Genomic DNA, 283,060 nt, shown 5'->3' on the forward strand with positions numbered 1-283,060 from the left:
TCCATCTGCCACTCCTTGGCCCATTGACCCATCTGATCAAGGTCCTGTTGAACTCTAACCTTCTTCGCTGTACACTGCACCACCAATTTTAGTGTCGTCTGCAAAGATACTAAACATACCTCTGATGGTTACATCCGAATCATTTATATAAACGACAAAAAACAATGGACCCAGCACTGATCTTTCTGGCACGCAGCTGTTCACAGGCCTCCAGTCTGAAAAGCAACCTTCCACTACCACTCTCTGTCTCCTAACTTCGAACCAATTCTGTAACCAGATAGCTAGTTCTCCCTGTATTCCATGTGATTTCACCAGTCTACATGCAGAACCTCGTCAAATGCCTATTGAAATCCATATAGATTGCATCCACTGCTCTGCCCTTATCTATCCTCTTCATTATTTGATTTGATTTCTTTATCATCACAAAGTACAGTGAAAAGAGTTGTATAGTATTGCCAGCTTAAAACACAGAAAAATAAAACAAAACATAGAATATAAATGCAAAAAATTACAGAAAAAGTGTTCAACTTGACAATCCTTCTTGTTAAATTTTGCACCTTGGACTTGTCGGCCGGGCAAGAGTCCCCTTCACTGTACCACCACTGCTCGAATGAAAGTTGTCATGCTTCAGCACCAACTCACCTCCACCAATGCCCTTGCCACTATGAGACCTCGCTGGACCCACCAATGCAGATGCCACCAGTTATTTCACCAGCCCAAACTCAACTCTGCAGCCACCATGTGTCTATTTCCAACCCATCTCACCAATGCAGGCAGGTCTCATTTCCCCACCACTGACATCAAAACTAACAGATCTGTAACTACCTATTTCTGCTTCCCTTCTTGAACAAAGGAAACACTTTAGCTTTCCTCCAGTCATCTGGACTTCACCCTGGGCCATCAAAATATTAACTATCTTTATATCTAGCTTGTTTGGCACACGCTACAATAAGATGGGATACCGAATATAAATTAGGCAAATTCTAGCGTTAATTAAGCGTTTAACAAGACAAAATTCCCATAATTCACTGCTGCCTAGTGGGAAATTTGCCATGCCACTCAGAAAAATCATAAACAATGCAGTGAGACTTGTCATCCGATTCTGCCATATTCTTCACCATTATCACTCATTTTACCTTTTGTTCTATCATTCAGAGCATTGAGTACGGGTGCTGGGACATCATGCTACAGCTGTACAAGACGTTGGTAAGGCTACATTTGCAGTACTGTGTACAATTCTGGTCACCCTGCAATAGGAAGGATGTTATTAAACCAGAAAGGGTGCAGAAAAGATTTGCAAGAATGAGATTGGAAGCTTTGACGTACAAGAAGAGACTGGATAGCTGGGAATCTTATCACAGGAGCAAGGAAGGCTAACAGGCGACCTTAATGCAGGTTTATAAAATCACAAGGGGCAGAGATAAGGTGTATAACCAAGGTTTTTTCGCCAGGGTAGAGTAGAACTAAAACTAGAGGAAATAGGTTTAAAGTGAGAGGGGAAAGATTTAAAAAGAACCTGTGAAGCAATTTTTTCACACAGAGGGTGGAGCATTTATGGAACACACTTCCAGAGGAATTGGTGAAGGTGGGTGGAGACAGATTTTAGAGTCCTTGGTGTCTGAAACCTGGAGTCTGGAGTTTAGATCAGGTGAAAGCTAGTCTGTTCTCAGTACGTTCCTTTTGCAATAGCCAGGATACGCTCTTTGGAGAGTTGAGGTGTCCCCCTGCAGGTATGGTCCCAGGACAACTTGGTGTGGGATGGAGGTCAGGGATCCTTTTGAGAGGGGAATCATCAGGTATAGTTTGGGACTGGGTCAGCAATCCTTTGGAGGGAGGATCGGATATCCTTTGGAACTATTAACGGTGGATAAGACTGCCAGATCCTTACCCTATCCCTGTAACCCTGCATTTTTCCCATGGCTAATCCACCTAGTCTACATATCCCTGGATACATTGGGCAACTTAGCATGGCCAATCCACCTAACCTGTACATCTTTGGAGTACGGGAGGAAACCAGAGCACCCAAAGGAAACCCAAGCGACATGGGGAGAATGTGCAAACTCCACAGAGAGTCACCCAAGACTGGAATTAAACACGGGTCCCTGGTGCTATGAGGCACCAGTGCAATCATAAACAGATGCAGTAACCCCAATTTAGACTTCACTACTTTCTCTTGAATGGGAAAAAAGTCAATTTTTTGATAATCACAAGGCACTTACAATTAGAAGATGTGAACATTTTATGACAGGATTGGATAAAAATCTTGCATGCTAGATTGAGATATTAATGAATAAACATCCAACATTTGATTGAAAAATGGTAGGCATTTATTCATCCATATCTCTACGCAATAATGTTCACATAATTTACATTCCAGGTACATGCACATGTGATATTATCAAATTATATTCAAACTAGCATGTGGGCTTGTTATCCAATCATGTCATAACATGATCACATCTTCTATTACAAATACATTCTTGTGATAATCAAAAAAATGTTCTTTATCCCCCCATTCAAGAGAAAGCAATAAAGTCCAAATTAGGTTTATATTCCAAATGCACTAAGTGTAGTAGGTAAAACAGGGGAGTTACAGGCACAGATTGCCATGTAGAAATATGATGTAGACTGAGCCTACAGTAGTATTAAGTGTTAAAAGTAGCAAACATTCCCACATTGTGTTTAGAAAAATTTCCTGCAGACTGCGTCCTGGCCAATTCAAAGGGATGCGCTTTTGGACCTGGTTTTTGGCAATGGGGTAGACCAAGTAGATCAAGTATCAGTGGGGGACAGTTGAGGAGATGGTGACCATTGTAACATAAAGTTTATAATGATGATAGAAAAAGACAATGGGCAATCGAGAACAATGGGGGAGAGCCAACTTCAAACAAGAAAGAACAGAGCTGGGCCTGATAGGCTAGAACAAAAAGTTCAATCTGTAACTGAACAATGAGTTAGTTTGAAAGACGAGATAGTTCGTGTACAGTCAAGGCACATTCCCTCAAAGCAGAAAGGGAGGATAAACAAATCCTGAAGTCTCCAGATGAATAAGGATATAGAAATTAAAATGAAGAACCAGAAGTGTGCTTATGACAGGTGTCAGTTAAAAAATATAATTGAGAAACCAGAGGATTACAGAAATTTAGAAAGAAGGTGAGAAAACAAAATGGGGAAGCAAGGAGGGATAATGAGAAATGACTGATGATCAACAAAAAGGGGAATCCCAAAACCTTCTATAGGCACATCAAAATGGTGGTACAGGGAGGACTGAAGCTGATTAGAGACCAAAAAAAAAGAGATTTGCACCTAGAGCTGTAGAGTTAAATTTACATCTGTCTTTATCAAGTAGTAGATATTACTGTGGCTACGGTGACAAAGAAGGAAGTGCTTTCACTTGAAAGTATTCAAAACTAATGAGGAAGACATTTAGTTAAGCTATCAATGCTTAAAATTGAAAAGGAACTGAGCCCAGATGTGATGTGTCCAAGCATGTAGAAGGAAACGAGAGTGGAAATGTAGGGGATTTGTCCATAGTCATCCACGCTTCCCTAGACCCAGGAGAGATACCAGAAGATTTGAGAATTGCAGACATTACTTCCTCATTCAGAAAATGTTATAAGGCTAGACCCAGCAATAACAAACAAGCATTTTCATTTCAGTGATGGGGAAGCTTCTGAAAATAATGATTTAGGATAGCATGAGTAGTCTCATGGAAAAGATGGGTTATTTTGGAAGAGTCAGCATAGATTTCTAATGTTTAACTAATTTGCTGGAGTTTTTGAAGAGGTAACAGAAAGGATCAATGAGGGTAAATCTGTAGAGTAGTTCACATGGATTTCCAGAAGATGTTCAATAAAGTGCCACATCACACTGTGAGCAAAGCTGGGACAATAAGTAGAATAGCTTCCTTGCACACTGTAACAATGAAATATCACACTCAGAGCACAATTCTGTTTTAATACTTGTTATGTTTGATCCTGCTCGCTAACAAGAATCGGACTCTTGTTGACAGGTCACTCATGGGTCATTGAACAATAGTGGTTTCTTGTTGAAAAATATGGAGGGAGGCAAAAGTGAGAATACTGAAGGGTGTACCAACGATAGATTTTTAAAATGTATTTATGAGACAGGAGCATCACAGTTAAGAAGGGAGTTCCAGGATTGTGATCCAGTGACATGGAAGGAATGGTGAATGGACTGATGGAAGGGGAAATTCACTATGAATGGTAGAGAGGGAAGGTTGTTTGCAAAAAATCGAGAGGCACAGTTAGAGAAAGTTGCAGAAACAGGATAGATAGTGTTTAGAGCTCAGCTCAGGGTTAAAAGGGAAATTAAGGTTACACGCTACATGTAAGTAAGCAGCTCAGAAGGAAGATTGAATTGAGGTATAAATGGAAAAGATTGACAAAAGAAATTACATCAGAGAAATATGCATTTCAATCCAAGAAGACCATGGCAGCAGTTAACTTACCAGATGATCGTGGCGACAAGGTTAAGGGAATTGTAAAAATAGGTTTAAGTAAAACTATCAAAAACAAAGTAGGAAATTGTAAGATCCAGAAAAATTGAATTTTCTGGGAAAAGAAGCAAAACTACAGTTGATGAAGTGACTTGAACATTTGCACAAGTACTTAAATGCTGCAAATATTTTTATTAATTATATCAGAGAAGGATAGTGTGAGCTCAGCTTCGAGTTTGAGTGACACTCCAGAGCAATAGCCGGAACACAGAAAGATTTGTTTTCCTATAGTGACATCTTGTGGCTGGAATATGGTTTTCTTAGCAATTTATATGAATAGGAGATGCAGATTTCAGTAGAAAAGAATAAAATTAATTTGTTACATTATAACAGTATATTTCACTTTGAATTCTAGTTTGGATTTAGAGATTTTTGTATTTTTTGAAAGAAAACTCAGAAAGGAGGAAGAAAGATTTTAATTTCTTTATAGCACTTTTCAAAATCCACCTGATATCTCAAATGTTTTCCTGCTAATTAAGTAATTTTGTGAAGTGTAATCACTGTTTCAGTATTGGAAATGTGGCAAGCAATTTGTGCACAGCAAGCTTCCACAAAAAGGAATGTGCTAATCACTGGATGACCTAAAATAACTTTTTAAGGTATTAGCTCGGGTTGTGAATGTGGCTGTTCATTAGCATGCTGAGCTGGTTGTTCCATGCTGTGCAGACAGTTCTTCACTATTCTAGGCAACAACATCAGTGCGACCTCTAATTGAGGCATTGGTGTTCTGCTCCTTTCTGAATTTATACGATCACCTAGTGTAGTGGGTCTTGTCACTTCTGGTTCTGTTTCTCAGCAGCAGTCAGTTTAAATGGTCTATTTCTATGTGTTTGTTAATGGAGTCCTGTGTTGAGAACAGTTTTTCCAGAAATTCCGTTGCATGTCTGTTGTTCCCTTGTCCCAGTATAGTCACTTTGTCCCAATCAAACTGATGGCCTTCATTGTCTGTGTGTATTGAGACGAGTGAATATTTGTTGTGTCTTTTTACTGCCGGCTGGTGTTTGTGTATCCTGGTTGTCAGTTTCCTCCCTGTTTGTCCAATGTAATGTTTATTGCACTCGCTGCATGGGATTTTGTGTATCACATTAGTCCTGTTTACTGTTGGTATGGGTTCTTTAGTCTTTGATAGCATTTGACACAGTGTTGATGTAGATTTATGTGCAGTCATGATCCTATGTGGTCTATGCAGTCTGCTTGTCATTTCCGATATATTTTTGATGTAGGGTATGGTTACTAGAGTCTTCTGTTATACCGTGTCCTCTGACTATCGTATGTTTTGTAGGTATCGGCGGACGAAGCTACTTGGGTATCTGTTGTTGGTAAGTACTTTGTGGAGATCTTCCTCTTCCTCTTCCACTTCTACTCTGTGGCGTTCTAGGGTTTTGCAGTGTGATATGACTCATTTCAATAGTGGCTTAATGCAGCACTGTTTGTGAATGGTGGGGTGGTTGCTATTGACGTCAGGTCTGGAATTCACCATTAGTCTCTTTACCATTAGTCTAAGAACAGGAGCTCTTCATTGTTTTCATCCTCTCTTGTGAACTTGCAAAGATGCTGCTAACAAGTTGGTGGTTTCTTGTATTTTTGTGCATTTGATTATTACGAATGTGCTATCCACGTATCTTATCCATAGTTTCGGTTGGATTATAGGAAGGGCTGTGTGTTCCGGTCTCTGCATCACTGTTTCTGTGATGAGACCTGAGATGGGTCATCCCGTCAGTGTGCCGTTGATCTGTTTGTATATACGGCCGCCGAACATGAAATGAGTTGTGAGGCATAAATCTAGTTTCCGTAAGCTGTCCTTACTGATATTGTTGCTGTTGCTCAGGGTCGGTGCTCCTGATCCTTCTCGTAGTGTTGCTGGTGGCTGCCTGGCTAACGGTGTGTCAATGGATGTAGATAGTGCTGTAACATCAAAGGAGATCTTGAATTCATCCTTGTCAATTTCTGCGTCCCTGAGCTGTGCGAGAAATTCTTGGACCGAATGGATTGAGTTTGGGGATCTGCCATTTAGTTGTTTAAGTCTCAGTTGTAATTCCCTCGCTAGCTTGTCTGTCGGTACGCCTGATAAAAGGACTATTGGCTGAGTGGGATTCTAGGTTTGTGTACCTTGTGATGTAGTCAGCATTAGTGGTGTCTCCTTGGTATTTAAGTTCCTTGAGTAGCATCTTAGGAGCACAAAAGCTGATGTTTCAGGCCTAGACCATACCAGTCACGTTTGGACATAGGGCAGTTTTTCCGCCGCCTTCGCTTCCACGCTTACTCCTTTAACCGTGAGCCCAACCCTCCCTCCACTGGCTCCTTCACCCGCCTCCAACACAAGTCCACCTCCTGGACACCACCCCCAGGCCTCCTAACCTCCCTCGACCTTTTCATCTCCAACTGCCGTCGAGATATTAACCACCTCAACCTCTCCACGCCTCTTACCCACTCCAACCTTTCCCCTACAGAACGGGCAGCCCTCCGCTCCCTCTGCTCCAACCCCGACCTCACCATCAAACCCGCAGACAAGGGAGGCGCAGTTGTAGTATGGCGCACTGACCTCTACATCGCTGAGGCCGAACGCCAACTCTCCGATACCTCCTCCTACCGTCCCCCGGATCAAGACCCCACCCCTGAGCACCAATTTATTTTTTAGGAAGGATCTAGGCCCGAAACGACAGCTTTTGTGCTCCCTTAGATGCTGCTTGGCCTGCTGTGTTCATCCAGCTTCACACTTTGTTATTTCGGATTCTCCAACATCTGCAGTTCCCATCATCTCTAAGTTTCTTGGGGGTCTGGATTATTCCGTTCTCCAGCTGCGGCGTGAGGTCTGACGCCACCTGTTAGTATGTGGCTGTATCTAGGAGTAGTGCCTGTGCTTTCGCGTCGTAATCTGTTCTGTCCACAACAACTGCAGTTCGTCCCTTGTCCACTGGCAGGATTGTGATGTTTTTATCCTCTTCAGTCCTTCTAGGGCCTTTCTCTCCACTGTGCTGATGGTGTCTGATTCATGTTTACGGTTAAGCGCTGGGACTACTGTTTGTCTGATGGCCTGTTGAGTTTCGTCAGTGAGTCCGTTGGTTTTCAGCGTTGACTTTGGTGCTGCAATGGGTTGAGAATTATCGGAGATTGTAGTTATTGAAGACACTATTCTTCAGCCTGGGGGCGGGGCTGTCGGTCGGGGGGCGGGGATGTTAGTCCGGGGGTGGGTCTGTCTGGGGGTGGGGCTGCCAGCGTGGGGGCGTGGCTATCAGCGGGTGGTGCCGTCAGCCTGGGGGCGGGGCTGACAGCGTGAAGGATGAGCCGTCGGTCTAGGGGCGGGGCTGACAGTGTGGAGAATGAGCCGTCGGTCTGGGGGCGGGGCTGATAGTGTGGGGGATGGGCCGTCAGTCTGGGGCCTGAGTTTGTCAGCTGATCGGTCAGTCTCGGGTGTTGACTGATAGATGATGGCCGTGCGCTTGCTTGTTTTGCTGCTGTTTGTGTTGACGTCCTGTCGGGGCTCGATCTCGATTCCCCCTCACGACGAAGTGGCCCGAATGGCCCGGTACATCGTCCATAAGTCTGACTGGTGCTCGATGGCCACCATCTCCACCCAGGAATCGATCAAGGGGCTGCCTTTCTCCAATGTTTTCTCGGTGAGCGATGGGCCCTTGGAGAAGGGCACAGGTGAACCATACCTGTACCTGACCCCGCTGGAAATCTCGGTACACGACATCCAGGTGAGAATTAGCTTTTATTGTCACATGCTCTCACTCGCATGAGTGCAGTGAAATGTTTACAAGCAGACGCTGCTTGATGAAGCCAGTGGGAGATTCATTATTTCTCATTGCACCTCTTTAGCCGGGATACTAGTCCTGCTCAGATTGAACATTTTGTACATTTGTAGACATGTTTTCTCCCCACCATGCGGCTTTTGAAACAAGAAAATGAGAATGCCACAGTGGCAAGGAAATAAATCGATAGGGTCACACAGTAAATCCAAAATAAAACTTATTTAAATAAGACTTGCATTCATATTGTGCTGTATTCACAAATACCAGACATCTCAAAATAATTTGTAGTCAATGAATTACTAAATTAATTTTTTTGAAGAAGCAACAGAGAGAATTGATGATGTCAGAGAGGTGGACATGACCCAAAAGGACTTAAGTAAGGTGTTTGACAAGGTTCCTCATGATAGATTGATTAGCAAGGTTTTACCACACAGAATACTGGGAGAACTAACCATTTGGATAAAAAATTGGCTTGAAGGTAGAAGTCAGAGGCTGGTGGTGGAAGGTTGCTTTTCAGACTAGAGGTCTGTGCGCATCGCTGTGCCACAAGGATCAGTGTTCGGTCCACTGCTTTTTGTCATTTATGTAAATGATTTGGACGTGAACATAGGTATCATCGATAAGTTTGCAGATGATGCCAAAATTGGAGGTGCAGAGGACAGTGAAGATGGTTACCTCAGAGTACAATGGAATCTTAATCAGATGGGCCAGAGGGCTGAAGAATAGCAGATGGAATTTACTTTAGGTAAATGTGAGGTGCTGCACTTTGGAAAGGCATGTCAGCACGGGACTTAAAGACTTAATGGTAAGGTCCTGGGGAATGTTGTTGAACAAAGAGATCTTGGAGTGCAGATTCATTGTTCCTTGAGTCTGGAGTCGTAGGTAGATAGGATAGTGAAGAAGGTGTTTGATATGCTTGCATTGTTGAGTATAGGAGTTGGGAGGTCATGTTGCAGCTGTACTGGACATTAATTAGGCCAGTTTTGGAATACTGCATTCAATTCTGGTGTCCCTGCTAGGAAGAATGTTATCACACTTGCAAGGGTTCAGAAAAGATTTACAAGGATGTTACCAAGTTTAGAGGGTTTGAGCTGTAGGGAGAGACTGTATTGGCTGGAGCATCCTGGAGTGTCAGAGGCTGAGGGGTGACCTTTTAGAGGTTTGTAAAATCATGAGTGGCACAGATACGGTGAATAGCCACAGTTTTTTTCCCCAGGTTGGGGAGTCCAAAATTAGAGAGCATAGGTTTAAGGTGTGAAGGGAAAGATTTAAAAGGGACCCAAGAGGCTACGTTTTCATGCAAAGGGTGGTGTGTGCATGGAATGAGCTGCTAGAGCAAGTGGTGGAGGCTGGTACAATTATGACATTTTAAACAATATCTGGATGGGTATAGAAATAGGAAGGGTTTAGAGGGATATGGGCCAAATTCTGGAAAATGGGACTAAATTAATTTAGGACATCTCATTGGACTGGATGAGTTGGACCAAAGGGTTGTTTTCACGCTGTACAATTCCATGACCAAATAAAAGTGAGTAGAAAATCAAATATGAGAAATAAACCAGAGACCCAGAACGTTGGAAAAGAGCTGAAAAATTTTAGAAGATTGGACAGCTAAAGGATTCAAACTCCAAAAAGAAATCCTAGTGGGAGATAGCACAATGAATTTTTAATGCAAAGTAAAATTTTATCTTTGAATAAATATTCAAAATTTTAAAAATGATTTTAAAACCATAGCTCACATTATCATTCCTTTAAAACATTGCACCATGTTGATAATAGCGTTGCTGCAAGTTTAAAGATAACAGAATTCTGGAAGTTTGCTGAGTCAGTGTGAGTCATTTTCTGAGTGTAGCTTCCCTCTGGTAACTAGCCAATTTTCGATAACCAAAACATTAATACGTACATTAGTACACACATTTGTAAGTGTAAATTTAAATGTTTTAATATGATCCTTTGTTTGATATTATTGTAAGTCTCATTTGAAAATTATTAATATTTGCTACCTCTTCAAGAGTATTTCTGGAAAAGCGACAAATTAAAATTTATTGCTATTTGTGAACTGTAACTAATTTCTTCAGTACCACTTCAAATGCCCTTCTAATAAAGCTCTGATGGTGATGCTTAAGGTTACATGTGATGGTCTGATATGTAACCCTGAAAAAGTTTGGCCTTTTCCATAACTTCACAAATGTTCTCCATTCTGCATTAGTCTTATAAAGTGGTACAATCAGTTAATTACACAGCTAATTATGTTCAGTAACTTTCACTCCACCGAACTTGTTGTCTTGCTTGATTTAGTGCGAGGGGTGGAAGTGAAGGATAGCTGTGTTTTATTGCTTGAAGTGGAAGAGGAATGGGCAGGAGCGAAGCTCAAAAGATTGATTACTAGATTAACATCAAGGCTGCATTTGACTGAGTATGGCATCAAGGAACCCAAACAAAGCAAGCGTCAGTGGGAATCAGCAGGAAATTCACTGCTGTTTGGAGTGCTACCTAGTACAAAGAAAAATGGCTGTGTTTCTTAAAGGTCAATCATCTGTCACATGACATCACTAAAGTAATTTCTTAGGGTACTGTCCTGGGCCCAACCATTTTCAGCTACTCAGTCAATAATTTTCCTTTCATCGTGAGTCAGAAGTGGGCATGTTTGTGCTTTTTGTTAATATTCATTTATGGGACAAGCATGTTGCTATCTAGGTCAGCATTTATTGCCCCCAGAAGGCAATGAAGAGTCAACCACATGGCTGTGGGTCTGGAGTCACACGTAGTCCAGACCAGTTAAAGATGGAAGTTTCCTTCCCTAAAGGATGTTAGTGAATCAAGCAAGTTTTTACAATAATCAACAATAGATTTATGGTCATCATTAGACTGTTAACTCCTGATGTTTTACTGAATTCAAATTCCACTATCTGCCATGGTGGGATTCGAACACAGAACACTACATGGGTCACTAGATTAACAGTCCAGCAATAATATCGCATGGCCATTGCCTCTCCCGAAATACTTTATAAAAATATTGATTGCACAATTCGTGATTCCTCAGATGCTGAAGTAATCCATGTCCAAATGCAGCAAGACTTGGATAGTATCCAGGCTTGAGCTGACAAGTAACAATTGCACCACACAAGCACCAGGCAATGACCATCTCCAAAAAGAGAAAATCTAACCACTGTCCCTAGATATGCACCCAACTTATCACCTGTGCTTCTGCCCTTGCTGCTTCCCATTGCTCACAACAGCATAATCAGGTTCCACTGGTCCTCACTTCTTATTCCATCAACATCCTCATTCAAAGGGATCATTCTCCACCATTTCAGACAACTCCGGCAGAATGCCACCACCAAAACACATCTTCCCCTCACTGCCCTGGCTGCATTTTGCAGGGATCATTCCTTCCAGGTCACCCTAGTCTATTCCACAGCCACCAACACCACTCCCCTCCCCACCTTCCCATACAACTGTGGAAGATGTAACACCTGCCCCTTCACCTCCTCCCTGCTCACTATCTAGAGGCCTACACATCCTTTCCAGGTGAAGCAGCATTTCACCTCTACCTTCTCCAATCTTGTGTATTGTAATTGCTGTACCCAGTGTGGCCTACTGTACATTTGGAGAAATCAAACACAGTCTGGGTGATCACCGAGCAAAACACCTGTGGCCTGTGCACAGTCAGGATCCTGACGTTCCTGTAGTCAGTCATTTTAACACAGCGTCCTGCTCGCATACCCACACATCTGTCCTTGGCATGCTGCAGTGTTCCAGTGAATCACAGTGCAAACTGGAGGAACAACATCCCATCTTCAAACTATGCACTTCACAGCCTTCTGGACTTAATATTGAGTTCACCACCTTTAAATTGTGAACTGTTGCTTTCTTTTCTTTAAACTTGTTATCATATTCCCCCCACCCCCTGCTCCACCTCCGCTCCCCCATACCACATGTCTGTCCTTTCAAGTCTGACAGGAAACACACCACTGTTCTGCCATTCTCACATTCTGATCATTTAGCCTGAACTATTAACATCTTCTCTCCACCACCACACTCCAACCACTACCCCACCGCTTCCCATCCCCCCCAACCAAACTATGCTCTCCTCCACATCACTTCAGCTCTGATGAAGAGTCATGTGGACTTGAAATGTTAACCTGCTCTCTTTTTCTCCATGGATGCTGTCCGATCCACTGTGATCTCCAGCATTTGTTGTTTTCATTATAGATTCCAGCATCTGTAGTACTTTGTTCCTAGCTTTATAAATACTGTGGCTACAAGAGCAATTCAGAGGCTAGGAATCATGCAGTGTGTAACCCATCTCTTGACTGTCCAAAGCCTGCCTACCCTCTACAAGGCACTAATTAGGAACTTGATAGAATACTCCCTACTTGGCTAGATGTATCAGAGTTTATGGGAACTGGAGATGCTGGAGAATCTGAGATAACAAAGTGTGGAGCTGGATGAACACAGCAGGCCAAGCAGCATCTTAGGACCACAAAAGCTGATGTTTCGGGCCATGACCTTTCATCAGAAAATCCTCCCACCTCAAGCCGCACCCCCATTTCCTACCTACTAACCTCATCCTGCCCCCTTGACCTGTCCTTCCTCCCTGGACTGACTTTCCCCACCCTACCTCCCCACCTACGCTCACCTCTACTGGCTCCATCCCCACCCCTTTAACTTGCCTGTCTCCTCTCCACCTATCTTTTCCTCTATCCATCTTCGATCCGCCTCCCCCCTCCCTATTTATTTCAGAACCCTCTCCCCCTCCCCCTTTTCTGATGAAGGGTTTAGGCCCGAAATGTCAGCTTTTGTGCTCCTAAGATGCTGCTTGGCCTGCTGTGTTCATCCAGCTCCACACTTTGTTGGGGCTGCATACATCCAGCCAAGATAGCAATGTTCAAGAAATTTGACACCATCCACGACAAAGCAGCCCCCTCGATTGACACCATATTAACCTTCACTTCCAAAGCACATTTGTGGCAGTTTGCACCATCTACAGAAGCACTGCAGAAATTCACCAGGGTTCCTTAGGCCTTGTAGGAATCAGTAGGGCACGTTCCCACCGGCAAGTTTCTCTCCAAGCCAACATTTCCTCTAAACTGCACATGTCTAAACACGCCGATCAACATGGAAGCCACTGCTGAACACAGTCCTTGGAGGTCCATACAGAAGAAACAAAAATTAGCAGGAATGCTGATCCTGATGAGAAATGTTTCATACTATTCTTTCAGTGTGGCTGGGTCAAAATTCTGGAGCGATCTCCCTAACAGCATTGTAGTGGTGCTACACCCGATTGATTACTGTGGCTCCAGGAGACAGCTCACCACTACCTTCTCCAGGGCAACTAGGGACAGACAATAAATGATGAATCAGCCAGGAACACTCATATTCCCTGAATAAATTAAAAATAGTGATTGTGAAAGAGAGGAATCATAGAATCCAAAAAAAGGGAAAGTATTTAACTTTAACTAACTTGGAAGGAATAATATGACATTTCAAAATATAGTACATTTGATGCATTAATGAATGCTAAAGCCCACACAATATTTTGACTTGTACTAAGTGACATATTTCAATCTACATAAATGAAAATATCTGGCAGATGCATCTGCCACTAATATCTAAAATTTATAAGCAATTAACTTAGAGTGACTTTGAATTGGTTCCGAAAACAAGTCCATGTTACATGCAACTAAGTCAATCAGGCTAAACCTCATAGTAGGAATACATTAAAACACTGAAATCAATATGGCTTAACTCCCTGTTGCTGAAGAATCAGAGATACATGCATTAACTTGCATCTAATTTAGTACTACCATTACTGGTAAATACGACCATAACGGTTATGTATTTCTTCAATTTTCTGTTTTTATTATTGAATTGCATCATTGTTGAAATTGTGACATGATTATGTATTGAAGATTCCAGTTAAGGAATTGGATCCTTTATTATTCATAACAGTTTGTGAATTTTCATAGGCACACTACTGCACATATCTTCAATGCTGAAATCCATTAGCAAACTCAGTTTTAAGCAAATTGATCAATGGACTAAATTATGATTTATGTTAGCAGGAGGAAATTGTTCAGATTTACATTTTATTGGAAAGTGTACTGAAATTATAAGCCAACTATTCAAATAGCAATTCCACCAAAATTCAGAACAATGTTTTTAACTTTGAAAATACGGATGATAGCCAAAATAGATCTATTAAAGGCAAATATGTCTAACAAATCTGATGAAATTTATTGATTGTAAAATGGAAGGCTTGCTGAAGTTAGTGAAATTGATATAGTATAAGTAGGTTTTCAAAAACCTTTGGATTAAAATTACACATAATAGACATTTTAACAAATTTAAAGCCAATTATCTTGAGACAGAAAGCAGAGATGAGTGGTGAACAGTTGTGTTCTAACCATGAGGGAAGTAGACAGTGGTCTCCTGTAGGGGTTGTATTAAGACCATCGGACCTTATCCTTGTATTATTAATTTGGACATTGGTTAGACATCTTGTTTTTAAACTTTGCAGAAGACACAACTTAGGAAATGGTGAAGGAGACAGTTGAATGATATGGGCAGACACTTGACAGATGAAATTTGTGAACTGAAGAGACACATTTTCAGAGGCAGAATGAGGTGGGCCAATGTCTGCTAATTGCCAAGGTTTTAAATTGGCTGCAAGAACAGAAACCCAGGGTTCCACATATAAATCTTTGACTGTGTCAGAACAAATTGATAAAAGCTGTTATGATTAGATTCCCTACAGTGTGGGAACAGGCCCTTCGGCCCAACAAGTCCACACCACTCCTTGGACCATCCCACCCAGATCCATCCCCCTATAACCCACACACCCCTGAACACTACGGGCAATTTAGCATGGCCAATCCACCTAGCCTGCACATCTTTGGACTGTGGGAGGAAACCGGAGCATTTGGAGGAAACCCACGCAGACACGGAGAGAATGTGCAAACTCCACACAGAGCCACAGTGGCTCAGTGATTAGCACTGCAGCCTCACAGCACCAGGGACCTGGGTTCAATTCCAGCCTCGGGCGACTGTCCGTGTGGAGTTTGCACATTCTCCCCGTGTCTGTGTGGGCTTCCTGTGGGTGCCCTAGTTAAGGGTCTAGGCCCAAAATGTCAGCTTTCCTGGTCCTATGATGCTACTTAGCCTGCTGTGTTCATCCAGCTCTACGCCTTGTTATCTCAGATTCTTCAGCATCTGCGGTTCCTACTATCTCTATCAACTGGCTATTGGGGCCCTATTCTGGGTACCATACTCTAAAAGAGATGCCACAGAAACCACAAATGAGTCCTCAGAATTATACCAACGGTGAATTTTAGTTATGGTTAATGGGGGAACTTAATGGGAGAAGGATTTTTAAAAATTGAGCAATTTATGATAGTGAAGAACAAACTGTATTTCTACTGACAGGATGGTTTTTAACTAGAAATTATTGACTTAAGGTAATTGTCATAAGGTCAGAGGGCAGATGGGAGATGTTTTAGGCAAAGAATTATGATTCGAGATGCACTGTCTAACAGGGTTTTTGGAACAGATTTAGTAGTCAATTTCAAAAGGGAACGTGAAGTATACCTGAAAATGAAAATTTTGTAAGGATATGGAGCAAGAGCAGAAGGCCGGAACTAATAATTAACTCTTTCAAAGATTCAGAACGGATGGACTGTAAAATTCTATAATCCTGTAATTTTATATTACTGTGAATAATTTGACATTTGATTTCTTTTTATTATCAGCGCCCTACCTTTTAATTTCATTGTAGGCTAATCCAGAAGTATCCCTGGCTATGTCGTTGGCAACAACGGACTACTGTAGGAAACAGAAGTTTGATCCCCAAAGCCCACTTTGTTGTCGTGTGATCCTCTCTGGACGAATTTTGGAGGTATGCTGCAATTTTGTTCTGTTCCTTCCCCTTTCTCCCATTGTGTAGAATAATCTCTTCAGCTGGCTGAGCACATTCTGCTCTAAGTTCTCTGTATTCTAATTGAATATTTGGGGGCAACATTAACTCCAGCAACAATGATCTGGAAAATACAATGGCCGGATAGTTGTTGGAACAACACAGATTAGAGTTGAGTAAAATCACCACGAAGAATCCCTGACACACCAAACTCCATGGGAATTGCCGATGAAGTTGAAGATTCCAATGGGCAGTTTTTGTGTGTGAAACCTTCAAGAGGATCCATTAAAGGCAGAGAATTAAGAGTTCCTCTTCAGTTTAATTAATAGTTATCTAGGAAAACTTAGATGATTTTAAAACCTACTATATCTATGAAATTGAACCACCAACTCAACATATCATGCCCAAACTCTGCCCCTCCCCAATCCCGTACATTCCTAAGACTGCTGACAACCAGCTCCCTTCAACACAAAGCTCAGCCTGAACCCACCCTCACCAGACATAACATTCCCTCAACCTCCTCATGGAGTTAACAACAACTGGCAGACGTAACACACTATAACTCTCTTGGAGCTTGACCTACCCTAAGCATTCCATCACTTACATGGCACCCAACCTAAATGGTGCTATAACCCTTTAACCAACTGACACCCCTAACGCCACATTTGTATTTTCAGAATAGCTGTCAAAGTAGCTGGCTGTGAGATTAGATATTTATTTCTTAGAACATGGCACACTGACTGTTGCAAAAGGGGCTGTGGCTTGACTTCCACATCTATCCTGCACTATGAGGGAATTGTTTGTTTTCAAGTGCTTTCTGCATTTCTGAAGGGACTGAGGTTGGAATTGCCAGTTAGAAATGCAGAGGTCAGTGCTAATACAAACAAAATAGGAGTGTATGGCAATCTAACTGATTTTCCACTCCTTGGAATATGCAGGCAAATATTTTCTCCCTCAGTAGTGTGACTGAGAGGGAATTCAATGAATTGCCATTAAACTAACCCTGAATTACACTTAGATGCAAATGTTTAGTACTTTGTGCTTTTCCTTTGCAGTTTTTCTTTCGTGAACAACTATTTTCAGTTTTCTTCAGATTGCGAAGAGGATGAATTTTCTATACATTAATTTCTTAGGTGAACAGCACAGAAATCGGCTTTGCAAAAGAAGCTCTCTTCAGCCGTCATCCAGCAATGCCTGACTGGCCACATGATCATGGATGGTACTTTGCCAAGCTCAACATTACCAACATTTGGGTCCTGGATTACTTTGGTGGAATTAAAACAGTAACACCACAGGAGTACTACAAAATTAAAGCCTGAATATGAAAAGAATTTGACTGGTAAGAGCTTTCTAGCTTCTAACAGTTTGTAGTGATTGGTCAGATCCTATTTTACAGCATATTGTCCTCCTGCAAAGCTACCCAAACAGAGAAACAAAACCAGTAGTTATTTATTTTGTACATAATAAAAAAAGTTCTCCTCAGGGTAGCAGATACATGCAAGTATCAGTACCTGCAAGTTCCCCTTGAAGCCACTCACCAATGGCAGGGAATTGATAGACTTTGCAATATAATTTCACAAAACACTGCTGCAATTTGTAAGTTTTAAGGTTTGTGAATCACAGTTTCCCAAAATAAGCAGTTGAGAACAATGACTTCTGGGATTTTTTTCAAGAAACAATTATTTTTGTTGCGCATAAGTTAAGTAGATAGGAAAAGCATATGATCCGTGAAAATGGAGAGCAGATAACTGATCTCAAGGGAGTATGCACAGATGGTCTCTGTAGCTTATGGCAGCAATATTCTGATCTTTAGTGAAAGTATTAGCAAAACCTTTCTCCAGTCTTCCTTCACATTCCCTGTTCTGCCTTCCAAGTGAAGAAGGTAACTATCTGATGAGAACTATCCTGTTTATTAGTATCCCATAATATTCCTAGCAGCTGGTTATTTATCCTGCATGAATCAGTTGCTGAAATCCTTCTAACAATAAATACAAGACAGGTACACAAGCTGTGAATAATAGGTTGCCTCCTTCTTGTTGACTAATTTAGCTTGAGGTCACATTGTAGATTACCATATGATGTGGGCCATTTGTTTTCCCTTATTGAATACTTGTAAAAGTAATACAGTACACAAGGGGCCAATGCCTGGTGTCTAGTAGCTTCTACACAGCTCTTCAGGAAGCACAATGTTTGTAATCTTTCCGTTTTGCATTAGTTCCTGACTACTTGGAATTCCGTCTTGACATCACAGATTTCTGTTTTTACAGTATGAGGAGACAGTACAATGCAACTAATTATATAAGAATTCTATAAGATTCAGACAAGTACAACTTGTGCAAATCCTTATTTCTTACAGACACAAACAGTGCCCAAGGAGCAGTGTTTGAGCCTATTCAAAATTTGAATTTCAATAGTGTTAGCATATCGGATTGCCCACATATCAGCCACCTTGTATATGTCCTTTGTTACATTTATTATTTATCCTAATGATTTTGACGAAGTAGAAGTTCCTTATGAATGGAAACATTAAAATGTCCAGCAAATGGCATTAGTTCTGGCAAATCTAAATCATGCAAGCACAATGCAAAATACTTTTACATTTGATTTCATTAAGATATGTTCAGCACCCATTGAAGCTGGAGTTCAAAGTTACTATGAACAACCAAGAGCAATTATACCTAATTTGCATTCAACTTCATCTCATTAATATGTTCCTCCCATTTATATGAAGGCAATGTCAATGTATTCATCCTTTAAATTTCATCATAACATCTAGTTGTTTATTCTAGGTGAAAGAAGATCATGAATGTTGATCAGAATATTGGATTTTTCCAGATTTCCCTCAATGTTGCAGTGGAAAGGGAGCTTCTTTGAGCCAACTAAAGAAATGAATGATTATAAGCGATACTTTATATTTTCTAAGAAAGCCCTGCTTTATTATCTTGCAATTTTGATGATATACTTCTGCAATTCTTCTAAACTGGGAGCTTAAGTCAGGAATGTTCAGGTTGCCATAGTTAACAAAATATTTTTTATTTGTCATAGAACTCACTAAGATTCTATAATACGTAATAGCTGGAACAAAATGATTGACAATAAGATTTTTCTATAAACAGCAATGTATAAAGTTGAGAACAAATTACAATTTACAATGTTTTAAATAAAGTATATTTTTCAAAAGATTAATTTGTAATCAAAAAATAACTCAAAATAAATGTAAATCAAGGAGTAGTATATTGATTCAAAATACAGTATTCGTTTTACATGGTATTGCTTGTGTTCATTTTTATATTGCATAAGAAAATGTTGTATTTGAAACATTTCCTGCAAATGATTATTTTTGATTAAAAATTTAAATATATAGAAAAATATATTTTATTATATTGTTCTTTGAAGAAGTAACAAAGGAGATTGATAAGGGCCGAGCGGTAGATGTGAACTATACGGATTTCAGTAAGGTGTTGACGAGGTTCTTCATGGTAGACTGGTTATCAAGGTCAGATCACATGGAACACCAGGAGAACTAGCCATTTAGATATGGAACTGGCTTAAAGGTAGAAGCCAGAAGGTGGTGGTAGAAGGTTGTTTTTCAGACTGGAGGCCTGTGAACACAAGGAGTGGTGCTGGGTCCGCTGCTTTTTTGTCACGTATGTAAATGAACGTAGGAGGTATGGTTGGTAAGTTTGCAGATGACACCAAAATTGGAGGTGTAGTGGACAGCAAAGAAGGTTTCCTCACAGTACAATGGGATCTTGATCAGATAGGTCAAGGCCTGAGGAGTGGCAGATGGAATTTAAGTTAGATAAATGGGAGGTGCTGCATTTTGGAAAGGCAAATCAGAGTAGGACATACACATTCAATGGTAAGGTCCTGGGGAGTGTTACTGAACAAAGAGACCTTGGAGGGCCAGTTCATAGTTCTCTGAAAGTGGAGTCGCAGATAGAATAGTGAAGAAGGTGTTTGGTGTGCTTGCCTTTATTGGTCAGTACATTGAGTATACGAGTTGGGAGGTTATGTTGAGGCTGTACATGGCATTAGTTAGGCCACTTTTGAAATACAGCGTACAATTCTAGACTCCCTGCTATGGGAAGGATGTTGTGAAACTTAGAAGGGTTCAGAAAAGATTTACAAGAACATTGCTAGGACTGGAGGGTTTGAGCTATAGGGAGGAGGTGGAATAGGCTGGGGCTATTTTTCCTGGAGCTTTGGAGGCTGAGGGGTGACCTTATAGACTTTTGTAAAATCATGAGGGGCATGGATAGGGTAAATAGACAAGGTGTTTTCCCTGGGGTGGGGGAGTCAAAAACTAGAGGGCACCGGTTTAAGGTGAAAGGGGAAAAATTTAAAAGGTACCCGAGGAGCAATGTTTTCATGCAGTGGGTGGTATATGCATGGAATGAGCTGCATTTGGATGGGTGTACGAATAGGAAGGGTTTCAAGGGATACAGGCCAAATGTTGCTAAATGGGTCTAGACTTATCTAGGATATCTGGTCAGCATGGACAAGTTGGACTGAAGGGTCTACTTCCACGCTGTATATTCCACTGACTCTTGAATTGTCAGCATGTACTTCAGGTTCCCATTTCATATTTGGGTCTTTCCCGAGCAGTCTGTTTTTATTTAAGTGGACACAGAAGTTGAAGTTTTCTTCTAAAATGGCAGGATCATAAGAAATAGGTGTTGGAGTAAGCCATTTGGCCCATGGAGACTGCTCATGATCTGATTGTGGTCTTAACTCTACCTTGTAAATTTTTCCTTCACAGAAAAAATGCATGTTTTCATTAAGCATGTGACTGATTAACACAAGCTGTGACTGGAAGATTTGTATCATTAGGAGCTGATCGTTTACATTTTATGCCAATTCTTGATTAGATTAGATTCCCTACAGTGTGGAAGCAGGCCCTTCAGCCCAACAAGTCCACACCACCCCTTGAAGCATCCCACCCAGACCCATCCCCCTATAACCCATACACCCCTGAACAATTTAGCATGGCCAATCCACCTAACCTGCACATCTTTGGACTATTTACCCTATCCATGCCCCTCATGATTTTACAAAAGTCTATAAGGTCACCCCTCAGCCTCCAAAGCTCCAGGAAAAATAGCCCCAGCGTATTCTTGTCCCCTAAAAATGTGTCAAATTCAAATGGCACACCAAGAATGTGAAAATATAGATTGCTCCTGCTTATAAAAATGGTCTTAAAAATAATTTTATGTTCTTTGAATGTGACTCACGCACTAAATATCACCCAGTTATAATTGAAATTGTAGAAACAAGGGCTCCTTATTGCCTTGCAATATTCTATAATAGATTGCAGCTAGATACAGTTGAATACAGAAATCCCCTCTTGTCAAACAATCCTTTATTTGGGGACATAGTCTCAGAATAATGGCTTGCCTCTTATATTAAGATGAAAAATCTTTCCCTTGAACAGGTCATGATGCTCTGTTTATTGATTGTTATAGTTAAAGAATGAGATCAGTTGATATTTTGACACTAAGAATTATTGGATCGGGCAGTAAAGTGAATTGACTTCTTGATGAACCCCCTTATTAAGTGACAAAGAGGCTTGAGGGGTCATATGGTCCACTGCCACTATTATACTTTTTACATAACCAGACAGAGAGGTCATGATTCTTCTGGTACATCTAATATCAAATGGTTAATTTTCCCAAGGGATGGTGGAAGGCGTGATGTACAGTAATCTTTGTGCTTCATTAGAAAATTCCTTGCCTCTATTTAGCTCTAAGTATGCTCATTTTGAAAGACATTCATGTAGGATTTTGTTTCTTTCTGCCTGCATTTAGAAAGAGTTACTGGCAACTTGATTAGGAACGGTGATTTTAATGACTCTAAGAAAGACCTTGCATCATCATTCTATTCGTTTGTTCTTGTAATGTTAGTGGGGACTGTTTGTTAGTATTTGTACGTATGTACCCTTTGTTAAGAAATACAAATTTATTTATACGGCCAATATGGATTCAAAGATTCAATGCAAACAGGTCAATTTCAAAGGAGGTAAAGTTGAATTTGAGGCAGTAGCCAGACACACGTAGGGTATGTGGAACCGTTGTCCCTCTTCCTCCATTACATTGATGACCATATTGGCACCACCTCGTGCTCCCACGAGCACGAACAGGTAATCCACTTCTGAATGTAAGTTTGCTCGCTGAGCTGGAAGGTTCGTTTTCAGATGTTTTGTCACCATTCTAGGTAACATCAACACATCTGGTGAAGCGCTGGTGTTATGTCCCACTTTCTATTTATGTGTTTAGGTTTCCTTGGGTTGGTGATGTCATTTCCTGTTCTTTTTCTCAGAGGGTGGTAGATGGGCTCCAAATCAATGTGTTTGTTGATAGAGTTCCGGTTGGAATGCCATGCCTCTAGGAATTCTTGTGCGTGTCTTGCTTTGGCTTGTCCTAGGATGGATGTGTTGTCCCACTCAAAGTGGTGTCCTTCCTCATCTGTATGTAAGGATACTAGTGATAGTGGGTCATGTTCATCCACTTCACCAACACCTTCCACCCCAACCCTAAGTTCACTTGATCCATCTAACACCTCCCTCACCTTCCTGGATTTCTGTCTCCATCTCGGGCAACAACCTAGAAACCGATATCCATTTCAAGCCCACCGACTCGCACAGCTACCTAGAATACATCTCCTCTCACCCACATTCCTGCAAAAATGCCATCCCCTATTCCCAATTCCTTCGCTTCTGCCACATCTGCTCCCAAGATGAAGCATTCCAATCCCATACATCTCAGCTGTCCTCGTTTTTCAAGGACCTCAACATACAGTGGTCGAGAACGCCCTCGACTGTGTCTCCCGCATTTCCCACAACTCATCCATCACACCCCGTCTCCTCAATAACAACCAAAAAAAAGGATCCCCCTCGTCCTCACATACCACCCCACCAACCTCTGGATCTTGCATATCATCTTCCCACATCTCCAATTCGATCCCACCACCAAAGACATTTTTCCCTCCCCACCCTTGACTGCTTTCCAAAGAGACCACTCTCTCTCTCTCTCCCTGACTCTCTTGTCTGCTCCACACTCCCCTCCAGCCCTACCGCACCCGGCACTTTTCCCTGCAACTACAGGAAGTGCTACACCTGCCCCCACACCTCCTCCCTCACCCCCATCCCAGGCCCCAAGAAGACTTTCCACATCAAGCAGATGTTCACCTGCACATCTGCTAATGTGGTATACTGCATCCGCTGTACCCGTTGTGGCCTCCTCTACATCGGGGAAACCAAGTGGAGGCTTGGGGACCGCTTTGCAGAACACCTACACTCGGTTCACAATAAACAACTGCATCTCCCCGTTGCAAACCATTTCAACTCCCCTTCCCATTCCTCAGACGACATGTCCATCATGGGCCTCCTGCAGTGCCACAATGATGCTACCCGAAGGTTGCAGGAACAGCTGCTCATATTCCGCTTGGGAACCCTGCAGCGCAATGGTATCAATGTGGATTTCACAAGCTTCAAAATCTCCCCTCCCTCTACTGCATCCTAAAACCAGCCCAGCTCATCCCCGCCTCCCTAACCTGTTGTTCCTCTCACCTATCCCCTCCTCCCAACTCAAGCCACACACCCCTTTCATACCTACTAACCTCATCCTGCCCCCTCGACCTGTCCGTCCTACCTACGTACCTAGACTCACATCTACTGGCTCCATCCCCGTCTCTTTAACTTGTCTATCTTCTCTTCTATCCATCTTTGATCCGTATCCCCCTCTCTCCCTATTTATTTCAGAACCCTTTTCCTCTCCCCCATTTCTGATGAAGGGTCTAAGCCCAAAACATCAACTTTCCTGTTCCTAAGATGCTTCTTGGCCTGTATGTTCATCCAGCTCCACACTTTGTTATCTCACAACATTTATATAATCTAGTTAGAAACATGGGAGCAAGCGTGAGCCATTCGGCCCTTTGAGTTCCTCTGTTATTCATTATGATCATTACTGATCGTAACCTTGGATCTCTTTAGCACCAACTCCTTCAAATCATGTAATGTTTTGGCCTCCACTACTTTCTGTGGTAGCAAATTTCACAGACTCACCATTCTCTGGTGAAGAAATTTCTCCTTACCTCAGTTCTTAATAGTTTATCCCATCAACTTAGACTGTGACCCTTGGTTCTGGCCTCCTCTATCAGGAACACCCTTCTCACACCTGCCCCATCAATTCCTGTTTAGACTTTGAGGTTTCTATGAAATTCCTCTTCGTTTTTTTGAACTCCAGCAAACATGATTCTGACCGATTCAAACTCTCCTCACATTTTGTCATCAGTCCCTGCTATCTCAGGAATCAGTGTAAACCTTCACTACACTCCCTGTATCAAAAATAAAATCTTTCCATGGATACAACAGTACAGATATGATCTCACCAAAGCCCCATATAATTGCAGCAAGAATTCCCTGTTCCTATGCTGAAATTGCCTTGCTCTGAAGACCAATAGATCACTTGCCTCCTTTACTGCCTGCTTCACTTGCATGCTTAACTTCAGTGATTGGTATACAAGGATACCAGGGTCTTGTCACAAATTAGCAACATAGAAACAGGAATAGGACATTCAGCCCCTTGAGCCTGTTCAAACATTCAATCTGATTGTGGTTGATCGGTATCATAACTCCAAATGCCTGCCTTTGGTTCACATCCCTTAATACCTTTACTTAACAATAATTTTATTAATCTCAGATATAAAATTAACAACAGATCCAGTGTACACTGCTGATTGTGGAGGAGCGTTCTGAACATCAACCACCCTTGGTATATAGAAGTGCATCCTAACATCTCTCCTGAATGTTAATCATCTTTGGTGCTTGTGATCTAACCAACCATTTTTCTATCCCGGTCATTACACCAGTCCCGAATCCATGCACTTCACTTTTACACGACTCATGTGGGACTTTGTCAAAAGCCTTCTGAAGGTCCAAATAGATGACATCCACTGGCTCTCCTTCATCAACTCTACTTGTTACATCCTTGAAGAATTCCAGTAGATTTGTCAACTGTAATTTCCCTTTCATTAATCCATGCTGACTCTCTCCAATTATGCCACTGTTTTCCAAATGCTCATCAAGGACTTTGTAGCATTTTCCCCATTACCAGTGTCAGGCTGACTGGTCTATAATTCCCAGTTTTATGTCTGTCTCCTTTTTAAATAGAGTAGTTACATTAGCTACCCTCCATTCTGTAGGAACTTTTCCAGGATCTACAGAATTTTGGAAGATGACAACCAATGTATTCACTATTTCTAGGGCCACTTCCTTAAGTATTCTGGGATTATCAGGGCTTGGGAACTTGCCCCCGCTGTGACTGAGCTCTTCAACAAGAGGTAAAAAAGAGAAAAAAAACAAAAAAAAGGAAATGAAACAAATAGAAATGTGGCTGGAGCAGACAAGCCCCAGGCTAAGCTACTCCACTGCCATTTTACTGGAAGTAACTTTATCTTTTCAGATTCTCCGAGGATGCTCACATCCCTCTCCATCAGATTCCCAAAGATCAGGAGTGAAGTGCATCCAAATATAACAAAAGAAATTTCAAATATCTAAAAAGGGGGTGCAATTGCCAAAACCAATTGTTGCCTGGACTGCGTAGTGTCACAAAATAAACAGTTGGGCTGGGAGTCCACAAGCCACAGCAGTCTGTAGTTAATGGGACTGGTTTTGTTTTCCTCTACCCAGAGTGCTATTATGCACAACTGAGCTTGATATTTTTTAATTAACCTATTGTTCCTAATCATCTGTTTAGAGATATTACACACCCCTGGAGCAGGTCTGGGGTAGGAACACTACCACCACACCAACAGAAAGTCCAGATGTTTTCTAGTTAGTTCATTCACAGGTGTTACTATGTAGCTCTGGAGAAAGTGGGATTTGAACTGCTGAGGCAGGGACACTACCACGTCACCACACAGGGAACTCATTCTCAATGATCTCCATGGGGAAATTAATTAGTGACTCCTTGTAGGAATTATCACATCCCTCCCTCCATCGTTCACAGGGGACCAGCTGTTTATAGTTTTTAGTTCAGGTCTCTAGGTTTACGTAGATCTTGGCCATGGCACTTTTTAATCTTACAGGTCATCTTGGAACACTTTGCGATACTTCCCAATTACTTCACATAGATCACCAGTATCCAAGTTAAAGATCTGTTGTCAATCCAGACAGATTTTCTATAGCCAGTCCTTTCTCAAAAAATGTTGGGACTTGGCCCTTGCATTATCTGTAAAGAGAGACTGACTATGTTGCCCACACATAACTAGGGTTGTATTGGTCACTGTAATATGTAAAAGGTGAATTGCTGACTTAATGGCAAGATGCCCCCATCAAGATATGGACATGGGGTATCTACTCCATGTCTAGGAGATGGCCAGTTACCTGCAGTTTTATATTAAAGTAGGGCCAATTTAGGGGCAGTGATGCAAATCTGCAGAATCAATTCATCATCTTCAGACTGATTTATTTGCAAAGCTCTGTCTTGAGGTGGCTTCATTTTTTGAACTGGGGAGGTACATTTGGCCTATTTCAGTAGCCCTGTCTGGGATGAACTCTGTGACCACAAAATGCAATAGGGATGCTCTTGCTCCTCAGTGTACTGGGGCGACACTTGCTATTTAGTTCTGGAACCTCTCAGCCTTTGACTCCATTCACCCTGCCTTAGCAACAAACAAAAGCCATGAGTATTATCTGCTGGGGACTTGGCTCTGCGTTACACAAATCACCCAAGGCTGAGGACGGCTCTACAACCTCCTGAAAATGCTGAGTTCCTTTTCCTGTGTTTTTGTAGAAAAGGGTCAGTTCTATGGCTTTCTAGAAGTCCAGATATGATTTGGGTCAGTAGCTTCCTTCGGGGTCACAAAACTAAGCAATCCCTTAATATTTCCCAAACTGCTGATCTGTACCAACTTCCAGCCTTGTCCAGAATTCAGTAAGTGGTTACCCACAAAGTCTGTTTGCTGTGTTAAATGTGTAAAGCTTCAGTATCGCATATGATTTCGGCACATAGATAACGGTGGGGTGAACACTCAGAATATCAAAAGATTTTGACTCCAGCATTCAGAGACAAGTTAAACGTTGTATGAAGCTGAAAGTCAGAACCGCCCAAGCAGTCTGAGGAAAAGAAAAGTCAGTCATTCTCCAGTGATCTTATGCTGTCCAATTTACCTGGAAAAAAAACCCTTTTTTCCCCCCTGCATATTGGGGCCCATTCCTCCACACTTGCATCAATCCATTCCATTGTTTTATACAGGGATTTTTAAAAAAAAATTTCTTTGTCAAAGTCTTACTGGGTTTGTTGAAAAGCAAGGTTATCCAAAACTCAGGAAACGTGACTGGAAGGAGGCATCAAAATACAGCCCCTACTCATGGTCTACAAAGGCTATTCCAAGCCTAGGGACAAACAGTTCCACAGACTACAAGTCTGCTTATATAGATCCTGAAGTGCTCTTACACACAATGAAACAGCTTTCCCACCACTAAAATCCACGCCTTCCCCCACCCACCCTCATTTACCAACCACCATCGGAGTCATCCATGTTACCAATTAGATATTTACACGTAAAGCCCATAACAAACAATGTAAACCATCAAAAGTGAGAGGGGTTAGGGAAAACAGGAAGGAAAAATAACGCACTGCATCCACTACAGTACCCACCTCTCTCTAAAAGGTATTGTCAAATGTTGGTGAATGCTGCATGCTTTCTCTCCAAGGACACCCAGGCACGAATGTAACTGTGGAATGGATTTCCTTTTTTTTTTAAAAGGATAATGCTGGCAGCGTTTTCAACCACCAAGTCACCGTAACCCATGTCCCCCACCCAGTTACAGACCACTACCAGAAAATCAGCAGTGCAGCCAATTTGATATTTATATGCAAAGCCCAAACAGGGAATACAAACCATCAAATTGAGGGAGTGGTTGAAGGGGACTGCTTTTTTTTTAAAAAAAACTTCTACAACCAGAAGTGCTCTTTCACAAAACTGAACAGCTTTCCCACGACTACATCGCCATGACTATTTTTTGTTGTTTTGAACCATTAAACTGCCAGCAGTAAAACACTCAGTCAATTTGAAATTTAGATGCAAAGCCCAAATATGGCAATGCAAACCATCAGAAGTGCAGGTAAGGGGCAGAGAAACGGAAGAGTCCAAATCAAATGGAGTTGGTAGGATAAAATAAAGCATTGTATCCCCTGCAGTTCCCACCTCTCTCAAAGGCATTGATGGACACTACATGCTCCATCATCTGTTACCAGAGAGCAAACATAACCACAGACAAGGGATGATGTTTAATAAGAGGCTCTGGTGAGCTAAATGGGCCAATGCCTGTTACCAAGGGTACTCATGCTCAACAAGGGCCCCAAGGACATTAAATTTGTGATTCTCCACAGGCCTTATTACAGACCAAGATGAGAAAAAAAAAATTCTTCATACAGAAGATAGTGAACTTGTGGAACTCTACCACCGAAGGCTGTGGAGGCCAAGTCATTAAATATATTCAAGAAAGAGAACAATACATCAGGTTTTAAGAGCTATGAGAATATGGTATTGACAGAGAGGATCAGTCATAATCATACTCAATGGTGAAGTAGACTCAAAACCCTGAGTTTCTGTTTCTCCATGAGGCCAGGGAGCTTGTTATAGTTGTCAGCTGTCATGTCAAGAGGGATAGGGACTTAGAAGATCCTGGCACAGTAAGTCAAGAGCAGCTTCTAATACCAGCCTAAAGCCTGCAGAGGGCAATCAGGATCCTTTCCCATGAGGGGAGGATGCCAGCTGAAGTCTTTCTGTCCTGCTTTGGGTGGTTTTCCTTGTGGAATGGAAGAGACAGGTATGACATGAGTGGCACAGATTTTGGTGCTGGTTGGGAGGTGTCCCAGGTCAGTGACTGGGCAGCACTGAGGGCATGCAGGAATAATGGCATCCAGGGGATGGGTGTGGGTGAGGGTGGGTAAGAATGAAGCTACAGGCAATGGGGAAAGAGAGGTAAAGCATGCACCTTCGTGGCAGGTCTCAACAGCTTTCCTGGTTAGGATTGGAAGAGTGGCAGGGTGTGGAAAAAGACGGCTAAGATACCCCACCCCCCGCTCAAATTAAACCTTGTGCCATCAGCCACCTTCCCACTTCACTTGTTTAAAAGAGCTATTTCCCGCAAGTCAATTGAAACATTAGATACATCCGCATGCTACCTACAGTTGTAAAGACTAATATTTTCCCCCTTTGCATTGATTGTGAACTGAAATGGAAAGGAGCATCTTAAAAACCAAAGAATTTTTAAAAGGCACTTTTAAAAAAAAAGCAGACTACTTGTGCTCACAGTACCTGTTGCATATTCAAGCAGGTAGGAGGGGGTGGCTGTTATTGCATACAATTTGGAGCTGGGGAATACATACAAAGGAAGACTTAGTCATCAACAAGTGGCTGACTGACATCTCATCCCATTCCATAGATCAATGGCAAAGGCTTTCTGATGACTGACAACTCTGATTAGCTTCCAGGTCACTGAACAGATTGTCAATGAAAATGGCATTGACAGAAGCCTTTGCAGATCCCAAAAAAAAGGTCATGTCAGTCTTTCTTTCTTTCTACAGGAAAAAGAACCTAAAGCCTGAAGAAAACCAAATCTTCCTCACCGTTTCCTCAAAGTTCTTGTTTTTAACCGATTAGTCAGAGACTTCATAACTTATGAACTATTATTTCTGTGCTTCCTGCAAGGTGAAAAGGTGAAAGTACCTGGGGAAGAGACCAAACACTGGTCAAAGATGTAGGCTTTAAAAAGGGCATAGAATCCTAGTGTGGAAACAGGCCATTCGGCCCAATAAATCCACATCGATCCTTCAAACAGCATCCCACCCAGACCCATTCCCCCACCCTCTATGTGTAACATTGCATTTCCCCTAGCTAATACATCTAACTACACGTCCCTGAACACAACAGCTATGCTAATTTGCTCAATCTACCCAGTGTGCACATCTTTGGACAGTGGGAGGAAACCAGGCCACCTGGAGGAAACGCAAGCAGACATAGGGAGAACGTGTGTGGAGATGGCAGAGTCATCCAAGAGTGAAATTGAACCCAGGTCTCTGATACTGTGAGGCAGCAGTGCTAATCACTGAGCCACCATGCCATAAGAGGACAAAGGGAGCAAGAGATACTTTCGTAAGCAAACTCAGGGGAGCAAACTTCAGACTGAACAGGGAAGCACAGAAAAGCCAAAAACCCCTTTGGACAGCACTACTTACCATAACACACAAGCTGAAATGTTTAAATGTCCAAAAGTCTATCCTTCTCTTAGTACCTTTTCAAATAATGTGGGAGAAAGAGGTTAGGGTAGATAAAGTGAATGGAAAGGGTGGCAAGTAAATGTGAATACAGTTGAATTGGGCTCAGGAAAGAAATTAGATCCGAGCTAGTTGCATCAGGTCAGGTCAGGTCAGGTCAGGTCTGGACATGCAGATCTCAGGTTAAGATGGGAGATATTTAGTCTAAGTGATTGAAGATCAGCTGTATGATCACTCTGGAGTTAGGCTAGCATTTTTCTGTATACCATTTCCTGGTGAAGTGTGCAGGAAATCAAGTCCGAATGGTCCAATAGCAGAGCTCAACAGCATGCTCAGTGACAGACTTTTCAAAGGATTTCGAGAAGGGCAATTGTCCATCAGAAGTTCAAATTTCCCAGTGAATTCCCATGGAGTCAGTGTGCTCAGACTTCAGAGGGGTCCCTTAGCACATCTTCCAGAATACATCCAGTTTCTGACCACACAGCCGAGAATATCCAGGCTGTTAAGTGATAAAAAGGTCCCCTGTTAACTCAAAAGTTGGAATTTTTCATTCACTTCACAAAAGCTTAACTGCCACCAGTACTTTTTAGGAAGTAATACGAGTGCAACAAAAGAAGAAAAATATTTATTCTAATGTACTATTCAACTGTATTAAAATGAGACAAAATAATATGCAGAATGAGAGACTTTAATAGACTCTTCAATGCATAAATCAAAATTAGGAAACAGTTCCAACTTGCTAGACCTCCAAAATATTTTAGTTACATAATCATCTGTAATTCTTTTAAACAGGTTTTCTTGCTGCTTTCTATAATACACATATTTGTAAAACTGATGAGTTTTTTGTTTCTAAAAACTCGATTTACAATCTAAAATACAGGTAACTGAAACGTCCATAGGTAAACTCAGTTAGTGTAATACACTGGGGCCCTATTACACCACAGTCCGGTCCAGGCAAAACTATCACAGTGGCTTCTTGCATCCCAAAGTCTTCTTTTAAACTTCTTTTTACCCAACAAGCAAATGGAATAGAATGAAAAACAGTGGCAAATTTTTTTTCATTTCCAGTCACATTTAGAACCAGCTAATACAATGGCAGCCTAGTAACAAATTCAACAGCTCAGCCAGGGAACTCTTACCATTGGTACTGAACTCAGGTTTTTCTCTGAATAAATAATGATCATATTCAGGTCGCAGCCATGTGTACTTGTACAGTTATGCAGACAATTAGTCAGTATAACAGATCCACATGTTCAAGACATTCAGCAAGGTGATGATGATTACGCCAAGGCCAAACCTCAGTCTCCATTACATACAGTAATCCGCCACATTGGGGATTGACTGAGCTGGAAACACGAGAAATCATTTGCTGCAATTTCAGAATATCCTACATCAGCAAAAGGAAGAGGCAAGGAGTAAACATGCCCAGTTGAAAATGAGAGATTCCTTCAATATATGTCCATTAGTGTAATAAATGGATTCTGATTTTGCTGATTATACCCTCAAACACAATTTTGTGTCAGCTGTAAGAGTTAGAACTCACCACCTGCAAATTTGAATCATTTGATCACACGTGTATTCACATTTTTGTTACCAGAAGAAATAGTATTTGGTATTTTATGGAATGGATTCAATTTTGTTAGTGAAGGCTTTTTCTTGTTTATATCAGATCAGATGATACACTGGTTTAGGAAGCCGTTTACTTCAGATTACCTGCCGTTCCTCATTATTCTGTCTACCGCTTTGGTGCTTTTAATGTCCTTACACAGTCTCATGATTATAGTCTCCATGGATCACAACGTAGTGGGCTCCTCGTGTATTTACTCAACGATAGAAAACATTTATCCTTCATGTTTGAGCTAGATGCAGCTGGAGGAAACCTGGAATTTCACACGAAGTGTTTTGTTTTAAAAATCATTGACATGATTTTAAACTGGCACTCGATCATGAATCTTCATCTCCATAATTTGTGCATTCTAAAATCATAAACGACAAGCTTTTTTTAGCCCATGTAATTAGTTTCTGTTGAAAAATCATGTCTCAACCAGGTCTCAAAGCCACATATAATTGGAACTTCAGTTCAAATGTACATGATGAAAAGTTATGCATAAAAAGGAATGTTGCCACTTATGTTACAACCCACCCTGCAGATATCTGGGAGAATATGATGAGTAGAGATTTCTTCAGATCACTACACTTCTACCACTATGCGAACTCCCCCGATCCTGTCAATAAAAGAACATTAGATTTCAGTTTGTGAGCAATAGTAGCACTTATAGCTATTATTTCGTGCAACCTCCACATTTTCACAAAATTAATAGACAAAGCATAAAACAGAACTTCAAATTTCCATACTGGCAATAAAGAATCATCTTCCATCTCCAAACAATAATATAACTCCCACGAACATGTTTGTCATGATTTTCTGAAACCATAGTTCTAGTATTATATGTCTGGAATTTGATAATGCTGGTATTTTGTTTTAATATTTAATTGATTCATTAATTAAATGATATATTAACAGAAGAACCTCAACGTCAGTGTAAAGTCATTTTTCCCATAGTGTGTGATTCTCTACATAACCCAGTCAAGATCAGGAACTTTTTGGGTAAGACTGTACCCAAGAAACTTAACATCACTTTCAAAATGTACAATACACTAGAATATGACTCAAAAAAGCACAGTAATAGAAATTACTATGTTGTAAGACAAAAAATATTATATTGCTAAAAGCGATAACTCACTGACTGTCGTCCACGATTGGATCTTCGTGCACTGCTTTCCTCTGAGCCACCATCTACAGAATGGTAGCTTGGGGGCTTCTCGTGATACTTAAATGGCTTCTTCAAGGCATCCAACCATTCTGCCATTCGATCATCCGACCGCACCCTGTTATATCGAGAGCGGTTATCATTATCATCCAAGGAACTCCATGATCCTTGTCGTCTGCCACGAGGTGGAGGAGAATAGCTTTGGTCTCTGCGCCTATTTCTTCTTTCAGGTGAATAATCTCTATTACTTCGGCGATGTGGTCGTCTGTTCTCCTCATAACCTCTTCTGCCATGCCTCTGGTTTGAGCTGCTGTGTCTTGACCGGTCCTCATAATCAGAATCATCACTATAATCTTCGAAATTCTGTCTTCTTGGGAGCCACTGACCTCTCTGGTGGCCATCTTCAAAGTCATCTCTTCTATTCCCTTGAGATCGATTAGTTCTTCTGTCTTGAGAGCTCCTACTGGACCTTGATCCTTCCCGGGATCTGTGACTTCTGGCAAGCCCCATATCCAAAATATCCTCGTGACTTCGAACCCTTCTTTGATTATTCCTCCGAGAGGAGTTGCTAGTTCTTTGTGATGAAGGAAGACTAGTGTCATGGACTGTCTCCATTATTGGAGGTAGGTGGATGACACGACGATCTATTTCTCTAACTCCAATTTCATTTAGTGATGAAAGCACACTGGGAGGCGCACTTCCACTTGTACGAATTCCATTTTGTAGAGGTTGTACAGTGTTCAAGTTTTTCACCTCGTTCTCTATGTAGTCTAGCATCTTAACAGAAGAGTCTGGGTGACCACTGTAAGGGACAACAGTCAATGGTATACTGTTCTTTGTGGAAAAATCTACACAATGGAAACAAAAAAAATAAAATTAAACTTTGTATAGAAGTTTTTGAAGTATCTTCAAATGTGTTTCAATAAAGTAATGGAAGATATTGATAGCAAGGCAATTAGCAGAGTTACAAATTAAAGTAAATCCAGAAAGGTGGCTTAACATAAAAAGATGAGAAAGATTCCACAAGAAATAATTTAAAATACAGTGTAGCAACATACACAGTACCCAGGGGAGCTAGAGACAAATCATGCTTTAGAATTATTGAGATATGACACCAAGAAAATCAGGACTGGAAATTAAACATTGTAGAATGCAAGAGATAACACACAGTGTGCAGATGGAGGAACACAGTAGGCCAGACAGCAGAGGAGCAGGAAAAGTGACGTTTCGGGTGGAGGCCCTTCTTCAGAAAGGGATTCTGAAGAAGAATCCTGACCAGAGATGACAGCTTTCCTGCTCCTCTGATTCTACCTGGCCTGTTGTGTTCCTCCAGCTGCACACTGTTATTTCTGACTCCAGCATCAGCAGTTCTTACTAGCACACTGTATAATGCAACATGTTTGAGCAAACACAGTAAAGGAAGAGAGGAAGGTAGTGAAACTTGCACCATAATAGAATGGCTGTAGACAGAGGTCCAGTTATCAATGTGAAAACCAGAATCGTATGTAGATAGTGCACTGAGACCTCTTTTTTAAAAAAAAGAAAAACAAAAAAAGTGTAATGTACAGACTATGTAGTAACTGAAAGGAGGTGGGGTGAGAAATATGCAAAGAAATTAGGAAATTAAGTAAATTGAAATGGAGATTTTGACTACCCTGCAATTTGACGGAAGAGCTTGGTGCAGGGAATAAGGAAATGGAGTTCTACAATCTGTACATATTCCTTTTTAATTGAATTCAATAAAAAGCCCAACAAGGAAGATTTACTATTGGACCTAGAATTGGATTTCTAACAGTCAATGGACAGAAAGTTAGCATTGGTCAGAAACTGAAATGGATGAGCCGAATAAATACTGTAGATAAAAGGAAGAGGTCAGAGACTCGGAATTTTTAAAAATTCCTTTATGGCATGAGTGCATCACTGGTTAGGCCAGCATCTATCACCTATCCCTAATTGCCTTCAGGGCAGTTCAGAGTCAACACTGCTATGGGTCTGGAGTCATCTGTAGGTCAGACCAGGTAAGGATGCTAATTTCTTTCCCTAAAGGGCATTAGTGAACCAGATGGACTTTTCTGACAATGGATCCATGGTGTTCAAAGTTGGGTTAAGTGTTTGTAAAATGCTAGGTTGGGGGGGGAGGGGGGGTGGATGTAAAGGACTGCGTTGGCCCCTTTAAAAGATTGTGTTTTCTGTGCTCGGAGAGGTGGGTGAGCAGTTTGAAAGTTTGCAAGTACAGACAGCACCCAAATTGAAACATTTGTATCGCAGGCTGTATCGTTAGCAGGATTTTTACCAAGACAACAGGTTTTTGAATTTAGCCAAATCAATTTCAACCAGGCACTTAGATACCAAAAACCTATCAAATTTGAATCTGTTGGTTTTGACAAGTTAGGACCAATCCAATTGTAAGAAATTGATATGCCATCAAGGGTAAAAAGGAAGCATTTTGATGGGGTGGGGAACCAGGAGAACTAACTGCCATCTGCGAGAGTTAACAGCTTTCAGCTCTCAACAGAGTCACTGGCTCTCACAATCTCTTCCGGATCTTAGAGAAAGCACCTCCACGTTATAACAATGATCACCATTTCGACTCTTTAATTCCACATATTTATTGAATTCAACTGCACCATTTTCCATGGTGGGATTCAAACCCAAGTCCCCAGAACATTACCTCAGTCTCTGGATTAACAGTGCAGAGATAATACCAGTAAGTGACTGCCTCCCTTTGGGAACTACAACTCATTTTGACACTCCAAAGCCTTTGCAGCATCTACAAAACTCAGGTCAGTTCTGTGAAAGAACACTCCACTTTCCTGGGAGAGTACAGCTTCAACAATATTCAAGATTAACACTATCCAGAACAAAGCAAAGCAGTCTGTTTAAGCTACAGTCACAAAAATTCATTCCTTCTACCACAGACACCCTCAGTTACAGCAGTGTGTACCACCCACAAGACACACTGTAGCAACTCATCAAGGTTCCTTCAACAGCATCTTCCAAACTGGTGATACCATTAAAGGATTGAGAAGGGCAGTAGATGCATAGTGAGCTCTGACAGCAGCACTGAAACCTCAAAATGGAACCCTGCTAGAATTCAATAAGGCTGGCAAAAGTGGCATCAGTTCAAAGAAGTGAGCTGTTTAATAGGTAATGGTTGAGTTGTATGTGCCCACTTTAAAGTTACATTGAGGAAAGGTAAGAATTTCCTTTTTGTTATAAGAAACTTAACTTTTCTACTTGACTTAAAAGCAGCTTTTTTAAAAAAAGAAAACAAGAATACGTCTTAAAAGCTATGGCAGCAGAGCTCAGTCGCTTGTGTTGCACAGCCTGCAGCACACGGAAAAAGCTAGAAGCCCTGGCAGTCTGGATGACCAATTCTGCAGGAAGTGTAGCCTGTTTGAGCAGCTTGAGTGCCAGGCCTTGGAGCTTGAGGATCAACTGGAGGCACTGCATTGCATCCATGAGGCTGAGAGTTATATAGATAATACATTTTTAGACATGGTCCTCTGCAGTTGAAGGGTAGTTGTCAGGTAAGGAAGGTGTGATCCTCAGTAAGAAAGGAAGCAGGCAGGGCCGAGAGTGCATCTCACTCAAGAATAGTTTATTTTATGCATGGAATTGACAAGGTAGATGTAGAGAGGATCTTAACAGAGAACTTGGGGCCAGTATATAGACGAGGGATTTCCCTTTTAAGATTGGGTGACCAGGAATTTCTATTCTAAGAGGTTTATTGGCCTTTGAAATTATTTTCCACAGGTAATAGTGGAGGCAGAATATTAAACTTATTTGAGGCCGAGTTAGACTACTGTTTGACTGATGAGAGTCAAGGGGGAGGGGACAGGCAAAGTAAAGTTAAGACCACAATCAGATCAGCCATAATTGTACTGAATGGAGAATCAGGCCTGACAGACCAAAAGGTCTTGTCCTGCTCCTGCTTCTAAAATCTGAACTGAGTAGTTTATATGCATTTAAAAGGGAAATGAGGCAAATATATAGTGAAGAAGGGAAGAGATGATTCCAGTGGTAGATTTAAATGAGGGAAAAAAAATGGGAAGAAGTTCAAGTGGGGTGTAAGAGCAGGTTTGGTCAGCTTGTGCTATGTAGTCCTATGTATATCTGTTAAACAGACTTCTAATTATCCCAATTAGAAAGACAGGCTGAATTTGTTCAAAGAGGTTTTCTCTTTTGGATGAAACATTCTAATGGGATGGTTAACAATAGTTAAATTTTCCAGTTGGCTGTTCATGGTAAGGCTTAGGAAAAAGCAACCAGGTTTTCTTTTAAAATCCAGCTGTCGTAAGTCCAAATGGAGTCCACTTGTGAGTGGCTGTACATGTATACAGCTTCTTTTTTCTTTAAGTAGAGCATTTCCATAAAGCTGCATCTAATTTTATGCAAAATAAAAATGAATTTGAAGAAAATTCTACATGAATAGTACTTGGTGTAGGAAATCGAAACACACAAAATCAAAACGGAGATAACAAAGTGTGGAGCGGATGAACACAGCAGGCCAAGCAGCATCAGAGGAGCACAAAAGCCTTTTCTGATGAAGGGTCTAGGCCCGAAACGTCAGCTTTTGTGGTCCTAAGATGCTGCTTGACCTGCTGTGTTCATCCAGCTCCACATTTCGTTATCTCGGATTCTCCAGCATCTGCAGTTCCTAGTATCTCTGAACACAAAATCAAAACGTAATGTCATCATTAAGTTTTCTTCAGCGCTTCATCAGTTTGAAGGTATGATGTATAGTAGTGAAAAGAAAATATTACCACAAAATCTCAATCCATTTTTGTTGCCTTCCCAGTTATCATGTATTACTTGAACTAGTAAAAGCTAACAGCACATGAATACTAGAGACTACATACCTCTTTGTGTCAGTCCATTAATGTAGGTCGAATTCAACTGGGAATTTCTTTCATCCCCTCCATACATTGGCCTGTTAAACATCCATGGTAACATGCCCTGCTTTGCCTGTTTCACAAGTTCATGTCTTGCCAGAGCTAAATTCAAAAGAACAATGTTAAGAATCTTATTCAAAAACATTCTTTGGTGAAGATTTGTGAAAATATAGAGTTTCTAATAAATATATTATACTAATAATCTAAAATCTGTTGCTAGAATTTTATTACAATGCAAACCATTATGTTAGACCATAAAAGAAAAGCAAGACGACTCTGGATATTCGAAACAAAAAGTGCTGCAGCATTCAGCAAATCAGGTAGCATCCACGGTGGGAGAGGCTGAGATAATGAGCTGAATCTTTTCAAGATGTAGCTATCAGAATCAATTGCAAGCCAAGTAGAAATGGGAAATAAATACCAGCCTTCTTAATGATGACTATGTCTGAAGAACAAAGAAACTCTCAATTTTTAGGAACGTATCTGTATCTGAACTATTACATGACCATAGCCAATTATTCAATGAATTGACTGCTGAGCAATGTTGGGAAAGAGGCATTTTCATCTTACAATCATTAGTAAAAATTTCACAAGGATACCAATTCAAGAGGAAATCAATTCAAGGGGAAAGCTGACATCAAGACAGTGACAGAAAATGCTGATTGGGTAGCACGGAAAATGTACAAGTTAGTGATAATTGATAGTATATCACCTGGTCCTGTAAAAATGTTAAAACAGGCAGGTTGACTGATTGAATCAGAGAATCGTATCACCTGTTTGACCAAGTTAAAAAAGGGACAGTGGATTTAGAGATAAAAGGAACTGTAGATGCTGAAGAATCAGAGCTATTCTTTCCGATGTGCTAAGAACAGTGCCCTGTGTATTTTCTTCAGCAGTACGCGAGTCTGGTACTAGCATTGGTTATACAGATTATGTTGCAAATTCTTTTACATAGTTAGATACTTATTCGGGGGAAGTCTGGAAAGAGCGATAATTAATTTTTAAAAATGCTTCACCTTCCTCTGGGCAACAACAACGTTTTGGACAGCAGATGCATCGAAGATAACAGCAGCACCTTTGTGGGCAACACTGGCACCAACAGATACTAATCAATATGAACAATAGCAGAATGCCCATGATAATAAATATCACTGTAAGCCAATCTGCAACAAAAAGAGATAGTAATTATATTATTGTAGAAGAATCTGTTGCAAAGGAGGACTCACTCCATTAGGCTTAATGCACTAAAATGTGCTCGTTACATTAAGTGAGGGGATATATTTTCAATAGCTATTCCTTCATATTATACATGTACTTTATCAAAATGTTCCGTATTGCATTTGTATGCAATGTATATACATTCACAAGCACATGTTTGAAATTTATTCAGTTTGAAAGATCTCCAACTTAGACACCCACCCTATTGGGTTGATTTCTACACATTGATATGCAGTCAGTGTGGTCAATATCCTCTATATTGCTGCATTGTGTTAGAAAGGAATGCAGAATATAAAATAAAATTATTAATTGTGCTCAGGTGTTTCACTGATATTTTCCCAAATTACCACTATCAAAACATACGCAGATATTGGAAGCTAACAGATGGTCACAAGAATGCTCCAAAGGCATTCAGCTGAAGATTTTCGTATTATTAAGATAGCAATATTCTCAGGATTGAGCAGTTTAAAAAAAAACCCATCTCAGATGTGCCGACAGCTGCAATACAGGGAAAGGGGAACTCAAGGACAGCAGCGTGGGGGTCCTGATGGAGACACAGGGTTATGGCAGAGAGTGCTAATGACAGACAGACAGGCAGTCTTTGGGACAGGTTGGGGTTACCCATTTTGGAAAAGAGATTCTTGAGGGAAGCATCCATCTTATATAGCTTTGAGCGAAGAGTAGGATACCCCGCTAGACTCTTCCTCCAGCCCAAGCTCCCCTTCTGAACTTGTTCTGCCAGCTTCAAAAATTGAAGTCAGGCAGGAAAGAGCCCTTAAAGGGGGAAGGCCTTTTGCCTGTAAACCCAGCAGCAATGCCTTTAAATCCATGCCCAGAAGTCACCTTCTCCCAGAATGGTGATATTCTGTTCATCAGATGTTATTTAAAATGTTGGCCTAGAGAATTCTGTTGCATGGAAACTAAGGAGGTAGTTATATCAAATTGTGCATCAACTTTCAACTCAAGTTAATCCCCTTCCCAACTAAATTGTTGAAACTGCAAACTATTAATAAAATAGCATAGGAAACATGTCATCTCCTTAACCAAGAAGATTTACGAATTAAATAAACTGCATAAGGAGAGCGAAGGGGTGTGAATTGAGAAATAAATCTAAAGTCTCAAATCAGCTGCAGGTAACTAAATAAAAGGACAGGAAAGGAAAAACAATTTCTTAAAAGGTGACATTTTAAACATCTCCGACATCAATTCACAACACTAAAGATTGATGGTCTACTCTTAAAATGTAGAATTTTTATGGCGTAGCTATTGCTGGCAGTTGTGAACAGCTATTATAGTCTTAAAAGGGTGCTCACACTTGTCAGCCCTGAATACCCACTGCAGTTTTAGTTCACTTCTACCACAGAGAAGCAGTAACAATAACTTCACGACATTTCAAGATAGGCAGATAAAATTATGCAAATGGATTTTAATTTAATGGTAGAGTGGCCAATCATAGAAAAATTATTTGGATATTCATATTTCTTTACTTGCCTGTTACTGAGGTTGCTATACCATTTGTACCAATAAAAATGGAGAACCATTATTTTGACAGAAACGTAGGGGCCATTGTTCTACTGGCTCAGAGATGGTTTTGAGCAGACGGTAAATAGGCATAGTTTGAAGGAAATATTAGAAATTTGACTACTTTCTTTGATGTAAATCACAGATTGCAGATTGATAATGGCACTTTTACATACCCATTACTGCAACAATCAAGCAAAGACGAGCAAATCAGTGATTTAAAATGATTAAGATATTATGCAGCAGATATAATTCAGTCAAGTGACTTAGTTCTAGAAAAGGGTAATTTAGAAAGTGCTTAACATGCAAAGAAATTTTAAAGAACATACGTAAAACAATAAGGCGAACTTCTTTGTCCGAATCTCCAGTAGTATCTCCTGGTGCCTCGACCGTACAGAAGTAAACACCATGATCCCACCACATCACTTCACTAATCCACAGGTCAGCCCCTACAAAATAAGTATACACAGGGCACATTACACAAAATTGATGTAGACTTTCAAATCAGCATCAACAATGACTAATTCAAAGCAATTTAAGAAATGAAGTGACACAAAATGTACTTAATTCCATTCTGGATCAGTAACATGTTCTGGTGGTTGCTGTTTATGTGCATTTGAACTTGGTTTGTCCACAGAGTGCCGCTCAGCATCCTAAAGCAGATAGATATTGATTTCTCATCCATACTGGGGTAAAATGGACAATTGTTATCACTTTTCTCCAGATTCACAGACCAGCAAATCTGCTAAGCATGTTATGAGACTCTCAATGGCAACATAGCTGGCAAAAATTCCAGAGCTCAACCTTTTCTGGAGCAGTATATGATGATCATCACATCGAGAGTCAAACATTGCTGGGGATACCAAGGGGTGGATGGTGTAGAAAGATGACAGTGGGAGAGTACTGAATGGTACGCAATGCAAGATTCATGACATTTAATAAGACAGCTTTACGTAATATTGGGGCACAAGTTAAACACCTTTTACAATTCCTCATACACGGAAGCAGTCCACGTCCAAATGAAACAAGACCTGGACAATATCCAGGCTTGGGCTGACAGTGGCAAACAACATTCATGCAACCAGTGTCAGGCAGTGACCATTAGTGGCATTACCATTACTGAATCCCCGTTAGCATCATCCTGGAGGAGTTAACACTGACCAGTAACTGAGCTGGGCTGAACATACAAATATTGTGGCTACAAGAGCAAGTCAAAGGTCAGGATTCTAGCAGGGAGTAACTCACCTCCTAACTTCCTAAAACCTGTCCACTATCTACAAGGCACAAATCAGGAGTGTAGTAGAACATTCCCCTCTAGTCTAGATGGGTGCAGGGCCAACAACTGTTAAGATGCTTGACACCGTCCAGGACAAAGCACATTCCATGAATGAATAACAACAAAATAAAGTTCAGCAAAGAATAGGAGGGACAAAGAAGAAAACAAAAGCTATTATTGTATGAGGCTCGTCAGGATCATATTATATTTAAATTTCTTTTCATGGATAGTTTTTAATAAAGTCAGGAGATTCCATTCTGAAGTGACACCTCCACAATCCCACTTTCCAGACAGACAGGATTCAGAGTTCTTGCAATCCTTTTCCCAAACTTCTGACTTCCCTACAACAAATCCTATAACTATTGCAATGCAAGTACTTTTCCATTTGTTAAGTTTGCATTAAAACAACTGGTACGCTTCCATTGGCATTGCTCATAGTATTAAGCCTACAATGCCATTTTAATGCCTAACTAGTGCAATGATCATAGATATTTAAAGGAATTTATCTGAGTGAAGGCTTCAGACAATGACAGATTTTCTTTTTAAAAAAATTATAGCTCCTGCAACAAAAAGGGGTATGGAATATAGTAGATCCGAGACTTAAATCTAGTATCGCCTTACGATATCAATTACACAGTAATTTGCAGTAAAGTGGGACTACACTGAATATCTTTCTCCTGTACTAATATGTGGCATTCTTCCACCTACCAAGGAACTACTTCTTTACTAAGGACTCCCTGATCACTATGAATCTAAACATGCATCAATATCCCATATAGGCCAAGAATTTAACAAGCGTTGCTTGAATGGGCAAGATCTTAGCAATGCTCATCCTGTTGACCCCAGAGCTAGTAAGACATAGGTGAAATTTTAGCCTGGACAGGACAGTCATGCGGATGCACAAAAATTTAAGCAAATACTTTATAATGCCCTCCCACTGATTGAAGTACATCTATTCTTTGTGTTGCTTACTGTTCTGAATAGTAATCTTCCGTTGTCTATATTCGTGCCCCAATATTGGCTCATTCTGTCCCCGTTTCTGAATAACAATTCGCACAGTCCGTTGGTCGTCGTGGCAATCGTTGGTAGGATCTTGGCCCATACTCAACATAGCAATATATGCTGGAAGAGAAAAGTAACATTTATAAAGAAAATCACCTATTTCTTTCTGTTCAACTCTCCGAAAATTAATGGTTAAATGGTTACAATAGCCTCAGCAAAACACTGGAGTATGTAAATTCATATAGAACATACTTCTACTGTCTTATAGATCACAGAACTACAACAATAGCAAGAGCAGCCATTTGGTATGTCATATCTGTGCCAACTTGTTTGATATCCAAAATGAACCCAAAATGTCTTGCAAAATTTTCCAATTTCTCTCAAATGATTCACTGATCACTGTCTCAAACACTTAAATGTTCTAGATTTCTTCATAGGTTTTGCTTCACTGGCTTTCCATATGCAAATAAACTTCCAAACTAGCTTGACTAATTTCTGAACTTTATCCAATAAATGTAAAATTACAAATACAATTACAAATTTTTTTAAAACACCTGCTAATTTCCAATTCCACTAGTATACCTAACATACTATTAACATCTAAGGATCTAATTAACCTTACTCCTTAGATGGTTCTCACCAATTTCGTGGACAGCTAAATATAGTTTTGATCTCATCAACAACCAGCCTTTTCATTGTCAAACTTTACTACTCTCACTGCAGAGCTTCTTGCATGACTAGAACTCTTCTCATCACATGAATAATTTCTGGTTTCTTTATATGACAAGTATTACCTAAACAGAGATACATTGAGGAATGTTGATGTACAAAGGGACCTGGGTGTTGCACAATGGGTTACTAAAAGCAAGCATAAAGGTGCAACAAGTACTCAGGAAGGAAAATGATTTATTTGTCTTTGTAATACGAGGGCTCAAGTACAGGAGCAAGATTTCCTACTGAAGGTGCTCCAGGCCCTGAAGAGACCACACCTGAAGTGGTGTGTGTATAGTTATGGGCTCCTTACCTAAGAAAGGGATATCCTTGCAAAAAACAAAGGGAATGCAGTGAAGGGTTTCCTTAATGGATTCCTGGATGGCAGGTTAGACCTATGGGGAAGAGATTGGGTAGACAGGGCCTGTATTACTGACTTCTAGAGAAAATGAGCTTAGGACTTACTGGAACATAAAATTCCAACAGGGCTGAGCAAACTGGATGCAGGGATGATGCTTTCCCTGGCTGGGGGTCCAGAGGAAAGGGTTAGTCTCATGATACACTGTAGACCATTTTAGACTGAGATGAGGATAAATATCTTCAGAGGGTGGTGAACTTGTGGAATTAATTACCACATAAGGCTGTAGAAGCCAAATTACCAAATACATCCAAGAAATAAACAAATAGATTGCTAGAGGCTGAATATATCATGGACTATGGGGAAAGTTAGATGTATGGCATCAAAACAAGAGGATCAGAAGGGCAGAATGATGAACAAACAAGTTAGAACTGAAAGTGCAAGGCTTTTCCTAAAGATGCCATTTTAACATGTGCATCAGTGAGAGTTAATAAATGTATTTAATGGTTCCTAAAATGGGATCAAAAACTAGTTCCAGTAATTATATTGGAGACCTCTGCTCTATCTGCATATGTGCAATATATATGATCATGGGTAGGTGATAGCATAGTGGTATTATCGCTGGACTGTTAATCCAGAGACCTAGGGAGTGTTCTGGGGACCCGGCTGTGAATCCTGCCACAGCAGATGGTGGAATTTGAATTCAATAAAAAAATTTTTAAAAATCTGGAATTAATAGAACAATGGCCATTAAACCATTGTGGAATGTCAAGAAAAACCCATCTGATTCACTAATGTCCTTTAGAGAAGGAAACTGCCATCCTTACCTAGTCTGGCCTACATATATGACTCCAGACCCACAGTAATAATATGGTGGACTCTAAACTGCCCTCTGGGCAATTAGGGATGAGCAAGAAATGCTAGCCAAGCCAGCAATGCCCAAATCCCATGAATGAATAAAAATTAAGTACCGTGCTAAATGGCCTTATTCCTGCTCCTATTTTCTGTGTTTCCAAGAGGAGTTTAATGTTGCTATTCCTCTTGAGACAATTATCCACAGTATATTTTAAAAAAATATTAAGGTTTTGTTTTTATAAAATTTGCCATTTTGGTCCCACTTAAATTTTCTTGCCTTGTAGGAAGTTCTCGCCTGCTGTGTATTGCACTTCAAAAATACTGTTGACCTTTGCACAGAGACAGCAAAGGTTGACAATAATTACCAGGACTAGTTTTCAATCATGTTTGAGGAACTGCTAAATATAATTGCTTAACACAGATTCACGTGTTAACATGGCACCTTTAGGAAAAGCCTTGCACTTTCAGTTCTCCTTCACTCTCCCCTTGTGACTATCACATGTTTAATTCAGCTTTGAGTGCACACCCAATCAACATCTAGTCAACTACCTACTTGTCTTGAACTCATTGAAAAAGACTCGAACACAGTTGTTAAAAAAAATGTTTAAATCAGGCTGTAATTTACCTTTTTTTTGAAAAAAAGAATGCCTTTGTTGCATTTTTGCACATCACTAAAACCCCCTCCTCTAGTTTCCCTTTACAAATCATTCAATATTATCCTAGTCCACTTTGTGCTGACATTTTACGTCAGAAAATGTAAAATAAAATGTTTGCACTCCAAATGACAAGTTTTAATGAAAGACAGGTTTGCCAATCCCAATCCTAAACTTTCCCAGAATTAAACATCTTTCTTCAATACATGACTAAAAGCAACCCATGACAGAAAATAACGAGAACAATAACTCATTGCCTTAAAAACAAAAAGCTGTGGAACAGTTTTGTTCACTGGTTACAAACGTTGAACAAGTCACAAATCATCTAAAAATCAATGACATCAAAGCAATTTTCACAGGAAGTCACTGCACCATGGGGACAGACTTGGGCTACTATGAGTAGAGGTGAGGTGGTTAGCAGTGGGAAATTGGGAGATAAAATCTATGGGAATATGTCCACCTGGAATCAGAAACTCTAATCAATCATGCATCATCAAGGCACTTAAACATATTTCTACTTAGAGCAGATAATTTCCAAAATTTGAGACTGCTCACATTTATTTTAAAACCTAACACAACAGTTTGTGAACAGCGCTTTACAAATACCAACACCTCATCTATAATTGTGCTATGGATTTAAAATGGGCACTGATTGATCTGTGCGTCCTCAAACAGTTATCCCCCAGGCCTCTAATCCCAGATTGTATCAAGTGCAACAACTTGAATTGGTATAGTGCCTTTACAAAGTGCAAAATCCTGAAGTGCCTTTCTCCTGGAGACTACTCTTAGTTTAGACTCCATTTGTGCAAATCCATTAGAGATGGTACGAGATTTTTATTTCATCCACACACCCAAAAAACAAAACACTAACTTCTCCTGCTTGAGTTACGTAAAATTTGAAACTAGTATAATAGTTTGCTTTAGCAAATTTAAAACAGAAAATTTCCAGAAGTCAATTTCATTGCAATGAAAATATTCACAACTCTTCAGTTTAGTTATATTTCTGTATCTCTTCAGCCCTGATTTTGCCTCATATCATTGTTCCACTGGCTATCATGAAAGAAAATATGACTGTCAAAATTCTTGTCAACAAAATGAAAAAGTAAAAATACATTTGTATTGTGTAATTTTTTTAAAGTCAGTCTGCTGTCAGTTCAGAATTTTTAAAGTTTATCATATCTGAAGCCTGCAGTGGAGCCCTCAGAACTCTCAAATGAATGAATAACTTCACTAACTTCTTCTTTGATAAAAATGGACAAACAGAACAATTTGCATTTATATGGTATCCCATTAGTACACAAAAATGTCCCAAAATGTTTCACAAATAAATTATCAGAATTTTGACAATGTATTCATTATATAGTCTATAATAGCAATCATTTGACACATACTAAATCATAAGATTAGTTACACCACAAAAATAGCATTTATGTTTAATGAGAAACATTGACGAGAATCCTTGGAGAATGCCCCACCTGCGCTCAGATAGTATCACCTGAATGACTGAAACAAACCATACTTCATTGAACAATGGCATCTCAGCAATGAAGAACTGCTTCAATTATTGTATTGGAGTGTCAGCGTGAACCACATTAAAATCCTGGGGTGAAATTTGAACATTCTGATTCAGCTAAGAATATTGCCAACTATGTCAAGTTGTTAATAGAACCTGTTAAATTTTAAAATTATTGTAGATCTGAGATAATTACTTATATTCAATGTTCAAAGCCACATACTACATTTCCATTTTTAACATCTCCTTTTGTTAAAACACATTTATGAAATAATGCCTGCAACTTAAAAGTCTAATGCATAAACAGAAATAAAAAGCAAGTTGCAGGACAAAGTCAATTATTGTATATTCAACTTTATTCTTATTACTAACCAGTGAAATTTAAAATTTCAAGAAAGATGCAAACTTTGAAATTCATATGTACTTACAATGATAAATAGAAACACTATTTAGGTTTGAAGTATTGGAATAAAGGACCACAGAGCATGATCCTAATTAAGGACTACTTTTGTACATCTTTGTGCTGTAATTCCACTTTCTCACATTAGATGGTATTATTGGACAGCTGACCATTTATTACAGAGACCGTTTTTATTATTACTAAGAGACCCACTATTTTATTTCATGTAGGAGTGGGTTTTTTCAATAGTCATTTTGCAAGAACACAAAAGACAACTGGTATCTGACCTGAATAGAATAGATTGTAAGCACAAATTATATAATAATGAAGGTGAGCACAATAATGATCTCACATGTTACTGGACCAGCAGGCCATTTGTGTTTTAGAGCTTGTGCTGCCATTTCCCTCTTAAACAAATGAAGAGTTACAGTATCTTAGAATTCAACAATGGGAGTTCTGATGAAGGTTAACTTGTTAAACACTATCCTTGTGTTTTTTTAGTTGACAGATGGAGCATGACCTGCTGAGTACTTCCAGCATTTCCAATACTTAGTGATTTTGAATATCCACAGTACTTTGTATTCATTTATAAAAATTTACTACTTGGGCTCATAAGATTTGTCACTGAAGGTATCAGAGATCACTGGTATCAAGCAAAACAAACAGTGTCACTCCGAGAGAGGTGAAAATAAGGTCTTAAATCCATTCTTCCTGACGTGGGGTCTTTAGCATGCATTTGTTAGAGTTAGTATATGATGTAGCAATAGGACTTTGTTTCAATCTTTGTCACTAAATAGATCATAAAAATGCGAAATACCCAGTTTTGACAACTTACTCAAAGCTTTAAAAAAATTAAACTATAGAACTATATCAAATTGACAAAATAAAGTATTACATATAAAAGTTGCTGAACTATTCTTTCAGAGTCCAGAAGCAGTAGAAATACCAAAAGGACAATTGAGAAATGTTGAACACTTACATGAAGAATAGTACTCCATTACAGGATCTTTGCAAAATGACTTGAAACGCCAAGTGACAACAACATCCTGAGACTGAGAGGATGTTGAATAATCACATCTTAGAGCAATGGATGAAAAAAGCATTGTGACACGTTGGGTTTCCTGCACTGTCACCAACAATGCGTGGCATGCTGAAAGAAAAGGTTACAGGTAGTTAACAGAAGAGCTCTGTGAAGATTAAATTATTAAACTGATAGCTACTTTGGTTTGAAGTAAAGTTCATTAAAATCATACAAATGGTACAGAAATAGGACAATAACAAAATATATTTGCTGGTTAATAACTCCTGAAGTGATGCTTCCAATAGCGTGCCTCAGGAATCACACTAATTATTGGGTAATGGGGTGTTGCACCCTGACTGGATGCAAAGTCTGCCAAGTCTTCAACAGATCATGGTAACAATCTGGGATGCTCCTGAGTGTGGAGGCACAGAACAAAAAAAAAACACGGTCAGATGGAAGAGGTCAAAACTGTTTCATTAACTGACTGGGCAAATATTTCAGAAATACCCATTACAGGGACAATTCAGGAAATCAATGGCATTGTTTTCCTGATGCTATGAATTCCACTTTGAAAGAATACCTGTTGGCTGATCTCATAAGCTGAATGTTTGTAACTCCTATAGAAACAAAAACATAATGAATATTTTGAACACATTTTGAGGGGTTACTTTGAATTGTGCATGGAAGATTGTAACATTCCAAGAAAGTCAACACTGGATGGAAACCTAAAAACTGCTATATCACAAAAGAATTGCCAGGGGAGCAAAAAATGACAGGTCCAACTTTGAGATCATATAATTTTCATATAATAAAAGAATAGCAATGTTAAAATTCAATTAAGTCAAGAACAAGTATGTCTCTAGTCCATCCTAGTTTCTCAAGGGTATCCTTTATTGAAACAATATTTGGGTAGGAATACAACTGTAAGCGGCCTTTTGGTTAGAAGATCCGTACATAAAAAATGTACAAATCCATCCATTTGCTTATATAAGAAAATAAACATTAGGAATGCCAGTCTTTTCTGTCCAGTTTCGAATGGTCAAGATTACTCGACAACCAATCACAAACTAGAAGTGCCATTACATCAAGTGATATGGTAGAGACAGGGTATGGTCTACTTTTGGACCTAACAGACCAGAGTTAAGAAAGTAACTAAATATAGCAGCTCTTAGGGCAGTTGAGGTTATGCAGTCATGATGATATAAGGCATGTACTACTCATTTTCAAATTCCATCATTCAATTTAATATCAGAAACTTCATGGACTTGAAATTGTTTAAACAAGGATCTAAAAACACTGATTTAAAACTGCCAATCGCCTATTATTTATTTAAACCTTTATTGAGAATGTTGATGGAGAAACTGCAATAACCAAACTCAGAAGTGGAAATTCAGCTGCTTGTGGCAGAAGAGGGAAGGTAGATTTTTGACTGCAGAACTGAAACCAGCTGAGAAAAAAATAACTATGTATATGCGTGCACGCACACATGTGGGGGGCCGGAGGATGAAAATCATGCAAGCTATGTTGTGGATGGTTTGACATCACATCCTTATTGTTTTCTTCAGGATTAGGTTATACAATTGCTCTCTCTGCCCCAAAGAAAACCCTTGAATGGCTCCTTACTAACATGGGAGGACATAGGTCCAGCAGGTCCTCAATTAAAGTTGTGGGTGCATTCCTGAAAACCATGATTAAACAAAAATTACTGTGTGTTAACTATGGCTTCCCACAGAAATCAATGTTAAAAGGTAGACCAAAGTTACTTTAGACATTTCTCATCCAAACAAAAATTCCACCTAATAGTTCAAATACATGTACAATACTGTATTCCTTACTGTAATAACTTGCAAAATTGATGCATCACTAAATACAGGAAAAACATATTACAATGCTTAGAAACATGTAACTTTAAATTGACCAGGCCCCATCCCAGAAACAACTTGCATGACAGACACCTGCTACTAGATGGATGCCAGCAAGTCAGTGTAAAGTCTGGATTGAAATTAAGTTGTTTTTGTTATATAATAGTGTGAGCTGGGCCTGTTAACTAGCCCTGTTCCACGCCATGCTTTATCAAACTGTCAAAATGCATGGTGAACCAGACCTGTGTACACAAAAAAGACAGGAATCCTTAGCAAATGTCACACATAGGTCAGGTGTACATTTCAAAAGACACAAAAAGGGGTGACAGTTGGGTTTTACAAGGCCTACATGAAAATCTAGGCTATGCACTCTCCTGGTGGTTTAATTAATCACTTATAAATTGCCCTTTGGCTTCCATTCCAGATGCTATTCTGACAACACATTATAAACAATGAAATGAACAGTCAACTAGAGTCAGAGCCAGAGTGAAGCGTTGAATACGGGAATTCTACAAAACAAACATGCCTGATTTTGCTGCACAACACATTCTAAGTGAAAGCTGTTCTCACTTTAAAACTTAAGTTGTTGAATGCAAAATTGCAAGCTTTGAACCAAATGACAAGTTCACAGATGCACAGAAAACCAAATCAAATGTTGTGGGTTTTAAAAAGTACATCTGAATGGCTGGTGAAAGGTACTTCAAATTCCACTAGCACTAAACAGGAATTTCGGCTCAAATATAGTTCTTGGTCAGGTGATACTAATCCCAAAGTTGTGTCAACGTAAAACATACAAATAAAGAATTGAAGTAGAAAAACAACTACATGCTTGGATGTTTGATTACCTTTATGCCCACAAAAGAAAAACAGCAATTGTTAAAGAAAAAAAAAATCTCCTTTTGGGGAAGGAGACTGCCACCCTCACCCAACCTGGATTTAAGTGGCTCCAGACCCACCAGCATTGTTGTTGACTTTTACCTGCTCTCTGGGCAATTAGGGATGGGCAATGAACATTGGCTTAGGCAGCCAACACTTCATCCAGTAAATGAATAAATAAATAGAAAAGACAAACATCCAATTAAAAGAGGACAAAACTTCACCAGAGCAATAAGGCAATGTCCTAGTGGTATTATCACTGGACTGTTAATCCAGAGACCCAGATAATGTTCTGGAGACCTGGGTTCGAATCCCGCCATGGCAGATGGTGGAACTTGAATTTGAATTTGATAAAAATATCTGGAATTAAGAGTCTAACAAAGACCATGGGCCCATTGTCAATTGTCAGAAAAACCCATCTGGTTCACTAATGCCTTTTACGGAAGGAAGCTGTCACCCTTAGCTGGTCTGGCCCACACGTGACTCCAGACCCACAGCAATGTGGCTGACTCTGATCTGCCCTCTGGGTAATTAAGGATGGGCAATAAACGCCAGCTTAGCCAGCAACACCTTCATCCCTGGAATGAATTTAAAAACAAAAAATAGGTCAAGTTTAACTGTTGAAACCTGTGTTTACCTGGTCTGGTCTACATGTGACTTCAGACCCACAGCAATGTGGCAGATATTAAATTCCATCTGAAATAGCCTAGCAAGCCAGTCAATTGAAACAAACCACTTAATACTGACCCAGGCGTTATGAAATGACAATGGCTGCATCAATCCTGCAAAGTCATTCTTACTACCATCTTGAGATCTTTTACCAAAGCAGAGAGCTGTAGCATAGACTAGTGAATAGACAATAGTTGCAGGAGTAGGCCATTCAGCCCTTCGAGCCAGCACTACCATTCATTAATGATCATGGCTGATCATCCACAATCCGTATCCTGTTCCTGCCTTATCCCCATAACCCTTGATTCCACTATGTGTAAGAGCTCTATCCATCTCTTTCTTGAAACTATCCAGAGACTGGGCCTCCACTGCCTTCTGGGGCAGAGCATTCCATATATAGTGAAGCAACAGTCTAACAGTTAGACTCACAAAATCATACCTGACAGATAAATATCCCAGAAACCAGTGTCTGGGTGCAGCCTATCCTATCAGGGCTGGCAACATGGTGTACACAGTCAGGGGAAAGTTGCCTTGGGCATTCAAAACGTTGACTCTCGACACCATGAAGTCTCATGGCAACAGGAAAAAGAACAAAGAAACATGCTACTGATCATCACCTCTACCCAAACTGCACTTGCTCCTTCTAAATCAGCCAGCAAATCAGCACTCCTTCATACCTGACTCCAACTAGAAGCAGCACTGAGGAGAACAAGGGCACTTAATGGATGCAGAGTGGTCACGTTCATTACTAAGAGCTGCTCACTAGCATCAGTGCTGACCAAGTCCAAAAGGAGATTACTGCTAGACTTTTGTTTTTATTTATTTTTCCATTAATGGGATGAGGCATTCACGGGCTAGGCAGCACTTACTGCCCATCCCAATCAGACTGGATTTGCAGATGGTGGGAAATGGAGTGAATAAAAAAAACCCATTTCATCTTGTCCTCACTAAAGTACCCATTGCAAATGTACACAGATTTTGTAAAGATGAAGTTCAAACCTTGTCTTCATATTGATGGTGTCTACCATTCTGTTTCATGTCGCAACATGACAAATGGGATAAGCTTGGAACAGGTCTCGTAGACCAAAACCAGGCATCCATAAGGCACTGCAGCTCCTCCATAACAACAAACTCATTCAAGCACAATCTGAACCCTCATGCCATGATATTTATGCCACTTTACCATTACCAAACTGGAAGATTAATCCTGATTCAACAAAGAGCGAGCGCAAGGGGTTTACAGAGCAGCACCAAGTATGTCTAAAAGTGAGGGGTCAACCTGGTGAAGCTGCAAAGGACCACTTTTACGTCTATGTTGCATGTATCATGCAACAAGTGGGTGAAATGATCCCACAATCAACAGATAGCTTCAAAGCTCTGCTGTCCTGCTCTCTTTGGTGTTAAATAATGGTGGATAAGTTACAAGAGGAGACAGTTCCACAAGTATCCCCAGACTCAATAATTGGGGTGGCAAGTATATCAGTGCAAAAGAGACAAGGCTGAAGCATGTACCGAAATGCCAAGTAGATGACTCATTTCAGCCCATAAAGGTTCACAGATGTCACACTACAGCCAATTTGTTTCACTCCACGGGATATCATGGAATGGCTAAAGACACAGGATACTGCAAATGCCATGGGCCCTGAAACATCCCAACAAACAATACCAAAGACTTGTACTCCAGAACTTGCTGCACTCCTAGCCAAGCTGCTCCAGACAGCCAAAACACTGGCATCTATGGAACAATGTCAAAAGCCACCAAGGTATATCTGGTCCCCAAAAGACAGGTCAAATCAGACTTGGCCAGTTACTGCCCTATTGGTCTGATTTCAATTAACAACAAAGCAATGAGGGCAATAATTGAAAGACCCATCAAAATAAAAGCATCACATTCAAAGGAGGAACCTGCTCCCTGATGTTCAGCTTAGTTTCCACCCGAGTTATTCAGCTACCGACCTCCATACTGCCTTGGTCCAAATATGGGAAAAAAAAAGAACTTAACTGCCTTTTCTATTAAGGCAGCATTTGACAAAGTGTGGCATCAAGGAGCTGTAACAAAATGGTGTCAACAGGAATCCAGGGAACAATTCTCCACTGGTTAGCCTTAGTTGGCACATTAGATGATGGCTGTGGTTATTGGAAATCATCTTGTCTAGCAGCACAAGTACCTCAGCTACAAAGAACAGAGGCTAAGAATTTTGTGGCGATTACCTTACCTCCTTTCACTTCAAAGATATCGATGAAACAAGTCAGGGTATGATGCAATACGCTTCACTTGCCATGAAGAGTGCAACACCAATAACACTCAAGAAGCTTGACAGCATCCACCCGATTGCCATTCCTGTCCATTATCTTCAATAATCACACCCTTCACCATGATGCACAATAACAACAGTAATGCATTATTTACAATCACTGTGGCAACTCACCCAGGCTCCTTCAACAACACTTTACAAACCAACGACGTCTATCACCTGGAGCAACAATATTGAATGAATCAATCTCATTGGCAATGTTACGAGAGCAAATCTCAAGCACCTGTCCTCAGTGCCTGGAATCTAACCTTAAATTGCCAGTTGATATGTTCAAGACTACATTAGCTTAGATAGAAAATAAACAGCTTGGGGTGCGTACAAGGCGCAGAGAAGAATAAGGGCAAGCTTCAAACAAGTACAGATTTAGAGGGTGAGAAACATCAGTTCAGAACTAGTTTCAGTGCTGAAATCAGTATGTTCATTTAATATAAACTGCAAACCCTCAGCTCACTATGCACACGTTGAAATTCAATTGTGGCAGGTGGCATGTCAAACATCATGCCGCACTTACTCACAATTCATTACTGGGAAATCAGCACGAGTGAAAAAAAAAGCCAAGTACACCACTGTGTAGTTACTTCTGTTCTTTCATCAGTGAGCAGAATTGAATATTACATTTCAATATATTTTTAATATAAATTGGCACATTCCATGTGCTAAGAAAACCATTCAAGTTAGCTTTTTCAAAATATTTCAAGAGAAACTGGGAATGGTTGAGCTTTAGCAAGTCATTTCAGGACTATTCCTGTGTCAGTCAGTAGTTATACAAGCATGGCAAAGGAGTCAATACAATATACTCCAGTAATAGGAAAAAGTAGTGTATCAAAAGGCCACAGGTGAGGAAGGCAGCCTCTTCAAATTGACAAAAGTGCTTTATATGAAAAAATAGTTGCGAATATCCCAAAAGAAAACATTGTTGAAACAGGGACCATGATTGCTTACCTTCTTTATACAAAAAAGGTTTTTGTTTTAAATGCATAGATTCCAAACTAGACAGACAGTATACCCTTAAATTTTAATAAAGTTACATTATATAATCTGGCATTCTGGTATAAAAAAGGTACAAAAGCCTTAGTGCAATGGAGTCAGCAATGAGTTCAGTAATGAGTAAGCACAAGAGCCAGTAAGCAGGTCTGTGATATTACAGCAACGTAAATAGCTGGCATTACTAATAAACTTCAACATTTATCTCATCAGAACACAGTCTTTGTGGTATATGACACACAGGTCAACATATAGAGTAGCAATGAGACCATATGACAATGTGGTGTATGCCCAAGAAATTATACCATAATATATACTTTATAAACTAATATTAGAAGGTAAAAAACAGAAATGAAGCAGCAGAATGGAGCAATTAGTTTAGAAGCCCAATGTTACATGCATTTAGTACTGGAGTAGTGATTAGTGTGCTTTAGGTCATTTTAATCCATTGGTCCTACTCGCAGTTGCAAGGATAATCCCTTGCTTAACTACCAAACCAGAAAGAAGAATCTGGAATCCTGGGTTATGAAGAAGGGTCGGTGAACTCAAAATAGTTAACTCTGTTCCACAGATGCTGCTGGGCCTACTGAGTTTCTCTGGAGATTTCTGTTTGAGCGAGCGAGAGAGCAAACGAGGAGAATTCGGTCTCTTAGTTTAAATACTCAACACTTCATTCAAGTTGGACAGGGTTGGCGGGGCCAGATAGAAATCAAAAGTAATAAAACCTGACTGGGTGAACTTGGTTGCATCGTTCCTTGAATTGGTATAAAGGGCACTTAGTGAAGCATGTGCAATATCTTAAAGCACTGCTGTTAATCTTAAGGAACAGCAAAAAATTTGTAACATAATTACAATATTTTGTGCAAAAAAAAAGGTGGCTTTTAAAATACAGTACACAACAGTTTCATGAAACCACAAGTATTTTTGTTTATTGCCTTTAAAGGGTTAACAAAAACTGGAGTTTCAAATGAAACTTGGTGATCAGAATGCAACAATGATTTTGCACAACCAACATACTTTGGCTTCAGGCCACCTTTGCAGTGAAGCAGTTTTACTGCGTCTCCAGCTCGTTAACAATTACCTACAATAAATGCTTGGTGCAGTTTTATATTTCAGGATTGCTGTTAAGAGACAGCATACAATGTGACAACCTTTGAAAGTTTCAAACAACACTACTGACCAATAAATTCCTCACAAACCTATCAATTACTATGCTGACTGTAACATAACCAGTGGATTAATCAGAAAAGCAGAGAAACACTGAACTACATTTAAAACAACTGCATAGTTAGGAGCTACTAAAAAAAGGACAAAATACAAATTGGGAACAGGCCAGAGGTCACACAGCTATGCCTGAAGGTCTTTCTTCTACAGGTCCTACTAAAACTAACTTTTAACTCTGACTCCAATACAATTAGACCAGAAGACTACCAGATAATGGATCAAATGACCTAATTCTGCTCCTATAAGTCTGCTCCATCATTTGATAGTGACTGATATTTTTTTTAACTCCATCCTACCACCTTCGCCCCATAACCCTAAATCTCCTCACTAATCAAGAATCTCTCTGTCTTAAACACACTGACTTGGAGTCCACAGTCCTCTGTGGAAGTGGGCTCCACAGATTCACCACTCTCTACCGAAGAAATTCCTCATCATCTTAGTTTTAAAGCATCACCCCTTCACTCTGAAGCTGTACCCTCAGGTCCACAAGGAACATTTGAGGACTTTGGCACTATACTCATTGGAGTTTAAAAGGATGAGGGCAGAATCTAACTGAAAATTACAGAATACCAAATGGCCTGGACAGAGTGGATATTGGGAAGATGTTTTTGTTTGTAGGAGAGACTAGAACCTGAGGATACAACCTGAGAGTAAATGGAAGACTTTTTAAATGGAGATAAGGAGAAACTTCTTCAACTAGAGTGGTGAATCTATGGAATTCACTGCCACAGAAGGCAGCAGCTCCGCTCTGTCCGTGACAAACAACAATACCTTCCAGTCTTGAAATACATAGATAGACTGGAGAGTTGGGCAGATAAGTGGCAGATGGAGTTCAATCCGGGCAAATGCGAGGTGATGCATTTTGGATGATCAAATTCAAGGGTGAACTATACAGCAAATGGAAAAGTCCTAGGGAAAATTGATGAACGGAGAGATCTGGGTGTTCAGGTCCATTGTTCCCTGAAGGTGACAACGCAGGTCAATAGGGTGTTCAAGGTGGCATATGGCATGCTTTCCTTCATTGGACGGGGTATTGAGTACAAGAGTTGGCAGGTCATGTTGCAGTTGTATAAGACTTTGGTTCGGCCACATTTGGAGTACTGTGTACAGTTCTGGTCGCCATATTACCAAATGGATGTTTTGGAGAGGGTGCAGAGGACGTTCACCAGGATGTTGCCTGGTATGGAGGGTGCTAGCTGTGAAGAGAGGTTGAGTAGATTAGGATTATTTTCATTAGAAACACAGAGATTGAGGGGGGACCCTGATTGAGGTCTACAAAATCATGAGGGGTATAGACAGGGTGGATAGCAAGAAGCTTCCCCCCCACCCCCCCCAAGAGTGGGGGACTCAATTACTAGGGGTCATGAGTTCAAAGTGAGAGGAGGAAAGTTTAAGGGAGATATGCGTGGAAAGTTCTTTACACAGAGGGTGGCGGGTGCCTGGAATGCGTTGCCAGCGGAGGTGGTAGGCTCAGACACGTTAGTGTCTTTTAAGATATATTTGGACAGGTACGTGGATGGGCAGGGAGCAAATGGGCACAGACTGTTAGAAAATAGATGACAGGTTAGACAGAGGATCTTGATCGGCGCAAGCTTGGAGGGCAGAAGCGCCCGTTGCTGTGCTGTAATTTTCTTTTCTTTCTTTGTTCTTGCTGGGGAGGCCAGGTCATTGAGTATGTTTAAGACCGAGATAGGTCGGTTCTTACTTGTCAAGGGGATCACAGGTTACAGGGAGAAAGCAGGAGAATGTGGTTGAGGCAATTATCTGCCACGAATGAATGGCAGAGCAGACTCAATATGCCAAATGGCCTAATTTCTGCTCCTATGTCTTATGGTCTTACATCTCTCCTACTGGTGAAATCATCTTCTCCATGATCAATCTATACAGGCCTCTCAGCATTCTGTAATTTTCAATGAGATTCTCCTTCCATTCTTCTAAACCCCACTGAGTGCAAACCCAGAATCCTCAACTGCTCCCTGTATGGCAAACAATTCATCCAGGGATGATTCTTATAAACGGCCTCTGGACATCCTCAAATGCCAACATATCCTTCTTTGGATACAGGGCACAAAACTGCCCACAATATTCCCAATGTAGTCTGACCAGAGCTTTATACAGCCTTGGCAGCACATTTCTACTCTTGTGTTCTAGTCTCTTGAAATGAATGCTAACATTGTGTTTGCCTTTCTAACTGCCAAATGAACTAGGACTCTCAAGGTCCTCTGTGCTTTGGATTTCCGAAGCCTTTCCCAATTTAGAAAGTAATCCACACCTCCATTCTTCCTACCAAAGTGCATCACCTCACTTTCCCACACTGTATGCCATCTGCTACCTCTTTGCCCATTCTCCTACCCTGTCCAAGTCTTTCTGTAACCGCCATGCTTCTTCAATACTACCTGCTGCTCCACCTAGATGAATAGGCTCACACACCCTGATCTCAGAATCAAATCTGGGTGATAGTAGGCCTTTACAATTTGCTACAACACCCTGAAATGGGAAGACAGGACGAAACTAAAAGGTAATTCTGTATTCACAGCTCCAGGTTTTATTAGCAACATTGAAAATATTTATGGACAGACCATAAATGGGCAGACTCAGTATATCATTTACTTTGTGACTTAATATTAGGCACGTGAAAGCATGATCCATGCTCATGTTAAATAAAGAGAATGTCACACAAATGGAAACAGCTTTGGAGCAGAAAAAATTGTTTTTGCAAGGCCAGAAGAGCACAGAGTTGCGATTTGAAGAGAGGTTCCAGCCTTTAATATTGTAACATTGTTGTTTCATGGAGCTGCAACTTTCGATAGCTCTCCCTCAGGAACTCCTGGATGAACATCAGCTCTTATTTATTCTGTAAGCTTAATTTTCTGAAATTTATTAGAAAGACAGCAAAATGTTTCATTTTCATCCTTTAACTGAGAAACTTAATAAACTTCAAAATGGATGATTTATTCATACATCAGGAAGCTCAAAACATCTATATCCATCACAACAAATACAAAAGAAAACTTCAGAAACAGGTATTAAAGAAGTTAAAAGTTCAGTCAGAGAACATGAATGTGAGGGGTTGTCAGGAATGTTCTTCATTAAAATGGCAGCTTGGAGAATGGACTTAGTGTAAAAATACCTCCCCTTAATTAAAACGTTCTCCAGGCATTTTTACATAATCTACTAATGAAACTCTCGACCAGGCTTTCACTACCTCCACGTAACTACTTAAATGCTTTTCTGGCTGGGTTTCCCATTCTCCATTTTACGTGAACATGTATATCGAAACTCTACTGGCCTAAACCACTTCTCCCGTTCACCTTACACCATTGGGTTCAACTCAGAAATCACAGAAACTCTACAATGTGGAAGCAGGCCATTCGGCCCATTGAGTTCACACTGACCTCCAAACAGCATCCCACCCAGATCCCTGTAATCTTCCCATAGCCAATCCACCTAACTTGCACATCTTTGGATTGTGGCAGGAAACCAGTGTATCCAGAGGAAACCCACACAGATAGGGAGTCTCTCCACATAGTTGTCCTAGGGCGGAATCGAACCCAGATCCCTGGTACTGAGGCAGCAATACTAACCAGTGAGTCACTATGCTGCCAATTTAGATTGACCCCAGTCCAAAATTTCCTTCTTTAAGAACTTTTCATCCTCAATTTTAAAGTCCTTCAAGGCAACCTCTCGATCCTGCTCCAGCTACACAACTGTCCATTAATTCTTATCCATTCAAATCTGGACTCTTACATGACTCTACTCCCATTCTTCTGCTCAAGTAGCCATGCCATCAGTCAAACGTCTTGTGGTATGAAAATCACCCCAAGTCTCTTACTGTCTCTCTCTATTCCTTTACTGAAACCTGCACCCATTTAAAACTCATCATGTCCTCCATATTAGAGATAATGGGAACTGCAGATGCTGGAGATTCCAAGATAATAAAATGTGAGGCTGGATGAACACAGCAGGCCAAGCAGCATCTCAGGAGCACAAAAGCTGACGTTTCGGGCCTAGACCCTTCATCAGAGAGGGGGATGGGGGGAGGGAACTGGAATAAATAGGGAGAGAGGGGGAGGCGGACCGAAGATGGAGAGTAAAGAAGATAAGTGGAGAGAGTGTAGGTGGGGAGGTAGGGAGGGGATAGGTCAGTCCAGGGAAGACGGACAGGTCAAGGAGGTGGGATGAGGTTAGTAGGTAGCTGGGGGTGCGGCTTGGGGTGGGAGGTAGGGATGGGTGAGAGGAAGAACCGGTTAGGGAGGCAGAGACAGGTTGGACTGGTTTTGGGATGCAGTGGGTGGGGGGGGAAGAGCTGGGCTGGTTGTGTGGTGCAGTGGGGGGAGGGGATGAACTGGGCTGGTTTAGGGATGCAGTAGGGGAAGGGGAGATTTTGAAACTGGTGAAGTCCACATTGATACCATATGGCTGCAGGGTTCCCAGGCGGAATATGAGTTGCTGTTCCTGCAACCTTCGGGTGGCATCATTGTGGCAGTGCAGGAGGCCCATGATGGACATGTCATCAAGAGAATGGGAGGGGGAGTGGAAATGGTTTGCGACTGGGAGGTGCAGTTGTTTGTTGCGAACTGAGCGGAGGTGTTCTGCAAAGCGGTCCCCAAGCCTCCGCTTGGTTTCCCCAATGTAGAGGAAGCCGCACCGGGTACAGTGGATGCAGTATACCACATTGGCAGATGTGCAGGTGAACCTCTGCTTAATGTGGAATGTCATCTTGGGGCCTGGGATGGGGGTGAGGGAGGAGGTGTGGGGACAAGTGTAGCATTTCCTGCGGTTGCAGGGGAAGGTGCCGGGTGTGGTGGGGTTGGAGGGCAGTGTGGAGCGAACAAGGGAGTCACGGAGAGAGTGGTCTCTCCGGAAAGCAGACAGGGGAGGGGATGGAAAAATGTCTTGGGTGGTGGGGTCGGATTGTAAATGGCGGAAGTGTCGGAGGATAATGCGTTGTATCCGGAGGTTGGTAGGGTGGTGTGTGAGAACAAGGGGGATCCTCTTGGGGCGGTTGTGGCGGGGGCGAGGTGTGAGGGATGTGTTGCGGGAAATGCGGGAGACGCGGTCAAGGGCGTTCTCGATCACCGTGGGGGGAAAGTTGCGGTCCTTAAAGAACTTGGACATCTGGGATGTGCGGGAGTGGAATGTCTTATCGTGGGAGCAGATGCGGCGGAGGCGGAGGAATTGGGAATAGGGGATGGAATTTTTGCAGGAGGGTGGGTGGGAGGAGGTGTATTCTAGGTAGCTGTGGGAGTCGGTGGGCTTGAAATGGACATCAGTTACAAGCTGGTTACCTGAGATGGAGACTGAGAGGTCCAGGAAGGTGAGGGATGTGCTGGAGATGGCCCAGGTGAACTGAAGGTTGGGGTGGAAGGTGTTGGTGAAGTGGACTTCACCAGTTTCAAAATCTCCCCTTCCCCTACTGCATCCCTAAACCAGCCCAGTTCATCCCCTCCCCCCACTGCACCACACAACCAGCCCAGCTCTTCCCCCCCCACCCACTGCATCCCAAAACCAGTCCAACCTGTCTCTGCCTCCCTAACCGGTTCTTCCTCTCACCCATCCCTTCCTCCCACCCCAAGCCGCACCCCCAGCTACCTACTAACCTCATCCCACCTCCTTGACCTGTCCGTCTTCCCTGGACTGACCTATCCCCTCCCTACCTCCCCACCTACACTCTCTCCACCTATCTTCTTTACTCTCCATCTTCGGTCCGCCTCCCCCTCTCTCCCTATTTATTCCAGTTCCCTCCCCCCATCCCCCTCTCGAAGGGTCTAGGCCCGAAACGTCAGCTTTTGTGCTCCTGAGATGCTGCTTGGCCTGCTGTGTTCATCCAGCCTCACATTTTATTATCTATGTCCTCCATATTAATTTGTTTTGCTTACAGTCAGTATTTGCGGGGACAACTTGGCGCCATTTTTCCTGTACTTAAACAAAATAAAAGTGCTTCATATAAACCAGATAAAAATAGCAACTGAATAGTACAATTCTACTAGCACATCTAAGATTTGGAAATCACTGGGTAAGTGATGGCAGTTTTTTTATTTAACCAATTATTCCAATAATCTTGGTCAGAGATGTTATTACACACTGCTGGAGCAGGTGGGACTTGGAATGCAGGCCTCCTGGTCCGGGGCATAGACACCATCTCTGAACCGCAAGAGGGCCCTAAATATTAGGCTAGCCAGTTACTACAACCAAGGGCACCACTGGGATTTGAACCCAGGAACATCATGTTTACATGGCAGGTGCTTAAATTAAGCCACGGCACTGCCTTCAAATCATTATACTTTACTCAAAATTGTTTCAACAATCTGATACAACAGGAAATGTATTAATAAAGTGTTCTTAGGGTACAGTTATGCTGATAATTCTGCAACATTTTCCCCTGCAGGCATTACCAGTGGGTTGAACTGCTGCAGTCCTTGTACTGATGTTCTCAAATGATGCAAAATGCAAATAATTCCAGGGTTTTGACCAAGTGACATTAAAATTACAGTAATGTGTGTCAAGTCCAAGATGATGTGACTTGGAATTGGCAGTGTTCATATGAAGCCCTGACTTCTGCACTTCTGACTGTCAATATTGAAGAGATAAGAAATAGCTAGTTCTGTAAGCCAGGTGAATTGCTGCAGTATATCTAGCAGATTGGACATGGTGCAGCCATGGTGATAGACAAATATGGATCATCTTGCCTGCAGAATTCAGGATTAAAATGACAGCTGTTCAACTGAAGTCTAAGCCAGAATTATAAAGCCAATGGCTAACCTGCTTTTTGCAGAATGCATCCCCAATTCCCTCATTTGCAGTTTGACAGAGATTAAAAACAGCTTGAAAATCCAAACTTCCTTCCAAAAGAATAGATTTAATCAGGATCTTGGCCCCCACATTAAAAAAATAATTGATTTCAGGTACAGAATCAGAAAGTAAAATTAGATAATCACTTATATCAAACCTATGAAATAATCATTGCCATTTTTAGTAATCCAATCAGTTGAGGAACTTTGACAATGTTGGACATTCAATAATCCAATCTAAGATGAAAATCAGTGCAAAGGGAAATAACAGCTTAATACAACATTTCCCTACTGATCAGATAGGCATAAAATATCCAATTAAAGTTTTATTTCAAACAATCATAATTAATGCTTTTGCTTATTACTGTTTTCTTCTGTCCACAAAAACCTGCCGTATTTTCCCAGATAAAAACAAACAGTAACTGGAATTGCCCCATCTCCCCAGATCCTTACCTTTTCGAAATTAAGTTGATCACTTATTTTGGCCTCTTGGTCTAAATGCAAAAAATCAGTACTCTAACAGTGTTCCTTGATTATTCATTTCACAGGAAGCTAGACAGTGAATTTAAATTATGAAAGGTGGAAATCATTGACTTGACCAATCACGCATAAATTCATTTTCAAGTGTGTGTAGGCACCAAAATTAGACTTAGAGGACCAGTCAATCACAGTGATTCTTGCATTTAATACTGGAGGTCAGATACCACAATATCCTTGGAATGTTTCCTGGGAGCTTCATGGTTTGTGGCACAATGTATTACATAATACATCTCAAAGGCATCAACTGTTTTACTATAACTGATGGGAGCTGTAACTGATTTTAGTTCATTTCCTTTCTCTCAAGATGGTGAGAATTCCTTCCAATGCATACTGATATGCAACTTGTTACCGATCATAGAATCCCTAAATGTGGAAGCAGGCCATTTGGCCCATCAAGTCCACACCGACCCTCCAATAAAAGAGTATCCCACCCAGGCCCAACCCCTAACTATCCCTGTAATCATGCATTTCCTTGGCTAGCCTGCACATCCCTGGACAACACAAGCAATTGAGCATGGTCAATACCTAAGCTATCCTTAAAGCGAAACCAATTGCATTAATTATAAAATAAAGTAAATTTTGCAATTAATTTATATCTCATGAAATAAAAAAGGAAGACAATAACATTGGTATGAAATTGGACAACAGGAAACCAAAACACAAGAAATATTGGATGTTTCTGGATTGATGGAACATTTGTAGGAGTTCCTCAGGGGACAGCATTAGGATCATTGCTTTTCCTGATATATATTGATGATATTTAGAGTCAGAGTCATAGACACAGATCCTTCTGTCAAACTCGTTCACACCGATCTAGCTCCTAAGTTAAACTCATCCCCCTTACCTACATTTGGCCCATATCCCTCAAACTTTCCCATTCATGTACTTATCCAAGTCTCTCAAATGTAACTGCACCTGCATACAGCACTTCCTCTAGCACAAACCACTGAGTGGAAAAAGTTGCCCCTCAGATTTAAAAGGGACCTTTCTCCCCTCACCTTAAAAATAAGTCTCCTGACTTTGAACTCCCCACCCTAGGGAAAACACCCTTGCAATTCACCTTATTTATGTCTCTCATGATTTTATAAACCTCTGTAAAGAAGGTCACCCTTCAACATCCTATACTCCAGTCTATCTTTATAATCGAAACCCTCCATTCCCAACAATATCCTGGTAAATCTTTTCTGTAATCTCTCCCATTTAATAATAGATTTGTATACACAGAGCACAACTTCAAAATTTATAAATGATACACAGCTTGGAAGCCATGTGAACATTGTTAACTGGAAGGAGGATAAGCGTAGAAACTCAAAAGGATATAGGCAAGTTGATGGAATAAGCAGACAAGTGGCAAAAGGAAAATCAATGCAGAGATGTGAGGTAATTTATTGGCACAAAGAATATGCAGACACAACATAAAATAAAAGATATGACTATGAAGGCAAAACACAGGAGCGCAGGTAGTTGGATTTATTATTGCTAAAGTAGTTTCAAATTGGCAGGACAGTTTGGATCATAGTTTACAAAACATTTCCTAGCAACAATTCCTAGCTTTATTAGCAGGGGATGCATCCAGATCGAGACTATGAGTCAAAAAACGAACACACATTTGTTTGAGGACAGAGTTTATTAAGTACTCACTTTTACAGTTCTTCCACACCCCATCATACCTATTCACCATTTACATATGCCTAGTCAAGTATTTAATCAGTTAACCCAATCACCTGACTAACTATATTAAGATTCCACTCGAATAAATTTCAGTTAAAGTTATACAAACAATCCTTCAGCAGTCTACATCTTACTTTGTAATATTACCTTATAATACACCAGTCAGGAACACTTGTTTTCATATTCCATTTGGACAAGGTGGGCATCCGAAATTCCTTTCTCACTCTAAGTCTTTTTGAATGGCATCTCCCACCAATTTACCTGCTAGTTCGTTTAATAGGCACTGCAACTTCTCAATCATAACACTGCTTTGTGTATTCCCAATCTGTTCTGAAGTTTATATTATCATCAAACCATGACTTCTACTCACCCTCCTATCCCATTCAGAACTATTGCAAGATATCCCACATCCATGGTCAGATTTGCTTTTACAAGTTTGTCGTCTTTTCCTAGGGCCATGTTCACCCTCAGAACTTCAATTACATTTTCTGACCTTCCACATCGTTACTTCAGCTTGTGAATCCATGGAATTTTCCTTCTGACTCTCTCCTTTCATATTTAGCCAAGTGTTTGTATTATTAGTGGCTTTCTCTGGAGAATTCCTTCATTCACTGGCATGTGTGTCACTTTGGTGCCTGTTTTCAGTTCTTGTCCTCAGTCTCACTTCGTCATGTTCAGTCAGCCCTCTATCTGGGTTTCAGCCTGAGACATTGACTTTCCTGCTCTCTGATGCGGTCAGACCTGCTGTGTATTTCCAGCTCCACCTTTATTGACTACCTGCCATATTCTGATCCTCATAAAATTGTCCAACATGAGTATGTGAAGTTCATAGTGTCCCACCACTTTCTAGGAGTTGTTCAGATTCTGCATGGGTGTAATTAGTGCCAATTAACCCAGAGGAATGCAGTTTGGAAGGCACGCTGTAAAATGACCTTTTCACCACTACCTTACCTTGACATTTCTGCACTACTCTTTTGGAAAACACTGTCTCACTGATTAAAATTTATTTCTGTTGACCTTCCTCATTTTCAAAACATCAGTTTCAGTGATGTCCTCTTATCCACACATAGGTGATTCAAGCTCTCAGAGAAACTGAAGCTAAATTGTGGTCACATCCCAGGCCAGGGGATGATCACTCATTACCAAAGAAACTTTTGGATTTCTCTGAAAACCAACTGATATGGACTACAGCCTCCAACCACTTGCATGGAACTCTTCATACTGACATCTGCCCTGGCATTGGCAGTTTACATGCTTGATCATTGTTCACCAGGATTTTATGAAGCATCTCATCTGTAATCATGTTTCTTTCATTTATTCCATGTCCACAGCTTTACCACTGTTTTGTGCATTCCCACAAAATATTCATATTTTCACACATCTCCCGAAATTCATGAGTAATCAAACTTCTTCCATTGCCAGTTAGAGATTCAGCTGTTGCTCACAGTCCAGTTTATATACATTCCTCCTTTATCTTGTTCACTATGTTCTCTTTACGATACATTGTCGTTGACTGGCTAAATCAAGTTCTGGTATGTATAAGTGCAAGATGGGTTTCTTTCTCCCCTCATACAATAAAGTCCATGGCTACAACTTAGTCTTTTGTCAATAGCCGTTTGGTTAAATATGTTATTTTATTGCTGATCTGTTGTGTCAAGTATGATGTACTCATCATCTCTTATTTCTGCATTCTAAGACTTTTATATTATGAGAAAATGAATGGGTAAATTAGCCATGCAGTTATTCTTTTTTCCCCTCAAAATTTCTTTCCCTTTATTACAAGAAAACATGTACTTTTTTAACATGTTATTTCAGTATGTCATCCTGAAACCTGAAGCAGGTAGAATACTCAAATTGCATAACCTCACTTTACTCATTATGTTAAAGAAACCAGGGAACATTTTAACTGATCCATTCCACACACTATAGATGCGCACCACCATCCAGTGATAAAATTGAATGAGTTGGTAACCACAGCTTCATTAAAGGGGCTTCTTGTAACTCTAACTCTGCATTTGAGTCAAATCTTAAAACAACTGTTGACTATAGCCTGACACCTCTTGCCTGTTACAATTGACGGGGTATCTCCTTCCTTACCACTTCAAGTTATAGTTTCCTTATACAATGAGGCTTTTGGCCTGTAACTCAGTGGCATTGTATTGTCATTACCATTCAGCCTTCCAATGAGCCATTGAGTCTGCAGTGTTTAGTAGCATCCCTGAACAAGCTGATTAGAAAAACAGATTAAATAAAAATATGTTTAAAAAGTTCAAAAAGAGAATTGGATTATTGTCTGAAATGGAAAGACCATGCAGGATTATGGGGAGAAGGTAGAGGTGCAGCATTCAGTATATTCAGAGAGCCATGCAAAGACAATGAGTCAAATGACCTCCTTCTCTCTGTAATAATTAGAATCAAAGTCGTCCGACAGCAGGGAAACAGGCCATTCGGCCCAACAAGTCCACACCCCACCAAAGAACATCCCAGCCCAACTTATTCTCCTGCCCCTACATTTCCCCATGTCCATCCCACCTAACCTAAACATCCCTGAGCACTACGGGCAATTTAGCATGGCCAGTCCACCAAGCCTGCACATCTCTGGACTGCGGGAGGAAACTGGTGCGCCCAGAGGTGAAGTAAATTCAAAAGAATTAGTTTGAACTCATTGTTAATTCTTGCTATTTGAGCGCTAGTACCCTTTACTTGCTGAAAACTGAAGACAGCTTAAAACCTCTATTTCTCCCCCAATGGAAAAAACTGCTTTGCAGCTTTCTAAACAGAATGAGAATACTAAGGGTTGAAATGTCCATTGAAATGTGTTATGCATATGGCTTTAATTCTAAAACTCACCTTTCTCAAAAAAAACTTTCAGCATTTTAAAAAAAGTCTTGTTGCCACAGCTATCAGGAACAGTTTATTGTTTGTAACACTGCCATTTAGTTCCTTTACAGGATTTCAAAATTCTTATTCCAGAAATTCTCAATTGTTCAAAATGAGAGTTCTTCTGTTGCTATCATATGAAAACCTGCCATTGAAAGTTTTGGCTTGTAACAGCTAAGAAAATAATCAAGATAGATATCAAAAAGAATAATTGATACAATGTTGGCATCATAATTGAGTTTGTTTTATATTTAAAATGGATGGCAATACATAAAGCATAAGGAAATCATAATCCAATGAAAAGCATTGGCAAACTGAATATAAAATATTAAACAACACTTGCCAACAAACCTGCCATAAAAATAAAGATGTAATGGAGAGTGTTTTTTTTAAATTTCTGAATTAAGTTTTAATTAAGCCCCAACACATACTAACTGAAATTGTGGCTTCATCCATAGGGTATTCGTGACTTCTGCTGGTTTAACTGCTGGTAGAATGGCACAACACAACATGGATGGACAATTACAATTAATGTGTTTTTCCCCCAAAAGGGGAGGTTTAAAACAAAAACCTACAGACCAAAGTGTTTCAGAGTCGTTCTTGATTTCTATTGCCAAGATTTTAGAGGCCTGCTTTATAACTCAGCAGCAGCCGGAACTGTTCAACGATAACAAGGTATAGAGCTGGATGAACACAGCAGGCCAAGCAGCAGGAAGGGCTGACGTTTTAGGCCTAGACCTTTCAGGGGTCTAGCCCCTGAAGGCCTAACCCCTGAAGGGTCCAGGCCCAAAATGTCAGCCTTCCTGCTCCTCTGATGCTGCTTGACCTGCCGCGTTCATCCAGCTCTGCACCTTGTTATCTCAGATTCTCCAGCATCTGCAGTTCCTACCACCTCTGACTGTTCAGTTGTCTGATTAAACAACCAAAGCAGCAGTGAGAGAGAGCGTTGCAATAATTTATCTCACAGTATGTAGAAATAAACAGAAGTTAGGTCAGACACAAATCTATTTCCAAAAGGTTCGCTTGTTAGTTAGCTCAACTCATCATGTCATCCAATAGAAAAGACAGCTTGCACTGACATAGCTTCTTTAACATTGTAAAACCTCAGAATACTTCTCATAAGTGTTGTGCAAACAAAATCTGACACCAAGCCATGCAAGATGATTTCAGGGAGATGACCAGAAGCTTGATAAAGAGGTAAGTTTTAAGTAGTATCTTTTATTATATTTCCAAATACAAGAATGTGAAAAAGAGGGAGCGGGCCAATAGTGAAATAACTAAGATTTGGATACACGCAAAGATTTTGGCAAACCTGAAGAGAGCCGATGCTACAAAGGGATTCAAAAATAAAAGGCGATGGTTTTGAAACTGAGGTATTTCTTAGCTGTTGCTTTAGATAAAAAAGGAAAGAATAAATAATTTATTTGACAAAGTTTAATATGAAAAATGGTGATAAGGGTTTGGAGAATAATCAGTCTATTAAACTGGCATTTGGCATGCACATAATTAAAAACAGTGGAGATCTTATCTATAAGCAAGCTCTCTGTTGACTTTAGAATGAACAAAAGCACAGTACCAGCCCAACACACCAATAGTTTAAGAAGTAGACCTCATCATGCAACAAGTGAACATGGTGATACCTTGTCAGAATAACAAATTGTTCAGAATATGAAAAAGATAGGAAGAAAATAAGCTGGTCCATTAAGATAACCCATACTGATATGTGTCAACTGTTTTATGATCTAAAATCTCCTATTCACCCCAGCCAAGTAAAATATTAAGATACGATATCAAAGTAAAACTTCGTGGCACCTGCACAAGGAACGTGGAATTACTGTGAATGAATATTGTTCAAATGGAATGCAAAGTAAGGACTACCTCTATATTCACTTGCAAAATCACTAAGGATCAAAGATACCAAAAAAAGGGGAATTATACAGGCCAGACTGGAATAGGTCTCATGAAAGAATATTATCTTTTGTTGTTTTTGTAGATTTCAGTACTTCATTATCCTTTTATGCTGCCATTTTTAATATTTTGAATGGTGGAGAATGGCAATAGTACAACCCACTGATAGGACAATATTCCACGTTTCCGAGCTTACCCAAGGTAGCAGATGGCTTGAAATGCTGTCATGTCATTTGTACCTTCCACAGTTTCCTACAAGAATCAGAGACATTGGAGGACGAATCTGACATCATAACATCTCAAATATTTTTTGGAAGTGTAGTCACTGTTGGAATGCAAGTAATGACAACCACCACTTGATGCACAGCCTGATTGCACAATGAATCAGTAATAAGATAATTACCAGATACTTAGTTGGTGTCAGACAACCAAGAAACTCCCCAACACTTCTTTAAACAGCAAGTCACCAGTCAAGTTAATTCAAGAATTGGTTTGTAAGGAAGCTGATACAAAGGAAGAGACGGGTGCAGAATAGTGTTGCGTGTAAAACACTGATTAGGTCCTGGGCTCCTTGTGACTGGGATGGGGGAGACGCACCACTCTGTGGGGGGAGAAATTTGTCCTCATTTCAGTACTAAATGACCTATCCTGTGTTCTTAAACTGTGATCTAGTCATTATAATATTCTTAGAGTTTACCCTGTTTAATCCAATTAGAATGTTGTAGGTTTCCACACAGCAACCCCCATCCCCAACTAAGTTCCAGTGAATAGAATCTTAACTGATCTAGTCTCTTTATACATTGATTCCTGCAATGGCAGGAATCAGTCTGGTAAACCTTCATTGTACTTCCTCCATAGTGAGAACAACTGTCCTCAGATAAAGGGGACCAAAACTACACACAAAACTTCAGGTGTGGTCTCACCGAAAGGTCTTGAATAATTGCCACTAGGCATTCTTGCTTCTGTACTCAACATCATTTCACTGATTGTAAAGAGAAGTAGGAATGGCAAACGCACTTCAGTGGATGGTAACAAATCAAAGTTATAGAATATCCTTGAGAAGCCTGCACTTATTAGAGGAAATATTTATGGCTGCTAAAAGCTAGGATTATTTTTATTCTTCAACCTAAACTGGTGGAGGTTTTACAGGAGGAAAGAAGACCTTACGGTCTTACTAGTCAGCTCTGGCAAGAGCATATAATTCTTTGGCATTCAGATACCTTCCATTTGCACTGTTTAGACACAAGCAGTGTGAAACTGGAGGAACCATCAGGATGGATCGAGCAAGGATTTTAAAATCAAGAACATCAGATGGAGGTGAGAGCACTTGCACAGACCGGTAACTATAAAAATACCATGATGAAACTAGTACCAAATGACTACACATTTGGGTGTTTGAAAATGTCATTGAGGACAAACTGTTGTCTCAAGGCAATGACAGAGTGCACAACAAGGAAACAGAATTAGAAAGGAGTACAAGAATGAGGAAAGTGAGGACTACATTACTGGTTGTAATTATCCAGGATTTCAAGTGAAAAAGAAATCATGTGGAATGACATGAATGTGGGGAGGACTGACATTACAGTATCAATATGGACTTCACAAGCTTCAAAATCTCCCCTCCCCCTACCACATCCCAATACCAGACCAGCTTGTCCTCGCCTCCCTAACTTGTCCTTCCTCCCACCTATCCCCTCCCTCCACCTCAAGCCCCACCCCCATCTCCTACCTCCTAACCTCATCCTGCTCCCTTGACCTGTCCGTCCTCCCTGGACTGACCTATCTCCTCTCCACCTACACACCTTTACTGGCTCCATCCCCGCCTCTTTGACTGGTCTATCTACTCTCCACTATCTTCTCTTCTATCCGCCTCCCCCTCTCTCCCTATTTACTTCAAATCTCCCTTCCACTCCTCCATTTCTGAAGAAGGGTCTAGACCCAAATGTCGGCTTTCCTGCTCCTCTGATGCTGCTAGGCCTGTGTTCATTCAGCTCTGCACCTTGTAATCAAAAAGGGCTGCTCAGTTTAGTAGTTGAGGAATAAAGGAGGGAGAAACATGGAAGTGGAAAGGCAGGGGAGAAAAGTGATTTTAAAGAAGGGTTGGAAAAAAAACCTGAGGTGCCTGAAGGAAAGATACCAGAACGGGGGGGGGGGTTGGTGGTGGTGGTGGTTTTGGAAGCAAAAAAAAATGTATCAGCGATTTGGTCATGCTACAACTATAGCAGTTTGGGTGGGGCAGATAGTAGAATCAGGAAGGAAAAGTGAAGAGCAAGACAAAAAATGCTTTTGTGAACCAAGTTTCACTTGTAACCATGACATCAACAACTGAAAATCTTAGCACAGCCCTTTATTGCATAAAGCATAATGTACACTAACAGGTGAAAAAGGTTTAGATTCATTGTTTCAATAGATCCAGCCTCAACTATTTCAAATATTATTTGGAGCAAATAATGTATACTGTATGTATACTTTTATCTAAATAGGATATCAACATTTACATGACAATGCTGGAGCACTGGAATACAATTACACAAGCAGTAAGATACAAGTGCACCAAATTCAAAACAAATTGATAGCCTCGATCTGCAGGCCCAATGCAAAGTAAGGAACAATTGTTGATGTCAGACAGTGCAATCCCATTTCAGTACTGTGTTGCCAACTGATTTTCAGTACAATATTGATTATGAGAGATATGCTTGCTTGAAGCCAGGCAATGATAAGTTATTGACCGAATAGAAAATTTAGGGAGTATCATCATTGCCATTTATTCACGGTGAGGTTAATAAAAAGGCAAATTGGAAAGCATAAAGTCAAGTCAACTTGACCTGTATAAGCATTTCATTTGGGAATAACATTTCATTTTTTCAAAGAGAGATTGTAGGAACTACTGATGTTGGAGAACCTGAGATAACAAGGTGTAGAAGCGGATCAGCACAGCAGGCCAAGCAGCATCATAGGAGCAGGAAGGCTGATGTTTCAGGCCTAGACCCTTCAGGGTCTAGGCCTGAAACATCAGCCTTCCTGCTCGGCCTGCTGTGTTCATCCAGCTCCACACCTTGTTATCTCATTTGGGAATAGTTTGTTAACTAAACAGTAAACAGTACAAGCTCCAGACTTGTAGATAAAAATGCAACATATAATATTTGACTAAAGGTAGAAGGCTAAATCCAGCAAGTCACACTGGAGACAACTCCTTCAGAAGGCAGCAATACTAAGGAAGAGTATTGCATTTACTTAAAAAGCTGGGTAAAACTGGATCCTAGTTTTACTAAAAATCAACATCTACTTACAGAAGCAGAAAATCCAGCAAAACTTCTCAACCAGTTTTATGGTCTCTACTAAGGCTGTTTTTTTTAAAATTAGAAGAGCTTGCAGTTAATAGATGGAAAGTATGACAAGATTTCAATTTTACTGTATAGAGTGGCCAAACACTTTTTGTAGGCAACTTAGATTTTAAACAATACAAAAACTAAACTCTCCATTGATACTAACCAATGATAGCTCTTGTGGCAACAAGTCTACAGCTGTTCCAGGCTCCCAATGGGACCAATACCACATTTTACTGACCAGTAACTTTGAAGAACTATGTTCAGGAGCTTTGTTTTGTTTCTGGTGTTTCCAACATCCAACACAGGCAAAAAAGTCTGTCCTAGGGATGCATCCTGGAGCAACACAAGGGTGAATCTCACATAATCCACAATACAGGATATATCGCTTCCTCTAGCCTGTGTCCCTCTGGCATCCAGCTGTGGTAGTTTGTGAAGCTGAGTGATCTGTTTCTCTGCTGGCTATGTAAAGCTGTCTGTTATTCAGTGACATTATACAAAAGCCTATGATCTGATCATCAGAACGGGTCTCTCTGCAATCAATGTAAATCATGTGGCCTTTGTATTGAGGTAGAAATGCTAAATTAGCAATGTTTTACAGCCCAACTTTCTACTTCATCTTGGAACTGAATGGTTAGCTAAATTGTAACATTTTTACAACCCAATATCCTCAACACATTCCCAGGGCTCGAGATTTTCAAGCTCCACTGCCCAACATGTAGATTGTTGCTATGTCTGCAAGCACAAATGACTTGCTCACTCTTCCCAGTAAAACAAATCAAACCTATTATCCTCGGGCAAACATCAGAACAAGCACACAATTGTCTTCCACTTTAGCCTAAACGTTAAAATGCATTCCCAAAACATCAAACCTTGTAACTGTAACAGTATTCAGTGTAAAAGAGGGGAGGGGGGGGGTGAGGGAGAAAAGATAAATGAGAGTCTCTTGTTAAAAGTGGTCACTTTTACTTGACATTAGTTTAACAAACAGCATGAAATGAATGCGTTGGGTCTTGTGATTAAGTATTGGAAACTGTTTTAGGAAGACGTGTATTTGAATTTCTTCTCCAGCATTTTTTTAAAGTTTCCGCATAAGGCACTGCCCAAATGGATAAACAACCAAACACGACAGTGTACCTGAGGTGGTAACAGTCTCTGTAATACGCTGTAACTAAAAAGTATAGGAGGAGCAAAGAAGACGATGAGCTCACCCTGCTCCAACACCTGCCATATTGGACGAGTTCAAGAAACTCCCAGAACCCACAAAAGGAAATTATTTTGTGAAGCTTTGCTCACATTAAAAAAAAAGCAAGAGATTCATTAAGTATTCTTTAAACAGAGAATATTTTCGAGATTTTGGTTGCTGGATTGCAGCGTATCCAGTAAAGATCACATAAATAAACCAATCATCAGAAGGACATCCAGTGAATCCAAACGGGGGATTGGGTCAGTTTGTTCGAAGTTAAACTCCTCCAAAGTGTATTTAAAGCTGCGACAATCTCACTCACTGAGGGGTAGGTAATAACTTTGTAGGGTCTTGAGATTTAACATTGGATCAACTCTCACTCACCTGTTCACCGTCCCCAGCACGCAGGCGCGCCCAGGTCTAAATAAAAACTAGAAGCCATGATTGAGGCGTTTTGAAACATTGAAGCTACGAGGTTTACACAATATACACATGGTCAGTGATAACACGATCATTCAACATATTTATTCACAAAGGATGTGAATCTTTTTCCACGTTATCCAGTTGAGGCCCATTCGCAGATGCCTCCTCCCCATCGCTGTTCCTACCTGTTTGAGTGAGGGAGAAAACGATGTAGGCGCAGAGTTTCTTCATCGCTGCTTTCAGTCGCTTTCTTTAAACTCGCCGCCGATTACTTCACTTTTTCAAAGTCATCGCAGGTGTAGGGACTTGTCCCTTCTAGTGCAGAGTTGCGGCAGTAAACTCGGCAGCCTGCCTACTGCGTTTTGTTCACCCCTGTGGAACCGGTTTTTTTGTGCTCCGGGACAAGGCTCACTACTCTCCTGCTTCCACAATAAAAGTCCTCGTCCCCACTCGCTCAACAGGTAGAGCACATGATCTCACAGGCACTCCCTGACGGGCGGCCCGCTTCAAAAAAAATGTGGCCAAACCAGGCGTTTTAGTGAAAATGCCCCAGCTGTAACCGAATCAGTGGTCTAAATCAGATTTTTTTAGGAACTGCAGACGCTGGAGAATCTGGGACAACCAGGTGTAGAGCTGGATGAACACAGCAGGCCAAGCAACATCAGAGGAGCAGGAAAGCTGACGTTTCGGGTCCAAACCCTTCTTCAGAAATCGGGGTGGGGAAGGGGACAGAAGATGCATAGAGGAGAAGAAAGGTCAAAGAGGCCGGGATGGAGCCACTAAAGGTGAATGTAAGTGGGGAAGTAGGGAGGATGGACAAGTCAAGGGGGCGGGATGAGGGTAGTAGTTGGAGAAGGAGGTGGGGGGAGGAGATGGGTTGGTTTTGGGCTGCAGTAAGGGAGGAGATATTTTGAAGCTTGTGAAATCCACATTGACACCATTGGGCTGCAGGGTTCCCAAGCGAAATATGAGTTGTTGTTCGTGCAACCTTCGGGTAGCATCGTTGTGGCACTGCAGGAGGCCCAGGATAGGCATGTCGTCTGCAGAATGGGAGGGGGAGTTGAAATGGTTTGCAACTGGGGAGTGCAGTTGTTTAGTGTGAACTGAGCGTAGGTGTTCTGAAAAGCAGTCCCCAAGCCTCTGCTTGGTTTCCCCAACGTAGAGGTAGCCATACCAGGTACAGTGGATACAGTATACCACATTAGCAGATGTGCAGGTGAGCATCTGCTTAATATGGAAAGTCTTCTTGGGGTTTGGGATGGCGGTGAGGGAGGAGGTGTGGGGGCAGGTGTAGCACTTCCTGCAGTTGCAGGGAAAGTGCCAGGTGAGGTGGGCTGGAGGGGAATGTGGAGTGGACAAGGGAGTCACCGAGAGAGTGGCACCTCCAGAAGGCAGATAAGGGTGGGGAGGGAAAACTTTCTTTGGTGGTGGGGTCGGATTGCAGATGGCAGATGTGTTGGAGGATGATGCATTGGATCTGGAGGTTGGTAGGGTGGTACGTGAGGATGAGGGAGATTCTATTTTGGTTGTTATTGCAGGGAGGGGGTGTGAGGGATGAATTGCGGGAAATGTGGGAGAGACAGTTCAGGGCGTTCCGAACCACTGAGGGGGGCAAGTTGCAGTCCTTGAAAAACGAGGACATCTAAGATGTACGGGCGTGGAATGCCTCTTTTTGGGAGCAGATGTGGCGGAGATGAAGGAATTGGGAATAGGGGATAGCATTTTTGTAGGAACGTGGGTGGGAGGAGGTGTATTCTAGGTAGCTGTGCGAGTCGGTGGGCATGAAATGGTTATCGGTTTCTTGGTGGTTGCCGGAGATAGAGACAGAGAGGTCCAGGAAGGAGAGAGAGGTATTAGAGATGGTCCAGGTGAACTTAAGGTTGGGGTGGAAGGTGTTGGTGAAGTGGATGAACTGTTCGAGTTCCTCATGGGAGCATGAGGCGGTGCCAATACAGTCATCAATGTAACGGAGGAACAGGTGGGATTTAGTGCCAGTGTTGGTGCGGACGAGGGCTTGTTCCACGTAACCTACAAAGAGGCAGGCATAGCTTGGGCCCATGCGGGTACCCATGGCCACCCCCTTTGTCTGTAGGAAGTGGGAGGAATTGAAAGAGAAGTTGTTGAGGGTGAGGACGAGTTCGGCTAAGCGGATGAGGGTGTTGGTGGAGGGGGACTGGTCGCACTTGCAGGACAGGAAGAAGTGGAGGGCCTTTAGGCCATCTGTATGGGGAATGCAACTGAATAGGGACTGGATGTCCATGGTGAAAATGAGGTGTTGGGGGCCAGGGAATTGGAAGTTCTGGAGGAGGTGGAGGGCGTGGGTGGTGTCACAGACGTAGGTAGGGAGATCCTGGACGAAGGGGAAGAAAATGGAGTCGAAATCGGTGAAGGTAAGTTCGGTGGGGCAGGAACAGGTGGAGAAAATGGGTCAACAGGGCAGGCAGGTTTGTGGATTTTGGGAAGGGGATAGAAGTGGGCAGTGTGGGTTTGGGGAACGATGCGGTTGGAGGCTGTAGATGGGAGGTCACCTGAGGTGATGAGGTTGTGGATGGTTTGGGAGATAATGTTTTGGTGGTCAGGGGTGGGGTCATGATCAAGGGGGTGGTAGGAGGTGGTGTCAGAGAGTTGGTGCCTGGTCTCGGCGATGTAGAGGTCAGTGTGCCATACTATAACTGCGCCTCCCTTGTCCGTTGGTTTTATGGTGAGGTTGGGATTGGAGCAGAGGGGTGCACGTTCTACAGAGGAAGAGTTTGGAGTGGGTGAGAGGGGTGGAGAGGTTGAGGCGATTGATGTCTCGATGGCAGTTGGAGATGAAGAGGTCGAGGGGGGGGTAGGAGGCCTTGGGGTGGTGTCCAGGGGAGGAGGTGTGTTGGAGGTGGGAGAACGGGCCAGTAGAGGAAGGGTTAGGCTCACGTTTGAAGAAGTAAGCGCGGAGGCGGAGTTGGTGGAAAAACTGCTCAGTGTCCAAATGTGACCAGTATTCATTGATGTGTGGGTGGAGGGGTACTAAGGTGGGCCCCTTATCGGGGACTGACTGTTTGTCCTCAGTAAGGGGGAGGTCTGGGGGGATGGTGAAGACTCAGCAGGGCTGGGTGCTGCTCTCTCCTCTGGAGCTGTATTTTTAAACTTATTGGAGGTGAACAATGATGGTAAGGCAAGCATGTATTGCACATCCTCAACAATCAGAGGACGGCGAAGATGCGTTTTTTTTTCCATTTGATACCAACCAATAACTAAATTGCCCATTAAGATATTTCAGAAGCAGTTGTGTCAGGCCACACGTACACACCTTTTAATGGGTCTGGAGTTACATATTGACCCAAATGGGCAAAGACAGCAGGTTTCCTTCCCTAAAAGGCATGAGTGAACTATAACTAGTTTTAAAAAAAACTTGGAAATGATGGCACTGGTCTGAACTAGATTTCACTTTCAGACATGCAAGATGTATTCAGTCCAAACTCATCGGCTATATTGGATTTTGTACTAATCCAGGCATGTTATGGTTACTGTTACTGAAATAGCAACAACATGTAGCACAGATTTTCAACATAATGAAATATCCTGATGAAGGGTGTAAACCCGAAATGTCAACTTTCCGTCTCCTCTGATGCTGCCTGACCTGCAGTGTTCCTCCAGCTCCACACTTTGTTGACACTATCTCTGATTTACATGCCTTTACAAAGCACATCGAGATATTTCAAAGTACAGCACCAAGCCACGTAAGGCAATATTAGGACAAATGACCAAACGCTTGGGCAAGCAGATAACTTTTAAGTGATGTTTTAAAGGAAGATAATGAGGTCGGGAGGCAGAGAAGTGTTAAGGAGGTTATTCCAGAGTTTAGAGCCTATGGCCATCAAAGGTGGAGCAATCAAAATTTAGGGATACACTAGAAACTGGAATGACAGGAGTGTACAGAGTGTACATATCTTAGAAGCTAGTGGGGCTGGATAAAATTAGAGATGGCAAATGGGTGATTCAATAAATGCATGTCTAATCAAAGATGAGAATTTTAAAGTTAGAATTTGCTTGACTGGGAACAAATGTACATCAGAGAGCATGGGAATGTACTTGTTGCAAGTTTAAGCATAAGTATCAGAATTTTGGGTGGCCTAAAGTTTGTAGACGGCAAGATGAGCAACACTAACCAGGAGTGCATTGGAATGGGTGAATCTTAAAGGTATGAATCAGAGTTTATGCAATAGATGAGGTGGAGTTTAGCAATGTGGTGTAGGTGGAAATAGATAGTTGAAGTTAAAGCCTATCTCAGGATCATGAGAATTCAAGGTTGCAAAGAGATCAATGTTATCTCAGTCTGTTACGAGAAACACAAAATTGCTATAGACTGGAGTTTAAAGCAGGCATCAATACCTTCATTTTTGAAGATTTTAGAGAAAATGATCATCTACAGGATGTTGAATAATCAGTCTGTTAACTTAGTATTGGTAGAGGAGTTGAGAGATAGTGAGGTTGAGCTGGGTGGTCAGGAATGCACAGGTACACTAACACCATGTTCAGCTAAAGGTGGTTGGGGGCAGAATGTATATGAAAAGTGGGAAAAAGCCTATGGATAGATCCTTGAAGGATGGCGAGATCAACTAGTTAAAGGCTACTGACAGGTTGAGAAGATGAAGAGGCAAAGTCTATCCATGACTCAGTCACGTAGGATTAAATTTGTGATTTTTTAATGAGAGCTGTTTTAGTACTGTGGCAGGGTTGAAACCTGAATGGGATAGATTTAACCATAGAATTTTGGGGAAGATGGGAAGAATTTGAGAGGACACAACATTTTATTAGAACCATAGAAAATAGAAGCATGAGTGGCCATTTGGCCTTTCAAGCCTGCTCTGCCATTCATTATGATCATGGCTAATTGTTCAACTCAATAACCTGTTCCTGCAGGATTTGTGGGAGTAGCAAAAACAGAAATTGTTGTTAAAGCGCAACAGGTCTGGCAGCATCTATGATGAGAGATCAGAGTTAACATTTCAGGGCCGGTGACCCTTCATCCTCTGTTCTGGGAAAGGGTTACCGAACCCAAAATATTAGCTCTGATTTCTATTCACAGATGCTACCAGACCTGCTGAGATTTTCCAACTTCTGTTTTTCTTCCTGATTTACAACATTCGCAGTTTTTTCATTTTTTTGTATGAGAGTAGCATTGGAGATAGAAATGTAGTTTGCAAGAATGCTGGGATCAAGGGTTGATTTTCGTTTTGAGGAGAAATGTGAAGACAGCAGATTCAAGGGGGAGCATGGACAAACAGTTGGAGAGAGACCCCTTTATAGTACTGGCTAATGTGAGGGCCAGGATGGCAAACTGACTGGTGGGCAGTTTAGTGTGAATAGGATCAAGGGAATGGGAAGTGGGTCTCCTAGACACAATGAGCTCAGAGAGGGTATATTGAAAGAGGAAAGAAATTAATACAAGTTCAGAATTCAGAGCTAGGGCAGGGCAAGCACTAAAGGATGTTTGGTCAACTGGGCTAGTGGAAAGGAAGAATGTGGCAGAGACAATTGATTATATTGTCTTTATCTTCATGTCACAGAAGTCTGAATTCTTTGCACTTGTTCTGGGAGGTAGGGTGGAGGGAACAGGCAAATAAAACTATAGTAAAGGTACAAAGCCAGGAGCTATCTTTGCATTTCAGGATGATCCTAGATTAGTGAGTGGATTTGGCATATAACAGCAATATCCAATTAATGTTTTAAGCAATCCAGCCAGATCCAATGGTGGATGGCTAATCAAATTTTTTTTATCATATCCTTTTAAGCTTTCATCCCTTGAATTTAAGAGAGTGAAGGTGAGGGCTGTACAAGGGGGGAACAACCAGAGTAACAGTCATGGTTTTATCAAAGTCAAGCAGATCAAGGGTAGAGGGGCAATGATCTCCCCACAAGCCTTCATTTTTTTTCTTCTTTACATTCCATGTCAACCCCGTAAGATTTGTGCTTTGCCATGTATCCAGCCAGCTCTTTATTTAATTCTTTATCTCCCCATTTTACTGTCCGAATCCCAGGCATACAGTTTAGCCATGACAAATGTTGCTATGGACTGTCACCCCATATTAGCCAGCATGGTGGTGACCAACTATAATATGTGCAGTACTGTGTACCTTCCAATGCTGTATTATCTCCTACCCCTACAGGTTGAATTGCCCCTTCATAAATTATTATCCACTCTGCAACCAAGTATGCTCTGTCCAATCCCCACAATTGATTTTCCAACATGCCCACCACATTACTGGTCCCCGATAACCCACTGTGACTTGTGGTGACATCCCAGGACTGACTATGGCCCAAAACCAGACTGATTTGAAAGGACAAGCCTGGCTGATCTCTGTTCAGCTCCCAGTCTATCCCCTGATGGTGGATGATGGATCCCATTACCGTTGATATGGACCCTCACTGTTCCAAGCGGCTAACTGACAATGTCCAATCTCCTGGACCGAGACTGGATGCTACCCTTGACTGACCGTGGCAGAACCCCTAATTAATAATAGCCCCCCTTGACTTGATAGAGTATTACTGCCCTTAGATTTTGAAATATGGTCACTCGTTTGAAGCATATTCAGTTTGCCACTGCTGCTGACTCATGCTGTTGGTGTGAAAATGATGTCCCAGATATTGCAACATGCCTGCCCTCTTGAGTTGCTGCTAATTGTAACAAGCTTCCTGGCTTTGTGTATGCACTAAAAGGCATGACAAGATAGAATTAGTGTAAGCTTTTATGTGCTGAATGATGTGTAAAAAGGCAAGACAAGATGCTATGAGCATCCAAGAAGGTGCAAAGTGAGTGAATCCTAAGAAAGTAAGCTAAAAGCAGGAAAATTCACTCTTTGCTGATGCATGAGAAGGTGCTTGCCCTTGCAGGCAAAGTGGTCTGGTAGCAACATTGCAATAAAAGTTTTTGGTGAGCTCCAAAGTGCAAGATTGAAATGGCGACAGTACTCAAGTGAGTTGTAGATGTGCTATGATGATATAGTGAAGCTGGTGCTTGTGCAATGAAAACTTCATTGGACAAAGGATGCAGATGGTCACTGCCTATAAGCATATCTTGAGGAGGGAGAAAGCTGGCCAATGGTAGTGCCTAGAGAAGATGCAGGTGACCTATATCCACAAGTTCCCACTGAGTGTATCATTTTAGGAACTGTAGTTCACTAGTCTCTCTCCACTGCTTAGGAAAATAGATTGATGTGAGATGTGAGATTAGAAATAGTAAGATGCTAATTCCTGAAAATAGGTCGCTCGCTCCTTCCATGCAAGATTTTCTCTAGCCATTAAATCCTACACATAACTGTTCTTTCCTTGTGTCAAGAATTTCATTTTTTTTCATTTTTGCCATACTTTCCTAATTGATTCACCATCGCCCACTTTGGGAAGATTGAGCTCCAGCTTTCAGCTTCCTAACCTGATAGTTGATGGAAAAGAAAATCAAGATAATGTTTGGATTTCCTGATTGGTTTGATCACATAAAAGATATAAAATGGATGTAATTAATCTAAAGACTTAGCCCATTTCTTGCTTCATTCAATTTACAAGTTAGGTTTAGACTGGTGTCAAAAATGCGTTAGTTTTTCTAATTAAATCACACTTGGTTTCCATGTGACTTAGGCAGGATCATCGACCCGTACAAATTGTGGTCAATACTGTTTAAATCTTAAAAGTCTTATGGATATTGGTTTGGCCGCGTTCGGAGTACTGCATGCAATTCTGGTCTCCTTCCTACAGGAAGGATCCTCTGAAACTAGAACAGGCTCAGAAAAGGTTTATGAGGATGTTAACAGGATTGGAGGGTTTGAGCTACATGAAGTAGTGAAATAGGCCTGGGCTATTTTACATGGAGATTCAAAGGCTGATGGGTAAGATCATGAGGGGCATTGATAGGGTAAATAGACAAGGTCTTTTCCCCAGGGTGGGGAAGTCCAAAACTAGAGGGTGTAGGTTCAAGCTGAGAGGATAAAGATATGAAAGCTACCTAAACAGCAACTTTTTCATACAGAGGTTGGTGCATGCATGGAATGAGCTGCTAGAGGAAATGATGGAAGCTGGGGTGATTACAATATTCGAAAGGCATCTGGATGGGTATATGAATAGAGGGAGTTGACAGGGATATGGGCCAAATGTCAGCAAATAGGACTAGATTTATATAGGACATGTGGTTGGCATGGACAAGTTGAACTAAAAGGTCTGTTTCCATGCTTCATATCTCTATGACTCTATCTAGTGAAGCATTTGTAATCATTCCTATTTTCACTTTATTCGTGAAATTAGAATAGGTATTGTCAAGCGCTCTGCCATTTTATTGCTCATTCACAATTTTGTGATCATGGATTTTCCGGAGGAATTTTATTTATGCAAATTAAATTTTGTAAAGCCTGAAAAACACAGATGAAAAGATTTACAGCCTTCATAAAGGCTACAAATGTATCCGCGTAAATGACCACATCCCACAATGATGCCACCCGAAGGTTGCAGGAACAGCAACTCATATTCCGCTTGGGAACCCTGCAGCCCAATGGTATCAATGTGGATTTCACAAGCTTCAAAATCTCCCCTTCCTCCACTGCATCCCAAAAGCAGCCCAGCTCGTACCCGCCTGCCTAACCTGTTCTTCCTCTCACCTATCCCCTCCTCCCACCTCTAGCCGCACTCCATTCCCTACCTACTAACCTCATCCCACCCCCTTGATCTGTCCGTCCTCCCTGGACTGACCTATCCCCTCCCTTCCTCCCCACCTATACTCACTTCTACTGGCTCCATCCCCGCCCATTTAACTTGTCTGTCTCCTCTCCACCTGTCTTCTCCTCTATCCACCTTCGATCCGCCTCTCCCTCTCTCCTTATTTATTTCAGAACCCTCTCCTCATCCCCCTTTTCTGAAGAAGGGTTTAGGCCCAAAACGTCAGCTTTTGTGCTCCTAAGATGCTGCTTGGCCTGCTGTGTTCATCCAGCTCCACACTTTGTTACATCCTTTTAAAGACCTGTTTGCAATAATGTGGAGGTACATTCATTGTGCAATTCAAATGCAATTTTAAGTTTCCTTACCTTCCTTTCTAACAAATTCACAATATCAAGTCCACATAGGCAGGAAGAAAGAACATTTGACATTATATCAGGAGTGGTCAACACAGTAAAGTTTGACCAGGTACTAATACATCAATGAATTTCTATTGCTCAATATAAGGCTTAATGAGAAAAACAAACTAAGCTCTTGTTGCTAAACAGTGACTGACTCTTGAGGTGTCTATATTATTATCCTTTTTTTAAAACAATGTCCACTCTATATAAGTTGTGCAGTTTCACTGAGTATCAAATTAACATTTTCTAATGGTGATATTTTAATGGTTTCTGAAAACAGTTTGCAGCTTATTGTCCATGAAATAGCACAATTTATTGAAAAGTTAAAAATCATGATTTTTTTTTAGAAGATGATCAAACACATCCCATTTCAGGCACAGTTTTATGACAACCAGATTTACTATGTAATTAGCAGGAATTTTATCAACACAGTTTAACACAACCCCTGTATATACTATAGCACCAAGCTACTTACTGTCTTCAGGAACAGATTATGATAGAATTAAACTCTCTTAGTTCTGGAAAGAAAAACAACAGTTTAATTTTAAAACCAAAAGGTATTAGAACAACAATAATCTGAAATATGACAGGAGTAATTTTTACCCAATTCTCATAACTGTAAGATTTTAAAGAAATTTAATAGTAAAAGTCATTTTAACACCATTCAAAATACAATTATTACGCAAACCTCAAATAACATGTACCTCTGTAGACTATAGATGCTCTTAAAATTGTTCCCTTTGTCTAGAAGTCTTAGAGGTAAGAAATACACAACTATTACTCAGACTTTCATTTTCAAATTCTGAGAGATAAGTCACTTGCCAATCTTTGACAATGTTAAGACACTTCACTACGTTCTGCCTCAGTGAAGATCCCTTTCCTTTTTAAAAGTCAATAATTAGAGACAGACTCCAGCAACAGTGTCCAAAATAACCATCTTTAACTTTGATCAAGATTAATTAAATACATTTTATGTTGCTTGAATCAATAAACAAATGACACTATTTCATATGGCATGTTCTTCTACAGTACATCCAACCTGCTACACATTACTTGAATCAATACTGAACGCAAGTACAATATGCACCATAATAAGAATTCCTGCTTTGAGATAAGTCAGTGATAGGTTCAGCTTTTAAAAGGCACCACAACAACTTTGTAGAGGAATTAATCAATCCCTGTTTGAAGGATTTTATTGGGTTCAATGCAATATTTTCTTACACCAGCATAAACTTGTTTTTGCTGATCACAGTTGTGGTAATTCTGTGTTAGTAAGTATAGTACTGTAATCTAATACCATGCCAATGCTTATAGATGGAATTGAGATACATTTCTGGGAGTACGTCTTAAATTATGAACAGTTCTCCAAGATGGTATATGCCTTTAGTTGGGGAGATAGAGGAAGGTAAGGGAGAAGCTGAGAAATTAAATGATCCTTTTAAAGTAATATGATGTTCTTACTCACAACCTTTGAATTAGTGCTGAAAATGTCAACTTTGGTAACTATTATTGTCAAGTGTGGATTTTCTTTCAATTTCCTCCAGCAATTTTTTCCTCTTTTCGCATGAACTAGCTGTCTTCTAGTAGACCTTAAAATAGCCATCTTCATAGATAAACCTTGGTAATGTCAAAAGGTTGTTTAGTCACATGGAGTGTTACAATTGAGGTAAGTTGGATATTTGTGTTTCAGCAGAAGGTCAGTGGGCAGCAATTGTTATCAGGAAACGTTGGTCAATTTTCCCCTTTCCCCCAGCTGCTAAGGATACTCGTGCATCATTGCCGTCAATACAGTTAACAAGGCTTGGCTCAAGAATGAATGAGACTTTCTCAGCTGTATAGTTTACTCCTTAATAGATAGACTCAGTGAGGCTTTGGGAATGGTAGCTCCAGAATGATATTGGGAACATCTAGCTCATTATTCATAGTCATAGATTCATACAGCATGGAAACAGACCCTTCAATCCAACTCGTCCACGCTGACCAGATATCCCAATCTGACCTAATCCTATTTGCGAGCATTTGGCCCATATGCCTATAAAACCATCCTGTTCATATATCTATCTAGTCGTCTATTAAATGTTGTAATTGTATTGCCTCCATCACTTTCTCTGGCAGCTCCTTACATACATGCACCACCCTCTGTGTGAAAAGTTACCCCTCAATGACTCTTAAAACATAATTTTTCATGTAAAGAATTAAAATTTTAACTATAGAACATGAGGTATCTGGTTTTCAGCAACTAGTAAAAGCAACTGAAATAATGGAATTTGAAGTAACTTGGAGTTTATAACACTTAAAAGATTAGGAGCATGTTGGTTTGGAAAATGTGAAGTCTCAACCAGGAGGTGTGCCTACTGAGATGGCCCTATATGAGTCAAAATGAATTTGATGGGCAAATCATCTCTTTCTGTGTCAGAGTGACCCTACGATTTTCTACTATCGTTATGTAGATAAATAATACAACAATGTGCCCAAATTGAGATGAAGGATCTTATTCATTGGTTTTGTTTATTTCCAACATTGGAACCAGATAGGTGACTGAAATCATTTGACGAAACTTGCAGTCACATGTTCCAGATGCAAAAAAAGTTAAACTCATCAACCTGCCAATGACATTGCACATGGGAAGTCAAAAACATGTACTGTATTTAGGTTAAATAATATTGAAGGTTGGGGGTAGCTCTGCTCAGATATAAAATAATGAGATTGTGAGAATGGTGAGGATAGTGGGAGAAAATGGGGAAAGAGGAAAACTAGCTGAGGTACTGTTCAGTGGATCCGGTGAGTGTACAACTCAATATGACAATGGGAAGAAGTCGTCCTGCTGAATTGAAATGCTATTGGCTGAGGCTAAAGTAAATTATTGTGAAAATCTTAAAACTAAAAAGATCTTAAATGGTGCATTAAAGGGCATTCAAGGATTCTTGATGGGGAGCGAAAGTAGACATTATAAATAAAGGATTGGACCTGATGCACGTTAAACAGAATGGGGTGAGATTGTGGGTGAATAGGAATATTGCAAAGTGATGCATGGGAGATAAACAGCTCTGCACAGTGGGTGAGGGAATTACAATAATGCTGCTCAGTAATTGGGGATGGGGGGGGTGCTGGAGTTTGGGGGAAGGCATGCTATTTCTAGTGAAGTAAAAGGCCACAGAGAGCCGACTTTATGACCCCTTGCTGGCAGGTTTAAGATTTGTGGGGGCACTTAAAATCTAGTAGGTGCTCTTCCAGTTGTCCACACATGCACTTGTTTAAAATTTACAGGAGGGTGGAGGTTGGCATTGGACAGTACCCTATTCTGGATCTACAGCATTCCTCAAATTGCTGATTGGCTCATCTCAGCTCTGGAATATTTTATCCGTGGGTGAGGTGAGGTTCATGCCATGCAAGATGCCTGATGTCAGGAAATGTTTTTGGGGAGTGAAGGTAAATCGCTTTAGAAGGTCACTCAGATGCACTTCTTTAGAGGCAGCACCCCCACCAACACTCAACCCCACTACTGATCTTCTGCATACTTAACCCCTCCTCTTGTTGTCTTGAATTGGGGTCCTCCAACAACCACATTCGGCTGCTCATTCTGACTCATCCCTCACTATCATTCCTAAACTTGGACTTAACTGTCAGTCCTGGCTCTTCTACATTGTTTACTAACTTCTAGGACAACATGACTGCTGCCCAATTGGACTGGAGGTTCTCTACTGCAGGATTTCCTCGTAAGTGATGGAAGGCTTGCCTTGGAGTAATGTGATTGCTGCATGTTAGCTGTCAGGATCATGCGTGGGTTTCCAACTGACCTTTCAGCCAGTGTCAGATGGCAGGGTAATACAGTGATCATGGCACCCATTAGGATTGTGCCTAAAGTGTGGGTAGATGCTTCAATGATGATGGGCAGCAGATGTTTGCTTAGATGAGTGTTCATGGAAGGCAGGTGACAATGGGCAAGTGATGCTGTATCATTCAGTGCAGAGAGAGATTGCTGGGAGGGCAATTTTCAAGCAGACCACGGAACCCATCAGCATATGGAGACAAAATTAAGTATTTTGTCTGGGCCTTAAGGGATGGCAGTGAGGTCATGTGAATGGCAGTAGGCTGATATTTTTACATGTGAGGGCATTAAGGGCAATGACTGTTTGGTTGCTGATTAATGAGAAAGGCATATCAGCCAGTGACCATTTGCAGAAACTGGCTGTGGCACAATTCTGAAAAGACACATACTGCAGGCAAAGTGGGCAAAATTCAGGAGAACTGCAAGGTAACAAAGAAAAGCTATTCTATGAATTATTTTGATGTCTTAATGTTCAAAATGTACCTTTTCTCACTATTACCAACATGACTATGTTTGAAACAGTGGCTTAAAGGAAAAAGGCTGTTTTGTAGTGCATTTCAAATGATCAGGTCAGAACAGAAACTACACTGAAACTGAACAAAATTGTTTGGTCTTAACTCTCAATATGCAGCACGGGAGCTATTCCTTTATCCACTAACATTGTGTGAAAATTAACATTGAGGAATGCTTTCACCGTATCACATATGGTTGTAACTGGTGTATGTAAATGTTGACACTTTTGTGATAGGTTTTCTTATCGAGATGGTATAACATGTGACTTTCATACATTTTGGAGGAGAATGTTACACCCATTCAGAATTTCCAATTCTGTTTCAAGCAGTTTTGAAATCATTTTGCAGATCATGCTGGCAGCAAGCAAAATATTAAATAAGGCCCATTGTGTTGTGTTTGACTAACTAGTAGGTTATTCCATACAGACTACATAGGCAGAAATGGTTTCCTTCCAATGCAGTACTGAGATACAGGCAGCCCTCCATTTTCCTAGTTACCAGGTCAACCAAATTAACCAAAAATGCTACTATTTTGCGTTTTATATCTATTTTTCTTCTAAAACAACAATAATAAAATGAACATTGTAAAACTTTGGCTGCCAGTATCACACAGTAGGTACAATCATAAGAGGTATTCAGAGAGAAATACATACAGAAAATGTTGCTAATGTAAATAGTCTTATTTTCTTATCAGTGTATGTCAAAGAGGAAATCTAGAAGAGTTTTGGAATGACACTCAGCCAACCTCTTCTAAAGCAATAATGATATTCTCTTACTAGCATTCAGAAAGTGGTGAAAATTAAACACAATAGTTAGTAAAATATTAAATACCTGACTAAATATCAAGTACCTGACAATGTTTTAAATCTACTACTACTGTCAGATGGATAAAGTAAGTCACCAGACATAACAACACTATTCTCAGATAACAACTACAAGAAATTACAGCCATTTTTTAACATCACCAATGACAGAAGGTGGAATTAATACTCGACAGGCACTCTAATAGACCCATCCTTGAACATGTTAATTATATATATGTATATATATATATATATGGCCTCTCCCAGAAAGTTACATGGTTCTTGGGTGAGGTGGGAGTCTTGATATTGTAATGCACAAGGCATTGCAGTTGTGTGGGACAAACTGGGTAGACCAGTGGGTCTTTTCCTGTCCATTGATTGCAAATGTTCAAATCTTGTAAGAAAGATTGGCATATATGAACATGTAGGAGACAGATCTGATAGTTTGTATTGCTGATTTTTTTTTTTGCTTCTATAAGATTGTCATTGGAATTAGCCCCATTTTATAGTGGAGTGTGATTATCATACCTCCAACTGTTCCATTTTAATCAAGCTATCTAATACTAATCACGAGAAAGAAAATACTTAGCTCCAAATAAATACGATAGCTAATCTGTTCATTTTTTAAAGTACGAGTCTACTCCTGAAATTCAACCCAGGCTATTCTTACATCAAATTACCAACCAGATTTAAGTAGAAACTTTATTGACATATTGTAATTTGGACGTTTTGGATTTTATGAATCTGAGAATGCAAGAATTTAGTCTGAAATGAAAACAGAGAGTAGCTACTAAAGATGATTGACTGTTAAGTTGAAAAAGCTCTTGCATACAGCTTGGAACAATAGGTTACTTATGTTGGTATCTTATTCAGATTAAAAAGGAAAAACTTTGAGGTTCTGAGTGCATCTTGTCTGAGTGTCAGGAAACATTTTATATCTACTTCAGTGTGCTCTGAATCTTAGCTAAGCAAAGGGTTGTAAAATTTATATGGGAATCTTTTTGGGCAATGCGGCAAATAAGCTGCGAAACCGGCTACTTGACTGCAAAATAAGTAAGGCCCTGGAGAGGTATGTAGTGAGGTGGGGGGAATTGAGGAACACTGGGACAACAATTCGCATACAAATAATTAATCAAAATCAGGATCTACTATTTACAGATCTTTGTTTTGCCATTTTGCTTTTACATTTACCCTGTATGAAATAAGGAAACAGATTTGATAAAATGTAAAGTTAAATAAAATTTGGTTTAACGAAGATTTTATCAGGTAGCTTCAAGAACTATGTTCAACCCTTAGACATCTTCACCACCAGACTGCTCATTTACTGTTTCTCTTGGATAGACCTGAGGCAAGAGATGTATGGAGAAAACGTTAATGGGGCATTTTACTAATTCACAAAATATACAAATTATAAATGAATTGTCTATGATGTTGGATTACCACATATAGTGAGTCGAATTAGAAACATCTGTAGATTCAATGAGCCTAACCTTAAGACAACAGAATTAGAAAAGATTCACAATGTTTTGAGATTGACAGAAGATAACTTCCTTAAAATCCAAAGAAACTTAATATTTTGTAATTGTTTGTTGTAATGAATTTCATTAAATGGATAGTATTTTAAAATCAATTATTATAATGATTTTATACTTTATTGAGAGAAATTGAAAGATTTAAGATTATTTGTGTAAAGGAAAGCTGGGGTTAGAAGAAACCCCACAGTTTGCATTTGTTGTAAAGAGAGAAGGGACGTGAGATCATTAACAAACAAGTGTCAAATTGACTGAGCTTAAAATCATGACCAAAGACACTGACAGGATCCAAGCCAGAACCATCGAGCTATTGACTAGAATTTTAAGAGGATTTCTTATGTTTTGCTGGCATTTAGCTGCAGTTCATTTTAGTTCATTCAGGTCTTGAAAGAAAGTAACGGGCCAGTGGAAGGGAACTGAAGTTAGCATACAGCTTGTCAGCATATAGGAAAATAACCCCATTTGCCTGTATGGTGAAGATAGGGTGAAAAGAGGGGAGCCCAATGATTTGTATATACCAGAGATGATGGACAGCAGGAGCAGCTGCTGCCATAAATATATTGCCATAATTACATCAAAAGTTACATCACTTCACCTGATGGAGCCTAAACCTATTGAACTATAACCTGGTGTTGTGTGACTCCTAAATACATCAAAAGAAACCAAAGGAGTGCAGTACCCTGTAGGAGGGCTTCAAAGGAGAAAAGCTAGGATCAGATAAAGTAGGGATATGGAGAATCAGGAAAGCTGTTGAGTAACAATTATGCCATAAATGTGTCATTTGAGATTTTGATGAATAAGATCTTTGCATATTGATTGGACAGTAGCCAGACATTGAGGGTCTTGAAAAAGAGAGAAGACATCCACAGTTTTATGGGGATGGCATGGTTTTGGGGGGGAATACGGAGAGAAAGTGAAAAGTTAGGTCAGGGCAATAATGGATGGCAGAATTGGAAGCTGGAAGTTTGGAATACCAGATTGAGGATCAGTGGCTGCTAAATGAATTCCCCCAATATTGGATGCAAACAAGGAGATATTGTGAGAGCAAGAGATATTGAAGTTTGTAGATAAAGTTATGGTTGAGAAGTTGTTTCTGCTCACCAATGAAGTTTTGAGAAGAGTGTGAGAACAATAATACAACTGGAAGTGGTCCAGACATGGGTTGTGTTGGATAAAGAGATAAATGGATTTTAGTCTCTTGATTAGAGGCAGCAGAGAGATATTTATATTAGGTAACTGTGGACATGTGAGATTGGTATACATATAACATGTTGATTCCAGAGTTGAGAGGGTTGGATTATGAGGAGAGACTAAATTGACTGGGATTATACTCATTGGAATTCAGAAGAATGAGGGGAGATCTTAAAGAAACATATAAGATTATGAAGGGAATAGATAAAGTGGAGGCAGGGAGATTGTTTCCGCTAGCAGGTGAAACTAGGACCAGAGGGCATCGCCTCAAAATAAAGGGAAGCAGATGTAGGACTGAGGTCAGGAGGAACTTCTTCACCCAAATTCTGTGGAATTCCCTGCCCAGTGAAGTGGTTGAAGCTACCTCACTAAATGTTTTCAACACAAGGCTAGATAAATCTTTGAACAGTAAATTAATTAAGGGTTATGGTGAGTGGGCAGGTAAGTAGAGCTGAGTGTCAAAAAGATCAGCCACGATCTTAGTAAATGGTGTGGCAGGCTTGAGGGGACAGATGGCCCACTCCTGCTCCTAGTTCTTATGCTAGAGTATCAAAGCAAGAAGACGTGAGAAAGCCACTAAGAGGATAAATTATGGTGTTAATATTATTGCAGGTGGCCACAGAATTGGAGAAGTGTACTGCCCAGGATTGTAACATTGGACTTGAATGATATTGAGAATGTTTAGGCATTGATTGATGGAATTCAATAGATGAAAATTTATTCTAATTGGTTAGTTCTCAGGAGAAACTAAGGAACTGGGCTGTTTCATTGGATGAAAGAAAATTATAAAAAGATATCAAAGAGCAATGTTCAATTTGAGAATAATTAATAAGTAAACAGAATGGTACTGTTCAGTAAATGAGCAGGGCATAGATTTAATTTTATCACCAACACAACTAGGAATTAAGGAAATAATTTGTTTGGATTGGTTAAGGCATGGGATTCTACAGCAGTAATAGTTGCAAAACTGGTTCCATAGCTGTGTTTAAAGGGAAGATGCATAAATATTTGAAACAAGAAAATAGTTCAAAGAACTTAGGAAGGTAACTAAGTAAAATAGTTCCTTCAGAGGAATAGCATAGGTGGTGTTTAGCTAGATGATTTATTTTTTCTGTACTATAAAATTTCATGATTCTACGGTTTATTTGAAATTTTATAATGCCACCTAGTGTCTGGACCAAATGGATAAGGTAATGTTCACACTCCGCTGTATTGAATTGGTAATCCAAAACAAAAATTTGGTTCCTAAGTTCTAGAATGTCATCAACCGTCACATAAATTGTGGTAGGTAATAAAGCCACCACTTTAATACTGTACATGTAAACCAATCTGACAAATCTCCCAGAGACTCATAATACTTTAAAATATGGAACTGTAGTAGTCAGTTCCGAGTGTTTTGCAATCCATTTTATCAAGTATTGTAAAGTTCCCATGTAGAACAGATGATGTCCCCAACATTCTGAAATCCTTGGCATTTCTCATTTGTCAAGCAGTACCATCTTGGAAACAGAATCTTCACTTAATTCTTTTTAGTTTCACACCACAAGAGCATCTCTGGCTGGGAAATGATTCTGTAGGGCAAAAACACATTAGTCCAACAACCAAAGATATAATGTGATGGGCAAATTAGATGGTGAATATTTTAAATATCATTGATTTGACATTCCTTATCCCAGTTATTGAAAATGAGTAAAACTTTCAAATCAGCATATTGCATAGTCATCAGTCACATTAATGAGAACAGTTCTTTTTGTAGAATCAAATGTGATTGCAGGCCAAATCTCCTTGAAAGTAACTTTCTTTGCAGAGAAACCACTTTGTTTAGACTGTAGAACAAACTGTCTGTCTGAAGCTAGAAAAAAATAAGAGGCTTGAGTAACCAGTGCTTGTCATTTATTTTTTTGTTGCAACCAGCATTGTTGAATCAAGAGGAGTCCTTTGAATACCACTAATGGTGATGGTTCTCTGCTTCTGTGTGGCAGCTGTGCTATTTACTTTCTAATGTAGCACTCCTGCAATCAGAGCCAGCTGTCATCAGACACAGACCAAAATGTACAAAGAGCTTAATTTAGAACCTTCAATGTATTCTTTTTGTTTTCAATGAATCAGAATTCATATCAGGTTTTATAAATTAACTATAGTAAGAAAGAGATCAGTTTTCTTTTTGGTAAATATTTTTAAAGTACTGTCTGATAAATGTTTCGTTAAAAAATTATATTACTATTAAGCTAATTTGTTTTAAAAATATTATTATGGAACCAATTTATTTAAAAAATAAATACAAACACAAATTTTTTTAAAGTTCTGCTTAATTATCAGCATTAGTAAAACCAGTGAACCAGTTTTTATTGTCAGTGGTGGTGGAAAGCTGGTGGTTGTGAATTGTGTGCTAGTTACAAATGCTGCATGCTTTTCCTTCCAATTGTCTTAATCTGCAAACTACTGTGGAGTGCAAACATCAGTCTCCCCGAATTTAATGCAACTTTCCTTTTAGCATAGAAGTAATGAAAAACATAAGCGAAATATTTCTGCCAGGTATATGCCCTCTTATAATAGAGATGTGTATTCTTGTTATTTTTCCTGCACTTACCCATTAAAATGTAAACAATTCCCTCTCTGGGAACGTCTGTCACAAGAAATTTCTCATTGCATTCTGGAATGGTTTAATTGCAGACAAAGCTTCAGTTCAGCTTATGAGTTTAAGCCAATCAATTCTAGAATCCATCAATCTCAGGAACTGCAGCCTGGGAGGTTTGAATCCTCTGAAGGGACATCACTGGATAAAGGTATAATGCTCTGCTTTAGTGTCTGTGACATACTAAAGAATTTAGGTTGCTTTGAGGTGGATGGCAGAAGTGAGAAAATACTCTGTTTGCCAGCACTGACAGCTGCTCCTTGGCAAGCACAAGGCACTAGTCTAGAATGTTCGTCCAGCTCTACACCTTATCACTAGCCTCGCGTAGTTAAGTTTAAATCCAGCTAATGCGGTTCTGTTCAAAGAAAGTAAAACTAAAATAATTCTTTATTAAAAATATAATTGAACTTACAGCTTTCTTCTGCCTTGTTTGTTCTTTCCTCTCATGACTGCATTCCATTTTCTGGTAGTAGGCTTTTCCTGCCAGTTCTTCTGGCCTAAGCCTCTGCAAGTGCATTTCAGAGTATGGAGGCAGTGTCTCTTCCTCTTCTGCCCTGTAGCTTGGAGGTTTCCCATAGTAATGGTCATTCCCTCGCTTGATGCTGGTTTTGGAAGGGGTTTCACTGCCATAGCTCTCATTGTAAGATTTACATTTGGCTTTTCTCTCCAAAACATTGCTCATAAAAGCATCATCATAAGCTCTGATGCCCTCATTTGTGCACCTTAGTGGATATTCTTCTTGCCTATCTCTCTTCCTTTGACTATTATAAATATGTCCCTGATCAGTATCATACCGCTCATTCCTGCTTCGACTCCTTTTGTTATAGTAATCATCCAAAGAGCTATCTTGATAGTGATACCGGTCTCTGAGTGCTCTATAATAATCCCCTCTGTCAGTACTTTTTCTCTCCCACCTTTCCGGCTCTAGGGAATTACCCCTCCTCCCCTTGTAATGGTATGATTCTGCAAATTGTTCAAGTTCATCCAGTGACCTCGTTTGGTCTTTGTCATGGAATTCAATCCTTTGTCTTTCACAAGATCGAGATCGAGACCGTGACCTAGTGAGCAATAAAAGTGAAATTATCTTTGTGGTTTTCTACTGCATTTCAACCAAATTAAATCCGGTTATGAAATTCTATTTCAACTAGAGTTCATTTACTTCTGTGCACTTTGTTCATAGAAAAAACATACTCTGAGTAAAGCTTTGCTAAACAAACAGCATGTACAGTATTCATATTAGAGCACACTTCAGTTCCAGGATAATGAAATGTGAGGCTGGATGAACACAGCAGGCCCAGCAGCATCTCAGGAGCACAAAAGCTGACGTTTCGGGCCTAGACCCTTCATCAGAGAGAGGTCTAGGCCCGAAACGTCAGCTTTTGTGCTCCTGAGATGCTGCTGGGCCTGCTGTATTCATCCAGCCTCACATTTCATTATCTTGGATTCTCCAGCATCTGCAGTTCCTATTATCACTCACACTTCAGTTCCATCTTTGGTTTGGAATGGTGGAAAATGGAGTGCACAGAAGTCGCACAACAAAATTAAATACTTAAATTAAATACTTGTAGTCCTTGGAAGTGAAATCGCTAAACTAATAATCTGGAAAACAAATTCATGGAAAGCATTTAAACAGTTTTCTAGATCAGTATATCATTGAAGAAATTTACAATAATTATATATCCCTGAGGAATAAAAACCCCATGAGAATAATGGTCCACTATCAGCTAACATGAAGGTAAGGGTATTATTTGATAAAAGGATAAGTTTATGTTGCCAAAATGAACAGTAATCCAAGATTTGAAAGGATTTTAAAATTTAGTAAAGTGTGATCAGGAATTGATATGTGGGATATGAGATGATACTATCTGGAAAATAAAAATAACCTGTAAAACTGAAGAGATTAGAGAAAGTACTTGTGGGTCCCTCACAGGCAAAGAAAGATGAAACTATAATACAGCTTAAAGAAATGACAAAAGTGAAGCAATTATTTTATGTCTATGTTCATGTAGAAGCCAGAAAGTGTATGTAGGATACTGGGAAACCAAAAGCATTACTAATTGGTCACACTAATTATTAAAGAACTAGAACTGATGAAATTAATGGAACTAAATGCCGACAAAATCCCTCAGATATGATATGGTAAGAAAAGTAATGGTTTTGTTGGTTTTGAACATGCTGAATTTCCCAGGTCCTAGACTTGTCCCCATAGGTTCAAAGGTAGTGAACATGATCTCACTGTTCAAGACAGTAGTGAAAGTGAAAACAAGAAACTACAGGCCAGTTAGCTTGATCTCAGTTTTGAAGAACCATTGGACTGCATGATTTCAAATATAAACAAAAAAATATCGCTTCACCAAACATACAATAATAAAAAAAGTCAGCATGGATTTGTTAATGGCAAATTGTGCTTAACTTGATTTGATGAGATAACAATGAGGCTGGTGGCAATTATGCAGTTGATGTGATGTACATGGAATTGAAAAGAATGATTGTGTTGAAACGCTACTTAACAGGCTTGACAACCAAGGTGAAGCTCAAAAAATAGAACATGTCAGCATGAATCATAAATTGGTTACTATAAACTAGTAGAAGATATATAGTTGGATTTCTCTGGAGTCAAGATTAGGATCATTGCTTTTCTTGATCTGTATTAATGTACCTTGGTATGTAAGGCACAATTTCAACTTGTACCAATGACACAAAACATGAAAGTATTATGAACTAGGTAGAGAATAGTAATACAGTTCAAGATACCTTAGGCTGGTGAATCAGTTGAGCATGTAGCAGATTAAATTTATTACAGGAAATATGAAACAAATTGGCAGCACGGTGGCTCAGTGGTTAATACTGCTGCCTCACAGTGCCAGGGACCTGGGTTCAATTCCACCCTCAGGCGACTATCTGTATGGAGTCTGCACATTCTCCCCGTGTCTGCGTGGGTTTCCTCCGGGTGCTCTGGTTTCTTCACACAGTCCAAAGATGTGCAGGCTGGGTGAATTGGCCATGCTAAATTGCCCTTTAGCGTTCAATTATGTGGGTTATTAGAAGGATGGGTCTGGGTGGGACGAACTGAAGGGCGGTGTGGACTTGTTGGGCTGAAGGGCCTGTTTTCACATTGTAGGGATTCGATGATGAATACATTTTCATAGGAAGAATGAGGACTAGGTGAGAGAAAAAAAAATGGTGGAGGTGCAGAGGCGGACCTGCAGACAACATTGAAGGTGACAGAGAAGGCTGAAAAAGCAGTTGTTAATAAGGCAAAATGGATAGTGAGCTTTATAAATCAAGGAATTGAGTACCAGGCAAGGAACTTACAGTAAAGCACTAGCTTAATCTCAATTAGAGTATCGTGCCCATTTCTGGGTCCAATGTAATTTTAAGGATGCGAAGCCATTAGAGACAGGTTGGAAAAAAGACTTCTGAGAATAGTTCCAAAGGTGAAGGATTTCAGTTACACAGATTGGAGTAGCTAGGGCTCATCCTTGGAGAAGAGAAGGTTGAGAGATCTGACTGAGATGGACAAAATCATGAGAGGTCTGGACAGAAGAGAAAGCAAATAACTGTTCCCATTAGTGGAATATTTGAGAACCAGAGAATATCGGTTTAAGAAATAATGGGAACTGCAGATGCTGGAGAATCCAAGATAACAAAGAGTGAAGCTGGATGAACACAGCAGGCCAAGCAGCATCTCAGGAGCACAAAAGCTGACGTTTTGGGCCTAGACCCCTCATCAGAGAGGGAAATGGGGACAGGGTTCTGGAATAAATAGGGAGAGAGGGGGAGGCGAACCGAAGATGGAGAGAAAAGAAGATAGGTGGAGAGGAGAGCATAGGTGGGGAGGTAGGGAGGGGATCGGTCAATCCAGGGAAGACGGACAGGTCAAGGAGCCTGGATGAGGTTAGTAGGTAGGAAACGGAGGTGTGGCTTGAGGTGGGAGGACGGGATAGGTGAGAGGAAGAACAGGTTAGGGAGCCGGGGACTGGCTGGTTCTTCAAGGACTGCAACTTTCCCCCCGCAGTGGTCGAGAACACCCTTGACCACGTCTCCTGCATTTCCCGCAACAAATCCCTCACACCCCGCCCCCACCACAACCGCCCCAAGAGGATCCCCCTTATTCTTACATACCACCCCACCAACCTCCGGATACATCGGATCATCCTCCGACACTTCCGCCATCTACAATCTGACCCCACCACCCAAGACATTTTTCCATCCCCACCCTTGTCTGCCTTCCACAGAGACCACTCTCTCCGGGACTCCCTTGTCCACTCCACACTCCCCTCCAACCCCACCACACCCAGCACCTTCCACTGCAACTGCAGGAAGTGCTACACTTGCCCCCACACCTCCTCCCTCACCCCCATCCCAGGCCCCAAGATGACTTTCTATATTAAGCAGATGTTCACCTGCACATCTGCCAATGTGGTATATTGTATCCACTGCACCCGGTGTGGCTTCCTCTACATTGGGGTAACCAAGTGGAGGCTTGGGGACCGCTCTGCAGAACACCACCGCTCAGTTCGCAACAAACAACCGCACCTCCCAGTCGCGAACCATTTTAACTCCCCCTCCCATTCCTCAGACGATATGTCCATCATGGGCCTCCTGCAGTGCCACAATGATGCCACCTGAAGGTTGCAGGAACAGCAACTCATATTCCACTTGGGAACCCTGCAGCCCAATGGTATCAATGTGGATTTCATAAGCTTCAAAATCTCCCCTTCCCCCACTGCATCCCAAAAGCAGCCCAGTCTGTCCCCGCTTCCCTAACCTGTTCTTCCTCTCACCTATCCCTTCCTCCTACCTCAAGCCGCACCTCCATTTCCTACCTACTAACCTCATCCCACCTCCTCGACCTGTTCGTCTTCCCTGGACTGACCTATACTCTCCTCTACACCTATGTTCTTTTCTCTCCATCTTCGGTCCGCCTCCCCCTCTCTCCCTATTTATTCCAGAACCCTCTCCCCATCCCCCTCTCTGATGAAGGGTCTAGGCCCGAAATGTCACCTTTTGTGCTTTTGAGGTGCTGCTTGGCCTGCTGCGTTCATCCAGCTTCACACTTTGTTAACATCGGTTTAAGATGAATGTGAAAAGAATAAAAGATGGCATGAGGATTTTTCTCAACATATGGAGCAGGTGGTTAGCCATGGAATGCACTGTGTAAAGAATGGGGGAGGTAGTTTCAATCATAGTCTTCAGCAGGGGACTGGATAATCAATTGAAGAGGTAAAAGGAATGCAGGGCTACAAGGAAAATATAGGCTGTATGGTCAGATGATTTGCTGTTGCAGAAAGCTGACATACACCACAGGTCTAAATAGCCTCCTTCTGTTCTGGATGTGAGTTTGCTCGCTGAGCTGGAAGGTTAGTTTTCAGACATTTTGTCACCTTTTTTTTATTTGAAAAAATATACTTTATTCATAGAATGTACAAAAAATAAAACATTTATACACCTACCCAGTCATGCAAGCCACTCCGGGTTACCCGGGGGTACGTACACCAACTAAAGGGAAAAAAAAAACAAAGCAAAGAAACCGCCCCGGCAGTCGTCACCCGGCACAGTCCCAGTTGGTCCCCTGACCAGTTGGGGAAGGCGCCAGCTGGGCCCAGTTACCAGACAGGATTCTTTTCCCTTTTCTGGACGAGGGGGCTCATACAGTGGTCTTTCCCCACCGCGCCTTGGCGGCGGCTGCCCCAAGCTTTAGCGCGTCCCTCAGCACGTAGCCCTGGACCTTGGAGTGCGCCAGTCTGCAACACTCGGTCGGGGCCAGTTCTTTCAGCTGGCAGACCAGCAAGTTGCGGGCAGACCAAAGAGCGTCCTTCACCGCATTGATGGTCCTCCAGGCGCAGTTGATGTTGGTCTCGGCGTGCGTCCCCGGAAACAGCCCGTAGAGCACGGAGTCCCGCGTCACGGAGCTGCTCGGGACGAACCTCGACAAATACCACTGCATCCCCCTCCAGACCTCCTGCGCATTAGGCACACTCCAGAAGGAGGTGATCAACAGTCTCGTCCCCCCCGCAGCCACCTCGAGGGCAGCGTGCGGTGGTGCAGAGATTCCAGGCATGCATAAAGGATCTCACTGGCAGAGCCCCTCTCACCGCCAGCCAAGCAACGTCCTTGTGCTGGTTTGAAAGTTCTGGCGATGAGGCATTCTGCCAAACGACTTTGGCAGTCTGCATGGGGAACCACACGACGGGATCCACCCTCTCCTTTTCCCGAAGGGTCCTGAGGATACTACGTGCTGACCACTGCCTGACGGCCTTGTGGTCAAAGGTGTTTCCTTTCAAAAATTTCTCCACGAAGGACAGGTGGTACGGAATGGTCCAACTACTCGGAGCGTTCCGCGGCAACGAGGCCAGGCCCATCCTTCACAACACCGGGGACAGGTAGAACCTCAGTAAGTAGTGACACTTGGTGTTTGTGTACTGAGGATCTACACACAGCTTGATGCAGCCACACACAAAGGTAGCCGTCAGGGCGAGGGTGGCGTTCGGTACGCCCTTTCCCCCATTTCCCAGGTCTTTGTACATGGTATCTCTGCGGACCCGGTCCATCCTCGACCCCCAAATGAAGTGGAAGATGGCCCGGGTGACCGCAGCGGCGCAGGTCCAGGGAATAGGCCAGGCCTGCGCCACATACAACAGTACCGAAAGCCCCTCGCACCTGACAACCAGGTTCTTACCCGCGATGGAGAGGGACCGGAGCGTCCACCTGCCCAGCTTCTGCTTAAATTTGGAGATACGCTCCTCCCAAGTCTTAGTGCATGCCCCAGCTCCACCAAACCAAACACCCAGCACCTTCAGGCAGTCTGTCCTGACGGTGAAGGGGATGAAGGAGCGGTCGTCCCAGTTCCCGAAGAACATGACCTCACTCTTACCCCTATTGACTTTGGCACCCGAGGCCAGTTCAAACTGGCCGCAGATGTCCAACAGCCTACTGACCGACCGACGATCGGTGCAGAAGACGGCGACATCATCCATGTACAGGGAGGTCTTGACCTGAAGGCCTCCGCTGCCTGGGATAGTCACGCCCTTCAGGCTCACGTCCTTCCTGATGGAGGCGGCAAAGGGCTCCACACAGCACACGAACAAGGCAGGAGAGAGCGGGCAGCCCTGCCTGACTCCAGATCTAACAGGAAAACTGTCTGATTCCCACCCATTGATCGAGACTGCGCTAACGATGTTGGCGTAGAGCAGCCGGATCCAATTGCGGATGCCCTCCCCGAACCCCAATTTGGAGAGGACGTCCCTCATGTAAGCATGAGAGACCCTGTCGAAGGCCTTCTCCTGGTCCAGGCTGACGAGGCAGGTGTCCACCCGCCTGTCCTGTACGTAGGCGATCGTATCCCTGATGAGCGCGAGGCTCTCAGCGATCTTCCTGCCCGGCACAGCACAGGTTTGGTCAGGGTGAATCACCGACGCCAGGACAGACCTGACCCGGTTGGCAATGACCTTGGCCAGGATTTTGTAATCCACGTTCAAAAGTGAAATGGGACGCCAATTCTTAATTTCTTTCCTCTCCCCCTTCCTCTTGTAAATGAGGGTGATGATGCCCTTCCTCATGGACTTGCACATTTCCCCTGCCCGAAGCGCACTATCGTACACCTCCAGCAGGTCCTGGCCGACCAGGCCCCACAGAGCAGAATACAGCTCGACCGGTAAGCCATCACTTCCGGGAGTCCTATTCCTCTGCAAGGACTTGAGGGCTCTGGCCAGCTCGTCCAGGGATATCGGCCGGTCCAGCCACTCCCTCGTGCCGTCGTCTAAGACCTCCGTGATAGACGACAGGAACGACTCGGAGGCCGTGCTGTCCGTGGGCTTCGTGTCGTACAGTCCGGCATAGAAGGATCTGCTGATCCTCAAAACGTCGGGCCGAGACGACGTCACCGAGCCGTCGTCCTCCTTCAGCCGGCTAAGCACAGAGCTCTCTTTGTGCACCTTCTGAAAGAAGAAACGCGAGCACGTCTCGTCCCGCTCCACGGAGCGGACCCTGGACCGGAAGATTATCCTGGAGGCCTCCGCGGCGAAGAGCGAGGCTTGCTGGCCCCTCACCTCGCGGAGGTCCTCCGTGACATCGACCCCCATCGACTGCAGAAGGAGCAGGTTCTGCACCCTTTTCTGGAGTTGCGACAGCTTTCCCCGCCTCTCTCTTGCCTTCTGAACACCCTTGAGGACAAAGAACCTCTTGATGTTCTCCTTCACCGTCTCCCACCAGTCGCCTGGAGACTCAAAGAGGGGTTTCACGGTTCTCCAACCGGTGTACTCCCTCTTAAGCTCCTCGACGTTCTCTGGGGTCAACAGAGTCGTGTTGAGCTTCCACGTCCCCTTGCCGGCCGGCTGGTCGTCCTGTAAGTGACAGTCGGCCAACAGGAGGCAGTGGTCAGAGAAGAACACCGGCTCGACACCAGTGGATCTGACCGAGAACGTCCGTGACACAAACAGGAAGTCTATCCTTGAGCGGATAGACCCGTCTGGCCGCGACCAGGTGTACCTCTGCTGTGCTCCGTCTGCAGGGGTGCTGAAGACGTCGAGCAGCTTGGCGTCCTTCACCGTGCCCATCAGGAATCTGGACGTGACGTCCAGTTGAATCCCCCCCACCCGCTGTCCCCACGCCGGATCAATGATGCAGTTGAAGTCTCCGCCTAGGATGACCGGCCTGGACGTAGCCAGCAGGGGTGGAAGCCGCTGCAGGACGGCCAACCGCTCACTCCGTACCGCTGGGGCGTACACGTTGATCAGCCTAAGGGGAGCGTTCCTGTAGGTGATGTCAGCCACTAGGAGGCGCCCCCCCACCACCTCCTGAACTTGAGAGATGGTGAAGTTGTGCCCCCGCAGCAGAATAGCCAGGCCCGAGGAGCGACAGTCGTTACCCCCCGACCAGATCGAAGGCCCACAGGTCCAGGCGCCGGACCATTTCCCGTACCTGCCGAGGTGCGGTATCCCGCACTCCTGCAGAAACAGGAGGTCCGCCTTGATGGTGGTCAGGTAGGCCAACGTGGACACACATCTCGCGGTTGACTTGACGCTGCGCACATTAATGCTCGCAATTCGTACCCCCATTGTGGGCAGTGACCGCAGTACCCTCCCCAAGTCCAAGGGCCAGCCCCTCCATCTGTCCCTTCATGCCCATTGCCCGGGCTAACTGCTGGACGCTCTCTGGGCTCAGGAAACCATCTGTGCTGCCTTCCGGGTGGCATCCCCCCGTCAGGGGTGCGGAGGCAGGAGGGCCCGGCTCCGGATCAGGCTGGGGACGTGCTGTTTCCTCCTTCCCGCCTGGAAGTTCCGGGGGGCCCTCCAGTGCTCCAGCGGCACTTGACTGGGTGTCGGAGTGAGCCTCAGGACGCCTCCCATCGCCTGGAAGCGGGGTGCTGCTTTCCTTCCCCCTCGAGACCTTTAACTTCTGCTTCGAGTGGGCCCTCTCCGAATCCTCCTCGTCAGAGGAGCTCTTATAGCCCCCCTGTAGCTGCCTCTTCCCTCCTGATTGTTGCGGTTCCTGGGCCCGTCGACGCACCTTCCTCCTCGCTTTCCGGACTGTTGTCCACTCCCCTGGGTCGCCTGTCGCCGCCTCCATTGGCTCCAGGTTGTCGGGGGGGATCGGAGCCTGCAGGGGTGCTTTGCTGGCCTCGGGCCCATCCTGCAGGGCTGGGCCCTCCTGCACGGCCTGGCCCTCCTGCACATTAGTGGGGTCCTTGCTGGGCCCTGGTGCCTTCCTCTCCTCCGGGGGGGCTGGCCCCACATTTCCCCTGCCGGCGACCTGGGCGTAGGTGGTACCCCGCCGCGGGCATGCCCTATAGAAGTGGCCCGCTTCCCCGCAAAGGTTGCAGCTTCTCTCTCGTGGGCAATCCTTTGCAAGGTGTCCCTCCTCCCTGCAGTTCCTGCAGATGGTGACTTTGCAGTCGGCCGCCATGTGACCTGACCTACCACAGGCATGGCAGACTTTAGGTTGCCCTGCATAGGTCAGGTAGCCCCTGCTCCCGCCGATCGCGAAGCTGGACGGTGGGTGTGCGACATTCCCATCTGCGCCCATCCTCAGCGTCACCTTGACCTGCCTCTTACTCGTCCAGATGCCAAAGGGGTCCATCATGTCAGTTAGGTCCCCTTCCACCTTCACATGCCTTCCGAGGAAGGTCAGGACATCAACTGCTGGCACATGCGGGTTGTACATGTGTACAGTCACCATACGGCTCCTCTGCGCTGGCATCACAAACAGTGGGACAGCGGTCAATACAGAGAGGGGGCCCTCACCTCCTTTCTCCTTGAAAACCTCCAGGAAGCGCTCGCAAAGCTTGGCACTCCGGAAGGTCACATCGTAAAAACCTCCTCCGGGGAAATCCTGCAGGCAGTAAATGTCCGCAGCAGCAAACCCACAACAGTCCAACAGGACCCTCTTCACGAAGAAGGTGCGGTCCACAGGTGCACCTTCATCCACCTTCTTTACAGAAACACGGATGGTGTTCCGGACCCCCTGACCTAGGGCACGAGCACTTGCCGCAGCCATCGTTGCAGGTTGGCTGCTCCCCTGAACCAGCGTTAGGCCGAAGCCAGCATTAAGATCCACCGGTCGCAAGGGTGCACAGCCAACCCGACGTCCTCCTTTCACCTCCAAGATAGCACTCTCCTCCTCTCAGTCCACAAGAGAGTGGGTCTTTATTGTGTTCGAGATGTAAGCTAGTTCACTGAGCTTGCCGGTTTGTTCCCAGATGTTTCATCACCATTCTAGGTAACATCATCAGTCAGCCTCCGATGAAGCGCTGGTGTTATGTCCCGCTTCCTATTTATCTGTTTAGGTTTCCTTGGGTTGGTGATGTCATTTCCTGCATTGATGATGTCATTTCCTGTCCTTTTTCTCAGGGGATGGTAGATTGGCTCCAAGTCAATGTGTTTGTTGATGGAGTTCTGGTTGGAATGCCATGCTTCTAGGAATTCTTGTGCGTGTCTCTGTTTGGCTTGTCCTAGGATGGATGTGTTGTCCCAGTCAAAGTGGTGCCCTTCCTCATCTGTACGTAAGGACACGAGTGATAGTGGGTCATGTCGTTTTGTGGCTAGTTGATGTTCATGTATCCTGGTGGCTAGCTTCCTGTCTGTTTGTCCAATGTAGTGTTTGTCACAGTTCTTGTAAGGTATTTTGTAGATGACGTTCGTTTTATTTGTTGTCTGTATAGGGTCTTTTAAGTTCATTAGCTGCTGTTTTAGTGTGTTGGTGGGTTTGTGGGCTACCCTGATGCCAAGAGGTCTGAGTATCTGGCAGTCATTTTGGAAATGTCTTTGATATAGGGGGGAGTGGTTATGGTTAACCCTACATCAAAGACATTTCCGAAATGACTGTCAGCCACAAAACGACATGACCCACTATCACTCGTATCCTTACATACGGATGAAGGAGGACACTACTTTGATTGGGACAACACATCCATCCTAGGACAAGCCAAACAGAGACACGCACAAGAATTCCTAGAAGCATGGCATTCCAGCCGGAACTCCATCAACATAAACGTTGGCTCCAAATCAATCTACCATCCCCTGAGAAAAAGAACAGGAAATGACATCACCAACACAGGAAATGACATGACCAACCCAAGGAAACCTAAACAGATAAATAGAAAGCGGGACATAACACCAGCGCTTTGTCGGAGGTTCACTGTTGATGTTGCCTAGAATGGTGACGAAATGTCTGGAAACGAATCTTCCCGCTCAGTGAACTAGCTTACATCCGGAACACAATAAAGACCCACTCCTTTGTGGACCGAGAAGAGGACAGCACGACTGTGTTGGAGGTGGAAGGAAGACGTCGGGTTGGCTGTGCACCCTTCCAACCGGTGGATCTTAATGCTGGCTTCGGCCTAACGCTGGTTCGGGAGCAGCCAACCTGCAACGATGGCTGCGGCGAGTGCTCGTGCCCCAGGTCAGGGGGTCTGGAACACCATCCGTGTTTCTGTAAAGAAGGTGGATGAAGGTGCACCTGTGGACCGCATCTTCTTCGTGAAGAGGGTCCTGTTGGAGTGTTGCGGGTTCGCTGTTGCGGACATTTACTGCCTGCAGGATTTCCCCGGAGGAGGTTTCTACAATGTAACCTTCAGGAGTGCCAAGCTTTGCGAGTGCTTCCTGGAGGCTTTCAAGGAGAAAGGAGGTGAGGGCCCCCTCTCTGTATTGACCGCTGTCCCACTGTTCGTGATGCCAGCGCAGAGGAGCCGTATGGTGACTGTCCACATGTACAACCCGCATGTGCCAGCAGTTGATGTCCTGACCTTCCTTGGAAGGTATGTGAAGGTAGAAGGGGACCTAACCGACATCATGGACCCCTTCGGCATCTGGACCAGTAAGAGGCAGGTCAAGGTGACGCTGAGGATGGGCGCGGACGGGAATGTTGTACACCCACTGTCCAGCTTCGCAATCGGCGGGAGCAGGGGCTACCTGACCTATGCAGGGCAACCTAAAGTCTGCCATGCCTGTGGTAGGTCAGGTCACGTGGCGGCCGACTGCAAAGCCACCATCTGCAGGAACTGCAGGGAGGAGGGACACCTTGCCAAGGATTGCCCTCGAAAAAAGCTGCAACCTTTGCGGGGAAGCGGGCCACCTCTATAGGGCATGCCCACGGCGGGGGACCACCTACGCCCAGGTCGCCGGCAGGGGCAAGCCCCCCCCCGGAGGAGAGGAAGGCACCAGGGCCCTGCAAGGACCCCCCCTAATGTGCAGGAGGGCCAGGTCATGCAGGAGGGCCCAGCCCTGCAGGATGGACCCGAGGCCAGCAACGCGCCCCTGCAGGCTCTGCTTCCCCCCGACAACCCAGAGTCGATGGAGGCGGCGACAGGTGACCCAGGGGAGTGGACGACGGTCCGGAAAGCGAGGAGGAAGGTGCGCCAGTGGGCCCACGCACCGCAACCATCAGGCGGGAAAAGGCAGCTACAGGGGGGGCTGTAAGAGCTCCTCTGACGAAGGAGATTTGGAGGAGGCCCACCCAAAGCAGAAGCTAAAGAGCTCAAGGGAGAAGGAAAGCAGCACCCTGCTTCCAGGTGACGGGAGGCGTCCTGAGGCTCCCTCCGACACCCAGCCATGTGCCGCTGGGGCCCTGGAGGGGCCCCCGGAATTTCCAGGCGGGAAGGAGGAAACAGCGCGTCCCCAGCCTGACCCAGAACCGGACTCTCCTGCCTCCGTATCCCCGACGGGGGGGATGCCACCCGGAAGGCAGCACGGATGGTTTCCTGAGCCCGGAGAGCGTCCAGCAGTTAGCCCGGGCAATGGGCATGAAGAGACAGATGGAGGGGCTAGACCTTGGGCTTGGGGAGGGTACTGCGGTCACTGCCCACAATGGGGGTACGAGTTGCAAGCATTAATGTGCGCAGCATCAAGTCCACCGCAAGATGTGTGTCCACTTTGGCCTACCTGACCACCATCAAGGCAGACCTCCTGTTTCTGCAGGAGTGCGGGATACCGCACCTCAGCAGGTACAGGAATTGGTCCGGCACCTGGACCTGTGGGCCTTTGATCTGGCCGGGGGGTAACGACTGTCGCTCCTCGGACCTGGCTATTCTGCTGTGAGGGCGCAACTTCACCATCTCTCAAGTTCAGGAGATGGTGGGGGGGGGGGGGGAAGCGCCTCCTAGTGGCTGATGTCACCTACAGGAACGCTCCCCTGAGGCTGATCAACGTGTACGCCCCAGTAGTACGGAGGGAGCGGTTGGCCGTCCTGCAGCGGCTTCCACCCCTGCTGGCTACGTCCAGGCCGGTCATCCTAGGCGGAGACTTCAACTGCATCATCGATGCAGATGGAAGATCCGGCGTGGAGACAGCGGGTGGGGGGAGTCAACTGGATGTCACGTCCAGATTCCTGATGGGCACGGTGAAGGACGCCAAGCTGTTGACGTCTTCAGCACCCCTGCAGACGGAGTGCAGTGGAGGTAGACCTGGTCACGGCCAGACGGGTCTATCCGCTCAAGGATAGACTTCCTGTTTGTGTCACGGGCGTTCTCGGTCAGGTCCACCGGCGTTGAGCCGGTGTTCTTCTCTGACCACTGCCTCCTGCTGGCCAACTGTCACTTACAGGACGACCAGCCGGCCGGCAAGGGGACGTGGAAGCTCAACACGACTCTGTTGACCCCAGAGAACGTTGAGGAGCTTAAGAGGGAGTATGCCGGTTGGAGAACTGTGAAACCCCTCTTTGAGTCTCCGGGCGACTGGTGGGAGACGGTGAAGGAGAACATCAAGAGGTTCTTTGTCCTCAAGGGTGTTCAGAAGGTGAGAGAGAGGTGGGGAAAGCTGTCGTGACTCCAGAAAAGGGTGCAGAACCTGCTCCTTCTGCAGTTGATGGGGGTCGATGTCACGGAGGACCTCCGCGAGGTGAGGGGCCAGCAAGCCTCGCTCTTCGCCGCGGAGGCCTCCAGGATAATCTTCTGGTCCAGGGTCTGCTCCGTGGAGCAGGACGAGATGTGCTCGCATTTCTTCTTTCAGAAGGTGCACAAAGAGAGCTCTGTGCTTGGCCGGCTGAAGGAGGACGATGGCTTGGTGACGTCATCTCAGCCCGACATTTTGAGGATCAGCAGATCCTTCTATGCCGGACTGTACAACGCGAAACCCACGGACAGCACGGCCTCTGAGTCGTTCCTGTCGTCTATTGGAGGTCTTAGATGACGGCACGAGGGAGTGGCTGGACCGGCCGATATCCCTGGACGAGCTGACCAGAGCCCTCAAGTCCTTGGAGAGGAATAAGACTCCCGGGAGCGACGGCTTGCCGGTCGAGCTGTATTCCGCTCTGTGGGACCTGGTCGGCCAGTATCTGCTGGAGGTATACCCTAGTGCACTTCGGGCAGGGGAACTGTGCAAGTCCATGAGGAAGGGCATCATCACCTTCGTTTACAAGAGGAAGGGGGAGAGGGAAGAAATTAAGAATTGGCGTCCCACTTCACTATTGAACGTGGACTACAAAATCCTGGAAAGGTCATAGCCAACCGGGTCAGATCTGTCCTGGAGTCAGTGATTCACCCTGACCAAACCTGTGCTGTGCCGAGCAGAAAGATCGCTGAGAGCCTCGTGCTCATCAGGGATACGATCGGCTACGTGCAGGTCAGGTGGGTGGACACCTGCCTTGTCAGCCTGGACCAGGAGATGGCCTTCGACAGGGTCTCTCATGCTTACATGAGGGATGTCCTCTCCAAATTGGGGTTCGGGGAGGGCATCCGCAATTGGATCCGGCTGCTCTACACCAACATAGTTAGCGCAGTCTCGATCAACGGGTGGGAATTGGACAGTTTTCCTGTTAGATCTGGAGTCAGGCAGGGCTGCCCGCTCTCTCCTGCCTTGTTCGTGTGCTGTGTGGAGCCCTTTGCCTCATCCATCAGGAAGGACGTGAGCCTGAAGGGCGTGACTATCCCAGGCAGCGGAGGCCTTCAGGTCAAGACCTCCCTGTACATGGACGACGTCGCCGTCTTCTGCACCGATCATCGGTCGGTGAGTAGGCTGTTGGACATCTGCGGCCAGTTTGAACTGGCCTCGGGTGCCAAAGTCAATAGGGGTAAGAGCGAGGCCATGTTCTTCGGGAACTGGGACGACCGCTCCTTCATCCCCTTCACCATCAGGACAGACTACCTGAAGGTGCTGGGTGTTTGGTTCGGTGGAGCTGGGGCGTGCACTAAGACTTGGGAGGAGCGTATCACCAAACTGAAGCAGAAGCTGGGCAGGTGGACGCTCTGGTCCCTCTCTATCGCGGGTAAGAACCTGGTTGTCAGGTGCGAGGGGCTTTCGGTACTGTTGTATGTGGCACAGGCCTGGCCTATTCCCTGGACCTGCGCCGCTGTGGTCACCCGGGCCATCTTCCACTTCATTTGGGGGTCGAGGATGGACCGGGTCCGCAGGGACACCATGTACAAAGACCTGGAAAATGGGGTAAAGGGCGTACCGAACGCCACCCTTGCCCTGATGGCTACCTTTGTCTGCGGCTGCATCAAGCTGTGTGTAGATCCTCAGTACGCAAACACCAAGTGTCACTACTTACTGAGGTTCTACCTGTCCCCGGTGTTGCGAAGGATGGGCCTGGCCTCGTTGCCGTGGAACACTCCGAGTAGTTGGACCGTCCCGTACCACCTGTCCTTCGTGGAGAAATTTTTGAAGGGAAACACTTTTGACCACAAGACCGTCAGGCAGTGGTCAGCACGTAGTATCCTCAAGACCCTTCGGGAAAAGGAGAGGGTGGATCCCGTCATGTGGTTCCCCACGCAGACTGTCAAAGTCGTTTGGCAGAACGCCTCATTGCCAGAACTTTCAAACAAGCACAAGGACATTGCTTGGCTGGCGGTGAGAGGGGCTCTGCCAGTGGGATCCTTTGTGCATGCCCGGAATCTCTGCGCCATCGCACGCTGCCCTCGAGGTGGCTGCGGGGGGGACGAGACTGTCGATCACCTCCTTCTAGAGTGTGCCTATGCGCAGGAGGTCTGGAGGGGGATGCAGTGGTATTTGTCGAGCTTCTTCCCGAGCAGCTCCGTGATGCGGGACTCCGTGCTCTACGGGCTGTTTCCGGGGACGCACACCGAGACCAACATCAACTGCGCCTGGAGGACCATCAATGCGGTGAAAGACGCTCTTTGGTCTGCCTGCAACTTGCTGGTCTGCCAGCTGAAAGAACTGACCCCGACCGAGTGTTGCAGACTGGCGCACTCCAAGGTCCAGGACTGCGTGCTGAGGGATGCGCTAAAGCTTGGGGCAGCCGCCGCCAAGGCGCGGTGGGGAAAGACCACGGTATGAAACCCCTCGTCCAGAATAGAAAAAAGGGCCCAATCTGGTAACTGGGCCCAGTTGGCGCCTTCCCCAACTGGTCAGGGGGCCAACTGGGACTGTGCCGGGTGACGACTGCCGGGGTGTTTTCTTCTTTGTTTTTTTCCTTTAGTTGGTGTACGTACCCCCTGGGTAACCCGGAGCGGCTTGCATGACTGGGTAGGTGTATAAATACGTTTTATTTTTTGTCCATCTTATGAATAAAAGTATATTTTTTTCAAATAAAAAAAAAGTGACGAAACGTCTGAAAACTAACCTTCCAGCTCAGCGAGCAAACTCACAGCCAGAACCTCAACCTGAGCTACAAATCTTCTCAAAACTCGCTAGCCTCCTTCTGTAATCAGTCTATGTTTTCTGAGATTTGTTGAGCTCTTCTGCCAAAGTAAGGTAAATGAACATGCAATTCCTGAATGCTTCCATGTGTCATAACAATATTTGCATCTCCTTGTCAAATAAACCAGTCAGATACAATTCTGCTGTAAATGTTGGATTTCTGCTACATAGTTTGACCCTCCTTATCCCATTATTTACAAACTTGGACGACTTCAGAGCTGATAGCTACTTCTGCTGGAATTTATTGTGCATTTTACAATCTGCAAGAGTTTAAGTGCATAGGAATATCTTCACAACCAAATGCCACCTTCATTCCAACTAAAGCAACATTCCTTCCATTTTGGACATTACTGGGTGAAAATCTGGTAACTCCCTTGTTAACAGTATGGTCTCAGCCTTTTAAGGTCTGAAGTTTTGGCCATGTCAACCCTTCCTGTCTACTGGGATCCCTCTCCTAGGATCTTACCATGGGTAAAAATATATTTAGAAACTAAATATTGGGAGAAAATGTGAAACATCACACCTTACATCCTAAACCATCTGTGGATGTCGCCTCAGGAGACCATCTACTAAAAAAAATTATATATTAACTACTCAATAGAAAATTTAAATCCGGAAACTAATTATGGTGCTGTTATATTTTCGGCAATTCTGCGCTGCTTATTCTTTGCCCTGCTTTACTAAATTATGTACAGTTAATAAAACAGGAAAGAATGGCGTTTATAATCAACCTTCAACTGCTTAACTATTCAAATAACTTTTTATAGAAAGCATTAGTCTTAAACAACACTTTTAAATCTACACCTCATATTTTTGACTACCTGATTTGTTAAAACACATGCAATAACATTTGTTTACCATCTAGCCAGCAGTAACATTTTTAAAAATTGAGTGCAATAAAAAGGTAATGATGTTATATTCAGTAAGAATATGAATGACCGCTAGCTTCCAGTGAGATAGTACAGGTTATTATGAAGACACATGTAAATGTTTTCATGATTTATTTCAAACTCTGAACTGTACCTGCTACTGCAAGGTTCGTCATCGCGTCTTTCTCTGTTCTTGAAATGTCCCGATCCTCTTGTCAGCTGACCCCTGAATGCTGAGTCATCGTCCTGGGCAGTAATTGCAGGGAGCACTTGTTTTCGAGTCTGAGGAAAGGTCTGGCGGAAATCACTGTCCTGATCGTGAAGTGAACTTAGCTCCGACATGTTACTGGCTGTAATATATTTAAAAAGTTTAAAATATTTACTCATATTCTTTGTCTAACGTTCCCCGATAGTTTCAATTACAAACTGGCAACACTTTGAAGCAGCCCAGTGTTTATCCAAAACTATAATGCAAATCAAAGCTGCTAATTTACATTTGAAGAGGGAAAGAAAGGCTGAACAGAAAGTCGAGAAAAACATTTTCCTCTCCCACGGAGATGGTTTCTGACTGAACCCTGCAATGGCATCAGCTGAGCATCCGCTATTTGCACAATGTCAGTCTGCTTGTGGAGCAACTATATTGTATCAGTTTACTGTCCACAACAATCTTGCCGTAAAAAAATCCCTTGAAGGCTACATTTCAGATATATGTTTGCTCCAAAAACAAACGTCACAGCCATATACTAATGACAGTATAATTTTGAGCGGTCGTCGACAGTTCACATTTGCCAAAACATATTTCAGCACGAGTCAGACTTTTCAGACCGAGCCATTTTTATATTTTCCAGGAGGGGGTAAGAACAAACTCAGTTTTGAAGAATACAATTGAATTTGTTTCCACCACAAATCTTAATGATTTGTTGAATTTTTCTTTGTGTTACTCCCAGTTCTTTCGCCAATCACCGAGAATCTGTGCCCCCTGGTTACCATCTGGAGAGACTTTTGATGTATTGGTAGTGCTCCTGCAGCTGTGCCAGTAGGTCAAGTTGCACCTTGGGATGTAATGGCCTCTGAGGTGTGCCAATAACATGTTCAAACTGTTCAAAGATGGAGCATTTCCAATCTATCCACACAACTGTAATGCCTCTTGCCTGAAACCGTTGTAGTAAACGTTTTTTTGTACTCTTTCCAAAGAATTCACATCCTCACTAATGTGGTGTCCACAATTAGGTGCAAAGCTGGGTCAAAATATTGTGAACGAATATTCAGCATTACCCTTTCACATTTGGACTCTAAAGCACACTGTCATGCCTCTGACCACGGACAGAACAGTGACAGGCAGGTAGGTGCATTTTATAAATGGTATACATAGCCCAATTTGAGAAGTTTTGCTTCCATTTGTCATGTTAATTTTGGCACCTTGGGATAAGGGTACAATTTTGCAAGCCCATAAATAGCATTCCCTACCCTGCCGCCTCCATTGTGGGTTTGGCATTGTCAAACTCCCATTATATTCATGGACTTGGGCCCATTTTGTTAAATTACATTCGTCACAGCCTTCAAGACGACCAGTGATCACTATGAAATCAGGACCTCTTATTGTAAGTTCAAAACCTTCACATGCCATCAATCTTGTATGACAAGTCATAGTCATAGAGTTATACAGCATAGAAACAGACCCTTCAGTTCAACTAGTCTACCATGTTCCCAACTAAACTAGTCCCACTTGCCTACGTTTAACCTTCCAAATCTTTCCAATTCATTCACTTATGCAAATGTCTTTTAAATATTGTAACTGTATCTGCATCCACCACTTCCTCTGGCAGTTCATTCCACACACAAACCATTCTCTGTGCCAAAAAGTTGCCCCCCATGTCCTTTTTAAAACTTTCTCCTCTCACCTTAAAAAATATGCCCCCTAGTTTTGAACTAGTTTTACAATTGAAGCAAGGTCATTTGTGGTTGGGCAGAGGCCACGACAATGTGGAACTCCTGCAGTGAGATATCCTGCAACTAAGATGACTGACCTCCAACAATTTCAACAATCTTCCTTTTTTGGTAGCTGCAACTCTAACATATTAGCTTTATTAACTGCTTCATTAACCTATCTTGATACTTCAAACATGTTTCATGATATATCCCCAGGGCTCTCTATATTACACCATTTGGCCAGGATTGTCTCTCCTCATTCGTATCAAAATGCAGCATCATGCAGCTTTCTGTATTAAATTTCATTTGCCAATTCAGTCATTCTATCATGTGTCATGTCCTCTTAAAGTGTACTACTGTCTTCTTTGTTGTTTCACTACTGTTCAACGTTTCATATCATTTTCAAATTTTGAAATTCTGATCAAAACTTGTCATCTGATCATTGTGACATTTAGTTTATCTTCTGTGTTTTTTAATGACAGATGAAATTAAGTGCTTCTGCCTTATAGCTATCAAGCAGTTACCGGATTACTATGATCAAATTAATCAAATAATTATTTATATAGCGTATTTTGGAAATTGCATCATATAACTCCTGCGTTTGCCACGGAACTTGCAAATAAGTCACTACCATAATACCAGTAATCAGTGACTTTAATCCTTTAGGAGCAGGCAAGATGGGGATCACAAGATAAGAAGTCAACATCAATGTCATTCTAGAGAGAGAACTGATCTGACTGCTTGAAAACAGCATGAGAGGTGAGCAATCTGAGATGTTGAAAACAAAGTGACAGTGGAGTCTTGAATAAAGCATATTAACACAAAAGCAAAGAAATTGTTAAACACTAGGCAGTCTAAGACAACCATGCAGGCTGTGCAGGAGTCCCCTCAGTCTACAGGGCTTGTTAATTGGCATTCCGGTTCAGTTACTCATGAGGGCAAAGGTTCCTCAGAAGAGTCAGCCAGAGCCAAGTTGTGAATCAGCCATTCAGGAGGTGAATGAAGAAAAATAGAGGAGGAATAACAATAGGGGATACCATGGCTACAGCATCAGGTCGGTGTTCCTGTGACTATCAAGGACAGTACTAGGGTTAAGTATGTTATTAAGCTGCTGCATGATAATAGGCTGGAAAAGTTGATCAACCAGTGTTCATAGTCCACATTAGTGCCAGTGACTTGGGTAGGAATGGGATTGAGATCCTGAAAGCAGATTTCAGGGTGCTAGGATGAAGATTGAAATGCAGGACTTCTAAAGTAGCAAACTCAGGATGACTCCAAGTCCCAATGCTGGTGAAGATGGAAATAGGAGAACTGAAGAATTGAACACATGACTGAAAATCTGATGTACAAGGATGAATATCAGATTTTGGGGCATTGCAACTGATTTTGGGGAAGATGTGACCTTTACAAATCAGACGGTTTCTTATCAGGAGCATGATAAATATTCTTGCAGGGAGCTACCACTTGCAAACTACCTCGATCATTGGGGGAGTTGGAAACCTGAGATTAAATTCAGCAGGAACAGGAGGAAGAAACTTCACAAGTGACTCTGAAAGACAGAGGAAGTAGAGATTTAAAAATTACAGCACAGAAAATTGATAGTCTTAACAGGTAGATATATAAATGCAAAGAGTACAGTGATTAAAGGCTGATGAGCTACGGGCACAGAGACACAAGACAGCATGACATCACAGCCAAAATCAAACATTGGCTTAAAGAGGGCCAAGGATGATCACTCAACATGGCTGCATATTTTCAGGGTGGGGACAGAGAAGGGAATAAAAAAGGTGGAGGGTGCAGCATTATTGATTCCAGAATCAATCTCAGTTGTGAGGAGGGATGACACGCTAAACAAAGCATCAAATGAGATCATGTGGGTTGAACTGAAACAAAAAAGGAGGCAGATACGCTACTGTAGAATCCCGAATAGTGAGAGAGAGTTAGAAGAGCAATTAGGTAGGCAAATGTCTGAATAGATAGACATCAGGGCAATAATATTTGGGCACTTCAAACTACCCAAATGCCAACTGGGATTCAAACAGTGTGAAATACACAGAGGACACAACATTCTTGAGCTGTGTTCATGGGAATGTTTTTAGCCAGCATGTTGCAAGGCCAATGAGAGAAGCTTAATCTCAGGAAATGAAGCTAGGCATATGGATCAAGTAGCAGTGGTTGACCACTTAGAAGACAGTGGTCATAATACACTTGGGTTTAACATCATTATAGAAATGGACAAAAATAAAACAGGAATAGAATTTCTACTTTGGAGGAAAGCAATCTTTTTAAAGTTAAGAGTTAATCTATCAAAACTGTACTAGACTTGAAGGAAAATCAGTGCCAAATCATTGAGGGGCATTTGGAAATAAGAGTCTGAAGCCACAACCAAATCTAGCACCTCCCTCCTTCCAGTTATCGAGAAGCATGCAAGGTAAAGCAGAAAAAGAGAGTTTAAAATAATCTTAAAAGTAATACATTCGGAAGTTTAGAGAAATGTGGGCAATTAGGCAAGATTTAGGATGCACAGGGTGGGGAAGGAAACTGCAGGATTTGGACACAATTGAAATGTGGAGCTTGTTCAGGGAACAGCTACTGCGTGTCCTTGGTAAGTATGTAGCTGTCAGGCAGGGAGGAAGTGGTCGAGTGAGGGAACCGTGGTTTGCTAAAGAAGTTGAATCTCTTGCCAAGAGGAAGGAGGAGGCTTATTTAAAGATAAGGCATGAAGGCTCACTTAGGGCGTTGCGAGTTACAAGTTAGCCAGGAAGGACCTAAAGAGAGAGCTAAGAAGAGCCAGGAGGGGACATGAGAAGTCTTTGGCAGGTAGGATCAAGGAAAACCCTAAAGCTTTCTACAGCTATGTCAGGAATAAAAGAATGACTGGAGTAAGATTAGTACCAGTCAAGGACAGTAGTGGGAACTTGTGCATGGAGTCCGAAGAGATAGGAGAGGCGCTAAATGAATTTTTTTTGTCAGTATTCACACAGGAAAAAGACAGTGTTGTCGAGGAGAATACTGAGATACACGCTATTAGACTAGATGGGATTGAGGTTCATAAGATGGTGTTAACAATTCTGGAAAGTGTGAAAATAGATAAGTCCCCTGGGCCAGATGGGATTTATCCTAGGATTATCTGGGAAGCTGGGAGGAGATTGCAGAGCCTTTGACTTTGATCTTTATGTCATCATTGTCGACAGGAATAGTGCCAGAAGACTGGAGGATAGCAAATGTTGACTCCTTGTTCAAGAAGGAAAATCGAGACAACCCTGGTAATTATAAACCAGTGAGCCTTACTTTGGCTGTGGGTAAAGTGTTGGAGAGGATTATAAGAGATAGGATTTATAATCATCTAGAAATGAATAATTTGATTGGGGTGGTCAACACGGTTTTGTGAAGGGTAGGTCGTACCCCACAAACCTTACTGACTTCTTTGAGAAGGTGACCAAACAGGTGAATGAGGGTAAAGTAGTTGATGTGGTGTATATGGATTTCAGTAAAGCGTTTGATATGGTTCCCCACGGTAGGCTGCTGCAGAAAATATGGAGACATGGGATTGAGGGTGATTTAGCGGTTTGGGTCAGAAATTGGCCAGCTGTAAGAAGACAGAGGGTGGTGGTTGATGGGAAATGTTCATCCTGGAGTTCAGTTACTAGTGGTGTACTGCAAGGATCTGTTTTGGGGTCACTGCTGTTTGTCATTTTTATAAATGACCTGGATGAGGGTGTAGAAGGATGGGTTAGTAAATTTGCGGATGCCACTAAAGTCGGTGGAGTTGTGGATAGTGCGGAAAGATGTTGCAGGTTACAGAGGGGCATAGATAAGCTGCAGAGCTGGGCTGAGAGGTGGCAAATGGACTTTAATGTGGAAACGTGTGAAGTGATTCACTTTGGAAGGAGTAACAGGAATACAGAGTACTGGGCCAATGGTAAGATTCTTGTTAGTGTGGATGAGCAGAGAGATCTCGGTGTCCATGTGCATAGATCCCTGAAAGTTGCCACCCTGGTTGATAGGGTTGTTGAGAAGGTGTATGGTGTGTTAGATTTTATTGAAAGAAGGATCGAGTTTTGGAGCCATGAGGTCATGTTGCAGCTGTACAAAACTCTGGTGCGGCCACCCTTGGAGTACTGCGTACAGTTCTGGTCGCCGCAGTATAGGAAGTATGTGGAAGCATTGGAAAGGGTGCAGAGGAGATTTACCAGGATGTTGCCTGGTCTGGAGGGAAGGTCTTATGAGGAAAGGCTGAGGGACTTGAGGCTGCTTTCATTAGAGAGAAGAAGGTTAAGAGGTGACTTAATAGAGACATACAAGATGATCAGACAATTAGATAGGGTGGACAGTGAGAGCCTTTTTCCTCGGATGGTGATGGCTAGCACAAGGGGACATAGCTTTAAACTGAGGGGTGATAAATATAGGACAGATGTCAGAGGTAGGTTCTTTACTCAGAGTAGTAAGGATGTGAATGCCCTGCCTGCAACAGTAGTTGACATGCCAACTTTAAGGGGATTTAAATGGTCAGTGGATAAACGTATGGATGATAATGGAATAGTCTAGGTTAGATGGGCTTCACATTGTTGCACCGAACCGTGAAACCATCGAGGGCCGAAGGGCCTGTACTGCGCTGTTATGTTCTATGTTCTAGTACAGGGGTGAAGTGAAAAAGTAAATTAAGAAAGCAAAGGAGGAAATGAAAAATATTGGCTGATAAAACTAAGGAAAATCTAAAGATGTTTTTTCAGTACATTAAGAGCAAAAGGATGACAAAGGAAAAGGTCGGGCCTATTAAATATGTGCATGATAATTTATGCATATATGCAGAAGCTTAGATAGGGTTCTAAATGAATATTTTGTCTTTGCTTTCACAGAGAGAGATGATACAGACATTCTAGTTGAAGATCCAGGTAAATATTAGACAAAATATAATGAAAAGGAAAGTATTGGAGGAACTGACCTTGAAGAGGGATAAATACCAAGACCAGATTAATTATATCCTAGGTTGTTAAAGGAAAAAAAGGGAGGAGCAAGTGGATGCTCTGAGGATCATTTTCCAATCCTCATTAGATACAAACAAAGTACCAGAGTGTTAGAGATCCTTAAATGTTGTGCCATTATTCTAAAACAATTCAAGGGATAGACCAAATATTTACAAGTCAGTCAGTCTGACCTCTGTAGTGGGAAAATTATTGCAATCAATATTGAGACAGGATTATTGAATCATAGAGATGTTTAGATTAATTGAAGAAATCAGCATGATTTGTGAAGGGGAGACCAAGTTTTGCTAAATTAATTGAACTTTTTAAGGAAGTGATGTGTATTTATGAGTATAATGCAGTGAATATTGTCTACATGGATTTTAGTAAGGTATTTGACGAAGTTCCGTATGTCAGATGATTAATTAAAATTAAAACTCATGACATAGAGGAATGTGGTGAATTGGATCCAAAATTGGCTCAGTGACAGGAAGCAAACAGTTAATGGTCAAGAGATGTTTGTATAAATGGAAAACCATTTCCAGTGGTGTTGCAGATAGCGATTATGGGTCCCTTGGTTTTGGCATATAATGAATGGTATTCACTTAAACGTAGGGGTCATGATTGGGAAATTTGCAGGCAATACAAAAATGGGTGGGCATTTGCTAGTAAAGAGTATGGCTGTGCTGTGACCTCCCTATGAATCTGTGATACATGATTTAGGGATAGGAGAGGACAGAATACCAACCATATCTAACCATAACAATATTGCAAATTAAAATTGGTGGGTGGATCACAGCATTCTTTTTCAAAGGGTGATTTAAAGATCCTGTAGATTTAAAGGATGCTTTTAATAGTCTTCGACAGAGAGAGAACATAAGTGAATTTAAATAGCTATTTTGCTAAAAGCTGAATTAATCACGGTAATTTGAACTTCAATGGTACGTTGGAGGCTGAATGTCTCTAATGAAGTTAATGCTTTTGCAAAGCTAATATATTAACAGAAAATAGCCATAGTGAACATGCCTTGAGTCTATCTTATTATAAATCACCCATACATTGTTCATATTTTCTCCGAGAGGGGTCAAATTGTGCCAGTTCCTTTTCTACATAATAAAGGACCTTCATGGAGTCTTGCTCTTTGTTGGCTTGAATCCTGTAGCCACTTCGTACTAGAGAAGAATGAGAAAAGAATAAAACTGTGTTAAATCAAACTATATTTAGTAGTTCATAATGTAGAGTTGCAAAGACCAGGAATAATCCTTTCAGCTCCAAATTAAAACTACAGGCCATTGCTTGCTTCTACTCACTGTTTTCCCTCAACTTAACCTCACTCCCATTTTCAGGTCACTGTCACAATGACAGCTGATATACTGTTACAGGGGTCCAAATTGTTAACAGCTGGTGGTTCTGTCTCAACAGACAAGACATCATGTTTAACAACCCACATTTTATATCATACAGGAGACACTTTGAGTCAAATCAGCCTCACTTACAATCTCCCAAGAGGGCTCATAATATTTTTAAGTGACCTTCTGCACATGGTCATCCATTTTGGAACTGTGCATGCACACTTCAAAAACTCTAGCCTTTCTTTCAAATACAATCTTCCCATTTATGATGAGTTTCAGTTCATGTGGGAGCAAGACTGATTGACTGCTCAAGCACGGGACTCATGTGCCATAAGTTCAAGTTGTCCGAACAGTGGCTCTGACCTACATAATTATGAAATGCTTTGAGAGGTTAGTCATGGCTTATATCAACTCCAGCCTACCAAATTGTCTTGATCATTTGCAATTCGCTTACCAGTGCAATAGGTCCACAGCAAACACCATCTCCCTGGCCCTACTCTCATCCCTGGAATATCTAGATAACAAGGATATCTACATCTGGTTCCTGCTTATTAACTACAGTTCTGTCTTCAACACCATAATTCCAAACAAACTCACCTCTAAACTCTGAGACCTAGTCTTGGCTCTCTAACTAGATTCTTGACTGTCTGACCCATAGGCCACAATCAGTAATAATAGGCAATAGCACATTGGAATACAGGGAGAACTAGCCATGTGGATACAGAACTGGCTGGAAGGTAGGAAATAAGAGGGTGGTGATGGAGGGTTGCTTTTCAGTCTGGAGGCCTGTAACCAGGGGTGTGTCACAAGGATCGGTGCTGGGTCCATTGTTTTTCGTCATTTATTTAATGGTTTGGATGTGAACATAGGAGGTATGATTAGTAAGTTTGTAGAAGACACCAAAATTGGAAGTGCAGTGGACAGCCAAGAAGGTTACCTCAGAGTACAATGGGACCTTGATCAGATGGGCCAATGGGCCAAGGAGGCATCTCACTGCATCATTTATTAAACAGAAACTGTCATTTAAAGACAAAGAGATTATAATCACCTTCCTAATAATTAACAACCCATTTGTCACACTCTAATCCTGAAGGTATAGAGAATTGTGCTGATGCAATGTCAGTTACTTCATTCAACAGACTCTGATATAGAGTGAAAGAATTAGTATTTACATTTTTCTTGTGAAAAGACTATTAGTGCTGGCACTTTGTCTTCTCATGACGTGAAAAAAAAATCAGATATTGATTGATTATAATCAGAATCTCACCACAAATTAATTCCTCATAAGAAATTCCCTGCAAAGGCAGATAGATGTATACCAGAGCTCAGATATGCAATAGAGAGAACTCTGGCTTAATTTGTATTCCAAAGGGGGTCCTGAGAATAATTGTATTATTCCTGTAGCAATGCACTCTGAGATCACCTGATTTAACATAAGCCTAGACTCAATTCCAGGTATATTATTGATTGCTTTTGCCAACAAAAGGTCTGGAGAAATTATACAGCAGACTAGTGAGACTGCATGTGGAATTTTCCTGGAGTTTAGAAGGATGAGGCGGGGAATCTCTGGGAAACCTTTAAAATTTAAACAGGGCTAGAAAGGCTAAACACAGGAAGGATATTCCTGATGACCATGTAGTCCAGAATCAGGGGTTACAATCGAATGATATGGTGTCGTCAATTTGGGACTAAGACGATGAGAAATTTCTTCATCCAGAGTGTAATGAGCCTGTGGAATTCTCTGCTTATAGAAAGTGCTTGAAGACAAAATATTGAAATGTTGAAACATTGAAATTCCCTCCTGAAAGGAATTGAGGGTGTTACCTACATCAGGTGGACTTCAGCTTCAAGAAGGCAGCTCATTGCCACCTTCCCAAGGGGAATCAGGCATGGGCAATAAATACTGGCCCAGCCAGCAACACCCATGTCCCATGAGTGAATTTTTAAAAAAAATCAAGGAGGAGTTACATATGGTTCTTGGGGCTAAAGGGATCAAAGGGTATTGGAGAAAGCAGAAACCAGAAACCGATTTGGACAATCAGCCATGATCATGTTGAATAGTAGAACAGGCTACTCCTGCTCCTATTTCCTATGTTTTGAAGACTCCTCAGAACTCTCTTCCTTATGAGGAAGTAGAAGTAGAGTGTTTTAATACTTTTAAGATGGGGTAAATAAATTCTTGGTAAGTAAAGGGATGAAAGGTTACCAGGGATAGGTGGGAATATGAAGTTCAGGGTCACAATCAGATGTGCCACGGTTTTAGAAAATGGCAAAGCAGGTCCAAGGAGTCAAATTACATACCTCAGCTCCTAACCTGTATGCTCACTACGTTTGTGCACAATCCTCACTGATTTTGTTCTCTCTAATCAGTCTAAAATGACTTTATTGTGCCCAGGCTCACTGTGCTTCACAAAGCAAAATGAGAGGAAAAATGCCCAGCTTTTGGACAATTGTGATTTTCAGAGTGCCAGATTTTAAATAAAGTACTTGTAGTTTAAGTCTGAAAACAAACAGCAACACAGTGTACAGTTTTCCTGTAGTGTCCTAAATTCCACTGACAGGGTGAATGGGCACCACAAGTTTGAACCGTGTGGAAAACCATAACTCAGCTGTGAGTTTCCCCAAATTGACCAATTACAATGCAGGTTAAGGATAGGCACTCCAGCTTGAATGGAGCAGCAGCAACATGACATGGCTGGCAGCTGAACAAGAAGGTGCTTCAAAAATGGAGGTGCCATCTTTAGAAGATTTTCAAATTTAAGCTGGGAAAAGGCCGCCTTAGCTGCTGTGTCACCATTGTGGGATATGCAATATCATCAAACAGTGATCTGTGAACTTCAGCAGGCCAGGAAGAGGACCTCTAAGATGGAGCTGCAGACCCACTCACCCCTCCTGAGGCATTCGGCTATGAGAAGGAGGAGTTATGACTGAGCAAAACCCAGGACAATGGAAGAAAGTGTGGTTAATGAATGAAAAAAAGCAGATTATTAATTCTATTTACCAGTTTGTATTATTACTACTAGCTGTTATTATGTAGTTATGTCTGGACCTTTGTCTAGAAAAAGTTTAAGAGCTTCTTTCTATACACAATTTGATATTGTTGATATCGAACATGGCTATGTAGGTCCTTAAAATGATTTTTGTTTTGAGAAAAGGTTTTCTTACCAGATCCTCCCATATCATTGTCCACACGCGCAGTTGGAGGCAGAGGCTTTGAATCAATTACACTTGGTGATATGGGTACCCTAGGGATGTAGTACGATGGATAGGCTGCAACATTGGGAAGATGTCCAGCTTTTACTGCTTTCCCAGCTGCGTACACTAGTAAGAGAGTAGAATAATATTGAACATTTCTCTTTTAATTTATAAAGACCTCGTTCCATAGAGGAATATTGAGTTTCTTTTCGTGTTTGACAAAGGACTAATAATTGTTGAGCATTGCATGGTCTCGAATGATTATTTGTGTGAAATCAACCCTCTTGTTGTTACACATAGCCTAAATAAACTGACGACAGCTTCCACAGTTTCAATTTATCATTTTTAAAGTACTTTAGTACTTTATTTGGCTTTGTATACTTTTGAACAAGCGAAGGGTCATTTTTCAACTTTAGAAATTACATGGTGTCAAAGCTGGTGTCTACAGAATCCCATGGCTTGGTTTCTTTGTGTTAACTTGATACTGCACTCAAAAATGCCTCCTGTTTACTTGTAATGTATGAGAATGAGGGTATTGGAAGCTAACTTTTTTCTGTGTTTTAACTGTTATGTAGCTTTACTCAACAAACACTATTTCTTTTTGGGCTCAGTGCATAGTTTTTTTCATATTTTTGTTTGTATCCCATAAGAACCATTTCAAAGACAGTCTCATATATAGGTGCACCAAAGAAAAAACAATCTTACAGAGTGTAATTCCTGAAATTTATGAGAAATCCTGTTAACCTTGCATCTTTAACTAAATAAGCCTCCCAGGAGTAGCCTAAAAGCTAATGGAAAGAAGGAGTAAAGTCTCAGAAATAACTCCCTTGCCAACTGAACTGTGGAAAAGTGTACTTACAGGCTCGAGGGCAACAGCAAGACTCTGGACAACATGGGCAGCGGACATAACAACAGCATGTGTGAGGACAGCACTGGCACCAGCATACACCAAGTAAGATGAGGAATATTAGAGATCCTGAGAGCACTAAAGCAACAAATGCCCACTCTGTAATACAAAAAAAAATGAATTGTGAAAAATATACAAAGAATTTTATTGTCTTACTGATCACAATGACAAAATGATATAATTTGTGTTTTTATCCATTTATTACACAGCACAGCATGCCAGATTATTCATAATTGTTTTCAAGTGTTGTATGTGCTGGTAAGGATAATGCTTTTGTTTCACTAATTGACTCTCCCTAAAGGTGTTGGAAAATTATTTAAATAAAGAAGTAGTATTCCTATAAATTTTAAGATATTTGCAAGAGTAGGCATGTCTACATTAAATGCTGATGTCTTATTAGAAAATGATTCACCCTTGTACTTTGATAAAACCTATTATAGTTGGGTTTAAAAAGAAGACCAGGAAGTTAATACAATAATTAACCCATCCCATTTTTCTGAAGTCAGTCACTCATACTAGGACATTGTTCTACAGGGAGCATTTCAGAACTACCTTAAAATTGATACAATTTTTCCTGGAACTGTGACTCCACTGTCTAGGTCTGTTTACTCTGCAGAATCTGGTAAGCTTATTTAAGCATCAACCCTATTAGACCCACACAAAATGCTGTTGAAGTGGGCTTTATCCTGTGCAACTGCACACTAAATGTCAGCAGGGAGAAAATCAGAAGGACTTTACCCTCACTCAACATCCACATATACTCACTGTACAAAAAGGACACAGGAGTGTGATCAGAGTGGGACCTCATGCTGATTTTCTCCAAAACGAATCTGTGATGGCAATTATAGTGCCTATAACATTGTTATGGCTGAGTTCAGCTATCCCAGCTTACACCTAGGATGTAACCTGGTCTGATTCTGTATGTCTCAGCATTCCATGCTGTCAGCTGTTTACTTACAAAGCCCAGTAATTAGTGACTTTCTTAAAACTTATTTTTATAATGAAATTGATTAAAGCCAGAGTGAAGTCAGAGAAAAGCATTGAAATGAGGTCAAATGTAGATGCTATAATATTGTCAGTGATTTTTAACTGATGAAATCAGATGTCATTAAAAATGGTATGTCAATAGTCCAGTTCCCCGTAGCAGGAGGCAGCTGTAATGAAGTGCCCATGGAGAAAGTTGAGAGAACAAACAGCAACATAATAACAGAAGTTTAAAATTGTGTTTTGTTTTCAATTTACACTGAAGATGAGGTGATGAGAATCTACAAACACCACCACCCACGCAAAACTCTGAGGATTAAATCAGAATTTTATACAGTTGCACATTTCTTTCATAACTGTTTTTGTTGGGGCAGAAATCTTTTCAGCCCTGAACTTTCCCATAAGAAAATGTGTTCCTATAAGAGAATAAAGTACTATTGACTGCCTCAAATATAACTGCCTCAAAAATTTTCCTTCAAACTTACCATCCTTTCCATTTGCAGCACCCCTCTTTCAATCTCCTGTTGCTCTTAGTGCTGTTTCCCTTTCTACACACCCTCAGGCTTGCTGTTTTCTGCTCCTGACCACCTTTTATTGCCTTGGTCCTTTCCTCATGTCCCTTGTAGTCCCTCAGTTAAGTGATTGCTCACATTGAGGGCGTGGGTGAGGAACAACAAATGGGAAGCCACAAGGAGGAGGCTGGAAGAGAGAGGTGGTGAGAGGGTGACAAGTGGAAGGGAGTGGGGGTTGTGTTGGAAGAGGTGTTATGCAAACAGATGGTGTATGTAAAAAGATATATGGAGCAAAAACAGTTATAGTGCTTTCTTGGTGCACAGTAACTGGACTAAAACAAAAATGGAGGAAGTGCTATTGCTCTAAACATGATATTAGAATCACTTTAAATAGGGAATATCTGTAAACTAAGAGGCTCTCTCTTGGTCACTGACCCACATCAACTGCACTCCCTGCCTGGTGGGGCTGCAGAGATTTCAAAACTGTTGGTCCTGGGAGTTGGCTGACAGAATTGGCAGCTAGTCTGCCACCATTAATTGGTGACCTTTGACACATCCAATTAAGAGGCCACTCCAGAAAAATATTTCCCATGGTCTTGTTGCTAGCATGAGGACTTGGGATCCTATTTGTCAAAACATCAAGAAGACTATTTCCTTGTCCCTGCTTTTGTTCCATACAAAGTGAAAATAGAGGAAACATAAGTAGGAGTAGGCCATTCTGCTTGTTAAACTTGCTCCATAATTCAGTTAGATCATGGATGATTTTCTACCTCAGCCTCTCCTTCCCATACTATCCCTTAACTCCCTTATTTCTGATTTAAATGCAAAGAACCAAACTTCCACAGCTATCCAGGGTACCACTTCAGAGATTAACAAACTTTTAGTGAAGATGTTTTCACGCCAATCCTAAATCCCCGACCCATGATTCTGAAACTGCCGCCCATCCCCCTTCCTGTAGACTCCCAATCAGAGTAAACATTTTCCCAGAAGTTACCTTGTCAAGCACCTTTAGAACTTTTTGGTTTCAGTTAGATCTCCTGTTTTGTAAATTCAGAGTAATGCCACTCTTGTCAACTCAGTGTTTCCTCAAGGACAATCCTGTTTTGCTAAGAATCACTCCAGAGAACCTTGCTTGCATTGCCTCTGACACAAGTATAGCTAAGAACAAAACTGTTCAATTTTCACCAACATTCATATACATGCCCTTTAAACCTCACTCTATAAAATGAACATCACAACATGCCAAAATGTTTATAAATGACAGAAATGGCAATCCATAATGACAGGGTCCATGCAAAGATACTGGAGACAATTGAGAAACATCCAGGAAAGAGATAATGATGCAGTTAAATATTTGTACATTTGTTTCCTGCATTGATTTCTAATTTATCCAATCTGTCTTCATGGGACAATCCTACAATCTCAGGAACAAGTTTAAGTTAACCTTTGTTGCACTCTGTCTCTGGCAGCAATATCTTTCCTGCAATAAGACCAAAACTGCATACAGTTCACCAGGTATGGTCCAACCATTCTTGTATACAACTGAAGCAAGGCTTCATTAGTCGTATACTCAAATCTTCTTGCAAGAAAGATTAAAATTCCATTAGGCTTCTTAACTTAGCTTGCTGCACTTGCATGTTAGCTTTCAGTGATTTAATGAGAAGGATACCTAATTCCTTTAGTAAATCTATGATTTCCAACTTCTTTTCATTTAAGAAATAATCTGCATATCGATTTCTCCTGCAAAAATGGACAGCCTCACATGTTTCCATATTTTATTCCATCTGCCATGTATTTGTCCATTCACTGAGCCTGTTTAAATCCTCTTGAAGCCATTGTACATTTTCTTCTCAGCACACACTCCCTCTTAAGTTTGTATCATCCATCCCCCTCTGTGAAAATGGTTAATTAAGACGTGAATTGATGCCTGGTTCCCACATGCAGATGACAGATTCTATTCACAGCCAACCAGTGGAAATTTCCCTTGGTAGAGGGAACAAATTAGGGGGCCAAATCAACATGCTGCATTTGAAATTTTGACATTCCCAGTGCATCCCACCCCCACCCAATAAAACTGCTTCATGGCCTTGGGTAAACTTCCACCATAGTCTGTTTCTACACTTGTCTAAATCAAATTCATGCTTTAATTTAGGCTTTAATGCCTTTAATTTAGGCCTTTTGAAGCCTATATTCTAGCTGGTCCCTTATCTTTGCATACTTTTAAATGTAAGCTCATTCAAAGCTTTTATGCCCGTATTCTAACCATAGCCTGTGTTTACTGACCAGTGTTGTTATTCCCCATTTCCATTACCTCAAATTTAAAATTCCCATTCCTGTTCTCAGTTTGATGTAAAATGTCTCTGCTGTCCTCTGATATGAGATATGTTGTCTCGTGCAGTCAGTCTGTATCCTTTAAACAGCATCAACAAGACAAAATACCTGATTACCATCACATTGTTCATGGAGTCCAGCTGACAGCGCATTGCCATTTTTCCCACATTACAGCTGTGATTATGCTTCAAAAGTACTTTGTTGGCTGGGAGACTCTTTATAGCATCCTGGTGTTGTGAATAATCACAATATAAATGCCAATTCTCTTTCTTTCAAACACCAAACTACCCACTTGTCTGACTCTGACCTTTTGTGTATCTCTCCTTTCTTCAGCCTACTGTTGGAAGCTGTGTGCTACATGGTTGTGGGTTCAGGTCTCATCTCAGAAAATTTAAGAGTAAAAACAAGTTTAACATTTTAAGCACCATGCTGACGGAGTGCTTTGTGGTTGGTGGTGCTGATTTTCAGATGGAACATTAAGCTTTTTGTGTTTGCACTCTGTTTGTCAAACATCTTAGGGTTCTGTACTGAAGTTGTGGTGTTCTGACTCATATCCTTATTGGTATTTATCACTCAATCAGTATCACTAGAAACGAATTACTTTCTTGTTGCTTTTTGTGGGTCCTTGCTGTTTGAAGATTGTTACAATGCTAGTGATGTGGTAACCAAAGACTACAATTTGAATATACACAATTGGAAGTAAAATGTTTTGAGATATCTGAAATCCTAAAAGCATGTTCTTGTTTTCTTTCAAATGTATAAATGCCTTGAGAATTTCTGAGATTCTAGGAGATCACACCTGATATAAAATGTTAACTGGAGATCCTACCAAATTATTCAAAGTAATCAAAATGTTTCAATCCGTGTTTTTCTCCTAGCCTTTCAGATATTTGGACTTATTTTAGATCAAATTTGTCCTCTTTTCACCTATCCATGAAATGTCCAAGGGCTGGGGTACCTGAGCAAAGACTTTAAAAGGGAGTTGCCAGGCTAATGGTTAGCCATCATAACAGCACCAGACCCCAGGTAGCCCTTGAATAACATCTGAGATTAGTTTATGTAACTAAACAAATGCACTGTTCAGTTAAAATAGAATTACGTCAAGGTGCAGTGAATCAAAGCAAAACACATTTATGACACTGTCAATGTAATTATCTCATTATTATATAATTGGAGAATTACAATCTATGGCATCATTCAAAGGTTGATTTTCCATTATTCATGGCATGCTATTTATTTATTTATTGTCTCATATCTAAAAAGATACAGTGAAAAGTGTTTTGTCACCACAATCCAGTCCCATTTTGAGTTACAAAAATAAAAAGAAATTACACGAATAGAGTTCATCTTCTGCACAAGGAGTCTTCAAACACAGCTCCAGGGCTTCTGCAATGTCTCTGAGGTGTCCTGGACCACAAGGGGTACCTGCACTTCAGGCCTACTGCAGCCAGGAGTCCCCATTGAGGGTACAACAGCCAATGAGTTCACGCTGTGGGCCTCCTGGGGCCAAGAGTCCTCACTCCAGGCACTAACACAGCTGACGACCTGCCGAGCATGGCTAGAGCTTCCCCACAATGTCAGAAAATGAAAGAAAGGAAAAGATGAGAATGGAGAGAAAGACAATGCAACCACCCTGGAGCAGATGGTCTCCGGAGCTTGATGTGTGTCTGTTACAAAACCCACTTGGTGTTGTTTTATCAAATCAAAAGCACAATATTTCAGGCAGTAAATCTCCTCTGGGAATAATACACAACTGTGACTTGTGACTGTTTTGTTTCATCAAATCATCCTGGCATGAAACAGCATCATTCAAGATCAGTGGCAAAAAGTAATGCAGCTAACTGGAAAAATATTGGCTCATTTGCAAGCTATATCCTAATCCCTGGTCATTCCCCTTTGATTCTAAAGTCCTTTGAGAGGTAAATGAAAATCTATACTATTACTTGTGTAAACTGCCATACAAATAAGTGAAATATTCTGATTTATCATTCTGTCTACTTCCTGTGACCTGATATTTCATTAACCATGTTCAGGGTTTTAGTTCAATCCTAGTTCAGTTAATACCATGATAATAAAATGTGAGGCTGGATGAACACAGCAGGCCAAGCAGCATCTCAGGAGCACAAAAGCTGACGTTTCGGGCCTAGACCCTTCATCAGAGAGGGGGATCGGGGGAGGGAACTGGAATAAATAGGGAGAGAGGGGGAGGCGGACCGAAGATGGAGAGTAAAGAAGATAGGTGGAGAGTGTGTAGGTGGGGAGGTAGGGAGGGGATAGGTCAGTCCAGGGAAGACGGACAGGTCAAGGAGGTGGGATGAGGTTAGTAGGTAGCTGGGGGTGCGGCTTGGGGTGGGAGGAATCTCCAGCATCTGCAGTTCCCATTATCTCAGTTAATACCATTCTTGTTTCTGGTTTCAATGCTGCTTGAGCTTTCAGTGCATATTTCCAAGACTGCAATAGGGAGTGAGTGTTGCATTACTCAAATTGTCATCTTTGGTTAAGATTTAAAATGTAGCTCTATTTATCTAGCTCCAGTAGAAGGTAAGATTGCAATATGGTCAGAGATAATGGGAACTGCAGATGCTGGAGAATCCGAGATAACAAAGTGTGGAGCTGGATGAACACAGCAGGCCAAGCAGCATCAGAGGAGCACAAAAGCTGACGTTTCGGGCCTAGAGCCTTCATCAGAAAAGGGGGATGGGGAGAGGGTTCTGAAATAAATAGGGAGACAGGGGGAGGCAGATCGAAGGTGGATAAAGGAGAAGATAGGTGCACAGGAGACAGACAAGTTAAAGGGGCAGGCATGGAGCCTGTAGAGGTGAGTATACATGGGGAGGACGGATAGGTCAAGGAGGTGGGATGAGGTTAGAAGGTGGGAAATGGAGGTGCAGATTGAGGTGGAAGGAGGGGATAGGTAAGAGGAAGAACAGGTTAGGGAGGCAGGGACAAGCTGGGCTGGTTTTGGGATGCAGTGGGGACAGGGGAGATTTTGAAGCTTGTGAAATCCACATTGATACCATTGGGCTGCAGGGTTCCCAAGCGGAATATGAGTTGCTGTTCCTGCAACCTTCAGGTGGCATCATTGTGTCACTGCAGGAGGCCCAGGATGGACATGGTCGTCTAAGGAATGCGAGGGGGAGTTGAAATGGTTCGCGACTGGGAGGTGCAGTTATTTATTGCGAACTGAGTGTAGGTGTTCTGCAAAGTCTCAAGCCTCTGCTTGGTTTCCCCGATGTAGAGGTAGCCACAGCAGGTACAGCGGATGCAGTATACCACATTGGCAGATGTGCAGGTGAACATCTGCTTGATGTGGTAAGTCTTCTAGTTTGCAATATGGTGTTTAGCAACATTCTTCTCTCAGCCAGAACCTGTAAGACTACATTAAGCTATTAATTGCTTTTTAAGGTCTTGTGCACAAATCAACTCATTTAATTATCTAACAATAACTGTATTACTAAGCAATTCATTGTACATGAAGAGTTTTGGCAAGATTTAGAAGAAATGTGTCAAGACATTGTATTAATGTAAATTTCACTTGCTTTTGATCTGTTACTGTTACATATAACATATGAAAGGAATTACTTCTGCTTAACAATTCTTCTGAATACGAAACTGTTGCTTTGGCATGTGTAATCACACAAAACAGAACTGAACTTTCCTTTAAGGCTTGAAAAATTCTTAACTTGTGTTTAGTTACATTATTTTCATTTAACTTTCATGGGCAATCTAATAATGGATAATTCCTTCCTTCCAAAAAATTGTAAATTTGAAATGTCTACAATGTCCTCTGTGTTTTTAAAACAAAATTAACCTTACTTTTGCAGCAGACCCCATTTATAATTTTGCTATTGAAACAAACAGGAAATCTTCCCCTTCCAACTTAATCAGCCACATGAGACCCAAACTGTATATACACAAATGTAAATGGGTGGAATGGGCAGCATGGTGGCATAATGGTTGGCACTCTGTCACAGCACGAGAGATCCAGGTTCAATTCCACCCTCGGGCGGGTGCTCCACATTCGCCCTGTCTCTGCCAGTGTTCGGGTTCCTCCTGTGCTCCAAAGATGAGCAGTTTAACTGGATTGGCCATGCTAAGTTGGCTCGTAGTGTCAGAGTCATGGAGGCTATGGGGGGTTGGCCATGGTAAATGGAGAGCTATGAGTATAGGTTTGGGGGGTGCTGGGGCTGAGACTGGGTTGGATGCTTTTTGGAGGGTTTGTGCAGACCTGATGGGCCAAATGACCGCTCTCTGCAAGATTAGGGATTCTATGATAATTTGCAGTTAATGGTCCATTAGTAGTTTGGCGTTGAGCCCACTGGAGGAATTCTAATCAGCAGGGCCTCTGCTGCTTTCTCTCGCTTCAATGGCAACAGCAATACAGAAATGCTGGTTCCCTTCTTGAAGCCAGCTTCACAAACTTTAGCTCAAAGCTTCTCCAAAACCAGATACAATGACTGGACATTGTTTCCAGATGGTTAAATAGCATCCCCCCTCCAGGTCCTGTCTTCTCAAACTCTCAATTGGCGAATGTTCCAGAAGAGGACAAATGCTACAAAAGCACAATGAAGCTCTTCTACAAACACAGCAAGTTTGGCATTAATGACTGCAAGGAGCTTGCTACCATTCAAAATGGCTCATTTTAAGCTACATCATGCTTTGAGTTCAAGCACTGCATGATGAGGCAGAGAGACAGCAAAGGAGGAAAGAAAAAAGTGCAGTTTCTGAAATCTGGATCTTACTACCTCATGGGATGCCCTGCCCCATGCGCCTAGAGAACTGCGTGTCAAGGTTCAGCCTGCTCAGTCAGACAAAGGCCCCTGGCAGAAACTGGTGATTCTGTGGACGTCACACCCAAATTGAGGGACAGCTGATGAGTTACTTGGACTGGCACATTCTTTCGTGAAAATGAATCAGATAAATGGGGACAGCTTTGACTGGATCAACAGTTCTCCAGGGATTTGGGTCTGTCCAAGGTCACCTATTGTTCACAGTATTTCCAAGTTTCACAGGTATTATAAATAGATAAACAGCATTTAGGGACAGGTAATAAACGCTGGTCAGCTGGTAATGTCCATGTCCCACAAGTGAATAAAAAATTCTAATTTATGCAGGGAGATTCAATTAAGATCAGTACAAAGTACACACTTTGAGTCTGTGCTCACATAGGAGGACATAGATAACATATCAAAAATGTTAGGGAACATGGGGTTTAGTGAGAGAGAGGAACTGAAAGAAATCAATATTAGTTGGAAATAGTAAAAGGAAAATTGATGGGATTGAAGGCAGATAAATCCACACGGCCTGATAATCTACATTCTACAGCACTTAAGGAAGTGGCCCTAAAAATATGCATTGGTTGTCATCTTAGATTTTGGAGCAGTTCCTACAGATTGGAAGGTGGCCAATGTATCCCCATTATTTTAAAAGGGAGATCAGGAGAAAATGGGGAATTATAGACCAGTCAGCTTAACGTCAGGAGTACGGAAGATGCTAGAGTCATTGTAACACTGGAGCATTTGGAAAACAGTGGTACAATCAGACACAATTAGCAGCGATTTATGCAAGGGAAGTTATGCTTGACAAATCTACTGGAATTCAAGGGTGTGATTTATAGAATTGATGAGGGGAGCCAATGGATGTGGTTTATCTGGACATTCAAAAGGCTTTTGAAGAAGCCCTGCTTCAGAGTTTAATGTGTAAAATTAAATGCATGTGGATTGAGGCAGTGTATTGACATTAACAGAACTAATGCTGAACAGGAAACAAAGTATGAATAAATGGGTCTTTTGCTGAATGGCCAGCACTGACCAGTGGGATACAACAGGAATCAGTGTTGGATTCCAGCTACCTACAATAAACAACTAAATGTAGTCTTCAAATTTGCAGTTGACACAAATTTGAGTGGGAGAATGAGCTGTAAGGAGGATGCAGAAATGCTTCACTGTGATTTAGGTAAGTGAGGGGGAAAATGTACTGCAGATGAAGTACAATGTGGGTAAATGTAAGGTTATCCACTTTGTTGGCAAAAACACGAAGGCAGATTATTATCTGTGACTATAAATTGAATGGGAGGAATGAATAATGAGACCTGGGTGTCCTTGTACATCACTGAAGATAAATGTGCAGGAGCTGCAGGCGGTAAGAGGTGGCAAATGATACATTGGCCTTCATAGCGAGAGGTTTTGAGTAAAGGCCACACCTGGAATACTGTGTGCAGTTTGGTCTCCTTATCTGAGGAAGGATATTCTTGCCATAAAGGGAGTGCAGCGAACATTTATCAGACTGCTTCCAGGAATAGCAGGGCTGACGTATGAGGAGAGGTTGAGTCAGTTAGAATTGTATTCACTAGAGTTTAGAAGAAATAAGCGAGGATGGGTGGGGGGGGGGGTGAGTCTTATAGAAACCTATAAAATCCTAAGAGGGCTAGACATGGTAGATCCAGAAATTATGTTCCTGATGATGGGGAAGTCCAGAACCAGGGTCACAGTCAAAGACTGGAGGGTGGCTAATGTTGTTTCACTGTTTAAGAAAGGTAGTAAGGACAAGCCAGGAGACTACAGGCCACTGAACCTGACATCAATGGTAGGCAAGTAATTGGAAAGGATACTGAGGGACAGGATCAGCCAACATTTGGATAGTCAAGATTTGATTAGGGATACTCAGCATGGATTTATGTGCGGGAAATCATGTCAGACAAACCTTTTTAGTCTTTTCTAAAGGGGTAACTAAGAGGATAGATGAGGGTAGGGCAGTGGATCTTGTCTATATGGATTTCAGTAAGGTCTTTGACAAAGTTCTGCACAGCAGGTTAGTCATGAAGGTTAGGCTGCATGGGATCCCGGGGGATCTAGCTGACTGGATTCAAAATTGGCTCAATGGTGGGAAGCAGAGGGTAATAGTTGAAAGTTTTTTCTCGGACTGGAGGCCTGAGCCTAATGGTGTGCCACAGGGATCAGTGCTGGGACGTTTGTTATTTATAAATGATCTGGATGTGAATGTACAAGGCATAATAAATAAATTTGTGGATAATACAAAATTAGGAGGTATTGTTGATAACCTTCCGCACAATCAAGAATTACAGAGGGATCAGATGGGGAAGTGGGCTGAGGATTGGCAAATGCAATTCAGTACAGATAAATGTGAGGTATTACACTTTGGAAAGTAAAACCAAGGTAGGACTTACACAGTAAATGATAAGGTCCTGAAGAACATTGTGGAACAGAGGAACTTAGGAGTACAAGTACATAGTTCATTGAAAGTGGCATCACAGGTGGACAGGGTGGGGAAGACGACATTGAGCATGTTGGCCTTCATCAGCCGAGGCATTGAGTATAGGAATTGTGACATTATGTTAAAGCTGAAAACATCATTGGTGAGGCTGCACTTGGAGTATTGTGTACAGTTCTGGTCACCCTGTTATAGGAAAGACATAGTTAAACTGGAAACTGTGAAAAGAAGATTTACGAGGCTTTTGTCAGGACAAGTAGGCCTGAGTTATAGGGCAAGGTTGGCCAGGATAGGACTTTATTCCTGGAAACGTAGGAGAATAAGGGGTGACCTTATGGAAGTGTATAAAATCATGAGGGGCATCATAAAATGAATGCGTATAGTCTTTGTCCCAGGGATGGGGAATTTAAAACTAAAGGCCATAGGTTTAGGTGAGAGGAGAAAGACTTAAGAACTGAGGTGTAACTTCTTCATGCAGAGTGGCGTGTATATGGAATGGGCTGTCAGAGAAAGTGGTCGAGGCAGGTACAATGGCAACATTTAAAAAATAAACATTTGGATAGGTACGTGGATGGGAGGGTTTACAGGGATATGGTACAAATGTGTGCAATTGGAACTAGCTGAGTGGGCATCACGGTCAGCATGGACCAATTTGGGCCAAAGTGTCTGTTTCCATGCTGTATTACTCTATGGCTCTAAAGATACAGGGCTGATCATTTAAGACAGAGATGAAGAGAAATTTCTTCACACAGAGAGTGGTGAGGTGTGGAATTCCCTATCACAGAAAGTAATTGAGGCCAAAACATTGTATGATTTCAACTTGGATATAGCACTTGGGGTAAAGGGATCAAAGGATATGGGTGAAAAGCAGGAACAGATTGTTGAGTTAGATGATCAATCATGATGGTGGAGCAGCGTCGAACTGCCACATGGCCTACTGTGGCTCCTATTGTCGATATTTCTATGTTTAAAAAAGCATGTTATGACAGGAGGTATGATGAGCTATTTCACAAATGGGCCAGTGGAATGTGGGAACGATGTGAAAGCTCTATTCATTGAATGTCAGAGATTTTTTTTTCAGGATAAGTCAGTGACTCAAAGAAGTAAAAAGTAGAAAGATGGTCAGAAACAACTTAAATCTTTTAGGAACTCTGACTAAGGTCACACTACAAAGAAACATCAACCTAAGCCTAGACTTAGTTTTGCATGATAGCTAATTATGTAATATTTGTTGTTTCAGTTCAAGTGAAAATCTTCAATTCATCCAGTCCATTGACCCACAGAATTTATTCATTTTTCTGTTAAACATTAAAGATTGTCTTCAAATATCGACAAGTTGTTCAATTCCTAGTGGAAACTCGTTAACTTTCTTGTTCCAACACTCTCACTGGCAATCTGTTTCAAATGTTTACAATCCTTTAAGTAAATAGAAGTCCTCGTGCATTTCCCAATTTTCTTTGTTGTCCTTAATTTATAAATAGGGCTTTCCGGGCTTTTACTTCATACATGATAGAAAAGTGTACTTAGATGCCAGATTTTTAAACCATACTTAACTTTAAACTTGATCATATATCCCCAGTTCACCAATTCCTTTGGTCAATTGGCATGCAGAGAACTTTCAAATAATTGCATAAATTGGATGGAATGCAGTCATTCAGTTCATCAAACCTGTTGTGCTATTCATGCCTGATCAGCTGTGGTCTCAACTCCATTTTCCTGTCCCAGTCTGTCTTGTCAATCAGAAATATGTATAACCTGACCTCGTTCATTAACTGTAACACTAATTCAATGATCTAGCTTCCACTGTCTCTGGGAAGGATATTCCAAAGATGCGAGAAGAAATTCCTCTTCATCTCAGACTTAAATGTGAGACCCTTATTTTTAAATTTCATCCCCTAGTTCTAGATTCCCCCACAAGGGACAGTATGCTCTGTCACGCCCCTCAGAATCTTATGTTCCAATATGTTCACTTCATTCTTCTAAACTCCAATGAATACAAGCCCTTCATCGCTAGAGGGATGGAGTTTAAAAACATGGTGCAGCTGTTGCAGGGTGCTGGTGAGGCCACACCTGGAGTACTGTTGACTGTTTTGGTCTCTTGCGAAAAGATGTACTGGCACTCAAGAGGGTGCAGAGGAGGTTCACTAGATTGATTCCAGAGTTCAGAGGGCTGCTTACAAGAAAAGATTGAGTAAACTTGGGCTATACTTATAAGAATTTAAAGAATTGGGGGTGGGGGTGGGGTCTTATAGAGACATATAAAATTACAGAGGGAATAGACAAGATAGAAGCAGGGAGGTTGTTTCCACTGGCGGATGAAATTAGAATTAGGGGGCACAGTCTCAAAATAAGGGGGACCAGATTTGGGACTAAGTTGAAGGGAACTTCTTTACCCAAAGGATTGTGAATCTGTGGAATTCCCTGCCCAGTGAAGCAGCTATCTCGTTGAAGGTTTTTAAGGCAGAGATAGATAGATTTTTGTACAGTAAAGGAATTAAGCATTATTGTAAGTAGGCAGGAAGTGAAGCTGAGTCCATAAATAGATCAGCAATTGATTGGTGGAGCAGGCTCGACAGGCCAGTTGGCCTACTCCTGTTCTTATTTCTTATATTCTTGATCGCATGTTCAAGGAATTCTAATAAGTTTGTCAAACAGAATTTTCCTTTCACTAAGTCATGTAGACTATCTGGGAATATGATTTTCAGAATTTCCTTCTACTACCTCCATAATAATTAATTTCGAGCATCTTCCCAATGATAGATGTTAGACCAACTGGCCTATAGATTTCTGTGTTCTGTTTACCTCCTTTCTGAAACAATGGTGTTACATTTACAGCTTTCTGAGCCATTGGGATCTTTTCAGAATCTAGGGAATGTCTTATAATGAAGGAAATGGTCAAGGATAGTGAATTATATCTGTTAGATAATTCACTGTCATATCATTCTTCTCAGTTCAAGGATTTACAATATAGCTCTTCTCCCTACCCCACTTCAACAACTGAATATGTTTTTAAAATAGGGTGGGTAAAAATGCTGTTAATTTTTATGTAGTTTCATCAAGGCCAAACCAAGGTTAAAAATGACCTCAGAATGTGTATCTTATTCTATATCCCAATATCCTGTTCACTTTTAAAAACTGTTTGAGAACATCATGCTAGATGACAAAGTGCGGGGCTGGATGAACACAGCAGGAAGGCTGACGTTTCGGGCCTAGACCCTTCTTCAGAAAAGGGGAGGGAATGGGGTTCTGAAATAAATAGGGAGAGGGGGGGAGGCGGATAGAAGATGGATAGAGGAGAAGATAGGTGGAGAGGAGAGTATAGGTGGGGAGGTAGGGAGGGGATAGGTCAGTCTGGGGAGGACGGACAGGTCAAGGGGGCGGGATGAGGTTGGTAGGTAGGAAGTGGAGGTGCAGCTTGGAGGTGGGAGGAGGGGATATGTGAGAGGAAGAACAGGTTAGGGAGGCGGGGACAAGCTGGGCTGTTTTTGGGATGCAGTGAGGGGGAGGGGAAATTTTGAAGCTTGTGAATTCCACATTGATACCATTGGGCTGCAGGGTTCCCAAGCAGAATATGAGTTGCTGTTCCTGCAACCTTCAGGTGGCATCGTTGTGGCACTGCAGGAGAGCCAGGATGGACATGTCGTCTAAGGAATGTGAGGGGGAGTTGAAATGGTTTGCGACTGGGAGGTGCAGTTGTTTGTTGCGAACTGAGCGGAGGTGTTCTGCAAAGCGGTCCCCAAGCCTCCGCTTGGTTTCCCCAATGTAGAGGAAGCCACACCGGGTACAGTGGATGCAGTATACCACATCGGCAGATGTGCAGGTGAACCTCTGCTTAATGTGGAATGTCATCTTGGGGCCTGGGATAGGGGTAAGGGAGGAGGTGTGGGGACAAGTGTAGCATTTCCTGCGGTTGCAGGGGAAGGTGCCGGGTGTGGTGGGGTTGGAGGGTAGTGTGGAGTGGACAAGGGAGAGAGTGGTCTCTCCGGAAGGCAGACAAGGGTGGGGATGGAAAAATGTCTTTAGTGGTGGGATCGGATTGTAGATGCTGGAAGATGATGTGTTGGGTCTGGAGGTTGGTGGGGTAGTTATGTGAAGACGAGGGGGATTCTATTTTGGCGGATGTTGCGGGGACGGGGTGTGATGACCCTGCAGCCCAATGGTATCAATGTGGATTTCACAAGCTTCAAAATCTCCACTCCTCCCACTGCATCCCAAAACCAGCTGAGCTTGTCCCCGCCTCCCTAACCGGTTCTTCCTCTCACCTATCCCTCCTCCCACCTCAAGCCGCACCTCCATTCCCTACCTACTAACCTCATCCCACCTCCTTGACCTGTCCGTCCTCCCCGGGCTGACCTATCCCCTCCCTACCTCCTCACCTATACTCATCTCTACAGGCTCCATCCCCACCCCTTTTACTCGTCTGTCTCCTCTCCACCTGTCTTCTCCTCTATCCATCTTCGATCTGCCTCCCCATCTCTCCCTATTTACTTCAGAACCCTCTCCCCATCCCCCTTTTCTGATGAAGGGCCTAGGCCTGAAACATCAGCTTTTGTGCTCCTAAGATGTTGCTTGGTCTGCTGTGTTCATCCAGCTCCACACTTTGTTATCTCGGATTCTCCAGCATCTGCAGTTCCCATTATCTTGAGAACATTATGCTGATGGTTTTAAAAGTGGCTGTACAGCCTAAAATACCAAGAGCTCCCTTTTGCTCCAACACATGACGTTACTTTACTTTATTACATCCAATACATCAGCAGATAACAGGGAAGGTAAATGGAATGTTGATTTCAAAGGAAATGGAGTACAAAAATAGGCTCATCTTGCTACAATGTACAAGGCACCAACCAGACTGCACCCCATCCCCCTCTCTGATGAAGGGTCTAGGCCCGAAACGTCAGCTTTTGTGCTCCTGAGATGCTGCTTGGCCTGCTGTGTTCATCCAGCTTCACACTTTGTTATATTGGATTCTCCAGCATCTGCATTCGCATTATCACCAAGAACACTGAACAGTTTTTAATCGAGAGAAGAAGTCCAGATAAGATTCACTAGGTTGATTCTGGGCATGGAGGGATTTTCTAATGAGGCCACGTTAAGTGGGTTCTTGTACTCCTTAGAGTTTAGAAGAATGAGAGAATCTTATTGAAGCATAAGATTCTAGAGCGGCTTGACAGGGTTTTTACCCCTTCTGGAAAGGTCTAGGACTGTCTTCTGATCAAGGTAGGTCAACCTGTGGAATTCTTTATTACAGAGAGCTGTAATGGCTTGGTTATTAAGAATATTCAAGACTGAAATGGATTTTTAACCAGTAAGCAGTAAAAGGTTACAGAAAAGGCAAAAAAAATGGAGTTGTTCAGATTTACCATGATCTCACTGAATGGTGGACAAGATTCAATGGGCCAAATGGCCTACCTCTATTCCAATGAGTTATGGTTTTACTAAATCCATGCTAATTTACCACATAACCCACACCAACCTTTTCATTGCTAATCCTCACACCTTTGTGTCAAATTGCAGCTGCTATTTCTCTATTGACTTATTGTCAAGATCTGTTTGACACATAAATCTTGGTGCAGTCATAAAAAAAAACAAAGATAACAATTTCCATAAAAAGGTCAGGCCCTGTGATGACCTATAGAAGCATCATAGTGAATGTAAATTAGGGGAGAAGTTGAGAGACAAAATGGACTTCAGAAGAATACCAGTACCTGGCATAATCTCTACATCAAAACTGGGCAAGAGATCTGCAACCACTTCACTCCTACCTAGGAAATCAGAAAGAGAGAGAAAGAGAGAGACAGAGAGAAAGAGAGAGGGAAAAAAAAGAGAAAGAAATTAGATTACTAAGCATGAATAGAGTACAGTTCAATCTGTACTTGTGACTGTTCTTGAATCTACTGATGCTGGACGTTAAAACTACATTCAGGAAAACAATTGCCTCCTCTAGATTCTGCAGTTTAGAATAGTAACTATGCATATGGATTTGATTGAACACATCATACGTAAAGAACAGAAGAAAATAAATTATGCAAAGGGGATTTGTAAAAAGTCTGGATAACTGATTTAATATCAACAATTTGACATCCCCATTTGCTGTGGAGTACAAGAGACCAATATACATTCCAACATGTACAGGCATTTCCTATAACAGTTTCTGAACTTACCATTCTGTGGGTGTGCATAATTTATTTTTGCTTATCAAGATCAGGAATTACTGTACAAAGAATATTAAATAGTTTAAAAATATTTTCCCCTTGTTTAAAGTAAAGGAAGGATCATGAGTTTATGCATCCATCTTAGAATGTCTAGGGTTAGGTAGAATGTAAACTTTACACTTTCAATGTCTTCCAGCATTGGCTTATATGTCATACAATGTCATGCCTTGAGGAAGATTCTGTTACTTTTTATGATCATTATTCAGTCGTAGTCACATTTATAACTTATCATTTCAGTGTTTCCAGCAGTTATGGTAGAGGTACTAGTGAAAGGACTTACAAGATAATAAGGGCAGGTTTGTAGAATTGATTAATCATTATCTTATTTTACATTATTCTCTTTTTGACTGATGCAAGCCTAGATAATTACGAGGCTTAATTCTGAAAACACCAGTTACTTTTTTTTAAAAAAAGATCTCCTCTGTTATACCACAGCCAGAAAATAAACAGCATTCTGGTACCATTAAAGATGAAGTCATTTTGAATTTCTTCATTTCAAGACAGTTGGATCTCATGTTCTACAATTTATTACTTTTGCCTATTACTGATATTTTAAATTGGTGCAAACTCAACACATTGTACTGAAATTATCAAAATAGAGATTACACTCCTGTTTCTTCAAAATTTCACATGTCAGATTGATGGCTTATTTCTAATAACAATGTAAATTTGGGACTGAGCATTGTTTAAAAATCTAACCTGTAAAATCCTGAGCACACATTTGGCTAATAGCTGTTTTAAATTCCGTATAATTAATTGGTAGGAGGTTGGGGGTGCATTGGGGAAGCCTTTATGGTAAAGTAAAATTACATGGAACGAAAACCAGGTCAGATCATAAACAGCAATGCTAGGAACTGTTGTGAATTGCACAATCACTTATTGCCAAAAAAAAACACCAGATGGCACTGTTACATTTAAAAAATTCAGCTAACATCAAAACTGTATCAGAACTGGAAATAAGGGTTAATCAACAGTTGAGGTTTTGTTTGGAATTACATTGATAAATTTTGTGTTTATTTTCAAGAATGTGTCATCTTTGCTAAAGTCATGCATTTTGCCACTTCCTCAATATTTTCTTAAAATAGTAGATTCATTTCACTAGTTCTGTTTTGCAATTCCCTTCAATCTAAACCAGGGCTACATGAAGATGCAAATAATAATGAATGTGTCACTAATAGATGAAAGAGTGTGATGGCTTCAACACGTGCCTGTCCTTTCTTTTTGCTTGTATACACTGTCCAAAATAGCCAATAGAAAAGGACTGAAAGAGGTGTTAACTGCAAAACAAGTCAATATTGGAGACCCAAACTAAATACTGTAGCATTTTACAACTAAATTCACAATATCATTAATAATACAGAACCTATAGCAGCAAACCTTCAATAAATTCACAGACTGAACCACAAACATTCCAATGGCATAATATTTAATACAAATGTAGAACTTGCAGCACAGAAACAGGCCATTTGGCCCTCCTGACCAAAAAGAAGATTACACTTTACATGAGCTTCATCCCAACCTGCTTTAAATTCAGTAGTGAGACATACAAGGAAACTTCAAGCTGATTATTCAGAGAGATCTTGAAATAGGCCTTGAGCTTGGGTGGAGACAACACAGTATAGGCCTGGAGGAACACAGTAGGCCAGGCAGCAAGAGAGGAGCAGGAAAGTTGACGTTTTGGGTCGGGACCCTTCTTCGGAAATAGGGAGGGTGAATGGAGCTCAGATATAAATAGAGAGGAGGGGTAGGGCTGGGGACGGTAGGTAAGATGGTGATGCAGATAAGGAGTGGTGGGATTGGTCAGTGGGATGGGAGGGATGGATAGGTGGGAGAGAAGATGGGCAGGTTTATAAGGTCAAGGAGGTGGGGATCAGAGGGAGGCTTGAACATGGTATGAGGCTGGGATGGGGAGATTTTAAAACTAGTGAATTTCATGTTTAGGCCAGCTGCATACTGTGTTGTCTCTGACTTGAGCATTTGCAGTTGTTGCTATCTCTGTGTGAGCTTAGGTACTGTTGTAGTCTATTACCATACGCAAATGAATGATCCTTACAGAATAGGAAAGTTCGACACTTCGGGTTGAGACCCTTCTTCAGAAATGGGGGAGGGGAATGGGATTCTGAATACCCTTCCCCTCCCCCATTTCTGAAGGGTCTCGACCCGAAACGTCGAACTTTCCTGCTCCTCTGATGCTGCTTGGCCTGCTGTGTTCATCCAGCTTCACACCTTGTTATCTCAGATTCTCCAGCATTGGCAGTTCCTACTATCTCTGATCCTCACAAGAATGTCTGGCATTACATTAAAGGGCTCCTTTAAATATAACTGTCGACAGATGATCAAAGAGAGTGATTCAGATTTACCAGATTAAGGTTAATGATTAGTCCTCAGTTGTTTTCTGTGAATTTATTATTTTGTTATATATTATTTTAAAATTTAAAAAAATAACTATTTTATATTCTATAGGACTCTAAGTTATTGCAAATATAAAATATATATTTTCTACCTTTTTAAAAAAAGTCTCAATCAGTAATTGTCATATTTTCTGATGGCTTAGCTCATTCCATAGTCATTTTGCACTGAGTCAGATAGCTTTTGGTTCAATCTTCACTCCAAGACTCGGGAAAATAAACTGAACTGATGCACGTTTGTTGTGTTAGTAACAAGGTGCTGCTTTTTGGATGAAATATTAAACTGCTCTACTGTGTCAAGATGCTAGGTATCATACAGCATTATTTGCCAAAGAGTGGGAAGGAACTGCAATATCTGCAGCATCAACCACTGATGACAATGTTAGATTGATGAGTCATTAATTTCATTGCTGCTTGAGTGCTCAATATACTGACCGTGCATGTCTGTGTCAGGACAACTGCCATACTTCAGTGTAATTTATTGTAAATGAGATGTTTTGAGTTATTTTAGAGAAAAATTCCAGAAGCATTTCAGAAGTAAGAAAATATGATATGCAATTCACTAATGAAAACTAATAGCTGTTTGGTAGAATTGCAACTTATCCAATCTTCACCAAAGATTGTTTGTCATTACAGAACAGAAAGTTCGGGAGCTCTTAGAGAGCATAAAGGTGGATAAATCTCCAGGATGTGATCTAATATGTCCCAGAATGTTGTGGGAATTAAGGGAGAAAATTATGAGACCCCTTGCAGAAATATTTCCATCATCTATAACTGTGGGTGAGGTGCCTGATGACTGGAGGCTGGCTGATGTTGTACCTTTGTTTAAGAAAAGTTGTAGGGAGAATCTGGGGAACTATGGATCGGAGAGTCTGACTTCGGTTGTGGGTAAATTGTTGGAGGTGATTCTAAAAAGATAGGATGTACGGACATTTAGAGAGGCAAAAATTGACTATAGGGATAAGTCAGCATGGTTTAGTGCGAGGAAAATAGTGTCTCAAACTTGATTGAGTTTTTTGAGAAGTTACCAAAAAGGTTGATAGTAGCAGAGCAGTAATTGTTCATTTGGATTTTAGTAAAGCCTTTGACAAGGTTCTGCATGGTTGGGATTCAAAGTGACATTGCCAATTGGCTTAACGGCAGGAGACAGAGTAATGGTGGAGAGTTGCTTTTTGGACTGGAGGCCTGTAACCAGTGGTGTTCCACAAGGACAAGTTCTGCATCCTCTTTTGTTTGTCATTTATATAAATGATTTGGATGAGAATATTGAAGGCGTGTTTGATAGGTTTGTGGACGACACCAAAATAGGTAGTGTAGTAGACAGTGAAGAAGATTTACTCAGATTACGAAGGGATCTTGATCAAATAAGTAAATGCACTGAAAAATGGTAGATGGAGTTCAATCTGGATAAAATATGAGGTATTGCATTTCAGTACAACAAACAAAGGTTGGGCTTATACACCTAATGGTAGGGCCTTGGGTAGTGTTATAGAACAGAGGGACCTAAGGTGTGCAGGTCCATAATTCCCTAAAGTTTGTGACACATATAGACAAATAGGTTAAAAAAGCATTTGGCACGTTTGTCTTCATTGCTCATAATGAAAGGCTGGATAGGCTGGGACATTTTCCCCTGGAGCGTAGGAGTTTGAGAGACGATAGAAGTTTATAAAATAATGAGAAGTACAAAGAGAGTTGATGGTAGTTGTCTTTTTCCTAAGATGGGGAACGTCAAGGCTGGGGGCATATTTTTAAGATGACAGGAGAAAGATTTTAAAAAGGCATAAGAAGCAATTTTTTTTCACATTGAGGGTGGTTCGCATGTGGGATGAACTTCCTGATGAAGATGGATGCAGGTATAATTACAACATTTAAAAGGCATTTGGATGGATAAATGAATAGGAAAGGTTTGGAGTGATATGGGCCAGGAGCAGGCCAGTGGGACTGGTTTGGTATGGGATTATGTTCAGCATGGACCGATTGGACTGAAGGGTCTGTTTCTGTGCTGTACGACTCTATGGAGGAAATGAAACTCAGGGTTTTGATTTTCTTAAGAAAGTTTAATGTCCAGTTAATAATTGTAATTTAAAGGGCAGAAAGCTCTATAGTGTGCACCTAAGTGATCCACAGATAGAAGGAGCTGAGGAATTCAGACTATAACACAATAAGCTATATGAACAGGAGCAGACTGTTTAGTCCCGAGACTGGTGTCCTATTCAATAGGATCAGGGCTGATTCGACACTCATCATATCCATTTTCCTGCCTTTTCCCCATAACCTATGATTTCCCATATGGATTAAAATCTACTTATCTCAGCCTTAAATATACACAAGGACTCTGTCCCACAGTTCTCATACTTAAACACGGGTGAGGTCCCAGAAGACTGGAGAATTGCTAATGTTGTCCCCTAGTTTAAGAAGGGTATCAGGGAGAATCCAGGTAATTATCGACCAGTGAGCCTGACGTCAGTGATAGGGAAGCTGCTGGAAAAGATACTAAGGGATAGGATCTATTCCCATTTGGAAGAAAATGGGCTTAACAGTGATAGACAACATGGTTTTGCACAGGGAAGGTCATGTCTTGATAGAATTCTACCAACTTAATAGAATTCTTTGAGGACATGACAAAGTTGATTGATGAGGGAAAGGCTGTAGATGTCATATACATGGACTTCAGTAAGGCGTTTGATAAGGTTTCCCATGGCAGGCTGATGGAGAAAGTGAAGTCGCATGGAGTCCAGGGTGTGCTAGCTGGATGGTTAAAAAACTGGCTGGGCAACAGGAGGGAGACAGTAGTAGTGGAAGGGGGTTTCTCCAATTGGAGACCTGTGACCAGTGGTGTTCAACAGGAATCTGTGCTGGGACCACTGTTGTTTGTGATATATGTAAATGATTTGGAGGTAGGTGTAGGTGGTCTGATTAGCAAGTTTGCAGATGACATGAAGATTGGTGAAGTAGCAGATAGTGAAGGGGATTGTCAGAGATTACTGCAGAATACAGATAGATTGGAGAGTTGGGCAGATAGAGTTCAATCAGGGCAAATGTGAGGTGATGTATTTTGGAAGATGTAATTCAAGAGCAAACTATACAGTAAATGGAAAAGTCCCGGGGAAAATTGAACACAGAGATCTGGGTGTTCAGGTCCATTGTACCCTGAAGGTGGCAACGCAGGTTGATACAGTGGTCAAGAAGGCATACGGCATGCTTTCCTTCAGCGAACGGGGTATTGAGTACAAGAGTTGGCAGGTCATGTTACAGTTGTATAAGAATTTGGTTCGGCCACATTTGGAGTACTGCATACAGTTCTGGTCGCCACATTACCAAAAGCATGAGGGTGCAGAGGAGGTTCACCAGGATGTTGCCTGGTATGAAGGGTGCTAGCTATGAAGAAAGGTTGAAAACATTAGGGTTATTTTCATTAGAAAGACGGAGATTGAGGGGGGACCTGATTGAGGTCTACAAAATCATGAGGGATATTGACAAGGTGGATAGCAAGAAGCTTTTTCCCCAGAGTGGGGGACTCAATTACTCGGGGTCATGAGTCCAAAGCGACAGGAGGAAAGTTTATGGGAGATATGCGTGGAAAGTCCTTTGCGCAGAGGGTGGTGAGTGCCTGGAACGTGTTGCCAGCGGAGGTGGTAGACGCAGACACGATAGTGTCTTTTAAGATGTATTTGGACAGGTACATGGATGGGCAAGGAGCAAAGGGATACAGACCCTTAGAAAATAGGTGACAGGTTTAGACAGAAGATCTCGATCGGCGTAGGCTTGGAGGGCCGAACGGACTGTTCCTTTGCTGTAATTTTCTTTGTTTATATCAGTCATAAATTGGCACCCCTTTATTCTGAGGTTATGCCGTCTGGCCCTAGACTCTCCCAGGAGGGAAATATACTCTTAGCATTCACCCCCTTCAATTCCCTTAAGAATCATGTATGCTTCAGTAAAATCACCTCTCATTCTTTAAACTCCAATAAGTAGAATCCCAACCTGTTTAACCTTCACAAGCTTCAAAATCTCCCCTTCCCCCACTGCATCACAAAACCAGCCCAGATCGTCCCCTCCCCCTACTGCATCCCAAAACCAGCCCAGCCTGTCTCTGCCTCCCTAATCTGTTCTTCCTCCCACCTCAAGCCGCACCTCCATTTCCTACCTACCACCTCATCCTGCCTCCTTGACCTGTCCGTCTTCCCTGGACTGACCTATCCCCTCCCTACCTCCTCACCTATACTGTCCTCTCTACCTATCTTCTTTTCTCTCCATCTTCGGTCCGCCTCCCCCTCTCTCCCTATTGATGCCACTTCTCCCTCCCCATCCCCCTCTCTGATGCAAGGTCTAGGCCCGAAACGTCAGCTTTTGTGCTCCCGAGATGCTGCTTGGCCTGCTGTGTTCATCCATCTCCACACTTTGTTATCTGTTTAACCTTTGCTTATTTCAATCCCTTCATGCTGGCGATCATCCAAGTCAACATTCTCTGAACTATCTCCAATGAAATAATATCTTTCATAAAATAAGAGGATCAAAACTGCTCACAGTACTCCAGATAAGGTCTCACCAGCACCTTGCACAGTTTCCTGCAAGACTTCCCTAGTCTTCAACTCTAACCTTAACCTCCTTGAAATAAACATTCCATTAGCCTTTGTGATTACCTGCTGCACCTGTGTACTAACTTTGCATTTCGTGCAAGTACCCCCAAGACCTTTCATAGTGCAGTTTTCCTCCATTTATTCTTTTCTCAATTCAGGGTGCTATGAAAATACTGATGGGATCTGTGTATCAGAATAGCTGGATTCTTCTTAGAGAATAAACAGTGTCTCAAGGATGCCAAGGTCTGTGAAAATAATATGAATGAATTAGCAGGTAACATAATGAAAGTGCCCATAGAAAATATGTGAAAAGGAACCCTAAAGCTAAAGATACACACCATAAGAAAAATAAATTTGCTGCTGATGCTGATTTGCCTTTTTAGGAGTTTGACTATTGAGCACATACACTGATACATTGGACGTTCATCTTGGAGACAAAAAATGTCATTGCCCAAGTCCTCATATCTGCAAACCAAAATTTCTTAAAATCTTATTTGTTTTTTTGAGGATATTGAGGGTTGGTAGGGAGAAGAGCTTACTTTGACTTTGGGCATTAGTGTAAATCGGTGATGTTGAGTCAAACATTAGTTTCTATATTTTTCCTGAGTTTGAATTGTGTTGTGGCAATGTGTAAGGGCAGAGCATCAATATTGCCTGTTTAACAGCATTATCAAAAGTTAAAATTACTCTGTCCTCTGTGGCAAATAGTTAAGAAAAGTCTTTTTACTACCAACTTCAGCTTGCATGTTCATCAATCCTAAGAGCCAGTGAGCTGTGTTGGAAAGTTGCAGTGAGATGGTTAGAATAAAAAGTTATCAAGAGGAGGTTAAGAAAGAGATAAAGATAGATTAAGTGAGTGGACAGAAGTTGACAGATGCAAATATAGTGGAGGAAAATGTGAACTTGTCCATTTGGAAGGATGAATAGAAAGCAGTATACTATTTAAATGGACAAAGATTGTAGAACTCTATGGAACAGTGGGTTTTGGGTGTCCGCGTCCATGAATCACAAAGATAGTATGCAGGTACAGTGTCAAATTAGGAAAGCAAATTAAATATTGGTGTTTATTGCAAGGGAAGTGGAAATTTTAAAAAATGTACAGTTTTCTTGCAGCTGCATAGAACCTTGGTAAGGTCACATCTAGACTACTTACTGTTCTAGGTCCCTTTTTTGAGAAAGGATATAATTGTGTTACAGACTTATCTTAACAGATTCCCGGATGACAGGTTTACGTTGTGTTTACACCAGATTAGAATTTAGAAGAATGATGGATGAGGTTATTGAAACCGACAAGATCCTGAGGGGACTGAACAGGGCATGATCTTGAGGATGTTTCCTCTTGTGGGAAATTCAAGAACTGGGCTTTACAGGTTAAGAATATGTCTTTTTAAGATAGAGATGAGGAGAATATTTTTCTTTTATTAATCTGTGTATTTTTTCCCTCCTTAAGAATAGTGAAAACTAAGTAATTACATTTCTTCAAGGCATAGATTTTTGAGGTGCAAGGGAGGGGAGGATTGTCAATACAGACAGGAAAGTGAAGCTGAGACCACAGCTAGATCAGCCACAATCTTATTGAATGGAGAGTAGGCTTGAAGGGCTGAACAACACTCTAATACTCCAAAGTGCAATGATCTTAAGTAACCTTATTTGTCTGCTAGTGTTGTGATATGGGAAAGAACCAGCAGCATTTCTCACAGCACAGAATAGTTCAAGGTGTCTGTGTGAGAGATTGATAAATGGGGAAACAAACAAGGAAAGGGATAGACCAACGGCCTGCTATAGTTCTTCAGTTCACTCAGCATGTTTGTTCAGACGTTTCAAGTTCCCACTTGGTGTGTTTTCAATAGGAGATGCAAGTTAAATATATGTCAGTGGCTTATTCCACCACCTTGCCACGCCTGCCAACCCTCTACACATTATCAGAGGCTGGTAGAATACCCAGTAGCTTCACAACCTTAGGCCTAATGAGGCTTATAAGTGGACATGGTCCTCAGTCTGCCTCCACTACTGCAATATGCCGCAAAGATAATACTGAGAAACTCACCAAGCCTGGCAGCCTCTCTGGAGAAGGAAAAACAGAGTTAATGTTTCGAGTTCAATAGGACTCTTCGTCTGAAATCTTTATAAATTTGTTGGAAAGGCATGGAGGAAGAGGGGTTACCTCATTTTGTGAAAATTGGGGGCACATCTTCCCTTTGTGTCTTACTGCCTGGACTCCAAAGCCAATCTCTGCGCTTGCCCCCATTCATTCCTGGCCAAAAATCCTGGACTTCTCTCTACTTGGTGGTCATGTCCTCCTTATCACAGGACTTCCTGGCAGTCCCAGCAGCACCCAGGAGATTTTGGCTGATCTGATTGGCTGGCAGTTTGTAGTTAGGGCTTCCTCCATTCGAGAACTAGTAGTCCAACCATCAGCTTGCTTAGGTCACTTGGAGCCTATTACCACTGCGGGATAGCTTTGTTTAAACAATCAAATAACCACAGGCTCAATAAAAATGCCTAACTAATCAACAAGTTGAAGAGGAGAGTTCACACACTTCAATAGATCTGTCAGTAGATTGAATAAAGACTTCACTGATCCTCCACTAAGGTTAACTATCAATGTATTTATATGCATCCCCTGATAAACATAACCAGTGAACATGTTGTGAGGTCAAAACAAATGTGTTCAGAGCACAGAAGAACTATAGCAGGCTACCTCTTGTTCTACACCAGCTTATCATTCTCTTGTACAGCTGCATTCTGCTGTGCGGAATCCTGTTGCTTCTTGTCCAATGATCTTGTGTTAGTTTGTAACCTTAATGGCAGCAATAGACTGTTCAGTCCTTCAAGCCTGGTGTCCATTAATAAGGTCATGACTGATCTAGTTGTGGTCTTTACTCCACCTTCCTTTTTGTCCTGCTAAAATGACTCTCTTGCCCATCAAAATGAAGATTAATTTCCAAATGGCCCCAGGAAGCCAGAACAACGTTCACAGATTCAGAACACTGGTCAAAAACAATAAATTACCTGGTTCAGAATAACTGGATATTTCAAAAAAGATTTGTTTCCACGAATGTTGCCATTTTCCATGATGGAAATTCATGAGATTAAGGGTTCTCCAGATGTTGTTAGGAGGCAACTACCTGATTCAACAGGGAAGAGATTCACACTGAAAGACATTTAGGAAATCAAGGGTTCTGCAGAGAAGGCAATGTACCAACCATTTGACTTAGTTGGGACAATATCCTTGCCAACTGTCATCAAAAGATTGAAGGTTCTCCAGTGGAGAAAGAGTTTACACACCAGGCAAGATCAAGTTGAGAATCATGGTCCACAACCCTCTAGTCAAAGATCTGTCAGTCAATGCATTCTGGAAGAATTTTGAAACCATCTGAGTGCCTAGATTTTAGAAGACAGAAACATTGGGGGTGTGGGGGCGTGGAAATGATGGAGTATTGGTAAATGTATTTATTATCTACATGAACTGTTGGAGCATCTTTCTACTCACAAGTAGCTTCCAAGTGACATCATTCTTTGCATGGAATACGGGTGGAGGCATAACTTTAGTTTGAAGACAGAGTTCATGAGGAAATAAAAGAGGCTCTCGGTTTGGTCTCGCTTAGAACAGAGGAATCAATCGCCTAAGGGTGTGTTTACAGGTAGTTCCCCTCTAACACAATAGCTGCATTCTTCAGCATCCTTGCACTATAGAAAATTGTGCTATCAAAAAAAAACCGCCATAGAAAATTTCATTATAGGGAAATTGCTATTAAAAAAATTGATATACTGTACAGTAGAAAGTTTGTGTTATCCAAACAGCATCCACTATTATAGCAGAAATACCTGCATTTAATAGTTTGCTTTAATTTTTATATAGTGAAATTAATTTGTTATAAACCTTGAGTGTGTGTATTCTTGTTTAATGGTCTTCTTGGGGATCCTAATACTAGCTGTAAAATTATGCTGGACTTTTGCCATTTATCAGAACTTAGATCAGTGATATGTAAAGAAAGAGTATCACTATGCTGGGACATTGGAGTTGGCAAAAGTACTGCCCATTTCAAGGAAATAAACAATTTCCATAAGTGAAAAGCGATGAATACTGAGAAAGCTGTCAAGTGTACAATTGATAGGAACAAAAACAAAGTTGCTGGAAAAGCTCAGCAGGTCTGGTGGCAGAAAATGAGGTGTTGTTCCTCCAACTTGTGTTGGGCTTCGCTGGAACACTGCAGCAAGCCAGAGACGGATGTTGGCCAGGGAGGAGGGTGGTGTGCTAAAGTGGCAAGCGGGAAATGAGGTGTTGTTCCTCCAGCTTTTCCAGCAACTTTGTTTTTGTTCCTGATTTATAGCATCCGCAGTTCTTTCGATTTTTATTGTACATCTGATAGGCTTTCCCGTATTATTCATTTTCCTGCCTTTGTGTATTATAGTCAGAAATTAAAACTGATCCCTGTGCATATTTATATTATTTTCAAAGCCAATGCATACTTTGGATATAGTTTCTTTGAGCTTCCCCTTGTATACAGGTAGAATCAATAGTTTGCTCTTTGAACAGTTAAGAACCACATTACGTACAAACATTTTTTTGGCTGTTTAAAATTGGACATTATATCAAGAATCTGTTCTATAGTAATCACTTTTCTTCCTTCACTGCATCTAACTGAATAGAGGAATCCAATTCATATTTGACCTTTGACTCTACCCTCCACTTAACTCAACAGTTGTCATACCAACAGCCGATGAAGTTGAGAGACCCGAGGAAACAACATTCCCTAACTGGAAGCTGATTTTCCATTAACTTTTGCAGACAGATTGTCATTGCAGATTTTCATCACTGATTTTATGTTTATGTATTTTTAAAAAACAACCACTGTAGTAAAAGATTATAATCGTTTTATTGCTTGGAGATCCAGGTTCAAATAATTTGTTTATTTCTATTTTCCTGATGCTGTTCTCTCAAAGCTTTAGAAGCCTTCAAGAAAGCAGCAGAGGGAGGCGAGTGCACAAAAGAAGTACTTTTGAAAAGATCAAAGGCCTAACAGGCGACAAGAGCCTTGCAAATGCAGTTGCTATAGAAACTCTGGTAGCAGAGGCCTTAATCCTCAAAACCTATACTGCTTACAGCTTATTATTTTTATCCTTACCGAGAATAAATCTGCGGTTGCTGTATCTCTAAATCAGAAGATGCCTTGCAATTTTATGTAGAAAACTGTTGAGAAGTGACTGATGCTGGGACATGTTTTGATTGCAAATTTAGGAAGGCCTAGTTAAAAAAAAAGTTTCACCATTTACAAAAGAAAAGGCCATTTTGGAAGAATTCTATGCATTCTCGCTGTGTCTCGATTATTCATGTTGCTGAATGGACACCTGCCTTTTTCTTACAGACTTGAAGTAATTCCAAATCTTATCTTTTAAATATAAATGAAGCATTACTCAGAACTGAGGTTTTCAATTTTTAGCATGAGTTGGGGGAGGGGATGGAGGTGGAAAGAGAAGGGATTAGGGAGTCTGGCTCTCCTCAGTCCAATAACATTGCCTGACAGCCAATCACTCAGCAGTACTGATAGAACCAGTACACAACACTACATCACGTACCATTCCATCTTCACAGCTGGAGGAGAATAAGAGCTTGTGGAGAGTCAACAGGGAGAGGCAAAGGAGAGAAAGTGTTGATGAACGATAAACGGATAAACCAAGCAAAATAATGACAAGAGTACTGACCAGTAAAATTAGGTCACCAAGTTTGAATTTACTGGACAAATCCTGCATTATTTCCTCGTAACACTCTCTACAGTCAATCATTACTCAGTTTACGTATATTTTGAAACTACACTTCTTTACCAGTTACACTTAGAAGTTATAACCCTCTCAATTACATACTAGTATAACTACATGGATTTAATTCAGTCAACCAAGTATTGTGAAATAGGTGCAACACTGAAACTTTCATGAAGCCCCTCTGATATATAATAAAGACATGTTACACAATCACTGGAAATCTCATTGCAGAGCTAATAAAAGGCTACTTGATGCATGAAAAGTCACCTGAGTGTGTGTCTCACATCATAATAGCTACAAAATAATAGAAGTTGAAGCACAGAAGGCATTTTGCTAAAGAAATCATTAATTACTCTGCATGATGGTTGTCCTTTCTCCCATTTCTCAGCGGAATCAGGTTCTGGATTCAATTCCCACTTTGAAAAGTTGAGCACATAATCCAGGGTAGTATTAAGGCAATGCTACACTGTTACAAATACTCCCTTTACAATGAGCTAAGTCCCCGTCTGCCCCAAGATGGATGTAAAAGATCCAAGGAGCAAGAGAGCTCCTTGATCTCCTGGCTGCTCTTAATCTTTCAATAAAACTAACTAAAAACATTTATTTGATTATTATTCCAGTATTATCATATCGTGTTCACCTTTAATGTCCAGAAGTCAGCCACCTTTCTTTTAAAAGATACTTTATTAGCTGTAAAGTGCTCTTGCACATCCTGAGGTCATGAAAGGTGTGACATAAATGCAAGTCCATTTTTTTCCTTGTACTTCTGTATCTGTCCAAATTTGGTTTTCAGGTATGTCACTAAGTAATAACATAAGGTTCTTTTGATCGCTATATTCAAAAACAAACATACCACAGATGAATGTGCTATTATTTAAATTTGCACTGGAAAAAGGTGGTAGACCTAACCAAACTATATTTCAAAGAATATAATTGGTGAAATAAGGCATTTTTTAAAAATGCCACCACAAAACAAACAGTTCTCATTATTTTAGGGCCTCTGTCATTTGCTCCACGTTCATAGCACAGTTTGGCTTATGTCAAAAACAGGAATGATCCATTTCCCATAGTGTTTCCCCAACCATAAAAAGGTGGTCCTAGTGTATACTAAACCTTTGCAAATCATATATTATTCTTCACAATGTGTTACCTAAATCTGATCAAAACCAAATTTGACATTTTGTTTTAGAAAAATAATGGCCAACGCCATTTCTCAGACTAAACGCTTGCACTGTCCAGCAAAGCAGTCGGGATATTTGTTAAAGGTCCCACTCTCTACCATGGTTGAAATTATATGAAGGCTGCAGGTCCTATGGTAACAAAGTGTAGAGCTGGATGAACACAGCAGGCCAAGCAGCATCTCAGGAGCACAAAAGCTGACGTTTCGGGCCTAGACCCTTCATCAGCGAGGGGGATGGTGAGAAGGAACTGGAATAAATAGGGAGAGAGGGGGAGGCGGACCGAAGATGGAGAGAAAACAAGATAGGTGGAGAGAGTATAGGTGGGGAGGTAGGGAGGGGACAGGTCAGTTCAGGGAAGATGGACAGGTCAAGGAGGCGGGATGAGGTGGTAGGTAGGAAATGGAGGTGTGGCTTGAGGTGGGAAGAAGGGATGGGTGAGAGGAAGAACTGGTTAGGGAAGCAGAGACAGGCTGGACAGGGTTTGGGATGCAGTGGGGGGAGGGGAGATTTTGAAGCTTGTGAAGTCCACATTGATACCATTAGGCTGCAGGGTTCCCAAGCGGAATATGAGTTGCTGTTCCTGCAACCTTCGGGTGGCATCGTTGTGGCACTGCAGGAGGCCCATGATGGACATGTCGTCTGAGGAATGGGAGGGGGAGTGGAAATGGTTCGCGACTGGGAGGTGCAGTTGTTTGTTGCGAACCGAGCGGAGGTGTTCTGCAAAGCGGTCCCCAAGCCTCCTATGGTCCTAGGGTGCTGACTGCATCAGATTAGCTAAAAGCAAGTGTGGATAATGTCAGGAGTGAACTGGGGAGACAGGACACGCTTTTGCAGGTGAGGCTAAGGGCCGATCAGAGAGGAACGGATTTACCCCTTCGTAGGAAAACCTGCAGTGGTCCATTGCAGATCAGGGAAGGAGTTGTGCTTACTAGTCCAGAGGGGTTATCATGCTGCTGGAAATCACGTGGACATTGGGACAGTAGGCAAGGCAGTTTGTATTCCACCTGAACATCAAGAACATGGCAGCTGGAAAAGGGCTCTGCACCCTTTAAAATCCAGAGCCTTGGAGATGATGAGCAGCAGCCTGCACAAGGAGGACCAGGAGAACACCAGGCACCAGGAGGCTGGGGTGGGGGCTGTAGTGGAGGAGATATTACCTTCAGCATAGAGCCTACTGGCCAGGGTGAAAGGACCTGCACATTAACGAGAACCATCAGTGTGGAAACAGATTGTGGCTCTCTAGGCAGACATTACAGTTGTCAATGCAGGCTTCATGCTATGCCTAAGGAATGGTCAGACCATGCCAGGAGCAGGAGCAGTCATAAGAACTGTGGCTTTGAATTTCTTCACCAGTAGAACCTTTCAAGAATCAACTGTGAATCTCTGCAGGGTGTCTCAGGCAGCTGCCCCCTGATGCAGCACCGAGCCCAGCGATACCTTCTTCACCAAGGCTTTACAACATGGCACATTCATAACTGATGGGGCATTACAGGCTCACATGGCACCATTACTGAATTGCCCCTAGTAAAGTGTACTGTCAATCACACCGATGTTGCTACCACATACTGACTAATGAGACTAGTACAGGAAGAATTTACACAACCTCAATATCTAACTAGTCTGCAATCACAGATTCCTCTCTGCATGTGCTTCCATTCCTGGCAGCTGCTATCACTCTTTCATTTTCCATCAGTCCAGCCTGCCTCAGATTTTTGTTTTAGCCCAAGTGTGTAGATTTTAAAGCAAAAAGAAAATCCTTTTGCAATACCGCTACTCAACACAACCTCTGAGCAAGCTATTGGGCATACAAAGAGGCAATTCCAGTTGCAGAGCATTTGGCACTGCGTGGTTGTCTTCTACACAGGGTCTCAGACATTTTGTGGTCTCTGCAAAGTTCATAACATGGCCAAGCAGAGAGGTGCGCAAAAAAAGCATTGTCAGAATTGGAAGGAAGTGGCTGATCAAGGGAGATCAGGAGGAGAATTTGGATGGATAGATTGATGAACGGAAAGGTGGTGTCTTCCCTCTGTTTCTCCAGCATTAGATCCAGGTTAGCACTGATGAAGCAAGGTACAGCCCTTCACCCTGTGCCAGGCCTCAGAATTTGCCATGAAATCTTGCTTCCTTCTGGTGAAATGGAAGGCTTTGCCAAAAACCACAAATCCTGCCCTCAGGTCAACCAGCAGCTTCAGTACTAGCTGCTGTGAAGTATCTACTGACATTCGCATTTAGTGATCTAGTTCCATTCACATTCTCATTGCCTCTCTTTGGACAAGAAAATTGTTTCCATCTCAATTAAAGGCTCACCCCAGTATAATTACGAATGTCATTCAGTTTCCCAGGGGAGCCACATTTTTGATGCTGTTTCCTCATCCCTGGTGATATTTCAGCTATCAAATTCTGATGCAAAGCAATTTTTAAATGTTTTATGATGCTTCGCAGTTACTAATGTAGGTCATAAATAATTGAGGCCTCAGCACTGATTCTTGTCGTAATCTAGTAGTTTTATTTTGTCAAGTTAAAAATGACCCATTTACTCTGACTCAGGTTTCTCTTGGTTGATCAATTCTCTCAGTATGAGCTTTTGTCTTGTGTAGTGAACCTCTTTTTGTGGCACCTGTTATCAAATATCTTTGAGAAATCCAAATACATCACTTATGGTGGCTCCACTTTATCCACCCTGCTTTCTGCATCTTAAAATTACTCTAATAAATTTGTCAAACAAGGTTTTCCTTTCATAAATCCATGCTGACTCTGCTGATAGTATTCTGATTTTCTAAATATTCTGCTGCTACATCCTTAACAGATTCTGGAATTTCACCAATGACAGATTTTAGGTTATCCAGCCTTTAGTTTCTGGTCTCCCCAGTTATTACAATTTTCCAGTCCGAGTGGGATCTTTCCAGGGTCTATGCAACTTTGGAAGATTATAACCGATACATTCGTCATCCCTGCAACACTTTATAGATCTTAGGAAACAGACAGGAATCTTGTTAGTTCATAGTCCCTTGAATTTTCCTGGTACTTTTTCTTTATTGGCTGCTTTCAGTCCTCTCTCCATGTTGCCTCTTGATTTTCTAGTATTTTTGGCTTTTTTAAAATGTATTCTCCTGTCAAGACAGATGCAAAAATACTAATTCCTTACTGCCATCTCAGTCACTGCATTTTTCTTTGATTCCTGTGGTTAGCTGCCCAGGTGTCTGCCTATAAAAGGACCAATTATTTTCTTTAGTTACACTTTTTTTTAATATATACACACTTGTAGAAACTTTTATTGATAAGTTATATATTTCTTGCTAGTTTTCTCTCATACTGTAACATTTTTAAGTCATCCTTTTGTAAAAGATATCACAAGCTTCTACTCTATTTTCAAAATTTCAGAATTCATACAGAACACAAATTCCAGGTAACTAATTTCTACATTATTAAATCTTTGCAGCATTGTATGCTTATCCTTTCAATTTTGTATTGTCTTTTAATTTCCTTGATTAGTAATTTCCTTGATGGTGTACCCTTTGTAGAGGTTTTTGAACTTCTCAGCAAAACGTATCATTGAATTCTGAAATAGTTAACTGTCTGCCACTACTTCTCTACCATCATCTCTAACCCATTTTCCCAGTCCACTTTAGAAACAGTCTTTGTGTCCTTATAATTGCTCTTAATTACTCATTACTAATTCTCAAACTGAATATGAAATTCCATTCTATGTTATTGTTGTCCAGAGAATTTTTTGCCATGAGGTCATCAACTAAAGATGATTATTACACAATCTGTCTCACTTGTGCCAATATATTTAAGTAGACATTTTCAAAAACTACATGGCCTACATGACTAACTTGCACTCTAATATGCCAGGCAATTTTTCTGAAGAAGGGTGTAGGCCCGAAACATCAGCCTTCCTGCTCCTCTGATGCTGCTTGGCCTGCTGTGTTCATCCAGCTCTACACCTCGTTATCTCTCTTAATGCATCTGAGGTCAGATCCAGGGTAATTTTCCATTATGATTTTAAGGACTGGAGACTTTGGATAGGCAGAAGCATTAGCTTTAGCTCAGGCTTCTTTTGGGGACCATTCTAATGTTAAATGTTAATCGAACCAAAGTAGTTTTTTTGTCTTACTACAGCTGTGAAGTGACATGGGACATTTTGCTGTTTAAAGGGCTTTTTATAAATTTACATGTTATTGTTCTATTGCATCAGGGATCAAATCCAGGAAATCTTCAATGTTACCTTCAGATATGTGATAATATATTGACTTTAATTCCTCATCTTCACAAGTGGCTAATCTGTGCAGCAGTAGATTAATGATGTAATAAGTAAAAAGTGTTTCTTTCCCTGTTCATTTCTTAAAGGCTAGGAATAGCCTAGAGTGACAATAACTTTGACCGGAAAAATTATTGTTATAATTACACCTATTTATTATAAAAAGTAGGACATATTATTTAGAAATAAATTTGAAATTATTCAAATAGTAACACATTTATTCTGGTTAAAATCATAATCTTATGAGTGTGTTTGCTATTCAAATAAGCACTTTACAAATTCCGTCAATCAAATGTTTATAAGCAACAGATTCTACTTGCTGGCTACATAAGATACAAAAGTGTCTCATCCTTTGTAGATATGTCTAAAGAAACACAGCAAAATGCTCTAACATGCAACCAAAAAAGATTCAGAGGGGCCCCGTTAATAACACAGAAATTCATCACTTGGAATTTGTTTTCTACATTTTTTGAAGTCTACACGTCTATTTTCATTGTGAATTTAAATAACTGAAGAATAGTGTGGGACAGTTTTTAAATGTAAAACCCACAAGCCAAGTAAATTTCTACTCATTGGACATCCATGTTTGGCATATTAGTCAATTTTTGAACAGTATTTGAGAATTTATTTCTCATCTTGTGAATAATATCTATATTTTGTGGAGATTTTTAGATCATTAATAAATTTGAATTCATTAGCTTGTGTGTGGTTGTAGTGACAGTGAAATTGTTAGAATCACTGTCAAAACCGATAGCAACTTCTGTTATCTTCTTGTGCATTGTTAAATGAGGAATCCAGAACTTGCTATCAACGATATCTTGCTCTTTCACAGATTGTACTGCTGTAGCTTATGTACATATAATCAGCACAAAAGCAGTGCAGCTCTCTGGCCCTAAAAATATAATTTTGGATGTGGAATATGTAAAAAAAAGGCCTCCATTTCTAATTTCCTGATATATATTCCATATATTCTTACAATAAAAATAAAACAAGTTATGATATTTCAGCAACCATTACTCTGTCACCCTGACTGCATATACAAATGACAGACAGGGCAAAATAATTCCACAGCCAGATCTAAGCTCTGCAGTCTCACCACATCTACTTGGGAACGATGGTGGACAATTTAAAAAAACTCACTGGAGGAGTGATTAAAAACTGGGTGAGCCATTCATCAACTGGGTGAGCCATTCATCACCTGCTCTGGCTTGACCACAAAGCACCGTGAAACAGTTCTTGTCTGCAAATACTGCTGACTAATCCAGGATCATCCTGGGAAGAAAATACAACTTTTTGGTTTATGTTCTTTACTATTAGCTGTCACACTGAACTGCTTTCCAAATCATTTCCATCCTCACCTCCAATAACAAATATGAGGAACTCATGCACTTCTTTGTGACCAAGATTGAGATAATTCAATTAGCAAGCTCTGCCATTTCTTCCTTTTTCCACCTTCATACATATGTATAAACTACAGTTTGGTGTCTGCAACTAGGGCATTGTATAATAATTTGTGCAGATATAATCAGGCCATTATTGACACTGATAGGTGGCTTGATCTAGGATTAGGAATTTTACATTTATAATGTTCCACTTTATGAATAAATCTAGAACAGAGTAAGGATGGACTTCAGGTCTGTTCCTTCGCCAACTAGTTATAAAGATGATTAACACATGACTGGTCTAAACATTCGCTAAAGTCCCCCATTCTCATCCTAAAATCATACCTTTAGTTTCTCTCCTATTTCCCCTCATGTCCTCTCCAAGCTCAACTTGTCCATTAGAGGTACTTGCTCTTCTTGATGATCAGCAACTTAGTTTGAATAGGGTCATTTTCTTCCAATGTCTCACCACATTCATCTAGCTGGGTGGGATTTCGCTCAATATTCTTATCTATCTAATCATAGTCAAGAGTGTCTCTTCCCTTGGTTACATCATTTGAAAGCATACTGTCAATTCTCATTTTAACACTGACAACATCAAACTCTACTCCACCACCATCTCTCCTGACTCTCTTATCTCTAAACTATCATACTGCTTGACCAACATTCAATACTGAATAAGTAGAAATTGCTTGCAGTTGCATTTTGGGAAGCCCAAAGTCATTGCTTTCATCTCCTGCACTAAACTTCATTCCTTGGCCAGTGACTCCTTATATGTCCCAAGCAGCTATATGAGGTTAAACCAGACTGTTCACAACCTTATGCATATTTGATTTGAGGAGAAGCTGATCATATCTGGTCCATCACTAAGACCACTTTTTTCTACTTGTTTAGCATCATCTGCCATCACCCCTGACTGAGTTTGCCTGGTTCTGAAATTCTTATTTTGCCTTTGTCACTTCAGGACGTGGCAATTCCAAAGTTTTTCTGGCTGATCTCCCACAATCTACTCTTTGTAAACTCAAACTCATCCAAAAACATGCTACCCATGTCTTAACTTCCATCAAGTCCTGTTCATCCACCACATGCTAAATGACCTACATTCGCTCCCAGTTAAATAAATCTTCCATTCTAAAATTCTTATCCACATTTTCAAGTTATTCTAGACGCTCACCACTCACCAATGTTCTGCACTAAGTTGTGTGGCGACACAGCTGCTCCATGATTCTTCTAAAGTTCCACACAAACCAATTAGCATGAATAACTTTGCAGACACATTGTGACAGGGAATTCTGAAGGAGAAATCAATCAACTTTGCAAGTTCACACACAGAAAAAAGCTCTAGAGGGAATATTGCCCCTCACTATCTCTGTAATTTCCTCTAGGCTCAGAAGTCCTCTGCAATATCTGTGATTCTTTAATTCTGGTCTCAAGTATCCTTCATTGTGTCATCAGCTGCCAAGACTCTACATTCAAATTCTCTCTGTAAACTTCAGTTTTCTACCTTCTTTTCTGCCTTTAATATGCTCCTCAAAACTTACCTCCTTATTCAAGCCTTTGATAGATAGACTGGAGAGTTGGGCAGATAAATGGCAGATGGAGTTCAATCCGGGCAAATGCGACGTGATTCATTTTGGAAGATCTAAATCAAGGGCAAACTATACAGTAAATGGAAAAGTCCTAGGGAAAACTGATGAACAGAGAGATCTGGGTGTTCAGGTCCATTGTTCCCTGAAGGTGGCAAAACAGATCAATAGAGTGGTCAAGGCAGCATACAGCATGCTTTCCTTCATCGGACGGGGTATTGAGTACAAGAGTTCGCAGGTCATGTTGCAGTTGTATAAGACTTTGGTTTGGCCACATTTAGAGTACTGCATACAGTTCTGGTCGCCACATTACCAAAAGGATGTGGACGCTTTGGAGAGGGTGCAGAGGAGGTTCACCAGGATGTTGCCTGGTATGGAGGGTGCTAGCTATGAACAGATGTTGAGTAGATTAGGATTATTTTCATTAGGAAGACGGAGATTGAGGGGGGACCTGATTGAGGTTTACAAAATCATGAGGGGTATAGACAAGGTGGATAGCAAGAAGCTTTTTCCTCCCCAGAGTGGGGGACACAATTACGAGGGGTCATGAGTTCAAAGTGAGAGGAGGAAAGTTTAAGGAAGATATGCGTGGAAAGTTCTTTATGCAGAGGGTGGTGAGTGCCTGGAACGCGTTGCCAGCGGAGGTGGTAGACGCAGACACGTTAGCGGCTCTTAAGATATATCTGGACAGGTACATGGATGGGCAGGGAGCAAAGGGATACAGACCTTTAGAAAATAGATGACAGGTTAGACAGAGGATCTTGATCGACGCAGGCTTGGAGGGCCAAACGGCCTGTTCCTGTGCTGTAATTTTCTTTGTTCTTTATTATTTGACCTAATAACTCCTCAAATAGCTCAGTTTTCTGTTTTGCTCTTTCACACTTATATGATGTGTCAAGAGATGTTTATTAAGTTAAAGTTTATACGTACACAAAATCTTGTTGCAGTGGTTTTATCTTTATCTCATCTGTAACTCCAAATCTTTATTTCTCTCTCCTGTAAATTACTTAACAGGCAAATGATATTCCGTGCTTTTTACTTCAACGTTTCCACGGTATGAGTCTTTTTTTCTGTTTGATTAACTGCTCAATCTGTTTGAAGACTTCACTGCTTCCAAACACCAGAGCTCTCAGATGGCACAAGAATGAATTTGACTTTGTTAAAAAGAGGAAATTGATGCCATAAGCTGCTAAATCCTTGTGGGCAGCTTTTTCAACATCCACAGAGAGAACCATCCATCCATCACTGATTACAAATTCTGAGTTATTATATTCCTACAACACAGTCTGAGAATTTCAGTCATTAACCACTTCCAGAGGCTGAGTCAGTCTCATGTAGTATTGTTTCCCTAGTTATTGCATCTATCAAATCACCTCCTGTGCGAAAATTGTAATATCACCTAAGTAATACAAATTTTAAAAACACAAATTAAAAGGTTATTCCAGTAATTATACTTGCTAAATGTATTTTCTACTTGTTGAACTAATCATTTTCTTTCCATTTCACAGCAATTAACAGTCACAATAATTAATCACGTATAAATGACCAATTTTATCTTTTACAGTATCTATCAAAAAGTTCACTTGACCAGATTCATGTAACAACTTTATTCATTGTATTGCAGTCAGACAAATGTAAATGTCATTTGTTAGCAAGTTCAATAACCTCTTCTTAGTGCTAAGTCAGTGTCCAGACACTATTACATCTGAGCACCAAAAAATTGTTTCAATGAAGCATAAAGATGTCACACAGTGGCATGTCAATGACATTTGAATCAAACATTTAAACTTCAGCTGTAAAGACTTTTTTCTAGTGCCCAGAATCTAATTTTTGTGGTTAATATTCTTATTATGTATGGTTTTCATAAATTATTTTACACTTAATACTTAAATATAATTAGTCAGAACTATTCTTTGTACAGTTACAACATAAATGCTATAATATTCTTGTATTTGGTAATATATATGTATATACTTTATGAAAATAATCCAGATGAGCACTTCAGAAAATGTTCTGACAAAGAAGCTGTGAACAAAACATCAACTTGCATCCTGCTTCCAAGATTCCAATAGACTCAGTTCACATTGACAGGCCACCTGTTGGTGAAGAGAAAAGCTAACATCTAAAATTGCTGCAGCCGGTGTTCAAGCTGGAACAAGTTAAGCTGTTGAATTGAATTATACAAGGCACTCAGTTCCCTAGCCAACAACTCCCACTGATTCACTCTCAAGTAGCAGTCCCCACATCTAAAAGGCAATTGGCTGTTAATAAACAGAGTGGGATTTTTGCCTCTCAAGAACAGGAAGTCCTGTGTCAGAGTTACCAGCAGGTCTGCCTTACTTTGGGACAGAAGTGCACCATACTGATTGGGGATGGGAGATCTCTCCAGCTGCTAAACTGACAGACCCTGATAGCGGGGACAGGTATTTGGGATAGAGATTGGGATTGGGATTGGGATGAGCTGGCTTTTCAGTGTGATGGGAGACAACCTGGAGATGTGGTAAACCATGAATCTGTCTTTCGATAGCCCAGGGATCTAGGAAGGCTGCCACCAGCTGACCACTTAGCTGGTTAAACTTCCAACCATGGTGGGATGAAGCCCATTAGTAGGAATTAATTGGCCCCAAGAGGCCTCAATTTGCCCACTGATAGACAAGCTGCAGACGGGTTTTAATGAGACATCTTGCTTTTCAACTCACAGGCAAAGGAGCAATAAAAGCCAACCTAATATTCCTCGTGCTTAGGCCAAATTTGATTTATACAGGATATTAATAGTACGTGAAATATTTTCTAAAGTATACCCCTTAAATTCCCCTTTTCTTCTACTTTAGTCAATTAGTTCTGATTAAAGAACAATAAGCAATTTGTGCACATAATTCAGGAAAGCAAATGGTGTTAAACATGTGCATTTGAACTTCCTTCGTTCCAGAACCAATTCTGAAACAAATGCAATTCTGCAATAATTAAACACCAAAAAAATGAAAAAGGTTAGTTTAAAAAATAATTTATTAAGAGTGCAAAAAATGAAACTTGGATCATATTGATCATTAGCAGCAGTATCTAGATCATTTTTACACACATCCCCTGCCCAAAGAACTATTTTAAGTAGTCTATACCAGTGCAGTTCTCTGGGCCATATAACATGTAAGCAAATCTTCACAGTAAGTAAAAGAAAGATTTGTACTTATACAGCAGAATAAAAAAAGTATGTGCATATTAACCAATATAAAAATCCTTGAGAATTAATTCAATTAACAGTTGCTATTTAGTCATGATCACGTCTGCAAGTAACTACTTAAGCCATACTTGCTATTGAAACTATACTCACCCAACACAAGGAGCTCCATTCTTTGTTCACTGTTACCCACAATGTCATCTGGAGTGATAACAGAGCAGTAATAAGCCCCACTATCTCCCCAGTGTAACCTTCCAATCTGGAGATCTGCATCTGTAAGAGACCTATAATTAATAGATAATTGACCTGGACAACACAAGGGGCCAAGCCTAAGTCTACAAATATGCAATGCTTGGTCATTAGTGTCATTTTACCATGTGCATTTCTTGCTTGTTGATGTGGATTTCCACATCAAAATTCAACTTAGAAAGATTACTGCAGATAGAGAAGCCAATTTTGTAATATCACAAATATAGTGTCAGACAGCTGCAATCTGAAATTCCCACCAAACTGAAAATCAGGAGCATTTTAAAGTTTCAAGTGTGATGTTTTGTGAAAATGAATAAATTAACAGCAGTTCATGTGATGCAAACCAGTTACACTGTCAAACAGGCTATTGTGCACAATCATGAATTCTATACTCGTGGTCAGGGCAAATTGCATTGTCAAAATTTTTGTAATAAGTGAATATATGTTTGGTATTTTTTATTTGCTCATGGGATAGAGGCATTGCTAGCTGGGTCAACATTTATTGCTCGTCCCTAGTTGCCATTCAGAAGGTGTTGGTGACGTGCAACCTGTGTGTTGATGTCACAGGTATGTTAATGAACAAAAGAAAAATATGTACAACTGGACATAAAAACCAGCACAATATTAAACACAAAATTCCAACCAGTATCATTACATTCGTGAAGATGCAGATGAAATGAACAACAAACATTGGACTTCACTGGTTAAACATCAGCAAAGAGGAGAAACTAAATCTGTACACTTATTCCAGAAAGCAGTTAGTTACAGTAACATCAAGGAATTAGAAAATAAATATTTCTTCCCTCTTTCCCACCATGCATGTGTTCCATTTGATTGTTTAGTTCTTGGAGTAAAAATTATTACTCCAAACTAATTCAATGATGTTCTCTATCAGACTTCACGGTGGCTCAGTGGTTAGCACTGCAGCCTCACAGCACCAGGGATCTGGGTTTAATTTCACCCTCGGGCGACTGTCTGTGTGGAGTTTGCACGTGCTCCCCATATCTGCGTGGAGTTTCTGCCAGGTGCTTCAGTTTCTTCCCACTGTCCAAAGATATGCAAGTTAGTTGGATTGGCCATGCTAAATTACCCAGTGTTCAGGGATGTGTAGCTTAGGGATGTCAGCCATCGGGGTTTGCAGGGATCGGGTAGGGGGATGGGTCTTGATCGGATACTCTTCTGGGGGTCAGTTTGGACTTGTTGGACCAAATAGCCTGTTTCCTCACTGTAGGGGTCTAATTCTAATTTGTAACTCAATCTTACTAACCAGTTTCCATCATAATCTGTTTCCACAATTTGAAACAATGAAGCAAATATGCGCTGAAGATTTACATCATATTTTACAGAAAAAAAACTTGAATTATTTATGTGTCCCCAACCTTTGCAGCCTCCCTTTCTCCCTTCACCTTAACCCCTATGGATCTAGAGGAGAATCTCCTCATTGTTTCCTTCAATTCAACTCATGGCGGCTGACTTTTCTGATTGTTTGCTGTTATGAGCGTATTTTCCAGGGAATTTTGAACACAGATTTACCCATCACCTGTATATTTTGAATGTTGTACTGCATCCTCATACATTTAGCATTGCTACAAGCCTCACAGCCATATTCCACTACAGCCATTCAACCACGACAGCCTTATCAACTAAACATATTGTTCAAAACTCTCTCACAATAACTAACTCAGACATATTGCATGTATCATAAAGGACATTATTGGGACAGTATGTAAATGCAGTGAAACATCACTCATCAATCCCCACATAAACTCCTATGGTTACAATTTCTACACGTGAGTATCTAAGGGTTCAATTTTGAAGTATAATACAAATTAGGGTCATAGATTCCTGATGCTGTTAACAGGCTTCCAGATTCAGCAATGAACAATGATATTCTTCTTGACCTACAAGTGGATAGTGTTGAATCCAAGTTAGAAAATAGTCTCCAAATTGATCTCATTCATTTTGGTCATTGCCAAGAAAAGCAGTTTCTGGAAGCTACATCTGATGTCCAGCTTCAACAACTCAAAAGATCATCATTAGCGAGTGGCCTGAACACATCCAAGTGCTCCATGTGCAAACATATTCTTCTTAGTCACTTAGAGACAAACTAAATCTCTCTACAAATGTTATTTTCAAAGGCAAAATGTAACAATTCCATATGCTATGGGAAGGATGTTATTAAATTGGAGAAGGTTTAGAAATGTTTTAAGAGTGTTGCTGGGACTGGAGGGTTTGCATTATAAGGATAGGTTAGATAGACTGGGACTTTAATTACTGGAGCTTCGGAGTTTGAGGGGTGACCTTATAGAGGTTTATAAATGCATTAGGGACATAGCTAAGGTTATAAGCAGAGGTCTTTTCCCTAGGGTGGGGGAATTCAAAACTAGGGGCCATATTTTTAAGGTTAGAGGGGAAGATTTAAAAGGGGCCTGAGGGGCATCCTTTTCACACAGAAGGTGATTTGTGTGTGGAATGACCTGCCAGAGGAAGTGATAGATGCAGGTGCAGTTACAACATCTAAAAGACATTTGGATTGGTAAATGAAAAAGATGGGTTTAGAAGGATATGGGACAAATGCAGCGAGACTAGTTCAGTCTCGGAAATTTGGTTGTATGGACTAGTTGGACCAATGGGTCTGTTTCTGTGCTGTACAATTCTATGGCAGGAGTCACTGAATGCATCCCACTTTCCAACTAATGTTCATTTCTGAATACTGATGACAGTGATGATTCATCTGGAGAGTGCAGCTAGAGCTACGTCCATGGCACCATGACTATCTCAGCTGTACAAGAGGGTAACAAGGGAAACTTGAAGAGCAATAGTATAAGGTGATTCAATAGTTAAGGAAGTAGATATAGAGGTCTAGATGTGAATCCAGAAAAGTATGTTGCCTCCCAAGTGCCAGGGTCAAGGTTGTCACTGAGCAGCTGTGGAGTGCCCTGAGCGGGGAGGAGGAGCAGGCATCAGTGGTTATCTACTTGAAACCAATGACAGCAAGGAAGAAAGATGTGGTCTTGCAGTCAGACCTTTGGGAGCTAGGTAGAAATTTGGCAAGTAGAATACTAAATTATTAATTTCTGGCTTTCTTGTAGGGTGTTGCAAGCTTTTTTTAAACTCATTAATGGGATGAGGGCATCACTGGCTAGGCAGCATTAATTGCCCATCCCACCTGTGCAGTGAAGAGTCAACCACATTGCCTGGGCCTGGAATCACGTGTAGGCCAGACCAGGTAAGAATGGCAATTTTACTCCCTTAAGGGCATTAGTGAGCCAGGTGAGTTTTTCCCAACAATTGACAATGGATTCACAGTTTTCATTAGATTCTTAATTCCAGATATTTTATTGAATTCAAATTCCACCATCTGCCATGGTGGGGTTTGAACCCAGGTCCCCAAAGTATTATTTGGATCTCTGGATTAACAATCTAGCAATAATACCACTAGACCGTTGCCTCTCCTAAGCTTTTAAATTAGAGGGCAAAGCAGATGATTACATGGCTTGAAAACTGGTGCAGAGGAAGGGTTTTAGATTCTTGGGACCCATTTTGGAGAGAGATGTGACCTGTACAGGCCAAATAGTTTGCACCTAAATACAGCTACAATTGAGTTACATGCAGGCATTTTGCTAGTGCTGTTGGGCAGGGTTTAAACCAACTTGACAGGGATGTGCAAACAAGAAATAACAATCAGACAGGAACAGCAAGATGCAAAGGATATTGAGAAATATGGATGGTACTAGAATAGAGAATAGTAAATTACTGATTGGGGCCAAAGTAAGGGAGAAAGTAATAACATTTACATCAGTGTTACGTGCATGTATATGAATACACTGAGTGTGGTAAATGAGATTGGTGAATTATAAGCTTAGAAAGCCATGTGCAAGTACAATGTTGTGGCCAATAACAGGTAAGGTAGGAACATGTATACAGAATTCATTGAGTAAAGAAGCAGCAAATAGAGTAGCAGTAAATCACTATATTCCCATATTAAAATCTTGGTGGGTACCAAGAGTCAGAAGCACACCAAGAGCTGTAAGAAACAAATACCGTGATGACAATAAAAGCGTGTAATACACCTCCTGACTCTCCTTGCCTAGCCGCTGTCAATAAGTCACAAAAACAAGGGTATACAATCCACTTGAGTGTACGCAGATCCCACCACTCAACACAACATTAGCAAACCATCCACTACTTGCACTTGGCATCATGTTGCAACTACAACTGTGCTCCGCATCAACTCATCAACTGGCAAGAACGAACTCTGCCAGAGGGCAAGGCAGCAGTAGAGAAGCACCATCACCTGCGCATAACCTTTCAAGATGTACCATTTTAAGCTCCTCTACTGGAAGCCTATTTCCCTCCTCCTATTTCTGCTCCTTTATGGAAAGAATCTGATTGAAGGGGCAGTATGGGTGAGAGGGAGCAGAAATGGATATCTATGGAGTCCAGGGTGTACTAGCTAGGTGGATAGAGAACTGGCTGGGCTTTGTTGCATTGGAAGAGAGTTTCTCAAAATGGAGAACTGTAACCAGTGGTGTTCCACAGGGATCCGTGTTGGGACCACAGTTGGTGATACACATAAATGATCTGGAGGAAGGTATAGATGGTCTGATTAGCAAATTTGCACATGACACTAAGATTGGTGGAGTAACAGATAGTGAAAGGAACTGTCGGAGAATGCAGGAGAACATAGATAGATTGGAGAGTTGGGTGGAGAAATGGCAGATGGAATTCAATCCAGGCAAATGCGAGGTGATGCATTTTGGAAGATCCAATTCAAGAGCGAAATATACAGTAAATGGAAAAGCCCTGGGGAAAATTGATACACAGAGAGATCTAGGTGTTCAGGTCCATTGTACCCTGAAGGTGGCAATGCAGGTCAATGTAGTAGTCAAAAGGCATACGGCATGCTTTCCTTCATCGAACGGGGTATTGAGTATAAGAGTTGGAAGGTCATGTTACAGTTGTATAGGACTTTGTTTTGACCACATTTGGAATACTGCGTACAGTTCTGGTCGCCACATTACCAAAAGGATGTAGATGCTTCGGAGAGGGTGCAGAGGAGGTCCACCAGGATGTTGCCTGGTATGGAGGGCGCTAGCTATGAAGAGAGGTCGAGTAGATTAGGATTATTTACATTAGAAAGACTGAGGTTGGGGGGACCTGATTGAGGTCTACAAAATCAGGAGAGGTATAGACAGGGTGGATAGCAGGAAGCTTTTCCCCAAAGTAGGGGACTGAATTACTCGGGGGTCACGATTTCAAGGTGAGAGGGGAAAAGTTTAAAGAGAGATGTGTGGAAAGTTCTTTACGCAGAGGGTGGTGGGTGCCTGGAACGCGATGCCAATGGACATGGTAGAGACGGCATGATAGCATCATTTAAAATGTGTCTGGACAGATGCATGAATGGGCAGGGAGCAGAGGGATACAGATCCTTGGAAAACAGGCGACAGGTTTAGATAGAGGATCTGGATCAGCGCAGGCTTGGAGGGCAGAAGGGCCTCATCCTGTGCTGTAATTTTCTTTGTTCTTGTCTCCATTCCTTCATTAAAGCTGGATGACTGTCCAACTGGCAATTAAGGTAGTCCAATTTTGTATGGTCGGCCATCAGTTCAACAAATTAGTTTATCATCACTTTCCTAAAGACATCAGAAGTCAGAATGTGATTGCACCACAAAAATCTGAGATTGGCCAAGCCTGACAAGGAAGCAGAGTGACCAAGCAAGGGCAATGAATGTGCACACAATGCAGCCTTTTCCATGACTGATTGTTGGGACAGCTCCGTTGTCTGCAATAGCTGACGTGGGAATAAGTCCAAGTTTGGAATTTCAGGTACTGTCATGGAACAGCTTTGGGAACAGATATTACTCTGCCCTTATTACTGTTGGAGATGCCCTTATTTTCGATTCCTCACATTAACCTCCCCTAACAGGTCAAATGATTTTGACAGGATGGAGGAAACTGCCTTGGCAGTTGCAATACTGGCCATTAAAACCATTCCAGCAACTCTAAACACAAGTACGCTCCCTCTTACCCATACTGCCCCTGCAATCAGATTCTATAAAAGGAGCAGAGAGAGAGAGGAGGGGGAAGATAGGTTTCAAGTAGAGGAGCTTAAATGGCAGGATCTGTGATAGAAGGAGACATCTGTCATACTTAAAATAGCTTCACCCAGCAGCTCAAATGTTTCATACCTAAATTTACCAATAAAACACTTCTTGTTGGATGGGAGTCAATAACGAGGGAACAACTCAAAATACATTTAAAATCTCAATGGCAAACAAAAACCCTGTGAAATCCCAAGAACTGCCCATTAATGTTGCAGCTGGGGGTGACACTCACTCCATAAACAAATGAAAGATGTTGGAAAAAGTGATAGGAGAGGCAATGGAGTAATTACAAGTTAAGAAGTCATATCAATGTTTAAAAACAAAGAGAATTGCCTGTCCAATAAACTGAGTTAACTCACGCAAGGCTGATGGGGAAGCTGGGAGTTGGTGCAAATTAAGCGTGTGTAGTGATTTGGATCAGTACAAGTTTGAGGTGCTGCAGGTGAAAAACCAGCCCAGAGATTGTGGACAAATAACCAAACAAACAAATTATAAAGACATTCATTAGGTTTCAGCAGAGCGAGGAGACAGGTGATGCTGAATTAGTGTGAACCAAATTTAAAGGGTGGCACAGGGGCTCAGTAATTAGCACTGCTGCCTCACAGCGACAGGGGCCAGGATTCGATTCCACTCTCAGCCAACTGTGGAGTTTGCACAGTCTCCCCCTGTCTGTGTGAGTTTCCTCCTGGTGCTCCAGTTTCCTCCCACAGTCCAAAGATGTCCAGGGTAGATGTATTAGCCATGCTAGATTGCCATAGTATCCATGAATGTTTAGGTTAGTTGGGTTAGACATGGGTAAATGCAGAGGTAGGGGAATGAGTCAGGGTGGGATGCTCTTCGGGTGGCAATGTGGACTTGTTGGGCCAAATGGTCTGTTTCCACAATTGCGGGGTTTTATGCAATAGACATTTTTGGGGTGGAGGAAGGATTGTAATGGAATCCCCAGGGGGAAGTATGGGGACACTTACTTTTCCTGATTTATAGTAATGACACAATCTGAAAGTTTGCAGCTGATGTAAAAATTGGTAACATTATGAACTGTGAGGAAGGTGGTGTAGAATTTCATTGGGACATTGACAATTTGTTGGCAGATGCGGTTCTATGCATAGAAAATTGAAGAACATGGAGGAGACAATATCAAACAAAGGGCACAATTCTAAAGCAGGAGCAGTGGGATTGAGTGCATATGTGTGTAAGTCATCAAAGGCCGTAGTACTGGGTGAGAGAGAGTGGTTAAGTAAAGAACACAACATCCTTGGTTTATTAAAAGGGATACATAGTAAGAGAGAAGGAGTTTATGTTGAACTTGGGTAGAATGCTAGTTTGGCCTCAGCTAGAGGACTACATCCAGTTTTGGGCACTATACTTTAGAAAGGATGTGTAAACATTTGAGAGACTGCAGAAAAGATTCATGAGAACGTTTCTGAAATGAGGCACTTCAGTTATGAAGAGAGATTGGAGATGTTAGGACTGTTTACATTAGATAAAAGAAAGCTAAGAGGAGGTTTGAGTGAGGGATTCAAAATCATGACGGTTCTGGACAGAGCAGATAGGAGTTCCTCTCATGAAAGGATCAAGGCCAAGAAGGCATAGACTTTTGGTAATTGATAAAGAGGCAAAAAAGTCACATCAGGAATTTTTTTTATGCAGCAAGTAGATAAGGTCTGAAATGCATTATCTGGAAGTGTAAGACAACTACATTGCCTTCATTAACCCTCTGTACTATCTCTTCAAAATCTTTAGTAAGTTGGTTACACAAGATTTTCCAATAAGAACTCCATGCTGACTTCCTTTAACTCTGCAGTTGTCCATATGATTGTTAATTTTGTCCCATATTATTGTTTCCAGAAGTTTCCCCAACACCAAAGTTAAACTGACAGATCTGTACGTTCTTCTAGAAATTTAAAGGACACTAGGCTGTTAGCTGAAAATCAAAAGAAATGCAACTTTAAAAGGCCAAAGTGGGGAAATAGCACCAAGCAACAAATTGCCTATGTTCACAGGGTGACTACATTTTGAGAGAATGGAATCCCTTCCTGTTCTCATACAGGTCAGTGATGACACTTGCAAAATCATGAGTCTACAAAGATACCATGTACTACGGAGAAGCCTGTAAAACTTTATGCTTCCTGCATCTGCTTCTTATTGATAAAAGGAAATAAAAATGAAATTCACTTTCTTATTTGAATAGCGAACTCAGTGACGTTCCTGACGTGAAAATCGATTACAAACTTTAATGTGCTAGAAACATCTCTAAATCCAGCCTGGAAGGATCCTGATGCATACAAGATCAGAACTATAGTCATCTGCATTGCAACTTGCAATGCAGTCTTTGACTGCACGGAGGTTGAGTTTTGACTGCAGCAGGCAGCTGATGAGTTCCTTTAGAACACATGTGTCTCAGACATTGTTTCTTACTGAGGATTGAGCACCAGAATTTTGCTACGAGTATACACGGCCTCCTACTGAAAGCCCTCCATTCTCCTCCACCATTTTCCATTTCCAGTAGCTGGTTGCATTATACAGGCCCTCTGTTTGTTCTCTCAGTTGTTTTGTAATCAAGGGGAATGCCTTTCAGAGCGCCCATGACCGGGACCAATTCGTCTATGCGATAACCACAAACTCAGCAAAACGTACATCGACTGTACATTCCGCCCCCGCCCCCCCCCACCCCCACCCCGCCCCAGTCATTTGAAACTTAAAACAATTATGGAAAGCATAAAAAAGTGTATAATAGTGGTGAAAGCCCGAAAAAGTAAACTAGCAACTAAACTGTAGCAGTTAATGATCACTTTAAACAGCATTGCTAGGGGAATTTCAGGCTGCTTAATATGCCTATGGTTGTGCCAGGTTAAGAGAAAACATTGGCCGGCACATTGAGCTGCAAAGTAGCAGCATTGAGACATGCTGATTGACAACTGATCTGCCTGCTCAGAAGATTGCAATAGATGTTGAGTGCTTGCATATAATGACAGCTGGAGTGTGTTGCATCAATCTCATGCAGACTGTTGACACCATTGTGTATCCCAAATAGCACCCAGGACAAACATTACTGAGTTCACTTTTATCCCATCAATTGTGTAGAAAGGGGTTGTGCTTATGCAAGCTAAGAACGTCACAACAGTGTCAACTTGAAATAGAATGGTATGATTGTTCGAACAAATATTAAGTTAACTCATTTTTTAGACCCCTTATGCAATTAATTGTGCAATAAAAAGTGTGATAAAAGTATTCAATTCATGTATCATCCTTATTCATAGAATGTAATTTGTTGGAAGTAAAAATCCTTACTATTGATAATGGTGATTTCTCGTCCTTTGTAGTACTCGCCTAAGGTGACTGCAGAACCCTGACGGGAAGCCACAATTCGGACAGTACGACTGTTGTCTGCACAGTCTAGATATGGGTCCCACGTAGGACTCTGTTCTTTCTGGCTGATGACGTGTGCAGCTGTGCTGTGAATGCTGAAGGCATCTCTAGTACGGTCCTTGCAGTATGATTTAAAGCGCCACTGTACCACTGGTTGTTGGGCAGATGTAGTTGAATACTGACAATGTAGAACGACAGGCTGGAACAACATAGCTATTTTTTTCTGTTCTGAAATGGTCACTTGAACACCAAGGGACACACCTGCAAGTATAAGAAAAAAAATATGAGGTAGCATGAACAAGACTTCAGTTTACTTCAAAAATAAAATTTACTTGTGTTCAAACTGGGTCGCATCAATGATTCAAAATCTCATTCAATTCAGATTCTTGCAGTCCAACTTTTGATGGGCTGTTATGATCCCATTATATTTGTCACAAGGTTAACGTCGCAAACACTACTAAATATTCATTTTGAATAAAATTTCTGCCAGGCATTTTTATGAAATGATTTATCCTCTACTGGTTTATAATTGAACCCAGATGGTTTCAGGAATACTCCTTAGCTCTGGTTATAAATTTGGTTCCACTGTACGTATTTTTTTTTGCGGTTCTGATATGTCAGTTATTTCCGTAAAGAATCTGGGTGATTTTTAAAGGGTATTTACTCACATGGTCTCATACATGATTTGGCGGCGGGGGGTTGTTAGCTCAGCTGGCTTGCAGTGCAGAGTGACACCAACAATGTGGGTTCAATTTCTGCACTGGTTGAGGTTACCATGAAGGATCCTCCTTCCCAACCTCTCCCCTCATGGAGGCGTGGTCACCCTCAGGTTAAGCCACCAACAGTCATCTCTCTCCAATGAAAGAGAGTAGCAGCTCTATGGTGCAGGAGAACAATGGAGACTTTAGTAGTAGATTAATCTGGCTGTGACTATGAATACCTCACTTGTGACCTATACTGGGTATTAACAATTTCCATATATGCCCTACACATGATGCAGCTTATTCATTTCTATCAGGCATTGCTTTAATTCAGTGTGATAGGTAAGTGGAACAATGGTTGTGATCAAACTCACTTGACTCAATTATAATTTATCCACTCATGACACAAAATGCAAAATTTGGGTTTCCCAAAATAACGATTTAAACAAAATATCTTCTAACTAGCATTTCCAAACTCCTTGTCTTAAAGATTTAACTTTAATAAAATCTTACTATGGTCATGGCCTTCCTGGATCATGAACCTTCCTTTCTGCCCCTATGCCTTCTCAAAAACCTGACATGGTGGCCTTTTATTGTCACCATTTAGGTTTGAATCATCAGGCAACCCAAACATTAACTCACGGTTGTTGTCTACTGAAATATTTCCAAGACTTGACTTTAGTTCTGTAGCAACTCAACGGCTCTGAAAAGTTAAAAGTGAGCAACTCCAAAAGTTGTTGTTTTGGATCGAAAAATAATGGCCTGAATTCTTCTGTGATGGTGAACCTCTCTGTCATTGTAAAGATGATTCTGGAGGCCTCGATCCTGACAACACCCTCATCCCCAGGTGAACACAATACTTTCTGTTTTCAGAGGGGTGGGCAGTAATGAGAACAGGATAGCTTTTACATTGCATTCTACATATAAAACAGCAACTGCCTCTGGTCGTGTTTGATTTTTATTATCAATAAATGTCTAGTAGGAACTGATCAAACATTTGAGAATTTGCTTAGATACTTAAGATACCAGTTTGGAGAAAGTTACACTTCTGCGTGTGTTCCTGGATTTTCAATTCTAACTTCATTGATGAACACTGTACATACTAATTTATTACAAGGTGAAAATTATCTAGTACACTGTCATCATCTTGCACTTGATATAGATATATTAGTATACCAACTGATCTGAAAACACTTCTGCAAAACTACGTTAAAAAGAATCTTCTATTCAAATGTGTTAATTTTTCAGCTTTCTATAGCAACCCTTTCAGCAAATATATAATTCAACCAAATAACTTTCTAATATAGGCATCTTATTGTGAAGCAGTATGTCATATTACAGTTCTGTAGAGGTGTTCAACTGGTTGCCTTTAACAGAAATTCAATAGCAAATGGAAAGAAATGGAAGACAAAATTAATGTCCCGAATGGACTTGCTTCCATCCAAGCTTGTTGTATAAAGAATAACTTTAAAAGACTTTTTGCTATTTCATCATATGGTTTTTTCATTTAAAAAAATCAAATCATTAGTAGAATTACAGAGTCATATTTGCACTGTAGTTCTAATTTTAAGACTCATTTAAAACAAATATTTTGGCATTTTGTGATATCTGAAAATTGCAACATATGCAACTGTCCTTATAAAGTTCAATCCCCCACATGTTACTTAGTAATTAATATGGAAATTCCTAACATGTTGAAGAGTTCAATATTTTTCTCTATTTTCTTCCAGCCACTTGGAAGAGGATTTCAACTGTGTAACAAAAACGTATTCCAACTTTGTGTTATTGGTTTATGATCCATTTAAAAATAATACAAAGGAATTGCTCCCGCTCAACCAGAAGTGTAGCATTGACTAAATAAAATGCCTTAATCCAAGTTTTAGAAAGTTACTGTGACAAAATTGTATTTTGCATCTGTTGCCTTGAGCTGAGATTTTTACGCTTTTATTTTTCGCAACAATATGTCAGCAGATTTAAAATCACACTCTTCCTAATTTATAGATAATAAAATGTGAGGCTGGATGAACACAGCAGGCCAAGCAGCATCTCAGGAGCACAAAAGCTGACGTTTCGGGCCTAGACCCTTCATCAGAGAGGGGGATGGGGGGAGGGAACTGGAATAAATAGGGAGAGAGGGGGAGGCGGACCGAAGATGGAGAGCAAAGAAGATAGGTGGAGAGGGTGTAGGTGGGGAGGTAGGGAGGGGATAGGTCAGTCCAGGGAAGACGGACAGGTCAAGGAGGTGGGATGAGGTTAGTAGGTAGCTGGGGGTGCGGCTGGGGGTGGGAGGAAGGGATGGGTGAGAGGAAGAACCGGTTAGGGAGGCAGAGACAGGTTGGACTGGTTTTGGGATGCAGTGGGTGGGGGGGAAGAGCTGGGCTGGTTGTGTGGTGCAGTGGGGGGAGGGGATGAACTGGGCTGGTTTAGGGATGCAGTGGGGGAAGGGGAGATTTTGAAACTGGTGAAGTCCACATTGATACCATATGGCTGCAGGGTTCCCAGGCGGAATATGAGTTGCTGTTCCTGCAACCTTCGGGTGGCATCATTGTGGCAGTGCAGGAGGCCCACTCATATTCCGCCTGGGAACCCTGCAGCCATATGGTATCAATGTGGACTTCACCAGTTTCAAAATCTCCCCTTCCCCCACTGCATCCCTAAACCAGCCCAGTTCATCCCCTCCCCCCACTGCACCACACAACCAGCCCAGCTCTTCCCCCCCCACCCACTGCATCCCAAAACCAGTCCAACCTGTCTCTGCCTCCCTAACCGGTTCTTCCTCTCACCCATCCCTTCCTCCCACCCCCAGCCGCACCCCCAGCTACCTACTAACCTCATCCCACCTCCTTGACCTGTCCGTCTTCCCTGGACTGACCTATCCCCTCCCTACCTCCCCACCTACACCCTCTCCACCTATCTTCTTTGCTCTCCATCTTCGGTCCGCCTCCCCCTCTCTCCCTATTTATTCCAGTTCCCTCCCCCCATCCCCCTCTCTGATGAAGGGTCTAGGCCCGAAACGTCAGCTTTTGTGCTCCTGAGATGCTGCTTGGCCTGCTGTGTTCATCCAGCCTCACATTTTATTATCTTGGAATCTCCAGCATCTGCAGTTCCCATTATCTCTGATTCCTAATTTATACTCTGGCACAAATGGTAAAAGAAAGAAGTTATATATTATAATTGGTACTTTACACTATTGTGACAGGTTGTATTTCTTTTTGTAACATCCAAGTGCATGGATATTATAAAACTTGATTCAGATTACAAGACCACAAGATGTAGGAGCAGAAGCAGGCCATTCAGCCCATCAAGATCTGCTCTACAATTTAATGAGATCATGCCTAATCTGATATTCCTCAACTCTACTTTCCTATAAGCCTGGATTCCCTTACTGATGATTAATTTCTCTTAAACAACCAAGCCTCACAGCCCTCTGCTTTTATTCACTTTGAAGATAGCTTAGCTGAGGCTGATAGTGAGGTGCCTTATGCTCACACACCAAACGCTTGCTTGATGGGTTCTTGAATTTTACTAACTCAGTATTATTTATTTTTCCTACAAGACCCAAAGTGGCAAAAAGGTCAGTAAAGTTCAGCAGTGTGTTACCAAAACCACAAGTTTAGAGTTTCAGTTGAGAACTAATCAAGATACACGTGGAGTTTAAAAAGAAAATGTTGCAGAGGTGGAAGTAAGTAATATTAGTAATAAATAAAATACAGGTTTTAATTTACAACTTGAAGTTCAACAGGCCAATAAAATTGCATACCATTTCGAATGACTTCAGCAGTTCTGGAAAGGGATGGAACCAGCGCCAAAAGTACAGAGATTTTAACAGGGGCTGAATAAAATTTAGGTATTTTTCAATATTCTACAAGAATAAATTATATAGTACCTATAATTTAATTTCAGAAAAATAAATAAATAAATATAGGCGTGGTACAGTAGAGCTGAGTTTCATCAGCGTAACTGTGAACCCAGCCCTGTCATTCAACTTGCAAGTTGAGCCAGTGATTATTTGTCTAGACTACTTGAATATAATCCATAACATTTCAATTAGAATATCATACACCATCATGATCCCTTCACGCATTTGTTTTAGCCTATAATTTTAGGTAACCTACATAAAAGCAATAATTGTGCTTATGTAAAAAAAAGACATGATTTTAATAAAGTTTTGCTCATCATGGTATTACAACTTAAGTTGTCAGAAAGTGTAGGAACAGAAGCATTTTTTAAAAATATTGAATTATGTAGATCAATTGTTTTAACTGGAGAGTTCAATTCCTTTGTTCACTTTGAACTTAAGATGTGGGAGACATGGCAGGATTACAAAACAGCATTTCCTCGTCACGTACTTCCTAAAAGGTCACAATGGTATCCTTAGAAACAAAGCTGTGGCCTTTTTTATATGATACATAGTGGCGGTCATTTTCATCTCAAACTACATACCTCCTGGAATTTTAGGCTTTTGTGGAACTCTGCACGAAGATAATAAAAAAACTAAAGTATAATTGCTTTGAATTTTATTAACTGTAGTTCATAAAACAAAGTGAAAATGACATCACTCTGAACATTACTATGATTTTGCTGAACAAATATATTACAGAACATTTTTGCTGATCTGTACTTCTAGAGAGGATGCATATAGTTAAAAAGTTGCAAAAAGGAATCAGCTTGAAAATTATTGTTGCAGTTGCCACAGAACAATGGCCCATTGTAAAACCTGATGTTAAAACATATTAGTAAGTAGCATATTGGAGGTTCTTGGGCAAAACTGATAAAGAGGTAAATGTATTGTAATATTTGGTCACAGTGTGTTAAAAGGCTAAAATGAATTACAAATGTTTTGACATGATTCTACTTATTAACAAAACTTATTACCTCCAGTTGCCAGTTTTCCTAGGAAGCCTCATTTTTTTCTGTTTCTTTATTTGAAGGCTATGGGTGGAATCTTTCCAGCCCTTCAACAACAAGGGCAAAGGCGAGTCAGTTGAGAAATTATGACAAGAATGGGAAATCAGATGCTTGGCATCAGGAGAAAGAAGACTGATTTCCACTCGAGGTTTAAACAGCGTGACATGAACCTCAACAGTGAGCATCAAGGCGCCTATTTGCATACATTTACATATTGTTATAAGCTTTTCTTGGCTCATTTATATGCAGTTTGCTATTCTCCCATGTGACAGACAGTAACCAGACAATGACAATCGCCAGTATGAAAGTCAGAGCAGGTACCTGGCACTTCCAGCTCATTTGCTCTCCCAGGCCTCCACTGTGACCAGCAGTCTCCAGGATCTCAGGGCACGCTCCTGGACAGTGATTGACTACACCCTTTATCCATGGAGGTTGGCATCAGACATGCACTAGACTCAACACAGTATCGTGGTACCTCTTTGATTCACTTAGTACCGGTGGATAGCCGTTTTCTAAGTGCAACATCTTCCATTCCAATACCCACTTTGGAGCAGGCTGCACCTCAGGGCTCTTTGCATGCTCTCTCACTCACTTTGCATCTACTTGGATGCTCACAGCATCTCTGCCATGCTTTGCCTTTGCACTTTGCCACCTCATTCAGAACTGGGAGGCTTACAATGTTTCTGTCTTGCCTTGCCTTTGAGTACAGGCACAAACTCAAGCTGCTTGGTTTTGATTGTCAACAATGATCACTCAAGAGGGTGGACATATTCCACAGTATAATACCACGCTACATCAATATCACTTTGTGAATGGAGCAAAGGCACTGCATGTAATTTTATCAAAAGGCCATGTGTCAATAGTTTAAAGGGCGTAGTCCTCAGTCAAGAAGGGTAAATTGTCAGTCAGGAGGGTAGTAGCATATTAAGTCAAGGGCATCATCCAATATCAGTCCAGGTGCTTGGACATGATCAGTCAGTCACTTGGGGTAGTCAGGGATCAGGGCTTTGTATAATTATAGTTCAGGGAGTGGGCCACAGTCAGTCCTGCATGTCCAGTGCAATGAGTCTGGAATTAGCATAAATCAAAGAACTGCACAGAGATCAGTCAGGGTTTGATTATTTATTAGTCAGGGCTGTTCATCCAATTAATTAAATAATTTAATTAAATTATCGGGGTAGGTCATGGTCTGTCCAAATGGACAGTGTACTCGGAAAATCAAAGAGGTATCAGGGTGACTGCTGTGGTAGGAATGTTGGGGATGTCAATCTTGGGCACTGGAGACAGCATACTGAGCTGCAGAGGGAACAATAATTGTGATATAAAGGGTAGGAAATGTCAGCGCACTGGAGGATACAAGATAATGTGGCAGAATAGTCATCAATGAGGATGGTCATCATCAGCCTGGCTTTGACAGAGTGGGTGTGGTCAGGGCAGCACAATAGCTGGCTCGGCTAGGCTCAAGGCAATTTCTTTAAGGCAACGGTATCCTTCCTTCTGTACAAAGACCAAAACATAGTCCAGGTGTTGACTTTCTAAAGTTAAATACAATTTGAGCACAATTTCCTTACTCTTGCACTCAAAACTTCATGCAATAAAGGCAAACATAACATTTATCTTCTGAAATCTACAAGTTAAAATTCTTGTGTGAGAACTAAATATCTTTGAACACTAACATTAAATAGCTTATCATCAATTTAAAGTATCCTACTTTTCTATTCTTCCTAGCAAAGTGAACAGTCTCATTTCCCATATTATATTCTATTTGCCACTTCTTGCCCACTCACTTAATCGTCTTTATCCCTTTGCAGATGCTGCCTCTTCCTCACAGCTTTCTTTATCATTTTGTTCTGTACAGTGAGAAAGGCTGGAAATATTACACTTAGTCCCTTCATCTAAGTTACTAATAGGAACATGGGGACATGTGACCTAGAAACAGGAGCAGGTCATTTGGCCCTTTGAGTTTGCTTTGCCATTCAATAAAAAGCAACAGTTGCCAATGTATAAAAAACATGTTCCTACTCTTGTTTTGTTCCTTTAATTGCTCTTATCTCCGTGCTAATGTATCCCCACTACCAGCCCTTCACTTTCACAACCATCTTTCATTTGGCACTTAAAAATTTAAGCCTTGAAAATCCTAATATAACTACATCCACTGATTATTCTTTATCTGCCATGTTAGTTAAACTACAAAAAAAAATCCCATTCATAAAATCAGTTTGACTCCATACAAATATATTAGCATTTTCCAAAAGCCCTATTATAGCTCCTTAATAGTAGGACCAACATTTTCCAAATGACTAATATCAGGCTAACTGACCTGGATTTCTTTGTTTTCTCTTCCTAATTTTGTGAATCGTGGTGTTCCATTTGTTACCTTCCAATCCATTGGGACTGTTTGTAATACTGAGTCTTCTAGAAAATCACAACCACCAAACTCATTATCTCTGCAAGCAAGCTCTTTTAGACTAATCTAGGATATAGACTACTGAAATTGGGCCAAATTCCATTAATTTATTAATCAATCCCATTAATTTCTCAGGTACATTTTCTTTAATTACTTCATGTTCCTTAGTCTCTTAGGCTATTGGCTCCCCAGTATTTCTGATCATTTTTGTGCCTTTTACTATGAAGGCAGGCACAAAATACTTATTTAATATCTTTCACTTCCTCAACCTCTATCATATTTTTCCTGTCTCAGGTGTTAATTAGGCATTCAGGTTTATTTCCACTAACCCTCTTACATGCCTGTAGAAACTTACGATACATCTAGTTTCTGCTCATTTTTTGCTTTTGTCCCTTTTATTAATTTTTCATTACTATCTTAAAGTCTCCCTCAATTGTCAGGCTTATTTACTGTCAATATTATAAGACTTTTCTTTAAATCTAAAACTATTCTTAATAGCTTTAGTTAGCTACAGATGGTCCACTTTGTCCATTGGGTTTTTATTTCTCAATGAGATTGCGAATAATTAACTATTACTTTAAATGTTCACTGCAAGGGAATTGTATCACATTACAGTCACTCTTTGTCAGAGGACCTCCTTTCTACCTTGTGTGTTCGATTAGCTCTTATCTTTCATCACCATCCAACCCTGTCTATGTAATGGTGGCATGGTGGCTCAGTGATTGGCACTGCTGCCTCACAGCACCAGAAATTTGGGTTCAATTCCACTCTCTGGCAACAGCCTGCATGGAGTTTGCACATTCTCCCTTTGTCTGTGTGGGTTTCCACCCACGGTCCAAAGATATTCAGGTTAGGTGGATTGTGTAGATTAGGTGGGTTATTGAGGGATGGGTCTGGATGGATGCTCCGACAGTCAGTGTGGACTTGTTGGGCCGAAGGACCTGTTTCCACACTGTAGGGATTCCATTCCCTCAATTTTCATGTGAAGCCCTCCAATTAAATGGACAGCAGCAAAAAAAAAATCAGCAGTCCACTATGGTAATTGATCACTACCACGTCACTCAAACCAGCAAAGCACCTTATCAGCACCGATGTACTTTATGAATCACTACTTCAGCAGAATTATTAATCTATTACAATAATATTTCCATTAACATTGTAGACGAAGGAATCTCATACTATCGGCCTCTAACTTTACCAACAATAATTTCAGGACTGTAATGGATTTAACAAGTGCTTACTGGTGAGTGAAATAAATTCTGTACATGAAGTTTGATCATTTTTTGACTTTGACATCTTGGTAGATCAAGCAGGGGCAATAAAAACAGTTTGACCAGCTCTCTTGGCAATGTTGGACACATTTTGTTATTAATCTGTGAAATCCTAATGTAATAAATATATTTGTTATGACAAAGGAGCATTCTTAAGGCTTAAGTTGAGCTGTCTATTCAAGTACAAATTGAAAAAAAAAAATCAAATAAGCCAGAAGAGTGCTTGACCTTTCTGAAAAAGGTCTGGTGTAGTTTCAGCTGACTGAGAGCTCAAAGCTACTCAGCAAAAGTTAGATATCGTCATATTTCACAATGGTTAAGGTAGATCATCTGTACAAGAAAACCATAAACAGCATGAAGTAAAATGACACTTACTGACACCACAGTCCTGGGCAGATATTGTTCACAGTGTCATTGCAGCCAACTCAAATCAGAGCAAACTGGAAAGATGGCTTCCAGGCAAAAAAAAACTTTGAAGGGGTGCAGGAAGGCATAATCAGTTGTAAAAAGAGGGTCACTGGTTTTCTTATAAAGGCAGCAAGTTACCTCCAAGTGTCATTGCATAGCCTAAAAGAATCATGAGTTTTCTAGCTGCACAAAGCAGCAACAATTTCCACACAATCTAACTACTAGACTCAAAAGACCATGGATGCAAAATTTGGGCCTACACTATCTGTGGGGACAGCACTGCAGAAGCTGATTACTCCCCAAGATTGCCATTGCACTCCCAGTCACTTTGACACAGCCTGCACTTTGCACAATCTTGAGAAGAGTATTCACAGAGGCACCCCTGTAAGCAGCAGAGCTGCTGAATTAATTAGAGACATCACACAGTCCAACCTGATGATGCAATGCCCATTTTCCAAACATGGATCATGCAGATCCATTCGATGAATTTGAACACAAAAGATCAAGCATTCAGGTGTCTTGGACCAGTGTTATTTAAAGGGCTAGGTAACCAGCTTGTAGATAAAAAAGGTAGTTTTGAAAAAACAAAGGCTAAGTATCTGGGAGTACAGTAAGGTGCTTTTAAAAAGGTGTTATAATGAATTGCTGACTTTATCAAGCAGTGCTGCTACGTTGGAAGAGGAGTAGGTGACCTGTCCATATGGAGATCACAAAAGGTTTGAGGCACCAGTGGCTGTGCCTCTGGATATCCAAGAAATTATGCAGATGGAGGGCAGGTGCTGAACTCCATGCTCTTGGGCAGTGGCAGGAGACTTTCTGGCAGGGTAGCCAATACATTCAGCAGCCTGCTGTGCATGTCCATCAGAGCCCTACTGTATAGGGTGGCGCAGTGGTTAGTACTGCTGCGTAACAGCACCAGGGACCCAGGTTTGATTCCACCATCAGGTGACGGTCTTTATGGAGTTTGCACATTCTCCCTGCGTCTGCATGGGTTTCATCTGGGTGCTCCAGTTTCCTCCCACAGTCCAAAGATGTTCAGGTTAGGTGGATAGACCGTGCTAAATTGCCCATAGTGTTCAGGGATGTGTAGATTAGGTAGGTTATAGGGGGATGGGTCTGGGGGGGGGGGGGGGGGGGGATGTCCGAGGGTTGGTGTGGACTTGTTGGGCTGAAGGGCCTGCTTCCACACTGTAGGGTTTCTATTCTATGATAATGCTCCACCTAATTCCTCATCTGAGACCCTGTAGGAGAACTTGTCCATGACATTTCCCTCTGAAGACCTGCATATGTACCATCCATTAGCGCCTGCCTTGGCTGCAATCCAGCTGTGCCTACTGACTCATCACATGCTGAACCCAACTCAACATTAGTATTTAAAGTCGTGTGCCATGCCAATAGCTAAACTGCATGAGTCAGATCAAACAGCCTCTTAGTGAATGCTGCACTGCCTGTTGCTTTCTTTCCTCCTACAACTGTGACTGCTGTTTTAAGCAGATGATCATTGAGTGCCTGAAAGCAGAACATCAGAAGATGGAGTTTAGGGCCAGACAAGGAGAAATGGAGTAAGAAATCTACAGTGACCTAATCTCAGGCACAACCATTCCATCATCTTTGATGTTCTCAGCAACGCCAGATGCCAAGGACTTTGTAACAACTGCATCTTGATGCACAGGCTCACATTTTCTGTAGCGCTGAGGAGACATTGCATCCTATTTCCTTACAGGCATGACTCCGACCTGTAATGTGCCAGTTCGTCTTGCAAGAGCGGGGATCTTCTCAGTGAGCATTCAATGTTTGAGTCAAGTGCCTTCCATTACTCAGTACTGAAGATATACACAGTCAGTAAGAAGTGGTAGAGAAGTAGATCAGTGTTGAAAACGTGTATGAAGCGGAGGTTGAACATCTGGATATTAGGCATGAGTGGTGAGTGGCAGGATGTTCTACTGGGTAAGTGATAGGGTTGTAGTGCATTGAGCAAAATGAAAGACTGGTAGATATTATGTGAAGATATGAAATACATCTGCTGATCTTGATAATCAAATGACGTTGGTAGACTTCATGTGGCATTTTATTTGGTCTTCTGGTCCAGTTGCTGCTGTGTGATCTCCCTGAACATCTATAAAAGGACCTCCAATTTCCCTTCCACTCTCAACTGAACCAAGATATTTGTCGTCCTGCCCACTTTCATCACAAAAACATCCAGATTTGTATTTGTGGCCCCATGACCCCTGGCTACTAGAGCTCCATTTTATTTTCTTTGGATTGCAGCAATAATATTCTGCAGCAGCCACCTTCAGAGTAGCTACCCCTTTGGATGGAAAAAAAAAGACTTTCGGAACAGAATGCTAGCTGCCTCATGAGTCTTGTTTCCCTGCTGCATTCAGGGAATCCACCAGCACAGCAGATGCACACAATCTTAAATTACACTCTCAGAAATTAGGTGGCAGCATTAAATTTGCAAATTACTACCTCTGTTGGAATTGGGTCAAGTAGGGGTTCAAATTGTGGCAACCCATACCTAAAAATTGGTCCATTCCAATTTTTAGATCCCTATTATATCTTATCATTGACAGCAAAGCATTTCTTTGCCAATGTAATTGTTAAAGTTTCTTCTTCCTTATCAGTTTAACAGCTGTTACATTATTGGCTTCAATGGAATGATTCTCTTGAATATATTCCATAGTGCACTGCCAGTAGCACCAGTGATTAACATCGACATTGTGACTTCATCCTGTCACAAAGCAGTTTCCCATCAGCATGCTGTGCGCGCTTTTGGGTCAAGGAAAAAGATGTCAATGAAGACAATGGACAATTTTTCCTCCCTAATATCAGCATTGACTGTTACAAGCTAAGCAAAAATCAGCAAGTTGTAAAACTACCTCTAAAATTTCCACAAATGTGATTTATTTCCAAGGATACACTTGATATAAACTGCGAATTTTTCAACTTTCACTGTCAGCCACCTTTAATGATCTTTCTTAGCAAAATACTGTCTTCTATGCCAATCAATGAGAGCTTTATGCTGTCCCCTCAGGTTTATTCAGAGCTGGACTTGGACTGCCTGCATTCATTTTAACTAAAACTTTGGCCAGAAAATTCAGTTATGCAGCATCTGCGGTTTCAGCTGTAGGTTTGGCTCTACAATGGCTTCTATGTCACATGCACACTTTACCAGGGCCATGCTTGACACCCTTTTCAGCAGGCCATTAGTGTGAGGATGGGAGCATGCACTGTAAACAGTTGGTAATGTTAATGTGTAACATTAATTTTACTCTAATGGCACTATTTACAACCTGAATAATCCATATCATGCATTCTCCTAAACTTGCACAACTGACCATGCAGGAAGGACATCCCATCCCATATACTCCTACACATTGCTCCTGTAGTAGTTGTGGTATGGGTTGTAGAAACCTGCACATGTCCTTGCACATGGACTTGCAGGGCAACTCCATGGAGTTCCAGGTCTAAAAAGCCCACCTTCAGACTGTACCACCTTAGCGTTGGTGCTAACAGTCTGGGCTGGCTGGATTTTGGCATTGGCACAGTAGCAGTACAGGGAGTACCTGATGGGAGCCAGCTACCCTGTACTCTTTTGCATCTCTGAAATCTCTCCCACCAACTTCCCAGTAATCCTGACAGTATGTTATAGGATAGATTGCTTGACTGCTGTGAGATCTTGCAAGCCATTTTAAACCCTGGTATCAGCAGCCAGTCTGCACTTGTGGCAAAAAGATGCCCTTGCATGGTTACAAGTTAATCTTACATGACCTCAATCTGAGTACATCATTCAGATCTTTAAAATTTCTTTCCAGGCTCTGACCTCTCCTAACCACAGAATTCATTATAATTGATCCCATTTGGTTCTGGTCAATGGTAACCCTACAAGGTTGAGGGTGGAGCATTCAGTAATGGTAATGCCATTGATTTGATTAATTATTGTCATATGTACCAAGATACAGAGAAAAGTATTATTTTTCATGCTATCAAGACAAATCATACCTTACATAAGTAAGGCCAGCATTTATTGACCATCCCAAATTGCCCCTTTGAGAAGGTTGTGTTGAACTGCTTTCTTAAACCACTGCATTCAGTGGGAAGGTGATATACACTTTTTTAAAAAGCCGAAGGAACTGCAGATGCTGTGAATCAGGATCAAAAACAAAGTTGCTGGAAAAGTTCAGCAGGTCTGGCAACATCTGTTGAGGAAAGAACAGAGTTAACGTTTCGGGTCCAGTAAAGAAGGGTCACCGGACCTGAAACGTTAACTGTTTTCTCCTACACAAATGCTGCCAGACGTGCTGAGCTTTTCCAGCAACATTTCTTTAAAATTCACTCATGGGATGGGGGCATCTCTGGCTGACCTGAATTTTTTTTACTGCCCATCCCTAGTTGCCCTTGAGAAGGTGGTGGGTGAGCTGCCTTCTTGAACTGCTGCAGTCCATGTGTTGTAGGTAGACCCACAATCCCTTTAGGGGGCATTGAAAAGAATATATAAAACAAAAGCTGTGGTGCACCTACACCTCAATGACTGCAAAGTTGTTGTGATGGGAGTACTGGGATTTTGAAGAATGACAATATTGTTCCAAGTCAAGATGATGTTTGGCTTTGAGGGAACTTGCAGGTGTTGGTATTCCCATGGGTTTGCTGCCCTTTTTCTTCTAGATGGTAGTGATTGCAGATTTGAAAGGTGCTGTTGAAGGAGACTTGGTGAGTCACTGTATTGCATTTTGCAGATGCTGCCACTGTATGTTGGTGGTTGAGGTTGTGAATGTTGAAGATGGTGGGTGTGGTGTCAATTAAGCCCTGGATACTGTTGAGCTTCTTGAGTATTGTTGATGCTGCACTCATCCAGATAAGTGGACAATATTCCATCTCACTCCTGACTTATGCCTGAAAGATAGTTGTCAATCATTTGGAAATCAGAAGGGGAGTTACATCTTGCAGAATTCCCAATCTCTGATCTCTTGTAGCCACAGAATTTATTATAACTAATCCTATCTGGCTCTGAACAATTCGAAACCCTACAATGTTGATAGTGGAGCATTCAGTAAGAGTAATATATTTGATTTGATTTGATTCATTATTGTCACATGTACCTAGATACAGTGAAAAGTATTGTTTTTTGTGCTATCCAGACAAATCATACCTTACATAAACACAGAATGCAGAGAAGGTGCAGGGCAAGATCAACTCTAATAATATAAGAATATCAAGATGTGGAGGGAAGTGGGCTTTGGTGATGGGATTGTTGGGTTGTCTCATGTTTGAGATAGCCATTACCTCGCTTTTGTGTAATACAAATGCTACTCACGATTTATCAGCTAAAGTTTGGATGTTGTCCAGTTTTGCTTCATTTCAACATGGACTTTTTCTGTATCTGAGGAATTGTAAATAGTGTTTCATATTGTACACTTATAAAGGAACAATCCCACTTCTGACCTTACGATGGAAGGAAGGTTATTAATGAAGCAGATGAATATAGTTAAACCTAGGATATTATCCTGAGGACCTTGTACAATGATGTCTTAAGACTGTCCAGCAACCATAGCCATCTTCCTTTGTGCCTACTATGACTCCAATCAGCAGGTATCCCCCAATTCCCAGTCTTGCTAGGGTCCTTGATGGCTTACTTGATCAAATGTTGGCTGGTTGTTAAAGGAAGTAATTCTCATCTCATTTCTGGCAATTAGCTCTTTTGTCCAGATTTGGACCAAGCCTACAATGAATTCCATGTCTGGAACTAAATAGCTCTGGTACCTAAATAAGGGCAACTTTGTGGGCATGATGCTGAACCAGTTGAAATGAAAAGGCACACTAGGCTAGGGGCTAGATCAATAAAGCTACAATGGGGATTTAAGGCAATATTCAGAATACGCGGAATAAATGTTTCCCCACCAGAAGTAAATAAATAATCTCAAAGGAAGAAACGTCATCCAAGGTTAACTAAAGAATTTAAAAAGAAACAGTTAAATTTTAGGCCAAAGTGCTTAACCACATAGATGAACTGTGTGTCAGGTAGGTTCTTGATCAGTAGGGAAATCAAAGGTTATGGGGAATGGAAAAGAACGTGGACATGAGAAATGTTGGTTGAGCCATGATTTCATTGAATGGCAGAATGGGTTCATGGGTCCAAATGGCCTCCTCCTGTTCCTATTTCTTTTGGTCTTATGAATATGAAGACTAGCAGAAAATTACTGAAATGTTAAATCAGGATTAACTAGTCAGAATTAGGAGTGCTATCGAGGAACGTAGAAACTGAGAGCAGGAATTTTTCCTGTGTGTTTAAAGAGGAAAAAAAAAGTGAGTTTTGGGCCCTTAGTGAGGAAATTAATAGGAGATAATAAGGAAATGGCAGGTGAAGTGAACAAATATTTTGCTTCTGGCATTACTATAGAGGATACAAATCATTCCAGTGATTGCTATAAGTCAGGGGTGGAAGGAAGTGCTAAACTTAAAATTCCAATCCTGAGGCAATTACAACAAAGCAAACTGATGGACCCCACCACCCAAGGCATTTTTCCATCCCCACCCTTGTCTGCTTTCCGGAGAGACCACTCTCTCCGTGACTCCCTTGTTCACTCCACACTGCCCTCCAACCCCACCACACCTGGCACCTTCCCCTACAACCATAGGAAGTGCTACACTTGCCCCCACACCTCTTCCCTCACCCCTATCCCAGGCCCCAAGATGACTTTCCATATTAAGCAGAGGTTCACCTGCACATCTGCCAATGTGGTATACTGTATCCATTGTACCCGGTGTGGCTTCCTCCACATTGGGGAAACCAAGCAGAGGCTTGGGGACCACTTTGCAGAACACCTCCACTTGATTCGCAATAAACAACTGCACCTCCCAGTCGCGAACCATTTCAACTCCCCCTCCCATTCCTCAGACGACATGTCCATCATGGGCCTCCTGCAGTGCCACAATGATGCCACCCAAAGGTTGCAGGAACAGCAACTCATATTCCGCTTGGGAACCCTGCGGCCCAATGGTATCAATGTGGACTTCACCAGCTTCAAAATCTCCCCTTCCCCCACTGCATCCCAAAACCAGCCCAGTTCGTCCCCTCCCCCCACTGCATCACACAACCAGCCCAGACTGTCTCTGCCTCCCTAACCTGTTCTTCCTCTCACCCATCCCTTCCTCCCACCCCAAGCCGCACCTCCATTTCCTACCTACTAACCTCATCCCACCTCCTTGACCTGTCCGTCTTCCCTGGACTGACCTATCCCCTCCCTACCTATACTCTCCTCTCCACCTATCTTCTTTTCTCTCCATCTTCGGTCCACCTCCCCCTCTCTCCCTATTTATTCCAGAACCCTCACCCCATCCCCCTCGCTAATGAAGGGTCTAGGCCCGAAATGTCAGCTTTTGTGCTCCGGAGATGCTGCTTGGCCTGCTGTGTTCATTCAGTTCCACACTTTATTATCTTGGATTCTCCAGCATCTGCAGTTCCCATTATCTCTTTAAACTGATGGAGCTACTGGCTCTCGAGTCTTCAATTCCAGACGTACTGCATCCTAGGTCCTTAAAAGAGTTGGCTAATGATGTAGAAGATATGTTGATGTTAATTTTCTAAAATTCCCCACACACAAAATGTTCCAGCTGCCTCAATGGTTCCAGTTTGGGTTGCTCCTGGGACAATCAGCTCCTGACTTCATTAAAGCTCTGGTTCAAACACTGACAAAAGAGCTGAATTCCAGAGGTGAGGAGAGATGACAGTCCTTGATATCAAAGCTGCATTCAACTGCGTGTGGCATCAAGGTGCCCTCGCAAATCTGGGGCAAACACTCTGTTGGTTGGTGTCATTACCTGACACAAAGAAAGATTATCGCGGTGGTTAGAGGTCAATCATCTCAGTTTCAGGACATCACTGCAGGAGTTCCTCAGGGTAGTGTCCTAGGCCCAACCATCTTCAGCTGCTGTATCAATGACATTTCCCTCCTCCATATGGTCAGAAATGGGGATGTTCACCAATGATTGCACAATGTTCAGCACCATTCATGACTCCTCAGATGCTGAAGCAGTCCATGTTCAACTGCAACAAGACCTGGGCAATATCCAAGATTGAGCTGACAAGTGACAAGATGCACTGCAATAATTCACAAAAGATCCTCAGATAGCAGCTTCCAATTCCACAACCATATTCTGACATGGAAATATATTGCTGTTCGTTCACTGTCACTGGGTCAAAATCCTGAAATTCCCTCCATAATGGCATTATAGATCAACCCACAGCAGGGGGCTGTGTCAGTTGAAGATGGCAGCCCACCATGACCACCTTCTCAAAGGCAACTACTGACAGGCTAGCCAACCATCAATGCCTACATCCCAAAAATGAATGGAAAAAAAAAGACTAACGAAACGAATCGAACTCCTCTATTCAAGAAGGGAGGGAGACATAAAACAGGAAACTTAGGCCAGTTAGCGTATCATTAATTGATCATTAATGTGATTGTGGCTGTACACTGATAAAAATTCAAGGTAAGCAGAAAGAGTCAGCATGGCTTCCTCAAAGGCAAGTCATATTGAACAAATTTATTGGAATTGTTTGAAGAAGCAACATTCACTGTGGATAAAGTGGAGCCTGCAGGTGTATTAAACATAGATTTACAGAAGGCATTGATAAGATGCCATATCAAAGGTTATTGTAAGAAATAAAACCGCATGGTGTAGAGGGTAGGGGGTAATGGATAGAAGGTTGCCTCCTAACAGAGAACAAAATGTGCAGAAATGTCTCTGTTTAATTGGTAGGCTGTGATGACAGGGGTACCGCAGGGCACTGTGCTGGGGCCCCAATTTTTTTACAAGTTACTTCAGTGATTTAGATGAATGGAACAAAAGCATTGCAGTTAAATTCACAGATCATACCAAGATAGGTAGGCAAGTACACTGTGAGGAAGACAGAAGGATGTTGCAGACAGATATATACATAAGCTGGGGAAATGGACAAAAATCTGGCAAATTGGAGTATAATATGGCAACATGTGCAGTTGTTCACTTTGGAGGGGAAAATAGAACAATTGGAGTAATACTTAAATGGAGAACAACTGGAGAAGTCTTAGGTGCAGAGAATTTAGGTGCTCCAGTGTATGAGTCATAAAATGTGACTTCTTTCTTTATCAAACTCTCAATATCCCTTGACATCCAGAGTTCCCTGGATTTGCTACCCTTGCACTTCAAACTTAGAGGGACATGCTGGTCCTGAACTCTCACTACAATACTTTTAAAAGATTCCCATTTTCCAAATGTAGAGTTACCAGCAAGTAGCAATTCTCAATCCATGATTGCTAGATCCTGTCTAATAATATTGAAATTGGTTTTCCCATAATTTAGACACTTAACATCTGCACTATGCTTATTCCTCTCCATAATGACTTTGAAACTTAGAGTTATGACCAGTATCTCCAAAATGCTTGGGTCATTGTAAGACAGAGGTGGATGGATTCTTACCAGACAGGGAAATCAAGGGATAACGGGAGGAGATGAGAATGTGGAATTCAAAACACAAATAGATCAGGCATAGTCTGACTGAATGGTGCTGCAGTCTGGAGAGGACGAATGAACTACTTCTGCTTCTATTTCACATGTTTACATGCTTACAGCATCTGCAGCTTGTAAATCAGGATTGTGGCACTGAGGGCAAATGGGATGTGATAAAGAGGATAAAATGAACATGGTGTCATCTTCAGGAGTTATGGCTAATCCGTTGAGGGCATATGCTGTCTCCCATCAGGATGAAGACATGCAGCCATGTCTACCCACCACCTCCCCCCACCTCCCACAGCTATGCCATTGCTTGCAGTTCTGTACCATTTTGTCTAGTAAATGCAACCTGTTGAAGTGATTTGCCTTTCATTGTTGACACGCAACGTGTCTAAGTTGTGAAATATGGGTTTGCAGCTTGCAAGAGTATGAAGTGTGTGACGATGAGGTGAAGCTATGAATGTGAAGTTTAAGTTTTGATTGATGAAGATAGTTGGTAGGCCTGTGAAGGAGGGGTGGTGAAGTGAGAAGTGTTTGAAATTAATAGCTCAGGTGCAAGGATATGGTGTGTGAAAATGCTTACAGTAGCCTTGACCCTTCACAACGAGATTACTTAATTTCTTTTGGCACTGTATTCAGCCCTTTGGGACTTGTCTGCTGGCATAGATGTAAACAATTATCTGCTCCCCCCTAGGTCTGGAAGATCTAGTCCATATGGATAGAGGACTTGTCTTTTGTTGTCTACTTTCCAACTTCAGTGTTCTTTAGGGAACACTGGAATACTCTGAATGTTCTTTTGCACCTTATTCAAGGTTTTTTCTCCTTGGACACACTTCCCCATTTTCCAGAACCTATCACAGTCAAAATGCACTTCCACCTTTAAAAGATGCTGGCTGGTTTTAAGTGGTTCGAGTCTCCACAATCTTGAGATTACACACCCCTGCTGGAGTGGGCACTCAGTGAGTTTAACTCTGTAGACATGTACCATCATGGTAATGAGCAGACAGAATGATGTTTGCATGCTGCCAGCATCAGAAATAGTGGGCAGAATCTACGTCCATTTTCAAGGACCACTAAAGCATATGCTCTCTTCCCTTATATCCATTAGAAAGATGAGACTCACTTCCAACTAGGATCATGCTGGATTCAAACCTTAGAAACAGGCGACAGGGAAGCAGTCTAACATTGTGGCACATTAAAATCGGCCAAATTTAATACCTCCCATTCACTGTTTGTAGTAAAAACTGTCAGTGCTTTTCATTGAACAGATTCATAATACAACTTGTCCTGGAGAAACTACTGTAACTAGGCAAATTCAGAAGGGACTGAACTCCTGTAGGATGAGTCATTGTTAACATGGATTTCAACCCACACTGGGAGTTTACACTTGCTGAATTTACTTAACTGAGAAACAACAATAATGTCAATCGTGCATTTTTAAATTTTTGTTTTGCTGATGTTACAGGAGTTTCATTCTGAAATGAACCACTCCCAGTTCAGCAAGACAATGTTTCCATCAAACACGCCTAGGTCATGGACAACATTTTTGCTGCACTACAAGATTCCGTATTCCTTGGCCCAAAAATAACCTCACAAAACCAATCCCTTCAGTACTCCTTGGGAGCAAAAATAAATGATTTATGTGACTCTTTAACATAGTTCAAAACTAATCCCATTATTCAACTGTGACAAATATTTATTCCCTGTCTCAGCCACTACAACAAAACATTACATGTGCCAAAAGTAACTCTTTGAAGAAATCTCTCTGAATATTTGTTTGCACTCTCATAGTTACCATTTTAAATCAACACCTCTCCATTAGATATCCCATATAGAGGGAACTGTATTTTCCTTTCATGGCACATGATGTAAGTCTCCACTCAAGCCTCACCTGGCCCAATGGAAATTGGGTCAATATCTCAACTCATACTCATAACTCTACTGTATCATTTTGGCTTCATTCCATATTGCATGTTGCTTCATGCAATTCATGTGCTTTCTATAATGAATACTCACAAGTTGCATGCAATGCATTAATTGTGACCTAATCACCACTTATGGATTAAACATTAGTACGTTGCTCTTGTAGCTTTCATTCTATTGCTTAAAAAAATGCAGGAGTCTACAGACATAAGGAGTGGTGAGGCTTTTGAGGATTTGTAAACAAGGATGTGATTTTTTTTTAGAAAAGCAAGATTTTGCTTAACTGAGAACAATGTTGTTCAGTGAGCAACTCGACTTTGAAGTGTGTGAGGACACAAGCAGAGCTTTGTACGGCCTCAGCATTATAGAAAGTGAAGGGAGGCCCACTGGGAGAGCATTGGAATTGTCAAGTCTACGGGTAATAAAAAGGCACAGATGACAGTTTCAGCACATAACTAGCTAAGGGAGATGTGGATTTGGATGATGTGATAGAATTCTAATTTATTTTAATAACTTTGGTTCCAGTGGGTTGGCTAGCATATGTTTTACTGTTATTTTTCAGAATTTCTTTTTTGAAAGTTAGTTTAATCAGTCTTTCGTTATCTTCTTCTACTACAATTATGCTTACTTCTGCAATCATTTGTGAAAAGAAATGCAAAATATTTATTTAACTTCTGCCTTACTTTCCTTTCCCAAAATTTTATCTTGCATGATTCTACCATCTCTAAACCATTATTTTATTTTTTTACTTGCTTTTAAAATCATGTTTAATCTCTCTTATCATTTTGAAATTACACAACAAATCCTGTTGTCTTTTCCAGAATTCCATGTTTGAATCTCTCCAGTCAAGTTTCCAGCCCTGTCACAATTGATATAGCCAATTGATTGTGACACAGGTAAACTATTCTTCCATGTGTAACCTGTCTGCAGTCTTTAACACAGTTTGCAACACCATCCTTTTCCAACGCCTCTCTAATATCATTCAACTTCGGTGAGACCACAATTACCGGGTTCCATTTCTACTGGATTGTAGTCAAAGAATCACTTTTAATAGTCACTACTTCCATGGTCATTCAGAGTGATCTCACAACAAAAAGAACCAATGCTTGATCACCTCCTATTTCTCATCGAATGCTTACCCTCAGCAACATTTTTCAATAAATCAGAAAACTTCCCGAAACAATGGGAAATTCTCAGAAGTAAGAATGGGCAACAGCTCAGATGTCCACCTCTGCTCAGCAGGTAGAGGTCAAGTGATTTCATTAAGCAGCCTGTTACTGAGCAGAACCTGCCCCACCCCCACCCCACAAATTGTCCCCATTGCTGGGGCAGAACCCTGTTACTTGAAGAGACTATCACGTAACCTGGGTTAACCTCTCAATGGATTACCAGGAAGTGGGTCTTCTTTCTTGGTACACTGTGGCCCACAAGGGGAGCCACCATTGGTACTAACAAAGATACAAAAGGGTTCAACCCTCTGATCACTTCAGTCTGCCTACCTGGTCCTAAAGTTGCTCTTTAAAAAGGGACTGTTGTGGATAAGTTACCACAAGCTACCTTTAATTCAAGCACTTAAATCTCAGACAGTTTTTACTGTGAAGTAGAGCTGCTCTTGCCTGCTCCCGAAAACCTCACCCTGGCTAAGGATCTACATTCAGTCCCAGGACTTCACACTGGTTGGTCAAATTTCCATCATTATTTTTGTACACCACCAACAACTCTGTTCTCCAGTCACAGACACTATCCTTCTCTGGCAGTTACGAGGTTGATACTTTGGTGTCATATTTAACTTCAGGATGAACTTTCAAAATGGGTGTCCATCCAGAACTAAGACCGTATACCTTAACTCTATAACAGTGTTTGACTTCAGCCTCACATTTCTCCCTTCATCCATGCCTTTGTTACCTCTATATTTGATCACTCCTGATCACTTCTTCCCTCCCCTCCCCCCGCCTCATCTCTACATTCTACTCTCCATAAATTTGATGCCATCCAAAGTTCATGTCCTAACTTGCACCATAATCTCTTCCACTCATTTTTTTTTTCTTTGCTCACTTGGCAACACTAATTGACAATGGCTTGATTTTAAAATTCTCATCTTGGTTTTAAAAATGCTTCATGGTCTCATCCTTCCTGATCTGCTGTTGTTCCACAATAACTGCATTATCTGCACAGTTGTAACTCTGGGTGTTGAGCACACTGATTTTAATTTCTCACCCATTGGTAGATATTCTTTTTAGCTGCCTAACCCCTGAGTTTAAACCTGTTCACGTCTCTGCCTTGCTTTTTCCCTTAACAGAATGCCTCTAAATCTATCATAAAGTGGCTTGGTGTCAAATTGTGTTTTATAATGCCCCATGAAACAACTTGGATATTGTGTTACATTAATGTAATTTTATAAATGCAAGTTGTTATTGTACTACACTTTAATATCCTTAAGATCTTTAGTATTGTTAATCCTAATATCATGGCATTTTAAGTTTCAATACAATGTTAGCATCTCCATTCACAGAAGACTTTATTTTGATGCACTTCCTTTTCACCTTATAGGACTATTGTTATTTTGTACTCTGTGCATTTCATGTATGTGATTTTTAACCTGCCAGTTAGTTTGAATCAGAGTTTTGCACATGTTGCAGTGCATGGCAGGTGAAGGAAGAGATTAAGAAGAAGAATATTTGACTAAAGTCCAAAGGTCAAAGTAGCAGATATGAATATATCAACAACAGAGTGGCTAAAACAGACTGGTGAGGTGGAAGTTAGCAGTTTCTTGTAACTGCACAGGTTATGGGATCGATCTCAAATCGAGGCTCAAATAGAATATTACATTCGTAATCAGTCTGGTTGAGCTGAAGGAAAACAAATCTCTAACCTAACTACGATAACAAAGTGTGGAGCTGGAAAAACACAGCAGGCCAAGCAGCATCTCAGGAGCACAAAACTGATGTTTCGGGCCTAGACCCGAAACGTCAGCTTTTCTGCTCCTGAGATGCTGCTTGGTCTGCTGTGTTCATGCAGCTCCACACTTTGTTATCTCGGATTCTCCAGCATCTGCAGTTCCCATTATCACTCTAACTTAACTACCATTGCCTCTCAAGGAAGTCTCTTACAAGAAAGTGAGAGGATTCACTCACTAACTAATTGCAGTTTTTTCCATTCAATGCAAGATCCTCTGAATTTTTAGTTATCTTCAAGTTAACATTGCTTCATTGATTGTCCAAGTTTTGAGGGATCAATTAAATAAAAGCTCAGATAAAATTTTTGAAGGGTCAAGACCCGAAACATCAATTTTCCTGTAGCACTGATGATGCCTGGCCTGCTTTGTTCCTCCAGCTCCACACTGTGTTATCTCTTGACTCCAGCATTGGCAGTTCTTACTATCTCTAGATAAAAGCCCTGCCGTTATTCAGTTATACAGGAATCTTAGACGTATCTGCAGCACAGACTTAAAACCAGACATAATGAGAAACCTACAGAGAACTGCTCAGAAAAAAGTGGTTAAAATAATTTTGCCATTTCAGTTATATTTAATGGAAAAGTAAATAGCTATATGCAGTGAAGTCCATTACAATTTAATGTATAATCCATAGGAAACCAAATTCATGTTTGAATCTCTCCAGTCAAGTTTCCAGCCCTGTCACAATTGATATAGCCAATTGAGAATCAAGTGGGACTTTGCAGTATTTGTCCACCATTATTTTTATAATATTTTGCCCTTTAGCCAAGACCCTCTCTTATGTCAGACAAGGCACAAATTTTTATTTTCAAATATGTGCACATGTTTACAAAAGACTGCACACAAACTAGCTATTTACCTTGAGCTGGAAATCAAATAGGAGCAGATTCAGCAAGTTACGAAGGAATATTGCTTGACAAGTTTCATCCTCTTCGTGGCCTCTTGGAAAATTCCACTTAAAACTTCTGAGTTTAAAAGGTCAAGGTCATCAAGCAATTCTGGCCCAAAGAATAACAATTCACAGCATTAAAAACTTGTGGACCTTCTGAAATATATCAAGTTAAAATGTCTTTAGTGGTCACAAAGAATGATGAGATGCTGTTTGATTTAGTGGTGATATGTTTAGTGCCTAATTATTTAAGTGCTGGTATTAGCCACTCCTTGAAAAAAACAATTTCCTTATACCTATTATTCACGGAGGTGGGGATGGTAAGTGGCAGTTGCAATGGAGGAATTGCATAAAGATAAAGGATTAAATGAAAATACTTTAAAACTTGACATTTATAAATGATTGGAATTGAGCAATCCAGACAGCGTGGAGTAAAATATAGAGCCAGCAAACAGGACAAAATGACCACAAAATGATGAGAATCGGTGACAAATCAGGTCTTCTGAAAACATGCATATTTACAAAAGTACACATCTGAGCAATGTATAGCAGTTAAAGGTTGTAGAACGTGTGCACTTAAGAGCCATAGATGGTATGGAAAAGTTCTTAATTCTTTTCATTTTAAGAATATTCAACAATTAGGATTGATCTCACTGGCACTAGGTTGTTTTCTTCCCACTGACCTACATTTGTGCATTTCACATTCTTCCATATATGATTCTATTTCAAAAAAGTTTGTTGTTAGAAATGTGTAATTTTCAAGAAAACTTTTAAGCCCATTAATTGATACTGAAGCAGGCATTAGCAATTTTAGTTTGACTATAGTTATATGTAATTTCATTCTGGAAGCAATGTTTGCGGAAACTCATTCACAGTATAACATTTTTATTCAACATATACCACAATTTGAATGTTATTAGTTAAATATTTGAAACCATATGTACTATCAGATAACATACATCATACCATTTATTGTATGCTCACTAAACAAATTAATGGAAAGAATTTCCGGGAATAATATCCTATTTCTCCAGTAATAATTTCTGAAGCTAATATGTCAGCTAGTTCCACATGAGATTTAAAACAATACAGACTTAGTCAAATAGCAATAGTTTAGCCATGGATGATGGAATATTGCATGTATGTAAGGATAGAGTTCTCTCAATGTCAGGAATACTGCAGGTTCTAATCAGGACCAGTGATATCAGCTTTCCCAAGCTATCACTATATAAATGAAGCGATTTGTACTCTTTGTGGTTTCATAATTAATGTTTCTATTTTGAAATCTAGTCATTAATTCCCGGTTTGTTTGTAACACTAAATCGCAGATTGAATGGAGTTTTCAAAATCAATAGGAGTCTGTAATAGAGAACATACAGAGAAAATGTTCCCGCTCAAATGGATCAAGAACCAAAGGGCACAGTTTTAAAGTGTTTTGTAAAAGGAGCAAATGTGAGATAAGGAAAAAATACTTTTACACAGTGAGTAACTGGGACGTGGAATGCATCACTTAGAATTGTGTTGGAGGCAGATTCACCTGAAGCATTCAAAAGGGCATTGGATGACTACTTAAATATAAATAACATGCAGGATTATAGGGAAAAAGCAGGGGATTGGCACTAAATTAAAATGGTCAAAGCATGTGCAAACAGATATGCTGAAGCAAGCCATTCAGCCTTATAACAATTCTGTGATTCAGCACTGACACACTGAGGCAGACCTTCTGCACAACCGACCCCTATAAGCAGCAGCCTCAGCTCTTATTCTGGGGTTTTAGAAACTAGCTCGAAGAGACCCCCACCACCACAGGCAGAAAATAAAACATTCTTGACAACATGAGTTGGAATAGCAGAGTTGGGAGATGACCTGGGAACAAAAATCGAGGTCTAAATTCTTTTAATACATAAAATGTCTACTGAATTGAGGGCACCCATACAACCTGTTCTGAAGATGAACTAGAAACATTAAAAAAAATGAACAGTCGTACAGAAGTAGGGCACACAGATATATTGAATGAGTTCATAAACCTTTAGGCATAAAGTAGGCCATTTGGAACTTCTATTTGTTACTGTCAAGGCACATACACCTAGAAAAAGGTGTTTAGAAGAATTAAGAAGGCTACTTAAACATAAAACTGAACTCTATTCCTGATAAATGCAAACAAATTTCCACAGAATTCTTCTAATTGTTGGCTATAGCTCCAGCGAAAGAATTACAATTTAAATGTACTTTAGATTGTTGTTCAGTGTTAATGCAGATTTTCACTTCAGGTACAATAGATAAATTGGATTGAATTTCCTTGGAAAAGGAAGATTGGAAATCAATACTAGAGCATTTAAAATGTACTAAAAAACTTTCACATAGGGTAAATGTGTTTTCAAAAGAGTAATGGTGCAATTATTCACGAAGAATTCTGCTATCAACATACACTGCTTTGAAAAATATTGCCCCTCCTTAAATTAGTACTATGAATTAACATTAATTCATGTTAGAACTGCTTGATTACCCTTAGTTAGATTTTTAATTAGAATTATATTAAGCCTGCCTCTAAAATACAATTAAAAAGAATGCCTGTGTTACACAGAGCAGCTACCTCCAAGGATTAAAGTTAAATTGAAATATATTTGCACTGGGAATTAGTAAAAGAAAATCAGAACATTGACAAAGCTGAATGCATTTTAATATATTTTGTTGTCTCATCATAACCCAGAATACTACATGCATTCAAAATACAACCACAACTTACACTGCCCCTGGTGAATATTTTTCAACAACTTTCCATGCAAAACCCATTGTGTTGTGCTTAATGTTTTTCAATTTGATCACTTTCTGGTAAGTAAATTAATGTAATTATAATGAAGAGATAAATAGGCAGCAGGGTTAGCAGCGATGGAAAATCAATAGAAAATGATTTTCGATAAAAAGTTTAGAGAAGGAGAAATGTGCAAATTGGTGTGGAACATTACTTTTTGACTTCATTTTCTTCTAATCAAACTCGGCATCTGAAATGTGAATTTATCTGTCCATACAAGAGATGAATTTTCACTAATTGAAAAGACAAACGAGGTCTTCAGAACTCAATTGTGGTGAACATATTACAGCATCTGCTGAAGTCAGCAAAGGATCCACATCAAAATTGAAGACAAACGTACTTTTGGTCTTACAGTTAAGCAAGCACATCTGCAGAATTTCTGGGGCAAATTTCATTGAACTTCGATGTTTATTTGTTTAACCTCAGCTTCTGCAGTCTCTCCACTGTTCACTGCTTCCAGTGAGAGTGTATAGGAGTTACCCCTCAAGCATGCCCCTAAGCAGAGATACAAAGAAAATTATAGCACAGGAACAGGTTCTCTGGCATTCCAAGCCTGTGCTGATCCAGATCCTCTATCTAAACCTGTTGCCTATTTTCCAAGGATCTGTATCCCTCTGCTCTCTGCCCATTCATGTATCTGTCTAGCTACATCTTAAATGACGCTATCATGCCCACCTCTACCACCTCAGCTGGCAATGTGTTCCAGGCACCCACCACCCTGTGCGTAAGGAACTTTCCATGCATATGTCCCATAAACTTTACCCCTCTCACCCTGAAATTGTGACCCCTAGTAAGTGAATCCCCCACTCTGGGGGAAAAAGCTTCTTGCTATCTGCCCTGTCTATATCTTGTGATTTTGTAGACCTCAATCAGGGTACAACATTAACAATTCTACAGTACCCCAGGACCTCATCCGTGCTCAAGGACGCTGCAAAGATATCTGTTAAGGCCCCTGCCACTTCCTCTCTTGCTTTCCTCAATAACCTGGGACAGATCCTATCCGGATCTGGGGACTTGTCCACCTGAATGCCTTTTTGAACACCCAACATTTACCCCTCCTTATTCCAACATGACCTAGAGTAATCAAACATCTATTCCTAACCTCAACATTCGTCATGTCCGTCTTCTCAGTGAATACCGACGTAAAGTACTCATTAAGAATCTCACTCATTTTTCTCTGACTGCTCGCATAACTTCCCTCCTTTGTCCTTGAGTGGGCCAACCCTTTCTCTAGTTACCCTCTTGCTCCTTATGTATGTGTAAAAAGCTTTGGGATTTGCCTTAACCCTGTTTGCTAAAAATATTTCATGACCCCTTTTAGCCCTCTTAATTTCTTGTTTCAGATTGGTCCTATTTTCCCGATATTCTTCCAAAGCTTTGTCTGTTTTCAGTTGCCTAGACCTTATGTGAGCTTCCTTTTTCCTCTTTGCTTGTCTCACAATTTCACCTGTCATCCATGGTTCCCGAATCTTTCCCTTTCTATCCTCATTTTCACAGGGACATGTCTGTTCTGCACTCTAATCAACCGGTCTTTAAAAGTCTCCCACATATCAAATGTGGATTTACCCTCAAACAGCTGATCCCAATCCACATTCACAAGCCCCCGCCAAATTCAGTATAGTTGGCCTTCCCCCAATTCAGCACCCTTCCTTTCGGATCATTCTCATCTGTGTCCATCAGTATTGTAAAACTTATGGAACTGTGATCCCTATTCCTAAAGTAACCCCCAACTGAAACTTCAACCACCTAGACAGGCTCATTCTAGTATGGCCCCTTCCTGAGTTGGGCTATTTACACACTGGTCTAGAAAACCCACCTGGATGCTCCTTACAAATTCTGCTCCATCCTCTTTAACCAGTAATGTAACTCCTCCACCCCTTTTACCTCCGTCTCTATCCCACCTGAAGCATTTATATCCTGGGATATTTAGTTGCCAATCTTGCCCTTCCCTCAGCCAAGTTTCAGTAAGGTAATAAGGTTCATTTATAAAAAAAACGTATTTATAAATTAGAGATGGAGGGTTTTTGTGTGAATACAAAGAGGAGAAAGTCTTTAATTTGTCGAATTTGTTTGAGCCTTGAGCTATGAAATAAAGATAAAAATGGCTGCAACAGCTTAGCACATTAGTCCAAGAAATTCAGATGAATAATAGGTATTTAAAAAGGCAACATGTTTGTGCTGAACTAATTTATTCAACTATGTGAAATTAATTTTAAATTGTGTTTTTTTTTAAATTGTATTCTTAAATATGCAACAGCTGGAGGAGAAAAACAAAGCTTAAAATACAAAACAAATTCCAATGAGTCACAGACAAAGTCATAAGGTAAAATGACTCATTGTGAGCAACACCATGGGAGATTTACTTGCGGTAGTTATTGTTTCATGGCAGTTTTGAACTTTTATTTTGACGTGATACAAGAATCAGCCTTTACCATTTTTAGTAAGTAGTGAATTGGCTGAAATAATTCAGTAGAAGTTGAGTGAGGTAATTACACTCTTCACTTTTATTGTTCTTGCTCTGCTCCTCAAACATGTCTAAGAAAGGAAGGCTTGATACTGCACCAATACCGTGGTTACTGATGTATTCCTTTTTGGTCAATGTTGATCATTTATTCCTTAACCTGTGAAACCTTCAACTCTACTCGATTGGCTCTGATTGTTTTATGTGGCTTTAATTGTGCAAAATTACATTCATGTGCAAATCAAGTAAATTCTGTCTGAATTTGCAAGTTGCCTATTTACTGTTATTTCAGTGGCAAATAATGTTAGTAATATTCGCCTTTTTGTCTTACCAAATGCACCAAACAAGCCAGATGTGGAAAATTCTTGATATGGATGTCAGGGAGGGTATTTGGTGACTTCATCTTGACATTGATGGCCTCTGTTTCACTCAGCACCAAACACCATCTCAGGGCACAATCCATGGCCACAAGCCACACAGACCTCTCATCCAAGGACTCTGCCTTCAGCAAATTCGTGATGGCCATCAATGCACCTCTCCAACCCAATTACAGGCTGCTTGGGAAGCAGAGACTTGCATTGCAGGGTACATTGGTAACAAGTATTGAAAGGCTGCAGGGACACTTTGCACTCAGGGAGGAATATCCAGCTCGTGGTTTAGACCAGGCTGCATCTGGTCATTTGCTTTCCTAATACTTGGCCACCCAAATGCTTAAAACATCCCTGCCCTGCCTGCCTTGCCATGCCATTGCCAATTCGCGCAATCAAACCACCAGGCAGCTTGCCTTGCTAGTTCAGCAGGCCTCATTTAAGGGAGCATACATCTTCCTGTACAGCAATGTGCTAAGCCAATCTCGCATCTGCTCATGTACCAGCAGCTTAAGTGGCAAACACCCTGCACATGCAGCAAGCAGCAACCATGACTCAGTCTTAAGTAGTCCTCACAGAGGTTAATGGAGGAACCTATCATTCAGGTGGTCCTGGCACAGTAACTCAAGCTTGCTGAATCTGGAGGCTTGGTTGGGCAACCTTAGGTGCATTGTGTCTGGTTTACCCAGACAGACTGAGGGTCTTCTTGACAGAGGCAAATAGACCCTCCTCAGCTTCAACTTCCATGAGATGTGGGTGTGATGGGAAGGGGTGATGTACAGACAGGGTGGAGGTGGAGGGCCTGGCTACAAGGGCCCAGTGTGTGATTTCTCCTCCACTGAGTCTCTCTGGGTACACCTTGACTCCTTGTGAGGAAGGGGCAACTGGAATATGTGAGAAGTTCTTTGATCCTGGTCTAGTGTCTTCAGTTGAAGAATAAAGGGCTGGGGTGATGGAGTGTATGTGTATGCATCTCTCCAGCAGTGCCTGGGGGTGCTGGACAGGGCTGTCCGTGGTATCTACCTGTTCATGGAGACAGCCACAAATGTAACAGCTCCTAGGCAGACAGGTCAGAAAGCCTAGCTTTGAAGCCCCAAGGTATGGACAAAAATTTTCAATAAAAACCAAACAAAAACATCCCTCCTGACTACACCCCTTGCCCCCACACACCAGGCTCACACAATCAGTTCTATGCTCCTCTAAACATCCCCATGACTTTTTATTCGCCTTATTATATCCCATAACAATCACCTATCCCCATGGTCCCTCATACTCCTTGTTCCACCCCATGGCCATTTATCCATCCTCTAAGACCTTTTATTGGCCCAAGGCCAACCTATGTCAACTTACACATCCCACTTTCTCACTTTAGAGGTCTTACACGTCTCTACACTTTTCCCATAGCGTTCCTTACTCTTAGGCTGGTTAGAATGTGGAAATTGCAACCATTGATGCAAATAGCATCAATGTATTCCAGGGGAGGAGAGGAGAGAAAGACAAATTTTTTAAAAATATGTTAATGGAGTTGGATTCTTCCTACACTTTGCTGCTTGACAAATTGAAGTCTGAGGTGGACAACCAATTCTGTGTTGTCAGGATGGATTGACTTGAATTTTCTTTAGTCATATTAATTTGCAATGCAATGACCAGTCTGATATGAGTGACTACAATCCCATTGTGGACTGTCCTTGACGTTCCTTTTGTGGAGGAAGCATTAAATCCTTGCTGGATTATGCAGATTCTGTTGAATGTAGGTTATTGGAACTAAAGTTGGACCCAGATGCCCTGCTGTTGAATCAATCCCCAGATCCTTGATGGCAATATTGGTGGTGACTCCAAAGTTGTGCCGATTTCCTTGTCATCATAACGTGCAACAGTCAAAATATCTTGCTTAATAGTGTGCCTCCTAACATGACCAGAAGGGGAAGAAAAAAAAGTGAAGGAACTTGATCACATTGAACTCATCCCAGAACAATCCATGAAGGTCTTCAAAACTTATCAAAAAGTTAGTTAAGCCACACACAAATTTTTGGGGTTAGCTGAAGAAGATTGCAAGGAGACTCATGTGCCATATAAACATTGACATATACCTGCTGGGTTGAATAGCCCATTCCTATGATCTATACACATTGTAAACTAAGATATTCAGATTTCAATCACCACTGACAATGCCTAGCAGTCCAGTGAAATTATCTGTAGAAAAATGGACAGCTTTGCTTGGATTTAATTCATATCTTTTCTTAGGTTGCATTTGGGGAACTGAACTGTAAAGAGCTTTAATAAAAAAGGTTAATGACCAGTTAAGAAAAAAATCTAAATTATCTTAAATTAAATATAGAATCCTTTCCGTGAGTTACATGTCTATTTAGCATTCAGGGTAATTAATAATTAAAAGTGCTGTTTCAGGAATTCACAAGGTTTCAAAATTTCAAAACTTCCATACTTTCCAGGAAGGAGATATCTATTTAGGGAGTATGATGTGATAAGTGTTTTCAGAAAAGTATTGCAGTTTTTCAGCTAGATATACTCTGCAAATTGCTGTTATACAGTTTTGTCATAGTAACAACCCAACAATTCTCAGAACTGTAACCAAAACCTTTATGTCACTTACTATTCCAAATGGCTTATTATATTAATCTTAACACCCAGAAAGAAGGACCCAGACTATTTTAAGTACAATTTAAGTTTGATATGTACCAGATTCTAAAGATTGCCATGGGTTATCTTTACAATGGACATAAAAAGGATTATTCATTCTTGTTTGTTTTTCCTGCAGTATGCTGCTTGTTCTGAATTCTCTGAAGCATTTTGATTGTTTTCTTGTTTTGGTGACTGTAATTATCTGAGACCATTTTAATTATTTACTTACGACAGATAGAATCTGGAATCAAAGCAGTTATGATAAATTTATACAATGCAGCCAGAATTAGTATACCATGTACAGGTGATGGCCCTTGTAAAAGCACAGGAGATCATTGACCTTACTATTGCGCTGCTGGGCATTCTTTTTAACCTGGAACACAGCACAGATCTTGTCTGCTGCCTGTGTCCAGGCTGGCCATATCTGGTTGTGCGGCCTCCTAAGGCAGTAAATAACTGCCCTTCTCTCCACCATTCTGCGCCAACAGCCCCAGGTCCCTATCCATGAAGTGGGGAATGAATTTTGTTTTCCCCCGAGTCTACTCCTCAGCGATTATGATTGCCTCTGACACTAAGATGCATAGTTTCTAGCTTGCAGAATCTGAGGTGGTGCACATCTGGGTCTTAAAATGATTTAATTTTATTTGATTTATTGTAGTCATGTATACCTAAGTACAATGAAAAGTTTTGTTTGCAAGCAGTACAGGCAGATCATAGTAAGCACGGACAAACAGATATGGCATTAGTGGCGTGAACACAAAAATGTCTAAGCAGTGGCAAGCAGTTCTGCCTATCCTGCCATGAAGTTCCATAAGAAGAGCACAAAACAGCCTTGATACATAATTAATTAGGCAAAATAACAGCAGATTACTTGAAGGAGGTAGCTCCCAGCCATGGTAGACCAGGCACCATGTATGTCAATCTTCAATTGAAAATAAGAAACTTTTGCCCTGTATTTCGATGGGAACACATGGAGCAATAGTTTAGAATGTAGTCATTTTTAAATTTTATCCCACAAAATTATTGGTATGGAGCTGGGCCACTATGCAGTTATCGGATTAAGTGGATCAAAGCTGAGATATAGCAGACCGCCTCCTACAAATGGTCTTACACTGATTGGCCTACTTAAACGGTGGAGTATGAGAGTATAAATCTGATGCAAATCCAAGCTTTGACAGCTCCAAGGCTGGAAATATTTTACTGATAAATTTTTCACTCATTTGAGCATTGAAGGTGTTTGGATTCATGCCTATTTTCTTTGCATGTGATTTACTAAATGATCCTGACTGTCTAACTCTGTGTTGGTACACAGACACACACACACACACACCTAGCATCTTCTCTTCATTAATTGCAAGGATTAACACAAAATAATTTTGGACTATTTCTAATGTGTAAAGGAGTGAACAACAAAACTGCTCATAACATGGCTCTCAGATTAGCAGGAAAGCGAGAATTTTACATTGGTGCTGTGGATAATGGATTTTTTTTTAAAAAAGAGTTTGGGGTTTGGTCGCATTGCTGAGGGCTTAGAAGAATTTTACTCCAATTATACCTGAGGTGGGATGTTTGACACTCTTAGAGCCCACAACAGAAGCCGAGTCAATTAGGTTCAGCATTTCAGATTTTTTATGATTCAGACATTGCTGTTCAATTGGCCTTTCCACTCTATCTATAAGCAATTATTCTGAGTTACTAGTTCTTCCTTATTGCAATTAAAATCAAAATTATTAAAAAAAAATAGAGACTCAATGTCCCGTGGTATAGAATTGGATCTGTAAACATTTCACTTATTTTGTATTTAATGATAAGAAGACATACAATGTATTGGCTGTTGTCTGGGAAGCCAATGATTTAATGGTTTTAAAGTATTCGCATTCACATTCTAAATAAAGCAGCAATGATGTGAATGAGGCTAATAGTACTATTGTTGGAAAGTGAGCTACCACTAGAGACATTTAATGTGGTACCTACTGCACCATCCAAATTACTTTGAAAGTTTGTTAAATAATTTACATTTGTTTTCAAGAAAGCTAGAGTTAGATTTTTGGTAATACAGAATTTAAACATTGCTAAAAAGGATCCCAGAAATTGAAACATTTAATCTTGTATTCATTAAAACTAGGACATAAGAAAGAGTCTTGAACAAATGTCACTATTTTATACAGTAGGAGAGGATCTTGCTGATTTGATGGGCCATCATTAGTATGGATATGCAGCAAGAGCAGTTAACTGTCAATCTTAATTCACAGAGCAGGCAAATAGATTCTGATTGGTCTAGATCTTGCCAGGGAATGCAGCGGAGGCTGGCTGTCAACATGACCTTTTACGTATGTACAAATTCCTTTCGTCTCAGGTTTTCATGCATGTAGCTCCAGCAACTGCAAATACATCTTAATGTGGGCCTGACTGATGATCTTAAATTGGTTTCTAGTGTAAATCTCAGCACAGTATAACAGTGAAAATACTTTTTTGAGGCTTGCAAGCTCAGAAGGGTTGAGCACAAATAAGCTGTCAAGTGTGTGTTCGATGCGGCCTATCATTCCTTGAGATATACAATCTACATGACCAGCATTATGTTTAAATTACATTTTCTTTTCTCTAGCATCATGTCAACTATTGGAAAATTAACAAAATTGCTTTACTTTGTGCCTATTGCTCAAAGGCTGACAATTAATATTGCTGTTGAGATTACAGTAAGTAACTCAAAAAGATACAATTGAGCAGTTAAGCTCTACCACAGACTCCCAATTCTTCACTAATTTCCAATGATCTGATTTATAAATTTTTTTCTTATGTCACCTACAGTATGCTACATTATTGTAGCTGAGACTTCATAGGATGTGGATTCAATCTTCTTTGTCAGTTTTCAAGCTTTTACTTGCATGCTGTAAACTTTTTATATTAACACCAAGAGCTTAACATTGATGTCTTTTTATTTGTATTTTAAACAGTTGCCTCAAAAGGATGAGCGACAGGACACTGAAATTAACATACAGAATGTACAGCACTAGTACATAATCTGACCTAACTAACTACAATTCACTAAAAGTATAAGAAAACTTTCAGTTTAAGTTAGCTTTTCGGAAAATTGTAGATGTATAGCCAAGACCGTTAAATATTATGACATGTACTTAACCAGCAGCGAAGTGAAGGACTTTTGAAATGTGAGGAGATTAACAAAATTTACAATTTTTGCTGACATTTCATCCCAATTTGTTGGCAGATTAAATATCAACTGTCAGTGTTAATAAAAGTGAATTTTAACTAACTATTTTGTACATTTTTGAGTAGAGACATTGCGAGACTATAGCAAAGTTTTAAAGTTATCCCAACATGCTCATGAAAGAAGTAAAAAGTGATGTTAGAAACATTTTCACACAGGTTGAAGTCTGGAAATGAAGGTATTCAAGGGCGGGGGGAAACCGACAAATTGAGAAAGAACAAGATGCAGTGTTACAGGCAGATGGCAGGAGAATGACACTATGAGACTTTCAGTTGAAAAGCCAGTACACACATGATGGGACGAATGACCTTCTTCTGTACCGAAGTAATTTTGTGATTCCATGTTTATTTTTCTGCAATTTTTCAATATCACTTCTAAGCTCTTCAAATTATGCTAATGTACCAGCTCTAGACTTGGATATTTGTATTGAAGAATTGATGTTTGTACTGTAGCACATCATAGCCTGAGCTTGACGAACCTGAGTCTAATGTAATTTGAAAAGGTTTTCAGTTATTAATCGAACTTTTTCCACAGTGCGTGCAGAGGAACATAACATTTGGGTCAACAATTGTTTTGAAGAACTCTAGGGTGGTGAGCTGACTAGGGAAACAATGATGTTTACAGATTAAAGTGAGTCAAGCCATTCATTCTTAAGGGTGGTGTAGGAATTTAAACTGAATCTTTCAAAACAGTAAGATAACTAAAAACATTTTCAAATCTTTCTTCTAGATATACACAAGCACTATAAGCAGTTTGAATGCTTAGCAATGTAGCATTGTGAATGTATATAACAGACCTAAAAAAATTCAGGATGTGGTCATTTTTGCAAGGTTGAACGCTATTCCCGCTTCCCTCGAAAAGGTGAGGATGGGCTTTCTTCACGAGGTGTAGTGTGATAGAACTGAGTGGTTTGCTAAGTAACTTTAGAAAGCAGTTAGGAATGAACTACATTTGTGTATGAGTAGAGTCATATTTAAGTCCGAATAGGTCAAAGATGGTAGTTTTCATTCCCTGAATATTAGGAAACCAGTCTGATGCAGCCAACTGAAATCTGAAATAAACAGTGCAGTCTCCACAGTCTGGAAGAATGTGCACCAATGCCATAAGAACGTTAATGACCTTACGTGCTTCACATACATATGTCAGAATTTGGTTGGACACAGGAACCTGGAAGTCTTGACCATGCATTCAGGAAGGCAAATGTAATGTTTGATCTAAGGAGAATGGAATATAACAATATGGAAATTTTGCTGCATTTGTACAGGGCCTTGGTGACACCAAATTTGGAGTGTTGTGGGCAGATTTGGTCACCTTATTTGAAAAAGGATATGCCTGCACTAGAAGTTGTGTGTGGACCCTGTGGAGATCGGAGAGGTGCTAAATGATTATTTCTCATCTGTTTTCACTGAGGAACAGGAGAATATTGTAGAGGAGACAACCGAGTTACAGGCTACTAGAATGGAAAGGATTGACGTTAGTAAGGAGGAGGTGTTATCAATTCCAGAAGGTGTGAAGGTAGGATAAATCCCCTGGGCCAGATGGGATTTTTCCGAGGATTCTCTGGGAAGCTAGGGAGGGGTTGGTGGAGCCTTTGGCCTTGATCTTTGAGTCCTCATTGTCTACAGGTTTCGTACCAGAGGACTGGAGGATTGCAAATGTTGTGCCTTTGTTCAAGAAGGGCAGTAGGGAGGACCCAGGTAATCATAGATCTGTGAGCCTTATGTCTGTTGTAGGGACAGTCTTGGAAAGGATTATAAGAGATAGGATTTAATAATCATCTAGCAAGCAACAATTTGATTGGAGAGAGTCAGCATGGATTCATCAAGGGCAGGTCGTGTCTCACAAACCTCATTGAGTTTTTTGAGAAGGTGACCAAGCATGTGGATGAGGGTAGGGCAGTTGACGTGGTGTACATGGACTTCAGTAGAGCCTTTGATAAGATTCCACGTGGCAGGCTACTGGAGAAAATACAGAGGCACAGGATTGAGGGAGATTTAGCAGTTTGGATTAGAAACTGGCTTTCTGTAAGAAGGCAACGAGTGGTGGTTGATGAAAAATATTCAGCCTGGAGTCCAGTTACTAGTGGTGTGCCACAAGGATCTGTTTTGGGACCACTGCTGTTTGTCATTTTTATAAATAACTTGGACGCAGGCATAGGCGGATGGGTTAGTAAGTTTGCAGAGGACACTAAAGTCGGTGGAGTGATGGACAGTGTGGAAGAATGTTGCAGGTTGCAGGGAGACTTGGATAAACTGCAGAATTGGGCTGAAAGGTGGCAAATGGAGTTCAATGCGGATAAGTGTGAGGTGATTCACTTTGGGAAGAATAGGAAGGCAGAATACTGGGTCAATGGAAAGATTCTTGGCAGTGTGGATAAGCAGAGGGATCTTGGTGTCCATGTACATAGGTCCCTGAAAGTTGCCACCCAGGTTGATAGTGCTGTTAAGGCGGCTTATGGTGTGTTAGGTTTTATTGGTAGAGGGATGGAGTTCCAGAGCCATGATGTCATGCTGCAACTGTACAAAACGCTAGTGCGGCCGCACTTGGAATATTGCGTGCAGTTCTGGCTGCCCCATTACACGAAGGATGTGGAAGCATTGGAAAAGATGCAGAGGAGATTTACCAGGATGTTGCCTGGTCTAGAGCGCAGGTCTTATGAAGAAAGGCTGAGGGACTTGGGTCTGTTCTCATTGGAGAGAAGGAGGCTAAGAGGGGATTTAATAGAGACATACAAGATGATCAGAATATTAGATAGACTCTCATTGTCCACCCTTTTTCCGAGGATGATGATGTCAGCTTGTACAAGGGGGTATAGCTACAAATTGAGGGGTGATAGATTTAAGACAGATGTCAGAGGCAGGTTCTTTACTCAGAGTGGTAAGGGCGTGGAACGCCCTGCCTGCCGATGTAGTTAACACAGCCACATTAGGGGCATTTAAACAGTCCTTGGATAAGCAAAGTGGATAATGATGGGATAGTGTAAGGGGAGGGGCTTGGATTAGTTCACAGGTCGGCGCAACATCAAGGGGGCGAAGGGCCTGTTCTGCGCTGTATTGTTCTATGTTCTATGACACAGTTCGGAGAAGGTTTGCTTGACTCATTTGTGAAGAAGGCCTTATTTTAATGAAATAAAGTCACAAAGGTTGTGTTTATATCCACTACAGTTTAAATGAATGAGCAGCAATCTTTTGAAACATATGACAGAACCTGACAGGTTCATACCAAGTGCATATTTCCCCTGGTAGGGGAGATTAACACTATGAGACACAGAATAAGAATAAAATGTCTGCTTTTAAGACAGATATGAGATGTATATTTTTCTTCTCAGACAGATGGTCAAATCTGGAATTCTATTTCCAAAAAAGTAAGCGGGACTGGATCTTTGAATTGATTCAAAGCTCAATTAGGGCTTCAAGGTTTATGGGGTCCAGATATGAAAGTGGAATTGAGAACACAAGCAGATCAGCCATGTTCCTAATGAATGGTACAACAGCCCTAAAGGGCTGACTAGCTCCTAAGTTTCTAGTTCCTATTTAAGTTTAGAACCATTATTGTGGTCAAAAAGAAGTGCGACTTTCATTCTATAGTTCTGGATTGGATTTTAGTTTGAAAGAATAATTATTTCAATCCAGCTACAGTTTATCCTGAGCTAGTAATTTTAAAATCACTGTTTAGAAGTTAACATTATGATGTGGAACTGAGTTTTTGCCATCTTTGTGGAACAACAAAATAATGAAATCTCACCAGATATTTCAGAGGAAACATGCAGTCAAATCCAAAATATTATTTCACATTGTTACACATATCTAATTGTCTCTGCTACAAAAAAAAATTGTAAAAATTGCTGTGAAGAGATCAGACCTTTAGAAATATGACATTAAATTGTAGCATATGCAAGTAATTTTTCAATGAATTAATTATTGATTGAATCTAAAATGTTGTTCACATTTAGTTTATTTTAATTGTTACTTGAACGTAAAATTTTGATCATAGTGGAGATTTAGAACTGGTCACAAGTGCATTTGGAAAAATTGCAGTTTAACTGCATTTCCATTGTTCTGCAACTGAAACTGTTCTTATCTGTTACAATACTGACAATATTTCCCAATCTCTCCACGAGAGCACAGTGTGCCTTTAAGATCAACACAAAGTCCTTGTATCTTTTATTAGGCTGAAGGTAGTGAAGCAGAATGGAATGTAGAATTGGAACGCATGTTTGTATTCTTTTATATCTAAATTAATTAAATCATAAAACTTGGAAATGGGCCATTGCTATTGTTTACATAACTGGAAAATGTAAATTAGGGATTGACAATTTTGCTTTCCATAATTGGATAAGGTCTCATTTGTTAGCAAGAAACTCTTTATCCATGATAATTTGTTGTATTTTAGACATTCAGTTGTTCTTTTCAAGTCTCCCTGTAAGGAGCATCATTCCTTCAGAGATGTAGATGATGGTGTCTTTCTCCCAGGTTTTCAACCTTTTCTAGATCTCACTACTCCTAGTGAGTGATATATCAGGTTGATTTCTCCCAAACTTCTCTTAAAACAAAAAGGGAAGAGGATGGAACGGCAATGTGCAAAATAAATGCAGCATATGAGTCACAATGTTCTGTAACACTAGGTCACCATTTTAAACACTATAAAGCGAACAGGAAAATTACGTTGACGGCATAGTTTTATAAAACGTTACATTTAATGGTACTGACAGTCCATTTCTTTCTCATCACTGTAAATCAATATAAAAGGAGCACTGTACAACTTCTCTGCATATAACATTTACGTTTGTGTTAAATTTAATTCTGAAATCTTCCCCTTCATCTCAGTTCATCACTGCCTTACAAAGCAAAACAAATATAGGCAATATATCATACCCTGTAAATATGGAAGACGGTAAGTATTGTTTTAAATAACAAGGAAATCCTCAATCTTGCATCGAATAGAAATAAGAAAACCATGAAATGAAAAACAGAATTTACTTACACTGAACAAATATTGGTTAAAATGAGTAATTAACACAGTGCTAGAACATAGTTCTGATAAGAAAATGTTGCAGAAATATCTGTGTCTAAAACTGTACACATTAATAATGAAACTATTTCACGTGAATAAAAAGTGATTTTTGTAAGAATCGTAATTCAGAAATGCAAATTATTCTGATCTACCATAAAAACTCAATTTTCTGTTGACTTTAAGATGAAAAGTAATGCAAAACTCTAAAATTCTGAAGTTTACCTGCGGCCAGACAAGAAGTGCCTGAAATTTGGGCTCCAGCATGTGCTGAATTAATAAAACTTAAGCAAGGCTGTAGTAGATGTCAATTACAGCAACTGGCTTTTGTGTCCCTATTAAAAAGCAAGAAAATCCCATCAAATTCTTTTATGTACTTAAAATCACTTGAGTTGTGCTTCATTACTAGCATTTATTGGCTAATGATAGTTGCCCTGGAGAAGGTAGTGTTGAATTGCCTTCCTGAACTGCTCAAACCCATTTGCTATGGGTAAACCACAATGTTCCTAAGGAGGAAGTTCCAGAATATTGAAACAACACTGAAGGAACATTGATGAATTTCCATGTCAGGATGATGAGTGGCTTGGAGAGGAATTGCAGGTGGCGGTGTTCCCATGTATCTGCTGCCCTTCTTTTTCTTGATGGCAGTGTTTGTGGGTTTGAAGAGTGCAAACTAAGGAGGCTTGGTGAATTTCTGCAGCTCATCTTGTAAATGGTAAACAGTGCTGATTCTGAACATTGACAGTAATGTGAATGTCAATGGATGTAACGCTAATCAAGCGGATTGCTTTGTCCTGGATGATGTCAAGCTTGAGTGCTGATGGAGCTGCTCCATGTGGGCAAGTGGGGAGTATTCCATCACACTCCTGGCTTGTGCCTTGTAAATGGTAGACAGGCTCTGGGGAGACAGGAGGTGAGCTGCTCACTGCAAGATTCCTAGCGTGTGGCTCTTTTTTTTTTATATAGCCGCAGCATTTATATGGCCAGTTCAGTTCATTGTGTAGTCAATAGTAACGTGCAACATGTTAACAGTGAGGGATTCAATGATGGTAATGCCACTAAATGCTAAGGGAAAGAGGTTGGATTGTCTCTTATTAGAGATAGTTACTGCCTGGCATTTGTGCAGCATAAGTGTTGTTACTCACCTTGTTTCAGCCCAAGCCTAGATACTGTCGAGGTGTTGTTGCGGTTAGATATGGACTACAGTATCTGAGGAGTCACGAATGGAGCAGAACATCACACAATCATTGCCAAACAACCTCACTTCTGACCTTATGATGGAGGAAAAGTCATTGAGAAAGAAGCCGAAGGTGTTTGGGCTTAGGACACTACCATAAGGAACTTCTCCAGTGATGTTCTAGAGCTGAGATGACTGTCATCCAGAAGTCACAACCTTTTTGTGTTAGGTATGCTTCTAACAAATGGAGAGTTTGCCCCAATTCCCATTAACTTGAGTTTTGCAGGGCTCCTTGATGCAGCACTTATCAAATGTGGCTTTGATGAAACAGGCAGTAACTCTTACCTTGCCTCTGGAGTTCAGTTCTTTCGTCCGTGTTTGAATCAAAATGATAATAAGGTCTCAAGCTAAGTGTCACTGGCTGAACCGAGTACCAGTGAACAGATTATTGCTAACTAAGTGCTGTTGAATAGCATTGTTGATGACCTGTTTGCCATATGTGAGAAACTATGTACAAATAAAGTTAAAGAGAAACCATGCATGCACAAACTGGTGTACATGGCTGTAAAATGTTCTTACCTTGTTCTCAGACTATGTATTTTCAAGTGAGGGCTATATAAAAGAATATTAGGTAGACTGAGGCTGGAAGAACTCAGCAAGCCAGGCAGTATCTGGAGAAAAGGTGCAGTCAACGTTTCATTTTGATTCCTGCTTGAAGGAGGGTTATAGACGAAACGTTGACTGCTCCTTTCCTCCAGATGCTGCCTGGTTTGCTGAGTTCTTCCAGCCTTCTGTCTGACTATCTTGGATTCCAGCAGTTGTTTTTTGTCTCTAAATCTTTTTTTCTTAGACACAGTTTCTCAGCGTTGAGGATGACTTGTTTGCACAATGGTTTCATGGATTCTAGGATGATTGACAGGTCCAATGTGCAATCTTCAGACTACCACTTAGCTACTGGTGGTTACAGGCTGGGAGTTTGGCAGAAAAAGGCCACCCTGATAGCATCTTCAAGGTATTCAATGTTAACTTCCTGCTGCTTGAAGGATTGGGTATTTGGATATTTAGAGTGTTGTGCATTCCCACTGAACTATGTTTCATGTCTGCATGTTCTCAAAGTTTCTCAATGCATTCAGTGCCATCCTGATGAGTTTTTCCATTTCGGTCAGTCACAAGCCAGGGCCTCCATTGTACTAGCAGGGGCATTTTACATCTTCAGGGACGCTTTAAGGACATCCCTAAAGTGTTTCCATTGTTCACATGAGACTCCTGCCACAAGGTAGTACCAAGTAGAGCAGAAGAAATGATGTTGTTGTAAAATTAACTTCTGACTATCTCAGAAGGTCCTATCAGAGTGGCCTTTCTCTGTCACATCTCACCATCAAGGTCTGGTGGAAACGAATTCCTGGCATAGCTGTGTAAATTCACGTCCCTCAACTGGGATGAAGAGTGCATGTGTGGTAGATGTCCAGGTTGCTGAGATTGTAACTATATTCAGGAAGAACACCAATTGCAGTAGCTGCATATTAAACTAAACTGTCCAGTGATTAATAAATATTTTTCATAAAACACGGGGAAGAAAGGACAAAGAAAAGTATTTAATTTGCAATATAGAACAAAGAAGAAGTTAACAATACTGCCTTGTCATCGAACAGGGCGAGTTTGAGTAGAGGATATGGCCAGGTCAGACTAGTGTAAGAGCTCAACAATTATTTTCCCTCGTTAAGGTCTGAAGTGTGAAGTGCACTTTTGTGTGTGTCCACCCATCCCAGACACAGGCAAGGAGAATGGACCAGGAAAATTAACACAGTCTCTGGAACTCTTTCTGACCAAATCCCCGGTGAGGTCATTAGAACTCAAATGTTTCAATGCAGAGAAAGGATTTTTGGAGTTACTCATATTTATTTTTAAATGCTTGCCATACAGTTCTAATACTGAAACACCTACTCCTTGAGTGGGAGTGTTGTTTCTGGAAATTGTCTGAGGTAGATCGCTCCATGAGTAAAATAGTTCAAATCTGCTGAATGTTTTTGGCAGTTTGGAAATATAGATATTAACTTATTAGAGTTAGTTCCCCAAGCAACCCAAATGTGTCTGGGATATCAGATTATATTTTCATTGTCAAGAATTTATGTCATGGATGTACTGAGTTTGTTGGTAATGTTGATAAGCATTGCACGTTACAAAAATGAGGGTATAACATTTCAAAAAAAAGAAAAAAACATCACAGGGCACAAAAACAATGGACAGTTAGCTGTTCCATATAATAGATACATTGATTAATATTAATATGAACAGATTCCTGTGAATGTTCTCCTCCCATCTCCTACTGCATGCAATAGCTTAGCATCAGCATTTATAAACATGTAATACATTAAAAGTTGAGCCACAAAATAGTTTTATGTAGGAGTGTCACATTCTTCCTCTGTCACATTTGTTTATAATAACAGCTCCGTGTCACGCTATTCCTTATCAATTTCAACACTAATAGTTCTGCTTATTTAAGTAAAGCATTATCAGTACATTTACGAATTCAAGTTTTGAAGGGGTTTGCGTGGTGATTGCCCTTGACTGATTTGGTAGAGGTGTGTGACGGAAGCCCAGTGTGAATCCAATGTTGGATTCTTCTGCCTCCACAAAAGCCCCCTTACAGCAGTACTATGTAGATTTTGTTACTTGATGCAGTGCACCTGCATGCTGCCTCAAAGAACAGATATGAATATAAAGGTAATAATAGGAATGGCCCAGAAAGGAAATGCAACAAAGTTGCTGGAAAAACTCAGCAGGTTTGGCAGCATCTGTGGAGGAGAAAACAGAGTTAACGGTTCAGATCCAGTGACCCTTCTTCAGAACAGAAGGGTTCCACCCTTCAGTAGAACGTTAGGCCAGATTTTGCAGTCAGTGGCATTGGAAGATAGGGAACTTGGGGAAATAAACAGTGATGTCTTGAAAGAGTTCACATTACAGAAGAGAAGGCGATATAGTTCTTAAAACTCAGACATAAATAAATTCCCAAGACCTGATCAGGTGTTTCCCAGAACTTTGTGGCAAGCTCGGGAAGAGATTGCTGGGCATCTTGCTGATATATTGAATCATTGACAGCCACAGGTGAGGTGCCAGAAGACTGGAGATTGGTAGCCAATGTGCCATTATTTCAGAAGTACTGTTATAAAAAGCCAGGATACTATAGACTGGGGAGTCTTATATCAATGGTGGGTAAGTTGTTGGAGGGGATTTTGAGGGATAGGATTTACATGTTTAGATGGTCACTTTAGGGCAGCAGAAGAGTTTGAGATTGGGGCTCAACCTTGGGGTGTGGGGGGGGGGGAAGGAATTAATAAAATGAAATTAAATGCATCTTCTCACTAAAACTCAAGCATTTTGAACCCTTACAGTCATGGAAAGTTTACATCATGCCTATACCAACTGAAAAACAAAACATCCAGCTCATTTCCTTTTTGCAGCATTTCTTCCATAGCCCTGCAGGTTGCAGATCTTGAAGTACATACACAGACATCTTTCATATGAATTGAAGATTTCATAGAATCCTTACAGTGTGGAAACAGGACTTTTGGCCCAATAAGTCCATGCTGACCCTTGGAGCATCCCACCCAGAACCCATCCTCCCAATCTACACATCCCTGAACACAATGGTCATATTGAAATGTCCAATCTACTTAGCCTGCACATTTTTAAACTGTGGAAGGAAACCGGAGCATCAGGAGGAAACTCACGCAGACACGGGAGAATGTGTAAATTTCACACAGACAGTCACCCGACAGTGGAATCGAACCAGGGTACCTAGCACTGTGAGGCAGCCGTGCTAACCACTAAGCCACCATTCCTAACCCTTACCATTCTGAGCGAAAACAATTCTCCTCTAATCTTTCTACCAATCACTGTACAGTCATTGACCTCTTTGCTAATGTAAATAGGGCATTCCCATCCACTCGAGAGACAGCCCTCATAATTTTGTACATCTCAAGTCAGTTAAATTCAATCGAAAGCTTGTGTCAGTCATGGTAATCACAAAACTATCAATTGTTAGTTAAAACTCATCTAGTTTGGTAATGTCTTACAGGTCCATCAGTTCAAGACAATAAATAAATAGGCAACAAATGCTGGCCTTGCCAGTGCTGTGCATATCCCATGAAAGAATAAAGAAATAGGAGGCATAGATCTTCACATTTCAGAAGCTAAAAACAAAATTTGAATACAATTAAAAAGGGATATGAAAAATGAACATGTTCCTAATAGTAAAATGATTGAGTTACTGTCGGAGGATCAGCTGGCCACTTGAGCTTGTTCTGTCATTCAATCAAACCATGGTTTATCAGATTACTGAAATTAAACATTGCTAATAAAAATCAAGACGTTGAAGCTTTTTGTCTTACACTCATCCGAACTAGGATGCAAGAAACAGACTTGAACCAATGGACATCACCTCACACAACATGAGAAGAGGGAGTTGATTGGTTGGGCCATCATTGGCATGAAGATACAGCAAGAACTGTTAACTGTCAATCTTAATTCAGAGCAGGTAGATTATGATTGCTCAGAGTGTTGCCATGGGGATGGAGCAGAGACTTGCTGTCTCTATCTTTGAAAAGGGTGTAATATTTGTACAAATTTCTTTTGCCTACACAAGGCTGTTTACGTGTGTAGCTTCTGGAATGCACAAGTATATTGCGTTGCAAGCCCAGATTTTTAATCAAATTCAAATTTCCCCATCTCCTGTGGCAGGATTCAAACCCAGGTTCCTGGAATACTTCCTGGATCTCCAGATTAACAGCCCAGTAATAATGCCTCTAGACCATCACCGAGCTTCCTGAACTGCAAGCCTAAGTGATGATCTCAAATTGTTTCCTGGTGTAACTATTAGCACAGGCAAGATTATTTATGATAAGATTTCCATTAGCAGCATCACTTCTGATGGTTCTAATTTTCTACAACTTGCAAATTTTGGATGGTTCAACACAACTGGCATGCTACCGAAGTGAAAGTTGTACGTATGTAAGCTGCAGGTGGTTGGTATTAAACAAAATATCCCATTGATGATTCACCGTGGGCAGCATGCCAATTATGCAGAATCAACCTGACTTGCAAGCCTCAGAAATGAATATTCATGATTGGAAATGGTTCTGCTATTGGTAATCAATAACTAAATAATCCAGACTGTGCTAACATTTGTACCAAAAACCAATTTGGGATCATCAGCCTTTAAGCATACTCAAACCTACATGTATAAATACTCAAAACTCTGTTTTCTGTAAGCAAAAGGAAATTGTATATACGTTGCATCTGTCTCTATAACTGTTATTTCGGAAAGTCAGGCTCTGCTATAGTCCCGTGGTAATGCCCTAACCAATCAGAATCCACCTATCCAGTCTCAAAATTAAGATTGACAGTTAACTGTTCTTGCTGCATCTCCATGTCAATAATGGCCCGACCATTACTTATTCTGTATAAAATTGTGTCTTTTTTTGTTTGAGAATCTTTCTTATGTCCTAGTTCTGATGAATGCAAGATGAAAAGCTTCAATTTTTTTCTATTCTCTTAATGTTTAAAATTCAATTACTTCACATTTCCATCTAACTTTGATAACATTCCACCCACCATGCACTTTTTAAGAATCTGTCTTAAAAATATTCAAAAGATAGAGAGTTCTAAAGATTTACATCCTTCTGTGTGAAAAAAAGTTTCTCTTCAAATGTATCTTAGATGGGTGAGCCCTTATTTTTAAACTAATTATGGATTCTCCCTCAAGAGGAAACATCATCTCTACATGCACCCTGCCAAGAATCCTCAATATCTTCTATGTTTTAATCAGGTCTCCTCTTCTTGTTCCAAATTTCAGCAGATAACTTCTAGCCTTCCATGCTTTCTTCATGAGACAGCCCACCCATTGCATGCATAAGTCTGGTAAACCTTCCCTGAACTGCTTCCAATGCATATACATCCATCCTTTTATAAAGAGACCAATATAGGGCACAGTAATCTAGGGGGGATCTCACCAATGCTCTTTATACTGAAACATAACATTTCTTCTTTTGTATTCAATTCTCCTCTCAATAAATAAAAGCAAGTATTAACTTGTTAAAAATGCTGTATTTTCACATTAAATTTTAGCATTAGGACATCCAGATCATTCTACATCTCAGAACTCTGCAATCTCCCACCTTTTTGATAATATACTTATTTTTTATTCCTCCTGCCAAAATGGACCACGTCACATCTTTCCACATTAAACTTCATTTGCCAAATCTTTTCTCAATCTGTATCCCATTGTAGTCTCTGTTTTTTCTCAGCCTTGTTCTTCATACCATCATTATGGTACAGAACGAGGCCATTCAAGCTCTCCCTTTTGTTTTTTTTTTCATTATTTCACATTCAGACAGCAGCTGACCTCATCCAGGCACCATCTTTTGTTCCCTTTCTCTTCTCTTGTTCCAAAACCATCCATTGGCTGGAAGATCAGCCCTGCTGTCACTCAATTCCTCCCAACTTTCACCCTATCACAGAGCATTTTTTTGTCCTTGTCCCACACAATCCTTGCTCATAACCTATTACATCTCCAACTTTTCCCAATTCTGATGAAAGCTCATTGACCTGAAACACTAACTGTGTTTTCTCTCTCCATGTATGTTGCTCTTCTACTGGGTATCTCCAGCATTTACTGTTTCTTTCTCGTATTTAAAGCCACTGTGGTATTGTGCTCTTCATTCTTGGAACCAGTTGCACCCTCATTTGCACTTCCAGCAGGAACTCTAGCAAAATACCAGTGCTCCTGCAAATCCTTTGTTCCAACCAGTTACAAAGTTGAACAATATAACTGATGTGAGGCAATCACACGCAGTTGTGTAGCTTTGTTTCGGATTTCAAAACAAAATTATATTTTAAGACTACGATCGGAATTTTGAGTATGAAAATGTGTGTGTTAAAGTCTGGCCTTCAGAACAGATGCAAACACAGAATTTGCAGATACAGTTCTCATTATTTATGTTCAGTTGCAGTATTCAGAATTTCTGATCCTAACGTATAATTTATTTGGGAAAAACAGGATTCGTCTAGTACAATAGTCGCAGCGCAAACCTTTTCTATCTATGATTCAGTACATCGTACGAGTCTTAAGAATGGCATGAGTCACATACTGAGCTTGAGAAAACAGCATATTGTCTACTGCTGCAGAGATTGGCGTTTCAAATTTTTTTTCAGTCACTAACAGAAAAATGTCTAAGATTTTGAATTTAAGATAAACGGTCTCATTTTTGTTGAAAATTGTAATGAGCTATCAAACTAGCATATTATGCTACTCAAATAATTACCATGTATATTTTCATTCGGTTTTGGTACGTATAACGGTTTCGTTCATTCTGGCAAAGGAATAACTTTGAAGCTTGAAGGAAGTGTCGATCTTCAAATTAAATACTCAAGAAATAGTACAGCATAGTAACAAGTAGAACTATCATTATTTAACGTAGGCAGGTAGATAAGGGACAAACGGTTAAATTGTGAAATAGCCCCAAAATAGCAGGTGATCTCATACATAAGGTACGGAAAGAACGATAAAACTCGTCGTCGGACAGCCATGTTCATTCATCGTTTTTTTTGCGGGAGCCAGCGGTACCATCGCATTTACTAAGTTAAACGTAGTTTAACTCTTACCTGCCAAGCAGACAATGGGCATCCACCATGAGAATCCAGAGACCCACATTTTCAGCGCCTTTACATTCCCAAATATTGTGTTAGAACTCGACACAATTTAAGCCCCGATGATAAACTAAATTCCGATTCCTCATTGTAATCTCTCTGTATGTGTCTCTCTGTGAAATTGACAGACACAAAAGTATCAAGCAGGCTTTAACTGGCACCTGTTACTCATTTACCGAGGCGAGGGGTGGGTATTTGAACATACCCTAACTCAGGCAGATCGGAAGATTGGAACGTGGCCCTAACTATTCAAATAAACACATTCAGACTTTGAGTATTTTTCAATCATTTTACATTTCGGCTTGAAACGATGTCGAGCGGTACATTAATTCCACGTACTAAGGTCACATATCCCCTCTCTAACGATGGACTTTTCTAATCACATGGCTTCATTGATGCTGCTTTAGGCTCTGCTGTAGCTGAAACTGACAGCGTTACAAAACATCCTCTAATCCAGCAGCCTTATTCTATTTATTTCACAATTTTCATATGTTTGACACTGAATCGGCTAGAGCCATCGTTTTCGGTGGGGTTGTATCCGTGTGTAATAAATCTCAGCTTTCATGAAAACGTACAAAACAACAGACATCCTCGACTGTATAAAACGCTCCTTAATTGCTATGCAACGGCGTATACTGATAGATAAATCCGGTTTGCCTGACGTTAATTAATTTAGTTAAGAATGCCCGCTATAATGTTCCCAACATGAAGCCTCGACAGTTTACAAACTGTATGAAATTAAAATTTGTAACGCTTGGCTTGGGTCTGCGATTTATCTGTACGCACAACAAACAGGGTTAACTCAATTTTACTGCAACAGCGCAATGAACTTGCGGCATTCAGGCACATCATCCAGTACAGCTGGATCAGAATTCACAACCTTGTCAGGAAGCATGGGACAATAATCCAGAAACTAACTGTTACATTCCAATCTACTGGCCTCCAGAAGCTAATTACAGATAAAGGGGTCATTTTCCTATCTTAACTCATCCCTTCAGCCACAAAAACCTCACCGCTCACCACCACCCCGTTTCTGTCACCTCGAATCAATTAAAGATACCATTCTCCACCACCCCTATGCCTCTGCATTCCGATTGTTCTTGATGTGAACGTGCTCTTTACGCTATCAGTTCGGATTTGACCTTTCACCCACTCTTTTACATACTTGTTCTGACGCAGTAGGGCTATCGAACAGAGCCTACTGCCCGAAGTTCAGTTCCGATTTTGTGAACGCCGCTGGGCTCCAGGCCACATCACTACCTGATTCAAATGTGTACGAAGGAGCTAAATGGTCAAGGACAGGTGAAAGTAGCTCCCCTTGACTATAACACTAAACAGCATTTGTAACACAGATCCAAGGAATGGTCAACGGAAACAAGAACTCCCCAGTGGTCGGAATGGTAGCTCACACAAAAGGAGAGGTATCGTTGTTGCAGGTCAATCAGGGCAAGGCGAGGATATTTTCCCTCTCATCAAACTGCTGCTTCATACATGAGTTGCATGAAGATTCTTTCCAGTCATGCCAATGTGAACACAAGCTATTCCCAATTATGAAACTACCAAAACATTCAGGGTTCATTTGACAAGAGATATATAAGATTTGTTCCCAATGAAGAGTGACCAAGCACAGCACCAGATATACTTAAAATGAGGTGTCAAACTGGTGAAACTATAAAACAGGGATACTTGCAAATCCACAGTGCTTCGCAATTTCACAAACAGTAGATAGATCTAAGCCCAGCAGTTCTGCCACAACCTGTCATGAATGGTGGTGGACAATTAAACAACTCACTGGAAGAGGTGGCTCAACAACTATTGCCATCCCAAATGATGGAAGAGCACAACACTACAAAAGCTGAGGCTGAAGTGTTGGCAACAATCATTAGCCAAAAGTGTGGAGTAGAAGAATCCATGTCAGCCTACTCCACAGGATCCTGCATCACAGATTCTAGTCTTTAGATGATTTGATTCACTCTACATGGCATCAAGACCCAAAGGCACTGGATACCGGAAAGGCTATGGGCTCTGGCAACATTCCAGCACTGGTACGGAAAACTTGCGCTCCAAAGCTTGCTACACTCCGAGCCAAGCTGTTCAGTGGCAGCTACCTGACAGTGTGGAAATTGCCTAGGTATGTCCTGTACACAAGAAAAAATGGCAGATCCAACTTAGCCAATTACCGTCCCATCAGTCACCCTCGATCATCAGCAAAATGATGAAAGATGTCATCAACATTGCTGACAAGCAGCACCTGCTGAGCAATAATAACCTGTTCACTGACGCCTAGTTTGGGTTGTGCCAGGCCCAATCAGCACGTGACTTCGTTACAGTCTTAGTTCAAATATGGACAAAAGAGCTGGATTCCCGCTGTGAAGTGAGATTGACTGTCCTTGACCTTAAGGGCACATTTGTCCAAATCTGGCATCAAGGAGACCTAGCTAAACTAAGTCAATGGGAATTGGGGTAAACTCTTCAATGGGTAGAGTCATGTCTGGCATGTGCCCTGGGCACTACCATCTTCATCTCCAATATAAGGTCTGAAGTAGGGATGCTCACTGACAATTGCAAAATATTGAACATCATTTGCAACTCCTCGGATACTGTAGCAGCCCATGCCCAGATGTAACAAGACCACGACAATATCCGCACTTGGGCTGAAAAGTGGCAAGTCACATTCATGCCATACAAGTGCCAGGAAATGAGCATCTCCAGTAACAGACAAACTAAACACAGCCCATTGACATTCAATGCTGTTACTATAACAACTCATGATGCCCAACTGGAAAGGAACATCATTTATTGTTGAGCAAAAAAGAGCCACTATTTGTGGTACAATGGGATAGTCCCAGCCTGGGACTGACAGTTCTGCAGACCTATCCCTGGATCTGCATTTTTTTAATCTTTAATTTATTGTTTGAATCAGCCTGTTCATATATTATTACACATATCTGAGCTGGTGGGACTTAAATCTGGGATCCCCAGTACAGGGGTATGGACACTACCATCATACCAGAAGAGGGCCCCTATCTGGGTCTGCTTAATTTTTGAAACTGACCTATTATTCCTTATAAACCTACTCAGATATTATTACACAGCTCTGGAGCAGGTGAGGCTTGAAACCAGGTCTCTTGGTCCAGAGACAGGAACACTAACACTGCACCACAACAGGTTCCCTACCTGGGTCTGCTTAATTTTTTTTAAAGGGTCTCTACTTTCTTAAAAATGTGACCTTTTTTTCCTAATCAAACTTGTAATAGGGGCAGGAAGTCTGCCACTGTGACACTTGTTACTCTAAACTACAGAAACAATAACCTTTGTTAATATCTCAACATAACTGAAAACCCCATGCCACAAACAGCATGCTTTCCTGAAAGTTACGGATTTTATTAGAAACAATCCACAGTTACTTCCAACTTCCAATGCACTTCTTCCTGTTTTGCCAATTCATGACATCAAGCTACCACCAAAAGATTCTTGCCTCAGTTTTCAGACATTTCCTCAATGAACTGCTAGCAGTGAGGTCCATTTCAATGATTCCCTCCTCAAGACTTCACCATGGCAAATTTCCCAGCGCTTTTAGAAGGATGCTAGCAGTAGCATCCTTTTGACCGAAAACTACTCCTTCTCCTGTGAACTGCCTGGTAGCTCACAGAGAGTCCTCTGCAGCCTTATCCAATTTGAAGCTTTCTCTGCCACCGAGACCACTCTTTGTTTTTCTTTCTGCCCAAAGAAATGCAAGACAGAATGCTTCCCGGATTTGTTTTCAGGTAAGAAATATGGCACGTAGGTTCATTAAATATTAACCTGGGCCCTCTATCATGATTGTAACCATCACTTGGTTTCTTATCAGACAAAGTCCAATGTAACCTCACATCAACCCCTTCTTCACAGCATCCTGTTTTTCTTTAAATTTAAGACAATTAAACAAAACCATCTTACCGACACTATATTTGTAAAATCAGGTGACCAGATTGTAATATCACCAGAATATCTTCATCTCCTAGACTAATCCAAATCAAACACAATACTATAGAAATACATTATATGATTGATGTTGGGTTCTAAAAAAATGAAATGGTATTGCAGCTGGACTTTGTTACTAAGAAATCTCTGATTTTCTCCTTTTTAAGAGCAAATGAAGATTTAAATAATAAATTTAAATAAAGAATTGATTAAATAAATTTAATGATAAATTTAAATTAATGTAAATAAATTATGAACTCTTATGGAAGTCAAGACAGGTCCAAACTATGATCAAATTTATGGCGTATTTAACAATGTTATAGCAGAATTTGACTGTATATTACAATTCCTCTGTTATTGATAGATCAGTATTCTGGAAAAAGCATAGATGCGTTCACTGGGAGAACCTACTATGACAAGCACTGCAACAGTTCAAAAGAAAGATCACAAATACTTTTCCCAGGGCAACCAAGAATGGATAATCAATATGCTCTTCGCTGTGTCATCCAAGATCAAACAAAAAAGCAAAAAAAGTGTAATTTATTAAGTAAAGAATTCACTGTCAACTCCCAGATCATTTTTGCTTTCATCTTTATTTTAACAGTGTACCATCCAAAGTTTGTACATGAGCCATTTCAGTTCCAGTGTGCAGTCTTTTATATGAGCCCTGAACAAGTTTCACCTGCCACTGAACTGTCAAAAAGCACTAATTTAATCCAGTTAATTATACTGTACTCATCCTCAGGTTGGCTGCCCACTTCATTTAATATTTCCTGCAAAATTTATGAACTTACATTCTGTTTCTCTATTAATCAATAATTAGTTGGAAACAATAAGGCTTTCAACAAGTATTGCTGGGGTACTCCACTCAGCACGCACCACTCTGCCTCCCTTTCCTAGGCTCATTTTCACTGCTTTCTTTCCTTCAGAGAACTTCTCATCCATATTTATTTTGAATAGCTACTACTTTCAACTTTTGAAACAACCCTTCCTGAGGAGGTTTCTTAAAAGGCTCTGGCTTATGTTATATCATCTTGTTATTTCTTCAGATAAATAAAGGAAGCCAACAATTTTAAAACTGTTTTTTGCTTCTCATTTCAATACCATTGTCTGATAATTATCAAGTTTCCTCTTGAGTTGCTGTCACTATATTGCTAGCTGTTGATGCAAAGCTAACATGTTTGCAGTTGCTGATATAGAATTATCACCTTTTTAAATAGATTATTGTACAACATTAGCCAGCTTCCCTACAACTCTCCTCCATTGAAACTTCCTCATGCCTGTCAAGGTATCATGTAACTCATTTTTTTTCTCTTAATACCCTAAGGTAGTGATCACTTACCGTCACCAATATATTTATTTTAATAACTTTAAGCGTGTACAGAATCATCATTTTGCTGATAACAAGTCCTTTAGTCCATGTAAATTATCTCTGTCCAGAGAAGGGACATTACTTATAGGGTTACGTTACCTTAATGCATCCTTATCTTAAACCAGGCTTCTGACAAAGGTGAATTCAGAACGGAAGAAGCTCTGAGCAACCTCTTACCACTGTCTTTCCTGTGGATGCTTCAAGGTGGTAACTAGCTGTATTACTTATTCTTGTCCTTCATTCAGCCTATTAGGATTTCTCTGAGGTCATTATTCTGACCAGAAATCCTCCTAATGTTTGCAATTTTGTATTAAATTTTGAATTTAAAAAAGTGAATAATCCAGACATAGTGTTTCAAACTTCTTAGAAACTTGTAAATTTGAAAATAAATTTGAATTCTCAGTGTCTGACATAATGGAATTGCATACAAAATTTCAATTTATCCTCTAACAAAGTGAAATCAACATTGGCTGTACATTACCTACTAAGCAACTATACTCTAAATTGTCGAACTGGTATTCCTTATTAATTTTCTAACATTGAGCTGATAACTTTGCCCCTTGTATTTACATTATAATTAGTCTCTTCTGGAGAAGAAAATGCTTTATCTCTCGCTAGATTATTTCCCAACGTTAAAAAAATTAATACAAAACTTAAGACACAATCTCTCAACTATTAGAAATTAAAATATTTTCTATTAACATTATGCCATGGAGAAATTAATACTATAAGGTACTCACTTAATAGTCTGCATCAATACATTTTTATGTGGCAAACATTCTAGAGAGAAATCTCCTGTCATTTGCCACCATCAACAATTGACTTGTCCCCATATCTCTAAGAATATTCATTTACTTGCCTGCTTTACCAGCTAAAAATAGAGGTATCTCACTCCAAACACAAAGCATTTCATCTCATATATACTTGAATCCATTCCAAGAGTAAATATGTCCAAAGTTCCAGTTTGTCACAAGTTCCTTTCAGAGGAAGGGTATAATATGTTTGCAGAACAGACATAGGACACAGTGCATTTGAAATCAAAATACACAAATGGCCACCAGGGGATGCTATCACACTCACTCCTCCTCAATGAATAAATTACATAATACTCAAAAAATTCTACACAACGTAATGTTAACTCAATTCCACGTAACTTAACTCTTTCATTGAGTTCCAAATCTAACATAACATGTATTCCTTGTTTATGATTTATTTAAAAATCTAACTTAACCAATGGGTTTCTATTTCTAAAAGGATCCTTAACCCAAATTTCTAAACCATGAAGTTTGATCTCAGGCATGGTAACCCACAAGCACAATCAAACTGCGCAAAATACCTTGTATTTTGCTTTTCGATGTTTGATTCATTGGAAACCATTCATTCCACTTTGAATGACAATCTATCACAAAAAACAGCTGTTGTCCTTCAAATTTTGCAAAATGAATGTACAGCCTCTGCCACACACCAGCTGGCCATTTCCATGGTAGCAAAGGTACCAAGGGCAGCTTCTTTTCAGCTTTTCAGATATATTCTGTATTGTTTTACTGCATCTTTCATGTTCTTACTTAACCCTGCCCACGAAAGGTAGCTTCTTGCTAGATGCTTCAGCAAACTTATCCCTCAGTGTTGATCATGAAGATCACAAAGCAACTGTACTCTGTACCTTTCCAGAATTACAATTCTGGGTCCCTGCATAACCACAATCATTATCACCTGACAACTTATATCAATGTGTACAAAATGCATTAAATGTTCGCCACCATCTGTTGACCCTCTGTTACGACTTGAGTTTGATGGATTGTGCATACCTCGAGTTTTTTTAAGCAAGTCAATGAAAGGACATTGGAACTTTTCTTTGACAAGGTACTTTTTGATAGTCACATTTCTTATAATTGCTTATTAATTGGAGATCCATGCCCAGTTTATGACTGTCAGGTTGCAGTTTCTGCTTTGAATATTGCCTGGAGTAGTTAGTGGCCAGTCTGCTGTAGGAGACGAGCTTTCCGGTGTTCCTAGAAAGATTCTTGTTGTAGGTCCAGTGTCATAACTGGTTCAGCTGCTTTGGTATGAAAAGCCTTTGAAAGAGTTTGTTGAAATATTCTTAATGGTTGTGTCTGTAAAAGGCCCCCAATGACAACTGTATTTGTTTATCAACTCTGGTCTTTTTGGCCAAAACAACAAATTAACAGCCATATGAATCTCTCAAGCCTTAGACATTTGTTTTCCAAAACTAATACTTATCAGTCAAAAGTGTTTTTTTTCCCCAAAATCACATCTCTGCAGAGAGAAATCCATTTTATTTCCTTTATCTGACATGGTTTGTGTGAATTTTATGTTTTGGGTTATAGGAGAGGTAGATGTTTGTATTTTCATATTGCAAGCTGTGTGCATTAACCAATTCTGCATCTATTTTATAATAATCCAATAAATGTGTCTTGATAACAGAAACCTGGTTAATGGCTCTTTTCATTCTAAGACTAATATAGGGAGAACATACAATTGGCATATCAGGAATTCAATAAAACAATCAATTTTACATTGTGACGCAGGGTGCAGTTGGATAAGGGAAAGACTGTGCATTCCTCCAGCTTTGGTCATAACATGAAACCCAGGACTCCAGCAGGATATGCAAAACTGACAATATTTAATTGGAAGTTGAGTAATTGTAATTAAAGAAGGATAAAAGGTACAACGCTGTGTTTCTTGTGCATTATTAAACCAAAACTGCTTTAGCAGTGTAAGATTTATCTGCATGATTTATAAAAGGTAACCTAGGCTAGCATTTTAGAATTGGTGGACAAGCTAAAGTTAGAATAAAAGCAAAGGCTAGAAAAGTAAACATATTTGAGATAACAGCACAGCTTCTGAAATTGAAATTGAGGGAAGACAACTCACATGGTAGTTCAATTGGATCAGCAGAAATTCAGTAGCATAGGAAGGAGCTGAAATAATATGAAATGAAAAAACACAAGCTTGGTCAAAAAAGAGAATTAGAAATGAAAAGTCTTGAAATTGAACGAGAAGCACTTAAGTGAGAGGAAAAATAAAAGATGAAAAGAAAAAAGAGAAGCTGAAACTAGAATTGAAAAGGGATAAAGAAAGGCAAATAAAATAGATGGGAAAGATGATGAGACAGGGCATATTGACTTAAAAAGGATGCCAATAAAAATAACAAGCCTCTGACTACAGGATTATTCTGATGAAGAATAATCAGAGTATAATAAAAGACCCAGTGGTGGGCTGTTAAAATTTATTCCAGTCCTCCCAAGTTTTTATGAAAGATAAGCTGAGGCAAATTTTAGTTTTTTGAAAGACAGATAAGCAAGTGAGATGGCCAAAAGAAAACTAGAAACTGTCTGTCCAAGAAAACAAAATGCGGGGCTGGATGAACACAGCAGGCCAAGCAGCATCTTAGGAGCACAAAAGCTGACGTTTCGGGCCTAGACCCTTCATCAGAAAAACACAATTGTCTGTCCAAAATGGGTTGATGGATAGAGGTTGTGAGGTTTATTCCTTCCTTTCTTAGGATGCTTCTATAGATTAGAAAACAGCAATAAAAAGCCTATTCTCAGTGAGTACAAGTTGTCCCTGAGGCTTTCAGGCTGAAGTTTCATATTATTCAGATGCAGCTTGTGATAACTTATACAGAATTTGGGAAAGCAAATCAAAATAATTTCGACTATCAGCGTAGGCATTAAAGATGAAAACTACATATGAGGCTCTCAGGGAAATAATTCTCCTTTCGGAAACTAGAACGATGAGAGGTTATCTCATTTGAAACATTTAGGATTCTTAAGGGGCTTGACAGGGTAAATGTTGACTTGATGTTTCCTCTTACGGAAGAGCCTAGGACCAGAGGGTATAAAATCAGAATTAGGGGCATCAATTGAAGACTGGGGTGAGGTGGAAATTCCTCTCAGAAGGTTGTGAGCCTTCCTTGCCACAGAGAGCTGTTGCTCCATGCCTCCATCTGCAGCACCTTTCACCAACATTTCACATTCAGTGACAACCTCGATCCTTCATTCACAGAAGTTGACACTGACAAAACACCAGCCTCATCACATCATCAGGATTGACTTCAGAATACACCACAGCACTTGAATGTAGAACTCTGGAGTTCACTGACACCTTCTACTGCAGTACTGTCAGTGACACACACACGTTTAATGTATCTCAGCTCTCTTAGCTTGCTTTCTTAGTGCTCACCTACTTTGAGCTTACTTAGATACTTACAGCATCTCTGTTTTGCCTTGCCCTTTAGCACATTGCCACTTTATTCAGAACTCACAGCCTCACTGAATCCTAGACTCGCAGCCACATATTCTTGCACTACCATTTGTCTTCTGTACTACATGACAGAAGTAGCTCAATTTATCTGCTCAACTTCAGCAATCACATTCTCTGACTCTATTCTTTTCAAAACTTAATCCAGTTTTTCCCTTAAAGCATAGGCACTGGGTATGATTTGCAGTAAGCTGGGCTGATGTTCCTCTACAACATGTATATTGGGTTTTGAATCCTTGAATTAGTTGTCAGTTTCACTAACTAGCCGAATAGACTCAGAAGTCATGCCATCTTGTGTTGTGAGTTTCACTTCTTTATAAGAATCTCATTCTCATTCAACTTCAGTGTTGTTAACCGGTGCCTTCTTAGTCAGGCTGGTTATGTCTCCTCACCATGGCGATGGGCATTTTTTTCTCATTAGTCCTTTAGATGACAAGAACTATCACCCTTCCCCTCAGGAAGGTTTACTTCCTCCACAAATTAATTTTTTTGTGAGTTTTCTCCAACTGATGGGAACTCAATTTTTGAAGTCATATTGATTCAGAACTCACACTAACTGATGTCCACTATGGCCACTTGGAGCACCCGTGTTTCCATTGAATATCCTTGTGCTTCAAATGACCACTCATTGATTTGCTGCTTTACGATAAATGTATTCAATAACTGTCATTTCCTTCCACTGTTTTCTCTTTTTTTCCAACATGCCTCGGTGAGATGGTTCCACTTCACACCGTCATTCTGCATAATTGCTGGGATTGTGACTTTGTACTTGCCTTTGTTGGGCCTTTGGCTTACCTAGCTACAGCATATGATGATGGGCAGTTGCTAATTCTGACTTCTCGGGTCACATTCTTACATATCTATGGAAACTGCTGTTTGTCACGCTATGTCCATGGTTAATTTTGGCAATACCAACTACTACTATGAATGCATTCATTTTTTAAACAGCACACTATTCTATCCCTGAATGCTATGTCTTGAAATGTATGGGACATGGGTATTGCTGGCTGGGCCAACATTTATTACCCATTCCTAGCTATCCTTTAGATGGTTATGCTGAAGGCTTGAATTGCTGCAGTCCATTTGGTTCAGGCAGACCCACAATGCCATAAGAGAGGGAATTCTAGAATTTTGACACGTGACACTGAAGGAATGGGGATATAATTCCAAATCAGGATGGTGAGTGGCTTGGAGGGCTGCCCAGACCTTCTCGGTGGTAGTTATTGGGTGTTTGCTGTCTCAGGAGCATTGGTAAATTTCTGCACTGCATTTTGTAAATGGCAGACACTACTGCTACCATTGGTGCTGGAGGGAATAAATATTTGTGGATGTGACATCAGTCAAGAGTGTCTTAAGTGCTGGATGGTGTCAAGTATCTTGAGCGTTGTTGGAACTGCACCCATCCAGGCAAGTAGGGAGTATTCCACTACACTCCTGACTTTTGCCTTGTACATGGTGGACAGCCTTTGGGGAGTCAGGAGGTGAGTTACTCACTGCAGGATTCCTAGCCTCTGACCTGCTCCTGTAATCACAGAATTTATTCAGTTCAGTTTCAATCAATGGCAAATGTAGCATGTTGATATTAGGGGAATTCAGTGAAGGTAATACCATGAAATGTGAAGATGCAAAAGGTAGATTGGAATGGTAATTGCCTGGCACTTGAGAGGCGTGAATGTTCCTTCAGATTTGTCACCCCAAACCTGGATATTGTCCAGGTCTTAGTGCATTTGGAAATGGACTGCTTTAGTATTTGAGAAGACATAAATGATGTTAATTTTATACAGAATACCCCTCTTCTGACCTTACGATGGTGGGAAAGTAATTGATGAAGCAGCTGAAGATTATTGGGCTTTAGAAACCAGCCTCAGGAATACCTGCAGAGATATCCTGGAATTGAGGTAACTGACTTCCAAGAATCATAACCATCTTCCTTTGTGGTTCGAATCAGAGTACAGTTTTCCCCCTGATTCACATTGACTCAGTTTTGCTCATTGATGCCACACTGTATCAAATATGGCTTTGAAGACAGAGGCATTAACTCTCACTTCACCTTTGGAGTTCAGCCCTTTATCCATGTTTTAATTAATGAGGTCAAGAACTGAATAGCCTTGGTGGAACTCAAACTGAGCATCGATGATTAGGCTATTGCTGAACAAGTGCTGTTAGACAGTACTGCTGACAACATTTCTGACAACTTCTTGACGATCGAGAGTAGGCTGACAGGTGGTAACTGGCTGGTTTGGATTTGGCATTTGTTTTGTGCACTGGAGACAATTGGGCAGTTTTTTATATTGTTGGGTAGATGCTAGTGTTGTAGCTGTACTGAAACAGCTTGACTTGGGTGCACCATGTTCTGGAGCACACACTTCAGTATTTTTGCCAGAATGTTGTTGGGCTCATAGCTTTTCTCGTATCCAGGTGGTTCCAGGTGTTTCTTGATCTCATATGGAATGAATCGAATTGGCTGAAGACTGGAACCTGTGATGCTGTAGACCTCTGGTAGAGACCAAAATGGATACCCATTTAGCACTTTTGGCTGAAACTTGTTTCAAAATATTCAGCCTTCTCTTTTGCACTGATGTACTAGGTTCCCCCGTTATTGAGGATAACGAAGTGTGAAGCTGGATGAGAGATCCTCTCTGATGAATGGTCTAGGCCCGAAACGTCAGCTTTTGCGCTCCTAAGATGCTGTTTGGCCTGCTGTGTTCATCCAGCTTCACACTTTGTTATCTTGGATTCTCCAGCATCTGCAGTTTCCATTATCTCTGACCCCATTATTGAGGATTGGGATATTTGTGGAGTCTCCTCCTTCTGTGAATTGCTTAATTTTCTACCACTATTTATGCAAGTTTAAATGTTGATTAGGATGATCCCTGGTATGGGGAGAATGTCTTGAGCAAAGGCAAAAGAGGTCGGGATTTACTTACTGGAGATTAGAAAAGTGAGAGGTGATCTCATTTAAACATATTGGATGCTTAAGGAGCTTGACAAGGTAAATGCTGAGAGAGTGTTTTCCGTCATGGCATTGTCTCAGACCAGAGGGCATAGTCTCAGAATAAAGCAGGGTCAATTTAAGACTGGGATTAGGAGGAAGTTCTTTTATCAGAGGGTTGTGTCTGTGGAATTACTTGCCACAGAGAGTTGTGGAGAGAGTTGCGTCCTAGTGTACACACTTAAGGTCGAGACAGATAGGTTCTTGTTCAGTATGGAAATCAAGGTTTATGGGGAAAAGACAGGAAAGTGGAGTTGAGAAATGTCAGATCAGCCTTGATCCAACTGAATAGAAGAGCAGGATTGATGAGCAGAACAACCCACTCCTTATCTTATTACTTATGGTCTTAAATCTGATCCATTTGTTGTGGAAACTTACCTATAGTTTAAGCTGCAAGTGCTCCTGTTTCATAGCTTCACAAGATTAAAACCTCTTTTGGATATGCTTCATGGCTTGCCCTCCTGCACTCTTCATTGAACCAGCATTGATCCCCTAGCTTGATGGTAATGGCAGATTAGGGGCTATGGCCGTGAGATTGCAAATTGAGTTGATGCACCATTCTGCAACTGCCAATGGCCCAGAGCACCTGACAGATGCCCAGACTTGAGTTGCTATATCTATTTAAAATCATTTAACATGGTGGTAGTGCCAGACAACATGGTGGAGGTTATTGTCATTGTAAAGATGAACTTCATCTTCACTAACTGCCTTTTAAGACTCAACCAGCTTGCTTAGTAGTGCTGCTGAGATAGTCTTGGTGGTGGACAGAAAAGTCCTCCACGAAGAGTACATTCTGCACCCTCAGGACTTATAGTATTTAACATGGAGTTTGATTTATCTGGGGGTAGTGGTTGGCACATGGTAATCAGCAGGAGGTTCCCTGGCTAATGTTTGACCTCATGCTATGAAACTACTTTGGATCTGCAGTCAATGTTAAAACCTCCCTCTCAACAGTATAACGCTGTGCCAACAACATGATAGTGTTGGAACATTGTCAGGTATGATTTTGACAGTGCGTCCATGTCAGGTTTTTAATTGACTGTGAGACAGTTCTCCCAATTTTTGCATTGGCCCTGAGTTAGTAAGGCCTGCAAAGTCGAAAAGGCTGTGTGTGCTGTTGTTGTTTTCAGTGATTTAATTGATGTCAGCTGTTGCTAAGGTTGAATTTCTTTTTTGGGGTTTGGAACTGTTGATCCATCTGAATGCCCTGCTTGGACTTTCAGGGATCACTGCTGTAGGTTTGCATTCACATGCAGGCCTGACAAGGTAAGAATTGAACATCTCCTTCCCTGAAGGGCATTAGTGAATCAGAGGGGTTTCTACAACCTTCAACAACGGACTCACGGTCATCCTTTGACTTTTATTTCCAGGTTTTTGTTGAATTCAAAGGTCATCATTTGCCAAGGTGATATTCAAACCTGGATCTGCATGACCTGGATGTCTGGATTACTACTTCCAGCGATAATAACACCAGGCCATTGGCTTCCCATAATGAATCTATGACCCTTGCAAACCAAGCCTATATTACATTTGAATATATATTGTTGCAATCATAAATGCAAGCAAGTATTGAAGGCATTTGTTTCAGCTCAGATAATATTTTAGAAAATTATGATACACAAAGTATTGTCATCAACTCATTAGCTCCAGTCTGGTTTTTCCAAGCAAAACTTTCAACCAGCCAAAGACATAGGTCCCTAAAGTCACCTGCACAAAGAAGGATTAGTTCACTGCGGCTCCAGCTATACTGGAACTTTGTATAATATCCTCCATCTGTTTCCCATTTTGCAAAGAAAAATAGCTTCATCGTTCCAGATGATGACAGCAGATTTATTGTCTTGTACTGTACAAGTGACCTTGTTCTGTTTGATAACCCAAATTTGCAACACTCTTAAAATTCGGACAAATTATTTTTAAAACTTACACATGCATAAGGAAATGGTGGCAAATATTTTGTAGCGGTCGTGTCCAGAAATCCTGGCAATCTCGAAACACTCAGGAAAGAAAAAGTAATGTTTCGCACGCAACAAGTCATATCCCCAATGGAGGAAGCTTGGTTAAACAGTGATCAGCGGAATATTTTCTCCAGATAAAATATTGAACTCGACTGCATTCCAGCCTCCAGTGGCCTGGGAAGAAGAAACAGCCGGAAGTGTGACTATTCACAGAAGAGGGCAGGTTTTGAAAATAAGCTCATAATTCGGAGATCTGGCTGCAACTGTCACTAGGCCTTGCAGCCACATCCCACGTGCTCGGTTCCCACCAATTTGCCCCGCGTGATGACGTTTTGCCTGGGTTCCGGATTAAGCCGGACCTGACCAGTTTCGCTCCGGGCTCCTCTGTTCCATCGATCCGCCCGCCGGTAGTTACGATGCCGCAGAAGAAACCGACCCGAAACCCTTTCTATTTCTTCATGTTGGAGAAGATCCCGGAGCTGAGGCGGCAGGGCTTCGAGGTGAAGGGGTTGAAGGACGCGGCCCCGCTCTGCAGCTCGGCCTGGATGGTGAGGAGGGCGGTCAGAGGGACGAGAGGGTGTGGAGGTTTACAACAAAAACAAGAAACACCCAGAAATTTCTGGGAAAAAAAACACTCAGCAGGTCTTGCAGTGTGTGTGTAGAGAAAACAGAGTTAATGTTTTAGGCTCAGTGATCCCTTATCTCCAGAACAGTTAACTCTCCACAGCTGCTGTCCAGACTTGCTGAGATTTTTCCAGCAACTTAGGTTTTGTTGCTGATATTAAACTTCCGCAGCTATTTTGGGGCATTTTATTTTGCCGACTGCTTGAAGGAATCCCGGTTTTGGGGTGATGGACCGTGTTGTTAAGTATTAAAGTGTCATTTGTTGCATGGACGTAAGGTTTACTGAGTGATAATAACAATGAATGGTTGTTTCCAGGCTGAGGGAGGGATATAGTGATAATGGGAACTGCAGATGCTGGAGAATCCAAGATAATAAAATGTGAGGCTGGATGAACACAGCAGGCCAAGCAGCATCTCAGGAGCACAAAAGCTGACGTTTCGGGCCTAGACCCTTCATCAGAGAGGGGGATGGGGTGAGGGTTCTGGAATAAATAGGGAGAGACAGGGAGGTGGACTGAAGATGGGTAGAAAAGAAGATAGTTGGAGAGGAGAGTATAGGTGGGGAGGTAGGGAGGGGATAGGTCAGTCCAGGGAAGACAGACAGGTTAAGGAGGTGGGATGAGGTTCGTAGGTAGGAGATGGAGGTGCGGCTTGAGGTGGGAGGAAGGGATGGGTGAGAGGAAGAGCAAGTTAGGCAGAGACAGGTTGGGCTGGTTTTGGGATGCAGTGGGTGGAGGGGAAGAGCTGGGCTGGTTTTGGGATGCAGTGGGGGAAGGGGAGATTTTGAAGCTGGTGAAGTCCACGTTGATACCATTGGGCTGCAGGGTTCCCAAGTGGAATATGAGTTGCTGTTCCTGCAACCTTTGGGTGGCATCATTGTGGCACTGCAGGAGGCCCCGATGGACATGTCATCTAAAGAATGGGAGGGGGAGTGGAAATGGTTTGCGACTGGGAGGTGCAGTTGTTTATTGCGAATCGAGCGGAGGTTGTCTGCAGAGCGGTCCCCAAGCCTCCGCTTGGTTTCCCCTATGTAGAGGAAGCCACACCGGGTACAATGGATGCAGTATACCACATTGGCAGATGTGCAGGTGAGCCTCTGCTTAATATGGAAAGTCATCTTGGGGCCTGGGATGGGGGTGAGGGAGGAGGTGTGGGGGCAAGTGTAACATTTCCTGCGGTTGCAGGGGAAGGTGCCGGGTGTGGTGGGGTGGGAGGGCAGTGTGGAGCAAACAAGGGAGTCACGGAGAGTGTGGTCTCTCCGGAAAGCAGACAAGGGTGGGGATGGAAAAATGTCTTGGGTGGTGGGGTCGGATTGTAGATGGCAGAAGTGTCGGAGTATGATGCGTTGTATCCGGAGGTTGGTGGGGTGGTGTGTGAGAATGAGGGGGATCCTCTTTGGGCGGTTGTGGTGTGGGCAGGGTGTGAGGGATGTGTTGCAGGAAATGCGGGAGACGCGGTCAAGGACGTTCTCGACCACTGTGGGGGGAAAAGTTGCGGTCCGTGAAGAACTTGGACATCTGGGATGTGTGGGAGTGGAATGCCTCATCGTGGGAGCAGATGTGGCGGAGGCGGAGGAATTGGGAATGGGGATGGAATTTTTGCAGGAGGGTGGGTGGGAGGAGGTGTATTCTAGGTAGCTGTGGGAGTCGGTGGTCTTGAAATGGACATCAGTTACAAGCTGGTTGACTGAGAGGTCCAGGAAGGTGAGGGATGTGCTGGAGATGGCCCAGGTGAACTGAAGGTTGGGGTGGAAGGTGTTGGTGAAGTGGATGAACTGTTCGAGCTCCTCTGGGGAGCAAGAGTCGGCGCCGATACAGTCATCAATGTAACGGAGGAAGAGGTGGGGTTTGGGGCCTGTGTAGGTGCGGAAGAGGGACTGTTCCACGTAACCTACAAAGAAGCAGGCATAGCTGGGGCCCATGCGGGTGCCCATGGCCACCCCCTTTGTCTGTAGGAAATGGGAGGAATCGAAAGAGAAGTTGTTGAGGGTGAGGATGAGTTCGGCTAGGCGGATGAGGGTGTCGGTGGAGGGGGACTGGTCGGGCCTGCGGGACAGGAAGAAGCGGAGGGCCTTGAGGCCATGTGTAGTCAGGTTCCCCAGAGGTTTATGTAGACAAAAAATGCCAGCGGGGGCAAAATTAAAGACCTAGCCTTGAGTTTGCAGGGTGATGTTTTGAAGATGACAAAAGCCTGGAAATGTTGTGAACTGTAAGGATAGCAGCAGACCTCAATCAGACAGGATTGGTGGAATGGGTGGGTATGTTTATTATTCTGGTAGGAGGAATGAGGAGTTTTAATTCACTGTGCGCAAATGTTATTGGCTGGTCAGCATTTATTGTCTCATGTCCCTGGTTGCCTTTTGAGAAACAAAAATAAGTATAATTCTAAAAGGGATTTGTTACGGACCAGACTGAATCCCCTTAAAATATTCAGAAGAAAAACTTTGGGTCTAAATTTTATTTTAAAAGGTAAATGTACAGTGTTGCATTCCAGATGCAGTTTAAAGCAAAACACAATTTATTATTCATCTGCTATAGTTAAAATACAACAAAAGAAAGCAGGAATTGGAACAACTCTATTGGAAAACTTAACAGAAATAAGAGATACATTAACTATTACTAATTAACTTCTGATTTTAGTGACATCTCAAATATCGTTTGGCAAAAGGCAAGTTCAGAAAACAGATTGTCAACCAGAAAGTTGCACCTGAGACAACCCATAGCTTCTGGTTCTAGCTGAGAGAGGGAAAGAATAGCTTTCTCTTCAAGACGCCAACAGCAACTGCTGAAAGCTAAACCTAAACTCCCAGTAGGTGGGAGCTTGACCACACCCATTCAGGCTGCTTCAACTGTTACAGCTTTTTCTGAAAAACACACAAGGCTTCACAAGTTGAATTTTCTCGTAGATTGCTCACCACCTGTCGCCCATACTCTCTCAAAGAAACCGGGACAAAATGCACCTCTTCAAGGCACAGTATCGAAGACACAGGAGTGGAGGAAACTGAATATTGTAATAACATTTGTGCTCCTTTAACTTGTTTTTTACTTGTTTATCAAAAATTATACAGTATTAAACTTGCCATGTCTTGTTATATTTTCTTGATTATCTATTAAAGTAAAAGCAGATGAGACTATAACAAGCAAAACTTCAGAAGGAGACTAATCAGATTTAAATAAAATAACATTTTTAACGATGTACTAAGTTAATAAGTACTGCTGAACAGCTCCACTATCACTGAAAATCTATAGTTATAGAATGTCAAAAGTTTATGCTTTAAAAATTGCTTTATAAGCCTATTTATTATATTTCAGCCGATCTGAATGTGCCAATCACATTTCTCCAACAATTTCAACTAAGTGCAAATGTCAGTGGTTTTCTGAGAGATACTTCTCTTTGGTTGGCTGCTTACCCTGTTTGATATTGTTGCTGGATGCTTGGAGATCCCGTGGACCAAGTACTAGATTCAAATGTTTGCAAAGTATAAATAGATACCACAGATTGCAAGAAACTGGAGGGGCTTTCTTCAAATCAACTGCCAAGTGCCATAACTTCAATTAACTTCAAAATCTAAGCCAACGAATTTTGTGTATTCAATTTTGCAAAATTATGAAACTGAAGATAGAAATTACTTGGTGGATATGTTTGTATGTATTGGTAGTTATCACTTACACCATTTTTTTCCTGTTTTTAATGCATCTTTTTGTACTGTACAGTCACTGGCTGAGTTTCTGTTTATCCCTACCATATTCTCTCTCCCCTGGTATTGCTGCTGTCAGTTCCCAACTCTCTTCCTTTTTTTTGTCTAAACTTGTACTCTGCTTTCCTGTCTTGAAATTGTCTGTCTTTGAGATTCTGATTTGTAGGTGCTATGAAACTACTTTTTGTTTTGTAGACATGGAAAGCCTATTAGAGAAAACACACTACATGAACCAAGTAGACAAGACCAAAATAACAAATTGGATAGTTTGAACATGGAGTTTTGGCATCTGTCACCTTGATGGCCATGGAGATGTCACTATATTGGAAGTTAATTAGTAATAGTTAATGTATCTATAATTCTGTAAAGTTTCCAATAGAGTTGATATTTCAATTCCGCTTTCTTTTGTATTTTAACTATAGCGGATGAATAATAGTGTGGTTTGCTTTAAATCCAGTGCTTTGAATTGCATCTGGAATGCATGTTTATAGTTCACTGTCACAGTGTAAGTATGCTGCTGTCCTTCATTCCGTTACGGTGACCAAACAAGTTTTTTTCGATATGTGAATAATTTGCATATGCTGTAAGAAGAAACTTCTTTCAAATATGTAGTCTTCTTGAGCATGTCCTTGTGGGAAAGCACTCCTCACTTCTCGAGTTATACGGCAATATTTCCTCCCTCCATACCTGCTGGTTCCATTGTCTCTTGCCATTTAGATCATGCTTGCTTGATGTGAACGTTCAGCTTAGTCTTGATGCCAAAGCGATTAACTAGTTATAACATAGGATTCATAGTATTTTGTTTCTTAATCTCATAGGTTGCTATAATCAGCATCTTATGCAACACCTACAGCTAGGCTGTAGTTAGATACAATAGATAGTGTTGTACAACTATTGTTGCATTGCTCACACCAGTCTTTTGGTCATTGCAAGGCCAATTGTGTTTATGTCTTTTAATGTTGTAATATAAAATGTGTCTCAAAAATCCAGCACTCACCACTGGATCAATTTTGTTTTATACTTCTTTTAAAAACTAAGACAAAGCACACATGGATGCAATATCTTTATTGGGTTAATTGGGTTTACTTTCTGTTGAAGTCACTGTCAGCGCTGGAAAAAGAGAAGTTTGCACAAATGGCGCATGAATGGAAAACTGAGAAAGGCAACAAGACGTTTAATGAACCTTCAATGAAACCGGTCAGTATTTCTATTACATTTGGAGAGCTAAGTGAAAATAGTACAATGTGATTTGTTTTGCAGGATGAAAATTGTTTTGTTTCCCCCACCTCCACTCAAAATTTTAATCATGGATTCAGTAACTTTATAATTGGCAATCAGCATAGGGTATAATTTTTTTTCCAGCCAAGATAAAAAGGGTGGTGGTCTTCCACTCATGGAGGATAAAGTTATGAAGAAAATTCTCGCAGTGTGAGGGGTTTATTTACCTTCTCCAAGTTAGCTCACTGTTTTCACGAATGTACTGTCTAGTGTAAAGTATGGTTGCCATATCGCTACTGGACCATAAGGCTGCTCTGTCAGTAGACAGAGAGAGAGATAACTGGTGGTTTAACCTCAGGGTCACCATACCTCAGGTCAGGGACAAGGTTGAAAAGGAGAGTATTTCGTGGTAACCACAGACAGTGTGGGAATTGAATCAGCACTTTCTTGGCATCACTCTAGAATTAAGACCACTTGGAGGAAGCCCTTTTAGAGACAGAGGTTGTGCAAACTCTACACAGTTGCCTGAGGATAGAATTGACCCTGAGTCCAAGGTGCTGTGGAACAGCTGTGTTAACCGCTGAACCACCATGCCACCCACTCTGCATCACAATCCAGGTATCCAACCAACTGAGCTGAGTGATCCTAACCTGTCTGGAAATTGAGCACTAATAGGATAAAGTGTGGATTTTGACACCTTTTTAAGAGTTAAATTGCTTGCACTTGCAGGGTCTGCGCTCATACTTACAGTGATCACTTCGGCAAGGTATCGAAATTGTTAGTGCCCCTTACCCCCCTCCCTCCTTCTCTTCTGGTGTCCCTTTCCTTCCGACTTCACTCATTCTCCACTCCATCCCTTCTGCAGTCACCTTGTCTCAGTTTAACCAATTTGCTTTATCATCATCTATTCTATTATTCTGGTTTAATAAAAAAAAGTACTTATTTTGGCAATCGGTTTTGAGCCTCAGGGTTGATTGATTAGCTGTAAAATAAAATCCAACAGCATATTGTTTCTGATTGAAGAGAGTGAGTGCTCATGCATTGTAAACTGTCCTTGTATTCAGGCCATTTCTCCCCACTTTCATGTCATTTAAGCAGTTTTTGATTTTTTTCATTGTCAAGTGTACCTGTGCAGAAATTTGTCTCGGAATTAAATGCAAAAATAACTTTTCTCTATTTCTACAGACATTGGGTTAGTATTGAAAGTCACTGCAAATGCTCCATTTTGACTGTAGCATAACCGTAGATCACAGAAATTTTAAAGTTCATGCAGTTCGGTTAACACTGCATAAAGTTACCTATTTCACATTTTATGAATTTATAATATTAGAAATGTTAGATTAATCTTACGTTAGAAACTTGTTTCCTTCAAATGAATAAAAAGTAACTTTGTTTGTGAGCAAAAGACTTCAGCCGATGCACCATCATTTAAATATACAAGAACAGAGCCCTTTTTCTTAATTGAGTGGGATGAATGCCATTTGCTGCGTTTCCAGAAATGGTACACATAATTGCACTGCCTAATATAACTAGCTATTTGTCTTCACTGACACGAGTACCTCTCTGGAATAGAAATGCATAGTGTGAACACTGCACATTTGATTGTAGCTTTCCATCTGTGCTTTCAAATATGATGACATTAGTACTCAACAGATTAGGAAGTTTTCCCTTCAGAATTAAAAGGATCAAAAATTAATGCTTTGAGGGCATAAAGACAAGATATGGTTGTTGATGCAGTAAATTATAACAAACAGGACACTGCCTCCAGTGCAGTCATAAATAAAGGCATAACTGCCTGGAAAACTACATTTCATTGAGGGGTAGGTATTTTCCTACTTGTTGCACCATTAGTGGATTTTCAGCTGTTGTGGCTTGACTTTCTGTGCTCTTCTCTTTTAAACCCAAGGGGGTTTTTCTTGCATTTTGAAAAGCTTCTGGAAAAGTTAACCTCTTGACTGTATTAACTGTTTGTTTGCATCAATAATTTTTACTTTAACACAGCAAATCTTCTGACTATTGAACCTGTTGTTATTTTATTAGTCAGTGTTTTTTATGTATTACTGCACTAAATTTATGTAATCTTGAAGGGAAGCCATGGTTTTTGACCTGACTTTGTAATTTATGTCTCACATCGCTATATATTTTGTTACTTGAAGTTTACTTTAATACTTTAATTACTTTCTTTTACAGTTGCAAAACCCCATCTTCTCTGTAACAGCAACGGGAATGAATAATCCTCCTACATCCTGGTCTGGTGATGAAGGTAGATCATCAGAATTGTGCAATTTGATCTTTATAATAAAAGGAAAGCGGTTTGTTTTTACTCTTGGAGTGCTCAACAGAGCAGTTTTTCTATAGATGTCTCTGACAATAGCAGTATCTTTTGCCCATTTTGAATACAAATATTGCAAATTGTCTCACGAACAGCTACAGTTGTGATTAAAATATTTCCCCAGTAGAGATGGAACTCCAGTGTATTGCCCTGGGGACCAGAAGAAGTAGCATTATATTTCTAACAACTTGAAAGTACTGGTGCTTCACTGCACTTTACCATTTAAGACAACAGCAGAGAAATCATGGATTGAAAGTTACCATCTGCAGTTTTAAGGGTTACTAAGGTACACAGGAAGTATATGGAAGTCACAATGTTTTCTTCATCCATTCTTGGATGTTGGAGTCATTGGCAAGGTGAGAATGTATTGCCCAACGTTGAACCATTGCAGTGCATGCGGTATAAGCGCATGTGCACTGTAACTTGTCGTGGTGGGGTGCAATGAAGTGGTCTACTTTGTCTTGGATGGTGTTGAGTAAGAGCTCAGTTGCTGAAGCTGTACTCTAATTGCCTGATTGAGATAACTTGTGCCTTGCAATAGTGGAGAGGCTTTTCAGCTTGGATATCACCTTGTTGTGTTTATCTAATAGAACGCCTTAAGTGATGCCTTTGGTCGCCCCCAACGGCCATTCGCTATTATGACTAAAATATTGTAGGTTAAGTCTGAGTTTATGACCACACTTTTCCTGCTGGCACAATTCATGACCATAAAATTAATTCAGTTTTAAATTTAATTGTCTTAAAATTCAATCAATTACAATTAGCCCAGCAGTAATTGTAAAGTCACTGCCATTGTGTTGACTTATTTATTGTATTGATCTATCACACTTTCTTCCAATTTCTTGTCTACCTGTTGTGTTTAATATTTTTGTTTGGTTAGCTGTATAATCCTGTCTGTTCCTTAGTGATATTAGTTCAATCTCAAGCTTTTTAGTTACTGAGGTGGTTTTAAAATGGTGTACAAATTGTTCCATGATGTTTGGTCACATCTTGCAGGTGATTTTAAATTTCACACTTAAGTCATATTGCTGACATTAAAATATTGAAACATACACAGTTTTAGGGTGAAATGTAAATATTGGACTACATAATGCAGATTTTTTTTTCAAATTTCAAATACTTGAGGAAACAAGACTGAGTCATACAGCACGGAAACAGACCCTTCCATCCAACTCGTGACCTAGTCCCATTTACCAGCATTTGGCCCATATCCCTTTAAAACCTCCCTATTTGTATGCCCATGCCGATGCCGCCTTAAATGTAGTAATTGTACCTGCCTCCTCCTCTTCCTTGGGCAGCTTGTTCCATATGCATGTGAAAAAAAAATACCTCTCAGGTCCTTTTTTAAATCTTTCCCTTGTCACCTTAAACCTGTGTCCTCTCTAGTTTTGGACTTCCTACCCTAGAAAAAGACTGTGGCTATTCACCCTATCCATGTTCCTCATGATTTTTATACATCTCTATCAGACTTAGAAATTTTACGTGAGTCTGAGAATGTTCAACAGGAATCTATTTTATTTTGCTCTGCGATTCAACAAAGTTTAAATTTGTAATTGCCTTACAGCAAGAAAGGTTTATAAACAGCTGAAATCATCAGTGATTTTTAATTGGTATCAGAGATAATGGGAACTGCAGATGCTGGATAATCCAAGACAACAAAATGTGAGGCTGGATGAACACAGCAGGCCAAGCAGCATCTCAGGAGCACAAAAGCTGACGTTTCGAGCCTAGACCCTTGAAGGGTCTAGGCCCGAAACGTCAGCTTTTGTGCTCCTGAGATGCTGCTTGGCCTGCTGTGTTCATCCAGCCTCACATTTTGTTGTCAGTGATTTCTAATTGATTCAGTTTGTGAAGTCTGCACCTTATGATGGTCCAAGCAGTCACCCATAACAATTTTTCGATTTCTGCATTTAAATGATTATCTGTGAATTCCAGAAGTTACTGTCAACCTTACAGAATAATAACGAATGCTGTTACCTCTAGTTATTCCAACTACAGATTTAGGGGCGCAAGCTTGACCTCAGTTTTGAAAAATTAATTTCATTTAATTAGAAATAAATTGGATCAACATATAAAAATAAGCTAACTAATATCTCATTGGGGGGAAAAGAGATTTTGTTTGTGGGGCCTTAAATTAAAGAGCCAAGTGAACAACGTCCAAAGAGCCCTTGTTAGAGATTTTGCAAGAAAAGCTTTTCTGCTACAAATTTAAATCCAAGGATGGTAAGATTAAGAAACAAATGGTATTAATACCTGGTTGAAGGAAAGAAACCTGACTAATTGTAGGAGTACACACTGTACTGAATGGGGCGCTAGAATTTGCTGAGCAGCAAATTGAGAGAACGTGGACTTGACACATCACTCTTTGACCAATAATAAACAATATGGATATGATGCTGATTCACTTGAGCAAATTCGTAGAGTTTACATTGTTAAAATTATACAGAAGCCACTGAATACTCACCTCTACGTGCAGACCACTAAATTTGGTTTCTGCAACATGACCAGTGTTCATCAATATGCATTTTGTAAAGTTGCCATCCAGATAATAGTGAAATTACACATTTTTTCCTCTTCTAAAGGAGTCTGTGATGAGGTTTTCCATTTTGTTAGTGTCTTGAGCCTGGCGGATCTCCCCCCAAACTGTGAACAACGCTTCCTTCCTTGTGAAATGGCTTGCGTTAAATATTCATTGAAGAATGGCATCATCAATGAATTTCATTGCTTCATAGATCCAGGTGAGTAACTTTGTTTTGTTTCCATTGTTGAACTAATGATGGTCGTGTGATGCATTCTTGTTTCATGAAGTAGTTTGGAGTGGGGCCATTAGTGGATAGTGAAGCAAATGGTGATTTGTACAAAATCACCACCAGTTTTATTTCAGTTATACCCAGACTCGCTCCTCTGAGTACCGTTGTAGGTTTTGTTTTGCTGGAAGAGAGGAAAGAAATGTTGCCTTCTATCATGCAACATAACATCCTTAAACCTTTTACTTTATGAATGAAAACTAAAAATGAAGCTTCAGCAATGTTTGTTGTAAAACTGAAGGTATATTACTTACAGATAATATAACCATGGTGGATGGTGTCTCCTCAAGTGTCTGTGAACACCATATATTAAAACTCATTTAATTAAGTCTTGGAGGGGAGAACTGAATCTTGCTCACAATTGTCCCATGTCTCTGAACATTTGGGTGGGATACAGATTTTTGTCCAGGTAATGTGGAGAACAGTGAGACAAAAATAATGAATGAGCTCTATGAATTAGTCATTAGAATCAGGTATAGGGAAAATTGCTGTAAGTGGATAAATGCAATATATGGAGGTGGAGGAGTGGGAGTATTATCACTTGTTCCATTGGAAACTTGTCCATCTGTCAAAATAAAAATTGCTGGAAATGCTCAGTTCAAGCAGTATCTCTGGCGGTGAATGTCACCTCATGACTGCAAAGTGGCAAGAGATTGCATTGACTCCTCTTGGAGTTAACCTGATTAAACTGTGAGCCAGTCCTTTGGAGAGACGAGCAGCAGGCTATCTCTAGGATCAGACCCCTGGGACTGGAGTTCCAACTACCAAGAGCTGCTGACCAGTAAGAAACTGGTAGCTCTTTGGCTCAGCAGTAGTATGAGATGCTGCCATCAAACAGAGGCAGTAGAGGCCCAAGATCATGGAACAGTCTACCCGATGGTTATGGGACAGGAGTGTTGTGGGTCCATGATGTTGAGAGGATTGACATTAAAGGGTATATTGTGAGTGAGTTCCTTATGAGATGCTGAGCTCCTTAATCAGAGTTCATGCCCCTTAATTCACCAATTAAAAGGTCTTGATTGGTTGATTGAGAGACACCAACAGAGCTTCCCGCTCAAAACCTCTTTGCTGAGATGGCAAAGAAGGGGATAAGCTCTTAGATGCAACATGCCCCATTATTTTCCCTCCTAGCCATGTGCCCTGCCCCTTTAGAGGTCGAAAATCCTATCTACATTTCCTACAAATCCTATCCACACATGTCTATCTACAATCTGTTGTGTACTTACAGCATGTTCTGCTAATACTTTTGCTCACAGTGATCTGGCAGGCATTCAGAGAGTAGACTTTGGGCGGCACGGTGGCTGAGTGGTTAGCACTGCAGCCTCAGCGCCAGGGACCCGGGTTCAATTCCAGCCTCGGGTAACTGTCTGTGTGGACTTTGCACATTCTCCCCGTGTCTGCGTGGGTTTCCTCCGGGTGCTCCGGTTTCCTCCCACAGTCCAAAGATGTGCAGGCTAGGTGGATCGGCCGTGCTAAATTGCCTGTAATGTTCAGGAGTCTGTGGGTTATAGGGGGATCTGTCTGGGTGGGATGCTTCAAGGGGCGGTGTGGACTTGCTGGGCCGAAGGGCCTGTTTCCACACTGTAAGGAATCTAATCTAATCTAGAAAGAGAGACCTATGGAATATTGCAATTAAGTGCAACAAAAACTACTTTTTATTCTGGCCCCCCTCCCTCCGGGGATAAGTATTACTGTGTGGAAATGTTGTTGCACAGTATCCAAATGCATTCTCGATTTAACTGTGTTGTATTAGTAGTCATAGATGTGGAGTTGGAAAAGCACAGCCGGCCAGACAGCATCTGAGGAGCAGGAAAGTCAATGTTTCGGGTTGAAAAGCTACGAAAGGACTGGGGAGGGGGAGGGGAGCCCAGAAATCAACGGAGGTAGGTGAATGCAGGTAGGGGTTATTGTGGTTAGTCACTGGGAAGGGTGGAACAGATAGGTGAGTCAGAAGATGGACAGATTGAGGGAAGAGCGATTTTGAAGCTGGCAAAGTCAATATTCAGGCCACTGGGCTGTACGCTCTCAAGCCAAAATGAGATGGTGTTCCTCCAGTTTATGTTGGGCCACATTCTGACAGCGGAGGTGGCCAAGGACTGACATCCCACTAGGGGAGTGGGCGGAGTTAAAGGGGCCGGCCACCAGAAGGCTGGGTTGGTTGGTGCATGCAGAGCGCGGATGCTCCGCAAACAGGTCCCTGAGTTGGCGTTAGGTCTCTCTCATGTAGAGAAGACCACGTTGGGAGTAATGGATACAGTCGATGAGGTTAGATGAAGTGCAGGTGAATCTGGGGGTTTGGAAGATTGTTTGTTTGGGTCCTCAGACAGAGGTGAGAAGGGAGGTATAGAGGCAGTGTAGCACCACCTCTGGCTGCAGGGAAAGGTACTAGGTGTGGTGGAGGGGTTGTTGGGGAGTGTGCAGCTGATGAGAAAGTTGCGGAGTGAGCGGGGTCCCTGCAGAAAGCAGATGGGTGTGGAGGGAATATCTACGGAAAATAGATATGGTGGGTATTAGTAGTCATTTGGTAAATCCTTGAATACTTGGGTTATCCAGCAAATGTCTAATGGTAAAATCAGTGTTGCACTGCAAGGATGGAAGGTGCATTGGGCAACCTCGTGCTATGAGCTTTACACTGGCCACTTGGCAAGGGAGACTGTTCCTAACTAGGTGATTAATAAAATTGCAGATTATGCAGAGAAATTACCACAGTATACCACAAGAAATATATTTCAATTTAGTGTAAAAGAGACAAAGCAGACATTTTCCCTAATAGAGTTTTAAGAGAAGATCTCAACCTGACTAAATCTATTGCTCAACCAGTAAACATAGGTTTAAAACTAAATTGTGGCTGCTTGCCATTCTCAAGCAGGTTGCTCTTCATTTGAGTATACGATTATTGAAGAAGGTTAATTTTGGTAGGTATGACCTCCATCATAAGTAATTTTTTCTTTCTGTAGTTGATTCAATTTCTATTTTTATTGTTTTGGTAAAGAGCCTTTTAGGATTCGAGATTTGTGTAATATCGAGCATGGATAACATTACATCTTTTAGATTTATTTTGAATTTGTTTGGTCAATGGATTCAGGTACTCCAGGAATGGTCCAAGAAATGAATTAACGTTTGCATACTTTTGATATCTGAAGAACTGGTCCTTTTTGTAATATTTTAAAATGGCCTTTGGAAATGAGAAATGAAGCCAGCATCCAATTGTGTAACTTTAAATGGGCTGTTAAACTCTCTAGCCTGATGAAGTTGAAGATCAAGTTTTTCCTTTTACTCACCCCTCATGATATAATAATGCACCTCAAAGCTCTTTGCATGCCTAATATTTTCTTTAAATGGTTTGCAAAATCGAAGAGTGCTGACGTGTTCTATGTCTGTGTGTACAAACACTGTTAAATTTACTAATATTTTTGTTTCCTTCTCTTTCTCTTCCACGTCCTCACCTGAGCTCAGGCATGATCCCATGTGGTTTTCGTTACCATTGCCAAGTATCAAGTAAGTAACTGAAAATCCCAATGAACAGAATAATAATTATTTGTATCAGGGTTCAAAACACAAAGTTGGAATGGGTGGGAGAAGTGTCCAGGAAAATTCAGTCATGGGGTTGACTGGTATAATGAGAGAGGTGGAATTTGTGGGGAGCTAATTCTCAAAAATTACTTTCTCTACTTTCTCCAATTGATGATCCTGCCTCTGTTACTCCTCTAATCAGGAGTGTTGTCTTTGTTATGCTTCTCCAATCATAGATTACATGCGAACATAGAAATAAGGAACAGGAGTAGACCATTCAACACATCGAGTCAACTCCACTATTCATAAAGATCATGACAGACCTGAATGTAATCTCACATCCATATTCCCACTTCCCTAATATTACAACCCTTTCTCGACAAGAATCTGTCTACCTCTGCATCATAAATTTTGAAGCACTCTGCTTTCACTACATTTTTGGAGATAAAGTTCCAATGACACATGAGAGAAAATGTTTTTGCCAAATCTGTTTTAAAATGGGCAACCCCTTTAATTTCAAGATTTCAGATTCTCCCAAAGAGAGAATACTCTCCAACCTACCCTGTCAAGACAGTTCAGGATTTTGTTTAAATCAAACATTCCTAAACTCTAGATAAGAGTCCGGTTTGTCCACCTTTCCAGAAATTAGCCAACTAAGTAAGCTCACTTTCTCTAATCTTGTATCTAAAATCCCTCATTCCTGTTTATCATTCTAGCAAATCTGCTTTGAATTCTCTCTCCAGGCTTTCACTTTCCTTTTTAAACAAAGAAGTGCCCAGGACTGAATAGAATACTCCAAATGTGATCAGACCATTGATTTGGAGCACTGTAGCATTACTTGCTTTTATGCTGTGTCTCTGTTTATAAACCCAAGGATCCTATGAGCCTTTGTAACTGTTGTTTCAACTTGCCAGGCCACCTTCAGAGAATTATGCATCTGAACCTTGAGGCCCCTGTGCTGCTGTACACCCCTCAAAGTTGTACCATTGAGACTATATTGTCTGTTTCTTGTACCAAAATACATTCCCTCACTTCCAGGATTTAAATTCATCTGCCAGGTATCTGCCCACTTGGCTAACTTGTCAGTGGCCCTTTGAAGGCTCTCTGCATCAACCTCAATTCACTGTTTTTCCTAGGTTAGTCTCTTCTACAAATTGAGATGTTGCCCTCAATGCCCATCTCCAAATTGTTTACATAAATCAGAAAAGGCAAGGGTCCAAAAACTGATCCCTAGGGAATAAACTTTCAGTATCTCTACAGTTTGATAAATGTCCATCTATACGTACCCTTGGTTTCTTGTCTTTTAGTCAACTTCTAATCTAATGCTGCCAAGGACTTAAAAATCCAAGCATTTAACCAACCTGCCATATGGCACTGTATCAAATGCTTTCTGAAAATCCAAATATACACCATCTGCAGCTTTACTGTCATTCACTGCCTGAGTGACCTTGTCAAAGCAATCAAGCAGATTTATCAGATGTGACCTGCCCTTGATAAAGCCATGTTGGCTGTCAAGTTTTAACTTTTATTTTTTTCTGTGTATATTTATCTTATTTCCAGGCTTAGCCTTTGCCCCTTTCGTAAACACCGGTGTCACATTTGCAATCCTCCAGTCCCTTGGGACTAATTGTGTTTTGAGGGAGGCCTGGAAAATTTTTGACACCGGCTCTGCTTCCTTCTCTCAGCAATTTAAATGCGCCCCATTTGGGCCTGGCAACTTGTCTGCTTGCAGTGCTGCCATCCTTTTTAGTACTCCTTCATATTAGTATACTGCTCAGTTGCTAGACATCCACATTTTCAACAATGCCATTTTCTAATTCAGTAAACGCTGAAGTAAAGTATTTGTTTAATACCTCTGCCGTACTCTTTGCTTTAGGTATGCAGCTTGCCCCTGCTTGTTTCTTATGGGCTTCATCCTATCCTATACTAGCATTTACTAGTAATATATTTGTTTTAGCACAACCTGCTGTCCTTATTCCAGCATTAATCCCTGTGTCTCCTGCATTTGAGATACTCTCCCTGATTTCTATTGCTATTAATATTCCAGAATGTATTGTACACCTTTTTTCTTCCTTTAGTGTTAACCCTGTTACATGAATTGAACTCACATTGTTGGCGTCACTCTTCATCATAAATCACCCGTCCCATCAGCTGACCTAATTGATCCTTCACATGATGAAAATTTGTCCTCACTTGAATACAAAACTCCGTTCTAAAGTAGAATGACTAAATTTGTTTTAATCTCCATTTAGGCCTGTTTGCAATTGAGGTTGAAGCATTTTTGCCAGAATTCATTACAGGCTTATTAGTAAGGGAGTGAAACCTTTACTATTTCATGGGTGGCAGGGTGGCTGAGTGGTTAGCACTGCTGCCTCACAGCACCAGGGGTTCAATTCCACCCTCTGGTGACTGCGTGGAGTTTGTACGTTCTCCCTGAGTCTAGGGGGTTTCCCCCAGGTGCTCAAGTTTCCTTCCTCAGTCCAAAGATGTGTAGGCTAGGTGGATTGACCAAGCTAAATTGCCTGTAGTATGCAGGGGTATGTAGATTAGGCGCGTTATAGAGGGATGGGTCTGGTTGGGATACTCTGGGGTTTGGTGTGGATATGCTGGGCCGAAGGGCCAGTTTCCACATTGTAGGGATTCTGTGCTACATCACAGTGGACAGAGTGCATTTATTTCCTTTTGATCCTAGGTAATGATGTGGTTGGTAAACAGGATGATGGTATTTTTATTGGACGAGTACTTGGAGTAGCCGAAGTTAAAACCGTGAGGGCATGCATTCCCATTGCACCATGGCAACTGGTGCAACTTGTATTCATGTGTAAATTGAATTAATGGTATTAAAAGCTAGTTTTTGTAGTTACGACCATATAACTTCAATCAGTTTGGAAAAGCATCTGGCTTATTAACGTTCTTTATGAAGGGAAATCTGCTATCGTTGCCTTATCAGGTCTTCAATTAATTCCAGTCATACAGCAGTGTTGTTGACTCTTAATTGCCCTCTTTAATGGCCGAGCAAGCTACTCAGTTCAAGGATAATTAAGGATTTTTTAAAACTCAGCCTGTCAACCTACATCTCTTGAAAAGAATATTTACAAATCTCTCGGTTTGAAGATTGATTTTATGCAGGGACTCTTTCTCCAGATTGAGAAAACAGGACTAGGAATAAGAACCTGACCTGTAAAAGCCTGAGTTTGATCAGAAACAGTCAAAATAAATATTTTTAGAAATAATGCTCACTCCATTATAACATGGTATAGAAAAACAATTCACAAGAGGGATCCTTGGGATGTTTTTGGCTAAATCTCGGTGATGCTTATGTAAAGTAAGTTATTTCTATTAAAAATATTTTCTTTGCTAGGTGATGCCACTCACAGAATTCCACTTTCAAACTTTGAACTTGCAAGTTCCAGTTACAGTGAGATCTTTCAACGATTCTGTGCTTTTCTGAGGCCAGTAAGAAGCAGTGGTTTCCCTCCAGTTTACTGTAAGGTAATATTGATATTGCACGGGAGATTTTGAGGAAATAACTGTAGCTAAATTGGAGTAGGGAAATAAAATGGCAATCACCGAGCTTTGTCCTCAGTAGCTTCAAGAACAATGGAGATTTTTGATTTGGAGTGGGAGGGGGTGGGGGATGAAGAGGAGAGACAGACCATAAGACATAAGAGTAGAAGTAAGGCCGTTCAGCCCATCTAGTCCACTCTGCCATTTAATCATGGCTGATGGACATTTCAACTCCACTTACCCGCACTCTCCCCATAGCGCTTAATTCCTTGCGAGATCAAGAATTTATCAATCTCTGCCTTAAAGACGTTTAACGTTCCAGCCTCCACTGTGCTGAGAGAGAGAATGTTTGTGCAAAGAAATTTTAACTTCCAGACAAATTCATAATTTTGCAATTGTTCAACAAAATTTAAGATTATAGAAATTCTTTTTTGGTATTTAATGCATTTTAATTATATCTAAAGTACATTTTTGGGAGCCATAAGATGATGCAACAATCCAGGGTGCTCTCTCAATTAGTGAAACTTGTCTAAATTAGTTTTTACCACCATAATAGCTGTTTTTTAATTGAAATAACTGTGATGAAATAATGTAACTTCCACATCATTTTGATGTGAATCTGCATGCGCACTGGATTAAGCAGGAATGATAATGATGCAGAGCAATAGAATAGTCAGTAGGCATGTCTCATAATGTAATTGTAAAATGCATTTTTGACGAACTTGTTATAATTTATTCTAACTTATTCCTGTACTTTCCATTGATAAACAAGTCAATTAAATGAGCAAAAACCAAAAGAACTGCAAATGCTGTAAATTAGTAACAGAAACGAAGTCACTGGAAAAGCTCAGCAGGTGTGACAACATCTGTGAAGGAAAAAACAATTGAGCTTCGCTGGAACGCTGCAACAAGCCAGAGACACATATTGGCCAGGGAGCAGGGTGGTATGTTGAAGTGGCAGGCGACATGTAGTTCAGAGTTGTTTTTGCGCACAGAATATAGATGTTCTGCAAAATGGTTACCCGGTCTTGCTGCAGTGGTCCGGCAAAGCTCAACACAAGCTGGAAGAACCTCATTTTTTCTGCTTGGGGACCCTGCAGCCCTCCAGACTCTATAGTAAGTTCAATAATTTTAAGTCCTAAACGCTCCCATGTCCCAGCCTCCTACCCTATACACCAAGCCTTGTTACCACATAGCCTGCCATTATACACGACCTGTTGTTAGTCACTAATAGTTCCCACTAATGACTATTTACTCTCTCAGACTGATCAGTATCAAGTCCTTGTCTGTCCAACTGCTTGTCCCTCTGTTCAGGCTCTAGCCTATTGTTTACTCCCCTATCTCATCCCCCTCCCTTTTTTTTGCATATAAACTGGTGCTTTTCCAGCGACCATCAGTTTTGAGAAAGGGTCACCAGACCCAAAATGTTAACTGTTTTTTCCCCTTTACAGATGCTACCAGACCTACTGAGCTTTTCCAGCAACTTTGTTTTTTGCTCTCAATTAAATGAGCACCTGCCAGCCGTATAGAAAAGCTATTCTCGTACAAACCTAGGTTTATCTTAAATGTTCAAAGTTCATCTCTTCAAATATAATCTGTTCATTTCAATTCTAGTTAGCCGAGTGCTTCAGAGTAAATTGGTGTCTGAGCTGGTTGGCTAGAAAAGCAGGTAAATTATCTGTTCCTTTTCTTGCTGTTTTTTAAAAAAAAAAGTAAAGTGGCATGAAAATGTTATGATCATAGTCAGTAGATGTACTTCAAGATAGCAAGAAGTGCAGATGCTGGATTCGGAGATAAGTGTGGAGCTGGAGGAACACAGCAGGCCAGGCAGCAACAGAGGAACAGGAAAGTTGACATTTCAGGTTGGGGCCCTTCTTCAGAAGTAGGGTGGGAGAAGGGAGGTCAGAAATAGAGAGAGGGGAGGGGTGGGGTTAGGGAAGGAAGGTGAGTGCAGGTGGGGATTAGTCAGTGAGGTGGAAGAGGCAGATCACGGCAGAAAAGATGGATGCATTGTCACGTCCAGGAGCTGGGGATGAGAGGGAGGGTTAGTCATGGAATAAGGCCTGGGATGGGGAGATTTTAAAACCAGTGAAACCCACATTTAGGCCATTGGGCTATAGACTCCCAAGGTGGAATATGAGGTGCTGCTCCTCCAGTTTGTGGGTGGTGTCATTGTAACACCAGAGGCCCAGGATGGACATGTCACCCTGGGAGAAGGAGTTAAAATGGTTGGCAGTTGGAAGGTGGTGGTGTTTGTTGCAAACAGCACAGGTGTTGTAGGAAACAGTCTCCGAGCCTCCGCTTGGCCTCACTCATGTAGAGGAGGCCACATCGGGAGCAGCAGATGCAGTAAACCACATTAGTGGATGTGCAACTGAACCTCTATCTATGTAGGTTTGTTTTGTGCCTTGAATGAAGATGAGGGTGTGGTGTAGAGGCTGGTGTAGCACTTCCTGCAGTTGCAGGGAAAAGGTGCTGAGGGTGGGGGAGTTAGTGGGGTGTGTGGACCGGACAAGGGAAACACAGAGAGAGCGGTCCCTATGAAAGGCAGATGGGGTGAGGAGGAAAGTATCTCTTTGGATGTGGAATCAGATTGTAGGTGGCCCAGAGAATAATACGTTGGATGTGGATGTTGGTGGGGTGATGTGAGGACAAGGGGGATTCTGTCGTTATTTTTGTTGGTGTAGGGGATGTGAGGGCAGTGGTGTGGGAAACACGAGATGTGGTTGAGGGCATTTTCAATTACTGGAGTGGTGTGGGGTGGTGGGAGTTGTGGTCCTTGAAATAAAACATAGACCATTACAGCGCAGTGCAGGCCCTTCGGCCCTCGATGTTGTGCCAACCTGTGAAACCAGTCTGAAGCCCAACTAACCTACACTATTCCATTATCATCCATATGTTTATCCAATGACCATTTAAATGCCTTTAAGGTTGAAATAGGAAGGCATCTGGGAGGTGCAGGAGTAGAACGCCCCGTCTTCGGAAAAGATGCGGCAGAGGAATTGGAGTAGGGGATCGCGTTCTTGTTAGTTAGTGGGTGAGAGGAGGTGTAGTCTACGTAGCTGTGGGAGTTGATGGGCTTGAAATAGATGTTGGCTTCAAGGTAGTCGCCAGAGATGGAGACACTGGTCGGAGGTATCGGAATGGTCCAGGTGAAAAGTGTTAGTAAAGCTAATGAACTGTTCAAGCTCCTCGTGGGAGCACAAGGCAGCACTGATACAGTCATCAGTGTAGCAGAAGAGGAGGTCTGGGATAGTGCCACTGTAACAGTAGAAGTGAATTCCATTCACATTTGGATGTCGAACAGTTTTTCCTCAGCCTCCATGCCTATTTCTTTAACCACAAGTCTAACCCAACGTCTGCAGGCCCCTTCTCCCACCTCCAACACCCCCTATCCTCCTGGACACCACCCCAATGCCTCTTACCCTTCCTTGACCTCTTCATCTACAACTGCTTTCATGTCATCAATCGCCTCAATCTCTCCACCCCTCTCTCTCTCTCCAACCTCTTCCCCCCACAGAACACGCAGCCCTCCACTCACGCTGCTCCAACCTTAACCTCACTATCAAGCCCGCAGTTAAGAAAGACACAGTCGTGGTATGGCGCACTGACCTGTACGTTGCCGAGGCTAGGTGCTAACTCTTTAACACCACCTCCTGCTACCCTGGTCAATGATGGCACCCACCCCTGACCACCAAAACACCATCTCTCAAACCATTCATAACTTCACCACCTCAGGTCAGCTCTCACCCACAGCCTCCAACTTCATTGTTCCCCAATCCTGCACTGCCTGTTTCTATATCCTTCCCAAAATCCACAAATCTGACTACCCCAGCTGTCTCTGCCTGCTGCCACCCCACTGAACTTACCACTACTTAGCTTGACTTAGTTTTTGGCCTAAAAGCCCTCCACTACTTCCTCTCCCACAGGCCCAACCAGTCCCCCTCCACCAACACCCTTATCTGCATAATGGAACCCATCCTTACCCGTAACTTCTCCTTTAATTCCTCCCACTTCCTACGACTATGGAGGTAGCCATGGGCCCCTGCATGGTCCCAAGTAATGCCTGCCTGTTCAGATATGTGAAAGTCCCTCTTCCGCTGCTACAGTGGCGCTATCCCCCACCTCTCCCTCCGTTAACATTGATGACTGTATCAGTGCTGCCTCGAGTTCCCATGTGGAGCTTGAACAGTTCATCAACTTTACTAGCACCTTTCACCACAACGTCAAATTCACCTGGACCATATCCGATACCGCCCTCTCCTTCCTGGACCCCTCGGTCTCCATTTTGGTGACCGCCTTGAAAACAACATCTATGTTAAATCCACCAACTCCCACAGCTACCTAGACTACACCATCTCTCACCCACCTTCCTGGAAGAATGTGATCTCCTACTGCCATGATGGGGTGTTCCACTCCCCCGCACATCCCAGATGTCTTCCTATTTCAAGGGCGGACCCACCCCCCCCCCCAAAAAAAAATCAAAAATGCCCTGACCCACATCTCTTGTGTTTCGCACACCTCTGCCCTCACATCTGCAACCCCCTCCCCCAACAAAAACAAAAGACACAATCTCAGATAATAGGAACTGCAGATGCTGGAGAATCCGAGATAACAAAGTGTAGAGCTGGATGAACGCAGCAGGCCAAGCATGATGAAGGGTCTAACCCCGAAACGTCAGTTTTTCTACTCCTCTGATGCTGCTTGGCCTGCTGTGTTCATCCAGCTCTATACTTTGTAATCAAAGACACAATCTCCCTTGTCCTCTCATATCACCCTACCAACTACCCTATCCAAAGTATCATTCACCACCTGCAATCCACACCCACAACCAAAGAGATATTCCCCCTCTGCCTTTCATAAGGACAGCTTTCTCTGCGACTCCCTTGTCCATTTCACACTTCCCACTAGCCCCGGCACCTTTCTCTGCAACCACAGAAGTGCTACACCTGCCCCTACACCCCCTACAGCACTTCTCTTCTGTCTATTGTCCCTCATCTCTATTCAAGGCACAAAACAAACCTTCCACGTAAGATAGTGGCTCACCTGTACATCCGTCAACTTGGTCTACTGTATCCACTGCTCCCAGTGTGGCCTCCTGTATGTCGGGGAGACCAAGCATAGACTCGGGACTGTTTTGTCAAGCATCTGTGCTCTTTTTGCAACAAATGACAACACCTTTCAGTCACCAATCATTTTAACTCTTCCTGCCCGTGACATGTCCATGTTCCTCCAGTGTTTCAGTGACACGCCCCACAAACTGGAGGAGCGGCACCTCATATTCCACCTTGGGAGCCTGCAGCCCAATGTTAGCAGCTTGAAAATCTCCCCAACCCCCTCTTTTCATCCCCACCTCCTTGACCTGACACAACCTGTCCATCATCTCTCCCACCCCACGTGTACTCACCTATCACCAACTTTCCTATCTTCCCCAGCCCCACCCCTTCTCTCTCTTTAGTTCTGACCTTTCTTCCCTCCCCATTTCTGAAGAAGGGTCCTGACCCAAAACATCAGCTTTCCTGCTCCTCTGATGCTGCCTGGCCTGCTGTGTTCCCCCAGCTTCAAACTGTTATTAACAGCAATGCTATGTTAGGATTTCCTGCTCTAAAATGTGATTAAATTTCCTTCTGATCATTGAATTTAAAGTTTCAGAATAACACCACCTGTCTTGTGCATAGTAGCAATCTAGTACTGATTAATACTAGCTGAGATTATTTTGAGGATTTAAGTGTGAAGTTAAATATTTGAGCAATATGCAATGTAAATTAGGGAATTTAAATTATCAGATTGTACAGATGAGTAAAATGAGGTTGAAGTAAGTATTGCTGAATTCCAAATGTTTTTCTGAAATACCTTACAGTATAATTCTCAAATTTTACCAGCATCCAGTCAGTGGTTAAAATGCCAAAGATTTTTCCCCAGTTTGAAAATGTGCCGGGAACTTAAGGCATCGTATTTATCAAGAAGCTATCAATTAGCAACACTGGGTGCGCACATTTTGTTTAAAATACCCTTTGTTTTTTGTGGACAAAGAAAACAGAATTTGTTTTGATATTTTTAAGCTTATGCATGCTTATCTAGTAACTTGCATTGCTAAGTAGTGATACAGCATAAAACATTTAATGTAGGTCTGAGATAATGGAAACTGCAGATGCTGGAGAATCCAAGATGATAAAGTGTGGGGCTGGATGAACACAACAGGCCAAGCAGCATCTTAGGAGCACAAAAGCTGACGTTTCAGGGTCTAGGCCCAAACTGTCAGCTTTTGTGCTCCTAAGATTCTGCTTGGCCCGCTGTGTTCATCTTGCTCCACACTTTATTACTTAATGTAGGTCTACTGGTTTGAAGAAAGTTAGGAGCACCAAGGTAAAGAAGAAACTATTAATCTATGACCTAGTGGGGGTCAAAGGTGTGGGCTTTAAAAAGGGTCTTAAAGGACATGGGGCTTGTAGGGGATTCCAGACCATCGGGTCTGGTGAACCTTTGGCCATGGTCAGCAAATTGATGGATGAGAGCATTGACTCGCAGGGCATTCTCTTTTCGTTTAAAGAGGGCATTCCCAATGTCTTGAAATTAACTTTGTTGGTTACAGAGTTCCTTTTATGAGTGCCAATGCATGTCTAGTTGACAGCTATTCAAAAATTATACTTCATTTGTGGGGTTTTCTTCTGATGAAAGAAAGAGCAGAAATAATGTTTCATTGTTTTTTTTTTCAGTTATTCAATGTCCTAATTTTAGTATTTTTATGACAGGTAGAGGTACTCCAGTGAATGTTTTTGAGCTTGAAGAACTGATAGAGAAACTTTATGAGCACAAACTGAAAGAAAAACCATCCAAAGCTAGTGTGGAGAGAATGCTGGATGTCATGATTTGGGATTATGCGACAAATACTAGGTCTGTCAATTTTGCACTCTTCTTAATATGTTAAAACGAAAGAAATGGTAGCATAATTTCTATCCAGCCAGGTATGGGAAAGCTTTCTCTTTTTGGCTCTGTTCTAGGTGAAAGCCTGTTTCGTATGGTGATTGGCTGCTATGTTCACAGTCCTAACCTGTTCTAAATTTGTGAACATTTAAAAGTGGGGTTATGACCTGATTGCCTTTCCAATAACCTGTACTAGAACAAAGATTCGAAGATTCAGCAAAACAATTATTAACAATTGTTAACAATTGGGTGACGGTTCATGATGTATGAACCCCAGACAGTCAAAGATATGAACAGTTTGAGGAAGGGTGCTGAATGTTCTAGAACTTCACTTTTTAAGGATCAGAGATTCTTGGCCTTGGAGTGGCTTTGAAATATGCAAATATCCGTGTACTTACTTTCATCTGCTTAATTGTTATAATGTTGTGATTATTTAAATAACTGAATTGTGGGGGGCTCTTGAAACTAAGTACATTTGTTTATCTATAATTACTACTGATCCCTGTGAAGCAACCTTGCACATAATGTGGTTCCATGCAGCTCAGTTGCACCAAGAACTCCAGCTGTCACTAACAAAGACTGTGTATAGAATTGTAGAATCCCTACAGTGTGGAAACAGCCCCACAAGTCCACACCGACCCTCAGCATCCCACCCAGACCCTTCATCCTAAAACCCCACCCAATCTACACACCCCTGAACACTCTGGGCAATTTAACATGGCCTATCCATCTAGCTTCCATATCTTTGGACTGTGGAGGAAACTGGAGCATCTGGAGGAATCCCACGCCGTCACAGGGAGAACATGGAAACTCCACACGTACAGTCGCCTGAGGGTGGAATTGAACGCGGGTCCCTGGTGCTGTGAGGCAGTGGTGCTAATCACTGAGCCAACATGCGGCATATTCCTGTTTTAAAATCACAGTGAAATTGATAAACAAATGTTCAGGCACAGAGCAGTGAGAAAAGGGTAGTAACAGTAGAGGTATTGGGGGTTAAATGGCCAATTGATGTATGGTGGAATTCCAACTAGTCTTCTGATAGTTAAGGTTTTGGCAAAGATTTGTAGCTCGGGCTGTGGATGATGATGTTGACTTGCTCGTTGAGCTGGCTTATTTTTGTTCAGATGTTTCATCACCATGCTAGGTGATATCATCAGTGGAACCTCCAAGGAAACGATGTTATTCTACTCTGCTTGGAATTAATACTGTCTGGTCCGTTATGACTGTCATTTCTTGTTTTGATTTGTATGGATTTGTAAATGGGATCCAGTTCTGTTTGTTGATTGAAGTATGGGTGGAGAACCATGCCTCTTAAACTGATGGCCTTCATTGACTGAATGTACAGATATTAAAGAGGGTTCATCATGCTGTTTTGCTGCCATTTTCAGTGTCCTTATGCACCTATCAAAATTACTTTGTCTTATCCTTTCAAACTCAATGTGCCTTTTTCTTGACATTCTTAAGATGTCTGTAAACTTCAGATACGAGCTTAATGCTCTTAAAATGGCGCTTTTCCCCCTCATTCTCTGAGGATATTTCCTCTGATGCAAAGACCTCACTAGCTCTACTTAACAACTTTTGTTTTAATCAACAATATCTACATGGACACCATCCATTTTGTTTAGCTATTTTCTCAAATGAATTGAAATAGGCCTCTACACCGTTGTCGAACTTTGGCAATGATTAAACAGATCCTCATCAAGCCTTTGAGATTATTTTCCATCACTGTCCTTTATCAGTGCTATTGTTCACCCCTATCTTTTGCAATCTTACATCGACTGAGTTTTCATTTCTAACTGATGAATTAAAACAAAACTCTCCCTTTCCTCTACTAGGGGCTTCCTTTTTCTTTTTGTTCTTCCAGAACTGCTATTTCCTTCTTCCTCAGCTGGAGCTGTTCTCTCTTTCAGCCTTTCTTCATGATTCAGTCGTGATTCCAACAGTTTCATTTCTTTTTCATGTTTAAGCTGCTTTATTTGCATTTGAATTTTAGCCATTTCCAATTATTCTGATGGCATTTCCAGCAATTGTACAAGTTGAGCTGCAATTACCTCCTTTTTTTTCATAGTAAAAGGCAATCGCAACTCCAGCTTGTTTGCAAATACCAAAATCTTTTTCTTTCTCACTTTGTTTAAAATTTCCAAAAGTGACATCTTCCACCCCCTGAAAACTAATATTGACAGAAAGTGCCATTACTGCACAAGGCACACCCTATTTAAACTAACTGAATTCAAAACCTGCAAAAAGAATGCTAATGCTGACTTCTCACTGTCTTTGAGCCCAATAATCCTAAACCCAACGTGGAATTAAAGAAACTCTTCCTGACAAGAGTCCCCATTTTGTTATGGACCTGACCAAACTCCTTCAGAATATATTAAGGTAGCCAGGACCCTAACTTTTACTTAAATGTAAGGTGTTACATTCTAGATGCAATTGGATTGGTTAAATTAGTTTGACTTTAAGCAGAATGCACTCTAATTTTTACACTACAGTTAAAACACAGGCAAAGTAAAAGAATTGGCTTAAGTGTAGCTATTAAAATGCTTAGAATATATATAACTGTAATTAACTGTTTCAATATAGTAACATCCCATAAACATACCTTTGGCAAAGGCAAATCCTGTTTTTCAAAAAAAAAATCTCAGTGCATGTCTGGCAGCAGGAAGACAATCCCAGCTTTTAGCTGTAACAGAGAGAGAGGAATAAGAGCTTCCATATCCAGGTTTAAGACCCTAGCCACTGCAGTCAACTAAAACTAAAAATCTTCCTTCTGTGTAAGTTTGTCCCCACCCATTTGGGCTGCTACTGTTCCAAATTTTTTTTTTTGTAAAAGTCCAAGGCCTTTCAAAGTGTTTTATATTTGCTTTGAGTAGACCACTGGTTACCTCTATCTCAGCTCTTTTTAGAAAAAGTACAAAGGAACCTGTTAAAGCCATAGTAATGCCATAGTAAACTAAACTAAACTAATTCAGCAGGGGGATGGGCACCAAAATTGTAGTTCGACTATAGAAAAGGTTGAGAGTAGGGTGGTCTGAAATAAAGTTTCAGGGAAGCAAGATGGCACCGGCAAGCAAGAAATTGGTTTAAGATAACGAAATGTGAGGCTGGATGAACACAGCAGGCCCAGCAGCATCTCAGGAGCACAAAAGCTGACGTTTCGGGCCTAGACCCTTCTTCAGAGAGGGGGATGGGGTGGGGGTTCTGGAATAAATAGGGAGAGAGGGGGAGGCGGACCGAAGATAGATAGAGGAGAAGATAAGTGGAGAGATACAAGAGAGTTGCAATGGGAGAGAGGTTCCCTGAGGTTGGTCCGGAGGGAGGAGGGTAACTTCTTCAGGTTAGGCATCCCTGGAAGAGGCTTCGCAGTGAGGTTAAAATTGTATCAGTGATAATGGGAACTGCAGATGCTGGAGAATCCAAGATAACGAAATGTGAGGCTGGATGAACACAGCAGGCCCAGCAGCATCTCAGGAGCACAAAAGCTGACGTTTCGGGCCTAGACCCTTCATCAGAGAGGGGGATGGGGTGAGGGAATCTCTCTCCCATTGCAACTCTCTTGTACCTCTCCACCTATCTTCTTTTCTCTCCATCTTCGGTCCGCCTCCCCCTCTCTCCCTATTTATTCCAGAACCCTCACCCCATCCCCCTCTCTGATGGGTCTAGGCCCGAAACATCAGCTTTTGTGCTCCTGAGATGCTGTTGGGCCTGCTGTGCTCATCCAGCCTCACATTTCGTTATCTTGGATTCTCCAGCATCTGCAGTTCCCATTATCACTGAAGAAATTGGTTTGAAGTGTGTCTACTTCAATGCCCGGACCGTCCGGAATAAGGTGGGTGAACTTGCAGCATGGGTTAGTACCTGGGACTTTGATGCTGTGGCCATTTCGGAGACATGGATAGAGCAGGGACAGGACTGGTTACTGCAGGTTCCGGGATTTAGATGTTTCTGTAAGAACAGAGAAGATGGTAAAAGGAGCGGAGCTGTGGCATTGTTGGTCAAGGACAGTACTACAGTTGCAGAAAGGATGTTTGGGGACTCGTCAACTGAGGTAGTATGGGCTGAGGTTAGAAACAGGAAAGGAGAGGTCACCCTGTTGAGAGTTTTCTATAGGCCTCTAAATAGTTCCAGAGATGTAGAGGAAAGGATAGCAAAGATGATTCTCGATAGGAGTGAGAGAGACAGGGTAGTTGTCATGGGGGACTTCAACTTTCGAAATATTGACTGGGAGCACTATAATTCGAGTACTATAGATGGGTCAGTTTTTGTCCAGTGTGTGCAGGAGGGCTTCCTGACACAGTATATCGATAGGCCAACAAGGGCAAAGCCACATTTAGATTTGGTACTGGGTAATGAGCCTGGCCGGGGGTTACATTTGGAAGTAGATGTGCACTTTGGTGATAGCGATCACAATTCTGTTATGTTTACTTTAGTGATGGAAAGGGATAGGTGTATACCACTGGGCAAGAATTATAGCTGGGGGAAAGGCAATTACGATGAGATGAGGCAAGACTTAGGGAGCATAGGATGGGGAAGGAAACTGCAGGGGATGGGCACAGTGGAAATGTGGAGCTTATTCGAGGAAAAGCTCCTGTGTGTCCTAGATAAGTATGTACCTGTCAGGTAGGGAGGAAGCTGTAGAGTGCGGGAGCCGTGGATTATGAAGGAGGTTGAATCTCTTTTCAAGAGGAAGAAGAAGGCTTATGTTAGGATGAGATGTGAAGGCTCAGGTAGGGCACTTGAGGGCTACGAGGTAGCCAGGAAAGACCTAAAGAGAGAGCTCAGAAGACCCAGGAGGAGACATGAGAAGTTGTTGGCGGATAGGATCAGGGTAAACCCTAAGGCTTTCTATAGGTATTTAAGGAATAAAAGAATGACGAAAGTAAGATTAGGCCCAATCAAGGATAGTAGTGGTAAGTTGTGTGTGGAGTCAGATGAGATAGCGGAAGCTCTAAATGAATATTTTTCAACAGTATTCACTCTAGAAAACGACAGTTTTGTTGAGGAGAATACTGAGATACAGGCTACTAGACTAGGTGGGATTGAGGTTCACAAGGAAGAGGTATTAGAAATCCTACAGAGGGTGAAGATAGATAGGTCCCCTGGGCCGGATGGGATTTATCCTCAGATCCTCTGGGAAGCCAGGGAGGAGATTGCGGAGCCTTTGGCATTGATCTTTAACTCATCATTGTCTACAGGAATAGTGCCAGATGACTGGAGTATAGCAAATGTGGTTCCCCTGTTCAAGAAGGGAAGTAGAGAAAACCCTGGTAATTATAGACCAGTGAGCCTTACCTCAGTTGTTGGTAAATTGTTGGAAAAGGTTATAAGGGATAGGATTGATAATCCTCTAGAAAAGAATAAATTGATTAGGGATAGTCAGCATAGTTTTGTGAAGGGAAGGTCGTGCCTCTCAAACCTTATTGAGTTCTTTGAGAAGGTGACCAAACAGGTAGATGAGAGTAAACCGGTTGATGTGGTGTATATGGATTTCAGCAAGGCGTTTGATAAGGTTCCCCACAATAGGCTATTGTACAAAATGCGGAGGAATGGAATTGTGGGAGATATAGCAGTTTGGATTGGAAATTGGCTTGCTGAAAGAAGACAGAGGGTGGTAGTTGATGGGAAATGTTCATCCTGGAGAGCAGTTCCTAGTGGTGTACCGCAAGGGTCGGTGTTGGGTCCACTGCTGTTTGTCATTTTTATAAATGACCTGGATGAGGGCGTAGAAGGTTGGGTTAGTAAATTTGCAGACGACATTAAGGTCGGTGGAGTTGTGGATAGTGACGAAGGATGCTGCAGGTTGCAGAGAGACATAGATAAGCTGCAGAGCTGGGCTGAGAGGTAGCAAATAGAGTTTAATCTAGACAAGTGTGAGGTGATGCACTTAGGTAGGAGTAACTGGAAAGCAAAGTACAGGGCTAATGGTAAGATTCTTGGTAGTGTAGATGAGCAGAGAGATCTCGGTGTCCATGTACACAGATCCTTGAAAGTTGCCACCCAGGTTGACAGGGCTGTTAAGAAGGCATACAGTGTTTTAGCTTTTATTAATAGAGGGATCGAGTTCCGGAACCAAGAGGTTATGGTGAAGCTGTACAAAACTCTGGTGCGGCCGCACTTGGAGTATTGCGTACAGTTCTGGTCACCGCATTATAAGAAGGATGTGGAAGCTTTGGAAAGGGTGCAGAGGAGATTTACTAGGATGTTGCCTGGTATGGAGGGAAGGTCTTACGAGGAAAGGCTGAGGGACTTGAGGCTGTTTTCATTAGAGAGAAGGTTGAGAGGTTACTTAATTGAAACATATAAAATAATCAGAGGGTTAGATAGGGTGGATAGGGAGAGCCTTTTTCCTTGGATAGTGATGGTGACGGCGAGCACGAGGGGCATAGCTTTAAATTGAGGTGTGAAAGATATAGGACAGATGTCAGAGGTAGTTTCTTTACTCAAGAGAGTAGTAAGGGAATGGAACGCTTTGCCTGCAATGGTGGTAGATTCGCCAACTTTAGGTACATTTAAGTCGTCATTGGATAAGCATATGGACGTACATTGAATAGTGTAGGTTAGATGGGCTTGAGATCGGTATGACAGGCCAGCACAACATCGAGGGCCGAAGGGCCTGTACTGTGCTGTAATGTTCTATGTTCTAAAATCGCAGGTGCAACCACATAAATTCTGATTTACAGTTGTTTTCCTTCAATGTTGGTCATAAAATAAGGCAGCGTATTTGATTAATATTGAGGTTCAGTTTTTGTTTCACACAGACTTTGATCTTGACAGCAGGTGGCATACATTCTCCTCAAACTTACGCTCCTTCATTCCACTACTACTTCTGTTCCAGTCCTCAATCGTGCTTTGCATCACTCCCAACCTTTAAAGTCTTACACTCTAACGTTCTTACCTTTAAACCTCCAAATCTGCTGTATACATTTTGGAGTTTGGAATGAAGTCCTGGCTTCTGCCCAGTTTCAGATGTTGGTCAATGCATATAGTTTGACCCCACTGACCAAACCATGCCACTAGATGGTGCCGGTCAATTAAAACTGATTGATCAAGTAAATTTAAAACACTCATTTTGTAATATTGTGTATTTTTTGGGTGTTTTGTTTACAAATGTAGGCAATTAGGCATGTACACCATGTCAATTTTAAAACCGCTGTTTTCTGCTGCAAAGTGTTTATTTTTAGTCGTAACAGTGTCGAGCTGGAGGAACACATCAAGCCAGGCAGCACCTCAAGAGAAGGAAAGTTGATGTTTCGGTCGGGAGTTCTGAAGAAGGTTGCCTGGCCGGCTGTGCTCCTCCAGTTCTGCACTATTATCTCTGACTCCAGCATCAGCAGTTCTTACTATCTCTTTATATTTAGTCTTTTTTTTTGTCATTCCAGGTAGGAATGCTCAGTACTACACAAGTCATTACAGTACTTTACAGTATTTCAATTTGTGCAATTTTCCATGCAAAAATGTAGGAACGTAACTCTGGCTTAAGCTATGTTTCACAATGATTTTGAGTGCAATCACAGCTTCTAAGCAGAAGTCCTGTAATGTGTCTTCTGTATCTTTTTAACAGGTTAGTTAGCATTGCAGTCATCACTAATTAGTACTAGCTGGAAAAATACTCAATGTAGCATATCTGCAGCAAACACGCACATTGTCTAATGTTTGAAGAGTTTGAGGAAGCCATAAATCGTGTATGCCATCACCACTGCCTAATTTAACAAAATACATTAACTTCCATGAGAGGCATTTGATCAGCCGTTCACTTAGTGTATGAAAGAAGCCTGTGATGTTTGTGCAAGGTTGCTGTCCTTGACTTCTGGAAATGCGTTGTAGATGATTCTTTTTGCCCTTGCCAATCCTTGTAGGTCAGTCTGGTTACAACGGTTGCATTGTCATTTGAAGTGTTCCTCTGTCATGCCATGGGAACTGATTATTATATTTGCAACCGATGCAAAGAATATACTTCCTGTTCCTTCTGCCCTCTTCGCTGTCCTCTTCCAGTACTGCATTCCCAAAAAATGTTGCAAAAAAATTAACTTTTGTTCTACAGCAAACTTTGTTTTAACCAGCACTTTTGATAAACCAGCAAAAGTTTGCTTCAGATATCGCTATCTACTGCAATTTGAGTAATTGTGCTGTAAATGAAGTATTAGTGTGCATACCCCCTGTATTACATTTCTATTACTGCATTTTTACAGTGATTTGAGGATCATGTTTCTGTTCTCATAAATGCTAGTTAATAAAAAGTTTGCTGTATTTTGTTCTGTTGCAAGTTCTCAGGATGGTACTGTTCATTTAGTTCACTAATCCTAGAATCAGCCTGCAGTATGTTGCTTCAACCTCCATCAATAAATTATTTTCACATCCAACGTTAAATTACTTTATTCCGTCCATACCAGACATCATGTGCTGTGCCTTAATACAGGTTAGTTTGTTAAAATTTGTGCAGTTGTGAATGTCACCTCGTTATTCCTGCAATGAATGTAATGATGTTGGTTTCAAAGGCAGCTTATTGACAGCTTGCAATGTATTATCTGACATTGCAGCATGATGTAATATTATGTTACAGAAATGTTAAATTTCAGTAAGTTATAGTGTAAGTGTAATCCTGGAGAATTTGTCAAACGTATAAATGTTTACTTTTTTCCCTCAGATGCAAATGGCATGATGAGCATGACATTGTGTACTGTGCCTTAGCAACAACCAAGAAATATGCGTAAGTAAGATCCTCACATTTTCTTCAGGAGAATTTGCTGGTTATTCGCATTCTTTGTAAAATATGGGTAATGTGGTTAATAAAATTCTAGCATTTTAGGAGCTTGCATCACTTCAGCAACATTTCATGTATTATGATATGCCTTGCACTGGTGAGACATTTTAATCTCCTATATCTTGCAGCACTATTTTATCTAAAGGCATTTGTGAATAAGCATTTTCGTGTACGGTACTGCAAATATTTTTTGCCAGTGATTTTCTCTTGCAATAATTCCATCGAGTATCTCGGAATCATGACTCTCATGACGTTGAAGAATGCATCAGTGCATTTTCAGCTGGGAAGTGGTTTTTAAAAATGTTTTCAAAGTTTGATAATTGTGCACTTTGTGAAAAATAATTCTGCATCCAGTGCCTACTACATAGGGCACTAAAGTTGATAGATTAACTTTGAAAGGTTTCTTGCTTCTGTTAATTTACCTGTATATTCATATTGCAGAATATGAATTCTGTTGGCCAGACTTACTTAAATGGAATTATTTTGTGCAGTAATATGTACTAGTTTTTGCATTTGGCTACATTTTTTGTATTGTATCCATAATTCAATACAATGTTCTTTGTTAATGTGCAAAATGAAAACCAAAAGGACTGTGGATGCTGCAAATTGGGAACAAAAACTGAAGTTGGTGAAAAAGCTCAGCAAGTCTGGCAGCATCTGTGAAGAAGAATCAGTTAACATTTTGCAGAAAGGTCACTGGACCCAAAATGTTAACTGATTTTTCTTTACGGATGCTGCCAGATCTGCTAAGCTTTCCCACCAGCTTTTGTTTTTGTTCCATGTTTGTTAACGTGCTATGACTTCCTGTCAAGGATTTGTACTATGCTGGTATTTCAGGTTTCTTTACAAAAGTATTGATCATCTTTATTGCACACTTCAGGTATTGTATCAGTGATTCTTTGGCTTCCATCTATAAATTTGAGGTTACTTCAGCACACGTCCCAAAAAAGGAGTTGACATACGGCACAAAGTTGAACCCTAAAGTGCTAGTATTGGACAACTACTATCAGGTACGACTTCAATAGCTTTAATCAGTTTTTCTGACCTAAAGTTAGTTTGAGGTTAGGTATTTGAACAAATTGTACTTGGCAAAATTCAAAGGTTTTTTAATCACTTCGTTTTTTCCCCTTTTTAGAAGAACAAAATGACAGCAATGCAAATTGCACCACAATTTAGCCTTTGGGCTGGGCATGTGTTTCTTGAATAGAAAAACATACTTTGAAACTCTATTATCATCTTGACTTCCTAAAGATGAGTTTTTTTTTCAGAAAAAAAGACTAAATTTAGAACATGCAAAGCATTGTTTCTGCGTGTTTGAGGCTTCCTTTAGAATCCAGGCTAAATGTGAGGTATTACATATTGATACAACAAACAAGGGTAGGGCCTTGGGTAGTGTAGAACAGTGGCCTAGGAGTGCAGGTACATAATTCTTTTGAAGGTTGTGTCACATACGTAGGGCCATTAACAAGGTGCTTGGCATGCTTGCCTTCATTGCTCAGCCCTTTGAATATAGGAGTTGGGAAGTCATATTGAGGTTGAACAGGACATTGGTGAGGCCTCTTCTGGAATGCTGTGTCCAGTTCTATTGGCCCAGTTATAGGAACGATAATAAGCTGGAGAGGCTTCAGAAGAGTTTTACCAGGATGTTGCTGAACATAGAAGGTTTGTGTTATAAAGAAAGGCTGGATAGGCTGGGACTTGTCTCACTGGAGCATAGGAGGTTGAGAGGCAACTTTCATACAAGTTTTTAAAATAATGAGGGGGTATGGGTAGAATTGATGGTAATTGTCCTTTTTTCCCTATGATGGGGGATTTCAAGACTAGGCATGTTACAGAGATAGGAGAGAATTTTTTTAAAAATGAGGGGCAAAGTTATTGCACAGGATGGTTCGTGTGAGGAATGAACTTCCTGAGGAAGTGATGCATGTGGATACAGTTAGTGTTTAAAAGACATTTGGATAAGTATGTGAATAGGACAGGTTTGGAGAGTTATGGGGCAGGCAGGTGAGACTTGTTTAATTTGGAAGTAAGTTCAACTTGGACAGAAGGGTTTATTTCTGTGCTGTAGAATTCTGACATTGGTCCATATCATTTTACATAATTTACTGAAGAACTGGTCATAATTCTCATTCCAAGACTCTAAGATCAAGTTCTGAGGGAAATGCTTTTGCCGTACTTAAGTCATTCTTCTAATTTGGTGCTGTAAGGTAGGAGGAATGTTGTTGAATACTTAGTGGGTGGGTTTGGATTTTATTTATTGTGCTTAAGGTTGTAGCTGCTAGTACATGAATTTCTACTAACCTTAAGAAAACGCCTTGTGACTAAAGGCTAGAAAGGTTAAAAATTGAAAAATTCCACATTTTTTTTTTGAAGGAGCATTACAGCTTTGCCTCCAAAAATAAATGTCGGGAAGATGGACACTGCATATGAAAAACTTTAGTAATACACTTCAATGAGAAGACTTATCACCCAAGTGACTGACTGTATGAACACGCAAACAGATGCAGATCAGAAGGGCTCCAGATGCAGTCCCTGATCTGTGGTGATTTAGCAGGTCGGTGCTGGGTGGCATTATTAATCAAATGCAGGAAATAATAAATCCATTCTTGTGTATCTCCAATGGAAAATATAAGCAGACCCTTTCAGACAATGTAATTGCCCTCTATTCTGACGGATCATGATAATCCTTCCGTTTGTTCTCAGGCCAAGGATGGCTAATGGTGATGCACCTGATTGGTGACAAAATATTAATTTAGGAAGGGCAGATTATTCTCTGTCTGTCATGAACTTTTTTAAAGAAATGTTTAACAAAAAATAACAGCATTTTAAGAATTTTCTGTTTTTTTTAAAGCAAGTAAAACCAAAGAATAATTTGAGGAAATATATCCATTTGCCTGTTGAATCTATAGCTTCGAATGTCTCCAGCGGTAAGCAGAATCTTTTCCTGAGTACTTGCGAGTTGTTTTCAATATCCTAAATTTTAACTTGGTGCAAAGGAACTACAAGAATTATTACTTCAGTATAAAATAAATTTCCAACTAATGGCCATTAGGACTGAAATCATAAGTCAAAATATTTAAAATTCTGCCTCCCAAACCGTTGGTTGAATGAATGTCAAAGCCCTAAGCATCTTTGGGCTACCCATACGGTTATGAATTGCTTTTTCAGCTATAGTTCTGCATTTGGGAAAATTTTCAATTTTATGCAAGAGATTTAAGGGCTGTAATGCCTTGTATGGAAGAGCAAGCTATATGACTAACAATGTAATTTCAAAAGTGACGCATAATGCTGAAACCTTCCATTGTTGAAAAGCTAGATCTGTAACTCTACTTTCAAATGACGATTATAAAAGTCTTACTTAGAAACCTAACAAGTTGATTGTAAAATTGGTCAAACATTTGAAAAACAATTTCAGTGAATATTTAAAACCAGTGTAAGTGATTTACCAAGTATAAAAGTAAATAGATGTTTTCTGCAATGTGTGCTAATGATGAAAGTGAAATTCCACCAGGAAACAAATTTGTTTTATCTGTGTAATGAGCCATTTTGTTTTTTAAATATCTCTGAGTAGAGGATCGTGATCTATCACACATTTTAGTGCTCCAAAATGATGATGATTTTGTTAAACAGACTATAGAGCCAGTTGTTTGCCCTGAAATAATACCTATTTTTATGTCACAGATAGAAGCTGTGAATCAGCATCCAGTTTAAGGGATTATCCCATCGCAGCGCAGTTCGGGAGAGGAAGAGGGGCTCTGGCTGCTTGGCTGAATTTTCCATCTCGCTCACCACCAGGATTTCAGCAGTAAATATATTCAATAATACGCAAAACTGTTGTAAAGAAAGAGGTTTAATATAGCTGTTTGCTTTGATGTTTGGTGATAGGTTTTTTTGTATGCATACTTGAAGCATAAATAATGTCATGTGGGAATACTGCAATATCACAGTCTGAAACTTGCTATTGGGCAGTTTTTCAGGGATACCACTTGTAAGTTTGCAGTTGCATGATTATAACAAGCTAAGAGCTTTTTTCTAAGGTGTAAAAGATAAATATTATAAAAACATGCCTAAGTCAGTTTTCAAATGACAGTATAATGGGAAATCACCAATGCATATTTTATGCATCTGAACATGGGATTTTGATTTGCTGGAGCAGGTTACTAAGTTTGTTTTGTTTTATGAATGACTGTTCTTGAAATTATTCCTGATAAATTTGTTAAATAAAATGATAATTTGAACTTAGCCACCATTTAATTTTGATTGTGGTTTGATAATTTGTAGAGCTGAGATTACTTTTGAAGTTTGTTTTAAAAAGTCTTCAGTGCTAACTAACTTTATGCAGCAACTAATGCACCTTTACCAAATCAGGAAATGTGATTTAACAACCCAGCCAAGCAAACACAGAATAAGATTTAAATGAAAGTTGTTTTCATTACATTGTGGTCTTTATGAAGAAATTGCTAATCAATTCTAAATTAAAACCATTCACTTTAAAACCACAATTGTTACTACTTCTCCCACCATTTAATGCCCCCAATACAGGGTGCATTCTTTTGCCGCAGCAGCTTGATTGGACAACCAAAAGTGAGTATCACTTCTCTTGCTTGTGGTGGGATGACTATTCACGTATGCTTACACGATGGCCAACTAACTTAGGTATGCCTGTGAAATGCACAGGAAGCTTACAGCAGGACGACAATAACATCTCTGCTATTGCTTCATGGGAGTAGTAGTCTGGCTGTCATGCTTAAAAATCACCCGTGCAGTCATTTGTTGTTCGAAAGCCAGGCTTGGTCAGTAGTAGTTAACTAAACCATTCTTGAACAATGAAGCCCTCCACTCTGTACATACTCTGCCCTTGCCACCCTTGGTGCTTCCTCCTATGTTGTGTTCAACAGGGAGAAGACAACCATAAGATGTAGGAGCAGACAACCCATTGAAACTGTTGTGCCATTCAGTGAGATCATGACTGATCTGATAATCTTCACCTCCAGTTTGTCATATCCATGACCTTTGATTCCCTTACTGATTAAGTGTATTTGAGGCTGAGTTAGATGGTGTTTTAATGACCTGCTTTGAAGTGACATGAAGAGGGAAAGTGCCAGAGGAGGAAGGGGAGAAATAAGGTAAGTGTTCATCGGATCACTTGAGTTTCAGCAGCACAAATGGTGGACCTACAGACAGGCGAAGAAGGTAGGTTAATGTCTGCCCATCCAGGTTTCCTCGAGCTGCTGGTGTCAGCATCATCTAAATAAGGTCATGCTAAAACATCATTGACAAGTGACAAACCCCATTAGAGCCAGAAAAAGTGATTGAGGCAGATAATACCAAGGATAAAAATAGGATGTCTCATCCATCCCTCTGAAAGGAGTGGCAGGTTTAACCCTCCATGGGCATGCTGTATAGTGATGTTGCTGAGAGAAGAACAGAGCAAGGGATTGTAAACAGGTCATGGAGAAGGCCTTGATGGATCCTTCAGGTAATGCCAAGAGATGCAAAAGAAGCTGTCTCCCATCTACAAGTCAGGAATGTTTAAAACTCACCATGGATGTGTGATTGCCACAATCACAATTTCAGCAGCATGTTTGAATGAAACTGCTCCCTTGTCAGAATGGAGATTAAAGCAATTACACTTATTGGCCTAAATGACAAAATGCTGATTTTGATATCATACATGTTGAAACTTAAACCCTTTAAAAATGACAGAGTCCATGATAGATAATAGAACATAGAACATAGAACAGGACAGCACAGAACAGGCCCTTCAGCCCACAATGTTGTGCCGACCATTGATCCTCATGTATGCACCCTCAAATTTCTGTGACCATATATATGTCCAGCAGTCTCTTAAATGACCCCAATGACCTTGCTTCCACAACTGCTGCTGGCAACGCATTCCATGCTCTCACAACTCCCTGCGTAAAGAACCTGCCTCTGACATCCCCTCTATACTTTCCACCAACCAGCTTAAAACTATGACCCCCTCGTGCTAGCCATTTCTGCCCTGGGAAATAGTCTCTGGCTATCAACTCTATCTATGCCTCTCATTATCTTGTATACCTCAATTAGGTCCCCTCTCCTCCTCCTTTTCTCCAATGAAAAGAGACCGAGCTCAGTCAACCTCTCTTCATAAGATAAGCCCTCCAGTCCAGGCAGCATCCTGGTAAACCTCCTCTGAACCCTCTCCAAAGCATCCACATCTTTCCTATAATAGGGCGCCCAGAACTGGACGCAGTATTCCAAGTGCGGTCTAACCAAAGTTTTATAGAGCTGCAACAAGATCTCACGACTCTTAAACTCAATCCCCCTGTTAATGAAAGCCAAAACACCATTTGCTTTCTTAACAACCCTGTCCACTTGGGTGGCCATTTTAAGGGATCTATGTATCTGCACACCAAGATCCCTCTGTTCCTCCACGCTGCCAAGAATCCTATCCTTAATCCTGTACTCAGCTTTCAAATTCGACACTCCAAAATGCATCACCTCGCATTTATCCAGGTTGAACTCCATCTGCCACCTCTCAGCCCATCTCTGCATCCTGTCAATGTCCCGCTGCAGCCTACAACAGCCCTCTACACTGTCAACGACACCTCCGACCTTTGTGTCGTCTGCAAACTTGCTGACCCATCCTTCAATTCCCTCGTCCAAGTCATTAATAAAAATTACAAACAGTAGAGGCCCAAGGACAGAGCCCTGTGGAACTCCACTCACCACTGACTTCCAGGCAGAATATTTTCCTTCTACTACCACTCGCTGTCTTCTGTTGGCCAGCCAATTCTGTATCCAAGCAGCTAAGTTCCCCTGTATCCCATTCCTCCTGACCTTCTGAATGAGCCTACCATGGGGAACCTTATCAAATGCCTCACTGAAGTCCATATACACCACATCCACAGCTCGACCCTCATCAACCTTTCTAGTCACATCCTCAAAAAACTCGATAAGGTTTGTAAGGCATGACCTACCCCTCACAAAGCCGTGTTGACTGTATTTGATCAAGCCATGCTCTTCCAGATGGTCATAAATCTTATCCCTCAGAATCCTTTCTAACACCTTGCAGACGACAGACGTGAGACTTACCGGTCTATAATTGCCGGGGATTTCCCTATTTCCTTTCTTGAAGAGAGGAATTACATTTGCCTCTCTCCAGTCCTCAGGTACGACTCCAGTGGAGAGCGAGGATGCAAAGATCTTCGCAAGTGGCGAAGTAATTGCATTTCTCGCTTCCCAAAGCAGCAGAGGACAAATCTGGTCCGGGCCTGGCGACTTGTCAATCTTAATGTTTGACAAAATTTTCAGCACATCAGCTTCGTCTATCTCTATCCATTCCAGCATGCACACCTGCTCTTCAAAGGTTTCATTCACTACAAAGTTGGTTTCTTTCGTAAAGACAGAAGCAAAAAACTCATTTCGGGCTTCCCCTACCTCCTCAGGCTCCACACACAAGTTCCCTATGCTATCCCTGATCGGCCCTACTCTTTCTTTGACCATTCTCTTATTCCTCACCTAAGTGTAAAATGCCTTTGTGTTTTCCCGGATTCCTTCTGCCAAGCCTTTCTCGTGCCCCCTCCTGGCTCTCCTCAGACCATTTTTGAGCTCCTTCCTTGCCTGCATGTAATCCTCTCTAAGATTTGTTTTAACATAATGCATTCAGTAAAATTAGGGCAAACAGCAAATCTTCGTATAACAATACAGTTTCATCCCTGCCTCCTTGACCGGACACTACCTGTCTGTCCATCCCTCCCATTCCACTGACAAATCCCCACCACTCCTTACCTGCACTCATCTATCACCATCCTACCTACCTTCCCCAGCCCCACACCACCTCTCTATTTGAGCTCCCTTACCCCTCACCATTTCTGAACCAGAAAACGCCTGACCTGAAACGTCAATTTTCCTACTGCTGTGAAGCTGCCTGGTCTGCTGTGTTCTTCCAGCTTCATACTGTTATCTTGGACTCCAGAATTTGCATTTCTTGCTATCTCTCACTGAAGATGTGAAACTACTTTTGAACATTAACTGTTCTATTGACACAAGGGATCAATGTGAATTCCATTTCTAATGAAATTCCACATTCATCATTGTTTTAGGATTTCACACAACACTAGTAACGTACTGCACAAATTTATAAAAACACATTTCAACGTGGAAGAAATCCAGTATTGTTACTGTATCTGTAAATGGTTGGTAGTATATGGCAGTTAAGAATGGCAA

General features: G+C 41.3%; 4 protein-coding genes across 9 annotated transcripts; 2 read left to right on the top strand and 2 right to left on the bottom strand.

The window, feature by feature from the left end:
• The first annotated feature begins 7,869 nt into the window (after positions 1-7,869).
• On the top strand, positions 7,870-19,431 carry LOC125457242 (protein CREG1). The gene is made up of 4 exons (XM_048541195.2): positions 7,870-8,220; positions 16,052-16,171; positions 17,323-17,528; positions 18,979-19,431. The coding sequence occupies exons 1-3, from the start codon at positions 7,945-7,947 to the stop codon at positions 17,506-17,508; spliced, it is 582 nt and encodes a 193-aa protein (XP_048397152.1). The 5' UTR covers positions 7,870-7,944; the 3' UTR covers positions 17,509-17,528; positions 18,979-19,431.
• A 1,711-nt stretch (positions 19,432-21,142) lies between these two features.
• LOC125457301 (immunoglobulin-like domain-containing receptor 1) lies at positions 21,143-75,792 on the bottom strand. Of its 3 annotated transcripts, none has more exons than XM_048541338.2 (9): positions 75,509-75,792; positions 48,627-48,797; positions 43,128-43,277; positions 41,209-41,328; positions 39,157-39,303; positions 38,108-38,242; positions 33,219-34,093; positions 32,618-32,699; positions 21,143-22,653 (listed from the first exon to the last, which is right to left on the bottom strand). In XM_048541338.2, exons 1-8 carry the CDS (start codon positions 75,552-75,554, stop codon positions 32,658-32,660), a joined length of 1,686 nt encoding a protein of 561 aa, XP_048397295.1. In that variant the 5' UTR covers positions 75,555-75,792; the 3' UTR covers positions 21,143-22,653; positions 32,618-32,657. The 3 variants fall into 3 exon arrangements, with proteins under 3 accessions (XP_048397295.1, XP_048397294.1, XP_048397293.1); XM_048541337.1 differs by lacking the exon at positions 21,143-22,653 and adding an exon at positions 31,085-32,450; XM_048541336.2 differs by lacking the exon at positions 21,143-22,653 and having other exon boundaries at positions 31,085-32,699.
• Positions 75,793-85,020: 9,228 nt separating this feature from the next.
• On the bottom strand, positions 85,021-228,139 carry LOC125457110 (immunoglobulin-like domain-containing receptor 2). Of its 4 annotated transcripts, none has more exons than XM_059650273.1 (11): positions 228,066-228,139; positions 226,856-227,013; positions 176,467-176,805; positions 166,973-167,092; positions 141,977-142,033; positions 125,167-125,313; positions 124,278-124,433; positions 120,819-120,932; positions 113,022-113,217; positions 95,318-95,963; positions 85,021-93,841 (listed from the first exon to the last, which is right to left on the bottom strand). In XM_059650273.1, exons 2-11 carry the CDS (start codon positions 226,902-226,904, stop codon positions 93,806-93,808), a joined length of 1,860 nt encoding a protein of 619 aa, XP_059506256.1. In that variant the 5' UTR covers positions 226,905-227,013; positions 228,066-228,139; the 3' UTR covers positions 85,021-93,805. The 4 variants fall into 4 exon arrangements, with proteins under 4 accessions (XP_059506256.1, XP_059506258.1, XP_059506257.1 ...); XM_059650275.1 differs by lacking the exon at positions 228,066-228,139 and adding an exon at positions 227,961-228,033; XM_059650274.1 differs by lacking the exon at positions 228,066-228,139 and adding an exon at positions 227,921-228,013.
• A 13,558-nt stretch (positions 228,140-241,697) lies between these two features.
• LOC125457222 (protein maelstrom homolog) lies at positions 241,698-279,023 on the top strand. The gene is made up of 12 exons (XM_048541146.2): positions 241,698-242,014; positions 246,886-246,984; positions 249,196-249,268; positions 251,920-252,075; positions 255,601-255,642; positions 259,019-259,149; positions 260,779-260,833; positions 265,917-266,058; positions 274,733-274,795; positions 275,730-275,859; positions 277,701-277,776; positions 278,531-279,023. The coding sequence occupies exons 1-12, from the start codon at positions 241,883-241,885 to the stop codon at positions 278,656-278,658; spliced, it is 1,227 nt and encodes a 408-aa protein (XP_048397103.1). The 5' UTR covers positions 241,698-241,882; the 3' UTR covers positions 278,659-279,023.
• Positions 279,024-283,060: the final 4,037 nt, after the last annotated feature.

The sequence above is a fragment of the Stegostoma tigrinum genome, chromosome 12 (assembly GCF_030684315.1).
Source record: "Stegostoma tigrinum isolate sSteTig4 chromosome 12, sSteTig4.hap1, whole genome shotgun sequence".
Taxonomy (NCBI): Eukaryota; Metazoa; Chordata; class Chondrichthyes; order Orectolobiformes; family Stegostomatidae; genus Stegostoma; species Stegostoma tigrinum.

Excerpts from the sequence above, each read along its gene's own strand:
- LOC125457242 (XM_048541195.2), top strand. The coding sequence starts at position 7,945 with ATGATGGCCGTGCGCTTGCTTGTTTTGCTGCTGTTTGTGTTGACGTCC. Across the intron at positions 8,221-16,051 it reads TCTCGGTACACGACATCCAG|GCTAATCCAGAAGTATCCCT; the intron begins GTGAGAATTAGC and ends ATTTCATTGTAG. Across the intron at positions 16,172-17,322 it reads TCTCTGGACGAATTTTGGAG|GTGAACAGCACAGAAATCGG; the intron begins GTATGCTGCAAT and ends TTAATTTCTTAG.
- LOC125457301 (XM_048541338.2), bottom strand. The coding sequence starts at position 75,554 with ATGAAGAAACTCTGCGCCTACATCGTTTTCTCCCTCACTCAAACAG. Across the intron at positions 39,304-41,208 it reads AGTTCGCCTTATTGTTTTAC|ATTGGCTTACAGTGATATTT; the intron begins GTATGTTCTTTA and ends TTTTTGTTGCAG. Across the intron at positions 34,094-38,107 it reads TAATGGACTGACACAAAGAG|ATTTTTCCACAAAGAACAGT; the intron begins GTATGTAGTCTC and ends TCCATTGTGTAG.
- LOC125457110 (XM_059650273.1), bottom strand. The coding sequence starts at position 226,904 with ATGTGGGTCTCTGGATTCTCATGGTGGATGCCCATTGTCTGCTTGGCA. Across the intron at positions 176,806-226,855 it reads GCCCATTGTCTGCTTGGCAG|GTGTGTCCCTTGGTGTTCAA; the intron begins GTAAGAGTTAAA and ends TTATACTTGCAG. Across the intron at positions 125,314-141,976 it reads TGATGTAGAGATTATGCCAG|AGTGGGCATTTGTTGCTTTA; the intron begins GTACTGGTATTC and ends TTTGTATTACAG.
- LOC125457222 (XM_048541146.2), top strand. The coding sequence starts at position 241,883 with ATGCCGCAGAAGAAACCGACCCGAAACCCTTTCTATTTCTTCATGTTG. Across the intron at positions 246,985-249,195 it reads ATGAACCTTCAATGAAACCG|TTGCAAAACCCCATCTTCTC; the intron begins GTCAGTATTTCT and ends TTTCTTTTACAG. Across the intron at positions 275,860-277,700 it reads TATTGGACAACTACTATCAG|CAAGTAAAACCAAAGAATAA; the intron begins GTACGACTTCAA and ends TTTTTTTTAAAG.